We start from the raw sequence: 231,403 nt of genomic DNA on the forward strand, positions 1-231,403 counted from the left end.
CATTTTTTAACGATAATGCACAATCAGAATAGAACCTGGCTCACTTTCCATAGCTGAGTAAATTCTGCAGTGCCCATAGGTATTAATATCTTGCATTAGGTCAAATGCTGTTATTTACATCAGTGGGGCTTATTGATCCTAGCTATGCTGTAGGCATATCGACACAGTACTAACTAAACTCCCACAGTCTACACCCAAACAGCTGGATCAATGTAAAACTTGGTATCGATTTTCCTGGAGTTGGCCTTTTTGATTCTTCTGAGGTCCTGGTCAGGGAAAGTATAGGATATCGTAGCATACTAGAGTATGTAATTTTTTTTATTACAAATATCAGAAACTATTAATGTAAAATGTTCACTGATCTCTACAGCTAATGAAGGAGCAGTGGCTGATATCACTTGCTGCTCCTGCTGTTACCTGCTTTCTCTAGAATATAGCTCCTCAAAAATAATCTATAGCAAGTTAATGGGTTATTTATATCTCTCTGTTTTCAGTTGTGCTGGCAATGAATAGAATAGTAGATCCACTCAACTCAGCTTAGACCACTGAATGCTGCACCACTGACATTCTCTGACTACTACTGTGATTGTAAGTGCAAGAATATAAAATAAATTAGTTTGAGGCCTTCTCCCATTACAGACCATATTAAAAGCATAGGACAAATCCTTTGATTTCAACGGTAATTCCATAGATATTATTTAATTCTGAAAAGTCAGGAGAACTGTTCAACAAATGCATCTTGCCACAGGTGTCCTCTTTCAAAGGTCATTGGCTTTGACTAAATGGTGAAAAATGCTAAATTTAACATTTTACCCAAATATTAGCAAGCCATGTAGGATGTTGAGGATTAGACTTGCTCTTACATTCTTATCCCTTTGCTTTTATATAGCTTCATACATCCCAATATCTCAACAAATGTAACTAACTGGAACATCTCTGTGAGTAGTATTCTCAATTTACAGATGAGAAAATTGTAGTAGTGAGTTTAAATGGCTTGCCCAAGTCCTACAGGAGATCAAGGCCAGAGTAGGAACTAGAGCTGGTATACTGATAAGGAGGTGTATCTCAGGCCCAGCATGGGTAGGGCATTCTAAAACTCTTTAGTTGTGCTGGTACAACACCATAAAGTGTGGTTCAAGGCTTCACCTCAAGTTGTCATTGGCTTCCTTCTATTGTAACAATCGCCATAAACACCTTTTTCTCAATCATTCAGTAAAAAGTAGAAGCAATAGTTAAAGCATTTGAAACTTAAGTCAAAGTTTCCAAATTTTAACAATTTCCCTCCTTTTTCCGTTTAGTTGTACAGTGTGTTTTATAGGGTAAGATTACCTTTTTGAAAGTCCTTTAGATGGTATTCAGATATGGTATTAAATCTTTTATTAATTGTAATAACACAACTATTTGATTTGTGGGTCGGAAAAGTTAGCTGAAGACCAATCCTGTTACTTTTTAAAGATAAGACAAAACAGCTGCATCCACAAGGAGAGAGAAGAAAAGTGAAAATAGAAAATGTAACTTCTGGCTGTGTCTTTCTTGCTTGCAGCATAGGTGTTGGAAAACCAGTGGCAAGGCACATTACTCCGTTAGACCCTCTGAGGGCTGGCAAACTTTTACCAAACTTGGGCTAAAACATTGTACAGAGCTTTCCTTTTTAATTGCAACAGTGTTGCAAAAGGGGTCTTGGCTGGCTAACCCAAACTCTTATTAGACAAAAGAGGAAGAAGGGCAAGAGGACAAATAAGATGGGGTAGGAAAGTTGACATGCTCTGGTGATGTTGATAGCAAGAACCTCAACCTCAAGCTCACATCCCAGGTGCTGCTCAGCATTCAGCCAAACACATTGGAAGCAGTGATGTTTGGTACCCTCGCCTCACTTGATCAGGACGACTTCAGGATCAGAAAAGCAAAGACCCAATGGTCGGAAGGTAGATGAGTGAGTTGGGGCTGGTGTCACCTATGACCACGAAGCAGAGCTTAGCACAAGCTGTTCAGTCCCAACCTGTCAAACTAGCTTATCTGGAACGAGTTTCTCAGTGACTTCCAGAAAAGCAGTGGGCAAAAAGGGATGGCAACCTTGTCCCATTAAAATTATGCAATCAGACCAGTTATCCAGTGATTTTTATATGTGGATGCTTATTTCCAGTTCTAGGACTAGCTTGGTGTGTTGCTATACCAATGTGGTGACCCCTCCAGGAACCTCGGAGACCCATAATTGGTGATTCTTACCATAAACACATCCAGTTTGTACCAGTTTTGCCGTCTCCAACGCATATTAAATTGCTTATAAAAAATAACCTTAACAGGCCAAGCTGGATTTTTATTACCTTTCACCACTTTGGGCAATTCAGGAAAAGAACTCAAGAGTCCTAGTTCCCAGTCCCTAGCTCTAATCAACATCCGATGCCCTTCCATTGGGTTTTTTGTTTAAGAATGTGGTCCCCAGTATATACTCCGCAGTGTCTCTCTTCTTCTATGTGCCTCTCTTAGGGTATGTCTACACTAGAAACATAAGTCAACCTATATTAGGTTGACTTACAGCCCCTGCAGTAATTAGCCTGGTCTCTCAGCTCTGCTGGAACATGGCTTCCCCACCAGCTCCTGGTGGGCTGCCCCCACTCCGCTCCCCGTTCCCTGCTGGGAGCGGAGAGGAAGCCACCGAGGGCTTCTCACCTCCCTGTTCCCCTCCAGGAGTGGGGGGTGAGGGGAAGTTACCTGGGGCTTCTCAGTCCTCCCCCTGCCCAGACTGAGAGCTCTCAGCACCCTCCAAGGCGGCTCTCAGCACCTGGCAACCTTGAAGTTATAAACTAACAAAATCATAAGCAGTTTGTAGTTACTGTGAGGCAGAAATGTAAGTAAACTTTCACCTGAGAACAATTTAGTGCCTTTTAGAACCCATGAAATAATCACATCTTTGATTAAATATTTGTAGGATTATTGACAATTGCTTTATGGTTTTTAACACCTCTTCCTTCCTAGCATTTCAATAACTGGCTGTTGGCCTAGATGCATTATTTAGTTTTGTTTTGTTGCAGAATTTGACTCAGAGATTAACAACAAGGAATCACCCCCACCACGTTGATGCTTTGAAAATGATTTTGTAGTGTGATACTTTAATTCTGGCAGAGATTTATGTAAACTGCACAGATGGAGCAATGTAACACATCATAGAATCATAGAATATCAGGGTTGGAAGGGACCTCAGGAGATCATCTAGTCCAACCCCCTGCTCAAAGCAGGACCAATCCCCAATTTTTGCCCCAGATCCTTAAATGGCCCCCTCAAGGATTGAACTCACAACCCTGGGTTTAGCAGGCCAATGCTCAAACCACTGAGCTATCCCTCCCCCCAAGCATTACACAAAGCCAGTTGCTAATTCTATCAGGGGTGCCAGGTTCCATGCTCCTAGAGCAAATAACAAATGAAATGTACATTTCTGTAAAGGAAACTCTTCTAGGGCCCAATCCTGTGATGTCCTGAGCATGTCACAGGATTGGGCCCTCAAAGCCATCTGAAAGGAACTTGTAGGAAAGATGGTCTCCGAGCGAAGGCACTGGACTGAAACTCAGAAGATCTAGGTACAATTCCCAGCTGTGTCACAGACATCCTTGGTCAGGTCACTTAACGTTCAGTCCTGCATCTGTAAATGGGAATAATACTTCCTTTGTCTGTTGTGTCTATTTAGATAGTAAGCTCACTGGGACACAGGCTGTCCCGATGGTATACTTCCATAGCATCTACCACAATGAGGCCTTGATCTTGGCTCTGTCCTACAATAAATAAGAATAATAGAAGTTAGATATTTGGGCCCATACTTCTAGTGAAAGGGATGTTTCACAGCCAGGAACAGTATTTGATCACTAGCCCTCACTGTAGCTGAGAAGATAATTGACAAGCTAAAGGGCTAGAGTGCAAAGACGAAAGCAAGGTCACCTCTCTTGCAGTTAGAGCCTGCAGCAAGGCAGACGATGGGGGTTAGTTCCATCTCGGTTACTGTTGTCAAGATTTACTAGTATAAAACTGGCTTAACTGGAAGCTTGAAAACAGCTGATTTCCTCTAGCAGAGCCCTGGATCTGTCTGTGATTCCAGCGGCTTTTTCCAATAAGAATGTTACCGATGTCGTGCCTTGCCCCTGCTGCCCTGGCCAGAGCACGAAGGGGCACTGTACGGCAGAACTGAAACAAAAGACATCCGTGGTGTGCACCGAAGAGCAGCGTTGTAGCTGCCCCGGGTGGACGCTGCGGGGGCGAACTGAAATTTGCATGAACATAATCCTCTTCAGATGGGACATTAGTGCGAAGTAGGAACCTTTTAGTTCATGCCCACAGCGTCCACATGAGGGAGTTGCAGCACAGCCCTTTGAGCCCTGCTATTCACACCCCCTTGTGGGGCAGTGGAGACCTGCTCCAGGATGTCACCTTCACTAATAGAAACCCACCATAAACGAGGGGCATCCGCTGGGGGGGACACAATAAAAGGGCAAGCAGAGGGAAAAGGGGAGCTTGTGCATCAGGCACGGGAGCAGGATTGGATTCCATTCCTGGGTCTGTCGCGGACCGCGGGTGTGACCTCGATCATGTCTCTTAGGACCAGATTTTTAAAGATGCAGATACGTGCCTAGGAGCCCAATTCCCAAATCGGTGGGAGTTAGGTGCAGTGGTGCTTTTGCAAATCCCACTAGCCACCTAAATACCTTTTTAAAATCTGGCCCTTAATGGCTGGTCTCTCTTTCTTTCAGTTCCCTATTTGTAAAATGGGAAGAATACTTCCTTGGCCTAGTTAGACTGTAAACTTGATGAAGCAGGGACTGTCTGTCTCTACAGTGCCTGACACAGTAGGGCCCTGATCTCAGATGAAGCCCCGAGGTGTGACTGAAAACTAACTGTACTATAATAATATTGCTGTAGACAGCAAGAAGGGAAACAAATAGAAAGCAGGCAGCAGTCATAAAAAATCAAGTGTTGAGGAAAGCTTGAAGGCGTTTATAGAAGTAGGTAGCGATTAAATTAGATGGATAAATTGCATGGACAACCACAGGAAAAGTCTGCCCCTTCTGCTGACTTCCTGATCATTTCCCTAAGCACTGGGTGCTGTGTGAAGGCAGATGCCCTGCAGAATGAGACACAGGAGCAGGTATGGAATGCCACCAGGAACAACATGAAATTGAGAGGGATCTGTTGGATTGTCTAAGTGTGGCCACACAAACCTGTTCAGAGCTAGACTCCAAAAGTCACGTGAAACTCTCCTGATTTCCATGTTCCATCACAAACTAGCCCACCTCTGTGAACCTTTTGCTCAATCCACAGGGTTTCACCAAGAAATCAGATGAAATGGCAACTTCAGCTGAGTTGCACTTTGATTTTTTGGGGGGCTGGTTTGTGCATGTGAGCCTCTCCCAGACCTACACTGCTGTTTCTCATAGCTCCACACGTGGTAACCAGCACTCCCCAAGCTCTCCTCTGGACTAGAGCTTGTTAGTAAGGAGTTTAGTTGGCTTTGCATATGACTAGAGATTGTGGGTCTGATTCTTGTCTCATTTATGCTGATTGTAAATTGGGAGTAACACCACTGAAGTCAATAAAGTTATTCAAATGAAAATCCTGTGGAAAGGAAATCAGAATGAAGCTTTCTGTGTCTTCTCAAATTGAGCCATACAGAGCAATTGGCACATAAATAAATAAGGGGCCAAGACAACTTTCCTAAACTTCTGGCTTCTTTACAAAAATTATGGGGTGGGATGATTCCCAGTGCCGGGAAGAGGCGAATGCTGGGATCTAACCTGCCATACACCAAATCTAATCCCAGATAGTGGGAGAGGTAGTGAGAGTGAGGTATAATGGCAGAGTTAATAAAGGAACTCTTTTATAGGATCAGTTTATTTTACAGGCTAGAGATGGTGTTTTATTGGGCTCTGTTCCATGTAGATCATAGCACTTAGAATGTATCTTGGGACAATATTTGATTATGCTATTCAGTTTAACCCAAAACAAGGTTAGACCTCGGAGTGTGGTCTCCAGAAGGAAGCATTGCTCATTTAAGGAAGAGGGCTACCAGTCAGCAGATAAGGAAGAACAAATGTTTCCTTGAGCTACAGGCTAAGGTGAATAGGCATCATTTGCATCACTCGAGGGGAAAGGCAGCTGTGGTTTAGTCTGAGCTCTGGGCTAGGAATCAGGAGATATGGCAGAGTCAAGAACTAAGCCAACGTCAGGACTTGCTGTAGAGTCTTTGGGAAGTAATTTTAGACCAGCATTTTCAAAAGTGGTTACTGACTTTGGGTGCCCAGAATGAGACCCCTTAGGCTGGATATTCAGGGGGTGCTGAACACCATTGACTTCAATAGAAGGTGAGGGTATACAGAATGTCTGAAAATCAGGCCCAGGGAGTTTCATGCAGGACTGGAGACTCACGTATTGAACAGCCACTTCTGAAAAATGTTGTCCTTAACACTTGCCCTCCCCCACACGGCTCAGTTATTACTCCTATAAAGTCTGGATACTGTTGTTAAGCTGAGGGAAACCTCGCCTGACAGATGTGGTAAATGTAAAAAGAAATTAAGTTCCTTTATGGAATAGACAGCTGAAACAATGGGAGCCACCGCCCAAGCCACAGGCTGCATGGAAAGCTAGCTGGGAATCTATGTTACATGGACCAAGCAGTTTGACTGGGGGTTGAATGCAAATGCAAGGCACTGAGGGTTGTTTGATGGAGCTGCGTGTGTGAGGAGAGAAGCAGTACAAACATCAGAGAAGCTGACAAAGAAGGCAGCAAGGAAGCTCCAGCCACAGCCAGAATAGCATGTGTAGCATGGCCTTGAGGAAAAGGCTAAGAGAGATCTTTTGAGTAGAGTGCTGGCTGGCAAGAGGCTGGGAACTATTAGCACAGAGACAGTATCCTGCTGTTTGATTTTGTGTGTGTGTGTGTGTTCAGGGAAGCAGGACTTCAGGAACATTAGTTGTAAACAAACAGGATTGCATCAGAGAAATACCTGACTCCATCAATTTTCCTCCATACAGAAACAACATACAAGACTTCAAATACTGGCTAACCACTTGTATTAAAAGGGGTAACAATATTTACCTACTTCTGAGAGGTAGTTTGAGCTCTCCAGATGAAACACACTACATAAGAGCAGAACATTGGTATATTTAAAAGATTAGCTCAGCTGCATGCTGCTACAGCAATGGCAAATTCCCAGAGCTATCCGTTTTCAAGGACTGACCTGTTCATATCTGTTGGCTGGAATCTGGTCCCTCCAGTATGCAACACTTGCCATCTGTGACATTTCTCTTCCATGCCCCATGGCAGATCTGCAACTGGCTCACCAATCCACTGGGAAAAATAACTTCAGTGGGAGCTGTGCTCATTTATACCAGGGTGAAGTTTGGCCTGAGTTCTTTGATCAGCAAGAGCTAGAGACCCCCTGATATCTAATCATGCTCTCGCTGTATGTTCTATGTAAAGCAGCTTGGCCTCAAGGGATAGTACTTAGTCACTGTTTCCAGATGCAGCATTTTTTTTGTCAGCTTAATGCTAGCTGACTATTTACCACCTTCTGAATCACAGTCAAACATGCCAGCCAAGCTGCCAATAAATAATGCAAAAATTCTCCCCAACTGGGAAACTGTCATTTCCAGGCCAGGATTTTTTTCTTCTTTTAATAAAGGAGGGGAAAATCTGGCTTCAGGCAGCTGAGAATTTGAGTCTAACCTCCTCTGGGTGTTTATGCAAATGTACTTGCACCCTGTGCATTGTGGGTGAAATGTGTCCCAGTGCATGGGGCCTGGGTGAAACTCACATGCATAAGGTCTGAACAACAGGGCATTAATGCATGTAAAGAGTTGACAGGCAGGGATTTGAAATCCCACCCTCCAACTTGGGCTGGAAGAGCAACTACAACCCCTCCACACTGCTTACTGAGTCTGGTAGAGCCACTGGGTCTCCACGGGCTCACTCCCATGACCCCAGCATAGGTAGCCAGGTACTGTGGCCCACCCCTCCATTAGATGCAGGACATTCAAAAGTGCCTCATACCCTCCCTCCTCTGCATGTCAAACAAGAAACAGTTGTGGTACTTAGGCAAATGTTGTGGGGGTATGACAACCACTGCTCTTTTGTGTATTTGCTAGTAGTGGTTTGGTCACCTCCTTTCTAAGTAACCCCACCGAGGTCAAGTTATTTCGAACTGGAGCTCCAGTTTAGCAGCCTCAAAAGCTGGCACTTGTGCAGGTAAAGCAAGTGGATGCAAGGTATTCCATATGCAAGACACTGAATGCAAAATCAGGGCAGCTTTTGGAAACCTGGCTCTTGCTGTCTACATTTAAAAAAACAAGACTGAGCCCATCTCTCCTTGACTTTGAACTTTGCAATGTTTACCTTTTCCAAGCCATCTTCTGATAAAGGGTAATGTTTCCCCAAAGTATATAAGTGATGTAAATGCCTAAGTGGACTTAGATTCTTAAGTCACGTAGCTGGCTTTGAAGATTTCACCCAAATAGTCTAAATGATGCTCAGGTCCCTGGGTTACATTAGGCCATGCTGTAAACTGGTACAATTCAGAGTTCCATTCATTATATCCAGGCTGAATTTAGGCTTCTTTGTGCACTTAGGCCAAAATCTTCCTGGGCATGGGAGTTAAGCACCTAAAAACCCTTAAGGATCTGGGCCCTAGGACAAGTTCATGATAGGGACTCTGAGAGCCTACAATAATAATAATTGCTATTCATGGACATTGTCACTGTAGGTGGCCTCTGCATGATCTTATAAACCTTACCTTGTGCTTCATGAATTCTGCATCCAATCTATGAACCCTACTGTTCATTGTCCCCTACAGCCCAATTAGCTGGTTCACAAACTTTGCTAAGTGCTAAAACTTAATTAACCTAATTGTATGTATTCAGCCAGCAACATCCCACCTAAGCTTGGTGCTATTTACCGGAAAGCAGGGACCACAGGGTGAAGGCAGCTGCTGTACAGAGGAACAATTTTAAAAACAAGGTTTACTATTTTGTAGATCTGGGCCTAAATTCTTAATCAGTATTTTTAATGAGAGGTTGCGTCAGCTCGGTTCTACTGCTGGTTTCTATTGTCGCATCAGGATTGCTTCGGTTTAGGCTTGTGAGTGCTTTCTAGTTTGGAAAGGCATCCAGCTGTCCTCCTTTGCAGGGCTGTTGGGGTTAAATCTAGAGGATCTGTTATTTATAAATGATAGGGAACCTATCTCTTTACAACCTAGAGGCTTCAAAATGAGGATGGGGGGAGAGGGGAGTAGTAGGGGAGGCAGCCAAAACAAATCAGTACAGCCCCTTCACACAGCCAGTTTCATTACAATTTCTAATGATTCCTAAAGTTGCTGTTCCAGAGGGAATACGCACTATCCTACACAAGTGAGAGAACACTGCAAAGCACATTTGCTCTAAGGAGCTTAGAAGGAAGGTTTTGTTAGGTGGTTTCTTGGTTGTCTTATTTGTAGAGTAAATCCAGGAGTGTTTCCACAGTGACTACAAACAAACAGCCATCGGCCAGCCCAAGAGACAAATCTTATCCCTCCCTTCTCAATCCAGTCTCATGTTTACCCCATGTGGCCACTGATTGCTGATTATAGATGCAACAGCACCCTTCACTGGACGGTTAGCAGAGCCCAGCTTGGGCTAATTTACCTCTAATCAGTAGCTGGTTCTACTGAGCTCGCTGCCTGATCCCTCCTTCACTTTCCACCTGCATTGGAGTCTCTCCTTTTCTAAATGTTTATTTATTTGCTGATCGACTTCCTTTTCTGAAGTCATTGTGTACCACAAGCTTACTCTGCTGGCGACCTCCAGTGGGAGGTAGAGGTCGCCAGTCAAAGCATTGGGATGAAAGGTATGTTGTCTCTAGTGAGTTTTGTTTGCCTTTTTGATATACTTTAGTAAACCATGCATGTTTCTGGCACCCTATAAATTGATAGATCCTGATCCTACAGAAACACTGATGTACGTGCTCTTTATGCACAGGGGTTGCCCCACTGATGCTAATGTGGACCTACAGGCCCATAAAACCTACAGCTATGGGTCATCTAAGCTCTATAAAACAACCAGAAAGGCCAGGTCCCTGGCCTAATCCCAGTGGGTGACACATTTACAGCGTAGGTGGCGGAAACACAGGTTTGTGGCCTGACTTTTCAGACGTGCTAACCACCACAAATCCTGGGGCGCCCGTGAAAATGAGGTCAGTGGCATTGCTACAGGAGCACTCGGGTACGTTGTAACTTCCCTTGTGGTATTCTCTAGGTTGCTGGTCGCATCAGCTCTGATGACCGTTGAGTAAAATGAGTTGCTGTTCAGTTCCCAGGGCAAGGGTCCACCCCACAAAACCCACAGCCTGTGGCTCTGTTGGCAATTCCTCAGAGAGGCTCGGGGGGCACAGAGACCCACTAGTCCTACACCCCATTGCAGGTGAGGCACATTGGAAGGACAGGGCACTGCTGAGGCACAAGCTGTCCTGTTCTGTCAATACAGTTCTGTATCCAGTATTCACTCTCCTCCCCAAAGACAGATTTGGGGCAAGGCAGAGCTCGTGGCATGTTTCACCCCCACAAGGGAGCAAGGGAGATGAAGTAAAGTAGACAAGGAAGCAAGAGTGGGGACCTACAGCCATGTGATGCACAGCGAGAGGGAGGCCTGGATCTTCAAGGCTCGATTCTGCTTTCTCTTGTCCTGCTGTGAGTCAGGAGTAGCTCGGCTAAAGTTAGTGATGCGTGTGATCAGATTCAGGTTCAGCACACGCACAGCCTGCGTCTCTGTCTCTTTCAGTGTCTGCTGCTTTTCAGTGTACAGTCACTGGTTGTGTTTATACCTAGTGCTAGGAGAAGCCACGTGGCCCATCCTGTCACCTTAGAGACGGGACACTGGCCTTTGTCACCTCTGCTCAGATTACTGCACAGGGTGGCTGCAGTAAGAGGCATTGCTGCTGAGTGGCCAAAGGGATACCGTGTCTACTCCTTACTTTGCCTTCTTTCCGGGGCAGGGACTGGCTTACCATGGATATGTGAGGTGCACAATGGGACCCTGAGCTCAGGTCGTTTTGACTAGCACGGTGATAAGGAAGAGTAATAGTATACTAGCTGCCTGTTGATGTGCAATTAGTGTCCAAAGTTTTAGCGTTTACCCCACAAAGCACTGAATGGACTGAGCACCCAGCGCCCTGTGTGCCAGCCCGGGGTCAGAGATGGAAGGGGACTCTGGGTTGGGAAGATGACTGGCCTCCACACTTTGGGTGCTGAGCTTTTTTGAAAAACTGGCCACAAGCGTCACCTTGGGAACTGCTGGGAGCTTCTGAAAACACCAGTCACAACTGTGGCTGCTGAGCCCTTGAAAATCTCTCCCTGTGTTCTTTTGAAAACCAGGCTCTCTGTGTAAAGTGGTGGAGTTTCCAGGGGCTGTGGATGTTAAATCTATTTTGCTATTTATCCTTTCAAACTGAATGCCAAATGGCTGGAAAGAGCCCACTGTGTCTGATCTTCCTGTGGGATTCACTGTTTCGGATGGGCATAGACTCAAATGTTTTATCTGAATTTCACTAAGCTCTGGGTACCTGTTTGAACAATAATATTTGTAATGAAGAGCAGTCCGGTGTCATGCCTCCTGGTGACATCCGATCACCAAAGGGGTCAGGAGCAAGGCAGTATTTCTCCATTGAGAATCTGGCTAGGTTTATTACGGTGAAGAGGTAATAGATTTGTTGTTGCCATCCTGTCAAGCATCAGTATGTGAACACGGCTGGAGGCAGGATAGTCAATTTCTTGGTCAAAGCCCTGACTTTGTAATAGCAGCCTAAGATATATTTCAGTTGATGGAACTTGGGACCTTCTGCGTGAGGAATCAGTGTTAAGACCCTGGCCCCCCATCCCCACCCCGTTGCAACTGTGGAATTTGGAATTCTGAACAATGGACATGTTTGATTTTCTTTCCCGATTCTCTCTTGGTTTTGTGGTCTGTATTCCTTTTAATGTATCTCCTGCATATTGATCTAGATCAGTGCATGTGGATGATTATGTATTAGAGCTGTCTAAACGTTTTGGGCAAAATGTTTTGTGGAAGACTATTGAAACAGTTTTTTTGGTTGAGAGAGACTAAGTCTTTCACATTCTGTAGCGTGGTGGTTAGGGCATAGGCCTAGGATATGGGAGACCTAGGTTCCTGCTCTACCTGAATTCATGACCTGGGATGAGAAACTCTGCTTTGAGTCATGTCATAGGCCTCTCCGGACACACTCATGGTCACTCTGTTGGATATTTTGACACCTGTTTCTGAATCAAAGACCTCAGGTTTTTGAATTAAAACTCACATTTTGACACAGTTGTTTTCCTGAAAATGTTGGCAAGGTTTCGGTTTTATTCCAATAAGAACTTATTTTGAAATCTCAAAAGTTGCCACAAGATGGAATTGTCATCGTCTGGTCAGTCTACTCTGTATATTTATTTTCCTTGTAATAAAATGAGCTAGAAGGGAGGAAGTTCTGGCACGGGGCTGATAAGAAGATGATCTGTGTTCAATTCCTGTCTTTGCACAGGGTCTTAGAGACCTTTGGCAGGTCACTTAGGGTATAACTTTTAAAGGCACCTAAGTTCCATTTACTTTCAATAGAATGTAGGCTCCTAAGTCACTTAGGTGATTTTAAAAAATATGCCCTTAATCTTTCGATGGTTCAGTCTGCCCTCTATAAAATGGGAAAAATATTATTTCATGTGTCTTACCTGTCTGTTTCAATTGTAAGCTCTTTGGGGCAGGAACTTTTTCTTACTCTGTACATATGGGGACCAGCACAAAAAGGGCCCTGATCTCCTCCGTTGTGGCAGCTAGGTGCTTCTGCAATACACGTAGTTTGCTGTAAATATATTTATTTAAAATCCAGAGTGTGACACTCGCACTAGGATGCAAAATCAATCCCCTTGGGTTAGTGTGGTATGGTTTTTATCCTCCTCCTTCCCAACCCCCCGGGGTGTTTTATTTCATCACTTACCTTGCAGCAGGGAGGGAAGAAGCTATTTATTTATGAGAAGTATTTTGCTTCTCCAGCACACCCACACCCAGTAGGTCTCCCTGAACCTTTGTTAAATAAACAGCATTATATTCGCCCATTTCCACATCTCACTTGCACTTTCTGAGCTTGAGTAACTTTGTGAATGTGTCTGGTCTGGCCATGTTCATTTCCATCCTGGCTTCCTGTGGCCGTTTGGGGTCAGCGCCTCCCTTAATCTGGACCTTTTCCCTTTATTCATGTCTGTTTATGAATGACTTGTATTTTCATGACTGCTGTTGCCAGCTCACACTTCCTTACTGCTCCCAGAAATATAACCCTTTCGTAACTTGCAGAAAAAAAGGGCCCAGGTTTGCAAACCCTGCCCTGAGGAATCCAATTGAAATGAGTCCTTTGGGTTTATGGCAGTAGACTTTTTGTAATGCCTTCATAATTCCTTGTCTACTGTTTTTAATGCCCTTAGATTTGATTCTTCAGAGGGAGTGCACAAAATGAATGCCAATGACATTCTCACTGCTGAAGGGATCATTTTTTTTCCCCTGTAGAATTATTTCTCTCCTGCCCATGCCCAGCCTCATTGTCGGTTGAGATAACTAACCGCATTATACTCAGATTCTTTATGGTGCCTTTTATTTTATTACATCTTTGGGTGTGTGTGTGGGGGGGGGGGGGAAGAGTTCTTCTCTCTTCTACACAATAAATGACCTCAATCAACTTTAATTTTCATATTCTGAAAGCAGTGATTTTCTGTACTGGAATCACCCTCTCAAAGCTATTTCAAATCACAGGACCCAAATATTCAAAAATTCTCAGCCTGCTACATATCTGAATGCCAAGATCCCAGCTCTCTGACTTTTATTGTTTTCTGGATGACAAACTGCAAAAGGAAACCGTCTGCTATCTTCAAAACCACGCTCCTTCCATGCTGATGCCACAGAACAGGAATAATTGTTTCCCACAGAATTGACTAGCTAATTAACTTAATCCATGTTGTGAGCAAAAGGAAGCCAATAAACAAATAAAGCCCTGTTTCCAAACAGTTTTCAGACTGGTCTAACTATTTATACACACAGCTGGGGCTGTGATTTTTCTACCAAAATAACTAAATTGGTACAACCCCATGTGTGGACATAGTTATACTGGTGTAAAGGCCCTTTTACACTGATAAAATCCCCACTCCCAGTGTGGATGTAGTTAAAGTGGCACAATTTTTGTGCATAGACAAGGCCTAAGAAAAATGCCCTGGTCTCCTTTTGGAGCTTTTTCCATTTTTGCTGTAATCCTGTTGTCTGACCTTGTATACTAAGCAGTTTGAGGTCAGGTCTGTCAGTGTCTGGATGGTTGACCTCCAGGAGAGATGCTGGTGAAGCAATACGGTGTACTTACTCTTCTCTCTGGATTCATATTGAATCAATGTCCCCATATAGTGTTGAGGATGCTGTGGATGCCCTCTTTTGGGCATGACCACTGGTGGGCTTTATTATCCCCATTTTGCAGATGGAGAAAACTGATGTGGAGATAAGTGCTCCATGTTACACAGCAAATTTGTGGCAGAGTAGGGAATAGAACCCAAGAGTCCTGTAGTTAAACTCTGTGCATTAGCCTATGCTTGCCCATCCCACCCCTTCATAAAGGTGTTTACATAAATGCAAAGTATCTTTTTATTTATTTGTATTGCAGCCCTAGACAGAGGCCCAGTTGTGTAGATGCTATATAAATACATAGCAAATAACCTATATTGAAGCAGTGAGTTAACACATGAACTATGTAATCATATATAAGACTTTAAATCCAAGGAGGAAGGATGGCCCAGTGATTAGGGCCTGGGACTAGGGAGACCTGGGTTCAAATCCCTACATCACCACAGACTTTCCATAGGACCTTGGGCAAGTGACTGTTGCTCTGGGCCTTAATTCCACATCCGTAAAACAGGGAGAGTAGCCCTGGCCTGCCTCACAGGGTGTTGTGGAGATAAATACGTTACAGATTGTGTGGTGCTGAGACACCATAGTAATGAAGGGCAGAGGAAGTATCTGAGATAGGAAAAGGAACTGAAATTTCCTGTACTTTTAAGACTGAATTGTGAACTATCTGAGCAAGGTCAAGAGAGACTGGAAAGTGTATAATAATGCAGCAGCTCTAAGAAGTGAGAGGAGCAGTGTCAAGGAGGAAGATGGGGAGAGACGCCTAACTAAAGCTGCTGTGAAGAAGGATGTTTAATCTGACACTGTTATTTTATTGCAAGACTCATGGCCCAATGCTGCTCCTGGACCTCTGCCACATTCATCAAAAGGATTTATTTTATTTGTGGTGTTGCCTGACAAGAAATCAGACAGTCCAGCTGAGAGTTTCTTCCAGGGCTTTGCTCTTTCAGTCGTTTATCATTCTGGGCAGAGCCAGAGAAGTCTGGTGTTTTTTTTGCCTTCTTGGCTTAGCTTTAAACTGCCTGTCAAGCCTACAGCTCTGCAGAAACAGGGCTTAGCGAGCAGCCCGCTCTGATCTCAAGGATCCCATTTTGATTTCCTAGTAGTCTTTCCCTGAAGCTATGGACTGTCAGTCCTTCACCCCCAGCTGAAGAACCCCGCTCCATTTGTTTAACGGAAGACCTGTCTGAACCAGCTAGGAAACCACAAGACTTAAACCATGCTGGAATATTTTAGTCAACCTTATAAGCTGCCCTCCAAGACCGTGCTAGTTGCAGGATGTGGTGGGAAAGTGGGTCAGTCCTGCAGTTGATGCAAACAGAGGTGGCTGATGTCTACCCCAGCTGAGGATCTGGCTAATTGTTTCTTATTTTTGAGATGAAAGAGCCCCAGAAAGAATGCAGGATTTGTGTAAGGTTTCTGAATACCCTTTTGGGGAATGGGTTTAGGGCTTGACCCAAAGCCCCCTTGAAGTCAGGGGGAAAAAAAGGGTTTTGGGTCAGTCCTTTGGTTTGGTATTTTTTGACTAACTTTACTTGCCAGTAGGGCTCTAGACTGATATCCTATACACAAAGATCTCTCTCCTTTCATGCCGAGGCCCATCCTCTGTGTAGTCCATAGCGTGGCTTCGTACAAAAACTTCCAAAAAATACCCTGTGGCTAGCCTGCTTTTCGCTCCGGTGTGGGAAGGCCAGAGAGAGTCAGTGTTGGAGTATGAAACAGAGTGGGTGGGAGGGATAGTCTTGCGATGTGAAAGGGGACGGGGGAATGAAGCAAAGGCAGACAGAGACTTGGTTGCAGTTGAGGTAATAACTAGCAGACCTAGAGACCAGGGAGGCAGCAAAAGAGAAGCGCAATCTGTGTTCAGCAAGGATGCTTCGACGCTTTTCATTGTCAGCGCTTCAGAACAACTAACCAGCTAATCCCCAACACAGCTGTGTGGGGAAGATAGACAGTATTATCCCCATCTCTCAGAGAGGGAGAACTGAGGCAGAGACCAAGTGATGGTGTAGTGTGGGACTGGGAGGTGACCTCTGATGGGAATATTGGACTGCTGCTATCTAGAGGCCTGATCCAAAGCTGGTTGAAATCATTGGGAGTCTTTCCCTTGACCTCATTGGGCTTTGGATGAGACCCTAGTAGTTGCAGCTAACAGAAGATAAACACCCCAGTGCAGTATTCGGTTAGCTAGGAACAGTAGGGTCAAGTGCTAGTGGCCTGTGACTTGGAAAACAGCTGCAGCTGAATTCTATTCCCGAGTATGGGCCTGGAGCCCCGGATCCACGCTATGTGGCATAATGATAACAATGAAGTACTGAGTGCCCATGGATTTGCTATAGGTTGCCAAGGCCGCAGATGGAGTCAGTTTGTCGATGATGAGAATGGAACAGGGGAGTTTCTGGCTCTTAGTCCTCTGCTCAGACTCTTAAATGGGCGTTTCCGCAGTGAGGAGTGACCCAGAGGACTCTTGGGTATGTTCTGTAATGGGGTGGGCAGAGAAATCTGTCCACTTCACATTCCCTGCAAAACACATCAACTCACAGAACAGCTCTGCAGAACTGGTGCTGTTTCTCATAGGAGCTGGGGATGGAAGGCGTTACTGAACCTTGTGGGAAAAGTGAACAGGATCCATGCTTTTAGTGAAAGCAAGCAAGCCTGAAGCCAAGCCGCTTAGCTGAACTCCATCTTCCCAGCCACCAGCAGCACCAGAAATTGGCAGAGCCAGCACCCATCTGTGGCTGCAGAGGGGAGCAGGATGAGCTACTTTCACAGAGGTGCCTCCATAGGTTTTTAAGCATAGTGGTGACCAGTCAGTCATCTAGTCCGCCCTGCCTTCTGTTTGCATTGATGGGTCTTGTCTGTGCAAAGCACTGTGCAAAGACAATGTGGGGGGAATGGAGATCGTGGAGGGGGGAGAATCTAAAACCGTGACTAAAGGGACCAGTGAGAGAGCAGTGGGATGGAGTAGATCGCGGGGTCCCAACATGAGGTCTGGGAGCGCTCTCCCTTTTTCATTGGCCATGAGCAGGTAAGGGAAAGAATGTGTAGAAATGTTAGCTAGCCCTGGACTGCCTGTTTCTTTTCTCCATTTCATGTAACTCCACCCTCTTCAGGGGAGCTCACGGCATACCATCCGTAAACCTAAATGGAGAGTCAGGTCCTACATGTTTGCTGTCATAACGAGCAGACCCAATGTTTGTCTTAAAGTCCCGAGGAAGTGGCTTGAGCTCCAATGTGAGCTGCCTCCAGCTGTTCTTGTGCCAACCTGTGATAGTTCAGAATTCCTGCACAGGAGCAATTTTCCTTCGCCACGGCCGATATCTTGTCTCATTTTCCACATTGCTTCTCTCCAGCAGTTTGTCTGATAACTAAGCATGCTGAAAGTGACACACAAGCTTGGGGCACTTGGGTCACTCTGCTAATATTAAAAAATAGAAACTGGCAGAAGATTCGAATGCACGTTAGGAACACAGCAGGGGCCGTGATACTTCTGGAACATAGGGTTTGTCTTTTGAGGGTTATATGCCCTTGATTAACTCTCGCTGTACTCGGCTTTAACAGAGAGAGCCATGGTTCCTGAGTGCTCATCAGAAATCTCCTGGCACCTCTTTCACCAGCAAGAGCGTTGGCACCAGTTCCTGGGTCAGTTTCCACCTTGGGTAATTAGTCTGCAGAAGTGCTATTCTTTCTGTCACTTTCATGAGCTATGAACTACTTGGTTGCCTTGTCTTTAGTCTGCTGAGCGCTGCTAAGACAGTTGCAGTGTTCCTCACTAGAGGCAACTGCATTTCAGTGATGAATTAAGTGAGTTAACCCTAAGGGCTACTGGGAGTCTCGCACATCTGCTGCTGGTCACAATTTTATCTTGGGAGTGGGGGAAAAAGCCACAGCCTCTAGCTGATGTAGCTATGTCAGCAGCCCCCCACCCTAGCAGGGTGGGGGGATTGAGAGGAATGCCACTGTGTTGCCAGCAGTGTTCGTTGGCACAGCTAAGAACATCGGGTGCGGTGGTGGAGTTATACTGGCCTAAGAGCGCCTTCTGTTGGCTTACACTGCATAGCCACTAGGGGGCTCCGCAGCTACGCCTATATTGGTGCAGCATTGGTAGTGTGAACAGGCCGTAAGTTAAGGCTTAAGCACCTAAGGCACTTCTGCAAATTCTACCCGGAGCCTTCGCTTACCATTGTGAAAGAGCTGGTTGTAGCCTCATTTCACAGAGGGTGAAACTGAGGCACAGAGCAGTGAAGTGATTTGCTCAAGGTAGACCCCGTCTCCGCTAACCCCCAGCCTTACAGCTCAGCCACAAGCCCTGCCTCACTGCATTTGCACTGTATTTCCTTGCACAGATTTTTCTTCTGCTGTGTTTCCCCTTGTGGCCATGTTTGGGTTCAGTCCGAGAGAAAGGAGGACTGAATCAGTGGTATGCGTGATACAGCCTGGAAGCTTCATTGGATGCTGTACAAAGATGCTATTGTCCCCTTGCAGGCAGAAGTGTAATACCATGCAAGCAATCTGAATTGTAAAAGGCTGCGTGGACAGATAACCCAGCATCCGTTCACTGTGATACGGAAAGCAAGGAAGTTTACCTGGGTGGCAGGCTTACTCTGTAGGTGTCTATTCCTAGGATTGTTATAATTAGTATTTGATTTCTCAAAGCTCTGGTTTGGAATGCTTTACAAGCAGACCTGCTGAGCCATGATATACCAGCTCCATTTCAATAGTGGCAATTACTGCACAGCCAATGTGAACAGGACTGTTTTGTTGACAGCAAAAGGCTCGGATTTTGTTTGGGTTTCAGTTAAGTTTCAAAGAAAACCACTACCTGCTAGTCAAATGTGCTGGGCCTGATCTCTCTAAGTCAGTTGGAACGCTGACCTCTTCTGCAGTTACTGAGTGAAATGGGTGAGCTCAGATTAAAGGGCCCCCCGAAACCCCTGCCAAATTCTGGTGTAACTCTGGTTATACATCAGTGTAAGTGAGGGCAGAACGTGGTGCAAATAGAGGCACTGACATAGCTGAGAATACAACTATTTTGTTTGCTAGCACCTAGCATGCATTTGGTACTTTATTGTCACATAGTGCTGGGTGTAGACAGAGTGCTAGAGACAAATATCACTACCCCAGAGAGCTGAACTTGCTGAATATTTGCTATGGGGAGAGCCAAATGCCATTCCAGTTATGATCAAGCCCGTGAACCTAGGGCTATACACTACCCTCACTCCCTATCAAATCCTCTGCCTGTAACAGTGGGCGATTTGCACAAAGATCAAGGAGGGACTATGGCCCTTACATAGAAACCAGATTTCTAGTAAGAAAGATTGCTGTTGTGTTCAGCATCTCTTCGGGACAGAGGGGGAAGGATGCATGGTACGTCAAGGAGCAATGCCCTTTGTGCGTACACAACAATCCAGTTGGCACAGCATTGTAGTAATGGGGGGAGGGAGGGTGTGGTGCAGCACGGTGTGTCCCAGCCCAAGGAGACATGCTTGAGCTAGTGAGTGCATGAAAAATAATGGAGCCTAGCCATGGCAAGGAGTGCTAGGGTCCCTGAGGACACACCTGTCCAAGACCATAGACACATGCTCAGGCTGGCTAGCCCGTCCCCCTGCTTGCACGGCCACAGCTGCACTCTCTTCTCGGCCTGTTTCACTTGCTGACAGCCAGCACAAGAGTGTCTCCTTGAGCTGGGAATCCCAGCTCCATGTACCCACGGTATACTGGACATGTAAATGCCCTGAAAACATGGCTCGTATGCCGTTAGCATTACGGTTCAGAGTTAACGCAGTAGGGTGAATGGGCAGTTCATGTTTCCCGGGCTGCCTTCAAGTTCTGTGTTGGTTTTGCACCTGTACATACTCAGTTGATGTTTAGCTGCATAAAGGCTGGATACGTGTATTATTTATCCTTTTAGAATGAAAGTGTCTAGCCTGTAGAGTTGGAACAGGCCAGCGACTGCTCAAACGTGCTTGGCAAAAACCACCCTGGTGGGCTCACAAGAGACACAAGGGGCTTGGATCGTGAGCGCTGCTTTCTCTGCCTTTAATGCTAGGACTAAAAATCTTGCTGGCTGGGGAAGCAGTGTCCTCAGGCGACTGATAGAAACTACTCGCTCGCTCGTACAGGATCTGGCATGTTGTATACATTTAACACCCGCAATCTGCCACTGTTACAAGGAAGGGGCGGGCCAGGGGGTTGGTTCAGTATTCGCGAATGCTTGCTGAAGCCTTCCCCTGTTGGCGGCAGCAGCATGGTGATCTTGTGAAGTACACACAACTCTGGGCCAAATGCAGCGGTGGTGTAAGTAGGTGCAACGCCGGTGATGATCAATGTGCTTCTCTGTTTCTCGGACAAGCATTCTCATTTCACATTGAAACGAGACCCGGCGCTTTGCCACTGGGCAGGCAGTGCAAAGAGTCCAACTGTGCTCTTACACAGGTGTCAATAGATTCACACGGGGTTTACACTGTTGTAAGAGGGCAGAATCAGCCCGGAAGTATTATTGTTACCTACCATTTGTTTAGTGGAGAAATACTGTAGTGTCTGTGATATGAATTCATAAAGCACCTACCCACGTATCTTTAAAGGGGAAATATTTTCAATGAGGCAGATATGCTGGGCTTTGCTGCTGTGAACTGTGGTCCCGGTAGTGTGAAGCCTGTAATAAATGCAAACTCAAGACAAGGTCTCTATTAAACACTGTCATTTATTTTGATTATGGATAGCTCCTTTACTGCAAACAGAAAAAGTTTATTCACTGCAAGGTTTTTATGCCTGGTGAAAAGAATGAGCTGTTAGAAAAATGTTAGATACATGCAAATCATAATGAATTTTGCCAGCTGTATTTAAATGAGTAGCAGAATCTCTTATAAGATATTTTCTTGCATGTGGAGGGGAAGCAGACTTATAGTGTAGCAATGTTATGGGGCTAGTGCCAAAGGGAAGATTGAATACTCTCTGAATGCATTTGTACTTGTAGATAAAGCCAAAAGAGTTGTCACTCATGCTTGAGCCAAGGAGATGATGCTCTAAAGCTATTCAAATAACAGGACACAAACAGAAAGCCAAATGGCTACATTTCATGCCAGGAAATCAGGTTTGGTCCTTATAAGTCTACTAAAATGCTCTAGAAAGATGGGTCTCACTGCAAATTCCAGCTCCAAACACCTCTGAACTTTGGGGAAGACAGGATCCAGATTCAAAGCCAGCAGTGCAAGTCCCATCTCCATTTGCTATTGGAAATTCAAAACTGTTTCTCTTCTAAAAATGTTAGAAACAAAGCACTTCTGGTCGGGGGAAGTAGGGACAGTCAAATAACCTGAAAGATTGGTACAGGCCTGACGTATCTTCAGTTGGCTTGTGCCTGCCCACCCTGGAATGGCAGTGTATTAAAAAATTTCCAAAGGAAAACTTTTTGTTCATTTTTCTTCTATAAACGTTCCATATTGTAATAAATATTCGTTAGGAACAGCTCTGTCCCTTTACATGTACTAGACATGGGCCTGAACCAAACCCCTGAATTCAAACTTTGCAGATGGTCCCAAATTCTGCTCTCAGTTACAGTGGTGTAAAGGCCAAGTAATTTCACTGAAAGCAAAGGAGTTATTTACAGTAGTGGGAGTGGTAGCCAAACTCTAAGACCAAATGTGCTCTCAGTACTGGACATCTTGCTGATCCAACTCCTGTAAGGCCAGAGAGTGAGACAGCCTTTCTAGATTCCAAATGGTGGTGGTAAGGAGCAAGTATCTGCAGTGGAAATTCACCCCTGTACATATGCCCAGCCAACAACTATACTCCAATTAAAACAGGTCTTACGGGGCACATTCTCCTTGTGTTGACCCCTCTGCACAGGAGGTGAATTTCATCCTTACTGGCTGGTGCAAAGAAATATCCCCTGGTTGTTTTGTCATTGACCAAGTATGCTACTCTTCAGTGCGGTTCAGAGTGGGGATAGGTTTAATTTGGTCTCCGCAAGAGTCCTCCTTAGGAAGGCAGCCATTTATCCATTGTTTACAAGAGAGAGAACTTTAAAACTAAGATTTTGCTAGATTCAGTAAGAACAATCTCCTCTCAAAACAGAGACCTCTCTGGCAAATTCTGTTTGCTGCTTTCTTCTCCTTTTGTGCTATTTAAGGGAACTGGCATTACGATACCTTGGTACTATAGATTTTTTTTTTTAAAGAGAGAGATAAAAAGCACAGCTCATTGCTAAGGTTTAAAAGTACCTGGCCAGCTTTATAAAAGATAAGTATACAACTTGATCACATTTTTATGTTCTCTACGAAACAAAATCGGTTGACATTCATACGATGAGAGGAACCTGATGGGGCAACAGTCTAAAGTCTCAAAGCATTGATTGTATAGACATCTGAACATGTAAATCAACACTTAATAAGAACCTTCATAGGTGAGGTATCGGTTTTAAAGTGTCTCTTGTCAAAGTACCCAGCCAAGTGACACATAGCTGAACATCATGTCTGAGCTGTCTCACAAGCAGCTTCCTGCTCAGAGTCACATTTATTTGTCAGCGTCCCAACCTCAATTGTTCTCTCTGTCAGCAGCCGTCTGGTGTCTGCATTGTTGATCTTGTCAGGTTGGTTTCGATCTTCGTCAGCTGAGCACAGGTCCTCTTGGCTTTCCAAGTCACTCATCTGGCCCTCCCCGAACTCCAGAATGGTTGGCAAGTTGCCTTGCTTGGGACATCGTTTCTTGAGGCTGACCAAAAAGGGCTGCGGCAAAGAAAAGATATCCACGTTGTTGCCCAGATCAATCCACGTCACGCTGGAGAACTTCTTGGGGTCCTTCAGCGTTTCTGTCAGGTCCCGAAGGATTGCTTTGGTGAGTCTGTTGCCGTTCAGGGAGAGATTGGTGAGGTGAGGCAGGGCACTGAGGATGGGCAGAAGTTGAAGGAACATCTCGTCGGTCAGCTCCGTAAAGCACAGCTCCACATTGTCGATGTGCTCTGAGCTGTGCTGGAGGTATGAGATGATGCGGTCCAAGTCCTTCAGTGTCAGAGGGATGCCAGAGAGATCCACTGTGTTGTTCTGAGGCGTCCCCACCAGGATAGCTTTCAAGCTGCAGAGAAACAAAATGACAGACAAACAGTTAACATGGGCACTCATCATTTTGCTAAGAAGCATCACTTCTTGTATGCTGGACAGTACAATGACTCATTCAAACAGGATACGTAACTGAGGGCAACCCCTCTCTGTCAGGCCTGGATTTTTGAATCCGATTTTGTGTGCAAGCTTGCAAATGGATGGCAGCCAAAACCAATGTATTCAAAGATTGTTGCTGCCTCCTGTTTCAATTACAAGCATACGGAAGCTTTCTTCTGGAGTCCCTTGCAAGGTCCTGGAGCTGAACGTTCAACTGCTTTTAAAATTTCAAAAATGGAAAAAGACTATGAAGCATTTGAGCAGAAAAACAGGAATTCTCGCCTGTGTGACAATATTCACGCTTGGCACTTATTTATACATTGCGAAGCCCTTCGTCAAAGGGAATAAGCTTTGCTCGGTTTTACAGGTGGGGAAACTGAGGCACAGAGCAAAGGCATGGTAGAGGCAGACCTAAAAGCTAGATGCCTGACTCCAATTTAGTACTTCCAGTGATTTACTAACAAGGACTACTATTAATCTTTTGACTGGAATGCTGTGGTGATGAACGCTATAGAAAAACCTTTAGATAGATTACTCTCATGATGCTCCTGCGGAGGCTGATAAGCATCTCTGCCAGATTGGAGTTATACAGATCGACATTGCTTTTAAAGTGCAGCAAGGATCTAGCTATATTAGGGTAACCTAACCGCCGTGGGTATCAGTAGCTGAGGCCTTAACACTAATGAATTAGGAGACGGAGGGAGTTCTATCCGTGTTAATCACTCGAGAAATCACAGGTAATTAAGTTGGCACATCTGCCCCAATGATCGTACCAAATCAGCCCGCTGTGCATATGGCTCTGACTTTCCTCACACTCTGAGCTAAAGAACAGTTTTGCTGAATTTACCATTAACATTGCCGGTGTTGCCAGCTTCACATTTTCTCTTTATTTACCTAGGGCCTCTGTTCATGACTTGCTGTGTAAATGGAGAAGTAAACCCTTTCCCTGGCATTTTTAGACTGTGAACAATGACTCAAGGTGTCCACACTGTGCCCCCCCAAAAAAAGAGTGGTGTTAACTTGCAATATCTAATGCGTGTTAAAAATAGCAGTGACTATACAGCAGCTGTTGAACTCCGCTTGAGAGAGCCTTCAGGGGAAGCTGCTGTGTCCTTACTGTTATCTGAACTTGAGCGAACTAACATACCTTTTATTGGCCGTGTAGACGTACCCTGAACACTGAAAGGCAGTCTGGAACCCCCTTTGGTAAAAGAATTAGTAACTGCATCTGCTCTAGTTCCGTTTATTCTCTCAAAACCATGGGTTCAAATGAGCCCATCTCCGTTATCTTTACTTTCCTAGGCCCAGGATGTGATACTGAGAGCTGCAGAAGTTCGGGCCTTTCTACTCAAGGAGACGTTGGGGTAACGTGGTCTGCTGGTGATAAAGAATATAATGGTTTAATTCACTGGCAACACAAGCCAGGGTGCCCCCTTGCAATATGATGCATTTGCAGGGGAACACTACTCTAGATTTTCTAGGGTGGTGTGGAAGAACCTATTAAACTCTCTCCTTTAAGAAAAAATGTACATCCTGCATCACATTTTGTGTAGTCTGTTCCTTACCAAAGTCTCTCAATGGGGATTACTGAAAGCTACTTGACCAATCAGTTGGTTGGAACCCCAATAGCTCACTGAGCAGAAAGATGCAAACTCCTACAGCCCTTGCTAAACTCCATTAAAACATTTCATTGTGACTTGGGTAAATAGTCCTTTGGAAGTGCACCCCCAAAGGCATTGCTGCCCAAAAGTCCTAACTGGAAGAATTCTAGATGTGCCTTTATGCCATTGACTTTCTGGAAGTTGTCTTCCATGGGAACTCAACCATATCAACTCAACACCAAGAAGTGAAAAGGAACATTTTAATCCTGGATGATGCCTGTCACAATACAGAGAACAGCAAAGAAGATGTAGAAGGCTGCATTCACTGTCCTGAGTTCCCCTACCCTACCGAAAGAGCTAATTGTGATACAAAAGAGAATATCTGAAATGACAACACTGCTTGCTTACTGAGAGTGAAAATGGGGACTTATTTGTAGTTGGTGCAGTCAAAAGAGGCATGAGACCAAACACCCATCAGCTCATGCTTCCCAAACACCCACGATCTGACCCACAGTCCTGTGCTCTTATTAAGAGGTGCTGCCATTCTCTTTAAGATTGACAGTTATTACATCTTGTGGTCCCTAGGATCTCTCCTTCCACTTCAATCGAGGAAGTGCTGTTAATGTCGAGCTCTTTCCAAAACCGTGTGCAACCGCAGAGCCAGAGGAATTTCCGAAAGCAGTAGGAACAGTGTACGTTTTGTGTGTGGGCACACCCTTAAACTATGTCAGTAAAGATCAGTAGTGTAACTCCTAGTGTGGGCGCAGTTACGCTGGTGCAAATGTGCCTCAGGGATTGTCTACACAAGGGTTAAGACGTGCTGCCTTTCAGGTACACGCAAAGGACCTGCATACATGACACAGTTCTTCAAAGCAGACTGGCTAATATGTAGTCTATAATCTGCTTTGAAAGTGTATTAAGTTAATTGTTCATGTAACTTATTCCTATATAGGAAGGGGAATGAGCTACAGGCGTATAAGGTACCTTTTATAGCTGTGGGAGTTGTACAGGTATATCACTCTTCCCTCCCCACTAAGCAAGAGCCGTACCAGTATAAAAACTGCGTAGACCAGGTCTAACTCTTTCTCTCTACATCTGCTGATTATAATAGTAGGTGCAAAGAAAAGGTCCGTCTGCCCATCCTTCATAGAAGTATCATGGTACAAACACATCCCTTCCACTTCCCTTTTGAAGGAGATCAGTAGCAGTGGAGAAACTGCACAGCATAAAATCAAAGCGACTGTCCAAGGCCATTTAGGAAATCAGTGGCAGAGCCAGGATTAAAATTTGGGATTTCCCTTCTCCTAATGCTCTTTTCGTTCTTCGGCTCCATGCTGTTTGTTGACACTCGCCTATTACGCGTCCCTAGAACAAGGCAAGTACCCTTGTGCGTTGCTATCCTTCGGGCCAAGTGAAATGGACCAGTTGCCAAGCTCCAGTATTTGTCTAGTTAGAACGCTCCCCTTCAAACCACTGAAGGCAACTGTCGCTCCGGATTTAGGCGCTGTCAGTGACCTCAGTGGGAGTGTTCTGAAGTGTGTGTGTACCATGAACACAATCTCCTGCCCACTAAAGGGGTGATGGCTGCGTGCTATAAACCAGCTGGTTTCATCTATTCTCTCCTTGTCTGCACAATTCCTTACTTTAACGAAGAACCAGAGCTGAGCAGTTTGGGACGCCTCCGCAGACTGTGGAAAACCGCGTGCTGCTTCACACAGCGATTTGATTAGCAGCCCCCTCGACTCAACCTGACCTTTTCTCCTGGCTCCTAGCAGTGTGCTCCATTGCAAGCAGCTTAATTAGGCCTAAGCCCAGACACGTAGCACTAATGAAGGTTCCTAAAGTAGATCTGAAGGGGCAAAACAGTGACATTTCAGTCCTCCTTTGCTGGTCTGTTTCTTACTCTGGATGGATGCCTAGCAGCCCTGGACCACAAGGAGAGCGAAAGCTGGAACTTAGAGCCACGGACCAGCTACCACCTCAAGGTGGGTGTTTTGTTTTTTTTTAAATCACCAGGAGAGCTCTCCCCCGGCGATAAAGCGTGTCTCCACGGCCCACGTCACAGCGCTGCCGTGTTATGGCTGTGTTATGGCTCAGCCGCTGTAGCGGTGGTTCTCAACCCGCAGCCCAATCAGCACACAGCTGCGGCCCATGTGACCGCCTCAGGGCCATACAGGTAGTATATGCATTGTGTGGATGCGGCCCACAATGGTCAATCAATTAAGAACCCCTGCTCTGTAGGCTGCAGCATGGAAGAATAAGATCACACACTTGAGCAGCCCTGATGCACACGAGGCTGTATGCGATAATGTAACAGATAGGAGTAGAGAATAGTGGTGTCCTCCAGTGCCGTGTGAAACCGAGACATCATGCTGTTGGCAAGTCATGCCACCACTTAGTCATTTAAGTGACGGTTAGCATGGCGACGTGTGCACACCCACGCACGCTGTCTGGAGAAGAACAGTGTCGTGCATGGAAAATGCAGCGTGGAGGCAGAATGGCAGTCTGCAACTTGTCACTGTAAAAGATTTGCTTGATGCCGCTTCTCCTCAGCCGAGAATGAGACACAAGGCATTGAACTGCTGATCACACACACAGTGGGCTGTAACGGTAAAAGCCTGCAACATTTTCACAGCAGACACAGCAGCACAAACTGCTAAGTGTTTTTGCTTTGACTCTTTTCTCTGACACTAAGCAGAGGTCCTGGAAGCTGTGCAGAGGGAGAAGGCTAACGATCATTAACTCGAACTCCAGACAATGAGAAGGTGACTGGTAGCATCTTTTCCATCTCTTTATGGAAAGCACTTGAGAATGTGTCATTACAAAGATTAGAATGAAACTATATTCTGATGCGAGAAAAGTGCAGGCCGGTGTAGAGGATTTATCCAGACCATGCTGTACATAAGTAGTATCTTTATAATAATACATTCCTCCTTCAGGGTACAGAAGTTAACTGTGGTCTCATTTTTAGTGAATTCGATGCACATGAAAGGTATCAAATGGACAGTTGTCTCCTGTGTGTGGCACTTTTTTTTTATTCTCTTATTTGTCCTTTTAACCACCCTCTGCTTTTCACCATTTCTAATGTAAATTTGCTGTTCTGAAAGCAATACTGTAAGACATCACAGGTACTGGTTTTATACACGACAACCATCAGTTTATCGCTACAACCCAGAACCTACTGCTTTTAAAACGCAGAGCCCAAGGCAAACTTTAGTTGGCTGCATTCAGTCCTAGGACGTATCCTCTGTGGGCTACAGCCATTGTGCTCGCATGCTTGAGTACATTTTCCTACTATAATGGTGGGTTTGTGTCTGCTGAGCTACTTTTTAAAGTGTGGATTTTAATTGCTGTCATAAGGGTGCTGGGTGGTTGAACCCTGTTGTCAGACCAAGTCCAAGCTTCCCTCATGCAGCTTTGCCTGTCAACCTCATTGCTCCTCGAAGAGAGGGCAGTTCAGTCTCCATGTCCCATTGTAATTTTGGCTTCTCTGACTGTGCCAGTTATGGGACACCTGTTGAGGTGGAAACTTGACTGAAACCATCCAACTTGCCTCACGTATGCCACCCGCACAGTCACGAGAGGCTCTATACTGACCCAATCAGGATTCAGACTAGAGGCGAAAGGTTCGGTATCTTCATCTGCACCAAGGATGGGCACATTAGAAATGCATCTCTTGACAGGTCCCATTACCAGTCTCTGGTCTAACTGCCCAGGTTTTAATACTGCTTCCCTCCCTGTTGTAGTAGGTCAGGAAAACTTGGAGATCCTCTGAAGAAAGGGGCTGTGTATAGTAAATACAAAATATTATACTCTCTTACAGACACAGCCTGTGCTACATTTATTTTTAATAATTTACGCTTACTGCTCTGGTCACATTGGCGACCTTGCAAGACAATCTGTCCCCTAGAGTTAGCACTTGCCATGCTCAGCTCTGTGTTATGCCACACAGAAAGCAATTCTCACAAAGCTGATCTGGTTGGTTTCAAGCCTGAGGGTTTCAGTCTATGATTTAATTTATCATGGTCGGTGATTACACTCTGTTCTAAGAACACTTCTTGAAATGGACAATCGGCTTGAACGAGTCGGGCCAGAAACTTAAAAGAGCGGGGGATTTAGTAGGAGAGGCATCTGATTCAGTAGGTTGTAATTTTGATTCAAGGTATGAAGGCAGCTGATTCAAGTCAACAGTGGAGCTCTGTGTGGTTTAGCAGTATGTGTATGTTTGGAACAAACTGTCCAGGCCGTGCCACAACCTGTCTATTGTGGCATGAGACTTACGGGCTCTCTGTCATGCACAGTGTGCCTAAGTGGTCCACAGAAATACTTCCATGTTGTAGATGCTGTCACATTTCAGAGCAACGACACCTCTATTTCCGCCTCAGCGGTCCATCAAGGGCACCCCCAAAATCCTCCCCAAACCCTACACCCCCTTTCCTGGGGAAGGCTTGATAAAAATCCTCACCAATTTGCATAGGTGAACACAGACCCAAACCCTTGGATCTTAAGAACAAGGAAAAACCAATCAGGTTCTTAAAAGAAGAATTTTAATAGAAGAAAAAGTAAAAGAATCATCTCTGTAAAATCAGGATGGTAAATATCTTACAGGGTAATCAGATTCAAAATATAGAGAATCCCTCTAGGCAAAACCTTAAGTTACAAAAAGACACAAAAACAGGAATATACATTCCCTCCAGCACAGCTTATTTTATCAGCCATTTAAACAAAACAGAATCTAACGCATATCTAGCTAGATTACTTACTAAGTTCTAAGTCTCCATTCCTGTTCTGTCCCCGGCAAAAGCATCGCACAGACAGAGAGAGCCTTTGTTTCTCTCTCCCCCCCAGCTTTGAAAGTATCTTGTCTCCTCATTGGTCATTTTGGTCAGGTGCCAGCAAGGTTATCCTAGCTTCTTAACCCTTTACAGGTGAAAGGGTTTTTCCTCTGGCCAAGAGGGATTTGAAGGTGTTTACCCTTCCCTTTATATTTATGACACCCCCTCTTTGGCTTCCAGCTCCCCAGCCATTGCCCTTTTTGGGTAGAGACCCACGTCTCCCCCTTCTGACTGGGGTATTTCCAGGCGCACAGTGCTCACTGTGTTTAGTCTCAGCACAGGCAGGCTGACCAAGGACACTTGCTGGCAGGCTCTCTCTTCAGAGACCATTAACAGTGTAATTGCTACAGATATAAGGTACCACACACACAGCACTTCCTATGCAAACCTATTTTATTTTTATGGTAAATAGCACTGCAGTGAAAAAACACACAAAAAGAACCTACACTCATGCTAAGCACTTATCAGAGTTAACCCCCACTCTAACATGGGCTCTGGCAGTTGTCAGTCTGTTCCAGAGGCCCCAAGCAGTAATGAAGTTGTACTTCTCACGGCACTCTGATACCACAGCGATTAGTGCGTTATACATGGCTACGTAGGAGTGTCCACTGCTGCCACTATTCGCAACATAACACCACCTTACACATGGGGTAGTCAGAGGGGTAAGTCTTCGGGACTTGCATCTGCAATTCATTTTGCAGTGCAAAAAAGGGAAGCTGAGCGTCGGATGGTTTGAAAAGGTACCTCTAAACGCCTGTAATGCATTATTCACAGCCGCTCGCTCGCTCGCTCCTGGAGCAGAGCTCCTTTACCTGCCTAACTAAAATCTGACAGCCTTGCCGAATTGTATAGGTAAATAATCACTGATGTTTAGTTACCACTGTACTACCCTGTTAGGTTGTGATTTTCAACATGCCTATAAGAGTTATAGGCTGCTCCTTTGAAAATCCCGTTCACAAGGAATAAGTGCTTTCAGGTCCCCATGTCTAGCAGGCCACTACACTATCCCTCACCTCAAGTAATTGGAGAATCTGATTCTATTGTGGGGAGAGAGAGGGATAGGGACTCCTCCAAAGGTGCAGAAAGTATCCTCGCTTCCGGGGTGTGTGTGTGATTTTTATCCATTGTTAGTGATGACTTTACATCACCAATGCCCTGGGCTCGAACTACCAGTTTGGAAGAGAGGGATGCTAAATCCCATTAATCCCTGAGCCATCTTTCTCACTAAACATGTAGAGCATAGATCTGTGGCAGGCTAACCATCTGGCTGGGAACACACCCACCCACCAACCACTAAGCTAGATAGAGGGTGTGTGTGTGTGTGTGTGTGTGTCCACACGCGCGGTGGGAGGCAAACAGGAAAAGCAATGAGTTCCACTTTAGAAAAAAAACATCTGAGAGACTGGTCTGAGAAGTCCGATCTAATAGGTTCCCCCTTCCTTGGCAATGCTGAATTGTCTCCTAGAGTCTAAAGGTATTTTTTTTCTCATTGTTCCTTTAAAATGTTTGTTACAAGGAAGAAGTAAAAATTGATAGGGAGAGAGATTAAAGCCAACTTCCATTCAGAGGCTTGGCTAAATATTGGAAGAGCATAATATTTTCAGTTTCTATTTGTACTTAAAACACCTGAGTATTACAACTTCAAACATCTGAATGCCACAGCTGATCCTGGAAGGGAGCTGGTTGATGTCACACAACCTCACCAGGTCAGCTGAGATTTTGGTAACAACTCTGCAAAGGAAATTATGCAGTGGAATAGCCTCTTATTACTTGGCTGCCTTGGATTAGTCATCTCCTGTAATACTGCTTGCTAGGGGAATACCTGACAGCACAGGAGAATTAAAACATTTGTCTTTTGTGGATCTGCGTGGGCCAATTCAACCTATCTGCTCTGAGAGAGCATGTTTGTCTGTTGCACTGTGAACTAAACAACAGAATCTCACCCAAGCTTGGCTGTGAAATTGAAGGCCTTCCCAGCAAATGCATCACCTGGACATGTAGACTATAGAGTCTGGGCTCTTCAGCGTGAGCTGCTACAATAGACTAATAATGCAATCTGTTAGTTACACAAACTGATTTCTAAAGCTTTATTATTATCCACAAGTGATGGTTTGATGGCCTATACTCAGGCTTTGAATATCGAACCTCCCTGGAATCGTGAGTTTGACTCTTCATTGGTTCAACTCAGCCCTTGTGTAACTCCCTAACTCTGTTCCCACGGAAGTCAATGGGAGTTCAAACATCCAAGGGGAGCAGTGGGGGCAAAAAACCTCACTGGCTTCAAGATTGCACTTGAAAAGTTTATGACGGAGATGATGTGATGAGATGGCCTACAATGGGCATGTGGCTGACCGGCAACTGCTAGCAGCAAATACCTCCAACGGCCGGTGATGTGACACTAGATAGGGAGAGCTCTGAGTTACTACAGAGAATTCTTTCCCAGGTGTCTGGCTGGTGGGTCTTGCCCACATGCTCAGGGTCTAACTGATCACAATATTTGGGGTTGGGAAGGAATTTTCCCACTGGGTCCCATTAGCAGAGACCTGGGAGTTTTCACCTTCCTCTGCAGCATGGGTCACATGTTGGTTTAAACTAGTGTGAATGGTTGAGTCTCTGTAACTTGAAGTCTTTAAACCATGATTTGAGGACTTCAGTAACTCAGCCACAGCTTAGGGGTCTATTACAGGAGTGGGTGGGTGAGGTTCTGTGGCCTGCAATGTGCAGGAGATGATCATGATGGTCCCTTCTGACCTTTAAGTCTGTGGGTCTGAATAATTGTATGTCACCCTGAGAGGACGACCGAATATTCACATCACCTGTTTAGAAAGGGGTGAGTGTGGTCTAGTAGCAAAAGCATGGTGCTCAGAGCCCTAAACTCTGCTGCTGACCTGCCATGCAACCTGGCAAGTCACTAACCTCTCTGTGCTCCCATTTCCCATCTGTAAAATGGGATAGTACGTTTCACCTACCTCCCCAAGGGTACTGGGAGTCGTCCTAAATGTCTGTGAAGTGTTTTGGGAGCCTTGGCTGAAAAGCACTATACAAGTGCAACCTTTACTACTAACCTCCATGTTCAGTGTTGTAGCCATTGTTCATTCTATAGCTCTTACGCTTATCATGGGTTCAAGTGACTATTTCACAGCGTACTGGCTGATGGCTCAATTTCAGATATTTTATATTGACGACAATTATTCCCACACAAGGGCCAGCTGCTGACTCTGACCTTTTCTAGAATCTCATTAGGTTAAAGGTGGCTTTGTGAGCACCATCTCCCTTCCTTATCCATCGCCAGAGAACACACACCTGGCTAATGTTGCACTGCTTTCATACAAACAAATTTAAAGTCGTACATCTGGGAATGGAAAACATCAGCCACACTTAGGATGGGGGCCTCTATTCCTAGGAAGCAGTGACTCTGAAAGGGACTTGGGGAATCCTCAGCTGAACAGGAGCTCCAGGTGCGACACTGGCTAGAAAGGCCAGGTTGTATACCCGGGGAATATTGAGTGGGAGAGCGGAGGTTATAATACCTCTGCATTTGATACTGAAGCGACTGCTACTGGAATACTGTGCCCAGTTCTGGTGCCCAAAATTCATGATAAATTGGAGAGCGTTCAAAGAAAGCCATAAGAACCAGGAAAGGATTAGAGAACATGCCTTGTAGTGATAGGCTCAGGGAGCTTCATGTATTTAGTTTAATAAAGAGAAGATTAAATGGTGACTTAATCAAAGTAGCTACACAGGGAACCAATAGTTGATAGTGGACTCTTCACTCTAGCAGACCAAAGGTACCCAGTGGCGTCCCGCCTATTTAGGCAACGCACACACGGCATTGCTCCAAAATTTACAAAAAAAGTGGATCCTGGGGGCTGGATCCAGGCCGCGGGATGATTCCATCCGCTCCCAAATGTGTAGAACAAAATGGTGCTCTCCGCACAGCCTGACCTTGGATACATTGCACGTGCGGGGTCATGGCACACGGAGGATGCCGTTTGGTGGGATGTCACTAAAAAAGGTTGACCTAACCCTGCTTAGCTGAGGAGATGGCCTGGCTGAATGTTGCCGACCTCCAAATCTAACCGTGTCAGTTCAGTGAAATTCAGGGGCACGCAGGTAGCCTACATAACTCGTCTCCCACCCACTCCACCTACTCAATCCTGCTGGGTCAAGAAGTTCAGGCAGCTGCTTTCAAATGGCCCTGGGGCATTTATCACAAAGGCTTCCCCTTGCCTCTGAAGTCTCTCTCTAAGACATCCTGCAGCTCTTTCTGAATCTCTCGGACTGGGAACAGAGCAGCACGTCTGTAGAATGAGGGGAAAAGATGAAACTCAGGCTGTCTTTAAATTCCATTTAAATATGTGGGTTTTTGACATGATTTGTGAAAGTGCGGTTGGGGGATGTGGGGGGAGCTCAACTTAAATAAGGGGAAGCTGGGATGGGGAGAGGTGTTTGTCTTCACACCAGACTCTCAATGCATCAAGTTTCCTTTAAAACTGGAGGTAGCAACCACTTGGGTTGAATCTGACCAGTAATTCTGGGAACGGGCTAAGAACTAAATTCAGATGCTTTTCAAAAGGCTCATCTTGCAGAGGAAGTGAGCCACACCTGACAGATGAGGAAGCATTGGGCTGCCTAGCGAGGAGCAGGAGGGCGGAAGGGGAAACATCATTTTGCAGTAGCAGCTGTGAACACTATGGATAGAGAGAAGGTTAGAGTAAGACACAGCACTTCAATAGTCACTGAGAGCAAACTGGAGGTTAAAGGCCTGTCTCCTCTACACAGATAACCATGTTAAACTTGTTTTTCCCTTCCGTGCATGGACAGAATAAATATTAACTGTGTTAGTTACCTAAGTTAAAGCATTGTTCCCTAACAGAGTTATTAATTCTGTCCACAGAGACATGTTTACAACATGGTTATTTCTGTAGTGTAGCAGGATGGATTTGATTTAAATCACTAGTCAGGAAGACTCTATTTAATCATGGTTTTCTACATAAAAGTGCATTTTTGTTGGTTGTTATAACCTTAATACATATTTTTCACAACTCAGAGATACATGTAGGTTTCATTTTTAGAAGGTACACATTATACATTTTTAAACAGTGATTTATTTTGAAAACTTTTCAGGTTAGTTTTACAGCTATATCAGAAAATGAATGTTTGTTTGGTTAGTTCATTTACCAAAGGTAATTGAAGCAGATAGTTCATCTCCCAATGACTTCACAAATATCTCTAATTCAACAGGTTAATCATTAATATTTGGAGGATTTTCTTGCCATGATGAATTAGGAGGAGAACATCACCAGACAGACATTTAAATTGTTTTATTTAACTAAAACAATGTTAAGTATTCTGGATTTTTTTCTTCAACAGCAAACATGTAATATTTTAACAAAATAAGCATATGTCCTTCGCTTCTCACATTTAGCTCCAGACTTCTCCTTGTCCAGGTCTATTCCACCCTTTGAAACTTTGCACTTTGAGAGAGAGGTAAGGGGTTGACGCTGTGTACACAAAATTGCAGAGGGACAACAGAGTTGAGGTCTGTCATTTCTCACCTCTATATAGATAGATATTTATTTTAAAACATTTTTGCTGTTAACAAGCATGTTACCTCTGGAGACACACATCCACAGTTTGAGAACTGCAAAACTAAGCATCTCTGATGGTATCTTCTAGACTGAGCACTGAGTCCCACTGGGTAGACCAAAATAATCTATACAGAAGCCCCTGGAACCCCATAAGATTGGGTCCCTAATCCGTGAACTATTGGAACTCATTTACAAAACTTTCCTTAAACATGACATGAATATATTGTTTCATACTATAGAATTTATAATCTCTATTCCCTGATGAAATATCTAAAGATAAGTTTTTTTCCTCAAAAAGCATTTTATAAAAAAAATCAGATTTAAATTGATTGTTTTTTAAAAAAAATGTTTTTTTCTCATTGATTTTTATCCACCTTGGTAGGCAGGGCCTTACGGCTGAATAGAGGAAAGGGGCAAATAGGCTAGAAGTGACACCAATATCTATTGGTGGGGAAAGGTTGGGGGAACCCAGTGGTCAGCACATTAAGTCTCCCTTTTGGGCTCTCTGTGGGCATCTCATTGCAATGTAGACATACCAAAATTGAGCAGGTTTCCAGGGGGTACTTATGGCTCATTTCACTGCAGTGCAAGAGGCAAACATTCCTTGGCCCACAAATTGCTTAGGGCCTTGGCTTCCCCGGGACCTAATTATCATGTACTGTACCAGACCCCCCACAATCTATTTTCAGATGAGTCGGTCTTATAGACCTGGTTTATGGAAGCAACAAAACCAAAATTTGTTGCTGTTGTCTTCCCAGCTTCCCTGCTTTTCCTTTCAATTCTGAGGAGTCCCCAGGAACTTAAAGCAGGTTCTGTTTCATTCAGATGGGAGTGGCATGACTCTGCATCCCGATGTCTTGGCCAATATTCTCAAACGAGTATTGATTCTGGAGGCCTAACTTGCTGAGCTGCCACCTTCCGAATGCCAGGACCCCTTCAGGTGTTTCCCCCAGTTGAGTCCCCCATAAATCACTAGTCACCGCTGGAAAATCTTAATCATGGCTTCTGCCTCCAGCTCTACTGCTAGTTCACTGTGTGACCTTGGGCACGTTCATTTCCCCGCCTGCAAATTGGAGGTAAGATGGCGCCTCTATCCTTTCAGGGCAATAATTCATGCTGGAGAGCGCTTTGCAACCCTCCGATGAAAGGTTCTACACTGTGATCGCCTTTCTGGTTTGCCATTGCTCTATTCTGACTGGAAACAAAGTTTGCTCAAGAACCCCCTGACTGCAGACGTCTCCCACGCACCGCGGATTGGAAGTTGAAAGGGAGAGCGGAGTAGAGGGCTTGCAGGATTGGAGCTGAGGGACCTGTTAACAAGTTGGCCTAATCAAACAAACCAGTTATTTCCACATCCTCTCTCAAACATGGCCCTCCCTCCAGTTTTTCCAAAGGAAGGCAGAATACCCTCACTCTGCACTTCAGAAGAAGCCTTAAACAGACTCCTTCATTTGGCTGATACTAGAATAATTGATGTAGTTACCGCTGGGTAAAGTGAGGCACAGAGAAGTCATGAACAACCACCTCAGTCTCAACTCAAATGTAGTACCAAAGAAATGAGGGGTGGGGCTGGGTGTGTAGCCAGCATTATTGGTTCTTGCCAACAGAGGGACCCTAACAACAAAGGCTCCACTTGACTATAAACTCAGATTTCTCTGCAGATGACTAGAGTGAATTTTGCATCCCTTTCATATTAAAGCAGTCCAATGGAAAAACTGGCAATGGATCAGCTGGCTACGTAAGGAGTCTTATTATATTCCATTCCCCGTCCCTGCTTCACTTCACATAGCTTCTGCATTTTACAGCAGCCCCAGCCTAATAGAGCTGGGGATTGGGTTCTGCCCATTGTAGACATTGCACCAGATGCAGAGCTCAACAAGTCTGGATGTAGGGGATTAGCTGGGGCCTACCTAGCGGCTGTAAACCAAATCTGCAACACTTTGCACGGCTCTACACTTGTATAATCTTTGAATGCACACTGAGATTTCTGGGTTAAGAAACAGCATCTTTCTGTAGCCTCCCTTCGGTAATCCAGCCGAAAGACAAGCACAGCAGGAGAGGGGAGTTTGATACAGCAGGGTGCTTAAGCCCTTGTACTTGTTTTCAGGCATACTAGCAGCAGGAGACCTGTGTTCTGAATAAAAGAAACTTACCTAATGTAATATGATGTCTGATGTAACAACCTCGTCAATAGCCCTACTTTTTGCTAGGTATTTTTACCATGTGCTACAGAGACTTGTACTTCACTAGTAAACAGACTTCCAGCCCTTAAAGGTTCAAAAATACAGTTTAGGCCCATTCTCCCATAATAGACAAATAGGGTTTGAAGCATTTTACAAATTTTAGAGCTTTTAAGTGGACAACTTCTTATATGCACCGGCCCGGGATCAATGGTCACTGCAGGAGGTTGGGTCAATAGGGTCAGACTAAAAGAGGCTGCTGTTTAAATTCGGTTTCCATGGATAAGATTATTCCTGGGTGCTGTTTAGCAGTGGGCGAGCCAAACAATTTCTACAAGCAGGCTTAATGAAGTATGCTTTTCTGATGGCTGAGGTCAAGAATGCAGTAAGCACCATTTAACATCTGAGCCACAAGAGAGGGAGGAAAGTGTGCACGCGACACACTGCTAAAGCATAGATGTTTCTGAATACGTGCCTACCACAGAGAGGAGACGGTATTAATGCCCATACCCCCATCTGCCTACTGCTAACAGGTCAGGTAGAATGCAGCTATCTTCTCCAAACAACCTACACGTGAGTCCTTTGCTTTGAAGTGAGATGTTCTCAGACTTTCAGCACTGACCGCCACCGTCTGCGTTTGGGAGACCACCTGGTAACAGGAGACGGAGCCTCTCACCTTTGAGCCGCCCGTGCAACTCCAGTGCAGGCTGGCAGTTATTGCTGTTGGGTATCTGTGGACTTGCTGAAGCTGGCGCTTGCCATCCAGTTCCTAATGAACAGGCATCCACATCACTATAGCTACCAAGGTAACTGGAAGCCTCCCCTTTGGCGGTCTCAGCGGGGCCTGCAGGAGAATGGGTTGCCCTCTCAACCCTCACTGCGGGTCTCTCTAGGTCAGGTTGGTGGGGCAGCCTTGCACTCACGTTGCCTTTGCTGTACCCATTCTGTAGAGAAATAGATTTCATTCTCAGGGATGTTAATCTTTCACCAGCATTAAATCTGTGGGCATAAAAATAAGTGTGTGTGTCTATGTCTATGTATGTATGTAACAAACTAATTAGAAACACACGTGAACTAGGACACTTTAGATATTGATCCAAATTCTCCTCAAGTTAGGTGAGGGGTTGGATCCAAGGCTCCTCTTCTGTGCCAGTAGAAAGATGGGTTTTGAGCCCAAATCTGAATCTAAGGTAGGTCTACACAGAAACTAGACACCCGCGACTGGCCTGTGCCAGCCAACTTGGGCTTAGGCTAGAGCCTGGGCTCCAGGACCCTGGGAAATGGGAGCGTCCCAGTGCTCAGGCTCCAGCCCGAGCCTGGAAGTCTACACCACAATGAAACAGCCCCACGAGCCTGGGCCGCTCGCAAATTATTCTTTGCTGTGTAGACATACTCGAAGTTGCTTGAGCCCAAAAGGGTTTAGAGCCAAGGTGCCAGTTTGGATGCCATCACTAACAGCATTTTACAATGTATCATGTTCCTTGGCTCACTACTTAAAACCAAAATGAAAAAGACCTTAAAGCCTTTGAAATCTTTCTTGATGTTCTGGTTAAAGTAACTTCAAAGGTATTTAGTTGGACTGGGGAGCTGAGAGCTGAGTGTAGCAATCCGAGTGAAAAGGTCTAGCTAGCCGGAGGAGAACTGGAGTGATGAGTTGTGTTTTGTTTTTAAATATATCAATAGTTTTCTAATCTTATTTTCTCTTTTACATTAGATCTTCATGGAGATGTTTTAGCACAAGAGTGATCATGCAAAGTAAGTGCTATTACTAAATGACTGTGTGTTAAGCTTCAGTAAGTACATTTGAATAATGTACCAGTGGCTAGAGATTTTAATGAGACTATGTATATTGTGACTTTTTGGGACCCCTTTCACACACACACACACACACACACACACACACACACACACACACGTACGTCCCTTGCACAGTGACTGTTCATGGTTTTACAGTTTAGCAGATACCTCAGACAAACACCTCCACAGTCATTTAACAAGTACCACACACTAATCCAATTCAACACATATGTGGGCAGAATGACAGATATGAATTTGGTGTGGCACTTTCTACTATTAATTATTCAGCAAGGCTTGGGAATGAAACTGTTAACAAACCAGTGCACTCTCATAAATGATAATCACCTTCCCCTATTAGGAAAAGCTTTCTGACTGTAAGGATAGTTTAGGTAAGCACTCGAACAGGTTACCTAGGGAGGTTGTGGAATCTCTGTCACTGGTGGTTTTTAAGAATGGGTTAGACAAACAGCTGGCAGGGATGGTCTAGGTATACTTCGTCGTGTCTCAGCATAGGGCAGATGTAACCTCAAGGTCCCCTCCAGCCCTACATCTGTGAGTCCCCGTCTTTCCTGTGCAAGGAAGGGGGTTACTAGTTAACTGTGTGTCTATTAGGATGTTGGAAAATTACAATGGAAGCCACCTCTCCCACACCAACTGTCCCACAACAGTAGTTTTCAATCTTTTTGTCCTTTGCGTACACCTAACAAATGGAGATGCAGACCTGTTTGGAAATCTTAAACCTAGTCTGTGGCCCCCCACAGGGGTCTGTAGACCACTGGTTGAAAGCTAAAGGTCCTACAGTTTTGTGAAATAGCATTTCGGACAGTTGCAGTCAACAGCCTGTTCAGTGACTTACTGTAATGAGGCCAGACCATGTTTGTAGGTAATCTTACAGAACTGTGCAATCTTTGCCTAGCTGCCTCTATACAGGGTTACCTTGTATTTGATTCCTGTGCTTTTCTACTTTGTGAGAACATCAGTCGCACTGTGGATGAGTGACTTTACCTGCACCCCCATTTGTAAAGATTGCTAAAATGAGTCGACTGAGGTTAACTTCTATTTTATCCAAAATGGCTCAGTCTACTGCGTGAAGCTAGACTAATGGCAGATAGGCCCTGCAGAATTTAGAAGTTCCACAGGAGCTTATGTTCCTATTTACACAACCCCCTAATTTTACAGTGGTTTCTAGTGTCCTCTCCAAGACCTTTGTAAAATCTGAACTGTCCTGTAATACCTACCACGGAGAGAGTGCTCTCTTCAGTGGCAGCTTTCATCCAAGAAATTCTTATTGCTTTACAGATGTACAAAGTAGCAGTATGGAACACTTTAGAAGCAGAGACGATTGTTCCGGTATGATGCAGTGCTTAAAGTGGGAAAAGGAAACAATGGGCCCAGTTCCGTGAAGTCCTAGACACCTTCAACTCCAGTTGACTTCGTCGGGAGTTCAGAGACTTGCAAGACCTGGCCTGACTGGGACAGTTAACAGGAAGGACTGGGAGGAAGTGAGAGGTAAATAGGGTGAGCTCTGATAAGGCCTTGAAGGGTGAGCGGCCTGTGACTTTGATCTAGCAGAAGGCAACTTCATGGCAGCCTCTTATCAGCAGTACAGACTCTGCTTGAGGCAATCACCTTAGACCAGTCATTTTTACTTCGAGAGCAGGTATGGTTTCTGCCAAGAAAATATCAAAGGAGAGAGAAGAGAAACTGTCCTACTCTCTTCCCTGGAGGATTTTCCTCCTCCCTTGAGGGCAGTAGTGATTGTATTATATAGAAATCACATTCTTGAGGGCAAAAAGCCTATTCCTACAATACAATCTCTCAAACCACTAGGGCAGACTGATCCAAGCTCTTGTGGTGTTGGATTTCTCAGCACTCTGCAGCCACCTTTTTTCAGAACCTGCCCATCTGGAAAAGTCCTACAGAATGCAGTGAACATAATGTTTGAGTGCGTGTTTGGAACCATCCAGTAGAACTGAATATAGAATTATATCCCTGCTATAGAATTTTATAGGATGTTCCTAAATATCTACAAAAATATTTTATTACATAAAAAGTCCATGACATTTCACAGAGAATGTCTGTAGTACACTCTTGGTTTCATCTTTATTAAATTCTAGAGGCCTCTTCCACAGGGGCAGACAGACCTCTGTCAAGTGCAGAGGGGATAGCAGTAGCCGCATGATTTGAAATATACATTCACAAGTGTAGGTATAGGATTGCACATAAATGTAAAACCCTTCTTAATTTCTTCAGCACCGCTGGTGTTTGAGGCTGCACAGTGTGAAACAGAATGGTGATTTTGACAAAATCCAGGTAAGAACATTTTGTGATCTGCTTAAATGCCATAAAAATATTGATATTTAAGCTGAAAGGAAACTCAAACAAGGGAGTCCCTTTTGGATTTAATTCAGGGCACTTATCTGAAGCAAAAAGGTTGATGATGTCAGATTCTTTAAACTGCTATTGAAACTTGTTTTGGAGGGTAGCTGGGGAGGCACATCTCTCTCATTAGTGGCATCCCATAAAGCCCCTGACAGAACTGCACAAGCTAATGAGTTACCAACACAGGAGATCGCTTCCCTGCTTTAGGGATATAGCACCTTTGGTCACAAATAGCAAGTTGTTTCAATAGCCAGAGTTACAGCATTATTGAAGCTTAATGTACAAATGTTGGTGTTTTTAGAAGGGCAACCAAAAGCAAGGGTTGGATTCTTGCACTGGTCTTCTAAGGAGGAAAGTGGGTATTTCCCGACCAAAATGCCAGTCTGGGAATCTCTTGGAAGGTGAAGGTACCAGCATTAACACTGGGCACTGAGAACGTCTTAGACACCAATGAAAGTGACAAAAGAATTGGCACTTGGTCATTTACTGTCCTTAGCAGTAGGAGGCGCTTCTCAGATCACCTCTGCAAGGTCTTCACTCCGGAGCCAAAGGAGGGAAGTCACACACTGCTATACTAGAATCGATACTCTGCAAGTGGGAGGAGGATTATAAACATTTACAACAACTGTATTTACTGTTCTTTTACAAGTAACCACAAACACAGTTCAACTCGGCATCCTAGAGGAAGGAATCAGGCCAAAACTTACCTCTATTGTTTCCTCCTTTGAGCTGAATAGCACTATGTAAAAATAAGGAACAGTAGAGCAAAGGTGGGTAGGCTGTTCCCATATTCTCCCCCCTTAGGCATGAGCTAAGGGACACCCAATGATCTTGAAAGATAACACAAGATGTTTTTTACACAAGCTTCAATTAACCAAACAGTCACAAGATATAGTGGGGACCATGAGCTCTGGGAGAACCAAAAAAGGATGAAGCATTTCTGTTACTGATTAGATGATCAACAGTGACATTAGCATACAAAAAAAGTAAGAAGCTTTACAATATGCAAGAAACCCTGTATTGGACAGTCCTCTAAGTCTAAGACACCTAGTAATGGTCAGAGACCAGCTCCTGGATGAGATGGTCTCCTGGTCTGACTCAATGTGGCAGTTCCTAGGTACTAAGTTTGTCAAGCAGTATTGCTTCCTTCCTTTTCTCCCAGGTGAAGGGGGATATTTTCTGCAGCTGCTTCAAAGTTCTGGCAGCAGACAGAGTCAGCCCCGGCCACAAGTATGTTTGCAGTTCAAAGCAACAGCGCAGGGGCTGTATTTTCCTTTGTAGGTTCAAAACTTGATTTTTCAAGGGGCTCAAGATTTTGCTTGGTGCTAAGCCACCCCATTCTGCGTGTTTAAATCCAGAAATCACGTAGGAATCCAACAGAAAGTCCTGAGCCAGAACTGCAGCTCACCCCCGAACTCTGGGGCCATTTGGGTCTAGCATGAAACATTTCAGCTTGAGTTCATCGCTCTTGCTGAAAACTATTTTTTTAAAAAGTTTATTCTGTGCTCTGGAATTTGTATTCCATTGTGAGCATTCAAAGGCCTGATTTAGCTCCTTGTTTACTGCCACAGAATGCTTGAGGGGATTATTAACCAGTGTACATTTAAGCCTTTGTAAAAACCAAGTCTTTACATATGAACAGCCTGGAAAGATCTCTCCCCTTTCTTCAGAGAGCCTTTGGAAAAGATGGGGTTTATATACGTACCTATAAGTGCTTTGAGCGTCCCAATACACACATTCCTAAGGTTTTACTCGTAAGAGGGAACATACCTATGGGGATTAATTATGTTTGGTCTCCTCGTGTTCATGCGCCTTTGCAAGTCTGCTAAGGTTTGTAGTTTCCACTTTATGAAGTCTAGAAATGCTCCCCCCATTGTTAACCCCCTTTACTATTTAAATCAGAGGAAGGCAGAGCTAGCCCTCTTCACAGGAGGCATCTCGGTGAGAAAGAGTGATGTAATGACTAGTGTATGTGCAGAAGGACTGAGGTTGCGGGAGGGGAGGGATTCATCAGTTCTGGGTTTTCATCCAGTTTTGGCCCTTCTATACTGTGTGAGCCTGAAGTCATTTCAAGCCTTTGTAACCTCAGCTGACCCATCTATAAAATGCAGGACATGATGATAGTCCTGGAGTCTTAGGAATTCTAGGTTAGTCAGTTAGTACCCTCTTCAAAGAGTGCTCAGATTCCCAAGAATCATCTTCACCACAAGATGCTACCAGCCTACATCCATCAAGGATCCCTGTGCTTTCCATACTTTCAATGTTTTGGCTCCTTTTCTTCCAATTCCAGGTAATCATGGACTGGATGAATGAAAGGGACATATTGTTAGTCTCTGCCATAATTCTAGCATGTGAATTAGAATTTGAAAGCAAGGTTATCAATAATAAGGTAGTGTTCAACAAATATTTCTGTTCTGTAGTTGGGGGAAAACAGATGATATTGTTTCATCAGATGGTGATGATAATACTCTTTCCCTTCCACAGACATTTTAAAATCAGCACATCCAGATAACTTGCATCCAAAAGTTCTAAAAGAGCTGGATGAGGAGCTGACAGGACCGTTAATGTTTATTCTTAATGCGTCTTAAAGCACCAGGGAAGATCCTGGATTCCAACACAGTGGAGCAGCTGATACGCGACTCCAATTAAGAAAGAGTTAAAGGAAGGTAGTGTATTTATTTCAAATCAACATGGATTTGTGGAAAATAGATCCTGTCACACTAATGTCATTTTTTTAAAAATGAGATTACAAGTTTGGTTATTATAGAAGTCTATTACATCAACACTATTACCTTTAAGTCTTTTGACTTGGTACCACATAACTGTTTGATTAAAAAAACCTAGAACGATATAAAATTAACATGGTACACATTCAATGGATTAAAAACTAGTTAACTGATAGGTCTCAATATGTAATTGTAAATGGAGAATGGTCATTGAGTGGGTGTATTTCCAGTTGGGTTCAGCAGGGATCATTTCTTGGCCCTATAGTTGATAAATATTATATGACCTGGAAGAAAAACAATCTTATCACTGATAAAGTTTTGCAGATGATGCAAAAAGTGGGGGAGGGTTAAATAATGAAGAGTACAGGTCATGGATTCAGAGCGATTTGGATCACTTGGTAAACTGGGCACAAGCAAACAATACATATTAAGAATGGCTAAACGTAGGCCATACTTACAGAACTGGGGACTCTGTCCTGGGAAACAGCGACTCTGGAAAAGACTTGGGGGTTGTTGTGGATACCCAGCTGAACAGTGTAACGCTGTGAAGTATAAATGGGAATCTCAAGTAGGAGGAGAGAGGTTATTTTACCTCTGTATTTTGGACAGATACGACAACAGTGTGTCCTGTATTCCACAGTTCAAGAAGGTTGTTGATACATTGGAGAGGGTTCAAAGAGCCACAAGAATGGTTAAAGTATAAGAAAACATGCCTTACAGTGATTAGTCTATAAGTATGTAGATGGGAACAAATATTTAAATAATGGGTTCATCAGAGAGGTTTAACATGACCCAATGGCTGGAAGTTGAAGCTAGAGAAATTCAGAGTGGAAACAAAGTATACATTTTTGAGGGTAACTAAATATTGGAACAATCTACTAAGGGTTGTAGTGGATTCTCCATCACTGACCATTTTAAAATCAAAACTGGATATTTTTCTAGAAGATCTGCTCTAGGAATTACTTTGGAGAAGATCTCTGGCCTGTGTTATACAGGAGGTCAGAGTAGATGATCTTAGTGGTCCCTTCTGGCTTTGGAATCCCTGCTAACAGTCCTTTTGGTTGCAGGACAGCAAATTGAAGCATAGTCTCCCTACCCACCCCCTGTAAATAAACATCTATTGTCGTGAATGTCTTCCATCTTTCAATTACTGTGTGTTTGGCACATTTTAAAGAAAATGGAACTTCTGTGGCACCTGCAGATACTAAACAAGTAATTGCAAGCACCGATGAAACCAAAAGAATGAATGGGAGAGAGGAAAAAGAATTCACCATCCAACAGCCAACCTTTTCATCCAATCTTAAAACTAATTAGGTTGTTTGCCCCTCCCCAACTCCAACTCCCTGCGTAAATGCTGTGGTTTGAATAGGAAAAAACTGGTGAATCCGATCTTATCAGCACAACCCTGCTGGCCCGAAGAATGAAACAAAGCCCATAAGATGATTCACTGGAACATGGATACAAAAAATATACTGGTTTGCTACCAGTATGTTAAAAATCATATTAACTGAAAAATAGGTGTACGAGAAGGTGAAAGACAAGGGGATGAGTGGGACAGAGTTCAGGAGAATAGATGAGGATAGAAAAAGCCATGGGGCCTGCAGGAGTGACAGTGTTTATAGAAAATGATTCTGGAGAATTGAAAAATGCAAAATATAACCACCAAATACATCTGACAACAGACAATAAACAGGCCCTCAGCATGCCTATGATGTCTACAGCCCGAGGGGGTTGCGTGTTAAGGGAATAAAGTCTAGGCAGCATTGTGCTTGGCCATAAATACTCAGCAAATAATGAATCTCAGCATTGCTTTTTGGAGTCCAAAGGTTTTTTTTTAAAAAAAATTACATTGTCTATTGGCCACATGGGCAATTAGCTCCCAAACCAATAGTTCAAAAACAGGAGGGGAATTTCCTTGACTCAGACTTAAAGGTTTGTAGATGGGGACAAGTATTTAAATAATGGGCTCATCAGGCTAGCGGAGAGAGGTATAACATGACCCAATGGCTGGAAGTTTAAAGGTGCCCCTGGGCCTTGTTACACTCCCCTTGCACCTGCTAAAAAGAGAAAAGAAACGCTGACTATTCTGCTCCAGTTTGAGAGAGACATTGAGACATTGATAGTTACAATGAATGTTTAGAGCATATAGTGTTGCAGTACCTGATGACATACTAAAGCACAAAGAAAGTACCAAGTAAGCACAGCTGGGTCCATCTAGTCCAGTATCCTGTTTCTGAGAGGGGCCGGTGCCCGCTGCCTTAGAATAAGGTGGAAAAACCCCTGCAGTATGGGATTACAGACTAACCTGATCACAGGGAAAGTTTCTTCCTAACGATTAGTGGCAGTTGCAGTAGGAAGGCGATGGGGAGCTCCCCGCACCAAGAGACGAAGCAGATGGCCCCGGATACTAGATCAGATCAAACTACAGCGAGCAGGGTTGAAACAAGGAGGTGCTCTTGGAAAAGCCCGGAGACTTGCCAGCAATTAAAGGAGTGAAACTGCAGGTGACTTGCACAAGTCACTTCGGGTCTGTCAACACGGCAAAGAAAACCCCCCCCACACCAAGTCTCAGAGCCAGGGTCACCTCACTTTGTCTCATGGGGCTCAGGCTGCAAGGCTAAAAATAGCAGTGCAGGTGTTCCAATTTGGGATAGAGCCCAGGCTCTGGCCCAAGTAGGAATGTCTACTTTGCTATTTTTAGCCCAGCAGACCAAGAACCACGAGCCCGAGACAGTTGACCGGGCCTCTGGGAGTTGGCACAGCATGTTTTCCTCTGCAGCTTAGGCATACTCTTCCCTTCTGTGCCTCAGTTTACCCAACTGTAGAGTGGGGCTTATACCCACTTTACAAGCATTTTGAAGTAATTAAAGATAGGAAATTTCATTTCAAATTGCAATGAAGAGGTGGTGTTAACTATTACAACCCATCCTCATAGCCTGCAAGCAATGAGGGGAGTAACCCCAGCCAACCACAGGACTCTAGGAAATCTGATGTGGGGGAAGGGAGTGGGGGAGCCTGACAGTCTTAGGAATGGCTTGGAAGGCCACCACCCTGGATTGGCCCAGCATTAGGGCCTGTTCCAATGCCCATTTAAGTCAACAGAAAGCCTCCCAACTGACTTCAATGGACGGTGGCGCTTCCCCTTAGCAATTAGCACTATTGAATAACACAGACCTCCAGAAAAAGGGTGCAGAGAACAACTCAACAGTTTGCAGTCAAATCTCTAAGGCAAGCCGCTGTGTTCGTTACTTGCAGACATTATTTGTGCCTCCTGGGCTTTAAGTAAGCTACGTTCCTTCAATGCAAAGGAAAAGAAAACAGATGGAAGAGGAGAGGGAAGGAAACTTCAACTCTGATCCTTCAGTTCAGTTTTCTCATCAGCCTAAGAAAGGGGGAAAAAAATCCGCACTGTTCTTCCTGCAGTTAAAGAGAAATCGGCTGCCAAAGCATGTGCCCGGGATTTCACTTCCAATAGAATCATAGAATCATAGAATATCAGGGTTGGAAGGGACCCCAGAAGGTCATCTAGTCCAACCCCCTGCTCGAAGCAGGACCAATTCCCAGTTAAATCATCCCAGCCAGGGCCTGACCTTAAAAACCTCTAAGGAAGGAGATTCTACCACCTCCCTAGGTAACGCATTCCAGTGTTTCACCACCCTCTTAGTGAAAAAGTTTTTCCTAATATCCAATCTAAACCTCCCCCACTGCAACTTGAGACCATTACTCCTCGTTCTGTCATCTGCTACCATTGAGAACAGTCTAGAGCCATCCTCTTTGGAACCCCCTTTCAGGTAGTTGAAAGCAGCTATCAAATCCCCCCTCATTCTTCTCTTCTGCAGGCTAAACAATCCCAGCTCCCTCAGCCTCTCCTCATAAGTCATGTGTTCTAGACCCCTAATCATTTTTGTTGCCCTTCGCTGGACTCTCTACAATTTATCCACATCCTTCTTGTAGTGTGGGGCCCAAAACTGGACACAGTACTCCAGATGAGGCCTCACCAATGTCGAATAGAGGGGAACGATCATGTCCCTCGATCTGCTTGCTATGCCCCTACTTATACATCCCAAAATGCCATTGGCCTTCTTGGCAACAAGGGCACACTGCTGACTCATATCCAGCTTCTCGTCCACTGTCACCCCTAGGTCCTTTTCCGCAGAACTGCTGCCTAACTGTTCGGTCCCTAGTCTGTAGCGGTGCATTGGATTCTTCCATCCTAAGTGCAGGACCCTGCACTTATCCTTATTGAACCTCATCAGATTTCTTTTGGCCCAATCCTCCAATTTGTCTAGGTCCTTCTGTATCCTATCCCTCCCCTCCAGTGTATCTACCACTCCTCCCAGTTTAGTATCATCCGCAAATTTGCTGAGAGTGCAATCCACACCATCCTCCAGATCATTTATGAAGATATTGAACAAAACCGGCCCCAGGACTGACCCTTGGGGCACTCCACTTGATACCGGCTGCCAACTAGACATGGAGCCATTGATCACTACCCGTTGAGCCCGACAATCTAGCCAGCTTTCTACCCACCTTATAGTGCATTCATCCAGCCCATACTTCCTTAACTTGCTGACAAGAATACTGTGGGAGACCGTGTCAAAAGCTTTGCTAAAGTCAAGAAACAATACATCCACTGCTTTCCCTTCATCCACAGAACCAGTAATCTCATCATAAAAGGCGATTAGATTAGTCAGGCATGACCTTCCCTTGGTGAATCCATGCTGGCTGTTCCTGATCACCTTCCTCTCATGCAAGTGCTTCAGGATTGATTCTTTGAGGACCTGCTCCATGATTTTTCCAGAGACTGAGGTGAGGCTGACTGGCCTGTAGTTCCCAGGATCCTCCTTCTTCCCTTTTTAAAGATTGGCACTACATTAGCCTTTTTCCAGTCATCCGGGACTTCCCCGGTTCGCCACGAGTTTTCAAAGGTAAGTTTGAAAAGTTTTCAAACTGTTTATTTTATTGGAACACAGATCACGTTTGGGAAAGTTTAAGCAGGCAGCTGCCCCGTTCCCTCCTGTTCCGACGACAGCCAGAGGCCGAGACAGCAGTTGGCATTGCTCTAGGTAGTTTGGGAATACGTTTTCTAGAGGGTCCGGTTATGGCGCCAGATCTGATGTCGTCCTCTGTTTTTTTTCAGGGCTTTGCCTATCTCAGTCTTCGGCTGGAAAACAAAATGCCAGCAACCCTCCAGCCCCAACTCCTCCTACTGCAGGGAGAAGGTCTAACTAATCAAAATAGGTCATGAAGCCTCATGAGATATTTAATCTGGATATGGATCGCCAGGTAGAAGAACCTGCTGCCATTTCAAACAGAGTCCCTCAAGTCAGATTGTCACGTGATGCTCCTTAGCTCCCTCCAGCTGTACACCATCCACCCAAACTTGGAGACACACGAGCAATGCAGCCTGGGTATGTCCACTCTGAGTGTACTGAGGAAGCAGCTATAAAAATAAGATACAGAAGCCAGCCTTGCAGGAGCAGCTTCAGCCTAAACAGGGTTTTCATAGGCGAGTTTCTCACAAGTGCTTTTCCCTGTGGAATGGAACAGAAACCAATAGGGATTTTTTTGAGTTCTACAGGCACTAAGGGCCAGATTTTTAAAGGAATTCAGGCACCTAACTCCCTTAGGCATTGCCTACTAGATGGGTCAAACTGTATCTAGTATGTTGCAAAGAAGCAGGAGTTAGAGCTAGATTTGTCAAGGTATTTAGGCATATTTTCATTTACTTCCCTTTATATTTACTATAAAAAAGTAAAAAAAGTATCAGTGACAGGCCTCTATAATTTGTGCAAGTGTTTCAAGAATGCTTGACATTGAAGGGTAAGGGGTGTGCAAGGAGCGGGTGAGTGACATTTCAATTGTAATAAAACTTTCAATGCCTCACAACCTCCCTGACTGCTTTTTATGACCCTGGGAACACTGCAGTGGAGAGAGAGCCTGTCCTGATGGGGGAGTGGGAATGGCGTGAGGGGGCGGGGTGAAGAGAGAGACTCCTAAATGTCTTGCTGTTCGTACAGCACAGGACAGGGCTTTGCCCCAAATCCAGACAAAATGGTTTGCTCAGCACCTCTTAGTTAATGTTTCCATTCCAAAGGGGGGGGGGGGGGATGTCAACGGCCCCCTGCAGCACTCCAAACTCTGGCTGTCGCAAGGGAGTGAAGAACAAGCCTTGGATTTGACCAGCATGCTACCTGTCCACAAAGTAATTTTTTATTATTTTTATTAACCACTGTCCCTGGGAAAAGCTGATCAGTGAAACGCAGCCCCCCATTTCCATGGCTCAAAATCAAAACATTAAAAGCCCTCAGAGTGGGCAGCAAAGAGCAACTTGTTTAACTGCACAAATAAAACTCACTCATCTTCCAGCATTTTCCAAAACTGTGTCAAGGAGATTTCAACACAGTGTCTAGCTCTCCCCAAATGTACCAAAACCGATGGACAGTTAGAGAAGAAACCTCGTGCCAAAGTGGAAAGAAGCAATCTTGGCATAGCAGTGACCCACCCTGTTGTCATTTAAAGTGAACTCTCCGAGCTTGTCTGCCTCTCATAGCTTGTGATGTTCCTGCATCCCCTGCCAGAGTAGCCTTGAAAACCTCACTGGATTTTTCCCTGCCCAGATGTTTACGCTCCTTGATTTCCGTATCATCTCAATCCCAAAATAAAGTCCTGCCATTTCGGACAAAGCAAGGCCTTGTTATCAGGGTCATCTCAAAATGATTGGTTATGAAGCTGATCTTAAAAAGAAGCGAACTCTTCCCCCTCCAGCTGCCCAATCCCAAGGATTTTGCCTGGAGTTTCTGTCACTCGATTCAGCTTTTATGTAGAAAGAGGCTGTGCTGTAAGCCTTGATCTGGTGGGGATTTTACAGGAGGATGTGATATGATAGGGGACAGCACAAAAATCTCTTTAAGGTGACAAGCCTCTGTCATGCGAACAAGATTTAACAAGTAAGTAGAGCCCAGGGACTGCTCAGCTTTAGGACGACACATTTATTTCACGAAGGAACCGGGATTGTCCTTCCAGAAGTGCTGTCCTATTTGTAATGGGGGAAAAAGAGCCAAAGGTTTCTCGGCTGCTGGCAGGCGGCTGGGCTGGTGTCATGATTGGAATCTCCCACACTTAGCCAAGAAGCTGCTAGTGAATAATCCTCCTCCCCTACTCCTGGCAGCAGTGCAACCACAAAATGGCCTTGTTGGCTGGCAGGAATAAAATCTACTCTTTAGTGGAGAAGGGTGAAACAATGTGATTCGGATAACACTGCCCTGTACACAAAGCTAGAGAGACAACTAAACCAAGATCCTGAATCGGAACACCCGGACCTCTGGGTGGTGCAGGGATCCAGTCCCACTTTTTCCAAATGCCCCTCTCTAGGGGGAAGAGCCAAAACCCTGGATCCCGATTTGTCCAAAGTTTGGGGGCTTTGAAAATCTGGATCTGAATTTTGCAGCGTTTGGCCGTTCTCTACTAAAAATGCAAACTGACCCTTCTTTAAGCTAAGAGTTGGGATAATTTTCTGCTATATTCTACACATCTTTGGAGTGCTTGTCAGTACAAGGTTTCTAGCCTGGTCTGAATTATAGTCAAGGGGATACGAGTTGGTTCCTACTTATCTGAACCTGTTTGCCTATCCCAGCAGGGAGAGAATTATAACTAACTCAGCCTTTATGCCTGAAGAAGCCACTTCAAATCTGAGCAGGTGTTGAAATTGTAATGAGTTTGATGCCTAGCAGACACGTTCCTAGACCACAGCATGGCCTAGTTCAGAATGAATGGTAATCTCTGGTCAAGAGAGATGCAGGACTGGAAAAGCAGAATATTGCAGGTCAGGATTAAAATGCATTAACAGTTGCCCAGGTTGCTTGTGGAAAGCTTGATTGCTGCCAGCCAGCACTACGCTGACCTCACGGTGTTATCACTTTCTTATTTCATGCAGACTAAAGTCCTACTAGTATTTGGGGTTCACTTCCCTCACAATCGCCCAAACGAACGCAAGTCCTATTGCCTTCTCCCATGCTAGCCCTCCTCACACACAATGGCTCCCTGTTTTCATGAGCACCACACCACACACAGATGGGAGATGGACCTGATCAGACCTTCTCCAGAACTTTGGGATTCATTTGAGTCTGTGATCAAGATTGTCAAGAGTCCTCTGGGTGCCTCAGTTTTGAAGTGCCCCAGCTTCACACACCTTAAAGGGGGTTGATTTTTGCTCACAGCCAGAGCCGTTAAGTCCTCTCCAGCTGGGCGCTCAACAATTGAGACATCCAGAATCATTAGTCACTATTCAAAAGAGTGGCCTGGGGCTTTAATTTGTTCTGATGTAGTGACAGGGATGAGCAGCAAAGTTTGGGGCTGTTCAAATGTGGAGAACTGGCTGGGACCTGTCTCCGAACATACATTCAATAGAGAAATGAGAGGGGGTGGGGGAGAGTGACAAACAATGAGGGGTGGGGGGTGGAAATACATTTCCTGCAGGAAGAGGAACATCTGCATGAAATAACACAAGAAATAGATTTCAGGGCCAAGCCTGAGTTGGAGGGAGTGGACCCTGTAAAGGAACACTAAAAGTATGCCAGCCTCCAACCCCAGGTGTGATGGCAGCCCGGGTAGACATAGCGACGCCAGCGTGGTTAAAAATAGCCACGTAGCGGGCGAGGGCAGCGCGGACTAGCGACGCGAGTACGGACCCCGGGTCACCAGCGCGCACGTTCAGGCTGTTGCATCTAGGCTGCTAGTTGTAGTCATGCCAGCATGGGTTAAGCTAGCGCAGGTCCGTCTAACTGGGCGGCACTCACACCTTCGATGGCAGTATAGACATATGAATTGCTTTGCCACGAAGAACGAGGCCCTGAATGGGAGGGTACCAATACGAGTCTATCAAACTTCCCTCAAAGTTTGGTTCTACTAATTGGGAAATGTAGCCAGAGGCCTCTTGCGAGGCAGAGACTTTAAGCTGGCTGCCCGCTGAAGGGGAGAGACTCATTTCTCTCAAGTTGGCAGAACGACTATGATCGTCTATCAGCGACAGTCATTTCTCAGGGAGAGTCACTGTTTTAGTCCCTACAGTGCATTGCACCTCATTGTTAGAAAAAAGTAGGAATTGTTTTCACAATATAAATGATCATGGGGCAGCTGAAGAAATTCCGAGGCTAGGAAAAGAGAATCAGTTTCACCAAGTGATTCTTCATTTAATAAGAATTATTTCTGCCTACCTGGTTTCCCACTGTGAAACCCACCTTGCCGGGATGGATTTAATTAATCACCTACAAATGTGTCAAAAACAATTCTAATTCCCATGCCCTCCAGAAATGTCAGGAAGTAAGTGAAGATTATTAAGAAAAACAAACACACCCTCCCGTGACCTGCGGTCAAAGGCCTATTCTAATTAGGGGTTGGACAAGAAAGGATAGTTCTGAGACCACAGGACAGTCTTGAGTGCGAAGCCTCACTGCAGGGATAAGATGAATTTTCAGTGCAGCTGCTGGTAATCTGCACACATTTGCCTCTGTGTCTTGTTCAAATTTAACCTTCAGTTTGCCTCTATTAGTCTTTCCTGGGTGCACTGAGCTCACAGTTCCCATTCCCTTCAGGATCCAATTATCCCTGAAGCAGAACGCAGAGTGAGATGAAGTCTGCATTTCAAGGTGCTGGGGCTCAGATGTTCTTTTCCGTTCTGAGGAGAGAACATTTCGGGGGTTTTAAACCAAGATTTTCAACCTGAAAAGTTTCAGCTACAGACTAGAAGCGGAGTATGCGAGAAGCCAGCAATGGCTGATTTCCGGAGGCTTTTGAGACCAGAGTTCTGCCTCAGTGGAGTCGACAAGCTCAGAGAAGCATGAGCGTTCAAGAGGAAAAACCCCGTTACTGTAGGTTAACTAGTCCCAGGCATGCTGGGGCAGGGGGTTTTTCCTGACAGGATACTCTCTAGCTGTAAGCTTATTTGCTCACCCACACAGCAAAAAAACACAGCTTGTTGATATAAGATTCAACTGAGGGAGAAAAACAAACAATGACTGCATTTCTAAAGGTAGTTCCTTCAAAATCAAGAGCCATCCAACGTATTTGTGGAAGGCAGCAAACAGGGTAAGGCTGTTTTTTAAGGGATGACTTAGTGATACAATTTAATCTTCCCCAGGAATGACACCCTACTCTTCAGCACCTGGGTGCAGGGCTCTTTGGATGTGTACAAACAGCACCAGCTTTCACAGCGTACACAGTGAAACCTGACAAAGCACCTCATAGGCCCAAATGTTTTCCACGATCAAAGGAACTTCAAGGGAGCAGGGGTGGGAGGAAAAAAGCGTGAGCGAGGGGGTGTGTGGGTGGGACAGCGTCTGTGCACATGAATAGGCTGGAGTAGATCAGATCTCTGGCTTCTGTTTGTCCTAATCCCTACTCATGCAGAGATGGGAATCCTAAGGGGAGTCCTTATTTGCGAGGACACACACACTGCCGCATTCTGATACGCATTTTTGAGACACTCTTCCATTGCAAGATCACATAATTCACACACACTACCTTATCTTTTCTACAGCTTTAAGAGTCTGTACACACGTGTAGCATCTTATAAACCTGAGTCCTACTCCATATCTGCCAGAGACGAAAGTCATTGCAAATAAAGATACACCGTACACTACAATGGAAGAGATTGCCTTCCTCGGAAACATCATGCCCTGTTATTAGCTATGCAGGACACTGGATTATGTTAGACTCAGAATTCCTCTCGCACAAAGAGGCACCAACCCCAACCAGGGCCCTTGGGTACTACGGAAATTAAACATTAATATCGGTGTTATATGATTATGAGGAGGCCTCTGCCACTCTCTCAGAAGCACCGGCATGGTCTGTATTACGCTGCATGTGCGGGGAGCACAGCTGTATCTGCCTGTAACATCTTCTCTGTTTAATCCCTTCCGCATCCATCAAATATCAGACTAGGGTGTCTCGGCTGCACAAGCTGTTCACCTTTAGCTTGGTTTAACCAGAGATTGTTCTGTACTTTGGCCCATCACACATTCCAAACACCAGCTGTTCCATATGCAGTCACAGTCAAACAAGTGGTCATTAGATCCTGTGAGTAACACGCAATCGATAATCCCCCATCTTTTTCATCTTTCTGGGGCTCCCTCGCTCTAACATGAAACTTGTTGCTAACGACAGACAGTGAGTGACACTGTAAGATGTGTTTATTGTTGGAGAAACAGAAGTAGTGGTTTTGTTGACCATGGAACGCGCAACCTTATACTGCTGTAGCAAGCCATGCTGTGCATCTCTAATGCACCAGCCTGACCTTGGATGCCACGTCTGTCAATTACAATGTGCTCTCTCCAGGTATAGGATTTAATACTGTGATTTGTAGAGGCTGGTGCAAAGAATCCAGACATTGCAAACCACACACACAGTTATGTTACAAACACCCAGACTTAGTGTGGGGAAGCCAGAACCCTTTTTCTTCAGCACCACAACACAGGCTATTACTCCAGAGTTAAAAGAAAACTCCCTTTGCTGCACCTAGTAATGGGTCCCATATCCTATATGACCCGCCACGAGGGCAATCTTACTCACTCACACAAAGACATTACATTACAGTGGGCACTCAGTGAAATCCACCTCCCCGCTCCAAATTCTGTTCCTTGACTCTGTAAGTTCAGTCACCTCTCAACTAGGGAATCTCTCTCTCCTGATTCCCCCTCACTGGTGGCTGCTCTGTTGGTCTGGCGCACTGCAGGTTGGGTAAGAGCTACCAATGAAACACCACCTGATTTCAATCAGAAGAATTAAGCTTGCCACTACCTAGCGATCTAATGGGCACTTCAACTCTACTGAGCAAGTACAAGACACTAATAAGCCTTGCATGGGAACTACTAGGGGGACTTGCATTCGTAGCTTTTGCTTTCCTGGTGGGTCCGGTCACATCATATTACCAAATTAAGCATTAGCCTCTTGAGAGGGTCTCATGAGTCTTCCAGAGGCTGCATGGGCAGAACAATGTGACCTTTGAAGGGAACACCAAAGCAGTGTGCTCTGTCTTCAGGATTAAGTTAGAGAACTGAGAAATAGTCACAGTGTGAGCTTCCTCAGAGACATTCAATTACAGTTTAATCACCTGCAGGAGTAATTTGTTTTCATCCCAGGCCCCAAACTCTCCCATGTGATGGACCAGATAACTTTTCAGTGGAAATTAACAACAAAATGGGTGCTTTTAGCAGCTCTTTATCATCCCAGTTTGGCTGCTCTTCAGAGTGCATGAAGTGACCCTGTCAGTCAGAGCAGGGTGGGAAAAGCCCAGGGTTCCTAGCGAATCAGGGACAGTGAAGCTGACAGCGCTCACTCTAGCAGACACGGGAGAGACATTGTCAGCGATGAATCGGCTCGATGCCAACTGCTTTATCTGCCACAAACAGCATCAAGCTGAAATAGTTCTTAACCAACAGCCCCCATAAATACTCACTCACTCTGGACTTACACAAATGAAACCTTTAGCTCTACAAAAGGCACTGAATTTGCCTGCATTTCTTTCTGCTTGCATTGCACTGAAGGTCTTTCCAGGATCCCTGCCTCTTCGAGTGAATCCACCAGCATTCAAGCAAACAGGACGATTGCTACAGTACTTTTCTTCCCAGGGCAGCTTTACAGGAGGTGCAAGTAGTGTGCGGTCTGCTCCATCAGAGAATGGCAGAGTCCCTTTGTCAGCAGAGCCAGCCCTAAAAGCATGGACCCTCCAGATACTCATGGCATTGGATAACCCACATCCCATCATCTACTCACTGGCCACCTTGGCAAGCCATCGAACTGATTCTTCTTCCAACAGGAGGTCCCTGTCTCTGCTCAGTCTCCTGCAGTCCTCAAAGGCACTGAACCCTTTGATTTAATTGGGGATTGGTCCTGCATTGAGCAGGGGGTTGGACTAGATGACCTCCTGAGGTCCCTTCCAACCCTGATATTCTATGATTCTTTGCACCTAAGCACTTCAGTCATATCTGAAAACCAAAGGCTACACGTGACTCAGCAGAAACAGACAAACCCTTCCAGAGAAAAGGACAACGTGGGCAGAAAGTCCACTGCAGGGGAGCATTGATGAGTAACCCTGGCAGTCTGAGTACCATTCTGGTCCCACCTTAGATGTGATACCTCAAAACAGCTGCTTACTTGGTCTGTGCCATAGGCTGAAGATATGGAAAGATGAAGCAAGAGCGAACATCTTGAACTTCTCAATACATTATTCTGCTCTAACCCACTTGAAGCTCTTCAGCACTTATTTCCTGTTGGTTGATTAATTTTCTATTAAGGAAGGAGGAGAGGGATGGAGTTTGTGAATAATGGCTCAGAGTGATCCAGGATAATTTCCTAGCAATCACAGAGATGAAAATTAAGTGCTGGGAGATTTTGAATACTATGGGACAAATTCGGCTCTCTGTTACTCATTTCAGCGTGGAAGCTCTGGTGGACTAGAGAGCAGAATTTGACTTGGTTGGTTTGGTGTTATATACTTAACCTGTGTTCCTTGATATTTTCTTGCTTGGATCTTTTCTAACGGGGTGGGGGGTGAGGAGGGGGAATCTCCAATTTAATTCCCTTAATCAAATGTTCTAGATTACAGCTGACTGTTGCAGATTAGAGCCTATAAAGCAGAACAAAGAAATATAAACAAACTCTCTTGATGTCATGTTTTTCTACAGAATAACTTCACTCTGAGTGGAACAGTCAGTACATTGCAATGCTCTGAAATCAGAGACTTCAATTCTACTTACTGTATCAGAATCCCTTCTAAGCCGGTTCTGATGTACATTCATAAACAGAGAAGAAAGGAGGATGTTACTTTATGAGTTCTTTGCTTCTTTTTAACATCCAAAGCATGGTCTCAAGCCAAAACCATCAATCTAATCATCCCTGAACTTAGGGGAAGGTTGGATCCACTACAGAACCTAGTGGCACAACCCTGTTATGCAATCAGACCTAGTCATTCATTACTTCTCCATTTGACACAAACCTGCTGTTCCATTGATGAAATGTAAGATACGGACAATTTAATACACTGATATTTATATCACATTAACCTATAAAGAAGAGCATTAGATAACTATAAGCCATTTTGACGCACTGTATATTATTAAAATTTGCTTCCGAATGGCCTAGAACTTTATTTTGTCGGTGGATATATATTTTTCTCCTGCTGGATGAAGTTCTCTCTCCTGCACATGGTGTTTCTAACTCATGATGGATGACTCGCTGTCCCTTCCTTCTGTAACATCACAGCCTGTTCTCACAGAAGGAACGACAGTGTTTTCATTAAATCCTTTATATGGTCACGGAATGCTGGGCAGAACAGACATTGCAATACAAACTGCATGTGTTTAAAAAGCAGTAAAATACGTCTTTGAAAAAGAATATATCTTTGATTTGTGCTACAATCTGTGGTTGGTCTTAAATTGGAAAAATATAGGGTACTTCCAGGATTATCCATGTTAAAAAGCTAACCAATCTGTAGCTACTGAGAACTTCACAATTGTCCCTATGCTAAACACTACTGCTTCTCAGGTCTATACGACTCAGACAAAATGTAGATCCCCCTGCTCCAAAAGGACAGGCCTTACCACTTGATTTCAAAGAGCGGTATGTATTATGGGCCTTATGGCACACCTTTGAACAGCTCCAGCTCAGAGCAGAGGATTGTGAGTCACTGGGGACAGAACAGCCAGCAGTCAAATAATGTTTGTATCCATCCTGCTTATAGTAAGGCACAAAGTCAACTGCTATCAACAGGAACACACCAGAGCTACTACCTGACAGACTTAATGAGACCGAGTTTAAGGGGATAAAGGTGACAAGAAGTATACTCTTAGGGATATGTATTTCTATTGTTGTTCCTAGTCCCCAGTTTGCAAATTCACAGCAACACAGGGAAGACAACAACTATTTGCTGCTATGCACTAGAATTTGTTTCATATCTTTAGGAGCAGTTAAAACACTAGGTGAACAGGTGCAAAGAGAAACTACTGTCCCCTCAGGCAGGGTGCCGAGAATGACATGTTCCCCCGACAGGTCACGTTGCATTGCAGCCACGTTCTCTTTCCACATTACCAGTCCACGTTACCTCAAGACATGTGAGAGCTGTGCAATACCCATTTTCTACAGGATATTAAAAAAAACAATCCTCTTTTATCGCCACAGAATACTTCTGCTCAAGCCTATGACAGGTTGTCGGGTGCTAGACTTAACAACAGAACTCTCTTTTCTAGGAAAGAGAAACAACGTTAAAAGTTGCCTGGCCAAAGGAAGCATTAATTGCAGCTCAACTGTCAACGTCCTGAGCTCCTCATCTGCCATCCTCACCAGCCGGGTGTCTGTGCAGCAGAAGGGAATGGCACAGACGGTGCTGCAAAATTACCCCCCCACCAGACAAACGGAAATACTGCTGCCAATCCTGTATTTAATGTCCGTCTTCTGGCACCACAAAGGTAGCAGATGCTGCTTGGGGTAATTCCAGACATAGGGGCCTGACGCACAGTCTATGTAACAATGGAATCTTTGTGGTGCAAACCCGATAGCTCAAGTTCTCAGGGACACCCATGCCGGCACATTGGTTTCAGTGGGGTTGCCCAGGTATAGGGCAGAACAGGATTCAGCCCAGTCCAAAGGTTCTCTCTAGAAGGGAAAAAATAAGGACCCTATTCTGCCTTCAGTTTCATGGGTACAGATCCCATTAATGCCATTTATCTAAGTATAGCTCCTATGGAAGTAAGCGAGAGTGGAGCTGGGCTCTCTAAGGCTTCCATTGAAATCCTGGCTCCCCTGACATCAGGGATAAAATTCCCATTAACTTAAATGAGCTAAGATTTCACCCCTTACGCTGAATGGTTAGGAACCAGCCTTTAGTACTGAGAGAAGACCACAGGCTGGAGTTGAGGCAGGTAGGTGTGTATTTACTAGAAGAAATACGGCAACCTTGCGGTTTCACTATGCTGTGCTTTGGGCCATTACTACGCAATACTCTAGTGCAGTGGTTTTCAAGCTTCAGAGTAACAGCCGTGTTAGTCTGTATTCGCAAAAAGAAAAGGAGGACTTGTGGCACCTTAGAGACGAACCAATTTATTTGAGCATGAGCTTTCGTGAGCTACAGCTCACTTCATCGGATGCATACCGTGGAAATTGCAGCAGACATTATATACACACAGAGAATATGAAACAATACCTCCTCCCACCCCACTCTCCTGCTGGTAATAGCTTATCTAAAGTGATCATCAGGTTGGGCCATTTCCAGCTGTGATCCACGGACCCCTGGGGGTCCCCAAACCATGTCTAAGGTTTTCAAAGGGGTTCACACCTCCGTTTGAAACTTTATAGGGTCTGCACATGAAAAAAGGTTGCAAACCACTGACCTACCGGTATGTAAAGGCAGTAATGGATCTCTGTGGATTTCGCAGGTTCTGACTACCATTTTTCTTAGAGTTCAATAACAACAAATCACTGATGAGGTCAGACAGCTGCTCTACTGGGCCTCCAGTTCCTCCGAAGGATCTTCAGCATGTGCCATCAACCACCCTGCCTAGCAGGTACGCATGTCTGTTGGCAAACTGCGGCATTTCACAGAGTACAGTATATCACATGTGGAAATGAGCCATACTGAGCAACAGATCGCAGCTTTTCTGGAAGGTGGTTCCCTTCCATGTGGTGCTAGTTAGTGCTGCAAAATAGTTTCCACACATTTCTGCCAAAATACGGAAAAAAACATTCCATTTGTATATGTTTTGGTTGACAGCTACACAACCGACAAAATCGAATACAAATACCAAGAAACTGCTGACTTTGTGTAAGACGTACTACACCGGTAGTATGAGGTGGACTCTATATTTTACACCCCCCCCCCTCAGATGGACATAGCTCTGCTGAGGTCCCATTTACTGAGGAGCCAGTCCATGGTGTCAGCAGTGGGATGGACTTGCAACAAATGCAGGGCTAGGTAACAAAAGGAATGTGTTTAGGAAAATATACCACCACAAAGGAGGAGGCAGCCAGCTAATTCATGGCTGCCTAGACAGAGCCACCTATGTGCTCACAGAGTGGGGGAGAAACACAGAAAGGTCCCAGAAGTGTTAGGGTTTAGAAGAGAGACACAATATATACTAGAGCCCTGCGACCTGATGGGACCCGACTACAATGTGAGGTTCAGGTTGGGTCAGAAAAATCACCTGGTTCTTTTGGGCCAGCTGGCTCGGCACCGCACTGGGCTGTGCGCACGGCAGAGTGAGCGTGCCAGGAGTGGCAGCACCTCTCACTCCACAGCGTGTGCACAGCACCGCAGGGGGAGGCAGCCGTGATGCTGACACAGGTCCAGGCGGAAGGACTGGGCTCAGGTCGGGCTGGAAAACAACTCAACCCGCTCGGGCTCGGTTTGGGTCAGGTGGGCTTGTGTCCCGTTCAGGTCAGGCTTAAAAGTTAGGCCAGAGCAGACTGTAGTTTATACAAGTAGACGTCCCCACATGCACAATGTAGGAGCTATGCTGGGTCTGCTGGCTCCAACATCTTATCACCTGACAAAATAAGGAGGAAAATGGACCATGCATAATTAATGTTCTTACTAATATGGTGTGGTGATGTCCAATTAAAATATAACCATGCAAATCATTATTGCTGCCACCGTTACGTAATTGCAACGAATCTTATACAAAGTCTAATACATGGCCAGAAAGGGCTAAACAGCTTGCAGGCTGAATGACCCAAAGCCAAACTTTAAAGTCATGTTAGAAAGGTATGCGAATGGTAATTAGGGCCATTCTATGGCTAGCTAGGCTAGAACTTGGAAATGCAAACTTATATCATTAGAAGTGATACTAATTGTGTGCATCTTAGGTGCTACCCGGGTAAACAGACAGTTCCTGTCTGTCACTATAGCCACTGAGTCAGAGATCAAAAGGGAATATTACCATTTAGATGAATCTTGGGTGAAACAACGTCATGGTCTATATGTCTCTTTGAAGTTTGTGATAGCCTGCCTAATGGCTAAATTGCCTTATGTTAATTTGTGTAACTAATTACTGGTGGTGTTTAGAAAACAGAAGGTTACATCAAAAGCCTATTGTTTACCCAGGACTGTATGGTCAAGTGGATGCTAGAACACTGTATACAAAGACGCTTGGGTCTTGATCCTGTTTATCTCAGATCTGCTTAAGCTTCATCAGGGGAAGTTTGAGTTGCAAGATGAGATCGCCGTTAAGCTGGTACACCCTGGATATGATATTTGACATTGGACTATAACCTACGAACTAAATTCTAAAGAAACTCTTTGCAACTACAAAGCTCACCATCTCTGCTATGTATCTGAACCTCAAGAATTGACCTCATGTCTGTATGTATAGTGATCTTTTAACCTATACTGACTCACTCTTTCCTTTTTTTAATAAATTTTATTTTAGTTAATAAGGTTTGGCTATACCCATGTATTTGGGTAAAATCTGAAATATTTATTAACCTGGGAGGTGATGTGCCCGATCCTTTGGGATCGGTAGAACCTTTTCTTTTATATGATGAAATAAGATTTTTTTTCAAAAATCTTCCTCATATTTGACGTGGATACCTGGATGGGGGCCTGAGGCTGGGTCACTTTAAGGGAACGGTATTGCTTGGACTTCTGAATAACCAGTAAGCGATTAACAGAAGCTGTTTAGTGCTGGCTTGGTAAATCGAAGTATTAAATTATCCACCAGCTTTGGGGTTTGTCTGCCCCATTCTTTGTAGTTCACCCTAATTGAGTGACCACAGCGGCCCCCACTAGGACCCCAGTCACAGTGCCGATTAAATCCCTTTAGTGTAATTTGTATAGTCCCTGCTCCGTCAGGTCTGAAAGGGATCGATCAGGACAAAGGGGCGGGGGGATTGAGGGAGAGAAGGCAAACACAGCACGTCTGACAGAAGAGCTGTCGTGTTCAGAATGAGTTACCAAACCCTTGTATTATCTCTGCACAGAGACAGTGTGTGGGAGAGTCTAGCAGGTTCGTTAACAGAGCTAATAAAAGGCACTTAAATCAGTCAGAGCCCAGCACCTTAGAGGAAATGCAGAGAACAAGACAAAGGAGAAAAGCTATCCTTGGGGACACAAACTATTGTCTCTGCGAAATCACTGGGCAGATCACTAACAACGACCCAGTGAGAGACTTGCTTGTTTTTGACTTGCTCATCCTTCCCTTGCTTTCCCCTCTTCATCCCCTTTGCTTCCTGAGCCTTAAATGCAGTCTCATCCCCTTTGCATCAATCCAGGCCTTCTTGTCAGATTAGATCACCCCTCTGTCACTGCAGGATCAAACCCACTGGCGTTCCCTGCTATCTCACTAAGCCACCTCTTCTACACAGATAGGTTTTTAGACTTGGCATTGCCTGGGGCCTCTGTGCCTTCACTGCTAACAACCAAAGATCAGTCATCAGGCACAAATGATTATACAATTCATATGGCAGCCTCTTCATATTTCCAGGGGAAGTTCTCGTCTGGCTGGAACGGGCTGAATCCTGAATGGTTACCTGTAGCCGCGCAGTAGCATGCAAAAGATCAAATTCTTATCTCCAGTCCTCTCAGGGCAGATTCACTCAAGAGTTCAGCGTAATAAACGTTTAATGTGGAGCCTCGAGTGCACTTAGAGCAATTGAAGGAAATAAAAAAAAAGGGCTGCAGAAAATAACTACCATATTGATGACGCTATGGGATACACAGAGGAAAAAGTTATGCAGAGCCCCTGCAGGTGGGTAGTGGATTAGAGTTTGTATTCAGTACACACATTGGCAAATTAGTTGCCTCCTGCCTGCAGCATGCCTGCCGTTGCCCAAAGGAAACACAGCTCTGCGTGTTATAATCACAGACAGAGCAGGGGCACCTAGACAGAAAGGCCTAAAAGAATTCTAAAGAAAGGCCTGATTACAGATTCCTATCCCTCCACACATACCTGTAGCTGTCTGTTTCTCCCTCTCTCTCACACACAGGATATTAAAGAAGAAGAAAAGACCATCGGGACGCCATTTGTCCCGATATTCAGGTGAGCAGGTGAACGGGGAGGCGGTGAGGAGGCAGGCAGGCGGACAGCAAAGAGGAGAGCAGCGATCGGGCAGACTTGGGGGGGCATGCTGGACGGATCGCGAGGAGATGAGACAGGAGGCTGATTTGTCTGGGGCCCTGCACCCCCCTAGAGACGGCCCTGCTCATCACCTAAATCCTGGGAGGTAGTTTAGGGTTTTCTCTTGCAGAGGTTCACTGTCATTTTGATTTCAAAAGAAAAACACATTTTCCATGCTGCCTGGTAGAATATTAAGCAGATGCATATTTCCCCACCATGATGAAACTACCTCTTTCGTGCTTCACAAAAGCACTGTAGGTAAATGTAAGCATGCACAGCAAGCAAACGTGAGTAATGCAGCTCTCTACACAACGTGCCTCCAGAAGAGCTAAAAACGTAAGGGTTTTAGCCCTGCTGAAATTAGGAGTGGGACATTAAAAGGCCATTCCCACCAACAACAATCAATCTTTAATCTTTGCACGTTGAGCTCTTACATCAAATCAGCCTTTTCTCTGTTTCAGTAAAAACGACTTTTATTCAATTTCTTCCCGCATTCCATGGCCAGTTTGGGCTGAACTGTCAAACACTGGTGCCTGTAAAATGTGTGTACACACCCCACTGCACATGCAAAATGCCTAGCTACCAGGGTGAGAGGTGCTTTAGAAATATTACGTAGCTCCAATTAGAGACAAGATGGGTGAGGATCTTTTATTGGACCAACTTCTGTTGGTGAGAGACACAAGAGCTCTGAATAAGCTCGAAAGCTCGTCTCTCTCACCAGCAGAAGTTGGTCCAATAAAAGATATTACCTCGCCCACCTTGTCTCTCTAACATCCTGGGTTTGATACAACACTGCATGCAGCTCAAGGTAGTTTAACAAAATAGATCAAAGAGACATATGCTGCTGAACATGGGTAATACACTGGCAAACTGCATGCAATTTGTGCACTCACTAGAAGATAGCTGGCAGAAGTGGACTAACTCCGCTCACTCAAATGTTAGAGGTCTGTGCCCCAGAGCTGAAGGTCCAAGATTCGAAACTCTTGCTGTTGACTAAGGCAGGGAGATCTTAATTCATGCAAACAGATGATTTGGGTCAGATTTTGAAAGCTCATGGGCACAAATAATGAGGAGCACAAATGAGAACATTTATACATCTAAGTATCTGGTTTGCAGGTACTATCAAAAATGTAGACATCCAAGTGACTCAGTGGTGCCCATGAATAACCAGAGGTACAAAACTGTAACAAAGTTATTTGTCTCCATGACTATTCAAAATCTGGCCCAAATGATTTATTTGCACATGCAGCTGGGATTTTTTCACCCTTTTTCAATGGCTTAACATCAAAGCATCTTACATACGCAAAAGGGAATCTACAGTGAATCCCAGGTGTAAATCAGGACCTTTAAGAGCCCATTAGTACATAAGATTTTCTGGGTTTCACATGAAAATACACGGCTGATACAAACCCATTTTGTGGGTGTCATTTAGAAGCATGGCCCTTCGTTTCAAAAAGTCTTAAGTTTCCATGGAGTTACAATATTTAGGGCATGTGTCGCTCTCATTTTAATCTGAAGAGTCAGAATGGTTTTGGATTGATATTCAGCTGTCCCAAGAATCACAGAGGTGTTCCAGCACCATAAGGAACAGTCTGACCCTGAGAGAGAATTGCCAAGGAGATTTTGACATTGAAGCTAACTGGGCAGCAGGGGAGACCATTTATACTGTAACGAAATGCACATGGCTGGCACTTGTTAGCTGTATTTCCTCTTTGAAATACTGCAGTGATTTCAGGGCCTATTTTACTATACATGACAGGGAATTCAGAGAATATGACACTTGTATTTCAGGCCCCACAGCTGTAAAAGTTTGATGTTCAAAGTCTTTATTTTACTGTAACTTTGGCTTAAAGTAGACGTTCAAAAAGATTCAACCTAATTTTCTGGGACTTTGGTTTTGGACTCTTTGAAAAGAAACCCCTTTCCCTTTGGTTTTGTGACACTACAGGCTACAGCTCACTATTTTATACAAAATGGGGACTAACTGGCTAGGTGGCAGTACTGCCCAAAGGACCTGGGGCTTACAGTGGATCACTAATTGATTGGTTTCAGAGTAGCAGCTGTGTTAGTCTGTATTCGCAAAAGGAAAAGGAGGACTTGTGGCACCTTAGAGACTAACACATTTATTTGAGCATAAGCTTGAGCATAAGCTTTCGTGAGCTACAGCATACAGGATGTATCCGATGAAGTAAGCTGTAGGTCACGAAAGCTTATGCTCAAATAAATTGGTTAGTCTCTAAGGTGCCACAAGTCCTCCTTTTCTTTTCACTAATTGATTGTGATGCAGCTGCAAAAAAGGCGAATATCCTTCTGGGCTGTATTAACAGAAGTGCTGTATGTAAGACTCTGCTCGGCCCCAATGAGGTCTCAGATGGAGTATTATGTCCAGTTTTGAATGCCACACTTTAAGAAAGATGCGAACAATTGGAGAGTCCAGAGGATAGCAACAGAATGATAAAGAGTTTAGAAAACAAAACATGACCTAAGAAGAAAGCTTAAAAAAAACCTTGCGTATATTGAGCCTTGAGAAAAGACGACCAAGGGGGGGGGAACGTAACAGTTTTCAAATATGTTACGGGCTGTTATAAAGAGGATGGTGATCAATTGTTCTCCATGTTCAGTGAAGGTAGGACAAGAAGTAATGGGTTTAATCTACAGCAAGGGAGATTCAGGTTAGATATTGTAAAAACGTTCTATTAGGATAGTGAGGTACTGGAATAAGTTATCGAGGGAGGTTCTGGAACCCGCATCATTGGATGTTTTAAAGAAAAAGTTAGACAAACACCTGTCAGGTATGGTCTAGATAAACTTGGTCCTGCCTCAGCACGGGGGGATGGACTAGATGACCTCTTGAGGTGCTTTCCAGCCCTACATTTCTATGATTCTATGTTCCCTTTAACATTATGGAACATGAATTTAAAAGCAGTCTGCTCCCACACAACTCAATGGTATATTCCTCTGTTGATGGCCTAAGCTGTAGTCATGAAAGCGACTGCAGCATCATAAATTCAGAATTCTGGGTAATACATCGCTTTGGATATCTATGTGCAGCTCTCACAGAAGGCAAGGGAAGTGTAACATTTTCATCCAAAGCCAGAGTCCATGCAGTTCAATAATAATGTCATAACACTTCCGTGATCTAGAAGTACCATAAGCCCCATTTTCCAGATTGCCCAAGGTTGGAGAGGGAGTATGTGCTGGACTTGCTATAGAGTAGACTACCCTATGGCTTCACTCTAGATTCAATCAAGAGGAGAAGCTGGGGCAAGAAAGGAGGGCTGGGGCCAAGCGGTTTATGTTCTGTACTCTCCTGCTGGTGGTTTAAATTTGATTCCTGCTCCTAGTTTTGCTCTCAAAGGGACTGGAATGGGCCGAACTGCCATGGAGGTATTGTACTTAGTCCCAAGATGGAAGGCAGGGACAAGAAAAGCTATTGTGCTACCCAATTAGCAAACAATGTAGCCAACTGAGCAACTGTGTTGACAGCCTCTGTCAAGCAACCCTGTGCAGACCTCATTGGTTTCAGGTTAAATGTTAAAACTGGGAGAAGGTGCGAAGTAAATGGGATATTACTTAAGGATGCAGTAGACCCCCACAATGAGGAAGACGAGATGGTTCAACCTGAAAGATTGATTAGCCCTAACGAAACATACTGACCTGCTAGAAGGTTAAATCAAACCATTGTTTGTATTCTCCTACTTGACTCAGTTATTTCTTTGGCAAAGCTTAGATACCCTGGTGACGAGTGCTATACAAAACCCTGAGATAGAGAGAAAGAAAGAGTAGACCGAGAGGAAGATGTAGACTACACCAAATTTCAGGCATTTAAGAGGACTCTATTACAATAAGCTCCACATCAGAAGCAGTTAAAAAGCAATACCGACCAATAACTGGGGAAAGACATCAATCAACATTCTGCTCATCTCAAGGCATTATCCTACTGTTGATAGAGGGATCCATCTCCTATCAGGATATACGGGAAATGCATCCGAGCCTTTATAAAAATAATTTCAGAGGAAGCAATGAAGATCTATGCAGAATCATGAAGCTCAGGGGCACTGAGGAGCATGAAAGAGGCAATTACAGACCACAAGCACCATGAAGGCTGTACCATGACATGGAACGAGGGGGGAGGACAACACTTCCACCACACTTTCGGAGTGAAAACAGTCACGTCCAAGAAACGACATGTCCCATTTGTAATTAGCCACGGCTTTGCTCAGTAGGCACAAGAAAGAGCATCTTGTCTCGCCATCGTGTTCTGAAGAAAATTGATTTAAAACTTTTCATTACACAGAGGGCTTTCACAGGCCCGACGCCCAGCTCTCATTCATTACAGACATGCTAGGCACTTAAGGAAACCGCTGTCAGAGGAAAACCGATATTGCACGTTCCCTCTTGTGAAACCGATTCCTGTCTCCACGCGGCTTTCACATTGCCGGAGCATCACCGACGGTCGGGAGCTGCCTCGTGAGACAGACACCTTTAGCTCCTCCCTTTGAAGCACAGGCCATTCTGGGAGGGGAGTTAATGTTTATTAACCTGATTCCCACCACCCCCACCCTGCAGAATCATGCCAAGGATCATACGTGAAAGCAGACAGCAGAGCTCTGCCCATTCCTGCCATCAACCGCTGCTCTGGCAGAGCAGAGCTAGACTTGCGGCAGTAGTGCGTGCTGAAAGCGCAAACGGAAACGGTTGCAGCCGTTCCAACCTTTATTAGGGTAACAACCTGGAGTTTTTCATCTCAGTTGATCAGACACAGAATTTCAACAATTACAATGTATGGGAACACAGTTATCGAAGCTAAGGGCGCTGAAAGCCCCACAGCCCCCCAGAAATCACAGTGTAGCCTACCCTCAAACTCAGCAGCCACTGTTACTTAGTTGCGAGTGGATATACTATAGAAAGAGCGGTGCAGGGGTGGTTTGCTTGTTATCTGTTGGATTATAGTGTCTGGTTTTAGACTGTGGTTTTTCAAAACTGCCTAGAGAATTTCGGTGCTCTAAAAATCTCAGCCTTAAGATCTGGCTGAATGTCAGGAGCAGGCATTCAGTAACATCTGAGAAATAAACAAGATTGTCCTTGGCATTTACTGATCCTTATCATTGTACTGTTCATTGTATTGGAGAGAGATTCTTACTTGGACACAAGGAAACAGCTGATGACTCACCCGTGAACCCGTTCCCCTCCTCCAAATACAAACGGTTAAACATAATACGCAAAAAGAAATACAAAAAAGAGTAAACCACAATGTTGATTTCTTAAACGCTACTGTATATCTGTCAGTTTCATTCAGACAGATCTTAAAACTGTCTCTACACTGACAGGATTCAGCTCCGGGGAGTCTGGGGGAAAGGAAGGCTTTTATTTTTATTTTTTAAAGTGCATTGTCAGAATAGCTGGTGAGGGATTTAAAAACACACAAAATCTGAAATTAACTGTGCACTATACAACGATGTTGGCTTTAGAACACTCCACTTCTGTTGTCCTCCACATCGCAGCCACAAAAAAAAAGGCTAAAAGAACATTGACAGGTTTCAGAGTAACAGCCGTGTTAGTCTGTATTCGCAAAAAGAAAAGGAGGACTTGTGGCACCTTAGAGACTAACCAATTTAAAAGAACATTGAAGTTGCAAAGGCAAGCATTCGGAAGTTAAGAAACGCCAGATTTAAGGATGCATGTGGCAACCTTACTTTGGCCCCCTTGTGCATATGCACTAAGCCTGTTTGGGGGTTAGTGGCCAAGCAAAGCTGAACTCTGTCTGTCGGTTATCCAGTAACTTTGGGACGCTGCCTCCGATTAATTGCAAAATTTCAGGGAATGTTCTAGGCACCAATGGGCACAACCCTATTGATTTTGATGCAAACTGGAACACTGGAAATCAGGGCTGCCTGCTGCTGCAGGTAGAGGAGTCCTTTGGCCACCTGCTGCTGCTGTCGACATGTAGCAGAGACAGCAGCTTGACTTGCTGCCTGAGGACCCGGTCTGCAGCCCGAACTCTAACAGAAATAGGAGAGAAGTCTTTAAACCATGATTTGAGGACTTCAATAACTCAGCCAGAGGCTAAGGGTCTATTAGGAGTGGGTGGGTGAGGTTCTGTGCCCCACAATGTACAGGAGGTCAGACTAGGTGATCCCTTCTGACCTAAAGTCTATGAGCCTTACAGGGAAGGTTTGTAGAGGTTTGCAGCCCTAGTTGGCTTAGAGTGCAAACAAACCCCATAACGGCCAAATTTCACCTTGTTTCATCCGGAAAATGCAGAGTTTTTCTCTGGCTTCAGAGTGAAGCTATAAAATCAAACACAAGGGATCTGCTGTGAATCTCATCGAAACCTTCACTGAACATGGGCTGACAAGTTCTGAATTTATAACACCACACACAAAAGCAGGTGAATCTGTATATTTCACATTCCATAATTATGACACTGGATGGTTAGATCTATTCATGACTCAACCTTACTAGCACCCCCCACCAAAAATTCAGCCCCTTTCCTCTATGGCTCCCAAAGCAGTTTATACTGATGGGTACAAATTATTATCCTCACGTAACAGGGGAGGAAACTGAAGTGCAGAAAGATCAAGTCATCTGCCCAAGATGACAGCAAGACAGTGGCCCAGTGGATAACAGAACTCAGGTCTCTAGAATCCCAGCCAAGTCCATGCTTACCCTTCCTGTTTAGTCTTGTTCTAACCTCTAAAACTATAGGGTAGCTCATCATACCTGAGCATCTCATCACAGCACAGGTGCTGGAATTAAGGGTGCTGGGGGTGCTGCTGCACGCCCCGGCTTGAAGTGGTTTCCATTATATCCAGGGTTTACAGTTTGGTTCAGTGTTTCTCAGCACCTGTACAAATTGTTCCAGCACCCCTGCATCACAGTGCTTACTCCATTCACCAGGTCATTAAAAAGTCTTAATAGAAATGCTGGTCCTTCAGTTAGCTCAGTCCTCCTCCTATTCTTTACCTTTCGATGGCAACCAAAACAAAAGAACCCAGCTCACCGTGGGGACTTGAAGATCTGACAAATTCCCTCTTTTCTTCCCCAGCGAACTTTCTATGTTGACAACGGGCTGTGAACTGTTACTGGTAAGATTTGCCACCACACAACTCCAGACTCTCCCCTGCCAGGGGTCTTGATTTACATTCACCGATTGTTATCATTCACCTATTATTATCATTCACTTTGTAGTAACGAGATACAAGTGAAGCCACCTAGTGAGTGCTTTATATTTTGTTGGAAATCTAAATCACGCTTCTTGCCTCAAACCGTACTGCGGGGGCTATTCTGTGTTTGCTATGGTAGAAATCAAGACGCATATTTCACTGTAGTGAGAACATAGATGCTATGCAGGCCGCCAAAACCAGAGTCAAGGGGTGACTGCAAAATGCCCCTCCCGTGCCAGCAACGAACCGTACGTGCTGAAGGAGAAACACAATCATATCCTAGGAACAGGAATGGGAGAGAGAAAATGAGCCGCACACAAGAGGTGTTAGTCACATCCCTTAATGCACTACTGCCAGGGGTCAGCACAAGAACCAATATAGAACAGAACAGGAGTGTCTCACAGCTCAAAATACATCTCCCGCTCTGCTCCCCATTTGAGGATTTCTGATGGTGGCGTGGAGAAAAGCACCCTTCCTCCTTTTATGGGCATAGATAGAGAGACAGGGAGACTGAAAAAGAAAGATTCATATTCATACAGGTTAAGGCCAGAAGGGACCATTAAGATCATCTAGTCTGACCTCCTGTGCAACACAGGCCAGAGACTTTCACCCAGTGATTCCTCATTCCTGCATCAAGTCCATAACTTCTGGTGGGGCTAGACCAGATCTTTTAAAAAGAAAGACACTCGATCGTAATGTCAAGACTTCAAGTGACAGAAGTCCTCTGGTAAGTTGTTCCAAAGCTTCACGATCCCTGCTTAAGGGCCTGATCCAATTCCCATTGAAGTCAGCGGAAAGACTCCCATTTGACTTCCCTGAGAGTTGGACGAGGACCTTGAAGAGAAAAACGACTCCAATGAAGGTTGCGGGGACGGCAGTGTGTGCCTGAAACGACCCCTCCTGCTAGCTGGCCTTCAACCTCCTGGGAAAGACTTCTGCCAGCTTTGCTGATGCACTGGGGCCATCGGGTTGCTGCCCCCCTCGGATAAAAGAGGGGCGAAGAGCCCTCAGACCGAGAGGTGGGAAGGATGGTCCAGTAGATAGGATGCAAGCTCAGGACTTGGGAGACTGGTGTTCAAGTTTCTGGTTTGCCCCAGACTCCATGAGTGTGTCTTCGGGCAAGTCACTTACCTGCTCTGTGCCTCAGTTTCCTATCGGTACAGAGCGGATAACAGCACTGCCTTCCCTCCAGGGGTGCTGTGAGGATAAATACACTAGAGATTGCAAGGTGCCCAAATACTACAGCAATGGAGACCAGATAAGTACCCCAGAGAGCTAGAGAGAGTTTGGGACAGACTACACCCTACACAGAAGGCTGGGGCTTCCATGGTGAGTTAATTTACTAAAAACCACCCCCTGGAGGGCTGATTTTTTGGTATTGCCTGGTGTTCCAGTTAGAGGGGGATGGCACCTCCCCCCACTTACACAGACCCTACAGCAAAAGAGGGTAAAGAGTGTTTTATCCCATAAAACCAGATACTGTGAAACAAGAACAAAGATTTGATTGGTGTCCTCTATATTAGTCATCATCGTGGTCCCGGAGCGAATGATCATTTTGTTTGGTGCCAGGCATTTTTAGGGTTAAATATTATCCCCCATCGCAGGGAATTGCATTTTTATACCCCACTGGAGCTTGCGGAGTGACCGCTCTCAAGAGAAAAGTAACGGGTGTCCAGGCCCAAAGCTCTTGTCCGAGCCAAGGAAAACGGATGCGACTCAACTGATGACCAGCTGTGTGAGGCTGCCAACCTGCCTTCTGGGGGGGAACTGGGGCTTCCCCTTTGCAGCATAGTCCGTGCCTCTCAGTTCAAAGGTCACTGGCAAGTTGGGGGTTTCTACAGGGGTTCAGGCATGGCACTCACTCATAACACTGGCCCCACAGGTGCCAACTTTCATTGGCACCCGTGGGTGCTCATGCCCCTCCACCCCCGGCGTCACCCCAACTCCACCCCCTCCCTGCCCCTATTGGACCCCTCCCCAAATCCGCGCCCCGGAACTGCCTCTTCCCCCAGCGAGCCACATTCCTCCTCCTCTCCCCTTCCCCACCAGCTGTTTCATGGCGCAAGTGCTGGGAGGGAGGGGGGAGAAGCAGGACACGCGGCACGCTCAGGGGAGGAGGCGAAGGCAGAGCGGAGGCAGAGGTGAGCTGGAGAGGGGCGGGGAGCTGCCGGTGGGTGCAGATCACCCACCAATTTTTCCCCGTGGGTGCTCTAGCCCTGGAGCACCCACGGAACCGGCGCCTATGACTGGGCCAACATCACGAGCAATTGCAGAGATCTTCCGGTGCGGTGGGTGCCTTCTTACCAAATCTCTAAGCTTGAGCAGAACTCCTAATGCCCTGCAAGGAGAACAACTAGCAATCAATATGCATAAGGGGAGAGAGCCTTTTTCATCTGTAGATCTCACAGTGCTTCACAAAGGTGGGTCTAACTAAGTGCTGTCGTCATCGTGAATAAGTTGGAATATGAACCAGAGGCTGCTCGGCAGCTCTCTAACTCCACATTCTACAGCCATTATCCTCTTATCCCACTGAGGATTATCAAAAGAAACTACAGCATCTGCTCAAGAAACTCCCTGAAAAAGCACAGGAACAGATCTGTGCAGACACATGCCTAGAACCCCGACCAGGGGTATTCTATCTGCTTCCCAAGAGCCATACACCTGGGAATCCTGGCTGCCCCATCATCTCAGGCATTTGCGCCCTGACAGCAGGATTGTCTGGCTATGTGGACTCTCTCCTCAGGCCCTACGCTACCAGCACTCCCAGCTATCTGCGAGACACCACTGACTTCCTGAGGAAACTACAATCCATCGGTGATCTTCCAGAAAACACCCTCCTGGCCACTATGGATGTAGAAGCCCTCTACACCAACATTCCACACAAAGATGGACTACAAGCCGTCAGGAACAGTATCCCCGATAATGTCACGGCAAACCTGGTGGCTGAACTTTGTCCTCACCCATAACTGTTTCACATTTGGGGACAATGTATACCTTCAAATCAGCGACACTGCTATGGGTACCCGCATGGCCCCACAGTATGCCAACATTTTTATGGCTGACTTAGAACAACGCTTCCTCAGCTCTCGTCCCCTAATGCCCCTACTCTACTTGTGCTACACTGATGACATCTTCATCATCTGGACCCATGGAAAAGAAGCCCTTGAGGAATTCCACCATAATTTCAACGATCTCCATCCCACCATCAACCTCAGCCTGCACCAATCCACACAAGAGATCCACTTCCTGGACACTACTGTGCTAATAAAAGTGATAGTCACATAAACACCACCCTATACCAGAAACCTACTGACCACTATACTTATTACATGCCTCCAGCTTTCATCCAGACCACATCACACGATCCATTGTCTACAGCCAAGCTCTACGATACAACCACATTTGCTCCAACCCCTCAGACAGAGACAAACACCTACAAGGTCTCTATCAAGCATTCTTACAACTACAATACCCACCTGCTGAAGTGAAAAAACAGATTGACAGAGCCAGAAGAGTACCCAGAAGTTACCTACTACAGGACAGGCCTAACAAAGAAAATAACAGAATGCCACTAGCCGTCACCTTCAGCCCCCAACTAAAACCTCTCCAGTGCATCATCAGAGATCTACAGCCTATCCTGAAAAATGATCCATCACTCTCACAGATCTTGGGAGCAGACCAGTCCTCGCTTACAGACAGCCCCCCAACCTGAAGCAAATACTCACCACACATCACACAACAAAAACTCTAACCCAGGAACCTATCCTTGCAATAAAATCCGATGCCAACTCTGTCCACATATTTATTCAAGTGACACCATCATAGCCACATTAATCACATTAGCCACGCCATCAGGGGCTCGTTCACCTGCACATCTACCTATGTGATATATGCCATCATGTGCCAGCAATGCCCCTCTGCCATGTACATTGGCCAAACCGGACAGTCTCTACGCAAAAGAATAAATGGACACAGATCTGACATCAGGAATCATAACATTCAAAAACCGGTAGGAGAACACTTCAACCTCTCTGACCACTCAGTAACAGATTTAAAGGTGGCAATGTTGCAACAGAAAAGCTTCAAAAACAGACTCCAAGGAGAAACTACTGACCTTGAATTAATATGCAAACTAGATACCAATAACTTGGGTTTGACTAGACACTGGGATTGGCTGGGTCATTACACATATTGAATCTATTTCCCCATGGTAAGTATCCTCACACCTTCTTGTCAGCTGTCTAAATGGGTCATCTTGATCATCATTACAAAAGTTTTTTTCTCCTGCTGATAATAGCTAATCTTAATTAATTAGCCTCTTACTCCACCTTTTCATATTCTCTGTATGTATATATATCTCTCTTCTTACTATATGATCCATTCTATGTAGCCCACGAAAGCTTATGCTCAAATAAAAGCTAGTCTCTAAGGTGCCACAAGTACTCCTGCTCTTTTTGCGGATACAGACTAATGCGGCTGCTACTCTGAAAACTAGCCCCCTTTTACAAATGAGGAAACTAAGGCGAGAAGTGAGATGACCTCCCCAGATCTCATAAGTCTGTGGCAGAGCCAAAAACAGACCCTGCCCCCCCCCCCCCCACACACACACAGAGTCCTGCTCCTCAGTATGCTGCTATAATCACTGGACAGCCGATGCTGTCTCCCAGAGGCAGGAATGGAACCCAGGACTCTATACTCCTGAGTCCTCCAGATAACAACTCCCAGACCTAACAGTGTCCTCTTACTGGTTTTTCATTTTAAAATTATACAAAATTGCTCACAGAATCACAGAAATAAGAGGCATGTTAGGTCATGCTGGCCAGTCCCTTACACAGTCCAATTCAGGATTATTGCCTAAAGTGTGCACCCTTGAGTGCTTTGTCTAATTCACCTTTAAATAACTCAAACTTATGCTCTAATAAATTGGTTAGTCTCTAAGGTGCCACAAGTCCTCCTTTTCTTTTTGCGAATACAGACTAACACGGCTGTTACTCTGAAACCTGTCAAATGATAAGGCTTCCAACAACTACCTTGGAAACTATTCCCCGACCTAATAGCTCCTACCACTCACCAGTAAGTACCACTTTCCATAAATGTATAATTCATCAAGAGGAGAAGGGGAAAAAAACAAACAAACAAAAAAACCAAACCCCACAACACTTTCTGGGTTCTTTTCCCCTGCTGTACATTAGTCTGAGCATGTTAAAAGAACATTGCTAGGTTAAAAATTATGGTCAAGATTTTAAAGAAAACAGATGCCTAAAGTTAGGCTCCCGAGTCCATAACTAGGCTCCTAAAGAAGGGCCTGATTTTCAAAAGTGCTACACACCCAGCAGTTCGATGGAGTCATGCCAGTTTAGAGACCGGCTGGGAGGTTATTCTGTTTAGTTACCTCAGTACAACCCCTTGGAAGTCAACGAGGTTGCACGAATTTATGTGAGAGCCGGACTGGCCCATATTCTTTAAACATGGCAACGTAAGTTTCCATGTCATGGCCATTATCACTTTCTGTTCTTGGGTGTCCAGGACTTTGATTAAATGGAACAAACTGCTGGCCTGGCAAATAAGGAGAACATTCTGCCGAGCGAAAAACATGAAGCTCATTTGTCCAAAAGTAACATTTCTATGGAATGTCACTCCAGATTAATACATACTAAATTAGGGATTCATTTTAGCTGCTGAATGGCATTGTTTGTGAAGTGGAGATAAAAGAAAACCCTGTTTAAATTGGAATTTAGCCGAACGAACTAGTGTAACTAAACAGCAAGGAGTTTATGGACTGCGCTGAAGGAAGGAACTGGTCTATAAACCACAGTTGGCTGCCCATAAGGGATGGATTAATTATGTGGGGGAAGAGGAAGGGGAAGAAATCAAGGCAGCAGAATAGTAAGAAATGTCAACACTAAGTTTTCACTGGGTGAAATCTACCTTCCCTGTGCAGAGTGAACACAAGGCTTGTGCACCGCTTCAATCCCTCTTAAACCATCAGTGATACACAGGCCTCGAATTGACATTCTGCACAGGGAAAGTGGATGTTACCCATTACAAATAAGAAGTGGGAGGAGTAACTCTACTCCAACACACACACTTAAAGAAACTCACGTGGATTTGCAGCCTGTATCTACACAGTGGTTTGTGGATTATACCTCCTGGGGCCTGATTCTCAAGTCCTTATTTGGGGAAACCTCTCATAGGTGTCAATGGAAGTTTTGCCTGAGTAAGGACAGCAGGCTTTGGCTCATGGAGTTCCAGGCTCACATGACCTGGGTAGATCAGACAAATTGGAAAACACAGTTGGAATCCACAGGCCAAATATAAAAAACCTGTGAACCTCACAGAAATCATGCTCTGTGTATACATTCCACATGTGCAACATATAAACCTCAGACAGAGAGCCATTCTAAGTGAGCATGCATCTTCTTCAACGAGGGGCTATTCTTGGGAAGTGCACGTGTAATGTCAACAGACCTCGGTCGTCAGCAGGTGGGATCGAACTGGGGATTTCTGGAGCCTAGGGCATGAGCCTCTGCCACATGAGCTAAAAGCCAACTGGCTGTTAGCTAAGGCTGTAGAGCAGACTCATTTAACATTCTCTAAGTGGTCTCCGTGACACTGGATGGGTTACACACGCAACCTACAGAACTTAAAATCTGGGTGTTAAGAGAGTGAAGCACCAACAGCGTTGTCTTCCTTTAATGCCCTGATCCTGCAAGCTGCCCCATGAAGGCACATCCCTCCCTTAATGTGCACTGGTTCTGGGAAGCAGTCAAGTAGCTGTTTGAAAAGATTTGATGTACATGGCCGTGGGAGGGTTGGGCAAGGATACCCAGGAGGAAATGTCTGGTTGACATCCCCCCCGCCCCCCGGCATAATGCATCACATTATGATGAGAAATGGCAAAGGGCCCATCTTCCCCCTGCATTCTCATTGGCAGCCACATTCCCATCGCCCGCCTAGGAATAGATTTCATTACACGGTTGACTTTCGCCTCACCCCAGTGCCGTACTGAACACTACCAGATGCAGCCCTTGTATGAAACCAAAAACTAAAACATTTATGAAAAAAAATTCACTGTAGCTTAACATCATCTTAAAACTCCAACTGACTATGAACCATTTACACGGTTCCTTTACTTTTCCCACTTCATTCCATTCTGTTGGGAGTCAGTTTCACCTTTGCTGCTAATTCATTTCATTTTCTGGTTTCAGACACTTGCACAGTCCTGCTGGGGTCACAACCAGGCAGGGGAATTTTGAAATAAATTAAAGAACCCCCCAAAATAAGTTTGAACTGACTTTTAAAACAATTCTGCTCCTGTTAGGATTTGCCACACCTCCCCACCTGATTGTAATTTGTTTTAAACAAAATCTCCAAATTGTGGAGCTTACAGGAATTTGATGCTGTCCCTGGGAATAGTCAAGAAAACAGGAGATGAATTCACAACAACGGCTTAGTAAACAAGGCAGAATGGGAAAGAGCAGTTGAAAATGTTTCCCATGGGACAGTACAATATTTTCAACCAGTGCAGTGAGCTCTTAAGCTGGATGGGGATTTAGAAACCAAAAAAGGATTTGCCTTCCCCCACATTCAGACAGAAAGACTGATCCAAAGCCCACTGAAGTCAATGGCAGTCTTTTCACCTGCTTCAATGGGCTTTGGATCAGGCCCAAGGAGCTCCCAGCATCTGCAAATCAGATGGTAGCAGCAGCAGGTGATGTCTGGCTTTGTATTTTACACCTTTCAAATTTGGACTTCATTTGCCAGATATTATACAGAATTCATCTCCAGAAAGACAGAGGACGAATGAACATTAGACAGGCTGCAGCCTGAAAGTTTCACAAGACTAATATTGCGAGGGGCTGGGAGAGAGGGAAAGAAAAAGGAAAATCCATCATCTCTTAGGCAGTAGAAGTAGTTTTATTGTCTCCAGACAGTGACTACATCACTCAGAAATGGCAGAGGGAGGCAGCTTCAAGCCAGCATTTGTCCTGATGAGTTAAGTTAACACATGGCTCTCATCCTAGCAGGTGACGTATTTTACTTGGCAGAAACTTTAAGGAAGGCTATTTTTCACACCCACCCCCCAGCATGCATGCCCACGCAGGGCTCTCCGAGGGAAGTCTTGCTTTATGGCACCACAAGGACAGGTGCAGACTGCATATGACATCCACAGAGCAGATAAAACTTCCTATTTATAAACTTCCCATTTTGGTGCCGTTGCTCTTATGACAGCTAACCTGAAGAATTCATCCGTTTCACAGTATCCAATGCTGCCCACCTATGACCGGCCTGTTTCTGACCTCACGTCAGTGCAAGTTGGGAGTAACTCAATTAATAACGATGGCATAAAGCAGGCGTCAGGAGAATCAGGCCCTATGTCTCTTATAACTCAGATAGCGCCGTGACAGTCCACTTCTGAAAAATCGACGAAGATACTCAGGCAGATGGATAAAATGCAGACTATGAAGCAATGGGGAGATGGAAAAGGGGCCCACAGGAAATAGCTGCTATAAGCAACATATGCGTATAGGGTCTAATTTTCATGTTGACATTTCTCAAGCTTCGGGGTTTTATTTTTAAATGAGTCAAGAAGCCATTTACTGGTCCCAAGTAATGAGTGATCCAGCCTTCTCAGGAGATTTCAGTCCCTATGGTGGTGATGTGGTGATATGGTGACAATACCTGATCTTGTGGTTATTTTGGCTTCATAAGTGACACGCACCTCCCCCAAAGTCCAACAGGGCTATAAAAAAAACCAAAACAACAGCTACAAATACTGAGACACTTGGTTTCCGGCAGAACCCAAACACACAGCTCTGCGATCAACCCTTTCCATAGGGCTTGGTGTTGCCTCAGTTAATGGCTGATGTCTGAATATACCCTCTCTAGGGAGTTAATCCACTGCCCAAAGGGTACACTGGAGTGGCTCCTCTGTTGAGTGATTGCCATACAAAGGGCAAGTAAACCAACTGTGGGGTCCGAGGCAGAGAGAGATCCAACTGCAGCCCAAAACACAATATGGCTTGCAGGAAGCCAACTGTCAGGTCAGTGGTGTCATGTCGCCTGCAGTCTCTCTATTATAGATAATCTGGCCTCAACGGCTCAAACAATATAGTAATATTGGGACCCCCAATATCTGGGCACTGCCCCTTGGCTTTAACTTCCTGACCCCCTTTCTCTGCCAGAGGCTTTCGAGATCTCATTTCCCTCGTTTTCCTAGATATTCAAGCAGCATATGGAAAAGGGGAGTTTTCTAGTGGTGAGATCAGGTGAATGGACTCTGAGACCCCTGGGTTTCTATTCTCAGCTCTGACCATGACGTGCTGTGACCTTGAAAAAGTCACCTTCTCTGTGCCTCAGTTTCCCCCCTCTGGAATATCGGTATAGCACCTACCTGCCTGAGAGGGTGTCATAATGACTAATCCATGAAGAGCGTTTTAGGTCTTCACCATTAGGGAGGCCATGCTGCCTAGTGGACGGAGCACTGGACTCGTCCTGCAGAGACATGGGCTCTATTCCTGGCTCTGCCACTGACCGGCTGCGTGATTGTGGGCAAGTCACATCATTTTAGTTCCCCCATTGGCGAAACTGACAAATGATACGGACCTCCTTTGTAAAGCGCTTTGGGATCTACGGACAAGACCTCTATTTAAGAGGTAGGCGTTATTGTTAATAATGCCCTGCACTGTACACGGTCACTTTGAACACTGTTGGGCAACAAACTGTCCCCGCTCCCTCCACTCGCTGTGGGTAGTATGATGCTTCCCATCCCTGGGTTTCCCTCCACATCCCAGATACGTCGGGCAGTCCATTCCCAGCACCAGCGATGACAACGTGGAAAACAGTCCTCTGACTAGCTCCTCTGGGAAAGAGACACCACAACGGCAAAGAGAGAAAACTGAAAACCTTGCACTCATTCCAAGGGATGCTTGCTCGTGGCAGGAACAAACGGATCCTTTCACTGCTGCATTTGTACAGTGGATACACGGACTCGGTCGACTCCGGGGACTACAGCCCTTTACTTTCATACTGCCGTCAAAACAGGCAGTTTGTTTGCTACTTGTGGTGACAGAGCAAGGGTGCGGTTTTGTAAATAATTGGTACGTTATTGGATTGCCATTGGAACACAAGGAGAACACGCACAGCGCAACGAAGCATTCTCCCACGCTTTTCCCTTCAACAAACCATGATCCCTGTGGCTCTGCCTGCACTGTGAGTGAATCCACTGTAGTCACCATCACAGTTCCAGGCCAGTTACCCTGGAAAACATGGACAGGGCTCTTTACTCTTTGATCGAGAGAAGCAGGCTATACAGTAACCCCCACGGTTGTAGAATGCGGTACTCAGAACAAAAGGCAATCCCACCCTGGGTCAGGATGCTAACCTAGAACAGTGCTAGCAACAACTGTGTTTAAGCCAAAGACAGACGCAACACCCTAATACTGTATTATGATCTGGATCTCCATCACACCAAAGACCAAGGTTTACTGGATTTCAAGGGCTGATTCTGCCCCTGGGTGAAAATGGAGTGATTGAAATTTGGAGATGGATTCCAAACCTGAATCCCCAAAAGTTTGGGATTTTCAGATCCAGAGTTTATTTTGGGGTCATCTATCTTAAACGTTGCTGATAGAAGCATTTCAATGGCAGCATGAACAGGGCATCAGGAGATTAAGATTTCATGAATCAAAATAAATAATTTCCTGAGGAGGGCCTTTCCTAACTGGAAAGCCCATTAATAATGGAGGATGAAACTTCTCCCCAAAAGGAATCTTGTATCACCACACATAAGACATTGCAAAAAGGACTGAGGAGCAAAGAAAAATGTGTGGGTGGTTTTGCTGAGAAAGAGAGAGGGGAGTTTTACAAAGCCCAGAATCACACGATTATTGGCCATGTTGGGCTCTGCAAACGAAGACCAGGTGAGAAGAAAAGTAGCAGAACAGGACGCAGTGTGATAAGCACAAAGACCAGGAAAATAAACTAGCTATTCCTGCAGGCCCGCATGTTTTATTTATGGTTCAACTTCATCTCAGCATATAGAATCTATCCAGAGCTCCCCTCCAACTCCACGAGAGACCAAAAGGACTTCTGCTCATTACTCCACTATGACAAAGTTCATTAACCTGTAAAAAGATTTATGCAAATACAGGTTCTCAAGACCCATTTCTGTGTCGCTTGGAGCCAACTGCTAATTAAGCTGAAGTGCAGCGAAGTGAAGAACTGTAGGATTGGGGATGGCGGCAGACAGGAAATAGAGTTCATAAATTCAATGGCAGAGTGTTATTGGGACCAGCTCGTATGAGTAGCGAGGGGGAGGGAGAGAGGAAAACTGCCCCTCGGTGCTTTATTGTTTTAATAATGAAAGGCTCTATAGGAGCGCACAGCCCCTAACCATCTCTGAGCGCATTACTGTACACACAGGTATATTAAATAACTAAGCCCCTTGGAGGCCCTGAGGAGTAAAGGCAATGTATGCAGAAGCGTCTGGATCACTTCACCCAGCCGTGAAACACTGCAGCTGTTGGACAGCAACACCGCACTCCAGCTCAGGACGGAGAGACAAGAGAATCATTCGACCTGATCAAAAGCACAGGGGGGAATCTACCGGAGTTTCAGGGCGGAAGGGCTCACACTGCCACTCTAAGGTGAAGGGCCACGTGTTCTTTAATTACTACAGCCAGGATAGGCCTCGTTTGTCAGCTTTGAGCTGTGTGATAGGGTGTACAGGATGCGTACCTCATCCCAGCGCTGCCTCAAGTACGTGGCCACAACTGGACTGACGTTACAGATGAATCTCAACCCTTCGCTATTGTGATGGTCAAAAACCTCAACTATTTCTCGCCTCTTCCAAAGGAGAGAGTAGAATCTTACAACAGGGCTCCGAGCTAAAGCCAGTTAAGTCTCTGGTGGGGGCGGGAAACACACACACACGTAGAGAGAGATCTGATAATTAAAGACAGAGAATGGCACAAAACTGACTTTTTAAAATCTGTTTTACAGAGTTTCTTGAGACTCTTCAGCCCGGAAAAGCTCCCCACTGCCACAGCATTATAGGTTTAATTACATTCTAAGAGGACAGCAAGGGGTGGTCATTTCCTACTCTAACTAGAAAAAAAATAGAGTAAAGCAACGACTGCGTGCCCCATTTATCACGCTGCACCATGTGCTGAGAACACCCAATGGGATGTGACTTACAGTAAACTCCTCGATCGGGTGCTCCTACCCTGCTCTTTTATTAAAATGGGCAGAACAGATCTCCGAGTATGCAGTGGGCAGATCTGACAGTTTTGCTTATCTAATAGTGAATACAAATCAATCCGATTTTTTAATTACACACTGTGCTTAAAAATCCGAGAACAACAGTCACATGAAACTGCAGTTATTCTACATCCCAATCTGAGCCATTTCTAGGGCATCCGTCGCTGGACTACCTAGCGACAATGTTAGTGGTTCGGGCAGAAGGACAAATCTCAGGAGAGACATGGGTTCTAATGCTGATTCTCTGCCACTGATGTGCTATTTGGCTGTGGGTAAGTCACTTAATCTCTCTGTGCCTGCTTCCCCTCCCACCCTTTGTCTGTCTTGTGTATTTAGATTAGAAGTTTTTTGGAATAGGGACTGTCTCTTACTATGTGTTTGTACTGCACCTGTTACAACAGAGACACGATCACACCTGGGGCCCCCGAGTTGATGATATATAATGCTGATTATAACTGACTCCTCTAGCTACTGTCACCTTCCCTTTCTTTAAGGAATAAAAACAAACACGCATAAAACATAACAGCGAGACAAAGAAAGTAACATTGCCAATCAATGATACACACCCTTGGCAAATATCAAAGATGGAGGCAGAGGCAAACATCTGATGCATGACAGGATTATTTAGCCTTTTATTGGACCTGCTTTTCACGGTCACTGTGAAGCACACTACAGCTCACCAGACGTTCACCCCCTCAGCAGGGCTAGAACTCAGTTCACCCTGCTGCAAAAGAGCAGGAGCTCAGGGCTTGGCTACACTTGTGAGTTAGAGCACATTTAAAGCAGCCCCAGGCCCCTCGCTCACGACCCGTCCACACTGGCAAGGCATGTAGAGCGCTCTGACTCCACGGCTAGAGCGCTCCTGGTACTCCACCTCGGCAAGAAGATTAATGCTTGGTGCGCCTTGGCTGAAACGCTCGGGCACCAGTGTGAACGAGGTGTTGCGTTACTGCGCTCTGATCAGCCTCTGGAAACATCCCATAATCCCCTTAAATCACGTGGCCACTCTTCTCATTGTTTTGGAATCACTGTAGGAATGCGGATATACCTTTGAAAGCTCCGTTTCTGACAGCCGGCTGCTTATCTGCTCTGGGACAAAGGAACCATTACTATGGAATGCTGCTTGCTGTGAGAGTGAGAGAGAGGGGTGAGGGTGAGGGGGGTCTGCTGCAGTCTGAACTTACAAGACAGCATGCTGACACGCTCTCAGTTCCCCAAAAACCCACTCACTCTCCCCCCACATACACACAACACATTCCCTGTCACACTCCACCCCCACCCCATTTGAAAAGCACGTTGCAGCCACTTGCATGCTGGGATAGCTGCCACAAGGCACTGCTCTCTGTGGCCGTTGCAAGAGCTGCTAATGTGGCCACGCCAGTGCGCTTCTAGCTGTCAGTGTGGACAGGCTGCAGCGCTTTCCCTACTGCGCTCCACGGAGGCGGGTTTAACTCAAAGCGCTCTACATCTGCAAGTGTAGCCATGCCCTCAGAGAGAATTTGTTAGCTACTGAAGAAGAGCTCTATGGGGCTTGAAAGCTGGTCTCTTTCATCAAGCAAGGTTGGTCAAACAAAAGACATTACCTCACCCACCCTCTCTCTCTAAGATCCTGAGACCAACACAGCTACAACCACAATGCAAACAGCCATCAATGAGGACACAGTGTCATAAGTCAGTCGTTAGCAGTGATTAGCAATCAGTCCAGGGGACAGTGCTGCACACAGGCCTTGCCCAACACCACACTTACAATACAGAATTAGCAATACCAAGAGTTTCCACGGCTGAATCTTATACTACTCCACCTCTGCTACTTGGTGCACGCGGCGTGGAAGCAAAGCTCTGCGTGCCGTGCAAGGGAGAGTGGTGCCGTTTATCTCAGCACCCGTCAGCATCATAAAAATATGGGACTTGCCGTACCAGATGAGGCCAGGGTCCCTGCTAGGTCAGGGCCCCGTCAGAGGAAGGCGCTCTCAGAGTTACGGAGCTAGCTGCACCTCTGTCCCCTTCCTAGTCTCTCTGTGTGTGTGCACCACCCACCTCAGGCCTTTGCCTCCCCTGGGCAGAACTCCACAGTTCTCCCCCTCTCAGAGCGGGCCTTGGGCTCAAGCACTCTGGGTGTCAACCGTGCAGACCCCGCTGATCTGACTGATCACCTACATTTCTCCCCTGTGGGAGTCTGTGACCAGCGGTATCCAGTGACAAAATAGCTTTCTTAAAACCAAGGGAGTGCTTGCTTTCACAGGAGCAACAAAACATTCAGAGAGAATTTTTAAAGCCACAAACAGTCGGCACGCACGGCTATCTTCCCTACAGGCTTACCGTCCTCTGATGGTAGCCTCGGCAGGCCTTAATTTGTCAGATGCCCCAGTGGTGCCTGTGTAGAAGCCTGGTCCTTCCAAACAACTCCTCCCCTCTTGAGAAAGTCCTTTTAAACCCGCCAGAGTTCCTTTGCACCTTCCTGGACTTCGTCCCTGCTCATCAGAATCAATTGTGTATGTTGGGGGAGCTAAGAGGCTGAACCTTCAAAGCTCATCATTGGGGTATTGTCTCTCAACAACCCTTAGGAGTTTCCTGAGGAGTGGCTTATCTTGAGCCATTGTTCCCCTTCCTGCTTGTTTTTCCTGACAACCCCCCTATTAAACTCAACCACTATATTAATAGACAGTATCCATTCACTGTTACCGAGCAGCTCCATTCCAACACAGGCACAAGAAACCCCATCATGCAATAATCAGTGACTGCCAGGAGATACCCCACCAGCTGGGATCCTCGAAATAGAGTGCATTACATGATGGATAGAGAGATATTGTGGCATGGCAGACTTCCCCGTAAATATCTCATACTGGGACATTTAATGGCCATTTCCAGCGTGGAGGAGGATGACTAACTGCATTTCTCCCAGCCACAGAAAGAGGAGATGAATGGAAGAGGGAGCTTCACCCCTCCACATGAGCGAGAGAAAGGGGAAAGCAGAGAAGCCCGTTCCCTTGCTAACAGATCCATCTGGCACTCAATACATGATGGGCTGGTGCCCTCCCCTCCCCCGTTGATGCCTTGAGGCTTATAGTCGTGATTCGGCATGTGAAAAAAAGGCCACCTCTAAACTAGCTCAAAGGTTTCCAAGGTGTAGCGCCACCCTCAGGAATTAAATGAATTTATATGAGAAGTTGGACCTTTTCCTAGCAGGTGGCTGCAGCAGGGGAACAACAAACTTACCACGGTTTGGGGGGCTCTGCCCTACCTAGAAAAACGGGAGCATAAAATCAGAGCAACACACATTTACCTTCATGCTAATGCTCGGCACCCTTCTCCCTTGTCAATATAATGGAATGGCTCTTGTAGCTCGAAGATCCATGCAGGGCAGCTGCTCCACTGCCCCAACCTATTCAGCGCACGTCCCAGCAGGGGGCACCAAAGGAGCAGCAGCAACAGTGGGATTTCAGGGACCAGCCAGCCAACCGCAGCAGTCCCTGAGCAATGCCCCCACCTAGCTGCACACTCAACCTAGAGCTGCCACAGGGTGGCTCCAGTGGAAGAGCTGCTGAAGCAGACCTTAGTGCTGAGCTGACAGGTAGGGCTTTTAATTGTGTCAGGAGATGGCAATAATTGAACTTGCACCCTTGGAAAAGAAAGAAACAAGCCACCGATGGGCAGGAGACAGCACGCACTTGACACTGACTTTACCGGAGACGCCGCATCAGCCAGGCTGGGCAGACAGCTGACCTTTTGGATTTCTGTCGGTGCTGCCTTAGCCACGTGCTTCTAAGCTGCAGAGTTCTGGGACATGCACATAGCAGTGACACTGGTATTTTGAGGAGCTTGTGGGGAGGGGTTAAGATGGTTCATTTGAATTAGATGTTTTCCTCCCCGCCCCTGGGCTGTTTTTAATCCCACAATTCCCTTTATGCAGATCATCACAAAGCCAAGATGTCTCACAACAACACAGCCGCTGCGCTTGTACGTTAACTGTCAGAGCAGAAAGTCTAGCCTGGACAAATTGGTGTTGTCTCTGATCATCCCATTACACTATAGACTCTGATGGTGAATACAACTGTTGTCAGCTAAGTATTTATGCATCTGTGGAAGTTTCATGCAGCCTTCCCGGACAATGAGTACACAACAGACAAGGGGAAAGGGCTAGGGATTTAGAAAGGGAGAGGGTTGCACCCTCATATGCAAACACTGATTTAATAAGAGAGAGATTCTCCAAGACTTAAGCACCCGATTCCCATTGGACTTTCACTAGGAGTTGGGTACTTAAGTGCCTTTGTAGCTTTTGAAAATCCCATCCTAAAGCCCTTCTTGCTAAATCCCCAGTGCAGTTGATTAATTCAGATACGTTACACCAACTGGCCCGGCAGATTTAAGCCCCAGGTGGTCTGTCTAGCTTTGCAAAGATGAATGCACATATCAGCATCATAGCAATTAAGCCTGCATCCCCCCCAAGTCCCTGCATAATGTGAACCAGGGCATAAAAGCAGGTACAATGCAGCAGAAGCACTGAATTCTGCAAGGACAGTTGAGAGCAGGTGTCGTCCCAGTGGCAAGCAAAGCCCAGCCAAAGAGACAGTGACAGCAGAGGAGGGTAAATGCTAGGTAAACTCTGCCGCATGGATTGGGGGCAAGCCTCAAGCCTCCTGTGCACCTGCCCCCTTGTTCACAAATGCATTGGGTAAAACAAGTGCAGAGGTATGTGACTAGATATGCCAGAGTAGATCTGGGGTAAGCATAATCCTCATCATGCTAACAAGGCCCTTATTTCTACACTCCCCACGTAGGTCTCACTCCTGTTACTAGGCAAGAGCAACCTAGTGGCCAGCACACTTCTTAGTTCGGGGTCAGTTTCCCATGAGCTCACCTGTTCCTCCCTTTTCACCCCGTGTTTAGAGGTGCAACACTCCACATCTGTGCTGTGAAGAATCAAGCCCCTAGTCCATAACCAAAGGGAATTGTTGTCATTTGCAAGGGCGACAGTTGGGCAGCGACCTGCAGAGACAACCGACCATCCGTACTGAAGCATCACATTTCCCAGAAGTTAAAGCTACCCAGGAGCATAGGAAGCCTAACACCTGGGCCTAAAGGGATGGGGGTGAGCCAATGCACAGATACGATGGCACAGACAGATTAGTGTTGCTGGGAGCACAGGAAAGGCAGCTGAGATGATGAATAAATTTGAGTCTGGGGAAACAATCTCTGCTCCCCGATGGCTTGCTTACAGCTACCCTCCCACAAACGCCGATGGCCACGGCAGAAGCGATTTCCTTCCATTTCGACCTGAAAGTGACACCAACACGTCTCGAAGCAATGGATCGGGGGCGGGAGGAAATGTCAAACAAACAATCTGCATGGCTTTCAGAAGCTGACTCACCAGGACTGAGACTTCCTCTTCATGATCCCTTGGCGTCTCCACTGCGAGTGAGGGCTGAGGTGGTAGGTCAGCTGCCTGCAGACCTTCTCCATGGCTCCAAACGAGTCTCCTTCCTGCATAGGCAAAGGGAAGGATGCCAGGTAGGTTATTTGTAGCAATGCCACTTCATGGGATCATTAATAAGAGAAGAGCCAAGTCTATTTGCAATACAGTGGAGCTGCTTTGCCCCAGAAGTGGCTCACGCACTGGGTCCCATGTCAAGTCCGCGAGCCCCTTGGAGCTATTCTGAAAAATCAAAAACAACCACAGGAAAAGCAGTGACTATCAATCATTAAAATACCACATGGACAGCATGTATAACCAAGTCACCGCCCAGTGCTGCTGAAGCTCTCAGTTACCCAAGAGAGAACCGCTCAGGTCATCACAAAACCCACAAACACTAGCCCACTCCAAAAGGCCGCCGTAGGGAATGTCACAGGAGAAGTGATGTGAGCTAGTTCAGAACATCTGCTCCCGGCGTGCCTTATCGACCGTGTCTGACTGTCAGCCTGCTGGGGAAGAACTCCCCTTGTGTCGCATGATGTTCTGAGCAGGTTATCAGTTCTTGACAAACCATCAGCCATCCCATTTTCTTCTCCGATAGTTATTGATACTGCTGGCAACCGAGTTCTCAGTCAGGGTTCCAGTGGACAACCCACCCTTGCGGGTTCAGGGTTAGGGAAAATGGCATTCTGAGGCCAGGGAGAATTAGGGGCCCCTAAATATCATGATGTATTGCCTGATCAGATTAAACCACCATGTGAAAGATAGGGCAACTAAATCCAGCAACGGCTGTCCACACGTCTCTGAGCAATTATCACCCATATCCCTCTGCTTAATTCTCCAGCGCCTATCTATGGGCTTTCATGAACAGATGTATCATGTCTCAAAGAGAGAACAGGCCTTGCCTTAGGCTTCAGGGTGGAGGAGGGGCCCTGCAACAGTACATCGAGTTCTGGGCACAGCAATACCATAAACATGTCAACGAACTGGAAGGAATTCAGGGGAAGAGAAATAAAAGTATTTAAGGGTTTGGAGCAACTGATGGCAAAAGGTTAGTCACCCTGCATAGAATAGCTCAGACCCATGGTAGCTTAGGGGAGGAAAGAGGACTCTCCATACACATTTGAAGGCTGTAAACACCAAGCCAGAAGAGGAATCATATAGCCCACAAGGGGCTATATCCAGTCTGTTAGACTGTAGAACAAGATCCTAAACCAGAGTTCTTACCCTTTTCCATTTTACAATCCAACAGAGTCCCTTCCCCACTTAGCCCCACGAGAAGGACAGTGTAGTCCTGACACCTGTCCAAGACTACCAGGTTGAGAGCCCTTGCCCTGAGAAAAGCAACAGAAGCTCCAACACAAAGATATTTTTAAATGGACAGCACAAAACACTGGGGAGCACACCATGGTGAAGGGAACAAGCTTGCAATGGCAGAGGGACAGACTAGATGGAGTAACGGGTCTTTCCCATCTCCGTTTGCTATGATTCTGCAAATAATACGCAGCCCTGCTGGGCTCTTCGCACATCTTGTATTAAACCCAAGAGTAGCTGTTAAAAGCAACTGCACGATTTTAAGCAGGTGCTTAAATTAAAAATAGGAAATCAGAAATGGTGACTCATCCCAGCAAGCGGCAGGAAGTCTGTTAGGAAACCTGACTGAAACATGGATTCCTAGATTATCAGGGCAAAAGTAAAGTCTGGGATAATGTAGCATGACCCCTTGCATAACACAGGCCATAAAGCTTCCCTGGACGAATTCATTTGGCTCAGCTACAGCAGATCTTTTAGAAAAGAATCCAGTCTTGATTTTAAAATGTCCAGTGAGAGAATCCACCATCTCTCTTGGGAAAGGGTTCCAATGGAGAACTACCCTCACAGTTACAAATTTGCACCTTACACAGAACCATAGAAGATTAGGGTTGGAAGAGACCTCGGGAGGTCATCTAGTCCAACCCCCTGCTCAAAGCAGGACCAACCCCAACTAAATCATCCCAGCCAGGGCTTTGTCAGGCTGGGCCTTTTTTCCAGTCTGCATTTGTCTAGCGTCACTCTCTGGCCATTGGCTCTTGTTAGACCTCTGTCTGCTAGATTGAAAACCCCCCTCTTATGAAACCTCTATTCCAGCCTGTGACCAAGTCACCCTTTCACTTTCTCTCTAGTCCTTTACACCCACTTTACATGCTCCTGTGTTCTCTACCTCCAAACATCACTGTCATTCAGAGGTGGGAAATGTAGAGCCAGCAGAAGGCAGTCTGCACGCAGGCAAAGGTCCAAGGATTACAGAAATCTATGGGAGTTTTCCCTAGGTGAAGATTTAAGAATCTGGTTTATAGAGAACACAGTGTATGGTCAGTTACTGCCTACCACTTCTGGGATTCAGACAGGCTCTGTGGTAGCTCTCATAGTCATATTGAATAATCATCATCATACTTTGCTTTGATACAGATGTTTTCATTCAAGGCTCTCAATGCCTTTTATGCACATTGACTAATTAACCCATACTGCCCTTTTGTTACTGCTAACCCTGTTTTGCAGAAGGGTAAACACTGAGACCTGGTCTACACTTAAAATTGAGAGCTATGTCACTCAGGGGTGGGAAAGATTTACTCCCAGGGGCTGCGGCTATGCTGACCAACCCCTGGTGTAGACACGGCTGGGTCAATGGAAGAATGATCTAGCTACTGCTCCAGGAAGTGGCTGAACGACGACAGAAAAAACCCTTACGTCACTGTAGGAAGCATCCATACTAGGGCACTACAGCGCTGGCCACAGTAGTGCTCATAGTGTAGACATGGCCAAAGAGACAAAGTGAGTTGCCCATGGTCTCATAGCAAGTCAGTGGCAGAGCCTGGAACAGAACTCAAGGGCCCACCAATCCAGTCAGTTGCACACACCCATGCAAACGCATGCCCGGGGAACAGCATTCACACAGGGGACAGACTGTGTGGGTTCCCAGGAGCCTCGGGCTCTCAGTTCTGCACTCAGGTCATTAGGCCAGGTACTCGACCAGTCTGCAGCTGATCAGCGATTGTCTTCCACGGCCTGTCTTTTCCCCTTAAAGCCGCCACGTGAAATGTCAGAGATTAACCAGCCCCAGCACAAAAGTAATCATCAAGGATTGCAGCAAAGCAGCAAGCATGCTCTGGTTGAGGTTCATCCCCTGCTCTGCTGTCAGACGATATAGCCCCCTCTCGCCTGGATGCCAAACGGCCTGTTGTCTCTCTGCTGGGGTCTGTGAGAGCATGTGGCTCTTGGCCAGGCAGAGCCAGTCTCCGGCTGAATGCCCGGCTCTGCTGGGAAACCTTTCCAATAGCTTTGGCTAGGAGGCAGGTTTAGGGAGCGAGGCACAGATTTAGCCGTCAAAAGCACTGGAGTCAGAGGTGGGGGAAGGGGGAGGAGGAGGATTTCGGTCTCTGCAGCCAGCACGCGGAGAGAAAGAATCTCTCACTGCAGCGGGGGCAGAAAACCCTCCCGTGTAACACTGCCCCAGGCAAAGACCTACAAGAACGGGCAGGGGAGGGGAACTGCACCACCGGGTGGGACTGGGAGAAGCCAGGCAAGTCTGGGGGTTTGGGCAACCCCACTGTAGGGATGGAGCCAGTGAGGAGTAGGAGTCTGATCCCCTCCAATTGTTTGGAGACAGCTGGCTCAATGGGGGTGAGGAGGGGGCCCCCTAGAGCATTCAACTGGCAGTTTGGCTTCAGGGCAGCACCGGGGTGGCACTCAACTCTCCACGGGCAGTTTCCCGGCACCTCTGGGACAGTAGCTCGGACTGGCCCCAAGCTGCATTTATCCACAGACCGTAGCACTGCAAGTTTCCCCTTCTAAGCCCTTTGGCAACGTCTCTCTACTCTGACCTGGAAGGCTGCCCTCTAGGGGCAGGGTAGGCAGTGCAGTGGGTACACCCATTCAATCCCCGACTTCTCTTGCAAGAGCGCCACCGAGGGTGCCGATTTGTGCCAACTGTGGCAGCAGCTTGTGTCACGTGGGCACCAGTCCCACAGGAATTGGATGGGGGTCGGCAGAGGCGGGTCACGTAGGCCACTGAGGAGCGATCAGTGGGCAACGACCCAAAATTAATTTGACATTTTAACTGTTCTTCATGATATGACAGAGCCCAGTGAAAAATCAGGAGTGCACAGTGAATTACAGGGTGGGTGGACAAGGGACAGTCCTGCCCCATTATCTGTGTGCGGAGAGACAGGGGGTCCCTGCTCTGTGCTATGCTGGAAATCTCTAGGGCCAGCTATTGCAAGTGGCTAATGCTAGCTTGCGTTCTTGGTATGGGAGGGTTACTTGTGCATCCAAGCCCCACTCTACAGGGTGCAACTTCTGCACCAAGGCAGGGGGAGGGAGAGAAACTTCTGCTTAGGGGTCTCTGGTGTGAATAATGACAAGTCCGAGCGAAGAAAGAAATCATACGACCGCCATGGGCGCTGCAGGCAAACGCCTTCCCAACTGCAGCGTGTCCAGAAAGCTAATCGAACTGTAAATCATTTGAAATCAATGAGAGCCCTTTTGGTATTGGGGCTTGCCTGTGACATGATACAGATGGCCCAATAAAGAGGCTCAATTGGAAATCCTGAATAATGCTCCCTGAAGAGCCAAAACACACAGCAGAGAGGAGAAATTCCCCTGCACTTCCCAGCAGGCTCAGGACCTGGGGGCAGAATGCACGGGTCCCTCATGGGGAAATAAAAACCTGCCTGTTCTTTGTGTTAACTGCGCCTCAGAACTCTAGTGTTAAGAGAGACACGTTGTGGGCCGAGTCCCTGCACTACCCACACTCGGGTCCAGCAAGCAGGTCAGTCCCAGGCTCGGCAGCACAACTGTTCTGGACCCGTGATCATCTATAAAAAATAAAAGCGGCTCTTCCCAAGTGGGCCACAGGTGCAAAGAGCCGGCAGCAAGGGCGCCCGGCCTGAAGCAAACTCTGCGCAGCATGGCAGAGCCATAAATATTTCACCTCCCTGATAATTCACCAGGGTCTGAGGACAGCCCGCTCCCCTAAGCCCGGCCCTGCCAACAGCAAGGAGACTTGGTGGGAAGTGGCTGGTGGCCAACAACCTCTCATCCCCACTCTGGCAGCAGACATCTACAGGCGATGGGTCCCACACTCCAACAGCATGCCATTGGTGGGGGATGGGTCTTGGTGGCCCACTCTCCCCTCAGCGGGACACAGACGCTGGGGGGGTGGCCCCAGCGATTCAGTCTCCTCATCCTGCCAGGATCATTAGGGGAGACCCTCCTCCTCGGCAGCAATCTGTGACGGGTGATGGCAGGGGCCATGCTCACCTCCCCTCGAGGCCTGCATGATCTGACGCCTCTCCGCCTTTGATAGTCTCAAGTGGTCCACGCTGCCTCCCCCTGCAAGAGAACAGCCTCATTTCTGAGCCTTGTCTTGAATTCGGACTCAGGTGAGCAGCGTGTCGCTGATTTAAACCATGCTCAATACAGGGCACAATGAACCCAACGTCTGGCTTCATTAACCAGGCTACGCTCCACATGGAACAGTCCATCTACAGCCAACTGACTCCCTTGGGTAGGGGAGTTATGCCAACAGATGCATTCTAGTGAGGAGCTCTCAACATTCAGTCTTCAGCTATGAAATGCTGGACCAAGAAACCGTGTGCACATTTAAAAGGAGAGAGACATCCCGAATACACAGCCCTAGAAACTCTGATCATCCTAGGCTTTGATGGCCATCGCTGTTTATTCACATCAACTGGTCTGTATTTTGTTACTCATCGGAAGGAGTCAGATGGGAGCGTTCACTAAGATGTCACATCCCATCATCAGGGCCATCCGATTACTACTGGCTCCAGAGCCTCTCTTAGGAATCTAAGCGCTCCGACATTGCTGTGAGCTGAATATACGTGTCATTAATGGAATGTTTTCTCTATATTCACCCCAGAAATCATCCAAGCAGAAGGGTATAGATAACGATATTATAAATATTCAATTAAATCAAGCCGATTATGTATGGAAATGCTATGAAACAATTACTGTATTTACTTGTTCATAAGCCCGTTCATTTATAAGCTGACCCACCCCCCACCCCCAGATGGATAGGTAAAAATGGCAAAAACTGTATGACCTTTTCATAAGCCAACCCTATATTTCAGGGATTGGCAAACTTTGGCTCCCAGCCCATCAGGGTAAGCTGCTGGCGGGTTGGGACATTTTGTTTACCTGGAGCGTCTGCAGGCAGGGAGACCCTCAGCTCCCAGTGGCTGCGGTTTGCCGATCCCAATCAATGGGAGCTGCAGGAAGCGGTGCATACCGATGGACATGCTGGCCGCCACTCCCTGCAGCTCCCATTGGCTGGGAACGGCGAACCGTGGCCACTGGGAGCTGAGGGGCTCCATGCCTGTGGACGCTCCAGGTAAACAAAACGGCAATGTATTAAATATTCAATTCAGCAGAGCTTGAAATTGTCAAATTTTGTTGTAGACCTGTTGATAAGCCAACCCCCTCTCTTTAATGCTTCACTTTTTTACCAAAAAAATTCGGCTTATGAACAAGTATATACAGTACATCGATTTCTCTTCGCAAACCACTTCAGAAAAAATTGTGCATCTAGAATGACCGGGGCAGAAGACTTAGCATAAGGCTCATGGTGTTTCACTAAACTGTTCCACCCACTCTGGAAGGTCCTAAGCTTTGTCAGAAAGAACAGAAACTGGGGCAGTTCATTCCAAGACATACCTAGGGGCCCATAAGGCAACATAGATCAATCAAGAGCTGATTTAATTCAGCAAAGACAGCCAGCTATTGTTATCTGTATGAACTGATAGAGGGAAGGGATGGAATTAGTAGTATCTTCTGCATCCCATCCCTCATCTGGGACAGGAGGCAAAGATGGATGCTTTCAACAGCTCAGGGAAAAACTCAAAGAATCTTTGTAATAACAGTCAGCTTTAAGGGAAGATTAATGTCAGAGAGGAGTTGGAAGCAGTTTCAGAATGACTTGACACCTGAACTTTAAAAGGCGGCTAGCAGCCACACCTGTTGATTTGAGTTTAGAGATTAGGGACCCATTTCTGGTACTTAAGCATATGCTTAAGCACAGAGCTATTCAGGAAAGTACTTACGCACAAGCTAAAGTTAAGCACATGCCTAAGTACTTTCTTCAACACTGATAGTTTCCTAAATCAGGGTCTACATTACATCAGAAGAGAGAGAGAGAGGACTTAGCAGGAGTTACATTTCTTTCTACCACCTCTCAGGATAGGGCCCCATAACACTCAGTTGTATTAGGTCCATTGCTACACACTCCAGAGTTCCTTTTAATCAGTGATAGATGAACACTAGGAAGTTTGGTGTTTTGAATAAGCACCAAAAAATTTGGAGAACTTCCTATTGCCTATTGCACTGGAGGATCTCAAAGCACTGTGCAATCCTTCATTAGTTAAACCTCAAAACATCTCTGGAAGATAGAGCAGGAGTCTACTCCCTCTAAATATTCCCCACCTGCTCTGCCAACTTCAGCTTTCCTCATTCAGGTCCCTTCAGGACCTCTAAAAATGAGAGGAAAATGCCACAAATTTCTACACCTACAAAACCTAAGGCCTCCCCAAGTAATTTATTATTAGGTCTGTGGGTTGTTTGTTCCCTTTTGATTAAAGGGAAAGAAAGTAGTTTGTCATGAAATAAAATGGGAAACGAGAAACCAATGAAAAGTGCTTTATTCAGAATATAAATCACTCAGCCCCTTGTGGTGACATTTCTTCTAATAGCTAAACGCACTGCGAATTTTCTGAGCAATGTTTTTAATGTGCCAGGGCTCTGTCTGCACTGGCATCAGAACAAAATTTGAATGAAAAACTGAACAGAGCACAAACAGGGATCTCATTATCATCACAGAACCCACATGGCTCATATACATTGCAAGTGGTTCTAACTCTGACTCCATCACTGGAAGCATGGCTATTCCAACAGTCCATGAAGACTGACCCGCATATGATATTCAGGACTCTTCTGCAGAGGCTCTCAAATGATTAGGAGTTGTGGGCCCACTTATTAAGACACTTAAAATGTGGAGGGGCCCAATCTACTCAACTTGAGTACAGATCTGAATGCCTCCAAAATTCATGGGTGTTCAGTATCCAATTTTGTGATTGCCTGTTACAGACACAAGGCCACGTGATAAAGTTTGGATCCAGATCTGAACTCTCCTAGTGTTTGGGAATGGCTCACATGCCAGGTTCGTTCAAGGGACAATCTCTGCAAAACCAGTGACCTCATTGGGCAGCCACTGTCCCAGATTAACTGGGTTTTAAGCATCTCCAGAAACTTTGCCATTTTCTTCCACATCTCACGGAAACCATTTGGCTAGCACTCTTGATGAACAACAGTTACAACTTCCTGTATAAAGCACCCTTCCCCCACAGCCAGGCACTCGGACGGCTACACAAACAAGTCGAACAGAATAAAATAAAACATCATGAAAAAGTCAATACAGCACTATAAAAACTAAAGTGAATTTGACATCTACGATGCAAAACAAAAGCTTCCCCCTTGGGATTAATATTTGTAGGCTCAGGATTGATTGAATAGCTAGGTAGGACCCTGTATTCCTGCTCCAACAACTGTTTCCTTCCACGCTGACAATGCATAAAGGAACCCAACTAGAGAGAAAGGGAGACGCATGCAGAGAAAGCTATTGTGTTCTTGTTGAGACACTGCTCTGCTTCGTATGCTGGATAACAAACAACTGCTGTGGAGTTTTGCACGCAGTCCAACAAATTGTCACCTCTCCAATGATCTACCAGACGCCCAGCTCAGAAAAATAGACATTGAGTCTCCAAAAGGCAGATACAAAAACAATAAACGCGAAGATTCAGTAAATCCAGCATTCAATCTTTTTTTTTTTTTTTTTCCATAAAGAGAAGTTTGGTGGTTTTTCATTGATCTTTCTGGAGACTGTGGCTCATGCTAGGCCACTTGCTGTTATAACCTCAGAGGTGCCTATTGGCTGCATCTGTATTCAGATTTGGACTTACATCTCTGGTAAAAGTGGTGTTATTGCGCTACTTCTCAGGAAAGCCCTGATCATCCTGCAGTCCATGCAGAATCCTATCGACTGGTGTCTACAGACTCTCATTCCACACAAGTGGCCAGAATTTCAAAAGAGCTCAACTCCCATTTAAGCATCAAGACAAGGGCCAAGGGTGAACTCCTGGCCCGACTGAAGCCAATGGGCACACTCCAGCTGATTTCAACAGGGCTGTGATTTCACCCTCGATTTTCAGATGTGCTCAGGACCCAACTGTTCTGAAAGGCGAAAGAGGTGGTAGAAGCTCCATCAACTGGGCAGGGCAAAACGCTGGAAACTCCACGGAAGAATTCTGAGCTGGCAGAGGGACTGACAAGCTCTTCTACCTCTGAGCCTATCATTTTGTCCAAATTCAAACCTTGTACAATGGGCCAGCATGTTACTATTTTTCTCTCTAATTAGATGTTTATATGGCCTCTGTTGTCACAGCATCTGCGTGCCTCTGACGTGCTTATCCTCACAAACTCCTCTGAGGTGGGGAAATATTATTCCAGATTTTACAGGGGCACAATTGATGCACAGAGAGATTTAGGGCTTGTCTACATGGGAGAGAAGCCCCGCGTAGCTGGTGAGTACTAGCTACTCTGCATTAACTCCCCATCTAGAGAAGTCCTAAGGGTGTTGCAATTAGGAGAGCACGCGTCAGCAAACAACGTCGCGATGATGAAGCTAGCTCTCTACAAATAGCTGTGTAGCCAGGCTTGCTCAGGCTCCTCCCCTGAATACGTAGGTAGGGTCCCAGGTGGGACTATACTCAGGTGGCTAGTCCACCTCGCTGCAGCTACACTGCTATTTTTAGCGAGCGAAGCTAAGCTGCAATCGCGCCTCCCAACTTCAGAGCAGACAGACCCTCCGGGACTCGCCCCAAGCCAGACAAGAAGTCTGTGGCACAGCTGAAAACTGAATCCAGAGAGCTTGAGGCCAAATCCAGCATCTCAACTGCAAGGCCATCCATCCTCCCTTTTTGCAATGGCCATCAAGGAAAACTGAATGTGACCTGGTATAAACAAACTTCATATGCTGTGCGTGGGAGTCTGCTGCATATGGTAGCAGGATCCATTGCAAGTAGCTTGTTGCAGTCAGCCTTCATTTCGTTCATTTCATTCAGGCAAAGCTTGAACGACGAAACAGCCACTTGGGTAATGGATTCAGTCTTTAGCACGATCAGGGAGTTCAAAGTACTGACTCGGAGAGCCTGGGATCTCGGTCTTGGAAACCTCCTTACGTTCTTTGTTGGAAAGAAAATGGAACGGTTAAACACTGTACAAAAGGCGGCAGCCGTGTCACAATATTATGCTGAAAATTATCCCCAATATTATCCTGAAAGCTGCAATTAAACGGTGCGGAGGTGGGGGAGAAAAATGACTCACAAGAGAAATGTGACAAAACGGCAAAGAATGACAGAAACACAAGGTAGTTCTAACGCAAATGTACCGGGGGGAGAGGGAAGGGAGGGGAAATCAGTGGGAGCAGCCTAATTCTCTGCGATCAGAGTAAAGAAAAACTCCTACAAAGTGACGCACAGGTTCTCAAGCTCTGCTCGTGGGAGAATTGATTTATGTGAACATCAAAAGCAAAAATGTGTCCAGCCCAGGACACTGGATCCAAAGCCCCTCACGCTCTGCTGGAGGACTGGATCTAAACTACTTCACGTCCTGGCCCATCTCTTCTAAACGATTTAGTGAGGAGAAGTCCCAGCAGGAGGGTTGAGAAAGGCTCCATTCATGAATGTGGGTAGAGCAATTTGAGGTACTAAGCTGGAAGATGCGAGGGCAGGGCACGGGCTTGTTCCGATCCAAACCTCTCTGTCAGATTGTGCTTCATTCAAGGCAGGCTTGAGTACTGGGTGCAAGCTGGAGGTAGGAGCAAGGTGAGAAGATCCCTGTTTTAGCAGAACTGGCTCACAAGCCCCCACAGGAAAGCATGAGAAAGCAGTCACAGCTCAAGTTCAAGCCACTGTAGGCCTTTGGCTTTCCCCTCTCATTCATCCCCTTTCAGGGAGGGGACAGACTAGGGTCATTCAAATGGGTTATACTTAGGATAGATCACAGCTAGCCATGAGATTTCTTTAAAGGTATAGATTTTCAACTGCAGGGCGGGGGTAACCTCAGACTGTCCCTTGATATTTGGGGCTCTCAGCACACAGCATTACCATGACATTCCTACCCACCCCTCTCCTGAAAACCAACAGTGATTGCTTACAGTGAGAAAACCTGGCTTTTAAATCACCCATTATATTGCAAATGAAATTGAATGTCGATAGGAAAACATAATCCCAGCTATACATATAAAATGATGGGGTCTAAATTAGCTGTTACCACTCAAAAAGATCTTGGAGTCACTGTGGATAGTTCGCTGAAAACATCTACTCACTGTGCAGCAGCAGTCAAAAAAGCAAACAGAATGTTGGGAATCCTTAAGAAAGGGACAGATAATAAGACAGAAAATATCATGTTGCCTCTATATAAATCCATGGTACGCCCACACCTTGAAGACTGCGTGGTCGCCCCATCTCAAGAAAGATATATTGGAATTGTAAAAGGTTCAGAAAAGAGCAATAAAAATGATTAGGGGTATGGAACAGCTTCCGTAAGAGGAGAGATTAATAAGACTGGGACGTTTCAGCTTGGAAAAGAGATGACTAAGGGGGAGATATGACAGAGGTCTATAAAATCATGACGGCCGTGGAGAAAGTAAATAAGGAAGTGTTATTTACTCCTCCTCCTAACACAAGAACCAGGTGTCACCAAAGGAAATGAATAGGCAGCAGGTTTAAAACAAACAAACTAAAGTATTTCTTCACACAACGTACAGTCAATCTGTGGAACTTGTTCTTAAATGATTGCTCTGAACAGGCAGCCACTTCGGGATGGCAGCAGCTCTGTACTTCTTTGGTAGCAAGCTTTAATCACAACGCCTGCATTTATATAGCCTCTTTCATATCCGAAGCTCAAAGCACTATCCAGCCAGGGGAGGTAAGTGACTTGCCCACTGAATCAATGGCTGAGCTGGAGGAGTCTAGGAAAACAGAACCACGATTGGCAGTGCGTTCACTAACGTGGCTTTAAACGTGATTTTGCAATTAGTGTAGGTGTAAACCCACGGGTCGGTGTGTATGACACGTCTCCTGCTGGGCCCAATCCACAGAGGATATGGGTCCACTGAAGGCTCCAGCTACAGAAACCGGCTCTTTCATTTGAGCTGTAGAGAGTCAGGCTTGTAACATTGTTGCCAGCTACAATAGTGCCATGTGACCATCTGTTCTCATTTTCAGGTGACATTGTAAATAAGAAGTGGACAGCAGTATCTCCTGTAAATGTAAACAAACTTGTCTTAGCGATTGACTGAACAAGAAGTAGGATTGAGTGGACTTCAAGAAGTAGGATTGAGCAGTGGGGGAGGTTTAGATTGGATATTAGGAAAAACTTTTTCACTAAGAGGGTGGTGAAACACTGGAATGCGTTACCTAGGGAGGTGGTAGAATCTCCTTCCTTAGAGGTTTTTAAGGTCAGGCTTGACAAAGCCCTGGCTGGGATGATTTAACTGGGAATTGGTCCTGCTTTGAGCAGGGGGTTGGACTAGATGACCTTCTGGGGTCCCTTCCAACCCTGATATTCTATGATTCTATGACTTGTAGGCAATAAAGTTTCACACTGTTTTGTTTTTGAGTGCAGTTATATAACAAAAAAATAAAATCGACATTTGTAAGTTGCACTTTCAGGATAGAGATTGCACTACAGTACTTGTATGAGGTGAACTGAAAAATACTATTTCTTTTGTTTATCATTTTTACAGTGCAAATATTTGTAATAAGAATAATATAAAGTGAGCAGTGTACACTTTGTATTCTGTGTTGTAAACTGAAATCAAATATTTGAAATGTAGAAAAACATCCAAAATATTTAATACATTTGAATTGGCATTCTGTTAACAGTGCGATTAAAACTGTGATTAATCGACAGCCCTAGTTAAAACATTTGAGCTGTCTGTGGCTGACCCTAATGGGGAGGGAGCCTTTGGTGTGCTCAGTATATCGTCATCCTATGAGAACTATATGCACCTTAGACAAACTCCTGGGCCCAGCCCTAGGCCTGGGAAGCAGGTCTGCATGCTGGGCAGATGCACAAGAGAGATCAGGAAAAAAGAACCTCGCCCCAGGCTGTGGAGCAGCTACATGGAGACCCCAATGCTCCCCAACACAAATCTCACACTATGGGCAAAAGAGGCAGCTTTGCCTAGATGCAGATACCTACAACCTGTCCCATGCCAACCCTTTGCATGCTGCTGCAGGGCTCTAAGCCATACAGGGAATACAGAAGAGCTCAATCAGTGAGATATTTTCATCCCTCATTGGCATTATTATTGGGGTTTTTTGCATGGGATTTTAAGATACTTGTTAGAAAAAGAAGATCCAAAACGTGCAGGCTTCCATATGGCTTTTGCACGCAGAACGCCCAAGCACATTACAGAACATCTGGATAATCTAATTCCCTGGCCCAGGAGCACTGGAGTTTTTCCGCTTTTGGCTCTCCAAGAACCATTACCGCCATCTGACCGTGAGCATTCCCCTTGGACTGAGCAGAGTCGTACGGGGCAAACTGACTTGATCTGATTTATCCCACACTCCAATTAGATGTAACGAATTTCAACTTTATCCAAATACTCCAACTGTTTCCGCGTACGGGCTCTGCCCTCTCTGCTGTCGCAAGCAATTTTCAGAGACAAATGAGCCAGACCAGGTCAGATCGGTTCCCTACAGCGATGCTGCAATGCACGCCACACTGGCTGCAGGGCTTTCTCCAAACTCTGAATGTCAGGACAGAGCTAGAATACATTTGCTAGAGCAGAGCTGGTTGGGAATTTTTCAACAAAACGTTTCTTTGGTGAAAAATGCCGAGTCCACGAAAGCAAAACTTTTTGCAGAAAAGTTTTAAGGAAACTTTAATTGGGAAGGTTCTCTCAAGTACAGTATGGAACTTCTGGTCAGAGCGAGCATGAGCGACACCCTAGAATAGCCTATAACCTGGTGCTTGGGGCACTCACCTGGCATGTCAGAGAGACAGGTTCAAGTCAGCACAAAAGCACAAATTCCAAAACCTCGCCATCTTGCATAAAATAGAATTCTTGTAACCCCGCCAGCCCTAATCGGGAGCTCTTCAAATATAACACACAAGATCTACCCGGCATGCCAACTGCAGCAAAATCACCCTGACTGGCCATTTATTCGTAGATGGGAGACCTCCAAGGCAAACTTAAGAGCAGCAGGAAGTGCTCTTCGTGATCAGTAGTGTGGTCCTTCTCTCTGTGCCACTACTAAACTGGGTCGGGGTGGGTTCTGGCTTCCAGTGCTGCTGCTGAATGCGTCTGTTTGTATTTACAGATGTCAGGGAGTTGTGTTGGGAGCTGAAATCATGACAGATCTGACCTTTTCACGGCATTCCAACTTCTGGATGGGGGAGACACCAGGAGAAGACCAGAGTCGGTCTTATTTTGGTCTCAGCAATGATTCCCTGGAGCAGAAAAGCCAGGGAATGCTAAGGATAAATGCTAAGATATCGAATTTTATTTGGGTTCCTCTGGAAGCTGAATACAGAGCTCTAATATTGAAGCAATGACCCAATTATGGGGTTACTGGGTGGTCGGGGTGTTATCTTGCAAATGATACACTAATGTTATCTAATATTTGTATTGTGGTTGCCCCAGGCGCCCCATGTCACGGGCCCCATTGTGCTGGGCACTGTACTAATGCAGAACAAACAAAAAAGGTCCCCGCCCCACAGAGCTTACCATCTAAACATACGACAAGAGCTGGATCCAGAGAGGGGAGCAACCAGGAAACCAGACGACAACACTGTTCAGCAGTGCTCTCGGCGTACTGACTGCTGTCAGGCTCCATGCAGAAATCATGGCAAAGGAGAGCTTTTACGTGACTCTAGAAGCAGACTCTAGGGCCTGACCACTTGTGGTTATTACAGATGTCCTGGACATGGTCCAACCTGGGTAATGATATTTTGCTGACCTACATTCCTCTGCAGAAGCACTCCTTTGCTTCACTTCTTAAAAGTTGGTGTGTAGCGTTACTGGGGCACAACAGCTGCTGGGCTGCACCCCAGAGGGGGCGCTGTGCACTGACCGAAATCCCTTTATTCTTCAGCACTTGTCAACTTGGCATTTAGACCCCTTGCGGCTGTTGCAAGGCTGGTTAAGAGCTGGGCTGTCTCTGACCCCAGCACAGATGGATGGGGGAGGAGGAGAGAGACCAAAGAGCCATCCCCCAACACTTGGTGGGCCAGGGAGCACTGCAAGCAGCCTGTGAAGCAAATCAGCCCAAAGAGAGGGGCAGGGGAAGTAGAGAGAGGTCATACCCCTGCCCTCCCCGGCCCATGGAGCTGTCCAGGTGCACCATCCAAAGGGACATATGTGCACTACTATGCTTGGGAGCTTCCAGAGACGGAATTCCTCCCCCTGGGGTGGGGCCAGCTGCACACTGCCCCTTACTGGACTCTGGGTAAATGCCCTACAGAGATGTTATGCCTGTACTTCGCAGAGTCTATTCTCCCCTCGATCCGCACAGGCAGCCCCATCATAGAATATTAGGGTTGGAAGGGACCTCAGGAGGTCATCTAGTCCAACCTCTGCTCAAAGCAGGACCAACCCCCAATTAAATCATCCCAGCCAGGGCTTTGTCAAGCCTGACCTTAAAAACTTCTAAGGAAGGAGATTCTACCACCTCCCTAGGCAACGCATTCCAGTGTTTCACCACCCTCCTAGTGAAAAAGTTTTTCCTAATATCCAACCTAAACCTCCCCCACTGCAACTTGACTGTCATCATTGATTGCAGTTACCGGTATGAGCAAGCAGAGACATCTAGCTGAAAAATCCTACAATCAAACACAGATCTGATCGGAGAGGAAAAGCAACAGGAAATTGGGCCATTCCCCCCTGTAAACACACACAATCTTAGGTGTTCTGAAATCGTGGTGCAAATAGACAATCTGTAACTAAGGCACCATCAAAACCTTGACAATGCAAAGACCACAAGGCCATTTTATGCCTGTCAGAGGTGCAGCATTAGATGTGATGGGTTTTGGTGGGAGACGCGTGAAGTCTAGTTGGAACGGGGGCAGTCAGCACTCACAGGAACATTGGGATCATATTTGTGACAGAAGCCACTGCGATTTCCCATCACAAGCACTCCACTTGAAACCCTAAAATTCCAGACCCCACCCACAGACTGAGGAGTGTGGCACGACTTGTGCTTAGAGCCTATGCCATAAAGTTCAGGATCCAGGCTGGACTGTCCCCGAAGTTCAGGGTGTCTGGGGACCTGGGCTTCGGTTTGAGACCACCTCTGCTTTTTCCTCTTTCACTGATTACTTCCAGGTGTCATGCAGAGACTCACTGTCTCAGGAACCCCGCTTTGCCAGACTCCCACTGCACCCTCCCTGGAGTGTGATTCCTCCTGAAAAATGAATTGGAGACCCCACCAGGACAAGCCAAGTTGACCCTGCGCTGATCGGCCCAAGATACCATCCTCCAGTCAGTCACTCGTTGCATTTTCAAACGAGCCCCTTCGTGCTTTCTTCTCTGCTGCCCCTCATGCTTGGGGGGGGGGGGGGGGGAGGAGAGAAGGAGAGGGAAGCTCCCTTAAACATCCACACGACGACCTCATTGTCCTTCAAAACTCTCCGTTGCTGCGAGGCCTACAGAACCGTGACCAGTTAGGCTCCTGGTGTGCTGAGAGCACTGCCTGTCCCGGCGGCCAATACTGTCTCACTGATGATACCTTGTACTCTCCCGTTTTTGTACGCATCCATCTGTTGTCCCGTCTCCTACTTTGATTGGAAGCTCTTTGGAGCAGGGAGCATCTTTTTGTTCTGTATTTGTACAGCACCTAGCACAGTGGTGTCCTGGCCCCTGACCAGGGCTCTTTCGTGCTACTGTGATACAAACAACGTGACGCCTCTGCTGGCAGACCATGGATAGCATTCTAGGAAGTAGCTGACACAAATGCCCAAACCAATTGCTAAAACTTTAGCTCCCGACCCAAATGAAATGGGGGAAATCATCTCCCCCCCGCACAAAGATGGGGTGAGTGCGGTTTTTAAAGATAAAAATGTAATGTTATTTGCTATTTCTTGCTTTCAAAGGTACAGTTGCTGAGCAGATGGACAGCAAAATGGGGGAAAAAAGGTTCCCCCCAAGGAGAAACAGCTGTTTTACATAGAGACTTAATTCTGTTTATGCATAGTTTCTACATGAGGCAGCCAAGTGAATGTAGCAGGCAGGCATGCATAAATCAGACAGACATTCACCTGCCCCTCTCTGGACAGAGTGGACATAGCTATTCAGTTAAGTACAGCTAAGACTACTCCCAAAGGAAAGGAACTTTCAGAAACAAACAGCAGCAGGTGAATCAGGTTATTTCACCCAGTTTGGAGGGTGGAAGCAGGTAGGTCGGTATCGTTCTTGCTCTCTGGTTTGTTTTCCCCTTTCACGTCTCACACTAGAGCTGGGTGAATGGCACAAAAAACCATAAGTTAAAGATATTCACGAAGCAGTGGGATTCGCTTTCCCCTCAGCGTTCATGCAAGCAAGGGTTGGTTTGGGACAATGTAGGGAGAGAGAGCAGGCATACGTCTTGAATACTCATGCAAAAGTGCCTTCCCGCAAGCACCTGCAATGCGCGTCCATGCGGCCCCCATGAAATCTCTCTGCATCAGAGGCATTGGATCAGAGAAGCAAAACAACAGCATGCAGGTGACGAATCACACAGCACAAGGGATGACTCAAGAGGCAACAGACCCAGCAATCTGTTCCCCAAGTGATCCACGGGCTGAAGTATGTTGGCATAAATATTCGTGAAATCACAGAGAATAAAGGACACATTTATCAAACACTAAGTCTGTGGATAATTTGCAGACAGCAAAATGGGCTCAACTTGCCAAAGCAATTGCTCACATTGACTTGGTTGCTCTGATTTTCTAGGGATAACGCTGCCCACATTTCAGGCTACAAGCAAACAAAAACAAACTAGATTTAATCATCATAAATGATTGGGGGGGGGGGGTGAAGGGAGATTTAAGTGAACAGTGTCCCTTTAAGACTAACTCGGAAACAAGCCACAGTAACGGCACCAAGCCCTGAACCTCATTAGCTGAAATTCTATCACTTAAAAAACAAATCTGAAGTCAAGGAGGTTTGAAGCTAGGTTTCCTTTATAAACCAACATTGTAACTGTAACTGGAGAGGCAGTAGGAGATTAGTGCACTGGCTAGAGAGAGAGAGAGAGAGAGAGAGACAGACAGGAGAGAGATGCTGACAGCTTGCTGCAGACTGCATGGCAATGCTGCACACAGCCCGAGGAATTACTCCTCATTACTGTAATTCAGTTATTCAGAGCCCTGATCAGAATGGAGGGGGAACCCACTGGCATGTTATGGTAGAATGACTTCAGCAGCCATTCCGGCAGAAATGCAATGTACATCTACGAAAGTGCCCACTCGTCCCTGCTCACGGTCAGCACATTCAGAGAGATCAGAATGAAGAGATTCATAGCTGGGGTGTGAGAGAGACACACACACACGCAGACACTCCTCTCCCTCAGGACAATACTACAACTTGGGGGTGCTCAGAGCCCAGGGAGACTGGCATTGGGTTATACTATGAGGGAGGACAGACATCTAACACCTTGGATTGGGAAGAGAAACCAGCTCTCCACTGGCACAAGCATGCAGGGAAAGTGAATCCACCCAGAGGCCGTAGCGGGGGTGTGGGGGGTTTAAGGTCAGTTGTAATAGGATTGTAAGGGAGAAGTGGGATGTGTGTAGTCTATGGGCAGTGAGCTTTGTTTTTCCATCCCCTCGTCCTTCCTCCTGGAGGCTGTGGAAGGCTTTGGCACTCTGCAGCAGTTAACACAGCAACCCTCCTCCTTTATCCAGTGAGGTCCCTGGCCAAGGGCCTTTACACAGGGGAGAAGAAAAAAAGGAGTCCTGCAGGGAGTCAGGAGAGCTGGACTAGGAAAGCTCCTTTGCTTCATTCTCAATGCAAAGCAGACCACACAAACACATCACCATGCCCGAGGACAGCACTGCATTCCCACCCCCCAGGATCCTTAACATCAGGTGCATTCACCAGAAACTCAACTAGTCTCGCCCCCGCCATCTTCTGCCTGTCACTGCTTCAGTCCATCCCAGAAGATGGTGAGGCTGGGCACATTAGTCAGGGCCAGTAACTCTCAGATCCATGTGTTTATTGCTCCTCAGTCTAGTGCTCATTCACCAACCGATTGTCACGTCTTCATCTCATTTACTTTAAATCAGCCAGACCCTGAGGTCCTTACTCAGCCCGCTGACACTCACTCAAAACTCCCTTGGGAAATCAGATTTGCCTGAGCGAGGACGATAGGTTTTAACCCTTCATGAATACTTAACATATTGGCCAGGGTAATCCACCGGCATCACATCGAGGTTACTAGTTCCCTTCTTGGCCCATCCTCTCCTTTCCTCGGCTTTACAGGACTGACTCACCCCAAGTCAAGCTCAGTCCTTCACAGAGCTAATGATATTAACACCTTCTGGGACGGGTTCCTATATCTTTGGGGGGATGGGGTGTCTTTTTTGATTGTCATACAGGTCTCTGGCCTAAATCATGCAGAAATCAGACTAGATGATTATAATGGCCTTAAAAAAGCTATCACTGAAAAAGGTCAAGGGTTTTAAAAATTGTTATATATTCTATATAATTTTATAATGTTTATTATTATTTGTCTAGAGGCTGGAACCGAGATCAGGGCCCCATGGTGCTAGGGGCCGTACATACACACAAACAGGGAGAGAATTGCTAGCCAGAGCTCCTTCCCAGCTAGACACGTTTTTGCACTGGGAGCCAGGAACTGCTGAATTCTAAACCTACCCCCCCCTCCATTCTGCAGCCTTGAGCAAGTCACGCATGAGACGTCTATCTAAGAAAGTTGCACCTGATTTACCTAAAGGCGATTTTAAACTGATTTAACTGGTGCAAAAGGCTGGGTGGACACTCTTATTATGATTTAAACCAGTCTTCTTTGGTTTAGCGTAAATCTCTTAGGAATCAGTTTAAGATGATGCAATCCCGCCGCTCACACATTCTTAACAAATGAGTTTAAAAATGGATTTAAGTGAAATCAGTGCAGCTTTCTCATGTAAACAAGGCCTCAATCTTCCTGACTCAGCTTCCCAGCCTGTAAAATAGGGATACTGCTACTTACCTACCTCTCAGGAATGTCGTGAGATTAGTGCCTGGCTAGCACGACGTATATGTAAACGGTAAATGCTAAGTGAATGCCAAGTATAAGCTTCCCTTTTTCTGTGGCATCATTATAAACCCTCTCATCCCAGTGCAGGAGGAGTGGAGCAGAGAGTGGGGCATAATTTCCACTCCATTCAGCCACTGCTCAGTGGAAGAGGACAGCCCTAGCAGTTCCTCTCTACTAGACACCGAACCTCATCTAATCTACGTATTCTGGTCCCATGCAGAAGACAAAACAAACATCACTTGTCCAAGAAAGATACCTCGGCTCCAATGTCAGCTGCTATCACTTCCATTGTTTACTGGGAGGCTTGTCCCCTCCCTGTTCCTTCAACTGATTAACTCCTCAACTGAAAAATCAAACATATTTTAGAACAGCCGAACATTTGTAATTATAGTTCTTGACCTTGGGACAAGCTCTTGATTTCCAAGCAATCTAAGAAACAATGTTATGTACTTATGCATATTGAGTTCACTTGTCAACGTGCTTCACTTCACCAGCTGGTTCAACCTCCAGCATATCATTTATTTAACAACTCCTTCCTTTCAGCAAAGGACAGCATAAGACTCTTGTATCTATTAATTTATTTTTGCAGTCGTAAGGCACGGGAGTAGTATGGAAGACTTATCTCAGCCAGACAAAATCTGAGTCAAGAGCAATGGGGCTTGGCAAACATTGTGGTCTCTTTTTGGAAGAAAAGGATGCCTTAAACATGCAGAATAAATTACACACAGTGAAAGCTACCAATCCTGCTAAGTACATTTTCTCATGGTTATATCCTTGTGTCTCCGCACAGCAGCAAAGATTCCTGCTCTGAATGACTTTTCCCCCCCTGCAAAAAAGAAAAGTGATTGCTCTACATAGGGCCAGATCCTCAGTGTTCACTGATGCCAACAGAACTACAGTGATTGACAGCTCCAGATCGGGCCCGTACAGTAGGTCCTACATAAATAAAAGACAGACATACTCAGTGTGATCACGCACAGCAAATGTGCATTCTTCAGTTCGGTGTCCGACCTGCAGTAGGAGCAGTAATTGTTCTGCAGAATTGGAGCGATTAATATTAAATAAGATGGGCAGGGAGGGGGAAGACCTTATTTTGACCTTATTTCACCCTTTAAAAACATACGGTTATGATGCTGTATACAAAAGGATTGTTTCACATGATTTGAATTTCCCCTCTGTTGTAGCTTTAGATTAGTTTAGTGTTGCAGTCACAGGAAACCTGAACATGATCACGGTCTTTTGGGCCAGATCCTCACGCTAATGTAAATTGCCATAGTTCCATCAGCTAGAGCAAATTACCCAACTGAGGATTTGGCCCTTGGATTTTACGATCTTTGAGGCCTTACAGCACCTGACACAACAGGGCCAGTTCTGAACCTGAATGGCACACCTAGGAGATATTGTAAACATCTAGAGGACAAAAAGAAAAGGAGTACTTGTGGCACCTTAGAGACTAACAAATTTATTTGAGCATAAGCTTTCGTGAGCTACAGCTCACTACATCGGATGCACTCCTAGTACAAGGAGTCCCTGGTTTTGGTTGGCCCCGTAACGAACATAACAAACAAGAACAATACAGGTACCCAGAGAGAACACAAAGCCTACAACTTTGAGATGCCTGTCGCTCCCACCAATAAGGCATATGCTAAAGCCATCAATGACCTCAGGAGCATCCTGCATTCCTCATTCAGATAAGTAGATCTCATGTAAAATTTAGGCCTCTTCTACTTGACAGCATCCTTTTAAGCTGGAAAGGCTGTCAAAGAGATAAAGCCTGGTTCTTCAGAACAGCGAGACATGACTCGAGGTGGTGTAGGCAGCAACGACCAAGAGAAAGCTGACAGAATGAATTCTTCCATGATGGCCTCCCAACTCCCTTTCAGGAAGGAAAAGGCAGCTTGTTGTCTCAGGGGAGCGCAAAAGATTCATGAGTTGCTGTTAAGCTATCGCTTAACGGGTTTAAAGTGAAACCATGATTCACTGTACATGCCTGATCCCTGATCCAGAACCATCTCTGCTCCAAAGGAGCTAATTCAGCTGGGAAATAACGAAAACATGCCTGAATCATGCCCGCTCCCGTTATGAGACGCCAAACATCACGGGGTGTACCGGCTGGAAACGTTGCTTTGTACTAGCGAGCAGCCAGCTCTTGATTACGGCTATAGGCTTGGAAGACTCTCTGTGGGTGGGGAAAGATGGCAGCAATCACACATTTCAGAGATGAATGCAACGAAGGTCAAAGCTGACTCAGGGTCAGTGAGGGAGGAGGGTCACAGAGCCCAGGGTCCAGCCTGAGCCCAAAAGTTTACACTGCAACTTTTTAGCCCCCCACCTTGAACCCTGAGAGCCTGAGTCAGCTGACCTGGGCGAGCCGTGGGTGTTTTACTGCGGTATAGACACACCCTAAAGGGCAACGTTGGCACAGGAACAAATGGGCATAAACTCGTGAACAAATTCACACTGGATATTAGAAGACTGTTTCTAACCCTCCGATGGATGAGGTTCTGCAGCAGCCTTCCAATAGGGGTTGTGGGGGCAAACAAAACGTAATTAGTTATGACTCAGAGAGCTGGACAAATGTCTGAGTGGGACTGTATGATAGGACAGCTTGTGATGGTAGGGGGCAGGGCTCAGCAGTCCCGGGGCTCACTTCCGGTTTGTCTCTTATGTTCCTAACTAAGCTCATGCTTCAGAGTTTCAACCAGCCACCTGTAGGGGTCAGGAAGGGATTTACAGCCCCCAGTATATTCTGGGATTTGGGGAGGGAGTTAGTCTCTCCTTGTTATGTGAGATGGGACAGGGGACAGGGTGGGCCAGGACGCTGAAGTGGCACTGAGCTCATGGCTAAAAGTCTGTCTGATCACCATAGGTGGGGTCAGGAAGGAATTTTCCTCCAGGCCAGACTGGCAGTGACGTGGGGGCTTTTCACCTTCCTCTGCAGCATGTGGGGTGAGAGTCACTTACCAGGATTATCTGAGTATATCATTTTGCTGCCTTTGCAGAAGCCTCGGGCATTTGTGTCCTGCCATCCCTCCTATTCTCTGCCCATTCCACGGAACAGTCTAGTCTACTGAAGGGAGATACTTTGGTCTAATTTCAGTAGTTGGGTTCTGGGGTGCTGGGGGGGTGTGTTTAGTGGCCTGTGATACACAGGAGGTCAGACAATGTTCTGGTGGTCCCTTCTGGCCTTAAGCTTTAGGACTAGACTACTATAAGCCACTCAAAGTGGATTTGTGCGGTCAGCTGACACGCAGAGCCTACCTAGCCCAGCTGGCACCAAGAGGTCACGAGCTGGTGCCTACATTCAACGTGGCAAAAATTAAAAACAAAAACGATTGAAAATGTCAGCAGCTCCTCTTCTAATGGAGAGAAACCAGATACATTCTCCACCTGTAACTCTTGGATGTGATGCCCATATTGCAGCACAGTCACTGAATCCCACTACATATAAAGAATTAAGCCCAGGACACCCATGGCAAGAACAAAGTGCAGATTCTCAGAAGCACAAGCCCGTGGATCGGTGGTTCCCTCCCCCACCAAATCCTTGAAGGCTTCCCCTCAGACACATACACTATGAACGGTCTGCAGCCAACGGAGAGCCAACCCTGCGGTCTCCCTCAGACTTGCCCTCTTTAAACCTCTGTCTCTCTTCAAACAGCCACAGCTACATGGCTCTGAGGGCAGGTGAGATGGTCGTTCAGAAGTCCAGAACCGAGGCTACTCTAAACGAAGCTGGCAGAGTGTTTGGGAACGGGAGATGAGAAGGGGTAGGTATTAAAATTATGACTACAACTTGATTTGCTTTTGATTCAAAATATATTCATATCTCACACATACTGGAATAACTCAGTAAATGCCTAAATGTTTTAATGACGTGTTCCTTAAATCCTTTCCTGTAAAAGCGTTCTTCCAAATTTCTTTCTCCAAACCCCAATAATCTCAAACTACCCCTTAACCTACATTTCAGATCCACACAACTGGCATGAATCACTCGTTTCTCACACGTGGGGTTGAGCACATTGTACTGTCATCCATATTAGGGCCATACATTGTGCAAAATAGGTTGCAATTAATTTTTAAAGAGACGTGATAAAGAATTCATGCTGGAATCCAGCAGGGACCTGACCCAAATTAGAACAATTAGCCATTGTCCTAGGTTAGAGGAAACGCACTGAGAGCTTGGAGACTATCTGACAGGTTCTGAACTTAGCCTCACATGAAGTCCTGCTGAGTCACAAGTTTCTGCCTCTCAGGCCTTCACAGTGTCTCTTAAGATCACCCTTTGGGTGGAGAAGTTACAGATGCAGCATTGCCGGCCCCAAGCATTCAAAAAGTATGAGTCACCCTCCCCCACACCCATCATGCTACTGACTTGAAAAAGCATGTGATTTAAAAAAATCCAAAAAAACACTCTTGGCTGTTTTCATAGCCTTTAGGGTTCATGCTCCCAAGCTTTTCTCCGCAACCAGGAAGGGTGAAGACTTTTACTTAAAGAAAAGAAAAGAAAAAGAAAAAAGAAAGCTGAGATTCTCATGTAGCTACAAGAATTCAGGAGTTGGGGCTTTAAAAAAAAGCACCAGATACTGCAAGACACATGATGAAAGCATCACAGCAGCTGTTCAATGGTGTAATAAAGGCTTACACTGCAGACTCCGAATCCAGCAATATGAGTTCAGACATTGGAATAACCTGAAGTTGTATTTGTCCCCAGGAGCTCAGAGGCCAAGGTGACGGGCGTGATTACGAGCCAGAACAGAATTACATTCCAGCCTTCATTCAGCTGTGTCCAGAAAAACAGATGGGTCCTACTGCAGCCTGAACCATAATGGAACTAAGCAATAAAACTGGACAAAAATTCATGCCCATACTTTTGTCGCCAAAAAATGCATACTTGGGTCAACCAACGCAATTCGCGAATTTGGCTTGATTTTGGCAAATTGTTTCAGTTAAAAAGGAAAAAAAATTCAGAAGTGTCAAGAGATCCCGTTTTCACCTTTCCAAAGGGTAACGTTCTGATTTTGCGTTTTGGAGATTTCCTCAATTTTATTTTATAAGAAACATTTAAAACAACCCAAAATCAAAACAGCACATTTCCTTCACCCCAAAACTAAATTTTTCCAACTTTTTCATTTTACCAAAAAGTTTGAAAAATTTTCATGTCAGGTCAACTTTTAAACAATTTTCCCCCCTCCGACTCTTCGGTTTGGTGGCCTAACTGAGAAACTGGGTACAGGAACTCCTCGCTTAACGTTGTAGTTATGGTCCTGAAAAATGCGACTTTCAGTGAAACGATGTTAAGCGAACCCAATTTCCCCATAAGAATGAATGTAAATGGGGGGGTTAGGTTCCAGGGAAATTTCTTTTTGCCATACAGTACAGTACTATAGGTGGGAGGTGCCCCTGCCTTACCCCACTCAGGCACAGCCCCTGGAGCTAGAGACAATGAGCAGGCAAGGAAGCTGAAGGTGCCGTAAGCTAGGAGAAGCAGGTTGAGCAGTGGCAGATTCCCCTACTCTGCAAGCACCAGGGGTGGGGGGCTCAAGCCTCAGCCTGCCCACTCCACCCCTTCTCCAAGCCCCCACCTTTAACCTGACTCTTCTTCCCCACCCTTTACTCCACACGCCGCATCCTCCCTCCTTCCCCCTCCCTCCTGCCCGTGGCAAGCAGCTGGTTTGCGGCTTTCGGGAGACGGCGGGGGGGGGGAGCCTGCACGCCGTGTCCTCGCTCCTCCCCTCTCCCTCCTGAACGCCACAGGCTGATTGCCACGGGCAGGAGGCGGGGGGAGCAGGAGGAAGCCACTGATCTGTGTGGGTCTGCCAGCCATGGACAAAGCAGGCAGCCAAAGGATGCTATAGCAAAGCATTGCACAACTTTAAATGGAGCATGTTCTGTAATGGAGCAGGGATGTAAGATCGAAACAACGTTAAGCAAGAGGACGTTAAGTGGGGAGTTACTGTATTTCCACAGCTCTATTAAGCACTCTGGGCCTAATCCAATGGCCCCTGAAGTCAATGGCAGTCTTTCTAGTAGGCTTCAGATAAGGCCCCTTATGGTAGAGGTTCTCCACAGGGGTACGCATACTCCGGGGGGGGGTAAGCAGAAGTCTTCCGGGGGATACAGCAACTCATCTAGATAGTTCCCTTGTTTAACAACAAGCTACAGAAAAAGCACTAGTGAAGTCAGTACAAACTAAAATTTCATGAAAAAGACAATGACTTGTTTATACTGCTGTATATACTACACACTGAAATATAAGAGCAATACTGACATTCCAATGGGTTTATTTTATAATTCTATGGTAAAAATGAGAAAGTCAGCATTTTTCCTCAGTAATAGTGCGCTTGACACTTCTGCGTTTTTAAGTCTGATTTTGTGAGCAAGTCGTTTTTAAGTGAGGTGAAACTTGGGGGTATGCAAGACAAACCAGACTCCTGAAAAGGGTACAGTAGTCCGGAAAGGTTGAGAGCCACTGCCTTATGGTTTTAATATTTGCAGTCACAGACTTTATTTGGTCAGAATACAAGAAAATCGGTTTGAAAGTAAATGAAGTATACACTGAAAAGCAAAGTCAGATTGTACGGTGTTTCCATGGCTCAGACTCAAAATGTACAAAGAAATGGCCCTGAGGAGTCAAAGAAATGATGTCTTATTGCAAGGCACACAGTACAAGTGGAGATCATTACACCCCACAAGCCTGTGTAATTCTGTAGTCAGAAAGGAGACCATTGTTCTTTGCAAATAAAAAGCTCAGTCCAATGTGAGACCTCTTCAGGCCAAATCTTCAGTTTTCCACCCAGATCAATGAAAGATCCTGTTTTAAAAAGCAAACAGTTTCATACCCATGTATCGCCAAGAGAAACTGATAGATTGAATTCTAATTCTTCCTGTCATCTTATCTGTCTAGTGCGACTAGCTAGGATTTTCCTACCTGCCCTTTGATTGGACTATTAAACAAAAACACAGATGAAGAAAAGAAACAGGTCTTATTCACAGAACCGTAAACTGGGTTAATTAGTACAATAAAATGCATAGCTAATACGGTGATAGGCACAATAGAAAACCCTAAGAGAGAAAGATCATTACAAATATTTTCTGACATGAATCAGATCAGTTGTTACAAATTAGCAGAAAGCAAATGAAAACATGTCCAATGGCACATGCATACAAACAGATAAATGCCTAAAGAGGTGGACTCTGTAACTCAAAATCTTTAAACAAGGGTTGGGCAAACTTTTTGGGCAGAGGGCCACATCTAGGAATACAAATCGTATGGTGGGCCACGAATACTCACAAAATTGGGATTGGGGTGCAAGAGGGGTGAGGGCTCTGGTTGGAGGTGCGGGTTCCAGGGTGTGGCCAGAAATGAGGAGTTCAGGATGCAGGAGGGGGCTCCAGGCTGGGGTGGGGAAGTGGGGTGCGGGGGCGAGGTGAAGGCTCCAGCTGGGGGGTGCGGGCTCTGGGGTGGGGATGAGGAGTTTGGGGTGCAGGAGAGTGCTCCGGGCTGGGGTTCAGAGGGCGGGAGAGGGATCAGGGCTGGGGCAGGGGGTTGGGACATGGGGAGAGGCTCGGGGTATAGGCTCAGAGTGGTGCTTACCGCAAGCGGCTTCCAGAAGCAACGGCATGTCCCTTCTCTGGCTCCTACGTGGAGACACAGCCAGGCGGCTCTGCACACTGCCCCATCTGCAGGCACCGCCCCTGCAGCTCCCATTGGAGTGCCGGAGGGGGCCATTGGAGCATGTAGGAGCTGGAGGGAGGGCCACACGGCTGCTTCCAGGAGCCACGTGGTGTGGTCCCTGACCCTGTGCCCTGGCTGGAGTGCTGGAGCCGGGCAAGCCCAAGACTCTGCTCCCCAGTGGGAACTCGAGGGCCGGCTTAAAACAGCTCATGGGCCGGATCCAGCCCATGGGCCGTAGTTTGTTCAACCCTGCTTTAAACCATGATTTGAGGTCAGTAACTCAGCCAGAGGTTAAGGGAGAAAGAGACTGCTTAAGCACTGTCTCAAATAACCCTGATCCATAAAGTTGTTGATGTAACAGTTAAACAAAGCCTTTTACTGAAACCTGAGGCTCCCTGCTTCCTTAAGGACTCTACATAAGCTCTCCCATCATTCATTTCTGGGCAAGCCTCAGCCAAGTTCCAGAGGAATGGTCCAACAGCCAAATCCAAAACGCGCTGAAGTCAATGGATCAGGCCTCATCAGCCAGAGCACCAAGGAAATCCCTTCTAGACAAACGTGATGCAAATAGAAGGAAATGTAAAGCAACTGGAATCCACCAGGCAGCAACATTTGCTTAAGATTTGTAATATTATGAGTCACAAAATAGTAGTGGTGAAGTTCATCATACAGGTTCCATGTAACTGACTGTATAGGCAGTCAGATCTTGGAGAAATACATAGCGGCTTTGTTAGTGGTAGTACAGTTCTTTTTATAAGTGGACCATGTCACCAGTTAAGCTGGTATGACTCAGTTCTCTCTGGAAATGGATTGTTTCTCAAGCGCAGAACTGATACCTACAAGTTATACTCATACTATGCAAAAAAAAAAAAAAAATGGTGTCAAAACATGGCTGGGCTTGGAGGACAATCCAGTCAGGGAACAGAGCCAAGGGACAAGAGTTACCAATAGGAGACACAGCAGGAAGGAAAGACGCAGGGGACTATTGTAAGTCATTTTCACAAAAGAAAACTTTGATACCTCAGAAGCCCAAGCACACTCAGGGACAGGAAAGACAGCAACATATCAAAGAGCAGCAGCCATATTGTCTGGGAAGCCCTGGATTTCTGAGAGCAGAAAGCTACGTGTAATTATGGATTAAACCTACCTCCCATCTCATCTGGAAAAATCAAATACAGAACGCCAAGCAAAACCGAATTAATGAAATGAGGACTTTCTTTTCAAAGACCAATCAATAAAGCTAAACCAAATCAGCCAGTGTTTACAGGGAAGAGAGCTGAAATTACAGCATAAAAGAAATGAAGGACAAGGCCAATGGTCACTCCTCTCACTAAGCCTGCTGCTAAAAGCCTCCGCCAATTTAATTTGAAGGCAGAGAGACAGAGAGTCATGGTTTGATTAGCTTTTGTAACTGCCTTTTCTAATCTCTCATGTCATTTCCAATGTATTTGTGTAAGAGACACTGTCTGCACAGAAATCTCAACTGGGGCCAAATGGTCTAGTGCCCAAAATGCAGGGCTGCGCGCTGGGAAAGCCTGGTTTCTGTTCTGGGATCTGACAGGAAGATATTGTGCAGTGACATAGAATCACAAAAATGTTGGTTGGAAGGGTCCTTGAGAGGTCATCAAGTCCAGCGCCCTGCGGCAGAACCAAGTAACCCTAAACCATCCATGACAGGTGTTTGTCTAACCTGTGCTTTGAAGCCTCCAACGATGGGGATTCCACAACCTCTCTTGCAAGCCTATGCTAAAGCTTAACTATCCTAACAGGTAAAAAAAAAAAAAAAATTCCTAATATCTAACCTAAATCACCCTTGCTGCAGATTAAGCTCATTGCTTCTTGTCCTACCTTCAGTGGACACAGAGGGCTGGTCTACACTGAAAAGTTACATCGGCATAGCTACATCTCTCAGGGGGTGAAAAATCCATACCCCTGTGAGACATAGTTAAGCCATCCTGAGCCCCGGTGTAGACAGCTATAGGTCAATGGAAGAATAGCTGCCTACTGCCTCTCAGGGATGCGGTTTACCTAGTGTAATGGGAGAACCCCTATGGTCACTCTAGATACGCACACCAGAGTTACGAACTGACCTGTCAACCACACACCCCATTTGGAACCAGAAGTACGCAATCAAGCAGCAGCACAGAGACCAAACCAAAACCAAAACCCAAAGCAAAACAAAACAAGCAAATACAGTACAGTACTGTGTTAAACGTAACCTACTAAAAAAGAAAGGGAAAGTTTAAAAAAAAAAGATTTGACGGTAAGGAAACTGTTTCTGTGCTTGTTTCATTTAAACTAAGATGGTTAAAAGTAGCATTTTTCTTCTGCATAATAAAGTTTCAGGGGCTGTATTAAAAGTCAATGTTCAGTTGTTGTCATAAATATAAAGGGAAGGGTAAACCCCTTTGAAATCCCTCCTGGCCAGGGGAAAGCTCCTCTCACCTGTAAAGGGTTAAGAAGCTAAAGGTAACCTCGCTGGCACCTGACCAAAATGACCAATGAGGAGACAAGATACTTTCAAAAGCTGGGAGGAGGGAGAGAAACAAAGGGTCTGTGTGTCTGTCTATATGCTGGTTTCTGCCAGGGATAGACCAGGAATGGAGCCTTAGAACTTTTAGTAAGTAATCTAGCTAGGTATGTGTTAGATTATGATTTCTTTAAATGGCTGAGAAAAGAATTGTGCTGAATAGAATAACTATTTCTGTCTGTGTATCTTTTTTGTAACTTAAGGTTTTGCCTAGAGGGGTTCTCTATGTTTTTGAATCTAATTACCCTGTAAGATATCTACCATTCTGATTTTACAGGGGGGATTTCTTTATTTCTATTTACTTCTATTTTTTATTAAAAGTCTTCTTGTAAAACACTGAATGCTTTTTCATTGTCCTCAGATCCAAGGGTTTGGGTCTGTGGTCACCTATGCAAATTGGTGAGGCTTTTTATCCAACATTTCCCAGGGAAGGGGGGGTGCAAGTGTTGGGAGGATTGTTCATTGTTCTTAAGATCCAAGGGTCTGGGTCTGTAGTCACCTAGGCAAATTGGTGAGGCTTTTTACCAAACCTTGTCCAGGAAGTGGGGTGCAAGGTTTTGGGAAGTATTTTGGGGGGAAGGACGCGTCCAAACAGCTCTTCCCCAGTAACCAGTATTAGTTTGGTGGTGGTAGCGGCCAGTCCAAGGACAACGGGGGGAATATTTTGTACCTTGGGGAAGTTTTGACCTAAGCTGGTAAAGATAAGCTTAGGAGGTTTTTTTCATGCAGGTCCCCACATCTGTACCCTAGAGTTCAGAGTGGGGGAGGAACCTTGACAGTTGTAAAGTTTTGAAAGAACCATAACGTTTTGTTCAGAGTTACGAACAACCTCCATTCCCAAGGTGTTTGTGACTCGGAGGTTCTACGGTAAGCATCAACAGTGCAGCATTGCAGCTGTAACGTTTCAAGTGTAGACGTAGCTGGAGAACACTTGATCCCCCCCCCTCTTTATAACAGCCTTTAACATATTTGAAGACATCAAATCTTTTGTGACTCCGTTTCCCTCTCTGCAGAATGGGGATGACCATCCCTACCTACCTCACAAGGGGTTTGTGAGCATTAGAGGGTCTGACAAATGGGAATGGCAGCCTGATCTTCGGATAAGCTATTGGTCAGAGTTGCATAGCCCCATCTCTGCACATTGCCCAGCTGGAAGTTAATGATGAAGATGCTCAGATACCACAGTGACGGGTACAGTTTACGAATGGGAGTCGAACAGAAAAAAATCTTATGGCACCTTTCGAAAAAATATCCTGCTGTTCTTAGCCAACATATCCTCTCTTAGTCAAACAAATTCTCATACCATCCTGCCTGCAGGAGACAGAGGGGACTGTTTTCTAGTGATTAGAACGAGAAGCAAGAAGTCAAACTGCCTTAACTTTGTTCTCAATGGTGTCATTGGCTCAGTGCATGGCTCTGGGCAATGGACTAGGCCTCTTTGTGCCTCAGTTTACCCATCTGCAAAATGGCTCGAGTGACTCTGTACCTTGCAAGGGTGTTGTGTGGCTCCATTAATGCTTGCAGTTCACCTGGAGAACCCTCAAATAAAAGGCGCTGTGTAATCAGGAATCTGAGTCATTCGACAGACGGTGAGACATATAGCGTTTGGACTGGCATTTTTAAAAGAGACTGATAGGAGTTGGGTGCCCAACTCCTGTAGGCACCTTGGGAAACCCCAGCCTCTTACCTCTGGGTCCCCAGGCTGAATCTGCATGTAGGAACCCAAAGTCATAACCACCTGGCCACCATACAGAATGGATCAGTCATCTCCATCCTTAGCAGACAGGTGTCCACATCACAAAACCATCCCATAGCTGGAGCTAGCTAAACTACCCTTAGACCTAATGCTGTGTGTGTGAGTGTGAGAGTGAGAGAGAGAAGGGGGGACTTTGCTTATTTGGATTCACTTCAGACAATTCTTTACCATTACCGTGCATATTGCCTCTGCAAGAGTCACCACCACTCCTGACAAAGGACACCTCTATTAGATTCCACACACACATCTGCTCATTCTGGTGCACCCGGATTGCAATTCTCCAACCCCTTCTCAGCCACGAGCAGAGCGAACCGCAGCCTGCGGCAAAAACATTTCCTAGCGCCACTTCACGTGTGCACTTCATTTGCTTGGGCAAAGCCCTGGTCTATTCGGAGCCAGCCGTCGCAGCTCTGCGAAGGACTTTCCTCACGCTGGCTGGAGCCTCCTCCCACTGGCAGCAAAAAGGCATTTCCGATCTTTGGCGCCTCGGCCCCGAGGTTTTATGTGAGTCGGCAGTGCCAATTTTATGATGTCTTCCCTTTTGATGTAGTCACGAGGGGCTGAAGTCATCTAACAATTTTTTACTTTTCAAGCATCAGGCTACATTGCAGCCAGTTGTTGCATGCCCACATCTACATTTCAGGCTGGCACCGAGAAAAAGACACTCTTGACTTTTTAATAATTGGTGTATTTTTCAAGTGCAACCACCCTGCCCCTCTCCCAACTCCTGCTGCTTCAGACCACAAGCCAGCTGATAAGAGGAGACCCCTGGAACCTCCCCCACCGCAGCCCCAGGGCCAGCACATGCCAGCGTGCATCCAGTGGGAAACACTCCAGGGTTGGCACAGTCCTGTAGCAGAGTGCTGGCGTGAAAACCCAGCAGCACGCCCTCTGCCCGGAGCTCAGACCGGTGGCTGTTGTTGCCAAGAGAAAAATCTGGATCAGGTCACTGCGTAAGCAGCTTGACAGTTCCCAATCACGTCTCATTACGTTCAGCTACAAAGGGCTCAGTAGATTCGTTGTTCCCTCAGGGCTGCCCCTCTGTCCTGCTACCAAGATTATGAAGGACAGAGCTTTATCTAGGACATGATGCCACCCCTGGGCAAAGGAGATGGGGGGTTGTTTCTGTGCTCAGGGGGCCAATCCTGCCCCCTCTTCCATGAGTGCAGAGGGCCCTGGGCACTGCACAGACTGACAGGGCCTAATGTCCAAGAAGGGGCAGGATTTGAGGAGCCCACGCAGGGAAGCTGCACCCCCAGCAGGCTGCAGAGCTCAGCCCTGAGGGAGTTCCCGCTATTACGCGGGACAGGGGCAGGGGAACAGGGGCAATGCTGGGTGGAAAAGACGACAAGAGACTAATTTTTTTTTTTGAATGACAAACCCCAAAGCCCATGGTCCCCAGTTGCCATGTCACGCAGGTGGGCTTAGCTCACACGTGGGCTTTCCGGACAAGGAGCTGGCACAAGGGGACTCCCCACCTAGCGGAGTTTGCCTTTGCACTGTTGGGGAAGCTGGCAGGGGGGTGCTGCATGAGACCAGGAATGGGAGAGGGATGCTAGCAACTGCAGCCAGCACCTAAAGGCAGCCAGCAAGGAAGCAGATGCACATATGGGGAATAGAGAGAGAATAAACCGCCTACTTCAGGGCTAAAACCTGAGGGGTGCTGGGCCCTGCAGCTCCCAAGGACGTCAGCACTGCTCAGGATTTGGCCTTACGAGTGCTGTCTTTCTAGAATCACAGAGACACTCTTCAGAGTAGCAGCCGTGTTAGTCTGTACCCGCAAAAAGAAAAGGAGGACTTGTGGCACCTTAGAGACTAGACATTTATTTGAGCATAAGCTTTTATGAGCTACAGCTCACTTGCATCCGATGAAGTGAGCTGTAGTTCAAGAAAGCTTATGCTCAAATACATGTGTTAGTCTCTAAGGTGCCACAAGTCCTCCTTTTGTTTTTAGACACACTCTTGCGGCTTCTGCTGCAGAGACGATGGCCCGGGATCAACTCACCACGGGCCAGGTACATCAAGGCACCAGCAGGCCCTGGCAAAGAAAGAATTTCTTCTTGTTGAGAAACATCCACTGGAATTTCCCTTCTTCCAGGATTTACTTGCTATGGGAAATTTTCCTTGGTTTGGTAAACCCCCAGCACTGGTTCTGCAGTGATCTCAGAGCAGATTCTCTTCCAAGCTCCGTTTAACCCTCCTCTCCATCCAGCACACGCAGCAGCTGGGGAGGCAGGGCTGGAAACAGATACCAAAAATAAAACTATGGCGACTGATTTCCAGCAGTGGTGGGAGAGTTGCTACCTGACCACGGTTACCAGCCCTGTAAGGTCCAAAGCAGCAGTCCTGGGAACTGACGCAATGGCCAGCAGCAGACCCGTTTTAGCACCTGAACGTTATAGTGTGCAGCAATAAGACCGTAAGAGCTGCCGTACTGGGTCAGACCATGGCCCATCTTCTCCAGTGTCCCGTCTCTGACAGTGACGATACCAGAGCTTCAAGGGAGCGTACAGAACAGGGCAATTATGGAATGATCCACCCCTCTCACACATTCCCAGCTTCTGGTAGTCAGAAACTTAGGATCAACCCAAGCATGGGGTTGCATTCCTGATCATCTTGGCTAATAGCCATCGATGGATCTATCCTCCATGAACTCATCCAGTTCTTTTTTGAACCCATCTTTTGGCCATCACAACATCCCATTCCAATGTGTTCCACAGGTCAGTTGTGTGGTGTGAAAAAGTACTTCCTCTTGCTTGTATTAAACCTGCTGCCTGTTAATTTCAATTGGGTGAACCCCGGTTTTTGTATTGTGTGAAAGGGTAAATAAGACTTATCTATTCATTTTTGCCACCCCATTCATAATTTTATAGACCTCCATCATCTCCCCCCTGACTTCTCTCTTTTCTAAACTGAACAGCCCCATCTATCTTTTTAGTCTCTCCTCATATGGAAGCTCTTCCACACACGTGATTATCTTTGTTGTCCTTCTCTGAACCTTTTCCAGTTCCCCTATATCCTCTTTGAGATGGGGCAATCAGAACAGGACACAGTATTCACGGTGTGGGCACACCCTGGATTTATACAGTGGCATTATGATATTTTCCTGTCTGTTTTCTATCCCTTCCTAATAGTTCCTAACATATTGTTAGTCTTTTTGACCGCTGGTAAGCACTAAACTGAAGTTTTCAGAGAACTAGTCATGACTCCAAGATCTTTTCCTTGGGTGGCAATAGCTAATTTAGAACCTGTCATTGTATATGCATAGTTGGGATTCATTTTTTCCAATATGCATTACTTTGCACCTATCAACATTGAATTTCATCTGCAATTTTATTGCCCAGTCACCCAGTTTTGAGAGATTCCTCTGTAACTTGTCACTGTCTTTGTACTTAACTATCCTGAATAATTTTGCATCATCTGCAAAATGTTGCCACTTTACTCTTTACTCTTTGCTCCCTTTTCTGGATCTTTTCTGGATGAATATGCTGAACAGCACAGGTCCCAGGACAGATCCTTGGGGGACCTCCCGCTATTTACCTCTCTCCACTCTGAAAACGGACTGTTTATTCCTACCCCTTGTTTCCTGCCTTTCAACCAGTTACTGATCCGTGAGAGGACCTTCCCTCTTATCCAATGGCTAGTTCATTTCCTTAAGAGCCTTAGGTGAAGGATCTTCTCGAAGGTTTCTGTAAATCCAAGTACACTATATAAACTGGATCACCCTTATCCACATGCTTGTTGACTCCCTCAAAGAATTCTAATAGATTCTAATTCCAATAGGGCATGACTTCCCTTTACAAAAGCCATACTGATTCTTCCTGAACAAATCATGTTTCTCTAGGTGTCTGATAATTCCGTTCTTTACTATAGTTTCAGCCAATTTGCTCAATACTGAAGTTAAGCTCACCAGGCAGTAACTGCCAGGATATCCTCTGGAACCTTTTTTAAAAATCAGTGTTATAGCAGCTATCCTTCAGCCATCTGGTACAGAGGCAGATTTCAGTGATTACCTAGCACAGTTAGTAATGCTGCAATCATATCTGAGCTCCTCTTAGAACTCTTGGGTGAATACCATCTGGTCATGGTGACTTATTACTGTTTAGTTCATCCATTTATTCTAAAACCGCTTCTTCTGACACAATTTGGGACAGTACTTCAGATTTGTCACCTAAAAAGAACAGCTCTGATGAGGGCCTCTCTCCCACATCCTCTGCAGTGAAGACCATTGCAAAGAAGTCATTTAGCTTCTCTGCAATGGCCTTGTCATCTTTTAGTGCTTTTTTGAACAACTTTATTGCCCCACTGCTTGTTTGGCAGGCTTCCTCCTTCTGATGTACTTAAAGTTTACTGTTAGTTTTTGCGTCTTTAGCACATCGCTTCTCAAATTCTTTCTTGGCTTGCCTTATTATATGTTTACATTTTACGTGCCAGAGTTTTCTAATGAGGAAAACAGAAAGGAGCACTCCTGCCTATTTTCCCCATTCGGATTTGACTTCTGAATTTTAAAGGATGCCTTTAACAGCCTCCATTACTTGTTTAGAAACACACACAGCTACCCTTTTAAAGGGACAGTGACAGGATAAAAATTTTTTCCCCATAGTACAAACCATTGGTTCCTATCCTCACAGCAAAGTCAGATAGAGTTTAATAGTGATTTAGTCACTAGAGCAGTGGTCCTCAACCCGCGGCCTGCTTGCGGCCCAATCAGCACACAGCTGCAGCCCATATGACATGCTCAGGGCTATATAGGTAGTATTGGATGCGGCCCACAATGGTACATAGATTGAGAACCACTGCACTAGATAGTAGCATAGAAATTGAATAGCATTTTAAGATATTATTCTATAAACCTAAACATTTAATAGAGGATAAGATTCTTTCTATAGTTTTGGATTTAAAAAAAAAATCCTATCGAATTCTAGAACAGGGATTTAATTAAAATTCTATATTGAATTTATAAAGAATTGCAAAAAACTTTTTTTTCCATTTGTTCCACTATTTTACTCTATATTTCACTTGTCTTGAACAATAAAAAATACCCAAACCATTCCATCTAGGTACATTGTTAATTCTGTAGGACTTTTCTATAATGATAAAAACAAAATAAACCAAACACGAGAGAAAGGTTACCATTTTCTATTAGCCACCTTGCAGAATATAAAATTCTCTCTGCTATAGAATTCTAGTTTAAAAGCCTTTAAAGGCTATCCTCTATTGAATTCTATTGGTTGTATAGCATATTTGCCTACAGAACCATATTTGCCTATAGAACCCTATTAAACTTTAGTTGGGGACTGGTCCTGCTTTGAGCAGGGGGTTGGACTAGATGACCTCCTGAGGTCCCTTCCAACCCTGATATTCTATGAAAGCACTGTTCCTGCAATTTGTTTTATGTAAACAGATTCCTGTACTCATATGGAGCACCTAGTGACCAAAATGGGACTTCACATAAGCATATCAGTCTGCCTCCATGCAATACACTGCAGCAACAGAAGCTAAATCTGTATAAAGTTTCATCCTGGTTAAAAGTTAAGTTTCCATAACGTTAGTTTCTAGTCAATTTCATTTTTCGGTTCCCATGCACTAGCATTATGTTGCAATGTTTGGGATTCCAATAATGCAGAAGTATTTGGATTTTTTTAAACGGTGTCCTTTGGGACTTTTTTTTTAAAAAAATATATCGTGAAAATATTTCTATTGGTCTTCGGCTTTGTGAAGGAATATTATGGGCCAAATCGGACCTATTGGTGTTCCTTTACATTAGCTCAGACCGGAAGCGATAGACGCAAGAAGATGCTCAGATACTGTGGTGATGAAATACATTGATAGGTAAGATAGAAGCACACGCCTAGATTGCCCATTTGCATGTGTCCAAACCAGACACAGGGGGAAAGATTTTTAAGAAGTCACTGAATTAAAACAAAGTACATTTTTCAACAGCTCTCTTTTTTCCCTCCAACCCAAATAGACAGCTTCCCTTAATCATTTTTTTTTTAAACAGACGAGATACCCTGTTTGTGCTATAAAATTTCCTTTCTTAGGGTGCTATTAGGTGTCTTTATTTTTAACGGAGAATTTAATGCTTTTGGAGGCATCTGAAAATGGGCTTTCACTTTAATTGGAAAGCGGGAAATGCAATGTGCCAGCTTATCAGACAGGGCATGAAGTGCTGGCCCAGTCTTGGAGAAGAGCTGCTTATAACTAAAATGCAGCGCACCCTGCCTGGCTGGCTAGAACATTACTTTTAGACTCCAAGATGGCTTGTTAAACAAGAGGTAGGACAGAGAGGCAGCTGCGTAGTAACAGCATAAATGAGAGTGAAGGAAAATGAATGGGCAGGCACCAATTAATCAATGAGCACTCGCACAGGCCCCCCCATCTCAGTTGCCCCCCCGAAAAAACCCACCAGAAACAAACAAAAACAAAACAGAGTGGCGCTGAGACAGTGCACTAGGTCGCAAGGCCACACTCTCAGATTTGGCCCAGCCAGCTCTCTGTCATGAGAGGGGGTGGCTGGGCCAAACCAGAGAGGCATACGCCCATGGGAGCTGGGGGGGCAGGTGATGGGAGAGAGTGGGGCTGGGCGGTCAGGAGGGACAAGCCATTTGTGGGTTATGCAGTGAGTAAGGAGTGCTTAAGGGACTCCAAGGTGAAGGGGTGCAGGCAAGCACAGGATGTTGGAAGCGGTAGGGTGGGTTGTGAGGGGCTGTGTGCACAACGGAGTGGGAGGAGCATTTGGGGGTCTGTGTGAGGGACAGGGAGAGAGGAGAATTCAGGGGTCTGCATGGGGTGGGGTGTATACTGGGTGCTTTAAGCAATGTGGGGGTCCCCAATGTCCATAGTGCAAAGGGCCCCAAAATTCTTCAATCTGGGCCTGCCAATGGATAACCTATTTCAGTTTTTAACAGTAGATTCTTTTCTCTAACCATAAACAAGCTTCTGCTAAAAGCTTGTTGGAAAGGAAAGCTCCCTATCCAAGAGGCAGCTCTGTTGCATGCAGCCGTTGCTTATGAAAGCCTGTAAGGCAGAGTGTGACCACTGCTTAACTGACCCTCTGGATATAAAGCGCTTTTCACCTAGACTGTTAAAAAAACGTACCAATGAAAATCTTCTGTGCAAACCAACCACTCCTGCTCCGGCCTGCAGGAAGATAGCGAGCTATGTGTAAGCATTGCTGCCTGCCAATGTTCCCTCTAATTTTTGACAGGCCGTGTGCACAGAACATTTCTTCTGTGCAAATTGTTGTGCTCCTGTGCAAATTTTCGTGCACGCGGGGTTTCGCCGTGTGCACAGGGTTTAGGATCTGTGTGCGTGCAGTTTAGAGTGAACAGTGCTGCTGGCCCAAGGCAGCAACTAACATAGTAGAAACTGTAGGAACAATTTGCTTTTGCTGCTTATGACTAATTGAAGGTTACAGTCTTGATTAGCTGCAACGCTGGGTCGAGCGCATGGAATGGACTGGGAACGGGAAGCAGCGTGTATTTTTTTGGAATCTCTCATATGGGTGGCATAAAACACTGACAGGAGCGTTGTTTAAATGTGTCACTGAGTAGATGGCAGGTCATCATCACACAGGAATGACCAACAACAACGGCGCCAGCAACCACTGAAGCAAAATTAACATTTCACGATGTGGTGCCTATAGCAATGCAAAACAGCAGAGAGAGAGAAATTGGTGACTACTGATACATTACTACCTAGGCTCCTGGATTCACCACCAAAGGAACATCCAGGAGGTAACCTGGGGAATAAGCCAGGTCTGCTGTTGAGTATAACTGGTGTGAACAGAACTCAGGCTCACTTTCCGGCACTAAGAAAAGGAGTACTAGTGGCACCTGAGAGACTAACCAATTTATCTGAGCATGAGCTTTCGTGAGCTGCAGCTCATCATTCCTAATTGTGCTATGGGCTCTTCCCTCTCCAAAGGGTCCCATGAACACGTCACCCTGAGGGGAAAAAATAGACCACATACACAATACTGCAAGAGCATTAGCCATGGCTCGTCTATTAACTCCATCTGACCCCAAACAGCCTCCATTTCCGTGCAGTTAGGAACACTCTACGGTACAAGTGGTTCAAATACCAGCCCAGCCCATAATACCTGTCATAGGTCCATTGTGCCTTTCAGCCAGGATTTGCTGTTTGCAAAAGGGAAAGGTAGATCGTATCCCCGCTTCACAGAGGGGTGAATACACAGTGGGTACGTCCACACTGCAATCACAAGGTACGACTGCACCTTGCGTAGACGTGTTCGAGCTAGCTTGAATCTAGCTAGCTCTGGGCCTGGAGCTGTGAAGCCCCAGCATCATGGGTTTCAGCAGGTTCTAACTGCCCAAGTAATTACTACGGGTTCTGGGTGGGCTTGAACAGCCCACATCGAAGCCCGCGATGCCAGGGCTTCACTGTTCCAATCCCCGGGCTGGCTAGATTACAGATAGCTGGGGTACGTCCACGTGAGCTGCAGTCAGACCCTGGCTCGCTCCCAACTGCAGCACGGACATACCCTAAGAGTTCTGCCTGTCTGTGCTCTAGGTGCCTGCCATCAGCGGGATGGCTTCAAAGACAGCAGGCCCAACGTGTGCTTTAAATGCCCAGTCTTGGCCATCTGGGCAGCAGCTCTTCTTGGACTCCAAAATGCTCATTTGGTGGAGGAAGAATACAGATGCAAACTGCCTCTGGTGTTGCTCAGTTGCGAGTGTCAGCCTGCACACCGCACTCCTGAGTCTGCATCTGAGAACCGGGCCATCTTCACTGGGATGGTTGGGAAATTCACATCACACTGACGAGCCAGACAATTAACTCCCGCCTTGACAATCACACAGAAGCCAGGTTTCGAATTAGAGACAAGGGGAGCCTGCAGATGGTGCTAGAAGGATCCCACAGCCCTGGATACTGGGAACAGGGTTGATTTTAACCTAAACGTAGTAAGTTCAAACAAAGAAATCAAGTGAAAACAAGCTCTGCTACCCTGAGACTGCAATTAGCAATGTAGAAAGGGATCAAAACCTGCGCCGATGGCTGGCTGAAGTGCAGCACGTGAGATTTCATGTTAACATGTTGGAATGGAACAAGAAGGTAATCAGGGGCTTATTGAAAGAGGCAGAAGTAGAAGATGAATGGGAGTGAAGTGCCAAAGGAATCTTTCCAAACGGGCACCGGAGTAACGCGCTCAGACTTGGGAGCTGGGTGGGGAAGCACTTAAAGACGGCAACAGAATTCTCGCCGACAGACGGCCTGGAGGAGAACACGTCAGATAAAAGGAAGCGGCAACAAGAATATAAATCTCTCTCTTGAAAGATTGACTGTGGGATACCGAGTTCCATTCTCGTGGCAGAGAATTAGAAATGAAGGGCAGGGCAATTAAAAAGAGCGGAGAAACAACAGCGGATCCTTGCACTTCTTCTGATTTAGTTTTGGTATCATGGTAGCATGTATAGGCACCCACCAAGCCCAAGCCCCAGTGAGGGCCTGGATATTGGATGCATACGGCAGCAGAATTACCAGCATGGTTTTCCCCACCTCCCTCTGTAGCTCTAGTAAGGCTCGGGGCAAATCCAGGAATTCCTGGATTTTCCATGGCAGGCAAAACGGGGGTTGTATCTGAATGCCAGCAGGAGCGAGGAACAGCAACACTTCCTGTGTTACATGTTTGCCCTTTCCAGCTCCAGCTCTGCCCCAAGCCTCGCCTGACAGCAACCACTTCTTCACCCGCAGGGACGCCCGGATGACGACAAATCTAGGTAGATGCGATTAAAAATGCAATCTCTCCCACCCCAGCCCGTCGCTCACCTTCGATCGTTTATGGAAACTGCATCTGCCCTGCTCAACTCCATCTGCCAACCTCACGACTTCTCCTGACCCCCTGGCGGCCTACCTCTGTAGTGAAATTACAGAGCACCCGAAGGCTGGGAGGAGGACACTGTCCCTCCCTCCCAAACTTTCAAAGCAGTGTGCACCCCCAGCTCCCATGCAAGTCAGCAGGGGGATGGGGCTTTACAACAGACAAAAGATACAAGGCAACAGGTCTGGGGACAGGTGGTGGGGGAATATCATCCTTGCAAGTGCCACATGGTGAGATCATGAAGGAGAAGGAGTGTAAGCCACGATCTATTCCAGTAAACATTGTGCCCCCCCATCCTCCAAATATATCACCAATTCCTTGCAGACTCTGCTGATCATCTTTGGGGAGAAAATCCACAGCTAAAGAGGAGGCGGAGTGATCCACGGCACCCAACAGGCTTCCAACCCCACAGCGGTTAACATGCCTTCAGCTGCGTACTTTTGTCCCCTCTGCTGGTCACGATTTCATTGCCCCCTCTTTCCTGCCTCTGCAAAACCAGCTGAACAGACACAGCCCCACTGGCAGGAAGGGGAGCCACCCACTGGCTGCTACCACCCAGACAGTGTTCGTAGGCAAAGCCTTCACACGCTTTGATGTTCCATGCGTCCGCAGCAGAGCCTCTCTCGCTGCGCCCTCCGGCCACCCACACGGGGCCAGGCTTCAGCTGAGAGCACCTCCGGTGACTCGGCTCTAATCAGGCTTTCATTCAAGGCCCCCAAGCCTTACAGAGAATCCCCACTCTGGTCTCGGAGAGCGGCGCTGCAGCTGGCAGAGGGAAAAGCATCCTAGGTAGCGAGGTGCAAATCAATGTCCATGGAGCAACAACTGTTACTCTCCGCCATGCTTGCCCAGCTCTGGTTTTAGCTGTAAGGCCAGTCCCCCCGCAGGCTGTCTGTGGGTGCTTCCTGCTATAGACCAGGTACGAATGAGAGGGACGTAGACTTATCCAGCAAGTCGTCAGCAAGGCAGTTTGCTACAGATGAGAGCCCAGCACGTGCACCGTCTAAGATCCATCGTGGCCCTCCACGCTCACCTGCTGGCTTGGCAGGGGAGAGGATGCAAAACCTGACCGAATGAATCCAGGACATCTGGAAGTTCGGAGATCTGCTCTGGATGCATTAAACTCTATAGAACCAGCAAAAGGCGGCCGTGGCAGCATGAGACAAGTAGCCCACGACCACGCTCAGCACCAGTACAGTCAGGTGACTGGGTATCAGAAGGGGAAGCGGAGGGGGAAAAAGGGAAGAAGTGGGAAAGAGGCGAGAGACTCAAAAGGCAAAGGCATCGGAATGGCAGTGCAGGTTACTACACCAACCCCTCGCCTGGGAGCAAGGAACCCTGTGTTCTACTCCAAGCTTTGCTGCTGACTCACTGCGTGACCTTTGGCAAGTCCCTGCACCTCAGTCCTTTCCCACCCTTTGTCTGCCTTGTCTACTTTGACTGCAGGCTCTTTGGGGAAGGATCCTCAGAGTGTTTGTACCGCACCGGGCACAATGGGGCCCTGATGTGGGGAGGAGTCTCTAAGCACTCCTTGTCATACGAGAGAGAAAAGAAGGGGTAAGAGGTCACGGGAAGGGGCCTCACATTTGGGCCAGAGGAGAAGTAGATCAGTAATTCAATTTGGGGATGTAAAGCATTAAGTAGGGTCTTCCCCAGCCCAACAAAACGCCGGTGGAGCTTTCGGCTTCACCAGTGTAAACCCCAAACTCTTTTCAACCACCTGAGCCTGATTCAAAGCCCATTGACGTCAGTACAGGTCTGTCCTCTGACTTCAGCGGGCTTTGGATCAAGCCCCTTGTTACCTGCTCAAATATCAGTAGGGTTACAGATTTACCAAAACCAATAATCTGATACACTCAGGGCCCAATTCTGCAACCAATCAAACCTGTAAGGCACATAAATCAAGTCATTCCCATTTATGTCAATGGGCTTGATCCTGTGGGCAAGGATTAAATTACAGGAATAAGAGTTGCAAGATGAGGCCCCTGTATAGCTCAGAGAAACTGACTAGACCAAGAAGGCTGAGTATCCTAGAGAACAGGGATCTTAGCTACAGCCCGAAAACCGTGCATTACCTTTACAATATTTTTAGCTTTGAATGAATTGCACGTACAGTATCAGTAGAGCAACACCTGGCATCTCAACTTGGTTACCAAGGGTTGGAGTATATTCAACCCTGCTGGACTGACATCCCAGGGAAGAGTGATGTACAATTCAGCGCTAAGGTTTTAGATCTGTTCCTGCAAATTAATTTTGCTGTAGTGGTAAAGAGGCATCCAATGGCTACTCTGATTACTACAGAGTTTCTATTTACACCTATCAAAGAGGCATGTCCTAAGGCTGCGGGGATCATCGGCAAACCAGGCGCCTCTCGTAAGGGAAAACAGTAAAAGACAGTATTAATCATTCGCTTTGGAACAGCAATTCCAGCTTCCTAGCAGGAACGGTAAGGAAGAAAATAGAGAACCTGCTGGTGATTGATTGCAGACGCCCCAAAAGTGGCGCTAATAGGAGTAAGAATCGGAAGAATTGCGAAGGGTGTACGTGCAAGCGAAGAATTTGGCCCATTGTGATTGCAGGACAGATTCTGACTAATCCAGAGCCAAAGCTTGTTTAGCTGTGAAAACCAGAAAAGATCAGACCTATTCAGAGCATCTGTTCTCAAGCATCCAGCTGCAGCCCCTTCAGTTTCGACTGATTCTGGCTCCTGTAATTCGGTCTCCCCAGAATGCACATACAGATCTTCAGCGTCATTACACGTTGGTTACACGGTGGCCTGAGCGTTAAAGCAATATGGCAAAGCTGAAAAGCTGTGCGAGGTTATTGCTGCAGGAAGTGCAATTGACTGGAGCCCCTTACAAAGATATCCCACTAACTTTGCTGGCTGGTGCCTACTTTGCCCAACTCTCCCATCCTGCACACTCCTGTTAGTAGCTTGTCCTGCTAAAACCCTGTCTCAACATATAAATTGCACCAACTTTGACCCACCTTAGCTCTGGTCTATGCTGCAGATCTAGATCGGTATAACAACGTTGCTCAGGGGTGTGAAAAATCCACCCCTCTAAGCGACATAGTTATGCTGACCTAACCCCCCCGTGTAGACAGCACTGTGTTGGCAAGAGGAGGTGGATTAACTAAGCCAATGGGAGAGCTCTCTCCCATCGGTGTAGGAGCATTTTCACTTAAGTGCTACAGCGGTGCAGCTGCACTGATGCAGCGTTTTAAATGGAGACTTGCCCTTTGGCTTTTTTTTTTTTTTTTTAATGCCCTGGTCCCCCAGAGGTGCGTCTACTCTGCAGCTGGGAGACAGACACACACTAGGTCTGCTCAAGCTAGGGAGCTAAAATTAGCAGCATGGATTCTGCATCACAGGCAAGCCACCCTCGGCCAAGTCTGCCTGACCCACTGGATCCGTGCTCAGGTAGCTCGCCCATGTCACCACCATGCTGCAATGCCCACGCTGCTATTTTTAGCACACTAGCATGAGCAGTCCACGGGGGCTGGGAGGCATGCTGCCAGCTTCAGTGTAGGCATCACTTTCCACAAGGCCCTGCATGAGCAGTGGGGATGGCGGACTCAGATAAATGGCTATTTCCCACAGAGATGGGCCTCGGTGTGACAAATCCAGGGGTGGTTTGGGTTCAGGCCCCATTGTTACCTGAACCTCTTAACTTCAGGGCCACCACTTTGGAAAACTAAAACCTGGAGGAACGCATCTTCCTTAAACTAGATTCTCTTGTTATCCTCTTCCTCTCACCTAGATTCATTCACTTGTGGGCTCAAGCAGGATACATTTCAACTCACAGGGAAATTATTTTTTTTTTGAGTCAGTTATGAGCTCATCAAAAATTGAGTTCAGAACGTCTCACATCTGGACCATAGCTCTTTGGCACTGTTATAGTACAACATGGCAACAAAGAACAAACAGTTCCATATAATCAACACTCACCATCTTCTCTAGTGAGCCACTCACTCTCAAGACAGGCTCACCCTACACAGTGTTTTAGGGAACAAGGAATTACTTCCATTATCCCACAGCTCCATGTCAATGCAGAAATTCAGAAGGATTTTTTTGGGGGGTGAGGTGTCGCTCTTATGTTTGCTAGTTACACATTTCATATTTTTATGTTAGAAACCAGCAATTCCAAGAGATTTCAAAGTCGGGATTCCCCCCCAGATGTCAGGCGAGATTACAGCACTCAACAGCTGATCTGCAGTGACTGGGGACTGTTCGGTTTGGTTGTGGGAGAGCACATCTCAAAACTGGTACAACCAAGTTCCTGAGACTCAACGAGAACTCACTGATTCAGTTTGATTCTATGCAAGGAACGGTGAAGGCAAAGCTTATAAATGAGCAGCTGGGCCCCAGCTGGCAGGGGACAGGTGGGCAAGCCCTTGAAATCTGCAATGGGAAAGACAGGGTGCTGAAGACAGGTTCAACATAAGCCAATTTCTACAGAATTGGAGGAGGAAGATAAGAGGGGGGTGGGGGAGATAAAGAAAAGATCCCACAGGTAATGCTCAGATTCCTGCAGGATCAGGGCCCTTAGTTCACACTCCAGCATAAATCCCCTTGAAGTCAACAGAACTCCTGACTAAGAACCTCACAGAGCATGGCCCAATATAACCCACATACAGAAAAGGATTTCAGTGGTTCAAGATCTATCAGCTACCATCATAGGCACTGATGCCATAGCAGATGGGGAGACATGTAGGAGCATATTCAAGAGCAGATAGATACCTCTGGACCAGACGCAGATTGTACGATTACTACATACCCATATTTTGCTTCTTGCATGACTTGTTAATCTGAGTTTGGAGTAATGGCAAATGGCAGGTAGCAGCCACCCCTGCCTTCCAGTAATGGCATGGGCACATGGCAGTGTAAACTGCCAGAGCGTGCCAGCCAGCGTTGGATGTGCCAGCATGACTGCAAATACTGCAAACCATCTGGACACCAAGGAAAATGGGAAGCAACAGATTTTTCCCGAAAGCTGACATTTTGCCGACGGGAGGGGAAAAATAAGGATTTTTGAGATGCCGTCTTGCTCTACTTCATGCTGCATGGCCCAGCAACCCGGATGGCTCACAGACCTCCATATGCATCAGAGAACACAGCTGAGCCCCTGCTGATTCACTTGCATTCCAAACTGATGGGCAGACGGTGTTGCGGTTAAAGCACTGGCCTGGCACTCAAAAGCTCCGCCACAGACTCTGTGCATGACCTTGGGCAAGTCAATTAATCTTTCAGCATCTCAGGAGCTCATGTGTGAAGTGGGGCAAATTCCTCACCTCATCCAGATGCTACAGGGAGAATTCCTCAGGGTTTGCTGGGAGTGCAGACACCCGGGCAATAGGAGCCCTCCATACAGATAGATGGACTCACATAACAAGCAATATATTGGTGCTGCCAAGGCAGGAGCAGCTGAACAGCAAATGAGAAGGATCCCACCTCTTTTGTGGTGTCTTCTTTCGTTCTGCTCAACAGCTGGTTCTTGGGACTCTCCTGCCCCGCATACGTAAGCCTCAGAAAGCTGCCCCCATCAATAAGCTGTGACTTGGAGAACTCACGCAGACAGGTGTGCCACCATTTGTCAGCGGTGCTCTCTGTGCAAAGCGCTCCTGGCCTGCAGGTCTGCCTAAGCGAGACCTTCGGTGAAGCCTCTTCATTAAATCGTTCATCTTTGCAATTCAGTTTGCCGTTGGACCATTTGTTCCCTCACAGTTCAAAGTCTCGCAGGCAAATCCAAGGACAGATATGAAACCATCCATCCAAAAGCATTAACTGCGCTGGCTAGAGACTGAAAACGCTCTGTTTGTATTTACTCCTTAAAGGGTACATCTGCAATAAAAAACCCATGGCACCAAGTCTCAGAGCCTGGGGCAATTGACAGGCACGCAGGGCTCGGTCTGCCGCACTAGGAATAGCAGTGTAGCCATCCAGCCTCGGGCTGGAGCCTGCCTGGGTTCTGAGACTCATCCCCACTTGTGAGATTTCAGAGCCCAGGCTGCAGCCCAAGCCCAAACCCAAACGTCTACACTGCCATTTTGAACCCCCCGAGTCATGTGACCTGGACTGGCTGCAGCCACTCCGGGGGGTGTTTTATTGCAGTGTAGACGTATCCTTAGGGAACAGAAAGGGTCTTAATACACGAGCTTTGACACTAAATGCAAATAAATAAATAAATAAATAAATAAATAAATAAATAACGAGCCCAAGAATGTGTGAGTGAGTAGGAAAATCAACACACTTCCTTCCTATGCAGTAAATTATGTTTTGATTAAAAGCCAAATGATCTGTACTCAAATGTCAATTACCATTGGAAAACATCAAACCTGGGGTTGCTGTTTAATGAGGTTCCTGCTTCTTGACCACATATTTCCCTAAGGAACCGTTGCTTTGGTTTATGGGAACATTTGCAGATGAAGTTAGTGCTAAGGGATGGTGCTGGGTTGACCGCTTTGGAAGCTCAAGTCCTCTGTTTACCCTTAGGACAGGTACTGAACAGGTAGGAGAAATTTACATGGACTTTGCTCAGAGAGACTATATTACAGCAGTGTCTAGAGAAGGCCTCCATTGAGAACAGTGCCCACTGTGCTCAGCACTGTACATACACAATACAAGAGAGTTCCTGTCCCAAAGAGCTTACGGTCAAAACAAACAAGATAAGCAAAGGATAGGAAGGGAAACAAAGAAGCGATTTGCCCAGGGTAATGCAGCAGCAAGGCTGAGCACTACAGGTCTATGGATTTTTCTAACTGATGATCAAGTTAACAGTGGTTTAGAATGCAACAAAAATCCACAAATTCCAGCGAGACCCATTAGTCCGGCAAGTACTTGTTCAAATTATTAGGGAGCAGATGGTAGTGTCCACAAGACAATCTGCAAGCTCTCCAGTCCTGCTGAAAGAATTTCAGCAAACACTTTCCTATGTAGCTCAGTCTCCCTTCCCTGCCCAATTTTATTCTGTAATATTTTTCATCTGGTCCATTGCTGGGAATAAGTGAAAGGACTCTAATGAAGCCCTTACCTAACTGGCATCTAGTCAAAGGGTCTCATCAGAGCAAGACTCTGACTTATCTGCAGACATTTCAACAACATATTGAAATAAGCAACACAACAGGAACGTCACCGGGGTCTCGGTTCAGATACCCTGAGCGTGCATTCATTGAATTTCCCCCTCCGTTATATCCCCTCACGTCAGCAGAGTTCAGAAAGGAAAAAAAAAAAAATCTCAACCACATTAATACCAGTGAATTCCACAGCACCTTCCATCCAGAGATCAGAAACTGCCCGACGCTGACAACCCTCCTCCTAGGTCAATATCACTCTTAGTTTGCATCTGAAGCATGGAGAGGGAGAGTTATTTTATTTTATTACTATTGATGATATGTATTGCAGGAGCACTTACAGGGCCCCAAACAAGAGCTGGCTCCATTGTGTTAGATGCTACAGACAAGCCAAGGGTAGGAGAAAAGAATAGTTGTTATCCCCATTTTATAGATGGAGAACGAGGCAGAGAGAATAAATTGCTGGCCCAGGGTCACACAGGAAGTCTGTTGTGATGCTAGGAATTTAACCCAGATTGTAAAGTCTTTGGGGCAGGGATTCTTTTTCTTCTTAGTACAATGTCTAGCCCAATGGCGCGGAGGTCCCCAGGCACTACCGCAACACACCTACCAAATCACCACCACCAGAGTCCTTGTCCAGTTCCCTAACCACAGTTACCTGACCAACACCACCCAGCGAGGCTCCAGCTTCACTGCCAGAAAAGGGGTGGTTAGCCAGGATAGCCAACAGGTAAACTAGGAGAGGTCAACACTATCGCCTCTCCCTCCACCCCCATGGTTGACCTGGTGGCAGTCCCTTGTCTCCACTAGGATTTTACGGCACGATAGCGAATACATGCTAGTTCTCCAGGGCAAATACACACCTTATAGCCTGAGACAGTATCGCGATGGTGCAAACACATTGAAATATAGTGGCCTAGTCTTCCCTATGGAGAATAGGGTGTGTTCAAGTTGCAGTGGGGGAGGTTTAGATTGGATATTAGGAAAAACTTTTTCACTAAGAGGGTGGTGAAACACTGGAATGCGTTACCTAGGGAGGTGGTAGAATCTCCTTCCTTAGAGGTTTTTAAGGTCAGGCTTGACAAAGCCCTGGCTGGGATGATTTAACTGGGAATTGGTCCTGCTTCGAGCAGGGGGTTGGACTAGATGACCTTCTGGGGTCCCTTCCAACCCTGATATTCTATGATTCTTAACTGGAGTTAGCTAACTTGAGGTGAAACAATAGCACAGACAAGGCAGTTGTAGTCATCATGAGAGTACCAGGTCGAGTTCAAGGCGAGACTCCAAAGCAGGCATTACTCGACCTGCTAACCTATGCAAAAACTACACACCCTCCGGCCTTCACTATGCGCTCGCCTCCAGTTAGCTCACTAATAAGACAAGGCCAGCGAGAGCAGGGGTGAGAGGAGATAAGGAGCGAGGCTGCATTCATTATCCAGCCACACTGCAGAAAATATCAACAGGAGAGTAAAAAGTTTAAAAGCTGGACAGGAAGCAGTGTCCCATCCACAGTGGTGTTATCTCTACGTAGAAATTGGGAAGAGAACCAGAAGTCCGGACACTCATTTCCCATTCTAACCAATGGTTAACACCCCTTCTCTGACTTCAGTTGCTACTTCAGATATGGTCTCACACTCACACCTTCTTGCGGTGTACTTCAGGATTCACTGGGCGGAACAGCAGTGCAGACATTTTACAAGCAGACTTAATTCCTATTACATCTGATTCTTTTTCAGAGTTGGTTCCCACTTCTTTCCATACATACAAATAAACTCCTGCTTGCCCATCCTCCTGAAAAGTGACCCTGTATCTGTTTCTTCTGCCTCAAGGACTTAAAATACTTGAGCCGCCTAGAATCCCTTCTGATTTGGAGCTGGTTCCAAAGTTTACTTTGGATGCTTAGCAACAGTTGCTTTTTGAGAAAAGATCAAATATGTTCTAAGAAGCTGTTGGGAAATTGCTTTTCCTGCTCTGTGTTCCTTTTTAACCTTCTCCTCCACCACAGCTCTGCTTAATTAAAGCCCACAACGGCAATCGATGGGGCAGCGTCACCTGCGATGCCCTCGTGAGGTCGGCAGGGCAGAGAAAGTTGGGCAACGAGGGCCACTTCTCACGTCACTTGCCTGTTCAACTGGCGTCTGACATTTTGGAGGCATTTAAAAAAAAAATTCATCTCAGAGCAGGCAAAAATCCATCTCTTGGCATTCAGGCCGGTTTGCATATTACCATGCACTGATTAGAAAAGGCTCTTTGCTTATTAAGGGAATCAAGAAAGGGTTTCACAGATCCTGCCAGCTTGCGTTAAGTTCCGGCTCTTACAGATGCCGGATTTAAATGCCCAATATCAACGTATACGGATGCATTCCGTTTGCCAACAGAGCGCGATGAACAGATCGGACTCCACGGCCAGGCAGTCTGCTCCAACACATCCTCTCCTAGCGCAGGAGCACAGCGCGAAGCTCTCTGCACGCCTGGGCAGTGTAGCGGGGGGGCACAAGGTCTCTCTTACTCCCCTGCACCATCTACCCCTGGCAGGGTTGCTGGGCAAGAGCAGGAAAAGCTGCCTCCTTAGGGGTGCTACACTGCTCCCTTGCTGCACCTGGCCCTGGCTCTGTCCCCTCAGCCTGCCAGCACCACATAGAATCATAGAATATCAGGGTTGGAAGGGACCTCAGGAGGTCATCTAGTCCAACCCCCTGCTCAAAGCAGGACCAATCCCCAATTAAATCATCCCAGCCAGGGCTTTGTCAAGCCTGACCTTAAAAACTTCTAAGGAAGGAGATTCTACCACCTCCCTAGGTAACGCATTCCAGTGTTTCACCACCCTCCTAGTGAAAAAGTTTTTCCTAATATCCAACCTAAACCTCCCCCACTGCAACTTGAAACACTGCAACACAGCTGTAGCAAGGCACGTATCATGCAGGGCACGTCCTGCAGGGAGCAGGGAGACAGATTATCGCTCTCCAAAGCACACCGATTCCTGGTCTGTTCATGGGGCAGCTGTCGTGCGGTTCCAGACATGGGGCTTGCCGCACAGCCACAGCTGAATCTTTCAAAAAATGGGTATTCCTTCAGGGCTAGACTGCAATGCCCATAATTCATAGGGCAACTGACTTCAGCGGGACTATGTGCAGAGTAAAGTGCTACTCAGAGGGAGTTTGGGTGTCCCAACCAGGGTATTTTACACCTCAGACACTAACCAGTCTGCTACATTAGGGACAGACCGGGGGGGGGGGGGCACTTATGGGTCCAAAAGTGCCCCTAAGCTTGGCCCGGCTGCATCGGTAATAATCAGACCTGGCTGAAAAACCCAAAAGTAGTTTTGTGAAGAAAAAAAATCCATTTTTTTTTTCACTTCAAAAGGTTTGAAACAGAACAAATGATTTGTTTTTTCAAATTTTTCAAAGTTTTAAATTGTTTTTTAAACAAAAACATTACCAAAAAAATGATTGATAATTTACCAAACGCTGGGTTTTCCATTAAACAAAATTGTCAACAATTATTTCATTACGTTTTTGAGAAAATATTAGATACCAGTTAGAAAAAACAACGTATTTGTTTTTTGCAAAAAAACAAAAAACACTGACAACTTTTAGCAAAAAAATTAGTTTTCTTAAAAAAATTTCACTGAAAAAAACATTTCTTCAACAAAATAATCTCAGGAAAAAAAATCTCAATCTCATAATAATACTTGGTTCAGAGTAACAGCCGTGTTAGTCTGTATTCGCAAAAAGAAAAGGAGTACTTGTGGCACCTTAGAGACTAACCAATTTATTTGAGCATAAGCTTTCGTGAGCTACAGCTCACTTCATCTGAGCATCCGATGAAGTGAGCCGTAGCTCACGAAAGCTTATGCTCAAATAAATTGGTTAGTCTCTAAGGTGCCACAAGTACTCCTTTTCTTTTTGATAATAATACTTGGCATTTATATAGCATCTGCCATTCAAGAATGAACCCAAATTATTTATGCACTTTTATGGACTACATATTATTACCTACTTGATGCATCCATGTGATCTCAAAGATTAATGAGACCCTTCTAAAAGTTCTTCTGTAACAGTCCAACCACTATAGTAACTATTGTAAACTATAATATTTTGAACTACGCCATACATAAATACTTATGTACTTTTTTAATCCAGGGGAGGAGAGTCTTGTGTCACTTAAAAAAGAATATTCCTTATGTTTATTCCCCAGACAAATAAGTATCTTAAATGCTATCCACCCACATTTTACTGCTATGGAGAATAAACCAAACCCTCATAACAAGCTGAATTTCCTTCAGAGACTAGCCTGTAAAAATCTGTAATGCAAAATCTAATTCCATCACCTAAATAAGCAAAGCCTTTCCAGAGAGATGTGGTCTAGATATACAAGCGGGGATGGTGACCCCATCGAGCTGCTTCAGAGGAAGGGAAATAAAGCAGCAGAGAGTTTAACAACAGTAGATAATCCCCCATACCCTTTTATTTAAAAAACCACTTCAGAATCATTCAGGACTCTGCAGTCCGAGCAGTCCCACCGGAGTGGCGCTGCGAGGCTGGGGTGGTCTCTGTGGCACAGTGCAAGATTCTTTTTCTTGGAAAGGGTGCTGTGGCTTATATACCGTTAATATCCCTGCTGCTTGATTTTGAATGACTTTTGGAAAGGGCTGGAAGAACCTCTTTACTTTCCTGGATCAGAAAGCACAGCTAAAATACAGGGTTGTGTCCTGCCACTGTTCCCAGTGAAATCAGTGATTTTGTGTATTAAGGAAAAAATACCTGAAGGCCACAGATTAGACTTCAGTTAATTACCCCCATCCGCACCCCTGCCAAAAAATAACCTGCACACTTATCTGGGAGAACACATTCAGCGTATCACATAGCAGGGACGCTAAACAATGGCTACCCGGCATCCAGCCTGCTTCGACGGAATACTTGGGGTTGTCATCTGTATTACAGTAGTGCCTATAGGGCCTCACTAAGATCAGGCTTAGGCATTATACAGATGCAAAGCAAGAGAGAGGCCCTGCCCTGAAGAGTTTATAATCTAACTAGACAAGGCAGGGCTATTATCCACATTTCACAGATTGGAGAACTGAGGCACAGAGATAGAACCAGTGCTAGCCCACTGGGGGCCCTAACAGGAATATTCCCCCCCTCCCATACTAAAACAGGCAAGTTCTTATAATAAAAAGCAAATAGGGGTCCCCCTTGAGCTGCTTGGGGCCCTAAGCAATTGCTTAGTCTGCTTATGCTTACTGCTAGCTCTGCACAGAGAGATTAAGTGACTTGCCCACAGTCACACAGGAAGTCTATGGCAGCGTCGGGAATTGGACCCAGATCATCTGAGTATCAGCCCAGTCCTTTAACCACAAGGGCAGCCTTCCTCTCTGTCTGGATAGCAAGAGGGTTTATCCTGTAACTGTTTATTGGAGACCACGGCCATTAGAGAGAAGGGAGGGTGTAGAGGTCTGAGCACTGATCTGCAAGCCAGGATCTCTCTCAAACATTCATTGTGTGGGGTCTTGGTCAAGTCACAAACTCCCTCAATTTCCTGGGTCCTCAGTCTGCATCCACACCCAACTCCTGCGGCTATTGTGAAGATCAATTTGTTTATCTTTGCAGAGGGCTGTGGATCTTACTATCCTGTAATCGAGTCTAATAAAAATGAAGAGCTTGTTATGGCTTCCCAATTAAAATGACACGCTGGCTTGCCAGCCTATGGGATACAATGCTGCACATTATCTTAACGCTTCTATAGCCTTTCATGTTCAAAGCACTTTACAAAAAATAGACAATTCTCACACCAGCTTACTGAGGGAGCCCACTAAGTATTACCTACATTTTATACATAGGGAAACCGAGGCAGCGGAGGTAAGGCCCTAGATGGTGTCAGCGTCAGAGCCGGGATTAGAGCTCAGGAGTTCCTTTGTTCATTACCTGTCCGGCTGGCAGGACGTGACGCATAACTTAACAACAACACTTTCCCTTTCTAAAGAACCTTTCATTCAACGCTCCCGAAGCACTTTACAGAGATCAATTAAGCAACCCTCAGAACACTTTCTTTGAGGCAGGGAAGAATTAAACTGAGACAGAGAGCTGAACTGCCTTGCCAGAGGCCTACACCCCAAAGCCAACACAGTCCTGATTCCCACTAGACAATGCCTACAAGGAAAGCACTCCACACTCACGCTGGCTCACCAGGACGCAAACGTAACTCCCCAGGCCACAAATGATTGGACAACTTGAGGAAGCCTTGAGAAGGTAGATGGGGATGTACGAGTATGCACAAATCATTCATTGTCAATGATACAGCCCACATGGAACGATACACAACCGCTTCCCAATGGAGGTGATGGATTGGTTTCATTAACATTTAGCCGAGACAGGTCCTGCTTTGTTGCACTTCTTTCACATTTTGGAAAACTAAAAGATAAATTACTTGACACCACCAAATCTTTCCCTCTTTAGCGACTCTTCTTCAGTCACTAGGTACCACAGAGGAATTTCTGTCCTTGAAATAAACTAGAGTCTTTCATCGCTGTTTAAGTAGTAATCATTCTTGCACACGTCAATGAGACCTCGTTAGGTATTGGTGTCAATTGTAAGACTGACACAAGTGCTTCAGAACTCCTCTTGAAGGAAGTAAAATGCTATTGATGATCGTTTCTTTGGGATGCCCTGGGATACCAGGCACCAAGGCACTTTCCAAACTGTCCCAGAACAAGAGCAGCCACCATTCTCACCCAGCCAACACACCCACACCTAGGAGAAAGTGAAGCAGGGATTTAATGGCAGACAAACATCACAGCAGGAAGTGAAGAAAAATATCAGAGTCTCAATTGAAACTGCGAGGAGAATTTAGTTAAACAGAATGTAAATCGTCAAAGTTGATTTATCATAGAGACCAGGAATAATAGTCCAATCCTTGCAAAAATCATCACTGCCGCACCCCCTAGTTTGAAGTGGTTTCCATAATATACAAGGTTTATAGTTTGGTTCAATGGCTCTCAGCACCCTCACTATGCAAATTGTTCCAGCACCCTTGATTGACTATGACTTTGATCAGTAATCAGGAGCTTGGTGCTATGTCTAGCAGGCTGGAGCAATGGGTCAGTGCCAACAGAAGGAGCAGCGCTCCCTACTGAGTTCTCAGCCCCACATTCCCCAGCACTTAAGACAGGTAAGAGGAAAGGTACCCTAGAAAACCTGAGAGAGAAATTGGTTTGCATAGATAATCCATCTAGTGCAAATCCATCATCAACCAAAGATTCCTTGCAGGTATGAAATCTGAGAAGATCACAGGGCAAAGTGGCATGAAGGAACCTGTGTTTTTTTGGCTCTAGACTGCTGTGTCTATATCTAATAGAGTTAACAGGTGAATGACAGCCCTGACCTTGCAATGAAGCACAACGCACAGGCCACACAGATAGAGAAGCTTCCAGGCTTGGAGCCTGTCTCTTCAAAGGCAAAAAGAGAGTGACCCCACCACAGAATGTGCTTTCCTGATGTATTTCTGTGTCACCACATTGACACTCGGTGGGCAGCCACTTAGACGTTTTGATGCTCCTGCTCAGGGCATCCCCCCTGCTACACTCCAGGCACTCCCCACCTCTATTACGAAACAGCAGATTTGCATTCCAGTATCTGCTAAACCCATCTTCAGAGTTCGCAATCTATGAAATCCAGGAGAGAAAGAAGTGGCCTAATACAGGACCTCAGGAATCACAACGATGTAGCAATTCGGAGATAGTCATCTTCCAAAGAGTTTTACAAACCACTAATTATTTCTGGCGGCACCTCTACGAGGGAGGTACCCCCATCTACTTGCCCAGATAAAGTGACTGGCCAGAGGCTACAGAGGGAGTCTGTAATGTCATAACTGGGATTAGAACTCAGAGACTTCTCCTCCCTAGGCCTGTGCTCAGACCACTAGATCTCATCTCCCTCATCTCTGCACATTGGTCTTGTATACAGAGTAGATTACTGGACAGCATCCCACCCCTTATGCAATGGACATCAGTTTAACTAGGGTTGGGCCCATTAGACGCTCAGTGCCGGCGCATAGAGCTCAGTGTCAAGGAAACAGCTCTCAGTTTGAAGAGTTTAATTTATTACAGCTTCAGGTCATGCTGATCCTCCAGACTTACTTGTTTTTTGCTAAGTCTTGCTGGCTTCCCCTAATGTAGAGGTGCTGAGTGATGATTGCCAGTAATGGTGTCACTGAAAATTACACAGATGTTACCATTATACAATTTTAGCCTTAAAAAAAAACAAAAAAAAACAAAGTGCCATTTTCTTCCTGCTTCAGCCTTTTTCTATTTTCCCACAGTTATTACAAAAGAGCTTTTCAAAAGAACATCTCTTATTACAAAGAAAACAGGAACGTGGGACAAAACACATTAAGTAACGACAGATACTGGGAGTCGTTATTAGTGAAGTGTGAGCTTCCCAGCCACTTTGATATTGCAAAATATTTTAATACGATGCAGATGTATTCAGCTCCCATACAGAGGGATTTTCAGAAGCAAGCCTGGCCAAAAAGGAGCATTAATGCAGAATATCACTGGCTTTGACAGTCAAATCGTTCTCATCTCCTTTGCTATTATTTCAGATATTTGGATATAAGAAGAATCTGGCTCACAGCTTAGCTTGGATCCTGCAGTGAAGAAGAATACTTCATGCTTACAAAGTCCACGGCATCTGAAGATTGCAACACACGTTATAAAGGTGGGTAAATATCACTTTCCTCATATTATTAATAGAAAAAATAAGGCAGAAAGGCACAGAGGTTGGCTGCTCTGCTCAGAGTCACACAGTGAGCCAGTGGCACAGATGAGTCCAGAACCACAGTCCTATACTATAACCACCAGACTGCACTGTTCCTTCCCACCCCGTATTTGTAACATCAGCATTTGCTACCATCAAAATTAATGTGATGTCAGGAACTCAGAACAACAACTGTAATCCAGGGTCATGTCACAACACACAGGCTGGGGGGCTGGATGAATGATGCGGCTGGTAATAGGTTATGGTAGGGCGCTCCTTTGATAAAGACACAGAACTAGCAGTAAGGGCATTTTGGTTATAGTTCATTGACTTCCCATGGGACTCTGGGCATGAAACCTCCCTGTCCCTTGATGTCCCCATCTGTGAAATGGGGAAACCAACCCTGACCTGAGCAGAGTGCAATGAGACCTCATTCATTTGCGTCTGACGTGCTACGAGGGAGGGGCTAGCCACAAGTGCAAAACATTATTAGGGAGCGTCACACCTCTGACCTACAGCAGGCCATCAATGACCCAAAGTCATTCCCCTGCGACGCCTATGTCAAATGAGTCTCTCTCAGTCCCTCACCCAGAGATCACGTATCCACGTCATAAAAGCAGAGCTCTGATCAGCACTAAACAGCCCCTCAGAAAGGCCCAGGGTGAGATGAGTCACGAGAACTGATCTCCCCTCTACCCAGGAAGAGCAGTCCCCTCTCAGTCAGGGTTGAGGCATGCCAGAGAACGAAGCATACGCTGCCTCTTACCTACGTTGCACCCATTCTGTGACTAGACAGAGCACTTTTCAGAGCTGTCAGCCTGGCACCTTTCCTCAGCCCGTGGGGGGTGGGGGATTGAAAGGGAAGTCTCAACCCCCCTCCTGCCCCCCAGGGCGGTGGTTGTGAGGAAAGAAATGCTAATTTAAATGTCTTTGATCGTTAGCAAATATCCTCCTGAAATGTCACTGGAAAACAACAGACAACGGTGAATGAATTCATGTTTAAAACTGATTTTCTGAGAGCTTCTTTCACTATAAAAGCACAGCCCAAGGCACTCAGCAATAGCTGTTACTGGGCAACAGACACTGATGGGTGATGTCTCTGTGCATGGCCCAGCACAACTCTTCTGTATAATGGACAGCGCTTAGTTTGTGTTCATGCATTCCAACAGGATAACCACATTTCAGGTCTGACTCCAATCTGGAATGACTCCACTAGAGTTACTCCACATTTGCACGAATCTCACTGAAATCAGGATCAGGCCCATCAGGAGAGCAGCTTTAAGGGGAGTTGTATTATACATTCTTGCATCCAACCGCAACCCCTGCATCCAAACAGGGCCAGAATTTGGAGAATGTTTGAATCTGGCTCCTACAAGAGACATCACAAAACTCATGCCCTTTAGATTTTAAGGCAGATCAGGACTACATGGCTTAGGCCCCACTGCAGCCTTGACACTAAATACACTGACATGCCTAAGAAAACTCACCCAACTAGGATCCTGGGTCGACTCTATTCGAGGCACTCTAGCTTCATGCAACTCAAGGGAAGACTCTTACCCCACTGTGGGTGTGAATTTACTCCTGTGGAATAAATGGACTGTGTCTGCTGGAGAGTGCTGAGCAGCAGAAGACATTAGAAAGTCAAGGCAAACCTTTTCTCTGGCCAGCTACAGAAGTTCATGTTTACTCAAAGTCTGGAGAAGCCACTAGGTTTTTATTTTAACTGAGAGGTAAAATACCAAAAGATCAGCCTTAGGATAGGGGTGTTCTAGACAGACCCTGAACTGAAAGGGTAACAGTGCAATAACCAGAGCTCTGAAAGTGGACTAAAACAAAGCCTAGCCAAGAGGGATAAAGCCAGCAAGGGGCCCTGATGATCTTCCACAGGGATGTGGTGGTTTCTGATTAAAAAACTGGGTATTGCCCTTTAGAGCAGTGTTTCCTGAACTTTTGAAGCTGAGTGCCCTTCAGGAAAATCAAACCAATCGGGCCAGCTTAGCCTGCTCTCCTTCCACCTTGCCTTGCGTTGCTACAGGCCTTCTCCGAGTAGATTGTACAGATCTTCAAGACAAGACCCTTCCTGTCCTTTCTTACATGCTTTAATGAGCATGGAAATGATTAACAACGCTGACATTTAAAGTATCTTTGCTGGCACCCGAGTTAGCACCCACAGAGTTGGTTCCTGAAATTAACATGCGCTTAGTTTTGTTTCCAAGCAAACTTTAATCCATGGCAGGCGACTCGTGGGAGAACAAACACACACACCAGTGATGGACTGAATCTCCACTTTACCCCATTTATTACCTTGACTTCCACCCCTCCACCCTGTCCTGATCCATATGTAGGCAAGATTAAACCCAGCCAGTAATTTTTTTTTTGGAGGAAACAGAGCAATGTCAGTTACAACGAAAGCTATCACTAACCATACAGCTCTGCAATCTAGTTCACATTTCCCGACTCTGCGTGACCAAAATTTCCCATTGAAGACTGAATGACATTTTGCAGAGGAAAGTAATCGATTTATTTATTTTAGGTGTTAATATGTCTCCCATTGCCATAGCATTTGAGAACCTCACACTCTTTATTGCATTTATACTCAGTGATGTTACACCCAATATTCTTTCAGAAATATGCTTATGATATGAATAGGGCATAACCAAGATGTAAATTTATGCAAGAGGGGGCATGTGAGGTATCATTGGAAAGGTGATGATTTACTGAATGTGATTATCCAATTTGTATGCCTGTATCATTTCTGTATCTGGAAGTAGGAATATTGACTATGTAACAGTTACAACTGCGTTTTCACCTGGGGAATGCCCGCTGGACAGTATGCAAACAGCCTGGATGGGCCATTAAGGAGAACAATAGAACTTTGAAGATGCGACTCTCACTCCTTCCTGAGAAGTTTCCTGGGATGCTACTTTGACACTGCAGGGTCAGGTGACCATGTCACCTGGCACTGGACACCAGGTTGGTCTGCTGGTATTTTTCCACTAAAGGGGGGTGGGGATCAAACAGAGAAACAAAAGATTCCAGACATATGTAAATCCTATTTAAGGCTGGAGAGTGAGTTAATCAGGGTCTCTGGTTCTTCACGGACTCCCACCCAGGATGACTGCTGTAAACACCTAAGACTGATCTGGGGAAAAGGACTGACACCCAGGCTGTGACAGGGGTCTGGCCTGTGAAGAGAAATAGATGGAGCTTTAAGCTGCAAGCAAAAGCAGTTCGTCTTCAAGGAACTCTGCAACCTGCCTAAAACAACATTTAGGGTGAGAAATTACTATTGGTAACCAGTTTCTTTAGTGAATTCAGCTTAGTTTGCATGTTTGTTTATTTTGCTCAGTAATCTGCTTTGATCTGTTTGCTATCCCTTATAATCACAAAATCTGTCCTTTGTCGTCATCGGAAACCACACACTCCCAAGCTTTGCAGGGGCTGATGAAATGGGGCCTGCATCCCAGTCGCTCTTGCAAAACACACCCTGACTAATGAGGTCCAAAACCAGAATCACTTCCATTTCTGTCCATCCCTAATTTAGAACCATCATTCCAACTCCTTTTCCATGACTCATCAGGGCCAGATCCTCCTCTGGGGTAAATCAGCATAGCTCCCATTGACTTCCTCCAATTTATACCAGTGGAGGACCAGGCACGTTGTCCTCAAAAACTGACGCAGGGTGGGTTAGGAAGGTTTCTGCCATAACTGCAGCTGACGTACGAACATGTCCAATATTGATACACTGCTTTGAACAATGTGGTTTCCATTTTTGACTTTGAAGAGAGCACCACAGGGCCAGCTCTCCCCCACTCCACGATAAAACCACCAATATGATGGGATGGGATGGAAAGCAAATCCCGGTTCTGACACCACAGTTCAGACCCATCGCCCCATCCGATGACTATTCGGCTCAGGCTATTCCTTCTGACTGCCACTCTCTCCGGGTCCCCATGCTGCCAGCTTTGCTTACAGCACACTCAAACACTCGCAAAGACAGGGTTCTATTTCAGCTACCTCCCTCCTTACAGGGGCGAGAAATGTGTCATCTGGGTACTCGCTTCATTTAGAGAGACAAGAGGAAAGACAGGCATCGCAGAAATCAGAGATAGAAAAGGCCTAGGAAGTCATCCTGTCCATACCCCTGTATTGTTCCAGACAGTAGGTGCCTTGGTGCTTTGCTCGAGCAAATGAGACAGGAGGAAAGAGCAAAAACAGGGAATATGAAAAAACAAGGAACAAAATTAACTAAGCATTAAATGAACGTCATTCAGGTTGTTGGCAATTCACAGAGAGTACTGTGCATTGATCCGCTCTCCCCACAACAGGACATCTCTACTCAGAGGATCACAATCTGTGTTAACCTGAAGGTATTTTGTGCAGCATTGATTATAACAAACAAAAAACAAACAAACAAAACAGCTTCTCATTTACAACAAGTCTACATTTCCCAAACGATCAAGTGACTAGAACTGCCTTGGTCAGGTAGTTAGAGCGAGTTACCTACCGGTTTGGGGCAATGGATGTATCTAGCGAGACTGATGATCAAGTCATGGGTGATTGGATCCACCAGGTTTCGGAAGCTGGCATATCTATACAGGACATCATCCAGGGAGGTGGATTCCATTCCTAAGTCCTGCAGAAAACAAGAGCAAGGTAAGTTACATTAGGAGGTCTGATGGCAACAGCCCATCTCTCACAATTCACCTGCGTTGGCAGTCTCAGGGCGGTAGACAAGGAGCTGAGATGTGCCCATCTCTAAGTACCTTGGCGAGGAGACACTTGCACTCCAATGCTTTACCTGTTCTATGGAGAGCAGACATCAGGCTCCAGGGCTGTCAACCTGGCACCTTTCATAAGCAATAAACTCACTGAGTAAACTATACTCAGCAGGCTTGATGCCTCTCACTCATCCAGGGGCAAGCCACAAGTGACTCCACTGAAATCTACAGAACTATGCCAGTGTAAGATCACTGGGAGGCAGAATCTGGCCCAGCGTGTCCCAAGACACAGCAATGTAAGGAATTTTAGCACAAACCCCACAACGCCATTAAACACACTAGTGTATATTGACCATTCCTCTCTTTAGCTTTTCATGGGGGGCGGGTGATTAAATACAGCAGGGGTCAGCAACCTTTCAGAAGTGGCGTGCCAAGTCTTCATTAATTTAAGGTTTCGCGTGCCAGTAATAAATTTTTCTTTTACAGGGGCCCCCGAAGGAACCCCAGACTGGCAGCGGGCTGAGCAGTGCCAGCAGCCAGAAACCTGGGCCGGCAGCGCGCTGAGCCACTCAGCCCACTGCCAGTCTGGGGTTCCGTCCGCTGGCCCCTGCCAGCCACGGTCCCAGCCGCTGGCCCCTGCCAGCCAGGGGTTCCATCCATCCAGGCCGGCAGTGGGCTGAGCAGGGCTGGCAGCTGGGACCCTGGCTGGCAGCAGAGTGCCACTAAAAATCAGCTCGCGTGCCACAGGTTGCCGACCCCCGAAATACAGTGTATTCAATTTACTTCAGATATCTTCTCTTATCTATTAGCTGTCCTTTGTCCCTGGAGCGCAGGTCCCCAGGATACTGCCATGCTACTCAAGCTTACTGGCAGATTACAGCGAGTTCCACAAACAAAGCAGCTACTTCCGTAAGATAAAGCCCTTTGCTCAGCTTTCAATACAACAAGGATGTCCTTGTGGTTTGGGCACTGGGCAGGGATTCTGCAGATTCAGGTTCAATTCTCAGCTCTGTCACAGACTCTGTCTGACCATGGGCAAGTCACTTAAATCTCTCTGCGCCTTGGTACCGTGCCTGTAAACTAGGGTGTGACGGGTCTGGGTTTCAATCCAGGCCAGTGAGGGGTTGTGTCACCATTTGGCCTGTAGCCCTCTCGTGAACACACACACACACACACACTCTTTCACAGCTGGGATAATAGGCTGTCCTTCTAGGCACCATCTTCAGAGTGCAACACACACCAACACAAACTTGCCTCCTGTTCCGTAAAGTACTTCAGTCGACAGACCCCTGGGTCTGGCCAGAGCGGGAAATTCACTGGCTGCACCTGCCTTCACAGGACAGCATGGAATGGGTGCTTTAAGAGTTAACACTGGATTTAGTATGGGAGGTTGCTACGCTCCCCCGAAAGCTGCCCTGCTAACACCGCCCCTGGTCTGTGTCAGTGAGTCATGGTGACATCCTGCAACTCATGACTTCTCTTGTGGGTTTTGCAAGCGAAGTCAGCTAGCTCTCCCTCTGGATGACCCATTTGCCAGCTGAGCCCAGATGCCAAGCAGCACATACACAACCCGTGCACTCAGATCAGTCAGACACTGCACATTTCAGATCCTGACAGGCAGCCTCCCTTTGCCCTCATGGAGCTGATGGGGGCTCTCACACTTGGCCAGGGAGGAATGGAGACATGTGACCGTTCCTCAAAGCGTACTCTGGAAATAGGGCAAGATGGGAACACAAAGGGGACGTCTCCAGAGAGAGAACAAAAATCAGGAAGGACCAAAACAAAAACCACAACCCAATGCAGCACAGCATGGATACTTTTAAAAGGGCTGGACATTCTGACTGCCCCATATCACGCCGGTAGCTGTGACGGCTTGGATAACGATCAGACTAATCAGCTGCATGCTTCAGGGTACAAGCTGCAGGGTCAGGAGCCATTTCCCTTGTAGTCACACTGCACAGAAGGTGGCGCTAACCTTTTACACGGACAACCATTTTAGAGCAGGGAGAGGATCTCCCCCACCCACCTCCCCAGCGTCCTTACTGCCTGCTTCTCAACATCTCTTATTCTGTGGGACGCAGGGTCCCTGGACAGGATGACCAGATATTCCGATATTCAGGGCTTTGTCTTATATAGGACCCTATTACCTGCCCCCGTTCCGATTTTTCACACTTGCTATCTGGTCACCCTATCGCGGGGGTCACACTTTGAGCACACTGGGGTGAGGAACTCTAGGACAGGACACTAAGGGATGTGGTCAGGTGCTGGGCACTTCCAGAGATAGGTTAGCAGACTAGATAAAAACGTGCTCTGATCCTGAAAGGCAAGCGTAGCTCCTTAGATAGGTCCTTCCATGCACAAAGACTCCCAAAATGCTTTGCAATCACCCTCTATGTACAATCCACAGGAATCAATTCAACTCCCACTAAAATTCAGCCAGTGACAAAATGCAGCCTGGCAACTGTTTCAGAGTTCGAAAAACGGAGCTTTTACTGCAAGAGAGAGTCTTTGCACAGGTGACCTGTTGCTCTTGGAGAAAAGAGGGGCTTTTCTTTTTTCAAATGGGACGACAGTAAAGTATAAATTAGCAACCACCCAAAATAAATAAATACATAAAATAAAAGGCCAATTTACAGCCCAGCAAGCAGACAAACCACCACCACCAACTCTTCAGCAAAGGACAGAAGATAAGTAGACTCCAGGAAAACTATTGCAGTTTCTCCAGGCTTGTCCTAACAGACTTCCCTTCCAAGGGCGAGTAAAGCGTAAGAGTAGCTGTAGAGCAGAAGGGACAATGACATTCCAGGTGCTAAGGTAACGCTCCAGCAGCTGTCGGTTAAGTCACATATCATATGGGCGGACTATGAAACTGAACTGGAGACTTTCTGAGACAAAGACACAATTCTATACCCTCGATTAGCTGTAAGTAGAGCTAAAAGCATAGCCACATTAGGATATGCCAATTAAGCTACAGAGTCCAGCTATATGGACTGACGGCATCCAGCACGAAAGCTTTTCTGATTAATTGTATCTATCATAGAAGCACTGAGGGCCCCAAATGAGGAATCAGGGCCCTGTTGTGCTAGGTGACAGTCAAAAGATGGTCTTGAATAAAAAGAGCTGAAATTCCCAAACTTATCCACTGGATCTAAGGTGGGGAGGGGATGCAGAAACAGCCTCTCTAAGACCAGTACATAATTCTGCTTCAGGACCCTGTAGAAGACACATCACAAATCCTTCTTTACTGGCCCTTGTGTGTGTGTGCATGCCAACATTTTTGAAGATACAGCTTAATATGGAATCATTTAGGAAACTGAAGAGAACAAGGACCGTTCTCCCTGCTCCCCCAAAAAAACCTTTTGCCCATCAAAGTCCATCCCACCCTAGATCCACATCTAAGAAAGGAGACTTTCGGATGGAAGGGCAGCCTTGATCCTAGCAAATTAACTCATAAAAGGGGGCGGCCATCCAGGGTAGCAAGCAAAGCAGATTCTCAAAGATAGATGCCGGCTGACAGAGACTCCATCTGCCTGTGCTATTAATCTCCCTCATCATTTGTAATACATCAAAGGCTTAACAGTTTGCAGGAGACAATTCTACACCCAGCAGGTCCTCCATGGACTTCACCTCTGAAGTTCCATCCCAAGCAAGGAGAGATTCTGTGGCAGAACACTTTAAATCCGTCAGCCTCAGATGCCTGCAAAACTCAAAAATCAGCTGGTTTTTCTCAAAAATGGGAGGCTTGAACCTGGAACCCGGCAGCTTTCATCTAGACTCAAGGCCCAACGGAAATACAAAGGGATGTTAACGCAGCAGCCAGCAGAGTAGCTGTAGGAGCGTTACACATACAGGTAAGCAAACCGGGAAGCAACAGCAAGCTCTGTCCTGCCATGTTTGGGCTGGTTCTCCTGAAAGCACTTGGACCAATGGATTTTGTGCAGTAAATTATGCACCTGAATGAGAGTCACTCTGTTTTTCTCTTTTGACACATAGAAGATAGACGTTAACTCCCACAAAGTTGGTAAAACTAGTTGTAAGTAGGAAGGTAGCAAGAGGCACCATCTGGATATGAATAGAGCAGATACACTGTGCCTACCACAGGAATGCATGAAATGACACAGATCACTATTGCATTTAGTTTTCCAAAAACATTGCACATGGAAGCAGAAGTTGTGTCATTTTTAAAACCACTTTTAGCATGTCATTTAACCTCTCTCTGCCTCTGGATTCCCCATCCATAAACTGGAGATAACACACATACATCTCACAAGGGATTTCTGTGACGATTATTAGATAATGTTTATTCGGCACTTTGAACACAGTGAACAGTGAGATCTGTCCTAGGCAACAGGAAAAAGATGAACTGCGTAAAAGATTGGGCCTGTTTCTCAACTGCCCTGATCCTTGCGCATTCACACCAGTACAAAGTGGATGTCGAATGCTAGTGAATCACAATGGTATCATCACAGGGTGACTGGCCCCTTTAAGGGGGAGATGAGCCCAGCCCTACCTGTGACTAAATCAGCTGCCTCCCAGCTGAGACTGTGGGGCTAGGACTCAGTTGAGACGCTGAAGAGCACCTGGTCCTTAAAGGGTATGTCTACACTGCCAACAAAAAACACTGCCAGCAGCAAGTCTCAGAGCCCCGGTCTACAGACGCAGGCTCCGCTCAGCTCTGAGACCCAGCGATGGTTGAGGGGACGGGGGGGTGGTCTCTAAGCTGGGGCTCCACCCAGAGCGGGAACATCTGCACTGCTGTTTTTAGTCCAGTAGTACAAACCCCGAGAGCCCGAGTCGGTCTCAGTGTAGACATACCCACGAAGGCCGATGTGGTGAATTGCAGGGAGCAGGTAGGCTGCTGTAGGATACCCTGGGTTAGAGCAAGGACCTGACTTGCCCAAAGTCAAATTATAGGCCTTGTCTACACTAGAAGTTTGTACCCGCTTTAACTTCCTGTATAGTTAAAGCCATACAACCTCCTTAGTTGGGTGCTGCTAGTCCAGTGTAAGGGTGACTTGGGCCCAGTCGATGCTTAAAGCTGAGTCAACATAGCCACGGCGCTCAGCTGCGGTGTGAAAAATGCACAGTCGGAGCGCCAATCTAAACCCCGGCGCAACTAGGTTGATGGAAGAATGCTTCCGTCAACCCAGCTCCCATCACGCAGGAAGGTGGGGTTCCTAACAGAGCCAGAAAACCACCTTCCATACATCACAGCATCATGCCAACCTAGCTATGGGACCATAGATTCACTGCTATAATCCCTATGGTATAGACATAGCCTTATACTGGTATAACTATTGCAACAGCCCGTAGAGCCAGGGGGACCACCCAGTCCACAGTCCCATGCACTTCTCAGCCAGGCCAAACTTGAGCGACGCTGCCATATGGGAAGAGGAATAAATATACCATACAAGATATCTTTATACTGGTCTAACGGCATCCACTCTAGGAGCTGTGCTGGTATAACTAGACAAGTGAAAATCAATACAACTTTCAAGGGAAGACCAGGCCTAAGTCAGGTAGAAGAACCAGAACCCAGGAGGAGTCCTGACCATCTAGTCCCCGTGCTCCTTGCCACAACACACAGTCTCCGACCACTAACAATGATTTAAAATGATCCAAAAGCCTGTTGAAAGGGCAGCAGCTGGCAGCACCCCGCAGGCAGCCACACATGGAAGTTGTTAATAACTGAAATCAAAGCGTCCCCAGTGCTTTAATAAAGAAAGTGTAAGTGAATAATGACTCAGCGCTGGTTCCAATTCAGCATGAACCACTAAGCTTGGAAATGCTTCAGCCAGATAAATGGCTCGTGGGGAAGCAAATCCTTTGCAAGCAGTGATGCTGTGTGACCCTGCAGGCTGGAAGCAAGCGTCTGCCCTTACTTCATTAGTTTTGTTAAGACACTGAACTCAGGAAGTTGGCAGTTATGGAGGGATCCTGAGTGGAGTGGAACTGGGAGGCTCAGACTGGAAGTAGCAATGAAACGGTTCTGCCGTTTGCAGAATTTAGGTGCGTGATCCTGGCACTGATGGAGTTAAGTTTCTGCTCTGCTGGCATTTTCACTGGAAAATCTTCCAATGCAGTAAAAAATATGGACTCCAGGCTGAAACTTGGCACGAATAGCCTCAGCCCAGAGAGTGGGGAATTATACAGCTTAAAATCAAAATCTGTTGGGCTGTTTTTAATTTCATGGGAGTACCAAAAAATTTAAGTTAACCAGTTAGCGCGCCTGTTGCTTATAAACGACTTAGCTTGTTTTTAAAAAAAAAAAAAAAATTACACACACCAATGATCTATCTTATGGCCACTTTCATGTTGGTACTTTAAAAAAAACAAAACTAAACTATTCTTAATTATACCCACAGAGCTCCGAGATATAGAAATAATGGATGATCTTATATACTGCACTGCAAATACTTAATGAGGCTACACTACAGTGTTTGCTTTTAATTAGACAAGGAGGAAGACCCAACTCCTAATTATTAAAGAGTTATTTAGTTATATAGTTTCTAGAGGTTGTGGGGTTTTGTTTTTTTTTAAAAGAAAAACAGAAGTCCTACAACAACTGTTCAAAACCAGATTGAGTTAAGAGCCTAGAACATAACCATGTGTATTCTAGATCAGGGTTTCTCAACGACTGGTCCATGGACTGGCGCCGTCCCCTGAGATCTCCCAAGACACAGTTTAGAAAGGCAGCAAGCTGGTCCCTAGGAAATACTGGTCTAAAAGGTGAAATGGATCAGTGCTACATCACATAGAAGCGATAATCATTTGAGTGGAGTAGTTTCTAGAATTCAGAGCCACTTCAAACCATGCAGATTCTAAAGGCCTATAACCACTTTGGAAATGTGTTCTAGAACTTAGAACTGCATGGGTTCTAGAGCTAGACTTTTGAGAGGGGAGGGGATTCTACAACCGACCTGTTTAGGCCCTGTGCAGTTACTAGACCACAGAACATTTTGCATGTTCAAGTTCCATTTAGGAATGAGAGAGAAAGAGAGAGATTAACCTTTCCATGGAAAAACTGTGCTTTCTCCAAAGACCTCTTGCAGATTTTGCACTTGCAAATGCTCTGCCGGGTATTGGAGTCTGAGGCTGTAGCAAGACAATCGGCAGGTGGACTATTTTGGTTTCAACTGGTTGACACATTGTTCGTGCTTTTGACACAAATTGTGCAAAACAAAGGTTGAGCCCTCTGTCCCTGGAAGAGTGCAACCTTAATAGAGACCGTTTCCCAGTGGTTCTATAACGCCCTTTCTACTGGCACGCTGCTCCCTTCCAACCTCTGCCAACCGCAACGGCTTCTTCTTCTTTCAGCTTCTGCACGCAGCACACCACAGCGGTAGGGAGCAACGTGCTAGTCAACAGGAACCAATAGCTGGTGAGAACTCTGCACCTGCACTCCGAATGACTGGCTGTGAATGAGAAGTGGTCAAAGGGACCAGGTTATGTGATTACGTGGACTGGCAAAGTGGAGGGATGTTGCGGGACCCTCAAGAGATGGAAATGCTGGATGTACTATGGTAACACGTCACAAAGATCCTTGGTAACTTCAGGTATAAATACCAAGATTTAAACATCTAGATCGGGGCGGCCAACCTGAGCCTGAGAAGGAGCCAGAATTTACCAATGTACATTGCCAAAGAGCCACAGTAATAGTTCAGCAGCCCCCCATCAGCTCCCCCCTGCCCCCGCTCCCAGTGCCTCCTGCCCACCGGCAGCCCCACCGATCAGCGCCTCCCCCTCACCTCCCGATCAGCTGTTCCGTGGCATGCAGGAGGCTCGGTGGGGGAGAACCGAGGGCATGGCAGGCTCGGTGGGGGGGGAAGGGGTGGAGTGGGGGGCAGGGCCTGTGGCAGAGTTAGGGGTCGAGCAATGAGCACCCCCTGGCACAGTGGAAAGTTGGCGCCTGTAGCTCCAGCCCCGGAGTCGGTGCCTAGACAAGGAGCCGCATATTAACTTCTGAAGAGCTGCAACTGGCTCCGGAGCCCCCAGGTTGGCCACCCCTGATATAGATCTTCGGGTCCAGCTGAGCTGATCTCAGCGCAGGACCCAGGGGGAAGGAGAGAAGTGACTCAACCGCCCTTCTGCGATCCCAGACACGGAGCTGGCAAGCGGCCGGGGTGACCCAACCCTCAGAGTAACTTAGCAAAGCCTTCAAGCTGCTGTAAGTTACATCAGCAGGAACAACCTCCCTCACCCCACAACCTATTGTGGCTGGGGATTCCCTGCTGCCCTACTGGAGAAGTGGCAGGCAATTCCCTTCTGTGGCAAGGCAGAGTTTTGCCCAAGTAGAAATTCAACATGAGTTTCAAGATTTTGGGCCCCCATTTGAGGCTGGGAAAGCCTTTACCCAAAACAGAAAGACAGGGACTGAGGGTGAGGTCTGCTTGTATTTTGCCTGAATTTAGAGGGAACCCGCTATTAGGATCAAAATTTAGGGTATATCCTACACAATCTGTTTCCTGAGCTTGCAGCATGGCTTAGGCATTAGGGAAGGCTCCCATTATTATTATCCATCCATGCTTCGTAGATCCCTCTCTCTGTCATTTTAATTGCATAAGTTACCCTTCAGTTCCCCTTTAAAAAAAAACAAAACAAAAACACCATGCAGAAATTCTCGAGCTCAGTGTTTCCTCAGGAAAAATTCCCTGCTGAGGACAATGGGAGTTTGCAGGAGTAAGTAACAATTACAAGAGTAATCAAGTTTGAATTCAAGACCTGAAGATCCATAGCAAAAACCTCTACAGTTCAAGTTAGAAAAAATAATCCTTAGAGCTGGCAGCAATAATAGGCTGTTATCCACTGGCTGGTCCACAGGGGAGACATGACACACTTTGCCAGTGTGAAATGTTAGGACTCAGCAAACATTGAGTAAGGTCTTCTCAACAGTCATAGGGTGTGACTAGCAAAGAATGACTGACTGCCACTGGCTGACCTCAGGGGAAGCTTATTTTCAGGGCTGGGTAGAGTGATCCGTGGACATACAGCTTTTGGCACCCCAGGATCTTTTGGGATGAAAGCAGGCTTACTATCATGCCACTTCTTTTTATGCATCTCAAAAACCTGGCAATTCTCCTTAAGCTAAATTTTAGAAGTAGAAAAATAAAACCAATGATGCTAGGACACCCACTCTCCTGGGAGAGAGTGAAGCTTTTACAGGAAGCCTTCCCCTGCCTTTACCACAGATGCATCTCTCAGCTGCTCCATAAATCTCCCTGCTACTCCAGCATCGTCCCTCGCCTCCAGCCCATCCATGTGCAATATTTTAAAGCCACACAAGCAATGAGTCCAAGCAATGAGCTCATCTGCAATTTAATAACTTAACACCAGTTCATGCTGGCAGCAGCAAATCACTAATCTCTGACTTTGGAGAAAAACACCCGAGTTTGACTGGAATCGTTAATTTTCCTTTCAGCACATTCAGATTCCCAGCATCTTCCCCTTTCCGTAAGTGACACCCACCGGGGTAGCAAATACAATTTACAAACAGGAGAGGCGCCTGGGTTAAGAACAAATGTGGTGATCAGCCAGTCAGAACACAACCATCTCCGAATGTACAGAGCATTCTTTTTCTGTTGTGAGCACACACAAACCCCTCACTTTGCTGAGCCAGGTTGGTGTGTGAGAAGGTTCGGGGGGGGGGGCAGTGTCTGTATCTGGGGATAGGAAACAGGAACATCTCCGCACCCCTGATCTGTCTCAAGTTGACAACATCTGCAGCTGGCTTTTGGAGGAGGAGACTGAGGTAGTTTCCAAGTACGTCAGAGAACCACATTCACTGAAGTCTCTCTCTGCGTGTTATGCACCCAGCGCTAATGCCAAAGTCAAAGAGGATTTGGGATTAACTAAGCATACAAACAGAGAGAGAATCAGGCCTGTTTAACCAGTTGAAAGCAACCCAGAGCCACAACTGGATATAAAGAGCGCCTGCCTCACTACAAGGAAGCGCTCGCTGCTGTTCATATTTATCGTTATTAAATTAATTATTAATTATTATTATTAGAGTCTGTCGTCTGGTTACCAGAGTCCTTTGCCAGCTAGCCTGCTCTCCATTTAATAAACCTTAGAACGTGCCCTGTAGTTTCTGATGTTGCCTCTAAGAAACTTGCACACTGACATTGTCTTATTGAATTTTGCAAGCTTCTGAACACATCTGTGAAAGATCAGAACGTACATTTGCTCTGCAGGAACTGAACATCAGAGAGGGGAAATTACTTTGGGACGAGGTGAAACTGTGGCAGTCCCATTAGACTCATTTTGCTCCTCCTCTTTCCCTACAATATTATTTGACCCTTGTTTCATTTTTGATCTAACTTTATAATGCTAAGACAAAGCAGAGGCCCCAGGAAGCCATTCTGGATAGTTCACCAACTTGCAGGAACCAACAGAGAATCTTATAGCCTCTCACCACAAGCTACTTGTATTCAACAGAATGCAGCAGTGTAGGGGTATTAGATGTCAGGAAAGCAAATTGAGAGTAATCAAGAAATCTAATAAAGGTCCAGTTGGAGGAAGTACTAAAACCCATCATCAGTATGGAAGAAGTCTGGGAAATCTTCCGAGACGCCATAATTAAAGGCATAATGGAATACATTTACTTTGAAATAAACAAGGAAGAAGTAGTGGCTAATGTGACTTCATGCGAGACTGTTCTGAGATCTAAGGCTTGTAGGGAACACATACACACAGCAAAAAAAAAAAAAAAAAAGGCAGAAAGAGTTAATATTAGATAAAAGCATCCAAAGGAGGAATATAAAGGGGCTTTTAAGATATCTTGGGGTGGAAAGAGGGCTCATTAAAAGAACCAGCATGGGGGATGAAATGAACAAGAACTCAAAAACTGGCTGAAAATCTGAAGTCCTTTTTCAAAATCTGACTTTAACAAAAGAAATAATGAAAGGCAGTTAGGAAGGCCTTATAAAAACAGCTATTGATAAAGAGCACTCAGGGGATTACTTGGAAATTTTAAATCTATACAACATGCATCTGGGGGTATTAAGGGAAGTAGCAAATGAACAAAACAATAACACCTAGCTCTAATATAATGCTTTACATGCCGTACAGATTTTTAAAAAATAACTCATGGAGAACTAGGGAGGTTCCAGAAAACAGAAGGAAAGTAAATGTGATGCTTCTCTTCAAAAAGCATGATGTGGGTAATCCTGGTAATTACTGTCCCATAATCCTAACTTCTAGCCTTTGTAAAGTAACTGAACAAAGACTGCACTAGACTGCTCAAGGATCCCAACCTTAACTAGGGAAGAGCTGGTGCACAGCAATCAACATGATCATGAGAAGAAGTAACCAGTATGGGATTATGAAGACCTGGCCTGAAAAATTTCATAGAATTTGGCATTTTTTCCTTATGTGACAAGATGGCCGATGTTAGTATCGTGGGTTCTGCACTTTTCTTGGAGGGGGGTGGGGCTAAGATGCCACCCCTTGCCCCTGCTCTTGGGGCACCGAGGGCCCTGCTAGTGGTCCGGGAAGGTGGTAGAGGAGGGAAGCAGGGGAGGGGTCGGGGTTTGCTCCTCACTCTGAGCCCCAGCCCCTCTCATCCCCTGCAGGTTCTTCCCCTCTTCCTCTTTGGGTGGGGTACCTTTGGTCCTTAGACGCTGGGGAAGGGAGTCTCCTGGCCCTGCTGGGGCAGGGTCTCCCTGGGTTTTCGGGTTCTCTGGTTTTTCAAAACACACCTCCAAGCTCCAGTCCTCTCTCCTTCCTCCTTCTCTCTGACTGCCTGAAGCAGGGGGTTTTATTAGGTTCCTGACAGGGCCTTAATTGACTACAGGTACTCCAATTAACCTGTAGCCACCCTCCCAAGTCTAAGGGAACCACGCCTTAATTAGCCTAGGGCTTATATATTTTCCCTCTACCACTCTCTCACTGCTCCCTGGCCCTCCGGTATTACACTTAGGAGAACATCACAGCTTTTCCCAGTTGTTGCCATGACAAAAAACAAAGGACACAACTAGGAGCAATGGGATGAAACCAAGAAAAGGAAATTTTAGGATGATCGTGAGAGAGCTATTAAAACCTGTAATAGGTTCCCAAGGGAATACTGAAAGCTAATCTGAGCAAGACAACAGGAATTGTTCAACAACCTCCAGTTATAGTCACACATCACAATCCCAAACTTGCTCTCATGCCTCTCTGGGGGGGATTTAATTGCAATGGCAATAATACAGGGGCTACGGGCCCAATGATATTATTCATTTTCATATTTAACTCATTTTAAAATCTCAATTTTTGAGACTGAAATGAAGCATTTCCAATCTGCCATATCAGAGCATTGAAAGGAAGGATAGATAGTCCAGTGGTTAGGGTGCTAGCCTGGGACCTAAGGGACCAAGTTTCAATTCCCTGCCACAGACTTCCTGTGATGTTGGCCAAGTCACTTAGTCTCTCAGAACCTCAGTTCCCATCTGTACAATGGGGATAACTGCCCTGCGTCTAGATAAAAAAGTTAGATTGAAAAGTGTTCAGATATTACTGTGATGGGGCGGGGGGATGCATTATACAAGACAGAATTTAAGAGCAGCCTGCCACAGAGCCTTGACAACAGGAGAAAATCCTGCACTGGAGGGAGCAGACCAGATCCAACAGACCTTTTCCATCTCCAATATCTATTACTATAACTTTGCAAATCAAGACAAGATATGCAGAGAAAGAGACTGATCGATTCCTCACCTCAAAACGCCCAGTTTCTCTTCAGGCAAGATTAGATCATCAGTTGTACATTTCGTCTGTTTGTGTACCGTGGGTTCTCAAATGTTTCGGACTAAGTGTCTTGTACCAATAGAAAACCAGTTTGAAAATTAAAGCCTTTTCCAAAGGTCTGTTAATTGATTTCATAGAACACATCAGATCCCCACTATTTGCCTCGGCCCAGATTTCAGAGCTTGTGGGTTTTGAAACCCAGGACAGGGCCCAAAGAGTGAGGAGACCTAGAGCTATCAGATGGGACTGAGAGCCAAACCCCAGCACAGAGGTCATAGGAGGAGAGTCCCAGCCCTTACCCAATTCTCCAGCAAGAGCCACATGCCAGCATCTCTCCTGAATCAATCACAAGACGGACCATACTAATCTGAACTGAATTCGGACAAAGGGAGTAGCTGTCAAAGACAGACAAAACCCAGCCACAAAATCAGATAAAAGTTTGCACTTGGAAAGTCGACATTCTGATAAGCTGTCAATAACCACTAAGCTGCAGGTCAAGTCGCTCATGGATGGGGCAACATTTAAATAGTTCTTTCACTCTCAATGGGGAAAATAATTAGAGAGAGTTTTCAAAGCAACGGTCACGATTACAGGAAATTAGTGGTACTATCTCCATAGCACCTAGGAGTCCCAGGCGTGAACCAGGACCCCCTGCACCTGGGCACACACTGAACAAAAAGACAGTTTCTGGCCCAAACAGCTTACAGTCAGAGATCACCATCGGTTTCACCAGGAAAATGAGACAGATACAGCACCTGCTATGCCACCGATGGAAACAAAGGAGACAAGCCATTCAGGATCAATAAAATCAGCCTGTCTCATCTAATGCCACTCAAACCAAGCTTGCTGTTCCCATCCGCTCTCAAAGATTACAGCACAGCACCAAATAATGGTTTGGCAATTGGCTTGTGATGCTTAGCACTGAGTTTTCGTGCATGAGCAGGTAATACCTCCCAAAGTCGCGAAGATCTTTAAACACTGGGTGTCAAACGCATTTCCCCTTATTAAGCCATTTGTCACAGCAACTTCAATTTCATTTAGGAAAAAAAAGTCCAACAAGCCCAAGCAACTGGCCAGGACTCTCCTGACAAAGCAGAGCATGGCAAAATGCTTGTTTCACTAACACAACGGGAACGCAATTAGCAGTGTTCGGCCTCTGTTGGTGTAAAATACTGCTCTGAGCTCCCCATGCTCACAAAAAAATGCTGGGGTTGTTTAAATGTGCCACTTGCAAACCCATTTCTTACCTTTAATAATTACCCGAGAGGGATAAGGACTCATCATAAACACGGGACGGACACGAAGTAAGAGCAGGGATTAATATTGGGTGTAATCAATCATCCACAGCATCCTATCTGGGCAAAATGACCTCAGGAGGTTAGCATGCGCAATGCAATGAGTAAAGCAGAGACACGGGCAGCCTGCAGGCAAGCCATCCAGAAGGGGCAGACACAGAATGGGTTGCCTCAAAGGGGAAAAGGGGTGATCATCAAAGGCACAAATGGGACTTGAGCAGCTAAATGCCCTTTGCACCTTCAAAAATCCCCCTCTTAACAATTAGTTCTTTCTTCTGGTCCAAAATGCTAAAGAACCATTCAATGGCAAAAGGAAGCTGCCCTCAAACGGTGAGTGAGAGGACCAGTAAAAACCTCCCCTCCTCCACCCCCAACCCAGTTCTAATCCAGGCGTCGCTGCTAATGGCGTCTAAAAGCAAGTTATTAACTTTTATTGTGAATGATTGTCCTACTGATTGGCCACCTGGTGGCTGCTCAATAGGTCATCAGTTCAGCGCGCTCAGCCCATTACCCGATGGGCAAGTCGAGCTCCAATGGAAGTTCCTTCTTGGGAAAGGTACAGGTGTACGGCTTCAGGAGGAGCAGCAGTGAATGGCTGAACAATGGCGCCTTGCATGTCTCTCGTGCATTACTCTCAGCCCAGTTTTAAAATTGCAGCATCTATGCAAACAGAGAGACGTGCATCTACACTCACCCTGCAGCAAGCCATCCACATAGAGAATATACAATGGCCGGCTGGCACAAAGCTTTCACAAGCATTAGCTCTGGCTGGCCCTGCTACTCATCTCACTGAGTTCAGCAGTTCATCAGCAGGGACTGTCTGTTCTGTGTTCATAAAGCACCTAGCAGAATGGGGTCCTGCTCCATACAGGGGTGGCAGGTTTGTAGAAATTTTGGCGGTGCCCAGAACCTGTCTCCCCCAACTCTGCGCCCCCAAACTCCACCCCCCCCACCTGCCCAAGGCTCTGGGAAGGAGTTTGGGTCGGGGGAGGAGGTCTGGGGTTCAGGCCCCGGGCTGGGGCAGGGGATTGGGGTGCAGGAGAGGTGCAGGGTGCAGGCTCTGGGAGGGAGTTTGGGTACAAAATGGGTGAGAGGCTGGGCTCTGGGAGGGAATTTGGGGGCGGGCTGTGGGAGGGAGTTTGGTTGCTGGGTGTGGGCTCTGGGCTGGGGCAGCGGGTGGGGGTGTAGGAGGGGGTGAGGGGTGCAGGCTCTGGGACAAAGTTTGGGTGCAGGAGGGGGTGAGGAGTGCAGGCTCTGCGAGGGGATGCAGAGGGAGGGGGTGCAGGGGTGGGGCTGGGGATGAGGGGTTCATTATGCAGGAGGGGGCTCAGGGCTAGGGCAGAGGGTTGGGGTGTGGGCTCTGACTGGGGGTGCGGGCTCTGGGGTGGGGCAGGGCTGGGGATGAGGAGTTTGGGGTGCAGGCAGGTTGCCCCGGGGCTGGGGCCAGAGAGGAGGACTCCCCTCAGCCCTCTCCCCGCCGGCAGCAGTGAGCTCTGGGGGAGGGGTCACCCTCTCTCCCCTCCCCGGCAGCACACTCACCCCACACCACTGTCACTGCACGTGCTCCTAGGGCCCCTCTCAGGCCCAGGAAGCCCCCCTTGCCTCCCCTGTGGTGGGTGCTGGGGGGGGCACAGATGCCATCACACGTGCACCTCCTCCCCTGCTGCTGCCCCTCACTGTAGGCTCACTGGGGGTGGGGGATGGGGCTGCCACTTGCCCAGTGTGGGGCAGGAGCAGTGACTGCAGGCAGGGGGCCCCCGCGCTGTGCTGTTGGAGGGTCCCGCCGGAAAAAGGAAGGGTCCGAGGCAGAAGGGCAGGGTCAGGGCAGGCTGGCTAGGGGGCACGAGGACCCTGCAGCAGCCGTTCATGCCGGGAGCCAGAAGAGCGGGGGCAGTGTGGAGCTGCAGGGGAGAAGCAGAGACACTCTGGGGGTTGGGGGGGGGGTGCGGGGGCAGCAAGTGCGGGCCGGGGGACACTCGGGGGAGGTGCGGGGCGGTGTGTGGCAGACGGGGCCGGCGGAGAAAACCGGCCCCAAACATTGGTGGAGCCGGGCCCCCCCAGGGCCCCCCAGGTCCTGAATATTGCTGGAGCCTGGGCACCACGGTCCCATACAACTCGCCACCCCTGGCTCCATGTCCGGGGCTCCTGGGCACAACGGTACCACAAATAAACAAACAACAATCCCAGATGGGTGCACTAAAACCTTCACCCCACAATGCACCATCGTGTATTCTGTATATACCACATCAGTTCCAAAGAAAAGCGGTACCACATATTTTTTAAACAGCCTCACTTTTTCTCTAAACTAGGACTGTTCTCAATAGCCACGACCTTCTAATGTACAGAACTGCAGGGAACTGGTTGACAGAGAACATAATAAAGCCTCTAAAAATGACCTGCAATAGCTTTTACCATACAAAAGAATGTCACACGTTGAAGATCCATAACCTTGGGAACAAACAAACAAGCTGGGAATGACCTCTTTCCCATGGGATCAAACTCTTGTTTCTAGTCCAGCAGGGCCACAAGAAAACGGAATTCAAAGCGGGGCCATTTTTATGTTTAGCAGAGCAAATAATGGCCCAGGGGCCCAAGACTGTTCTTTCTGCGTTTCAAGTGAGGATACATTTAAGAAAGAGATTCCGCATTTTAGGGGAGAAAGAGTAAACATTTCACTGGCAGATTGACATAAATAACAAAGGCAGCTGCCTGGCCCTACTCTGGAGCGTCAGAATCTCAGAAAGATGGATTAATGAACAAAGATAAGGTGATGACGCTATACAGATACTCAACAACAACAGTTAAAAAGGGACATGCAGACGAATGTGCTGAATTAGTTCAGACTGCAAGGCGAATGTCATTACCCACGCTGGACTGCAGACAGGATACCAGGGCCGGTGTTCCTTGTCTGGAATGTGCTCTTGGATCTTTAATGACTATACCCAACCAGAGCCTGAGGAGCCCACATACCCACCTGTGATAGCCCACAAGGTTATCATCGTGGTTCTCACAGCAGGTAGGAGCCTGGCACAGAAAGGGCTGGGAGCTGGCCTTTAAAAGCTGGCCTAACCCAGACCTGACTACAGGCTCAGTTTTGAGAATTTCAGTCAATCAGTTCCGCCATTGCCTGTCACACGAGCATTAGCCGTAGCTGGGTATTAGCCGGAACTCAGAAGGAGCGGGTATTACTCACATCCGCCTTTAAATAACAAGAGTTTGCCTGCTTCCTGATTTTGCGATAAATCTCTCCAAACTGCCCTTGGAGATGATGTATCACTAGAAACTGTGACCAAGGACAAGAGCCAGGAATCCTGGCTGGCACCCAGAAGCTTTCAGCAGATGGCCTCAGTCTCTGACCTGTCAATTTCTCTCATTACCCTACAGCTCATGGTGTTGATCTGGCAGAAAATTCACATGAATAAGGGCCACTTATGTATGGGTTTGCGGGATCGGGCTCCCAGATGCCATCCACATAACACTGGTCCTCTGCTCAGCTCAGCAACTGCTGAGTATCAGCATGATAGGTGCTGGGTAACCTTTCACCCTAAACCCCTTCTCGCCTGACAGACAGCGCCATCCTTCATGGCCAGCGAGAGCACAACTGTTTACGTAGTTAAGACCCAAAGAAGGCCAATGCATCAACCTTGCAATGCAATCACTCTATTCATGCCACGGCTGCTGCTGCTGCAGCTCACATTAAGAACTCCTCAACAGAGCATTAAAAGGAAATATGACAAGTTTAATCAAGAGCCCACCACTTCCATCCTCTAAAGGAACTGGCCTGAAAGACCCAGTGCTGGCACAGAAAGCCCAGTCAGCAAGTCACAAGCAGAGCTTTAATTTACAGAACGCATTTAAGAGGCACTGAAGCTGTGCTAAATAGGAGCCTGTGAATGTTTGCTTTTCTTGCTGCACCTGCTCCCTACCGCTCCAGCTCTGCAGTTTCTAAAGAGGCTGGGCTCACAACAGAAAACCAGGGCAAGTTAACATCGTGTATTTAACCCCCCGCCCCGGTCTCTTCTTATTAATAAACATTTTCCATTATTAAAACAGAGAGTTACAAAAGTCTCCGTTCACTATCTGAGGTCACACAGCAGCTCAGGGGGTGAGTCAGGAATAGGACCCCTGTTTCTTGACGGCCAATCCAGCACCGTAGCTACTAGACTACCCTGCTTCCCTGGGTTCTGCTGCTGACTTCTGGGTTCTATCCCTGCCTTGATGCACTGTTCGGCTTTGGCTAATTTACTTCATTTCGTATGTCCTTAAAACTTATATAGGCATAGCGGTCTCAGCTAGGAGCGTGAAACAAAAATCACTGAGTATAAAACCCTCAGTGTAAACATAATTATGCCACAGAATAGTGATTCTGTTGGCATAGCTAATGTCCTTCAGGGACATGGGCGTTACTACTCCAGCAGAACTCATTCTGTAGGGTAGATTTGGCCTTAGCCTCAGTTCCCCCATCTGTAAAATGGAGTCAATGATACTTTCCCTCCTTTGTAAGAGGCTTGGAGACCCAGGGCTGAAAGTGAATATGCAGTTACTATTAATGATATTTTCACTTTTGTTTCTAGTCAGTTGCACCTTCAGCCATGCATACCCGCCCAGCCAAAACTTCACTTGTTTTATAATTGATCAAATCATTTCTATTAATACGAGGTTTTTGTTTGTGAGGTTTTGTGTTAAGCCCTGTTTCGTCTGAGCTCAAGAAACTCCTGTCCATCGGTGGTGAAGGTAGATGCTTTATGGCCAGTTAAAGGGCTCTTATTTGCAAGCTGGCTAGCTCTCTCTCTCTCTCTCTCACACACACACACTCACAAATATTTATATATACACATACTAGGGCTGTCGATTAATCGCAGTTAACTCACGCAATTAACTCAAAAATATTAATAGCGATTTAAAATATTAATCATGATTAATCACAGTTTTAATTGCATTGTTAAACAGAATACCAACTGAAATTTATTAAATATTTTTGGATTTTTTCTACATTTTCAAATATATTGATTTGAATTACAACACGGAATACAAAGTATACACTGCTCACTTTATATTATTTTTATTACAAATATTTGCACTGTGAAAATGATAAACAAAAGAAATCATATTTTTCAGTTCACCTCATACAAGTACCGTAGTGCAATCTCTTTATCTTGAAAGTGTAACTTACAATGTAAGGTGTTTTTTGGTTACATAATTGCACTCAAAAACAAAACAATGCAAAAAACTTTAGAGTCTACAAGTCCACTCAAGTCCTATTTCTCATTCAGCCAATCGCTCAGACAAACAAGTTTGTTTACATTTTCGGGAGATAATGCTGCCCACTTCCTATTTACAATGTCACCTGAAAGTGAGAACAGGTGTTCTCACGGCACTGCTGTAGCCAGCGTCACAAGATATTCACATGCCAGATATGCTAAACATTCATATCCCTTCATGCTAGGAGGACATACTTCCATGCTGATGATACTCATTAAAAAAAGAATGCATTAATTAAATTTATGACTGAACTCCTTGGGGGAGAATTGTATGTCTCCGGCTCTATTTTATCTGCATTCTGCCATATATTTCATGTTCTAGCAGTCTCGGATGATGACCCAGCACATGTTCATTTTAAGAACACTTTTGCTGCAGATTTGACAAAACGCAAAGAAGGTACCCACGTGAGATTTCTAAAGATAGCTACAGCACTCGACCCAAGGTTTAAGAATCTGAAGTGCCTTCCAAAATCTGAGAGGGACAGGGTGTGGAACATGCTTTCAGAAGTCTTAAAAGAACAACACTCTGATGCAGAAACTACAGAACCCGAACCACCAAAAAAGAAAATCAACTTTCTGCTGGTGGCATCTGACTCAGATGATGAAAATGAACATGCGCCGGTCCGCTCTGCTTTGGATTGTTATCGAACAGAACCCGTCATCAGCATGGACATGTGTCCTCTGGAATAGTGGCCAAAGCATGAAGGGACATATGAATCTTTAGCGCAGCTGGCATGTAAATATCTTGCGACGCCAGCTACAACGGTGCCACGAGAACACCTGTTCTCACTTTCAGGTGACATTGTGAAGAAGAAGTGGTCAGCATTATCTCCTGCAAATGTCTGAGCGATTGGCAGAACAAGAAATAGGACTGAGTGGATTTGTAGGCTCTAAAGTTTTACATTGTTTTACTTTTTAAATGCAGGGGTTTTTTGTACATAGTTCTACATTTGTAAGTTCAACTTTCACGGTAAAGAGATTGCACTACAGTACTTGTATTAGGTGAACTGAAAAATCCTATTTCTTTTGCTTTTTACAGTGCAAATATTTGTAATAAAAATAAATATAAAGTGAGCAATGTACACTTTGTATTCTGTGTTATAATTGAAATCAATATATTTGAAAATGTAGAAAACATCCAAAAATATTTAAATGAATTGTATTCTATTATTGTTTAACAGTGCGATTAATTGTTTGACAGCCCTAATACATACACACATGCAGTGTTGAACATACAAAAATAAACACACATCATAAATATGTAAAAAAAACCAGACATTTTGGAAGAGAGATCTTTGAAATAACCCATATTTTAAAATATAAAAGGGAATTTATGTTTTCATTTTATGGATATAAACTTTAGTTTGATTTTTTTTAAGGTACATTTTTAGAAAAGGAAATGGTGTGGGGTGAGGGAGGGGAGGAAGGGGAACCCATTCATCTCCATTTCATTTAAACTGATGGGTAAAGACAGCCCTGCTGCCTGGGCTTGGAGCAACGGACTCATTAGCGGTATCACCATTCATGATCATGTTTCTTTCACTGTTTGACATAACGGAAGAGTCTCGCTAAACACACAGTGTAATTGGTAAGGGTTCTTGTCATCCTTGAAAAAACACAGAGCCAGTCTTTCACTTCAATATGTTCCCGGTCTTCACCTGCACAAATTATGTTCATTAGCAGTAATGAATTGAAAGGCTTTGGCTTGTGTTGCACATTAACACTGTGCATTTCATACGACATATATCCAGTTATCTACCCTGTTCCTGTATCCTCTACATCGGGCCAGTGGCTCAGGGGAGAACAGAGCCCAGGAACCCTAACTCTCAGGCTCCAACCTGAGAGTGGTACGAGGGAAGAGTGCAGATGGACTTGACCTTTTACCTTTCCATACATAATCCAGGCATAAAGTTGCACACACCTCACAGATCAAACACAAAGTACAGCCTGAACAGCACTCCTCGGGATTTAGTTCTTTCAAAACAATCCGTTCTTAGCACGCTGTCTACAATGGTCCATTTCAGTCCAGTATCCTGTTTCCAACTCAGCGGCCCATGTCAGAGACTTCAGAAAATCCCTAAAAGAGAGCCCCTGTAATGCAGCTTAACAACTGTGCAATGCTGAACATGGGAGAGAACATTCCTCCTTGACTCTAGCATGATCAGCTGATGACCAGAAGCAGGATATCTTACCATGCATAACCACAGAGGCAGTCACTGCTACTACTATGAATACCTAGCTCTTATACAGCACTTTTACCCGTAGATCTCAAAGCGCTTTACAAAGGAAGTCAGTATCATTATCGCCATTTTAGAAATGGGGGAAACTGAGGCACAGTGAGGGGAAGTGACTTGCCCAAGGTCACCCAGCAGGCCAGTAGCAGACCTAGGAAAAGAACCCAGATTTCCCGAGTTCCAGTCCAAAGCTCTATTCACTAGGCCACACTGCTTCCCTATGGGTGCCTTAGAGACCAGATCCCCCTTTACATCCCATTCAAAACACTTCTTTCCAAGGGTTTCCCTTTCTTTCCTCAACGTGGAAGTAGTTCATCCTCTGTTCTCTGCCAAGCCCCACCTTTTCCCTCCTATACCCCAGAACACACGCATCCCTACATACCTGCCTAAGGCCCCCTCTGCCCCACCCGTAAAAAATTCTGCACCCTGAACTCTGCCATTCCACCTTCAATCTTGTAGATTCAATTTTCCCCAAAATTCCGTGTTCAGAAAAAAAACAGTGGCCATGTTTCCAGCCTGTCAGTCACATCAGCATTATATGCTTTGCACTAGGAGTTGGAAAGGCTTGGCATTGGGATGGGGCATGAATGCACCATTCATCATTTTCCCATCACTTATAGCTGACACAGAAATGGCAGAGTGGGACTAACTGAACCTGCAGCAGCATCATATTTATCTCCCCATCGTGCTCAGAGCCCCCGCTACGAATCAAGGCTTTGTTGAGTTAGGCAAAGTACAACCCCATGCACAGAGACCCTGCCCCACAGAGCTTGTAATTAAAGAACTGGTGTGAGATTTCATTTCCAAGCACTGGAATATTTTATATTTACTCACACTCAGCGTATATATGTGTATGTATACACTCACACACCCTTTGTGCAGTCATTTGTACCTGTATTACTAGGTGTAAAATGCTACCTTTCCGACCTGGTAGTGTTTGACATCCACTTTGCACTGGTGTCAATGGCTCTACAAATTCAAAACAGTGGATAAGAGGTCTCGTCTATTCATCCATACACACGTATCTGAATGCATACACTATACACACAATTTGCAATACTTTTTAGTTTCCAATGACACGTGGATGTGTTCAATGACTCCGACTCACAAAAAGGGAATTCAACAAACATCATGATGCTGATTTGTGCTTCCTTATAGCACCTTCCATCCAAAAACCTGTCTACAGTATGCAGTTCCTCGTACCATAGCATCCAAGTGCCACCGAACTGTTTGCATACTTTGTAGACATCACAGCAAAGCACTTGACAATAGTCCAGCTGCTGGGGTCCTGAGACTACTGCCTGTCATACTGACCAACACTGACTCATTGGTTCCTTGCAATCCCCTGTCTGTAGACTTCTCTTGTCTTATACCTCAGTTGTAAGCTCCTTGGGGCAGGCACCATCTCCTTGGGCTGTGTTTGTACAGCACCTAGCACAATGAGATCCTGGTCCAAGACCAGGGCTCTTAGGCACTACCCCCGTGCAAATAAATAATCATCAATCATGAAATGACTTGTTCAAGTTCACACACAACTCCCAATTCCCAGCCCTGTACCGTAGTCACAAGATCATCCTTCCTCATGAAGCAGGGTGACCAGATAGCAACTATGAAAAAAGGGAAGGAGGGTAATAGACACCTATATAAGAAAAAGTCCCAAAAAACAGGACTCTCCCTATAAAAATGGGACATCTGGTCACCCTATCATTAACCTTCACAGCCCCTCCCACCCCGTGAGGTAGGTAAAGGCCATAGACAGGGATTATTTCACCCGCCGGTGGAAGGCAACCACCTCTGAGGTATAAACCAAGCAGCTTTTTAAGAGCACACACCAACCCCCACGCAGCTTAGGGCAGGAGACAAAGAGCGCCAGCATGGCCAGCTGAAACTGCACAGAGCATTTAGGAAGGCAGAACCGTCACTCCTTGAGCTGGAATTTGATCAGGACACCATCGTTCAGGCCTCATTCAAAGAGGCCCAATGGACCTTTGAATGAGCAGGCGGTGTCAAGAGCATCATTTATGACCCAAGTGCCTCAGCGGAGGGAACAGAGCACCCTTGGACTGATGCATTATTAAAACTACCCAACACAGACCCAGAATCTGCGGTTACCTCACCCAGCCTGAGGGCCTGTATTCCATGTCCCACACTCGGACACCAGTGGGAGCCCCATGCACAGCACAAGGAGCACTGGACATGCAGCGGCTGTGTGCGGAACCAAGGGCTGAGTTTTGCCTTAAGATGCTTCTTTGCAGTACGGTACTGCTTGTCCTTGTCCAATCACACCCTGGGCATGCATGGCCATTATCCGGCAGCCCCCTATCTTCATCCCAGGCTATTAACTTCCCAGCTCCCATCAAGTACTAATAGAGGTGGTGATATTATCGCTGCTAATTAGAGAAATGCCCCTATGGAATCTTTCTTTCCGATCCTGCCAGGAGCTGTGACAGTATCTTGACACGGATCAGATGGCTCTCCAAACACCTGTACGCCTGTGTGTGTGTGTAGGTAGATGGGTGTGCATTTTAACTCTCTCTCTCTCTCATACAAAAGATTTTAATCCCTCCATCTAATTACAATGTAAAGTATCTTTTAAGAAATCTTAACTATAGTTAAGAAGGAAGCAACTTCTTGACAGTCTAATGATGAGAGCAGGACTTCACGAATGCAACTCACTCCTTCATAACTTTAGAAAATTAATTTGTGGGTGTTATTTTACACATATTTATATATTATATGAATGTGATTTGTATGCACATATACGTATTTAGTGAATACTTGTATAGCTATTAAGGTGTTCTCATTAAGCAGCGCCTGAGAGGGCATTGCTGGTGACATTCACGGAGCTAACCTGAAACAGAAATATTCCCAAAATATTCCTACATTGGATGAATTCCGCTCTCTGTTACAGCAGTGTAAACCCAAGGTACCTCCACTATAATAATACCAGAGTAACTCTATATTAGCTCCCCTGGACCAAGAGCATAAACCACATTTAACACAGCCCAAAAGTGAGTGGGGTGAAAAATCAAAGCAGCTGAAGAGGATATTTTAAAATCATGTGATTTTTAGGGCCAGACTCATGACTCAGGATTTTGAACAGCGTGGTTGGCAATATTGGACAGCTATTAGGAGCTGTGGCTCAAGACTTACACTCAGCCCTGTAATCAGATGCACAACGCTGAGTGGCTGCACTGGGCAATCAACTCTGCATCCACACAAGTGGCTTCCACACAGGTTTACAAAACCACAGCCCTAAAGCAGAGCAAGGAAAGCATCAGAGGCGTAGTGCTGTTACTACTCACTTCCCCCACATCCACCAGTGCTTGACACACAACGATCAGAAGTGAAAGCTCGTTATTTTTACCGTGAGTAAGGAGACTGGGTACAATAAGTTTGCCCTGCAGGGTTCCTGCAGAAATGGCATTTTATCCCTGTCTCCTGGCTCATCTTTAGGCTCCCTTTTTTGTGCCCAGCGATAGCCTTCCCCAAAGGGAGAATTTGCGAGCAAATGCCATCGCTGCCGGAAGATACGTTTGATTGACACGGTGCGGCAAGATTGAAAGAGACTAAAAAATGGTTTGTGGGAGAGGATTTTCACGTATTTCGTTTCTGAGCACCTTTAGAGAATGCCAACTGATGGGCAGGAGATGAAAGCAACACTAGCAAAGGTTATTCCCCCCCCCCCATCTCCTTTTTGATTTCTTACTCTCCATATGTCATTGAGTTAATCTTACCAGAGATCTGCTTTACAGCTGTTTGAACAGAAAAGGAAATGGTTTGTTGGCAGTCCAATCCTTGCTTCAGTGCACAAGGCTTTAGCACGTCACCTGTGGCACCCTAGACTCTCGCTTCTTACCCCAGGGGGAAAAGGAACGAGAATGGAAAGTAAACACCCCCACACACAAATGACGGAGAGGATGGGGCAGGTGAGAGCGGACACTGGAAGGAGAACACTGAAGCTTTGTGTTTTCAGCAGCCCATCGGAGTAACATGGAGCAAAACAGAGCCATGGTTATTCATGACGGTAGCACCTGCTGCAGGCACCAAGCAAGATCAGGGATCCATTGTGCTAGGTGCTGTACAAACACCGAGGGGGTACATCTACACTGACAATTGGGACCATGCGTGTAGGAATACCTGCGCTAGCTTTGGTGGAGCTAGCTTGCTCAAAATAGCAGGGTAGCCGCCGCATCGTAAACCGTACGATCCTACCCGGGACCCTGGGTATGTCCTCGGGCACTGAACCTATCCTGCCACCCTCGCAGCTGCTGCTACACAGCTACTTTTAGCGTGCTACCTTCATCAAAGCTAACTTGGGCTGCTGCAATCATGCCTCCCCATTGCTGTGCAGCTATACCCAGAGCGAGACGCAGTCCCTGCCCTGAAGCATTTACAACAGAAAGGGGAGATTTTTCAGAAGCACACATGGCATAGGGGCAACTAATTCCCACCAAAAGCCAGTGGGAGTTAGGTGCCTCTTTGCTCTTTGGGCCTTTGAAATTCTCCCCCTAAACAGCTCAAGGCCGGCAAAGCGTGGGACAGAGGAAATATTGTCGTCCCTATTTTACAGGCAGGGAACTGAGGGAGAGAAAGAGTAAGTGACTTGCCTGTGGTTACATGGGGAGACTGTAGCAGAGTCAGGAACTGAACACAAATCTCCTGTTTTCCAGCCCAGTGCATCAACCACAACAGCATCTCCCACTCACACACATTGCAAAATGGGCATCTGCCGTGCCAGATTTGATACCCACTTCTCCCATCCCCTCTTAGCATTCGGGCCCAGTCACCACTGGCATAAAGCAGGTGCAAATGTGCTGAGGTCAAAGGAGGGAACATTGTAAAGGTGAACCACGGAAGGAATCAATTTGTCTCATTAACACAAGCTCTGTTCTTCAGTGGTGCACTTATGTATCCGATTAAGAGCTAGATTTGTAATGTGAAGTAGGAAAAAAGCCCAGACTAATATGGCGTAATTGGTAGAACACAATGTACCATTCCAGCTGTGGTCACAATACCAGGAATAAACACCAGGGCAATGCTGAAAGCTGTAAATGCCTCTCAAAAGCCATCAAGTGCAGCCCAGTATTTAGGGAAAAAAAAAAAAAATCTAGAGAGCAGCTATTTCTCCATTTCAACAGGCAGACGGTGTGTAATTCTCCTTTTAGAGCCTGACACCTCAAGAAGGGCAAATGCAATCATGTATCGATTTCATCTGCAATATTATACTATAAAAGAGTGATGCTGCCAGAACCTAACGAATAGAATTGCTGAGATCTTTTGGTTTAAATGAAGATGCTTTCAAAACAACCTGAGAAACGGGGGGCACTGAAGGAGACAACAACGGACCAGACCCTCAGCAGCTGTAAACCGACTTCCGTGGAGTGGCCCCAATATACACTGAGGAACTGACCCAGTCTCAACTTTTCAACTGCCCTGCGGGAACCCGTCATGGAGCTTGATTTGAAGTCAGCGTGTTCTGGGTGGGGATGACAGGGTTAAACCTAGCACACGGTGGATTTTATTGCACAATCAGATGTTTTTATTTCCAGCCTTACAATTCAACCATGGCTCCAGCTCAACTTTCCCTGCAGAAGGCAGCTTGGTGCAACCAGGGCTAAACAAACCCCAGCAATCCAACAGAGTGCAGCACAATGTACCTAGGTTAGCTGCCATCAGTCACAACTTACCCAGGCTCTTGGTGAGGACACTAGGTGGGCTCTTCGAAAGCACCCGGGTGGCTTAGCCCTGGTCTACACTAGGACTTTAGGTCGAATTTAGCAGCATTAAATCGATGTAAACCTGCACCCGTCCACACAATGAAGCCCTTTATTTCGACTTAAAGGGCTCTTAAAATCGATTTCCTTACTCCACCCCTGACAAGTGGATTAGAGCTTAAATCGACCTTGCCGGCTCGAATTTGGGGTACTGTGGACACAATTCGATGGTATTGGCCTCCGGGAGCTATCCCAGAGTGCTCCATTGTGACTGCTCTGGACAGCACTCTCAACTCAGATGCACTGGCCAGGTAGACAGGAAAAGAACCGCGAACTTTTGAATCTCATTTCCTGTTTGACCAGCGTGGCAAGCTGCAGGTGACCATGCAGAGCTCATCAGCACAGGTGACCATGATGGAGTCCCAGAATCGCAAAAGAGCTCCAGCATGGACCGAATGGGAGGTACGGGATCTGATCGCTGTTTGGGGAGAGGAATCCGTGCTATCAGAACTCCGTTCCAGTTTTCGAAATGCCAAAACCTTTGTCAAAATCTCCCAGGGCATGAAGGACAGAGGCCATAACAGGGACCCGAAGCAGTGGCGCGTGAAACTGAAGGAGCTGAGGCAAGCCTACCAGAAAACCAGAGAGGCGAACGGCCGCTCCGGGTCAGAGCCCCAAACATGCCGCTTCTATGATGAGCTGCATGCTATTTTAGGGGGTTCAGCCACCACTACCCCAGCCGTGTTGTTTGACTCCTTCAATGGAGATGGAGGCAATACGGAAGCAGGTTTTGGGGACGAAGAAGATGATGATGAGGTTGTAGATAGCTCACAGCAAGCAAGCGGAGAAACCCGTTTTCCTGACAGCCAGGAACTGTTTCTCACCCTGGACCTGGAGCCAGTACCCCCCGAACCCACCCAAGGCTGCCTCCTGGACCCAGCAGGCAGAGAAGGGACCTCTGGTGAGTGTACCTTTTAAAATAGTATACATGGTTTAAAAGCAAGCATGTGAAAGGTTACTTTGCCCTGGCATTCGCGGTTCTCCTAGATGTACTCCTAAAGCCTTTGCAAAAGGTTTCTGGGGAGGGCAGCCTTATTGCGTCCTTCATGGTAGGACACTTTACCACTCCAGGCCAGTAAGACGTACTCGGGAATCACTGTAGAACAAAGCATTGCAGTGTATGTTTGCTGGCATTCAACCAAAATCCGTTCTTTATCTCTCTGTGTTATCCTCAGGAGAGTGAGATATAATTCATGGTCACCTGGTTGAAATAGAGTGCTTTTCTTCAGGGACACTCAGTATAGCCCATTCCTGCTGGGCTGTTTGCCTGTGGCTGAACAGAAATGTTCCCCGCTGTTAGCCACAGGGAGGGGGGAAGGTTGAGGGGGTAGCCACGCGGTGGGGGGAGGCAAAATGCGACTTGTAACGAAAGCACATGTGCTATGTATGTAATGTTAACAGCAAGGTTTACCCTGAAAGAGTGTAGCGACTGTTTTATAAAATGTGTCTTTTTAAATACCGCTGTCCCTTTTTTTTTCCTCCACCAGCTGCATGTGTTTCAATGATCACAGGATCGTCTCCTTCCCAGAGGCTAGTGAAGCTTAGAAAGAAAAAAAAACGCACTCGCGATGAAATGTTCTCCGAGCTCATGCTGTCCTCCCACACTGACAGAGCACAGACGAATGTGTGGAGGCAAATAATGTCAGAGTGCAGGAAAGCACAAAATGACCAGGAGGAGAGGTGGCGGGCTGAAGAGAGTAAGTGGCGGGCTGAAGAGCGGGCTGAAGCTCAAATGTGGCGGCAGTGTGATGAGAGGAGGCAGGATTCAATGCTGAGGCTGCTGGAGGACCAAACCAGTATGCTCCAGTGTATGGTTGGGCTGCAGCAAAGGCAGCTGGAGCACAGACTGCCACTGCAGCCCCTCTGTAACCAACCGCCCTCCTCCCCAAGTTCCATAGCCTCCACCCCCAGATGCCCAAGAATGTGGTGGGGGGGTCTCCGGCCAACCAGCCACCCCACCACAGAGGATTGCCCAAAAAAAAGAAGGCTGTCATTCAATAAATTTTAAAGTTGTAAACTTTTAAAGTGCTGTGCGTAAAGTACTGTGTGGCATTTTCCTTCCCTCCTCCACCACCCCTCCTGGGCTACCTTGGTAGTCATCCCCCTATTTGTGTGATGAATGAATAAAGAATGCATGAATGTGAAGCAACAATGACTTTATTGCCTCTGCAAGCGGTGATTGAAGGGAGGAGGGGAGGGTGGTTAGCTTACAGGGAAGTAGAGTGAACCAAGGGGTGGGGGGGTTTCATCAAGGAGAAACAAACAGAACTTTCACACCGTAGCCTGGCCAGTCATGAAACTGGTTTTCAAAGCTTCTCTGATGTGTACCGCGCCCTCCTGTGCTCTTCTAACTGCCCTGGTGTCTGGCTGCCTGTAACCAGCAGCCAGGCGATTTGCCTCAACCTCCCACCCCGCCATAAACGTCTCCCCCTTACTCTCACAGATATTGTGGAGCACACAGCAAGCAGTAATAACAGTGGGAATATTGGTTTCGCTGAGGTCTAAGCGAGTCAGTAAACTGCGCCAGCGCGCCTTTAAACGTCCAAATGCACATTCTACCACCATTCTGCACTTGCTCAGCCTGTAGTTGAACAGCTCCTGACTACTGTCCAGGCTGCCTGTGTACAGCTTCATGAGCCATGGCATTAAGGGGTAGGCTGGGTCCCCAAGGATACATATAGGCATTTCAACATCCCCAACAGTTATTTTCTGGTCTGGGAATAAAGTCCCTTCCTGCAGCTTTTGAAACAGACCAGAGTTCCTGAAGATGCGAGCGTCATGTACCTTTCCCGGCCATCCCACGTTGATGTTGGTGAAACGTCCCTTGTGATCCACCAGTGCTTGCAGCACTATTGAAAAGTGCCCCTTGCGGTTTATGTACTCGGCGGCTTGGTGCTCCGGTGCCAAGATAGGGATATGGGTTCCGTCTATGGCCCCACCACAGTTAGTGTCCATGTCCTGATCACTCACGTGACCGCGCTGATGTCGCCTCCTCGCCCGGTATCGCTTTGCCAGGTTCCGGTGCTGCATATACTGCTGGATAATGTGTGTGGTGCCTAATTGCCAAAATGAGCTCAGCAGCCTCCATGCTTGCCTTGGTATGGCGTTCGCACAGAAAAAAGGCGCGGAACGATTGTCTGCCGTTGCTCTGACGGAGGGAGGGGCGACTGACGACACGGCTTACAGGGTTGGCTTCAGGGAGCTAAAATCAACAAAGGGGGTGTCTTTACATCAAGGAGTATTTCAGGCAGGACTTCACAGAGGGTTCCAATAAGAAATGGTGCACCTAAGTTATTGTTCTTATTGGAACAAGGAGGTTATCACCTCGGACATGATGATGACGGCTACCAGTCATATTGCACCGTCTGCTGCCACAAGGCAATGGGTTGCTGCTACTGTGTAGCAAAGCCGTACCGCGTCTGCCAATTCCGTAGTGTAGACATACCGCTAGAAGCATGAGTTCTGTTGACAGTCCATGTATCCCATGCTCCTAAGCCCTGGTCTACACTACGGGGTTAGGTCCATTTTAAAATGAATGCGTCAACACAAGCAATCCTGTTCCATCAACCTAAAGGGCTCTTAAAAATTGGCTTCTGTACTCCTCCCCAGCGAGGGGAGTAGCGCTAAAATCGACCTTGCTGGGTCGAATTTGGAGTAGTGCAGATGCAATTCGATGGTATTAGCCTCCGGGAGCTATCCAAGAGTGCTCCAATGTGACCGCTCTGGACAGCACTTTGAATTCCGATGCACTAGCCAGATACAAAGGAAAAGCCCCGGGAAATTCTGAATTTCATTTCCTGTTTGGTCAGCGTGGCGAGCTCAGCAGCACAGGTGACCATGCAGTCCCCCCAGAATCGCAAACAAGCTCCAGCATGGACCGAAAGGGAGACCCTGGATCTGATTGCTGTATGGGGAGAAGAATCTGTGCAAGCTGAACTCCAATTGAAAAGGAGAAATGCTAATATATATGCCAAAATCGCACAGGGCATGGTGGAGAGAGGCTACAACAGGGACACGCAACAGTGCCGCAAGAAAGTTAAGGAGCACAGGCAAGCCTACCAAAAGACAAAGGAGGCAAACAGTCGCTCTGGGTCAGAGCCCCACTTCTATGATCAGCTGCTAGCATTCTAAGAGGGGACCCTACCGCTACCCCACCACTGTCCATGGACACCTGCAAGGGGGGAGTTTCACGCAACAGGGAGGAGGAGGAGGAGAATGCGCAGCAGGCAAGCGGTGAATCTGTTCTCCCCGGCAGCCAGGACCTTTTCATCACCCCACCCCACCCCACACAGGCTACCTTGTCAGTTATCTCACTTTTTTTTTTAGTTAATAAAGAAAGAATGCATGGTTTCAAAACAATAGTTACTTTATTTCCTTTGCCAGCTGTGATCAAAGGTGGGAGGATGGTTGGCTTACAGGGAATTAAAATCAACGAAGGGGGCAGGTTTGCAGGTTTGCAGCAAGGAGAAACACACACAACTGTCACACTGTAGCCTGGCCAGTCGTTAAACTGGTTTTCAAAGCCTCTCTGATGCGCAGAGCACCTAGCTGTGCTCTTCTAATCACCCTGGTGTCTGGCTTCTCAAAATCGGCTGCCAGGCGATTTGCCTCAACCTCCCACCCCGCCATAAACGTCTCCTCCTTACTCTTACAGATATTATGGAGCACACAGCAAGCAGCAATAACAATGGGAATGTTGGTTGAGAACGCTGAGGTCTAACCTAGTCAGCAAACAGCGCCAGCGAGCTTTTAAACGTCCAAAGGCACATTCTACCATCATTCTGCACCTGCTCAGCCTATCATTGAACTGCTCCTTACTACTGTCCAGGCTGCCTGTGTATGGCTTCATGAGCCATGGGTCCCCAATGATAACTATTGGCATTTCAACATCCCCAACGGTAATTTTCTGGTCTGGGAAGTAAGTCCCTTCTTGCAACTGCTCAAACAGCCCAGAGTTCCTAAAGATGCGAGTGTCATGCACCTTTCCCGGCCATCCCATGCTGATGTCGGTGAAACATCCCTTGTGATCCACCAGTGCTTGCAGCACCATTGAGAAGTACCCCTTGCGGTTTACATACTGGTTGGCAAGATGGTCCGGTACCAAGATAAGGATATGGGTTCCATCTTTTGCCCCACCACATTTGGGGAATCCCATTGCAGCAAAGCCATCCAGTATGACCTGCACATTTCCCAGAGTCACTACCCTTGATAGCAGAATGTCAGTGATTGCACTGGCTACTTGGATCACAGCAGTCCCCACAGTAGACTTGCCCACTCCAAATTGATTCCCAACTGACCGGTAGCAGTCAGGCGTTGCAAGCTTCCACAGAGCTATCGCCACTCGCTTCTCAACTGTCAGGGCATCTCTCATCTTGGTATTCCTGCGCTTCAGGGCAGGGGAAAGCAACTCACAAAGTTCCATGAAAGTGGCCTTACGCATGTGAAAGTTTTGCAGCCACTGTAAATCATCCCAAACCTGCAACACTATGCAGTCCCACCAGTCTGTGCTTGTTTGCCGTGCCCAGAATCAGCGTTCCACTGTATCAACCAGCCCCACTGCCGCCATGATGTCCCAATTGGCGGAGCCCGTGCTTTCAGGAACATCTGTGTCCGTGTCCTCATCACAATCGTCCTCGTGCTGGCATCTCTTAGCCCGGTTCGGCACATACTCCAGGATAATACATGCAGTGTTTACAACGCTCACAACAGCAGCGGTGAGCTGAGTGGTCTCCATGGTATGGCATCTGCACAGGTAACCCAGGAAAAAAGGCTCAAAACGATTGTCTGCTGTTGCTTTCATGGAGGGGCGACTGACGACTTGTACCCAAAATCACCCTCAACAATGTTTTTGCCCCATCAGGCATTGGGAGCTTAACCCAGAATTCCAATGGGCAGCGGAGATTGCGGGAACTGTGGGATAGCTACCCACAGTGCACTGCTCCGTAAGTCGATGCTAGCCACAGTATTGAGGACACACTCCACCGACTTAATGCGATTAGTGGGGACATACGCAATCGACTGTATAAAATCAATTTCTAAAAATCAACTTCTATAAAATCGACCTAATTTTGTAGTGTAGACATACCCTAAATCACTGAGCGTGTGTCTAAACCAGGGGTCTCAAACATGCGGCCCACAGAGTTATTTCCTGTGGCCCGCCATAGGCGCCGAATCCACCGCCAGCCAAGCCCCAAACATTACTGAGTGTTTATATTTTAATAAAACCCCTCTTAGCATCACAGTTTTTAAAAAGTTAATACATTGACTTTTAGTAGCGTACTATATTACTCTTCATTTTTGACTATCTTTTTGTATTGTTGTATGAAAAGGTTTCAGTGATGCGGCCCTCGGGCCAATGTACTAGTCCTAATGTGGCCCTCGTGGTGATTTGAGTTTGAGATCCCTGGTCTACACTTAAGCACGTGCTTAACTTTAAGCACATGCTTATGTCTCATTGACTTTCATGAGCCTCAAGCACGTTTAGCTCCTTTACTGAATTGGGGCAAGCACCAGAGACGGAGAATTATTTCACACCAATTCTATCCAGCCCTCACCCCTGAACAGCACACCCATCAGAATTCCTTTTATTATTTTCCAAGTGCGACACCGTTTTTGCAGGAGGTTTCCATCTAAATACATACAGCACAATGCACTCTGCTATCGCTCCCTGCTTTCTCAGTGCTTCGGCATTTCTATTACTTGTTGGCCTGGTTCAGTCACAGCCATGCCAGCATATGCAAGACCTCGGGCACTGTAGCTGTAGGACTTCCATTCCAGGAGAAAGACAGGCTCACTCACGCACACTTATACAGAGTCTGGCATTAAGAGCCAGATAATGATGCTTAAACAATGGTGTCTCATTCATAACACCCTACACAGTCAGATTTCTGGGGGATCCCGTGAGCAGAACTGTGCCTTCCTGCAGCACTTTCAGCTCCCCATCTAGGGAGTTAATAGGCCCACTACCGCCCTTTTTCACAGCAGCTTCTCACGCTTCCCTCTGTGAGGACGTCTGAAAGGCCAGATCAGTTGCCCATGATTTCAAGCCCAGTCCATCTGGATTTTCCCCTCCTCCATGCTTTCAGGAACTGTTTTAGTAAATGGATCTCTTTTGAACAATAAGCTCATGTTCAACTTCCAAACAATGCAAGCCAGTGAGCAGTTCCAACTGAAGGCATTAATCTCATTTACACGGAGGCCCCTTTACATAGCTCTGGCACTACAAAGGGCACTTAAAGTGGGTTTAAGTGTCATTTACACTCATCTTAAAGCAAGGCCCCTTTACACTAGGAAAGGCGCAAAGGGACTTTTGTGTAAAACAAGGAATTTACTAATGGGGATATTGATAAGATAGTTGGGCTTTTTTAAAAAGCAATTAGCACAAAAATCTATCATCATTTGCAGCTGAAAGCTCCACAAAAAAGCAATTCAGTTTGAACACACGCCATATCTCAGAGTCCTATGCAAAATTAACAAGAAAAATTCTATTTACCCGTCTGATTAAAGGGTTCCATTCAATTCAATGGCTCAGAAAAGGTCGACTCCCTCCCAGATCATTGGCAGATTGGCAGGCAGGCAAAGTTAGGCAATAGCATCAAATTTCAGTTTAATCCCTTTCCTGGAAGAATGCCTGGACAATATATCAAACCGTCAATAGGTTCAAAGCTCCCTGCTCTCTAGTCTATCTTGTTTTTTAAATTAAGTCATAAAGTGAGTCAGAATTTGAAATCATAAACAGAAGTTGTATGATTTACGCATCCCCCCATTCTGAACACCTTTTTGCTTCCTGTTCTGTGGCCGGACAAGGGAATTCATAGAATCATAGAATCATAGAATATCAGGGTTGGAAGGGACCCCTGAAGGTCATCTAGTCCAACCCCCTGCTCAAAGCAGGACCAATTCCCAGTTAAATCATCCCAGCCAGGGCTTTGTCAAGCCTGACCTTAAAAACCTCTAAGGAAGGAGATTCTACCACCTCCCTAGGTAACGCATTCCAGTGTTTCACCACCCTCTTAGTGAAAAAGTTTTTCCTAATATCCAATCTAAACCTCCCCCACTGCAACTTGAGACCATTACTCCTCGTTCTGTCATCTGCTACCATTGAGAACAGTCTAGAGCCATCCTCTTTGGAACCCCCTTTCAGGTAGTTGAAAGCAGCTATCAAATCCCCCCTCATTCTTCTCTTCTGCAGGCTAAACAATCCCAGCTCCCTCAGCCTCTCCTCATAACTCATGTGTTCCAGTCCCCTAATCATTTTTGTTGCCCTTCGCTGGACTCTCTCCAATTTATCCACATCCTTCTTGAAGTGTGGGGCCCAAAACTGGACACAGTACTCCAGATGAGGCCTCACCAATGTCGAATACTTCTCTTGACAACTAATTCTCTATCCCCAAACACCACCAGCAAAGCTGCTTCTCAGAACAAACCCGCAGGATCCCAGCACGCCCAAAACCAGACAGACACAAGCACGTTTCATGACAATTGAGTGATTGAGAGCAATTTGTCCAGGTGCTGAGCTGAGCAAGGAAGCACCCAGATTTATGAGCAGCAAATGGAAAGAAACCAAGACAGATAGATGAGCATTCACATGGAAGCAGAGCGAGTTAGAATTTGTTATCTATCTAGCACCATGGGAATTGCAGGCAAACAGTAAGGACAGGGAAGTTTAAAGATGCCGTTCCTGGGACATGTATGCACATACTTAACTTCATTGATTCGGCTTCAATAACGTGTGAAGTTCCGCCCACGAGTAAGGCTTTGTCGACATTACCATTTTTGTCAGTAAAACTTTTGTCGGTCATGGGGTGTGTGTGTGTGTGGGGGGGGAATACACACCCCTGACTGACATAAGTTTCAGTGACAAAAGTGGTGATGTGGACAGCGCTACGTAGCCTGCTGACACAGCTAATGCCGCTCGTTGGGAGTGGTTTAATTATGCCAGCAGGAGAGCTCTCTCCCACCGGCAATGAGCAGCTACACAGAAGACCACAGAGCACACAGCTGTGCCGCTGTAAGGTCCGTAGCGTAAACATAGCCAAAGTCCACACAGGATCAGGGCCTAACTTTGGTCATGACACAGTCATTTTGCCAGGGAGAACAAAACAAAGTGTGCATGTGGACAAACACTGCCTTGCGCCTGTAAGCAGAGACAGGGTGGGCTCCACCCTGACATCTGGTGGTGAGGTGTGGCAAGTTGTGGAAAAGAACTTCAGGGGCTGATCTCATTTGCATAGGCACACCCACCCCGCCTAGAATGAGGCCATAACTGCCCAAATTGTCACTTTGGCTGCTGTGGGATCCCCAGTGTCTCTGTTATTGGGGCGGGAAGAATAAATTGTTAGTACCCTGATTATGGGAACTGTGCTTGGAACTGTACTTGGCCTTTTTGTTATGATGGAGGACTCACCATCAACTGAGTAGCACTCACTAGGCAAGGGACATGGGTTCCAAAACTCTGTGAATTGAGAGAGACTTGAGACAGGTATTAGTGCCTGGTGGTGTAGGCCCCTTTGTGAGGGCCTGAAGCACCAATTGCACCTCTGTCTCTCTCCACTGTGGAATGTCAGAGCTAATTTTGGGTCTATTAAGAGTTTTGTTACAGGTACTGTGCTGAATTCACTTCAGCCTTATAGTGCACCAGCACTAAGGCTACCACTACTATGAGCTGAAATCACTGAGAGCTGAAATCACTGAGCACTGTGTCAAGTAGTGGGGAGCCGGAAGATCTAGTGTGCAGTGGAGCCGGTCGTGAGACAGCGGTGTGTTCGTGAGACGGCGAGCTGAGCGGAGCCGGTCGTGAGACAGCGGTTTGTTCGTGAGACGGCGAGCTGAGCGGAGCCGGTCGTGAGACAGCGGTGTGTTCGTGAGACGGCGAGCTGAGCGGAGCCGGTCGTGAGACAGCGGTGTGTTCGTGAGACGGCGAGCTGAGCGGAGCCGGTCGTGAGACAGCGGTGTGTTCGTGAGACGGCGAGCTGAGCGGAGCCGGTCGTGAGACGGTGAGCTGTGCAGAGCGGAGCCGGTCGTGGTGGAGCGGAGCAGAGCCCTGTGGGGCAGTCAGCTTCAGGACACATAAGGTGCCCCTTACCTCTTTCCCCCACACCCAGGCACATTTTAGCCAGATTGGGGAGTAACACTCTGCAGGTGAACTTTTGAACTCCGGGGCTGGACTTTTTTTGGACTTTGGGTGATTTGTGGATTGCTGGACTCAAGAGACGTTTGGGTTCTGGGACTCAAGAGCCTGAGGGAAAGGATGTGGCCCAATTTTTCTGGGGTGGGTCAGTGTTCATGGTTTGGTTAATGAACACTAGTTGTGGTGTTTCCCCAATTTAATGCTGATGTTGTTTGCCTCATGTTATTAAAGATTCTCTACTACACCAAGACTCTGTGCTTGCGAGAGGGGAAGTATTGCCTCCTTGAGGCGCCCAGGGGGTGTGTAAGATTTTCCCAGGTCACTGGGTGGGGGCTCGAGCCAGTTTTGCATTTGCTTTAATGAGAGGGAACCCCTGTGTACTGAACCCGGCCCTTGCTGCTATCAACTTGGCCTGGCAGAAGGGTTACACGCCTTCACTGGCTATTTACCCCTGTGCCAACAAGAACTGGGCGGGAAACCGTGGTCCCATCTAGGGAGAATTTTCGAGATTTGAAAATGGTTTTTCCTGTCCCGAATCAGGGAGAATTTCAAACATTTTTGCAAACCGAAAATATGGGGGCTGGGGGGATACTTTGGCTCAATAATCAATGTTTCATTTTGATCTTTTCAAAGAAAGTTTTTGTTTGATCTTAAATGAACTTAAAGTTCAAAATGAAAAGTCATTTTGAACCAAATTTCATTTGTCGGAAAAAAAAACACCCCGTTTTTTCAAAAATGGGAAAGGTTCTGAAACAGACCTTTCCCGGCAAACAGCTCTGGTTTCGACACACTGGCATGTCACGCTAACAAACCATTTCACTGAAAACCTCACCAACCAGCTGCAGTGCTGGGAAGATGCTTCTGCTGGAGATGGGGAGCAGGAATTCCGGTCTGATCGCATTTCATATCTCCTGTGTGCAGATGCTGGCAGTGCCAACCCCAAGCACCCAGAAATCACGAGTCAGCACCCCGCAAATCAGGAGGTTGGCTTAAAAATGATAAGCTTCTTTAAAAAAGTAAATTGGGCAGGGGGGTGGATGGAAGAGGGGGTTATTTACCTTCTGGCTTTTGAGCCACTGAGGTGCACTCAGGTTCCATTTTCGAGCTTCTCTTACTATCTAGGAGGGTTAGAAACTTTCTGAGTGAAGGAAAGCTGAGAGTCACACATTCACCTGACTGTTGAAGCTAGGCTTTAAGGAAAACACCAAATATTGCAGGTTTCCCAAGCTGGAAACACTGTCCTGTATGGCGCTTTGCAAACACTAAGCGATAAATCCTCAAGACACCCCCATAATGAATGTAAGCACTCTTCAGACTCATGCTATGCTGAAGAAGAGAGTGTAAGTGACTTGTCTAAGGCCACAGATAGAGACAAGCAGTTATCACAACCCAGAGCGCTCCTAGTCTCCTATGGCCATGCTGCACCACTTCCCCCTTCTCCAGTCAGGTATACTCCCCCTGCACCCACATTCCTGTCTGAACAGAGACTTTACTGTCAACCCTCCCACATTCCCTACTGCATTTGCAAAAACCACCAGCTGGTATTCAGGGGCTTTAAGAGGTTTTTCTATTAACTCTGCTAATGAAATGACTTAACAGCAACTTCATTATAGAGGAAGATAATTCCAATTCTATACCCCAACAATCATTCTCAGGATCACATGCCCCTCAGCTACAGCCTGAACTTTGCAAACCTTTAGGAATTAAATAAGTAGACATCTCCCTGACTCACTCTCTCTCACACACATACCCCCAAGATCCTTCAGTGACCTCCACGCAGCAAGCTCCAGCGTGGAAATACTTCTGCCCACATGTAAATGGGTGCCACTTCCACAGCCCAGCTAGGGCATTCAGACCTGTGGGATCTATGCTTTCATTTGACCTTAGAATATTAGACAGACAAAGGGGAGAGGGAAGAACAAGGTGGTGCTTTGTGTTTTTTATTGAAACACTTGTTCTGACTTTAAATGATCCAAACCTCTTAAAAGCGGCCCTTCAGTGACACTGCATCAGCCTTGGGTAGATGCAGATGGGTCTCGTTGTAGGACCCCACTCCAAAGACAGGTTTCAGAGTAACAGCCGTGTTAGTCTGTATTCGCAAAAAGAAAAGGAGTACTTGTGGCACCTTAGAGACTAACCAAAAGTGAGCTGTAGCTCACGAAAGCTCATGCTCAAATAAATTGGTTAGTCTCTAAGGTGCCACAAGTACTCCTTTTCTTTTTACTCCAAAGACAGTTACTAAATCCAAGCACCTTTCTTTCCATTCATTCCAACAGCAGTGCACTTCTAAAGCATGTCCCATCCAGAGAGCTTTATGGAACTCATCTTCACAGCATCCCTCAGGCAGGGAAGTAATATTACCCTGCCCATCCCCGGTCATCCGTTTCACAGCTGGGAAAGCGAAGCACATAGGTGCAAAGGGACTTGACCAAAGTCACACAAGTGTGTGGCTGAGCTGGGAACTAAAGCCAGGTTTCCCTACTCCCAGTCTTAGCCTTTAACCACACTAGCATCCTTTCTTTTCCATTGTGCCATCCTCAGCCATAACACAAGGACTTTGCATCAGCCCTTTCTTTACTCAGATGGATACAGGGGGACTTGTTTGTTTAAATCTGCTGGCTTTTATTTCACAAGGCTCCTCCCCTCCAGAGTGCGAAGGGGTGTTCTTTGAAATCATCACTAGATGCAGGGGAGACCTCCCTTCAAACCGGTCTTGATTCCGATGGCGTTCGCTCAAGTCCTGCGAGGAACTAGAACTGTGGGTGTACTGGAGGCATTGCCATTCGACACAGGATATTACAACAGCAGAGTCCGCTGGGGAACTACACTGACTGTTTTCTTTTAAACTCCACTGATAAGTGCACCTGTTTGGTTGCTGCACAGCCAGGTCAACCACAATGGAAACAGGATGCCCTTATAAGATAAGCCCTACAGAACTTTTGAGTAATGGCATCAAGCCCTATGATAACACTACTGTAAGCCATAGGTTTAGAATCATTACTGTAGACTACAGTAGTATTTTTCTTTGAAATAAGGGTGAGCCAAAGGCATTATCCCTGACCACGTCTTGGGGTTAAAGCACCAGATTGGCAGTCAGCAGAGGTGGGTTTGGTTCCTGACTCTGCCACATGCTCACAGTGTGACCTTGGCCAAATCCCTTTGCCTCAGTTTCCACATCTGCAAAATAGAAAGAATGACCTATACCCATTTCATTGAAGTTTGAAAAATGCTTCAAGGTCTGCAGGTAGACAGCACCCTAGAAGGACAGAACATTGTTGCTCAAGAACTCAACCTTCAGGAAGTGACTGAGTTAACCTGGGATACGGTCACATTTTAAACCACAAGAATTTTGTTCTCTCTCATATTCCCAAATGGCTGATCCATTCCCCCCCCCCTGCAACTTCCTCTTTTGTGGCTACTTTCCAAAAGAAAAAACCTGACAGACAGATCTCCAACCTCCCCTTGTACCAGGGACCAATGCTGGGATAGTTAAGCCTCACTGGTAAATGTTTCAGAAATACACAATCATCTCCAAAAAGGAGGTCAGAATGGAAAAAGTTAAACAACATCAGCTGTTGTGGTTTCAGATACTCCCTCTGCAGCATCACGGTTTCCTGCCATGTTTTCCATCACCTCTTGGTATAGCTCATATACACGATGCCCACTTGATTGGCTGTTGCCAGATTACTAGATACGGAACAGTTTGGTGACAAATTTTGTCAACAGTTACATCTGTGTATCACCAGGGATCTCCACTAGAGACCAGTCAAACCCTCGTGAAAGTCAAAGGGGAGTTTTTTCCTTGACTTCAAATGGGAGTTGGAACAGGCCCATCAGAAGAGGAAAGTGTGGCCCCTGGTTAGTACAACACTCATACAGTGGTAAGTGCTAATGTGTGTCAGGAGAAGGCGGCCCAGGAAGAGGTGTTTCCTTATTGGTGAAGGCAGACGTCTCCTCAAGAAGGCAACCAAGTTCCTCCAAGACGATCCTAAAATTCTCCTGCTATGGACAAGCTGAAGCACCAAGGTTTGCGTAAGACTCTTTTCTCAGCCTATGTTTGTTATCCATACAGGAATCTCATTGTTCCCTCAAAGCCTGGAGCAAGGGAAGGAGATCGAAATGTCGAAGCATCAGAAAGTAATTAATTACCAGCCAGCACCATGAGTAGGCAAACAAGCATCGCTGGAGAGAACTAGTGCTACTCAAACTGGAAATCACATCCCCAGCTTCAAGTGCAGATGTAACCTAAGGGAATTAGTCATCTAAATCCCATTCAACTTCATTTGAAAAGCCCAGACAGAAATCTTACCTGCTTGGGGTAGACACTAACAGTCCCTGCATGACAGTAAAATTTGCCCTAAGTCTCTCAGTCAACATAATCCACCCCTCCACCCTTTGTCATGCATGTGCATTTCGTCTGCTGCCTTCCACCCCAGAAATGGCTACATTTCAGTGGTGTTGGTTTGTAAAGCCCTTGGGGACCCATCAGGCCCTGTATTATGTGGGATAGCATTGATCTGAAGCCAGGGGAAATACACTGTGTTTAAAAGACACTGTCACTTCCCGGTTCCAGCCCAGCTCAGCCTCCCCTGCGCAGACACCATCTGGCTGAAGACTTCAAAAGAGCAGCAGCCGACACTTCCCAACTGAAGACGTCGAATTCTGAAGGCAATTCCCACAGGCGACGGCACCCGCGGGGGCGTTCGCTTGTCAAAACAGCCGGCACACACCCATGCACCGAAGGGAGAGGGAGCCTCAGTCTCGGGAAGGTATTTCCTTTTGAAACAACCCCATAAAAATCCCCAGAAGGCCAGCCTGCCTCTGAGGACTGGAGCCCTGCGCCGAGTGCTGTGTTTCAGGTCAGATCTGAAGACGAGGGGCAGCCAGGGGAGCAGGCTATTGCATATGGCTGGCAGAGCTCCAGCCAGTCAACTCTCCCAGTTACAGGAGAACAGGGCTTGGCTGGCTCTTCGACAGAGCAGGTTGGAATAGCTAGACCAGGAATTCCCAGTCTTTTGGGGGGTAACTGGTCCTACCTCCCCCTGCCCCACCTTCCCTGGCAGCAACCAACCAACCATCCATCTGCCCTTCAGGGCAGTTTGGTCCAGGGAGCTGGGAACATAAAAACGGCCATAATGGGTCAGACCAAGAGTCCATCGAGCCCAGCATCTGGTCTCTGACAGTGGCCAGCACCAGGCACTTCAGGGGGAAAGAATAGAAAGGGGCAATTTCAAATGATTCACCCAGTGATGTCCAGTCTCAGCTTCTGGCATGGAGGTTTAGGGACACCCCGGGCATGGGGTTATGTCTCTGACCATCTTGGCTAATAGCCATTGATGGGCTGATTCTCCATGAACTTACCGAATTCTTTTTTGAGCCCGGTTATACTTTTGGCCTTCACAACACTCTCCTGAGGCAATGAGTTCCATAGATAGATAGCAGGTTGGGAAGTACTTCTTCACACAGTGCAGTCAATTAATTTCATCAGGTGACCCCCAGTTCTTGTGTTATGTGAAGAGATAAACAACACTTCCCCAATCACTTTCTCTAAGCCATTTATGATTTTATAGACCTCTCATCATTTATAGACCTTTATAGCTCCACTTAGGACTCAATCAAGAACTGTCTCTCTCCTTGTGGGTTCCAGGACTAGCTTCTTCAAGCAGCAGTCATTTATGGCGTCTACAAATTTTACCTCTGCATCCCTTCATGGGATGAGGTGACATATACCCAATCAATAGGAGGATAGTTGAAATGCCCCATTATTATTCCATTTTCTGCCTTTGTAGCCTCTCTAATCTCTCTGAGCATGGTCAGTAATATAGTTCGGTAACACAGTTCAACTCCTAGGCTCCGACTGTTCAAGCAGGGAATTTCTATCCTAGAGGTTCTGTGGTACAGTTTGAGTGATTGAGTGACAGTGAGAAACTGGAAGCCAGGAGACCTGGGTTCTGATCCCACTGGCACCATCCGCAACCCCTTGGGCAAGTCACAACCTCTGTGCCTCAGTTTCCCTATGTGTAAAATAAGTATCTATCCACACAGCAATACATCTAGGTGCATACTCAGAGGCGCACTCATACCATATCCTCAAGAGGAGCATCCATCCTCTCGGACAGAGAATCCCCATTTCCATCATCCTGGGCAAGAGAAAGGTCAAAGGTCTCTTCTGAATTGACAGTCCCCTCTCTGCACACAGAAGACACACCACAGCGTCCCTCTGCTTAGCTTTACCCTGGGCATTCCCCTGTAGAACATGCTTTAAAAGACCATGCTCTCTTAAACCTCAGCTCCTGGACACGTTGTCCCTCAAGTGACCTACAGCCCCAGCATCACCCGGGCTATGAAAACTGTATCCGAGCAGATTAACGAGCAGGGTGTTAAAACGCCCTGCTAAGAGCAATTTACACTCTCTCATGCTTCAGGGAAGCTGGCTTCCTTCTCTGCGTCAGACCCATTCATTTCTCCTGCCTTAATTCCAACTAATAACCTATGTTAAAATGTCCACCCAGCTGCTGTTTACTAAGCCAAGGTCTGAAGTGCACCATGGGAGGAATTAGAAAGGAAGGAGCCGTTCCCACAATTACCTTCTAATGGACTCTGCTGGAACCAGGCTAGGAGCAACATGTTTAAATGTCACAATTTACAGGACATGTTGCACTTACCTACGTGGCTAGGTTCAGCCAGTGTGAGAACACCTGGCCAAGATGCCCGGGTGGCACCAACCTGTCGCTCCATCACTGGCATTCACTGAAATGGAGGACCTGGCCCATTACACGAGCATAGGTTATGCTGACATACAGCTTTGCATTGGCAACTCTACACGTTTGGGCACACATGCCTTCCCTAGGCACGGAGGACACTACCCGGTCACACTCAACCATGCCAGCTGGACACCCTCCTCTGCTGCTGTTCCTCCCATGAGGAGTCCTGTCAGTATAGGGTGACCAGATGTCCTGATTTTACAGGGACAGTCCTGATTTTTGGGACTTTTTCTTATGTAGGCATCTATTACCCCTCACCCCCGTCCCAGTTTTTTACACTTGCTATCTGGTCATCCTATGTCAGTATCATGGGTAGCCAGTGGTAGCAGACATAGATCCGTGCTGGGCAGTTAGCCAACCAGAGGAAGAAAGGAATCTCATTAATCCTTCCCAGCCAACCAGCTATAATCCACCTGGATCACCCGCCGCTCTGTGTGACCCTCGCCTCCCCAACTTGTTCCCCCCCAGACAGCTCAAAAAAAAAAAGTGTAGATTTATTTTCATTAGTGGATTCAAGCAGTAGGTTCAGTTTTCTAAGTTCATTTGCTCAGACACCTCTATGGCACGATGGGTGCATCTCCCTGCCCAGTCCCACCGAGGAACGGGAACAGCAGGAAGTTCTACACATTGAGAAAAGGAAGAGGCAGAAGAACAGGAGTACAGAGAGATACAAGAGAGACCAGATCTTCAGAAGGTGGAAAGACAGATTAAAGGGCCACCAGCTCCGCATGACGTATGGCACGCCATTGGCGGATGTAGCCTTGTGAGCATTCGTTTTCTGGCAAACGTTTCCAGTGTTCTAAGGGTTTAAAATAAAAGGGGAGGGGGCACACGGGAGCTTCTGATGGTTTTGTCATTCCAATGAACCTCAGGAAGCCAGTTCCTGGTCCCAAACTCACAGCACTGAACTTGGGTGTAAGTCATACTGCCCACTTTCTTCCCCACAACCCCTGTTCTGCACACAGAGCAGATGTCTGGCCTCAGCCAGCTTTCCCCATTCACCTGTAGGAGAATTCACCCCATGTCCCTGTCAGCACTGAAGAGCACACAGTCTTAAGCCAACGATGATGCTTTGGCTGTGCCCTCTTGAAGAGGCACACCAGGCCCGCAGGGAGATGTGGCCCTGACAGTCTCTGACCCTGCCTGTTTCGTTCCCCTGTCCGCACAGAAAGACAGGCAGCTCTTGTACGGCAGAAAGGATGCTGCATATGAAAAGTCACACTTGGGCCACCCTGACGAGCCAAACACAGTCCACAGAGCTTGGTAGCGTAGCCTGCAGCCCCTCTCCCTTTAGTACCAAGCTGCAGCCCATGCAGACTGCAGTTGTTGGCATGTAGCGTTCCAAGATCAGGATGCAGCAGGACAGGGTCACATCAGTAGCCGATCCCAGGGCACACCGGTTGGGTCAATTTTATGCAAATTAGCTGCAGGCTTTGGGCATCCAGCAAACTGCCAGGAGGGACCCCAATCCACTCAAGTACTTGAACACTTTCAGTTGCTTAACATCTACGTATTTAAATGCTCTGGTGAATAGGATCGCTTACCGATTCAGCCACACACCCCTATTCCGCAAAGCAGTTCAGCCTTTCAATTAACTTTAGTCACATGCTTCAATGCCATGGAAGACAGTGAGACTGATGCACATGATTAAGAGCTGTGTCAAACCAAGGCTGCAAATAGGTGAAGTTTGCGGGCCCAATCTCTAAAGTTATCACAGAGCTGATTGTAAAATGCATGTTGCATAACAATAGTTTGAACCTGGCTATTATGTCACTTGCCACTGTAAAATGCAAGTTTTATGACTCACTGTGGACTTTTCCTGATTTACTTCTGCTCCGTGTACATCAGTATCCGCAAGTACCTTGCATTAGAACAGCAGCACACTTAGGGTAGTACATGGTCTTGGAGCCACTCCTAAATACATGTGATTGATTTGATGCAAGTAAATAAAACGTAAAGCACTTCCTGCGTGACCAGGTTACCTCAACCTACAAGGCTCCATTACGTACACAGAGTAACCGTAAGGGTTTAAATTGCACATTTACAGTGACTGCTCCCAAATACTTTTCAGAGACATAACACCACCATCTAGTTTGGAATGCTATGGGATTCTGTCCAGCAAATGTGCTATTTGCAGCTCATAAGAACTTTCACTTACACACAGCCCTTTTCATCTCCCCCTCTCAAAGCACTTTTCAAACAACATAATGAATTAAGTTTCCTAAGAACTCTGTGGAAGTTATATACACCAGGTCCAAGAGATGACAAGCGATTCACCCCAAGGCCAGAAAGTCAGTCGGTGGCAAAGCTGACGCTGGAGAACTCAGGAGTTTGGCTCCCAGTTACGTGTTCTAACCACTAGATACTTCTCTCTCTCTCTCACCCAAACATCTTTCCGAACCAAAGCACACATATCCATTCCAATGCTGCAAGGAATAAGATACAACCTTTAAGGGTTAGATTCTGTCTTCCTCGGGTCTCCAACAACTGTCACAGGCAAGAAACACGCAGCCCAGAATCCCCTGACAATTGAAAGGTGACTAACCAAATAGTAAACTGCTACTTCAGAACAGCAAAGAGACAGTACCACCCCTTTCTCTTCAAAGGAGTTTCAGAGGCAATACTTATCCTCTTAAGGAAGGTGGTCACCTCTACACTATCACAACACGCTGCTCTTTCATTGTATCTCAAGCCGGGTGGATAGAAATCAAGTTTGTTTGTTCGATTGTTTGGGGGGTCGGGGGGTGGGGGGAAATCTGATTTTTTTTAAAGTTTATTTCAATTATAATAGTCATTTAAATTATAAAAAGAACAGGAGGACTTGTGGCACCTTAGAGACTAATCAATTTATTAGAGCTTGCACGAAAGCTTATGCTCTAATAAACTGGTTAGTCTCTAAGGTGCCACAAGCACTCCTGTTCTTTTTGCAGCTACAGACTAACACAGCTGCTACTCTGAAACCATTTAAATTATAAGTTTTTCTTTTTAAAAATAAACCTGTTTAAAATTAAATCTGAATTTAATACAAAATATATTAAGGGCTAAAAGCTTAGTGTAGTCTCTTAAAACATTTACATAAAAATAAATATGCTGAATCCATATGTCTCTATCAAAACCTTTGAGTTAGAATTAAACTCTGCTTTTCTGTATGAAGAAAGAGTCGGGGAAAAACCCATCTAACTTTTGAAGTCAAGCTCTATAAATATGGCACAACAGATCAGTCTAAATAACTTAGACTGTCTTATTTTCAAGAGACAGGTGAGTAGGAACTTACGCTCTAGTCACTTTCATTTAGGCATATTTGAAAATTTTCCAAGGCTGACCTGAAATAATCAGTTTAATTCCCTGACCACAGTTAATCCCTCCATTTAGTTGAAAATGTGAAACACGTTTTGATATGTTTATGTATCAAAACGTTTAATGTTTTTTTGTTTAATGAACATAAGCTTTATATGCTTTTTGTTTAATTAAATTCCAGTCACCATCCTAATGCTGCTTGACACTTCATTCGCTATTTTCTAACATACTAAAAACAAACATCAATAAGAATCTGAAAATATTAAGCTGTATAATTGCTTAAATAAACGTGACTAGTTACATAGTGTACCCTCCTAGGTAGCAAAAAGATGCACCAAATCTAGTGTAAAGACTCTATTTAGTTGTAAATCCTGTTGTAATGGTTATCTCAACCAATGAGAAAGCACCCTTCTTTTAAAAGTAACTGCAGTACAAATGGAAAAGTTGATTAAAATCGATTATTTAAATCACCAAATGGAAAGTCTTGATTTAAATCACCTTGATCCATCCCCCAGGCACAAGGCTATTTCTCGATATACAGCTGTGGTTCGCTGGCTTCAAACTCCTTTACATTCTGCTCCAAACTCTCCTTAATAACCGACGCCTCATTAGAAAGGACAAAATTATTGAATGGCAACCCGAGCTGAGAGAAAGCACTTGATGCCTGGATCACACGGACCTGGGATTAATAACAGTCATTTCCGCACATCTCCTATAGTTAATCAAGTTCATTAATTAGAGAGAGCACAATAAAGAATCGCTTTTTAATTTCACTGACCATCCCCTTGCTCTGGTGTTATAGCAAAGAGTAAACATGAGTCCCTAGTGTGCCTTTTCTACACCATCCATTTATTTTTAAATACACCCCGCCATGCCTCTCCTGTATTTAAGATATGAATAACCAAATTGATATACCAAGGTGCACGCGGCACCCCATCAGAACGAATAGGCAGTTAAGTGACTGGCCCCATCCTGCAGAGTGCTGAGCAGCCCGGGGCAGTGCAGAAGGTGCTCACCTCCCACTGACGGAATTGCTGCCTCAGTGAGCACTGATGGCCCTCAGCACCTTGCAGGATCCAGCCCTATAAACATCAATATCAAACCAACTCCTAAGAGGACGGCTGGTGGGGTCTGGCACAGGCCCTCGGATCCATTCACGCAACTGCACAGACTGTGATGGAAACTTATTGTGTTACTGCCCCCTGTGCGCCTCCTCATGGCTGGGTAGAGTGCTGCAGCCGATCTGCCTCGGTTTCCCTGGCAGGGTTTCCAGCCCACTCTGACGAGTTTCCAGCTCTGCACTCTGGCCAGGTTACTATAATGCACCCTCCTCGCCCTGTTTCCAAAGTCACGGTTCTAAAAACGAACTCAAAATAAAAGGAGTTAGTATCCCTGTTGGGCTTAAGTCTCAGCCCTTTAGAGGTTGTTTGTCCATCCTCAGGGCTCAGCTCTGAGACCCCACCCTGCTGTGACCTGGCTTTACTGCCACTGGCAGGTCCCTGACAAACCCAAATAGCCCCGTCAGGATTGCCTTCCTGCAGGGAAGCTATGACTGGCCATGGCCCTACTCAGCTCTTGGCTCCAGCCAGGTTTCTCTCCCCAAGCTAGAGCAGCTGGTCTGCTCTCCTTCCTGGCCAGCTGCACCTGAGTGAGCTCACCTCTTTCCAGCCCCTTCCCACAGGTCTGACGCCTGCTATAGGTGTAGGGCTGAGCGTTGGCCCTTTCCAGCGCACGCAGGGTTTGTATGCCCCATCCCAGAGCTTCCCGCTAGTAGCTCAGGGCAGGATATGGCCCTGAGCATTAGGGATGGGGAGACAAGAATGGACACAAGAAACAGACAAGTGCACACGGAACCTTTCCATTCCCTCTGGCAGCACTTTCCACTAGAGAAGGACCTGACCGTAAACACAAACCCCCAAGCTGGAGGAAGTCCTGATCCTGATCCAGGTTTCATGGCTGGATACTGCTCTTCATGCTGGCCTGGGGCCAAACCCCAGCACTTACACCCCACAGAAGCCAGGGAATCAGAGGCTGTGGTTTAGACCCACCTTTAGCACAAACCCAAGGGCAACGAGCAGGGAGATGTTAGGGGAAAGTTCCACTCCGCAGGCCTTCCACAGCTAGGCCCTGGGCGCCTACATCACACAAGGCCCCTACAGCCACCACCCTTTCACCCCTTACACCATGCAAGATCCCCCTGCCCATCACCCTAGCCAACCCCCCACTCTACTCCCACCCCATAGCATGGAAGACCCCCATGGCCACGCCCCTACCATGCAAGGACCTTATGCCCAACCACCATACCCAGCCCCCCATACTACCCTGCCCCATACCATGCAAGGTCCCCATGCCCAACCGCCCTACCCAGCCCCCACCCTACCAGGCCCCCCAATGCCCATCATGCTCCCCCACAGCATCCAAGGCTCCCAAGACACCACCCTTCTCTCGGCTTCTAATCATGTTGACTGCTCAAGCAAACTCTTTGAAAGGGAGGATGCCCTAGAGACAGACCTATGCCATGAAGTCTGGGCAAGGGGTGTTGCATTCAGGGGTTCCATGCCCAGACCATCTCCAGAGTGTACACCACCCTGGATTGTTTAGAACAATCCTATACTCTTTTCTCAGTCCGCTTTGTTACGATGATGGAGCATTTGTATATGGCACCATACGCGCAGGTGACATCATCCAGAGACACTAAAGGCATGGCCCCTGCCCCAAGAGCATGCAATCTCCACCCTTCTTCAAAACAGCCTGGTCCTGTTTTCCAGAGCAGGAGGGAACGCACCCCTGAGGAAGCGCCATTCTCTCCCAGTGAAGTCTGGAATGAGCAAAACAGGGGAAACGTGACAAAACTTCCATTGGAGCAGCAGTAACAGCCCAGTGGAAATTTCACACGCAGCCGTAACCAAGGGTGACTTCTTCAAGAGAAACGTCATGTCCTGTGAAGGGCCTCATCAGTGCCCTGGTGAAATGATGCATTGGGCACAGAAGGGGAGGAAAATAGGTTTCATTTTACAAATACTCCTAGAGTCGAATAATCGGACAGGAAAGTTTGGTTGTTTTAACCAATTAACCCCCATTTAAAAAAAACAAAACAAGCCTCCAAAAACCAGCGTGGGCCAATCTCCCATTTAGAGGCAATCAATGGCCCACAGGCATAGCAATCCACCTGCCTGGAGCTTCATTAGTTTGAACCAAGCTCTGTGTGGGTGCAGAAATCCACCCACATGCTGCTGATTGCCGGAGCAGGGCCCAAGAGTCTGGAAGCTGACCCTGTGAGGTCATGGGGAATGGAGGGATGGGACCGCAGCTCCTTTAGGGTGCTGAGCACCCACACATCCAATTGAATTCAGAGCTCAGTTTCCCTGAGGATAAAGCCACAGCACAGCTCCCTATGACACGGCACCAGGGAAACACAGCTAGATGGCTTCAGAAGTTACTTTAGAAAAGGAAACTGGAGTCAAAAAATCATTTAATCTATGGATACAGGGAATTATTTCCATAAAAGCAAATATCCCAGCATCATTGTGGAAGCCTAAAATTCGACATGCAGCCGAATACCGTAAATACTGTTACCAGGGTTCTTCGAATTATAGACAAGCATTATAGCTATTTCTGTACATTTCCATTCATCCTCAATTTGTTTGTCTCACTAACAAAAAACAAAAGATGCCCCATGTGCAGCACCCACTGGGAGCCGCCATGCCAGATGCACAGAGGAGATGCTGATTTCCAGGGAAGTGCACACTCAGAAGAAGAGAGCACAATACTTCTTTTTAGGATGTTAGCTTTACAAGCGATGCTCCAGGCACACTCTCGGGCTCCAGGCAGTCGACACTATTAACAGACAGAAGGAAACAGCAGCAGCAGAGGTTAACACCAGCTGAAAGAGTCGGTGGCAAAATCAGGCCATCTGTGCAAACAGCCAATGCATGCTCTTTAAAGACAACTGTAGGATTTGGAAGGCAGTGGGAAAGCCAAGCCGATTCTAAGGAGAGGCAGTGTGTAGAACTGCCTCAGTGCTGGAGACCACATAGTGCATTTTCCCTGGGGAGCAGCCTTGTAACAAGACACTTTAAGTGTATTCATTTGTCGTTTATTTTTCCCCCAACTTGTCTGTAAAGCTTGCTTCACTTCATAACACTTAGCACTTGCAGAGCTCCTTACATAGTCAAGGTTCTTCACAAACACTGACTAAATCTTGCGGCAAATCTATAAACGAGGTAAGCATCACTCCCACTGGAAAACTGGCACAGACAGATTGTGTGATTTGCCCAAGGCATACAGCAAATCCGTGGCAGAGATGAGTATAAAATGCAGACATTCTGATGCTCAGTTTAGTAGGCCGTCCTGCCCGCCAGCTGGTGTTTGTTTTCCTGCTGCTGTCCATAATATGCAACTTTTCTAGGGATGCTGGCAACTGTGGAAGAACCCAATCCAAGATTCGGGGCTCTCTCCAGGCAAAAAGCACTGCCTGCAAGCGGACATACATATAGGGCCACAGTGGGTGTCCCTCCCTTGACTTCTGTAGGCTTTGGATCAGAGATCCATAGGAAGCACGTACAGGAATCCTGCAGATCAATTCAGCCAGCACTCAAGCCTCATACAGAAAAGCACGGAGAACTGCAGCTACTAGCTGAAAATTAAACTCTCAAAGCCACAGAAAATCAGTTTGGTCAATGGGGCTCTTAAGTTCTTAATTAGGTGGCAGGGAATAATGCTTGGGAATGGCAGGGAATAATCAAGTCTATTATACTCTCTAGGATGAAGTGTTCCCTATTATGACATATCAAGGTATATTTTATTTGAGCTCTTCTGCAGAAACCCTCGTTTATAAAAGACTCATCAGACTGTAACAGGTTCCTTGCCTCCTCCAGCATTTTGAAAGGAATTTCTGGCTCCAGTGGATATGCAGTTTTCCCCCAGTCATGGTGACAGGCCACACTGGCAGCAAGATTCATCATAAGGGCAACCACTGTTAAATGTCACATTTCACTCAGATTCTCCACCTCACTGATCCAGAGCAGGGAAAGAGGGATCTCCCGCCCAAGCTAGGAGAATGGCTTCTGATCACAGCTGCGAAGCAAGCAAGCCTAAAGCGCTTTGGGCATTGGAAGACAGAAAACGTGGGAAACATTGCTCCGTGATACTGCACAGACAACAAGCCTTCTTATGAGGATAATTATTGCTTCCACCACAACTAATTTTGGGCCTGATCCAATATCCACTGAAGTCAACAGGTCTCTTCCCATAGACTTCAAAGGGCATTAGATCAAGCTCTTTACTGCAAAGCTCTGACATGGCCTATTTGGTGTTTTGGGGCAACAATTTAGAACTTGAATCATTACCTCTTTCAAGCCACATTCTTCACCCAAAACCCTCACTGACATTCACTGGGAGATTTGTGCAGACACTCAAAGGAGAATACGCATGGTCTTTAATAATGATAAAAAGAAAAGGAGGACTTGTGGCACCTTAGAGACTAACCAATTTATTTGAGCATGAGCTTTCGTGAGCTACAGCTCACTATGCTCAAATAAATTGGTTAGGCTCTAAGGTGCCACAAGTTCTCCTTTTCTTTTTGTGAATACAGACTAAGACGGCTGTTACTCTGAAACCTGTCATTTAATAATGGTGTTATTGTATCACCTGTAGGAATTGGCACTACGGTTTGGGGAAGAGAGCGTTATCTAGAGGTGAAAACAGACAACAGGGGAGCACGGTAGGGAACATGAAAAGAAAACAACACCTTTCTTCTTACAGCCTCTCCTCCATAGTGCTCAATGAAACTACTCCTAAGGCCTGGTTGAATTTAGGTCGAATTTAGCAGCGTTATCTCGATTTAACCCTGCACCAGTCCACAGGACGAAGCCCTTTTTTTCAACTTAAAGGGCTCTTAAAATCGATTTCTTTACTCCACCCCCGACAAGGGGATTAGCGCTGAAATCGGCCTTGCCAGGTCGAATTTGGGGTACTGTGGATGCAATTCTATGGTATTGGCCTCCGGGAGCTAACCCAGAGTGCTCAGTTGTGACCACTCTGGACAGAGCTCTCAACTCAGATGCACTGGCCAGGTATACAGGAAAAGGCCCGTGAACTTTTGAATCTCATTTCCTGTTTGGCCAGCATGGCGAGCTCACCTGCACAGGTCACCATGCAGAGCTCATCATCACAGGAGACCATGCAGTCCCAGAATCGCCGAAGAGCTCCAGCATGGACTGAACGGGAGGTATGGGATCTGATCGCTGTATGGGGAGATGAATCCGTGCTGGCAGAACTCCAGTCGAAAAGATGAAATGCCAAAATATTTGAAAAAATCTCCAGCGGCATGAAGGACAGAGGCTATAACAGGGACCCGCAGCAGTGCCGCATGGAAATTAAGGAGCTCAGGCAAGCCTACCAAAAAACCAGAGAGGCAAACAGCCACTCCAGAGCCCCAGACATGCCGCTTCTATGATGAGCTGCATGCCATTCTAGGGGGTGCAGCCACCACTACCCCAACCCTGTGCTTTGACTCCGTCCAAGGAGTGGGAGCCAACACAGAAGCGGGTTTTGGGGGCGAGGAAGATGAGGAGGAGGTTGTAGATAGCTCACAGCAAGGAAGCGGAGAAACCGGTTTCCCCAACAGCCAGAATCTGTTTATCACCCTGGACCTTGACTCAGTACCCCCCGAACCCACCCAAGGCAGGCTCCCAGACCCTGAAGGCAGAGAAGGGACCTCTGGTGAGTGTACCTTTGTAAATGTTATACATGGTTTAAAAGCAAGCGTGTTTAATGATTAATTTGCCCTAGCATTCGCGGCCAGTACAGCAACTGGAAAAGTCTGTTAACGTCCCTGGAGGATTTCCGCTCCATCCCCAGACACATCTCCATAAAGCTCTCCTGGATGTATTCCCAAAGCCTTTGCAAAAGGTTTCTGGGGAGGGGAGCCTTATTCCGTCCTCCATGGTAGGACACTTTACCACGCCAGGCCAGTAGCACATAGTCGGGAATCATTGTAGAACAAAGCATTGCATCGCATGGTCCTGGTGTTTGCTGGCATTCAAACAACATCCGTTCTTTATCTCTCTGTGTTACCTTCAGGAGAGTGATATCATTCATGGTTACCTGGTTGAAATAGGGTGGTTTTAGTAAGCGGACATTCAGAAGTGCCCGTTCCTACTGGGCTGTTTGCCTGTGGCTGAACTGTTTCCCCGCTGTAAGCCACGCGGTGGGGGGGAGGGGTGAAGCGATCATCCCAGAGAATTGGGTGTGCGGGGGGCTAGGGGGGTTAGTTGGGTTTCTGCTGCACGTGAACCCGGAAACCGCAGCCCCTCCTTTTAAATTGCCAACCAATTGTTAAAGTCCAACCCAATGGCTACTTCGCATGGCAAATGAGGGCGCTGCTGTTTGAAACCATTCCCACATGTTATGAAGGTTAAAGAAGCCAAAAGACTGTGGCTTACCATGGTTGCCTGCAAGCCGAATTCTGCTGCCTGGCCCTGCGTGAGTGATCTCTCACACCAAACCGGCATACCCTCAATAAGAGGCAAAATACGACCTTGTAATGAAAGCACATGTGCTATGTAATATTAACAGCAAGGTTTACCGTGAAAGAGTGTACCCATTGTTCTATAAAATGTGTCTTTTTAACTACCACTCTCCCTTATTTTTTCCCTCCACCAGCTGCATATGTTTCTCCTTCCCAGAGGCTAGCAAAGATTAGAAGGCGAAAAAACACACTCGCAATGAAATGTTCTCTGACCTCATGCTGTCCTCCCACACTGACAGAGCACAGCAAAACACGTGGAGGCAGACAATCTCAGTGTGCAGGAAAACACAATATGACTACGAGGAGAGGAGGCGGGCTGAAGATGGTAGGTGGAGCCAGCTTGCTGAAAGAAGGCAGAAGTCAATGCTCAGGCTGCTGGAGGATCAAACTCATATGCTCAAGCGTATGGTTGAGCTGCAGGAAAGGCAGCAGGAGCACAGACTGCCGCTACAGCCCCTGTGTAACCAACTGCCCTCCTCACCAGGTTCCATAGCCTCCTCACCCGGACGCCCAAGAACGAGGTGGGGGGGCGGCCTCTGGCCACCCAGCCACTCCACCCCAGAGGATTGCCCAAGCAATAGAAGGCTGGCATTCAATAAGTTTTAGAGTGCTGTGTGGACTTGTCCTTCCCTCCTCCACCACCCCACCCGGTGCTTCCTTCCTCCACCACCCCTCCTGGGCTACCTTGGCAGTTATCCCCCTATTTGTGTCATGAATAAATAAAGAATGCATGAATGTGAAGCAACAATGACTTTATTGCTTCTGCAAGCAGTAATTAAAGGAGGGTGGAGAGGGTGCTTAGCTTACAAGAAAGTAGAGTGAACCCGGGGGGGGGGGGTTTCCATCAAGGAGAAACAAACAGAACTTTCACACTGTAGCCTGGCCATTCCTGAAACTGGTTTTCAAAGCTTCTCTGATGCACACTGCACCCTCCTGTACTCTTCTAACCGCCCTGGTGTCTGGCTGTGCGTAATCAGCGGCCAGGCGATTTGCTTCAATCTCCCACCCCGCCATAAACGTCTCCCCCTTACTCTCACAGATATTGTGGAGCACACAGCAAGCAGTAATAACAACAGGAATGTTCGTTTCGCTGAGGTCTAACCATGTCAGTAAACTGCGCCAGCGCGCTTTTAAATGCCCAAATGCACATTCTACCACCATTCTGCACTTGTTCAGCCTATAGTTGAAGAGCTCCTTACTACTGTCCAGGCTGCCTGTGTATGGCTTCATGAGCCATGGCATTAAGGGGTAGGCTGGGTCCTTAAGGATAACTATAGGCATTTCAACATCCCCAACTGTTATTTTCTGGTCTGGAAAGTAAGTCCCTTGCTGCAGCTGTTGAAACAGACCAGAGTTCCTAAAGATGCGAGTGTCACATACCTTTCCTGGCCATCCCACTTTGATGTTGGTGAAAAGTCCCTTGTGATCCACCAGTGCTTGCAGCACCATTGAAAAGTACCCCTTTCGGTTTATGTACTCACTGCCTTGGTGCTCCGGTGCCAAGATAGGGATATGGGTTCCGTCTATTGCCCCACCACAGTTGGGGAATCCCATTGCAGCAAAGCCAACCACTATGACCTGCACATTTCCCAGAGTCACTACCCTTGATAACAGCAGCTCAGTGATTGCGCTGGCTACCTGCATCACAGCAGCCCCCACAGTAGATTTGCCCACTCCAAATTGATTCCCGACTGACCGGTAGCTGTCTGGCGTTGCAAGCTTCCACAGGGCTATCGCCACTCACTTCTCAACTGTGAGGGCTACTCATCTTGGTATTCTTGCGCTTCAGGGCAGGGGAAAGCAAGTCACAAAGTTCCATGAAAGTGCCCTTACACATGTGAAAGTTTCGCAGGCACTGGGAATCGTCCCAGACCTGCAACACTATGCGGTACCACCAGTCTGTGCTTGTTTCCCGGGCCCAGAATCAGCGTTCCACGCCATGAACCTGCCCAATTGACACCATGATGTGCACACTGCAGGGGCCTGTACTTTGTGAGAAGTCTATGTTCATGCCCTCATTACTCTCGTCACCGTGCTGCAGTCGCCTCCTCCTCGCCTGGTTTCGCTTTTCTTGCAGATTATGGTTCTGCATATCCTGCTGGATAACGCATGCGGTGTTTATAGTGCTCGTAATTGCAGCGGTGATCTGAGCGGGCTCCATGTTCCCAGTGCTATGGCGTCTGCACTGAAAAAAGGCGCGAAACGATTGTCTGCCATTGCTCTGACGGAGGGAGGGGTGACTGACAACATGGTTTACCGGGTTGGCTTACATGGAATTAAAATCACCAAAGTAGTGGCTTTGCATCAAGGAGAAATAGAATGGCTCCCTCAAGGATAGAACTCAAAACCCTGGGTTTAGCAGGCCGTTGATTTCACGGAGAGAGGGAGGAAGGGGGGGAGAAAATGAATACAAAACAAATCTGGTCTATTTCTTGTTTTGATCCACTTCATCTATCTTTATACATCTTGCTGGCAGCAGACGGTGCAGTATGACTGCTAGCCATCGTCATCTCCTGGGTGCTCGGCAGAAGACGGTGCAGTATGACTGCTGGCCGTCGTCTTCTGGCTGCTCATTAGAAGACAGTGCAGTACGACTGCTGGCAGGACTGAATCGCCAGGAGACGAAACTTAAAAGGGAAATGACCTGGCTGAGTCACTCCCATGTTTGCCCAGGCACCCCGACCAACCTCACCGAGGTTGGCTAAAAGAGCACCCTGGAGTACGGCGACAATGGCTACCAGTCATACTGCATCGTCTGCTGCCAAAAGGCAATGAGCTGCTGCTGTGTAGCAATGCAGTACCGCATCTGCCAGCACCCAGGAGACATACGGTGACGGTGAGCTGAGCGGGCTCCATACTTGCCGTGGTATGGCGTCTGCACGGGTAAGCCAGGAAAAAAGGCACAAAACGATTGTCAGCCGTTGCTTTCACAGAGGGAGGGAGGGAGGGAGGGAAGGGGGACCTGACAATATGTACCCAGAACCACCCGCGACAATGTTTTTGCCCCATCAGGCACTGGGATTTCTACCCAGAATTCAAATGGGCGGTGGAGACTGCGGGAACTGTGGGTTAGCCACCCACAGTGCAACGCTCCGGAAGTCGACGGTTGCCTCGGTACTGTGGACGCACTCCGCCTACTAAATGCACTTAGAGCATGTGTGGGGGGGGAGACACAATCGACTGTATAAAAACGCTTTCTACAAAACCGACTTCTATAAATTTGACCTAATTTCATAGTGTAGACATACCCTAAGACAGCTACAAGTCACACAACCTGCCTTCTTGGCTTCAATGGGAAATGCCTCTCCAGCAGACGCCAGTGAAAGGGAAGGAAAACAACAACAACAGGACAAAAAAAAGAAAGGCAGAGAACAACACAGAACAAGAGTAGAAAGGGTGCATTTTTACACAGAAGAACCCACACACACACACACACAACAATTCTAGGGAATAAGAGGAAGCTACTGCCATACAGAGAAAACCTGAGCAACTTTCCCTTAGGTGGCACTGATCACTCCCATTGCAAAGTACATCTTGTCTATGCGTCTTGCAGACCTCAAGAAACAAAGACCTTAGAAACAAATCCAGTTTGGTGTGGATAGGTCCGTTTTCACTTTCATCTTGAAAACTGATTAGCACATCACTTCCATAAAACAAAAAGTCTCAAAAGTTCCCATAGCACTTTGATCTTTTATTGTCACCCAATACCTCAGGAAATTGTGAACCAGTTTACAGACCAATTTGTTTCCTTTTAAGAATTCCCCAAACCAGGGTCAGCCCCACTATGGCCTTTTACTTCTGAAGCCACTCTTCTTTCTGCTTTTGTTTCAGTGCCCCAGAGCAGTGGTTCTCAACCAGAAGTACGCACCCCTGCGGGTTCGCAGAGGTCTTCCAGGGGATACATCAGCTCATCTAGATAATTGCCTAATTTTTCAAAAGGCTGCATAAAAAGCACTAGCAAAGTCAGTACAAACTAAAATTTCATGCAATGACTTGTTTATACTGCTCTATAGACTATACACAGAAATAGAAGTACAATATTTATATTCCAATGGATTTATTTTATAATTCTATGGTCAAAATGAGAAAGTCAGCAATAGTGCGCTGTGCCACTTTTGTATTTTAGGTCTGATTTTGTAAGCAAGTTGTTTTTAAGTGCAGTGAAATTTGGTGGTTCAGTAGTCTGAAAAGATTGAGAACCACTGCCCCAGAGGACAGAGAACATTGCTCTCTGCCTGTCTTTTCACTTGCTCAAACCAACCAGTGACAGTGCTGTCTCTCAGTTAACACCTGATTGGAAAAGACTTTCAGTTGAGGGGCATTGGGTAAGAGAGTATATTAATAATTCCCTGTTTGTACATAGCACCTTCCATCCTTAAAGATCCCAAGGTAATTTCTACAAGCCTTAATCAAACAGGAGCTAAATTCCATCAACTGGTATGTAGCAAAACAGTAAGATATAACCGAAGCTGCCGATTGTTTGAGTTTTTTGTATTGTAAAGAAAGAGCTAAGAATCTTTGAGACAAAAGGCTGATAGGTCAAAATACCCAGAGACTTGTGGATGCTTTAAAGAGCTCTTTAAACATGAACTTTTGGAAAGTGAAATGGGAACGTCTTACACCAGCCACTCTTATTTTGGACTCCAAAGCTATCACTGGAAGCAATAAAAGAGAGAAAGATGCTTTCTGAAGGCTTCTACGTTGCACCAAGTTTAGTTTGCAAATGAAACAACTGGGTGAAGTCCCAACACTTCTACAAGTTTTTGGACATGACCACCCAACAGTTGCTGAGTTTCTGAACCCTTGCCCATAAAGTCATGCGATAGAAGCTCGACCTGGAGAAGCTGCGTTACCGATTACCCAGTCCATGCCACCTACCAAGGAGAGATTGCTTCCCATTTATTAGCATTTAATCCTGCCTAGTTTTAAATGAAAAGGAGGACTTGTGGCACCTTAGAGACTAACACATTTATCTGAGCATAAGCTTTCGTGAACTACAGCTCACTTCATCGGATGCATTCAAGTAGCTCACGAAAGCTTATGCTCAAATAAATGTGTTAGTCTCCAAGGTGTCACAAGTACACCTTTTCTTTTTGCGGATACAGACTAACACAGCTGCTACTCTGAAACCTAGTTTTAAATGGTTTTCCAATGCCTCATTTGCCAAGACCTTGCTAGGATGATCTTTCCCATTTAAACCCTCCCCACAAGACCCTATGCTAGACCCCAACCTTGTTTCCATCCTATGCTCCAACCTCCAGAGCCACCTCACTCACCTGTCGCAGGTGTTTCAGCAGATCAGTCGCCTCCTCCTGTTTCCCTTGCTTCACTAGCAGCAGCATGTCCTGGATCATACTGATCCGCCGGTGATAAGGGGGCAAGTTCCCACCACTCTTCCCAAACTTATCACTGGACTTCACCATGAAGGAAGCTAGGAAGTCTCCCCGGTCCCTAGCTGGCATCTTCTTGCGGGAGCCTGGATTGTGTGACTGGGGGCTCTCCCCTGCACCGGGAGGCTGGCATCCTTTGGTCTGCTTGGTGCCCATGGTATAGCCAAGCCACCAGGAGCCTCACCTGAAACGCCTCCCCTGGGCTTCATGCAAAAGCATTTGGTCTCGGTAGCCCCTGGTGGGAAGCGAGGCAGCTGGGCAGCAGATCTCAGCAGCTCCAAGGCAGGGTGCCCTCTCTGTGCCCGCCTCAGTGGAAGTGCAGACCCCCAGCACTCTGAGGGTCGCCCCCGCAGGGACGCAGAGCTGGAGGGCTTCGTTCACCAGACAGAAATACAACCGGCATCGTCCCTCATTGCTGCCAGCAAAAAAAAAAAAAACAAAAACAAAAACCCCACAGGATTGGAAACAAAATCCAGGGAGCTTCTTACCAACGGCCCCAGAGCACCCCAGTGGCCAGGGGCAGGGGGCTGGCCCCAGGGCTCAGGGCAATACTCGGCGGCTTCTCCCCCACGCCTCGCTCACAAGCGGGGGGCTCTCCCCCACGGAGAGCTGGGCACAGCCCGCAGCCCCACGGGCATGAGCCGAGCCGCGAACGCCGCTTCTCCGGGACCGGGGGGAGACGCCGCGGACACGCCGCCCGGCTCCGGGCCGCGGGGTGGTGCGGCTGAGAGCCGTCAGCCCCCGCCCATCCTGCCAGGCCCCCCGCACTGCCCCGGGGCTGGCTCAGTCCTGGCTCCCGGGCAGCGGGGCGCCGCTCCCCATCTCGGCCGGGCCGGAGCCGCCGGGCGCCCGCTCTAGCGGCGGCAGCAACTTCGGGGGACCTGTTGCATGCCCCCGAACAAAGGCGGCGGGCGGGGGCGGCCCCCCTCCGGCAGGAGTCAAGCCCGGGCACCCGCCGGGGCTCCGCAGGGCGCGGCCAGGCGGGGTCCCCGGCCCCCGCCCGGGGCAGGGCGCAGCTCGCTCGGGGACGGAGCCAGGCTGGGGCCGGCCGCTGCACCGCCGGGAGGAGGGAGGGCTCGGCGCGCCGGGGCCGGTCTGCGGGAGGAAGCGGGATCCGGACGGGCTCCTCCTGGCTCCGGCTCCGGCTCTCCCCCTGCTGCCCGGCTGGCTGCGCTGCAGCGGGGAGCGAACGCCGAGCCCCGGGCTGCTCCCCGCGGGGCGGCGGCGGCGGCGGCGGGCGAGAGCCGCGGCCCCGGGGCCAGCCTCCTCCCGGCGCTCCCTGGGACCCGAGAGCGGGCCGCCTCGCCCGCCCGGGAGCCCCCTGCGGGAACCGCTCCCCCCAGGGGCGGAGGTAGGTCCTGGCGCAGCAGGAGTTGTCGAGAGCCCGCAGGCTGCTCCCTGGCCAGGGGGCTGAGCAGTCAGGGCAGGAGAGGCGGTTTCAGGCATTAAAGCAAAGGGAAGCAAAAGACAGAAGGCCGTGAAGGGGATTTAATAAATTATTATGATTTCCAACAACCCAGCCACGCTTTCCAAACTCAAACAGGTACCCTCCCTTCCCGGGCTGGAGCCTCCTTGCCTGCCAGTTTCTATCATTTATCCCACAAGGATCAGTTCTCGCTCTGGTCCTAATCAAGATCTACATGCACCCAGGCCAGGCACTGGTCCGACAACAGGGACTCGAGCACTAGGTCCGTGACACAGCTCTACCTATCCTTCACCACCTGCAATCACACCACCACGACCACCCCCCACATGGCCCAGGGCTTGGACCAGATCAGCAAAGGGCTGGCGCTGAACCCAGGCAAGAGAGAGGTGATGCTAGTGGGCAGAGGAAAGTATTTTGAGGCATTTGCAGCCACTGCCCAGTCTCCTTTGCCTGAAGGTTCGCACCTACAACTGGTCAATTGAGTCAGTAGTCCAGGAGGCTCCTGACTTCCTCGCGGATGCTGAGCTCTCAGCATTACACACCGATGCTACTATGTTTCTACCATCTCCAACTGGCTCGGAGACGCCTTCCCATCCTGACAAACGATGACCTGGCCTCAGTTATTCACGTCTTCGTCCGTTCTCGGCTAGACCGCAGCCGTCCAGTATGCCTGGACATGGAGCCCTCAGCACTGTGGAAACTCCACGCAGTACAGACTGCTGCAGAGCATCTCCTCAGCTGCACTGGCTCCTGTGAGCACAGCCAACCTTGCCTCCACTCACACCTTGGGCTTCCCATCGAATATCAACTCAGGTTCACGGTCCCCAGCCTTATCATCAAGGGATTCAGTGGCCTGGGCCCAAGGTATCTAAAGACTGACTTAACCCCAGGATAAAGAGTGTGGTTGCCAACTATGCTCCTCTGCCCCAAGGGAGCTCTCTACAAGAAGGGTAAGGCTCGTCTGCACAGGAGACAGAACTCTCCTGGAGGCCAGCCCAAGACTGTCAAATGAACTTCCCCAGGAACTGAGCACCATCACAAACCTTACCACCTTCCACTCGAAAGGCAAGATGCATTTCTTTGACCTTGCTTTCCCCAATGTAAACATACAGCAGTGTGTATATATATTACTACAAAAACAAAACAAAACAAACCCACTCCTCTGCACACACGTCTCTCCCTGGGAGGGTTAACTTCAACAGGACTCCTTGTGGCCATAGCCCATACAGGGATCTGACAGTATGGTCCCCTCAAAGTCTAAACCTGCCAGGACAATGCATCAAAAAAGTGTACTTTGTTGCTTTCTTTGACACCTGTAGTTTAGTTTTGAATTCTTTACATAATACAGTCAGGCCATGCTAGGAAATGCACCGTAGTATAGTTTATAAAAATCACAGTGTCATAGTAAAGCGAGACTTCACTACCATATTTGCTATTAAATCTAGAGGTTGGGGACAGGCAGCCAAATTTTGAATAGGGATTATAGAACATGTGGGCAAGTGATATAGGAACGAACAAGATTCTTCTCCCATCTCTTTGTCTGAACCTCCCTTGGCCCAGAGAGTTAGATTCTAATCCTACAAGCCAGTGTGCGCAAGCAGAACCCTACAGGGAGCCTCCTTACTAACCTAGAGCTGGTTCCTGCACCACTGTCATCAATAGGAGCAGAGCCTCTGGACACAAAACTTGCCATTGTTGGATAGGTTTCCCCATATGAATGAACTGAGCCCAATTACTGTTTGTTGAGTGACAACAGTGTGCCCAGCCCTGTCAATACATAGCCTCTCTTTGTAACACAAACTAGCAGCCAAGAGACTTCAGGCCCAGAATGCTCTGGCTTGACCCAGAGGATGGTCCCATGTCAGTGCATGTTCCTTACTGAAGGCTATAGAACCGTTAGCTTCTTTCTGCATGAAAGATAAATCTATTGTAAATTGAGAAGTCAGCAAGCCAGTATCAGCTCATCACGCTGTAGAATATAGGAAATGAGCGCGGGAGAGAGAAAAAACACAACACTGAGGTTGAGATCCAGGGCTCCTCTGAATTACAGAATTTCAAATGAGAAGTCAAGAGCAGCATGCCATGCATTATGCTCAGAGAAGTCAGCAGGGCTGGGCAAGCCTTTTCCAGAGAGATGCTTTTGACTGGAGTAGAGGGTCTTGTCAGAAATTAAAGTGTCCCCAACCAAAAATAAATGGTACAGGCTCTGCTGCATTTCTTGTTAAATGAACCGATGCTTGGTGACAAGGTCTTGCACTGATGGCCCAGGAGACCGATTAGCCACAAAACGGGTACAGCCTGGCCTAGCTGCAACTCAGGCTTCCAGTGCCAACACATTTCTCCTGCTGATAATAGCCCACCTTAATTGATTAGTCTCGTTAGAATAGGTATAGCAACACCCTTTTTCATTTGCTCTGTGTGTATATATATCTTGCTACTGTATTTTCCACTGCATGCATCCAATGAAGTGGGTTTTAGCCCACGAAAGCTTATGCCCAAATAAACGTGTTAGTCTCTAAGGTGCCACAAGTCCTCCTCGTTCGTTTTTTTTGTTTGTTTTTTAAAGGATAGAGAAAGGCAAGACACCCAGTGGGCCAGATTTTCAGAGATCGAGCCTGTAATTGCTAGGGTTCATTGGCCACATGCATGAACAATATTCAGTTAGTGTGTGTGGTATTTTCTATACACTCGAATTGTGTCCAAATGTGCACATGCAATTGAGAGTGCCTGACCGTAAGAAATATATATCCGACTCTCTCTCTCTCTCATTGGGAGCCACATATACCCTGCAGTCCTCAGCAGGCCTGATCTTTCTTTGTACCTGTCTGACTGACTATATATTCTGCAATTCACTGATTATATGTCCTAAGCCAATGAGAGATTTTTCTTAGTACAGCTGACTATATCCAGGTGTGCAAACTGCAAGCTAGTCAACATTTCCATAGGAGAGCTTTCTGGCTTGTTCATGTGCCTCAGGAGATCTGGCACTGGGGATTTACTAGTTAGAAAAGTCCAGGATTCAAAAAGGACTTAAAAATTTCAATACCGAGACTATGGAAGAAAACTGACTGGTTAGACTTTTGTCCAGCTCAAACCCTGGATCTGCCTCCCTCCACGTGTTGAGGAAGTTCATATCCAGGTCTACACTCTGCAGCCGGTCTCTCTCTAACAACCTGAGCCAAAAATCTAGAATCTAAAATTCCCTTAGACTTCAAGGACATTTGGATGCAGATGAGAATTTTGCAGGCCAAGACTCATCACTCGCTGGGAGATGACAGAATCTGGAGCCACAGCATGGAGCATTCTCAATATTGGTCCACCCTGTAATGGGAATTCGAGACACCCAATTTCCCCACGCACAACAAGCTTTTCATATCCAAACCACCTGGAAAAGGACAGAAGTTAACTACATTGGATTTTCTTTCCAACCCAGGAAGTTGCCAAGATAGACAAAACTTGGAAAAAACCTGAATTGAGAAGTCAGCAAACCAGTATCAGCTCATCACTCTGTAGAGTATAGGAAATGAGAAGGGGAGAGGGGGGAAAAAAAATGAACACTGAGGTTGAGATCCGGGGCTCCTCTGAACTACAGAACTACCCAGTTCAGGAAAGCATCCATGGTCACAGTGACTTAGCAGCAGAGCAAGGAAGAAAACACAGGTGATGTGGCTACTGTAGCAGACTATTCTGCTGACCAAAATCAGGTCTATGCTAGAAAAAAGATTGTTGGTATAGCATAGCTGTGCTGGCAAAGGGCAAACGCTCCTGGCATGGACCTAATTTATACCGGCAATAGCCAGAATAACTGCATCGACACTAGGGTTTTTGCCAGTATAAAAAAATACCACTAAGCAACATTACTATAATCGGCAAACGTTTTTAGTGCAGACACAGCCTTATTGTGAGACAATCTTGGGCAAGTCATTTCAATTCTCTGTGTTTCATTTCATTCCTGCAAAACAGGAAGAGTTTTATTATCCACTTTTGTAAAGCACTCTGCACTTTCATTTGATTTCAAAGTATGCTTGTACCCATAACGCACAATATGCTCCTCGTTATCCCATGACGAGAAGCAGCATGCTCTCCTTTCTTCACCCCAGAGGGGAGTTCACTGGGACCATGGGCTGTTCTGAGAACATCTCATTGGTTGCTTACTTACTGAGGCTCGCTAAGGAGAAAACTTAATATTGACCATGCTTGAGTCCCCCGAATACACCAGGTTACTTTTACACCTCAGGGAAGCAATAGGCTGTAATAAAAGCGGTGTTGATTTTTGGCATTGGGAAATGCTATTTAATGATTGATTCTCATCAGAAGAATGAAAAGATTTCTTTTGTTTAGACATCAGGGAGGATTTGTTCAATGCAAGGGGATTTACTGCACTGGGGTAACTCACACTGGCATTTCATAGGGGCTGTGAGGATAAATCCCCATGCATCAGCTTACTGTTTTCTCTTTCTAGACAAAGTAGGAACTATTCCTCCTCTTCATACATGCTTAGGTTTAAAAATATGTGTGTTGATTCTTGTCACGAGATACTCCCCGAAGGGGTCGTCCATTGCGTTCCAGTCTCTCAGAGATCATGTACATGCCGTCTTCTGCAATAGCACAAGTACCCACTGTCCCTGTCCTCCCACATTTCCCAAGCAAAACAAGTCCAAACTTGCAAGCCCCGGAGGAATACAAAAATTGTTTAAGCTGACGGAAGTGATAAATCTTCCCTTCATGTGACTGCTTCAGCTTTTTCCCCACTCAATAATTTAGATGCCGTGTTTATAGAAGCAGAAGGCTCTGTTTACACACTAGCCAGAAGTTGTTTAGACAATTCAAGCTAGCGGCTGAAGCTGCCAGGAAGTCCTTGCTAAATATTTTTGAGTCTCTTTCCCATATAAATAAAATAAATTAATAAATAAATGGGAATGAGGTTTAGAGAGTTTGTTGTTGGTTTGGTCTGGAGGGGAAACTACCCCAGTTATTAGTTAGCAAAGTGTCTACCTATGTTTTTACTGAGCATTACTCTTCTGTTCCAGGTGAATTTTGGTGCTAGCAAGGTTTGTCATGCTGACAGGGCCACCCGTACTGAAGTCTTCTCACATTCAGCCGAACAGGGACACGATGGGCAACTTCCTTCCAGGCCTGGCAGTTGGGGCAAGAGACTAGCTCAGCATCCAGGGCCTCTTCAATCTTTGGCCTCCAAAAGGAGGCAGAGGGAAGGTAATTTTGGTAGAGGTCTTGTAACATGGCCTCATATTCACTTCAGACTTGACCCAAAACCTCCTGTCTATTTCACGTCTGTATCTACACACTCATCAGTACCATGTGTCAGGAGCTCAGAAATGCTAATTAGGGCCTGATGCAAAGCTCAGGGAAGCCAGTGGAAAGACTCCCATTGATTTCAATGGGGTTTAGATCAGGGTCTTTATCATCCCTCATACTAAAGAAAAGTCAGATGGTTAAAAAACAAAAGTCATGCACTCACTAGCTCCCAAGCAGGGCTGGACTTGAACTAGTGGCCAAGAGTTAAAAAGCATTGTATCAACCAACCTCCGAACCACCTATGGGTGAACTTCTGGCCCCACTGAAGCCAAATGGGATTTCTGCCATTGACTTCAGTGGGATCTAGATTTCACTCTATGTTGTTATTGTAAAGATAAAATCTACATAATACTGTTTTAAAACCTTCCAGGAGATGTGCTGAAAACAAATTAAATATAATAGTCAATCTTAGCTCTATACAGGAAAAGGCTTGGAAGTTTAAAAAAAAAATCAAATCAAATCCAACATATAGAAAGAAGCTATTTACTTTACCCAGCAAAAGCAAACATGTGCGGCTATTAAATCACAAACTCCCAAAGAAAATACACAAGAGATGAAATACAAGCTAGCAAACTGGGTAAGAAAACTTTTGGGGGACTGCGATTAACAGAAGGGGAGATTTGCTTGAAGAAAGCTGCTGTATCATTCCAGCGCTCCTTTTCTGGAGCTCACAGCAGAGTTTGCTATGCACTTAGATGTTCACAAAGTAGGTGCTAGAGAGGGAATATAAATTAGTGGTTTGAACGTGGGCTTGAGAGTCAGGATTCCCAAATTCTGTTCCTGCTACTGATTCCTCCGTGAGCTGGAGCAAGTCATTTTAACCCTCTGTGCCTCGCTGTACCCATTCTCAAAATGGCATTAATAATACTTGCCGACAGCACAGTGGTCATGCAATGCTTGATTCATTAATACCTGTAAAGTGTTTCAAGATTCTTTGATTAAGAGTGCTATAGAAAACTGAAGCATCATGAAATCCTGTGCAAACCCAAAGGCTCACTGATGCCCAGGAAGACCTATACATCATTTGCAGGAGCAAAAGACTCCAGGGGAGTTACTCCAGATTGCGGACATGAGAATCAGCCCTCTACTTTGAGGACTGCACTGATCAGATAAACCGGAACACTTCGGAGGGCAGAGAAGCAGGGTGCATTCACTCGCTCTCTAATAACTAAGAAATATGCAGAACCCCAGGAGATAGCAAACAGACATGATTCAGTGTTTGACTCACACGCCTGATTCTTTCCAAATGTTTCACAGCATCTAGGCATGACACGAAAATGAATGTTTTGAAGCAGCAAACTCCATCCATCCATTCCCCTTTTGAAAATAAACAGCCCAACCCCATTTGAATCTAACTTTTTCAACAGTAAATCATTCGTCATTAAATGTCACATTATCAAATCCATCTTTTGTGTGTGCGTCTCCAGATTACTTACTTCATTTATTTACTAGCTGATTTCTTTCAAAGATTATTGTATGTTTGATGGAGCTTGTCGAGGTGATAAATGTACTGCTGCCAAGCACCAGGCTTAAATGGGTTTTGGACATGGCTGTAGGACATTAGGCATTGAACTCGGATCGCTCGCTCACTGCACACAGCCAGCAGCCAAGCATCTGAACTTTGGTCATTAGTGACCCATTCCTGATATGAACCAGTGACTTAAAAGGTGAAGGGCTGCATATACCATTAGTACCAATGCCCCAAGCCATCTATACCCCTGCATTGCTGCAGTCTGACCTTAACGGTTTTCTGAATCGAGAAGTAACAAGTGAGTCAGATGGAGCTTACTGTTTCAGATCAAGTTTCTGCTATTCCACAGCTTTATCCATGTCAAATCTCACGGACAGATGGATGGTAAAAGCAATGCCAGCCAGATTATATTTGCAAATTTTCACAGTGAACTGCTAAGCTGAACTCCTGATGCCTTTTGTTTAGAGGGGAACAAAACATGCATTAGGCTCTCAAACGCTTAGGGAGATAGAAGGGGGAGCTGAACTCCGGGTTTGTCTTTCAGAAGCAGATCCTACTTGTGCAAAGCTGCTTAAGATCTCGTATTTGTAATGAACACAAAGTCTTTCTGCTTTGCCTGGTTTGTTAATATTCAGTGATAAGGGTCAAAGAAGAGCAAGTTTACAACCTGACTTTATCAACCTTGGTGGATAGCCACCATTCATACCTAACTTCACACAGGTTATAAACAGAGTTCCCTAGGCTAAAAAAAAAGAAAAAAAATCTAGGCCTGCAATTTGATGTGCCCAAAAGATAAATAAATGTAGGCAGAATAAATACATTATATCACCCCCTTGGATTGCATAAACTCAGCATCTAGAATCCAGTCACCAATAAACCTAGGTGCCATTATTGACTTTGTCTTTTATGGAGAAACTATACTCAGACGTTCCGAATAAGTAGGGAACCTAGGACTGAATTCTCAGTTACATGAAGGTCCATTTACGGTGAAGTTCTGCTCACTTTACCTCAAAGCAGAGTCAAGTAGTCTTTCTAACTGCAAATTCAGGTCTCGGTCTTCACATTTTAACTTCATTCTCCAAACTGAGCATGCAGTTTGATCAGAGAACAGAGTGATTTTTAAATAGGGGTGGGACCCGTGCCAGAAATTGGTGTCCGAAGCTGAATTTTCCCAAAGTTCAAACTGGATTCTGAGCCAGGGATTGGGGTTGGACACCATCTCTAGTTAGGAGACATTCAGCATCCTCATTATTTGGCAGGATCAATAGGTAACACTACAAATAAATTGGATCCTATAAAGTATTGACTAGAGCCAAGTAAAAGTCACAATTTCTAAGCCACGGGAAAACCCAACAGTTCCTTCTGTCCCAACTTGGGATAAAAAGTTGAAATTAAAAAAAAATAATAATAATTGTGGAACAGAAGTTCTGAACACACATTTTTCAGAAGTGTCAAAACATTTTATTTTGACATTCCTAAAATTGAAATGTTTAATTCCGATTTATTGAACTGAACTGTTTCGTTTCAAGTCAGTTCAATATCAAACAACGTTTTCTCGTAGTGGCACACTGCCTCATAGGAGTTGTATTTCTAGACCTTGATGCCTCCACTCTTGCCTTGGGGCAGGCTCCCTGGCTGGACTACATCTCCCATGATGCACTACACGGTTCATTCAAAGGGAAATATGCACTGTATTACAGGAGATATCCTCTGGGGAGCCCAGCCCCTAAGAGAGAATGGGGGCCCAAACCACAACTCCCATAATTCAATGCACTGACAGGGAAATGTAGTTTAACGTTCAGCTGAACTGATTTTAAAATGAAACATTTTGAGTCAGTTCAATAAAATGAAATATTTCAGTTAGATCTGCCTGGCTGAAAATCAAACCTTTTCAGCAATACTGAAAATTAGTCTGATGGAAAATTCCCAAGCAGCTCTAGGATGGACTGCCCTCAATTCTCAGTAGCTTCATTGGGAGCCCAGCACTTCACAGAAGGTGCTTAGGGCTTTGGAGGGCCAAACCCAACTTCAGATTACACCCAAGAACGTACAGGCACTGAAGTACTAGCATTGCATAAAGCGCAGGGGACTGGACTAGGTGACCTCTCGAGGTCCCTTCCAGTCCTAGGATTGCCACCATTTTGCCGCAAAAGGCAATCACAGGCTGTGGAGCCATGCTCCTAGACTGGATGGAGCTTGACTGTGGACTAACTGCAGCAAATCAGAGTTAAAGTTATGCAGACACAAGGAGTTTACGTATGTTCTGCAGAATGCCTTTTAGGAGCCTGGGAAACAGGACAGAGCACTGTGAAACAGGGCAGAGCACTGTGAATTGTTGAATGTGGCCTCTTTCCCAAAGAGCTCATCATCATGAGAGAAGATAAAAAAAACAAAAAAACACCATGATTCTTGATGCAGCTCTGGCAAGGGTTCCTCGCCCTCGGCAGAGAGGTTCAGTGTGTCATTCCCAGCATACGTTCAACACAGCAGTTATGTTATTGCTGGCGACTGTTTATGGACTGCTTGAAACAGCGTGCCAAGCACAGTGTTTGGTCACCTCCATCTGTTCAAAGCATGCACACTGCCCTGGTACCATTACCTCCAAGAGTGAAGCAACAGCTAAGAGCAGAGCTGAGCGCCCAAAATCTGTTTCTTGCTTTGAGATTCTTTTTTCTTTCACATGCTGAAAACATTAAATATGAGAGCAGAGGCTGTTACCGCCATCAACAGTTTGACCATTTCATCTACATCAAAGGTGAAACTTACCTGTTACTGACTTCGGTTCGTGCACAGGGTCTCATGATCCAGCCACATGGCCCGGTTTCAGAACTAACATTGGCTGCTTTGACCATAAAGACATCTTTGTGATCGGAACAGATTAATGGGTCTCAGCATCCTGGATCTAATCTCGAGTGTGTTTGACACTTAGACTCAAGCTGCAAAGTGCTGCTCCATCTCTGGAGACTTGCTGCAGACCAGAGAAGGGTCAGGAAAGTTTACCAGCTCAGGCATAGCTGGCGACAATAAAGAAGTTAATGAAATTTTACTCCCTCATCCAAAAAGAGGGGGAAAAAACCCACAACCACCAAAGAACCTTCACTCGCCCTTAGCGACTGCGACAGAGCTTTGAAAGGCTGCTTCACCTGGTTTATTTTAGTCTTAAAGTATCAGGAAAGTTGGCATCATTAAAATGGTCTTTTCTCCCGCTAAAGAGAAGAGCCAATGCGATGGCTGCCATCTTCGCTGATACCAAGGATTCAACGGGGGACCTCCAGCGGTAAAAGCAAGGTCTCTACAACTGGAGCTGAAGAGCCAGGCTCCACAACTGGGAGCTCTAACAGTTACTTCAGGCTTGCATGACTGTACAGTAGGTCCCCTCCAGCCCAGAATAACGAAGCACAAGGTAGGGAGACCGTGCACCACCCGTGCTCACTTCCCATTCCCATATACATGGGGCTGCTCCACACCCTAGTTCCCTGTGATCTCTATCTAGGTAGTTACATGGCCTTCATCTCACAGTGTTATCTGATAACCACCTTTTCCTTCAGTACAACCCAAACTCCCATTAAAAGTGACAGTTCCTGCTGCTGAATGGGAGATGAGAGGATCTGGGCAACACAGACAAGGGGCTCAATCCTCCATCCCGCTGCCCCGTGTGCAAAATGAGTGTAACACATTACCATTCCACTGTGAAGGCATTTTGTACCCACTTTGCCTTGGTCCCAAATGGTGCCAAGCAGCAGAGAATAAGACTCAAGGATTTAGTCTGGTACAGTTTGGGAACCACCATGTTAGGGTATCAACATGCTGCCTATCCATAGACACAAGTGATGGAAAGTATCCAGACATACCCCTAAGTGCTACAGCCAATGAGCATGAAATAATGTCTTCCCATTAATGTCTTCCCAATAATGTCTTCCCAATAATTAATAATTAATATTTAATAATTAATATTATTAATAATAATATTAATAATTAATATTTAATAATTAATAATTAATGTCTTCCCAATAATGTCTTCCCATACTCACCAGTGAAGATTCAGAAGACTGTCTCCTGAACTGAATGTTCCTTTCCCACAGAGGTGAAAGTAAGCCGGTCCAGTCCAGTACGCCGTCTGGATCAGACTGGCTTCCCCAGGCCGGCAATTTAAAGGGCCCCAGGCTTCCTGCAGCGGCTAGAGCCCGGGGCCCTTTAAAATGCCGTCCGAGCCCCGCTGCAGGAGCCCTGGGGTAGCAGCGGCAGGGCTCTGGCGGTGATTTAAACGGCCCGGGGCTCCCAGCTGCCGCTACCACGGCCGTAGCCCTGGGGCCTTTAAATCTTGATTTAAAGGGCCTGGGTATTTAAAGGCCACGCCTCTTTTGGTTGAGACCATGCCTCTTCCAGTTGAGACCACACCCCCTGCTCAGTAGTTTGAAATTCCCTTGAGAAGGTCTGAATAATACAGCACAGATGGAAAATGGGTTCACAAAAGGAAGATGTTACCGCATATTAAATGCCAAACTGCCATGTGGAAATACAAAAGGTGGGGGTAGGAATTCAACTGAAGCAGACAAGGCAGTGCCATTCACAGCTTTCACAGAGCAGATGGTATTTAATCCTTTGAAATCACCAGGAAAAAACGGTAGCTACAATTGTTCCTTAAGAATACAGGATTATTTTTCCTTGTCTTGACAGAAGGGGTCGGGGGGGGGGGGGAATAACTTAATGAACCCTTTAAAAAATACACATAGGAAAGCTTCAATTTCTTTGCCTGTAAGAAAAACCAGCCAGTTTTACAAGTGGCTCGACTGGGGCAGATGGGGATAGTTAGCACTTGGTCTGTTTACAATAGTCGTTTTAACATTCCACTGTGCACATATGTATATCAAAGTTTAGGGTTGAGCTTCCCACAGCTAAGTTTTGGATTTAGGGACACAACTCTCGTTCATTTCAGTCTCAGCTCAGCCATACTTGATTGTACCCCTTCTCCCACATTCTTCATTATGTGTCTTCTGCATCAGCTCTTCGGGGCAGGGACTGCTTCTATCTAGGTCTCTGTAGGTCACCTTACATAATGGGACCCAATCCTGACTGTGGTCTCTGATCTCACTGTAATATCAATATTAATTTTAAAAGAAAGATCATGACACTATAAATGGGTCCCAAACCAAAACCCTGGATCCAGATCTAAACTTCCCTCACCCTGTCATGTGGGGGAAATGCAGAACCAAGGCTGAAGATTGTGTGTTTTTTAATTCTCATTTGCACTAAGGTCCCTTTACACTGCCAGCATAGTATAGAGGGGCCCCAGTGTAAATGAGACTCAGGTCCTATAGATAATTTTCTCTCACACACACACAGCACAAACAAACAATTTTCTTTTGGAAAATCACTGTTCCTACATTACCCAATAGCACAGTGGCGGGGATGGGATGAGGACCTTAGAGAGAATCAAAGGACTAAACAGTGTTAAATTCCTGAACGTAGTCAATAGATCTGTGTACGTGCTTAAGGCCTAATGCAAAACCCACTGAAGTCAGCGTAAAGTTACCACAGACTTCAACAGCCTCTCAATCAGGCTCTCAGAAATACATAGTAAGTATAATATATATGGTATAGAATATAACTACACAGTCCGTTATATTGTGCCTGGTGCGTTAATTCCAGCTGCCAGAACTGATAGATTCCAAGGCCAGAAGGGACCCTTATGATCATCTAGTCTGACCTCCTGTATAACCCAGGTTAGAGAACTTCCCCCAAATAATTCCTAGAGCAGATCTTCCAGAACAACATCCAATCCTGATTTTAAAATTGTCAGTGACGGAGAATCACCACGACCCTTGGTAAATTGTTCCATTGGTTAATTATGCTCATGATTAAAAATATACACCTTATTTCCATCTGAATTTGTCTAGCCTCAACTTCCAGCCATTGCATTGTGTTAGGCCTTTCTCTACTATATTTAAGAGCCCATTATGAAATATTTGTTCCCCATGTAGATATTTACAGACTGTGATCAAATCACGCTTAACATGCAATTGAGCATCTATAAGGTTGTGTAGTTTTGCAGAAAAGAGTTATGTTTAGCAGGAAATTCAGAATTTGTTTTTGTTCTGAATTTGAGTCAATCAATTTTTTAAAAAATGTTTATATTGCAATTTAGAAACGTATAAAAATAAATGAAAAGTCATTTCGAAACAAAACAAAAAAAATGTTCCATTCCATGATAGAAATGCTTTGCATCGGGTCTCCCCACCCCAAAAAATGATTGTGTTGAAATCAACGTGTCCCAACAGAAAAATGGTCTGTTGGAAAATTTTCAACCAACTCTAATGCTACGTTACAGTACATACAAGTTATGGTATATAGGTGTCATTTTACAATGTACAGGTGGCCACTCTACAATATGTGGGTGCTATGTTATGGGATATAGATGCCTCTTTATGGTATATAGGTGCTATATTACAGTATATAGGTGCACTATTAAATACTGTACCCTCAAGTCATCCCTTAACCTTCTCTTTGTTAAGCTAATTAGATTGAGCTCTTTGAGCATATCACTCTAAGGCAGGTTTTCTAATCCTTTAATCATTCCTATGGCTCTTCTCTGAACCCTCTCCAATGTATCAACATCCTTCTAGAACGGTGGCCACCAGAACTGGATACAGGATTCCAGCAGCTTTTGCACCACTGCTAAGTACAGAGGTCACATAACCTCTTTACTCGTACTGGAGATCCAGGGGGCAGCTCAGCTCCCCTCCCTCCTTCCCACAGCAGCTCCACCCTCGAGTTGTTGGTACAGAGATAACATCAGTTACTTTAGTGCCTTTGAAAGGCAAGGAGATTCCCAGCCACCATCGCTGGCAGGGTTCACAAACCAAGAGTCATTTCAAACCTTTGGCTGCCAGCTGGAGCCATCCTTTGAGATCAAGATGACACTGCCAGAGTCAAACTGCAGGAGTAACTTTTAATGCAGATGCTTGAATTTAGTGTACAGTTCTCAGCAACCCTGGCCTCAGGCCACTGCGTGATGGATGCTGGAAACCAGGCTTCATCCCCAAAGCACTTTGCAAAAACAAGAGTCTCCAGAGATCCAGGAGAGGCTTATGCATGTGCCGGACGGTGAGAGTACAGACCAAATTCAATGGCCTTTCCCCTGCTTCATCTCCTCAGTCTTAATCCAGATAAAAGCTACTGTTCCTTGGAGCAGAGTTTACTCTCTTCAACGAAAGGACGAGGATGCTAAATCCTCCAGGTGGCAATCGCATTGTTTGTACTTAGAGAGGGAGACAAAACATCCCCAAAACTGAACACCTCAGAACTAGATTGAAAATGCTCCTGCCCTCAGCCAGACCAAACAAATGAGACCACTTTGGGAACGGTGGGATCTGGATCCAAAGTTTGAGGCATGGGAGGGTAATGGCTTTTTAACTGATTTCCATTTAAGTCAACAGTGAGGGCCTAGGGCAGGACCACGGAACTAGGCCTCTTGACACATGCCCCAGTTTTCAGCGACCTTAGTCCCCTACAAGCGTCTATCGAAGTCCCACTATTTTACTCACTTAGAGCCCATTAGACCCATCTATAGGAAACCCAGAGGGAGGCGGAAGAAAGCTCACTGCGGTTCCTCTAGGATCATCTTATCTGGTTACCTGTCAGCCACACATACTGACCCTCACAGGGGTCTCTTCACACTGTTGGTTTCCCTTCTCCTCCAACACACCACCACACGGGACAGGGGAGATACTGGCAGAGGGTCCCCTTCTTGCTGGTAATTCCCAGGGGTAAGAATCTAGCCCTTAATATTTCACCTCAGTTGGCATGAATTCAATGCTAGTAAAAGATGCCACTGGACTGACAGCTCGAGAGGTGGAAGAGCCACACAGCATAGACAGAAGTGCCACATTTCCCCACGCAGCCTTGTCAACGCATCACATTTTCCTGCGTGGCCTTGTCACCGTGCCTCGAGAGGAAGCCCTCGTAAGAGCAGGCGGGGAGCTCAGTTTGCATGTCCATTCAGTTCTTGACTTGGCTGCCGAAACGGCCAATGAGGTTCCTCATCATAGAACCAAGTTTTGCCCAGCAGCCTATGGTATCGACCCACTGAACAGCCGACAGACACCCAACATTCAGTCCCTACTGATCTAGTGGGGGGGAGCAGGAGCCTTGATGGCCCACAACCAAAGCTTGGAAGGGAAATGTCCCCAAGCTGTAAAATGCCACAGCTTCATCTCGCTCTGCCACCTTTGCTATTGAAATAATCAAGAGGCATTGTAATTCCTAGCTGCTCCCACACAAAATGCTCTGAAAATGTCTTTTTGGGTGGTTTTAGATTCTGTCTACTGCATGTAGCAGCAGGCAATGACAGATCTAACCCAGAACACAGTGTGAAATACCAAATACTGCCTGTCTTAATGGTGTATCTAGAGACATTTGTAATTCAAACTGCCCCAGTGTAAAACACTCCAAAAAGTAGCCTGCAGTTTGTTTTGCAGTCTAACAGAGGACAGCACAGCATCTCAGTAGCACATAAAGGCACCACCCAGTTATCTATATGGATCTCGCCATTGGTGATACTCAGACCTCAAGGGTTCAAGGAGCCAAATTAGCGATCCACATTACCCAGAAGAGCCACAGTCGTGTCAATTCATCATTTCATTTTCTAGAGTACTAGATAGTCACATTTAAACCATATGATGGGGGGAGATTTAGTTTTTATATAGTATTCTCATAGCAAAAATGACTGACCAAGTGTTGTTATTTCATTAACTACAATTGGCTCATAACATAGTAAAAGCATCCTGATGGGTCAATAATTAAATCACACAGTTTTTAAATATCATGTGCTACAAAGAGCCACAGGAGACGCATTAAAGAGCCACTTGCGGCTCGCAAGATGCAGTCAGAGTATCACCGATCACCATCATCAATGGGAGAGATTAGCAGCCCTACAATGGGAAACTGAGGCACAGGCTACATGTGTCCAAAGTCAGGGAGTTTGTGACTGAGCTGGGATTAGAACCCAGGGTCCTAGTCATGGGCATGATCCATCACCTTCCCCACGCAGGCACACATCACTGGTTTGAGCGTAATTACCTTTCAAGAAACATTACAGTTACATTTTTTTAAAAGTTAAATCTAAGAAGCACAGAGCTACAGCTGTGCTTTTCACACCAGCCTGCCTGTTTGTGTTACATACACAGCTATTTACTTACAATATTTATTGTATCAGAGCAGCGTTTTCAAATTCTTCATGAAGGGTGTATAGTCCCTTCACGTGTCTATTTTGTGTTATGAATTTTGATAGCAAAAAATTAACCATCCCCCAGCACTGGAAGTATTTAGACAGATTGCATGATGGCGTGGAGTGGGGGTGAGGGGCGTGCTACGGTTCTTTCACAGGAACAACAGATCATGGGGAATGAATTGTTTTGTGGTGGGCTTTATTTCATTTCCTGTAAGTGGCGAGGGTCTAACTGAACGGGTTTTCTTTGTCACATCTCTCTATGATCGACTAGACATGAGAAGGGACATTGTTTACTTCTTAATTCACACCCAGACCTCTCAAGTCGTATGTGGCGCATCAGCACATGGCAAAACTCCCGCAGTCCCAGCCAACTGAGATTCTGTCTGCAAACACCCACCCACACATATTGCGCGCCCACACGTCTCCCTCTGTTTCTTGTTCTGGCACCCGAGAGAGAGAATCCCGTGTGCCAGAAGTGTCTCCAGAATTAGAAGCCTGCCCCTTGGCACAAACGTGAAGGTGCCTCAGCCCCGTCTGGGCCTCCCGGCTGGCTGGCCAGAGAGCAGGTCTACGCTGAGAAAGCTGCATCAGCACAGCAGCACGGCCGGAGCCCATTAGTGAAGACGCTGTACGGCGATGGAAGAGCGCAGTGTTCATCCACCTCCGCGAGGGGCGGTAGCTCTGTTGGCAGGAGCAGCCCTCCCGCCGACAAGCGCTGACTAACTGTGTCGCTCAGGGGCGTGGATTTTTCACACCTTTGAGTGACGTAGTTCTCCCACAATAATTCCGTCGTGTAGACGTGGCCAGAGATGGGATATTTCTTCTCCATACCGGACACTTCCTAGCCTGCCCCTTGGTAAGAAATGTACCCAGCTGTTTCTTTAACGCAGTCTCTAAAAACACCTTTCACAATACTTTTTACAGCTACTCTGACAGGAGGTACACACTGATTGCTTGCTGTGTGAAGCAGATTAGTGATTTATACTGCCCCATTTTACCTTCGGAAGCACCAGAAAGTGAACAGGGCTTCAATTTAAGCTCATCATCAATTCCCTTGTCCTTCTCTCCCACAGTTTAAAAAACCTCCAGCTGCAGAAAGGCTCCATGTGATAAGCAGGGATAAGCCCAGATAATTTGACGGATGGATAGTCCGTCATTTTTTTGAAAGCATTTTTATTTCCAAGAGTTCACTAGCTCAGAAGCCACATGAT

The 231,403-nt window shown here is 46.3% G+C and overlaps 1 protein-coding gene and 1 long non-coding RNA gene across 2 annotated transcripts; one reads left to right on the forward strand and one right to left on the reverse strand.

Moving 5' to 3' along the window:
• Window positions 1-21,124: 21,124 nt before the first annotated feature.
• Window positions 21,125-213,931, reverse strand: LRRC75A (leucine rich repeat containing 75A). The gene is made up of 4 exons (XM_073315474.2): window positions 212,637-213,931; window positions 152,139-152,267; window positions 89,604-89,716; window positions 21,125-23,511 (listed from the first exon to the last, which is right to left on the reverse strand). The coding sequence occupies exons 1-4, from the start codon at window positions 212,904-212,906 to the stop codon at window positions 22,908-22,910; spliced, it is 1,116 nt and encodes a 371-aa protein (XP_073171575.1). The 5' UTR covers window positions 212,907-213,931; the 3' UTR covers window positions 21,125-22,907.
• Window positions 40,904-44,482, forward strand: LOC140899640 (uncharacterized). Its single transcript, XR_012155399.1, has 3 exons — window positions 40,904-41,107; window positions 41,852-41,911; window positions 44,465-44,482. It is a non-coding gene; the product is annotated as an uncharacterized LOC140899640 (long non-coding RNA).
• Window positions 213,932-231,403: the final 17,472 nt, after the last annotated feature.

Source organism: Lepidochelys kempii, chromosome 17, assembly GCF_965140285.1.
Source record: "Lepidochelys kempii isolate rLepKem1 chromosome 17, rLepKem1.hap1, whole genome shotgun sequence".
Lineage (NCBI taxonomy): Eukaryota > Metazoa > Chordata > Testudines > Cheloniidae > Lepidochelys > Lepidochelys kempii.

Coding starts and splice junctions, on each gene's coding strand:
- LRRC75A (XM_073315474.2), bottom strand. CDS start 212,906: ATGGGCACCAAGCAGACCAAAGGATGCCAGCCTCCCGGTGCAGGGGAG. Junction 152,268..212,636: donor TGCTGAAACACCTGCGACAG/GTGAGTGAGGTG, acceptor TGTTTTCTGCAG/GACTTAGGAATGGAATCCAC. Junction 89,717..152,138: donor ACATCCATTGCCCCAAACCG/GTAGGTAACTCG, acceptor TTGCCTATGCAG/GAAGGAGACTCGTTTGGAGC.